This window comes from Fringilla coelebs (assembly GCF_963513975.1).
Source record: "Fringilla coelebs genome assembly, chromosome: 6".
Classification (NCBI taxonomy): domain Eukaryota; kingdom Metazoa; phylum Chordata; class Aves; order Passeriformes; family Fringillidae; genus Fringilla; species Fringilla coelebs.
The window spans coordinates 23,576,692-23,861,998 of record NC_140034.1 but is presented as its reverse complement, the minus strand read 5'-3'; the positions used below and the strand labels follow the sequence as shown (position 1 = coordinate 23,861,998).

General features: G+C 43.0%; 11 protein-coding genes across 29 annotated transcripts; 6 read left to right on the top strand and 5 right to left on the bottom strand.

Moving 5' to 3' along the window:
* Positions 1-4,178: 4,178 nt before the first annotated feature.
* On the top strand, positions 4,179-40,558 carry MIA2 (MIA SH3 domain ER export factor 2; the record flags this gene model as incomplete). Its single annotated transcript, XM_084207922.1, has 29 exons — positions 4,179-4,293; positions 5,809-5,942; positions 7,218-7,304; positions 7,623-8,757; positions 11,871-12,071; positions 12,219-12,319; positions 15,265-15,396; positions 17,843-17,864; positions 17,982-18,070; positions 18,457-18,528; positions 19,209-19,319; positions 19,653-19,724; positions 20,143-20,247; positions 23,769-23,891; positions 24,451-24,574; positions 25,370-25,419; positions 25,603-25,693; positions 26,911-27,049; positions 28,641-28,742; positions 30,055-30,115; positions 30,444-30,479; positions 31,406-31,473; positions 32,163-32,245; positions 32,603-32,734; positions 34,263-34,415; positions 35,740-35,871; positions 38,458-38,534; positions 38,933-39,167; positions 39,978-40,558. The coding sequence occupies 29 exons, from the start codon at positions 4,179-4,181 to the stop codon at positions 40,127-40,129; spliced, it is 4,134 nt and encodes a 1,377-aa protein (XP_084064048.1). The 3' UTR covers positions 40,130-40,558.
* Positions 40,559-43,570: 3,012 nt separating this feature from the next.
* Positions 43,571-63,271, bottom strand: FBXO33 (F-box protein 33). Its single transcript, XM_084207486.1, has 4 exons — positions 62,716-63,271; positions 56,242-56,352; positions 50,018-50,703; positions 43,571-46,074 (listed from the first exon to the last, which is right to left on the bottom strand). The coding sequence occupies exons 1-4, from the start codon at positions 63,222-63,224 to the stop codon at positions 45,803-45,805; spliced, it is 1,578 nt and encodes a 525-aa protein (XP_084063612.1). The 5' UTR covers positions 63,225-63,271; the 3' UTR covers positions 43,571-45,802.
* Positions 63,272-67,055: 3,784 nt separating this feature from the next.
* Positions 67,056-84,948, top strand: ZNF410 (zinc finger protein 410). 3 transcript variants are annotated; one of them, XM_084207697.1, is made up of 10 exons: positions 67,056-67,084; positions 68,262-68,487; positions 77,119-77,254; positions 77,563-77,796; positions 78,086-78,277; positions 79,144-79,303; positions 79,622-79,803; positions 82,477-82,566; positions 83,655-83,780; positions 84,332-84,948. In XM_084207697.1, exons 2-10 carry the CDS (start codon positions 68,455-68,457, stop codon positions 84,514-84,516), a joined length of 1,338 nt encoding a protein of 445 aa, XP_084063823.1. In that variant the 5' UTR covers positions 67,056-67,084; positions 68,262-68,454; the 3' UTR covers positions 84,517-84,948. The 3 variants fall into 3 exon arrangements, with proteins under 3 accessions (XP_084063823.1, XP_084063825.1, XP_084063824.1); XM_084207699.1 differs by lacking the exon at positions 83,655-83,780; XM_084207698.1 differs by lacking the exon at positions 68,262-68,487 and having other exon boundaries at positions 67,061-67,084.
* FAM161B (FAM161 centrosomal protein B) lies at positions 77,601-94,651 on the bottom strand. Of its 2 annotated transcripts, XR_014616232.1 has the most exons (9): positions 94,334-94,651; positions 92,608-93,170; positions 90,572-90,909; positions 90,052-90,179; positions 89,594-89,761; positions 89,252-89,351; positions 87,692-87,822; positions 82,464-82,599; positions 77,601-77,658 (listed from the first exon to the last, which is right to left on the bottom strand). XR_014616232.1 is itself a non-coding variant. In XM_084207696.1 (8 exons), the coding sequence occupies exons 1-8, from the start codon at positions 94,480-94,482 to the stop codon at positions 87,378-87,380; spliced, it is 1,668 nt and encodes a 555-aa protein (XP_084063822.1). In that variant the 5' UTR covers positions 94,483-94,651; the 3' UTR covers positions 86,404-87,377. The 2 variants fall into 2 exon arrangements, 1 of the variants encoding a protein (XP_084063822.1); XM_084207696.1 differs by lacking the exons at positions 77,601-77,658; positions 82,464-82,599 and adding an exon at positions 86,404-87,468.
* A 187-nt stretch (positions 94,652-94,838) lies between these two features.
* Positions 94,839-103,486, top strand: COQ6 (coenzyme Q6, monooxygenase; the record flags this gene model as incomplete). 2 transcript variants are annotated; one of them, XM_084208425.1, is made up of 12 exons in its annotated part: positions 94,839-94,998; positions 96,098-96,232; positions 96,920-96,978; positions 98,074-98,197; positions 98,626-98,756; positions 99,132-99,239; positions 99,329-99,391; positions 99,702-99,809; positions 100,207-100,409; positions 101,559-101,674; positions 102,042-102,208; positions 103,330-103,484. In XM_084208425.1, the coding sequence occupies 12 exons, from the start codon at positions 94,839-94,841 to the stop codon at positions 103,357-103,359; spliced, it is 1,404 nt and encodes a 467-aa protein (XP_084064551.1). In that variant the 3' UTR covers positions 103,360-103,484. The 2 variants fall into 2 exon arrangements, with proteins under 2 accessions (XP_084064551.1, XP_084064552.1); XM_084208426.1 differs by having other exon boundaries at positions 94,840-94,998; positions 100,207-100,379; positions 103,330-103,486.
* Positions 103,487-106,844: 3,358 nt separating this feature from the next.
* ENTPD5 (ectonucleoside triphosphate diphosphohydrolase 5 (inactive)) lies at positions 106,845-126,807 on the bottom strand. 3 transcript variants are annotated; one of them, XM_084208428.1, is made up of 14 exons: positions 126,741-126,807; positions 121,181-121,458; positions 119,904-119,983; positions 118,496-118,639; positions 118,078-118,153; positions 116,455-116,490; positions 115,531-115,619; positions 112,898-112,977; positions 111,622-111,683; positions 110,115-110,216; positions 109,137-109,277; positions 108,742-108,798; positions 107,149-107,264; positions 106,845-106,983 (listed from the first exon to the last, which is right to left on the bottom strand). In XM_084208428.1, exons 2-14 carry the CDS (start codon positions 121,395-121,397, stop codon positions 106,897-106,899), a joined length of 1,287 nt encoding a protein of 428 aa, XP_084064554.1. In that variant the 5' UTR covers positions 121,398-121,458; positions 126,741-126,807; the 3' UTR covers positions 106,845-106,896. The 3 variants fall into 3 exon arrangements, with proteins under 3 accessions (XP_084064554.1, XP_084064553.1, XP_084064555.1); XM_084208427.1 differs by lacking the exon at positions 126,741-126,807 and adding an exon at positions 126,396-126,644; XM_084208429.1 differs by lacking the exon at positions 126,741-126,807 and adding an exon at positions 126,260-126,382.
* A 2,427-nt stretch (positions 126,808-129,234) lies between these two features.
* On the bottom strand, positions 129,235-142,800 carry ALDH6A1 (aldehyde dehydrogenase 6 family member A1). Its single transcript, XM_084208405.1, has 12 exons — positions 142,684-142,800; positions 142,439-142,501; positions 140,299-140,373; positions 138,826-138,987; positions 138,172-138,250; positions 137,341-137,643; positions 136,466-136,587; positions 136,030-136,219; positions 135,162-135,343; positions 134,568-134,747; positions 134,283-134,381; positions 129,235-133,819 (listed from the first exon to the last, which is right to left on the bottom strand). The coding sequence occupies exons 1-12, from the start codon at positions 142,741-142,743 to the stop codon at positions 133,715-133,717; spliced, it is 1,620 nt and encodes a 539-aa protein (XP_084064531.1). The 5' UTR covers positions 142,744-142,800; the 3' UTR covers positions 129,235-133,714.
* Positions 142,801-142,984: 184 nt separating this feature from the next.
* On the top strand, positions 142,985-182,911 carry LIN52 (lin-52 DREAM MuvB core complex component). Of its 7 annotated transcripts, none has more exons than XR_014616259.1 (7): positions 142,985-143,080; positions 143,176-143,250; positions 143,421-143,458; positions 143,926-143,992; positions 145,057-145,140; positions 177,696-177,848; positions 180,005-182,911. XR_014616259.1 is itself a non-coding variant. In XM_084208414.1 (7 exons), exons 1-6 carry the CDS (start codon positions 143,062-143,064, stop codon positions 153,047-153,049), a joined length of 351 nt encoding a protein of 116 aa, XP_084064540.1. In that variant the 5' UTR covers positions 142,985-143,061; the 3' UTR covers positions 153,050-153,074; positions 180,005-182,911. The 7 variants fall into 7 exon arrangements, 3 of the variants coding, with proteins under 3 accessions (XP_084064540.1, XP_084064541.1, XP_084064539.1); XR_014616260.1 differs by having other exon boundaries at positions 177,696-177,852; XR_014616261.1 differs by lacking the exon at positions 177,696-177,848 and adding an exon at positions 163,569-163,670.
* Positions 182,912-227,448: 44,537 nt separating this feature from the next.
* On the top strand, positions 227,449-248,778 carry VSX2 (visual system homeobox 2; the record flags this gene model as incomplete). Its single annotated transcript, XM_084208407.1, has 5 exons — positions 227,449-227,887; positions 229,067-229,151; positions 232,067-232,190; positions 247,316-247,496; positions 248,447-248,778. 5 exons carry the CDS (start codon positions 227,449-227,451, stop codon positions 248,776-248,778), a joined length of 1,161 nt encoding a protein of 386 aa, XP_084064533.1.
* Positions 248,779-253,749: 4,971 nt separating this feature from the next.
* Positions 253,750-264,526, top strand: LOC311155332 (acetyl-coenzyme A synthetase 2-like, mitochondrial; the record flags this gene model as incomplete). The annotated part of the gene is made up of 14 exons (XM_084208406.1): positions 253,750-254,342; positions 255,710-255,806; positions 256,968-257,167; positions 257,640-257,815; positions 258,434-258,586; positions 260,631-260,778; positions 261,197-261,334; positions 261,483-261,575; positions 261,966-262,078; positions 262,575-262,701; positions 263,359-263,486; positions 263,721-263,784; positions 264,141-264,265; positions 264,350-264,526. The coding sequence occupies exons 1-14, from the start codon at positions 254,033-254,035 to the stop codon at positions 264,524-264,526; spliced, it is 2,049 nt and encodes a 682-aa protein (XP_084064532.1). The 5' UTR covers positions 253,750-254,032.
* Positions 264,527-264,993: 467 nt separating this feature from the next.
* Positions 264,994-280,273, bottom strand: ABCD4 (ATP binding cassette subfamily D member 4). Of its 7 annotated transcripts, none has more exons than XM_084208401.1 (19): positions 280,214-280,273; positions 279,878-280,002; positions 279,634-279,761; positions 279,299-279,438; positions 276,086-276,202; positions 275,671-275,796; positions 274,935-274,985; positions 272,285-272,379; positions 271,259-271,380; positions 270,339-270,430; positions 270,067-270,156; positions 269,592-269,800; positions 269,206-269,297; positions 268,993-269,029; positions 267,858-267,907; positions 267,530-267,582; positions 267,101-267,177; positions 265,832-265,947; positions 264,994-265,677 (listed from the first exon to the last, which is right to left on the bottom strand). In XM_084208401.1, the coding sequence occupies exons 1-19, from the start codon at positions 280,228-280,230 to the stop codon at positions 265,582-265,584; spliced, it is 1,833 nt and encodes a 610-aa protein (XP_084064527.1). In that variant the 5' UTR covers positions 280,231-280,273; the 3' UTR covers positions 264,994-265,581. The 7 variants fall into 7 exon arrangements, 6 of the variants coding, with proteins under 6 accessions (XP_084064527.1, XP_084064528.1, XP_084064525.1 ...); XM_084208402.1 differs by lacking the exon at positions 280,214-280,273 and adding an exon at positions 280,156-280,179; XM_084208399.1 differs by lacking the exon at positions 280,214-280,273 and adding an exon at positions 280,094-280,172.
* Positions 280,274-285,307: the final 5,034 nt, after the last annotated feature.

The following is a 285,307-nucleotide window of genomic DNA, read 5'->3' as shown; positions in this document are numbered from 1 at the left end:
TGAAATAGATATTAGGATAACTTCTACCAACTTCTGATATGCTTTGATCTTTATTATCAATGCAGATACTGAATAGTCTAGGAAATGTAACATCTTCACTTCTACAAAGCCATGTCTTAAAAGAGCCATCCAGTGTGCCATACTACTCAGATTATTTCAATTACTCCATTAATTCTGATCCTTCTTTGAATTCTAGTACACTTTAAGAGATGTCTGCCTTTTTACTTCAGTAGTTAGTTACTAAGGTGTCATTGCAAATGAAAATGGTTCCATTCTAATGAAAGGTGTTGGAAATAGATCTTTTTCATTATTTTTGTTTGTCTTTGCATGTGCAATAGTACTCACATTCATTGCTTCAGTTCTCTAAAACAGGAATTAACTGAAGTCTCACTCAATCTGCTATAAAGCTTTCAGCTTTGTCCTTTGGAATCTAGCTATAATAAACGCCATGAATCTTTGACTTTAGTTCAAAGGTGATTAGAAGTCATGCTTGATAGCCTATGCTATGTATAGGATTTGCACCCAAAGGATATACTAGTGAAGTTACTAGAGGAACAAATAACATAAAACAGAGATCAGGGCAGTGTTTGTTAGCACTTAAGCCTTGAAGAATGCTTCTGGAGACTAAGCAACACAATGAGCAGTGTCCAGAATAACTTGAAAATTTCAAAGGCAGTTTTAACTGAATAGCTGAGATTTTTACCTCCATGTAAACATTTGCACTAAGTTTGGCATCTATATGAAAGTGAAGTCAGTGCCATTTTCAGAGGTATTTTCACAAGTACAGTAATATTGTACAGACCTCAAGGTGTGGGTCTGATTTTTCTCGCCCACTAACCTACTGAAGTACATAAATTTAGATGTCAGAATACCTCACTTTTCCATTTTTAGGTGAATGGACTCCATGTAGCCAGGCTCAAAAAGGGACTGTTAACTTTGCTAGGCCCATTGTTGGGTTTTGTCCCATGCTCCATGGTTGGTGTGCAACACTATGAAAAACTTCTGACCAGTTTGATAAAAATGTCCTTTTTCTCCTTTTTTTCTCCTTTTTTTCTCCTTTTTTTCTCCTTTTTTTCTCCTTTTTTTCTCCTTTTTTTCTCCTTTTTTCCTCCTCTTTTTCCTCCTCTTTTTCCTCCTCTTTTTCCTCCTCTTTTTCCTCCTCTTTTTCCTCCTTTTTTTCCTCCTTTTTTTTCTCCTTTTTTTCTCCTTTTTTTCTCCTTTTTTTCTCCTTTTTTTCTCCTTTTTTTCTCCTTTTTTTCTCCTTTTTTTCTCCTTTTTTTCTCCTTTTTTTCATTAGTACAACATAAGCACATATGTTCCAGTATAAATTACTTGTATATTCTTTCTCACCAATCTGTTTTGTAGGGACTTGGGAATGAAAAAAAAAGGGGAGCATTAAGGTTAGTCAGGAGTGACCAGGGTGCTGATCTGCCGTGTACTCCTTGGTGCTCTGTGGTGGATTACCTAACAGCAGAGACAGCTGGTGTGACAGGTCATAGGATAGGCTGCCTGACTATCAGCTCATGTGGCAAAGGAAGGGGCCAAAGTGTTAGATTGCAAGTGGGGGACATGTTGTTTCTGCAAAGATTCTGTTTGCAGGCCACTGCTGGTTAAGGTGACCCTGGGTCACTTTGTGCCCTTTTTTGCTGGCTCTGTAGATCATGCTAAGCACCAGTGTCTGGCAGTTTGAGTTGTGGAGCAGAAGGAAACTATGCTGCAAGTAGGATACAGCTTAGGTTTGTGGAAAGAGAATACAGTGGCCTCTGCATGAGTCATACTCAGGAGTGAAGGAGGGGCAGGTTTACTAGGAGCCATAATGACTGCAAAGATCAGGCTGGGAAGTAATGCAGATTCTTGGGGTGCCATCAAGAAGGCAGGGAGAAGAGGCTCCCTCATGCAGGAGTGGGAAAGGAAAAGTGAAGTTTTTTTATAGGTTATTAAGATATTGTGTTTAGGTCACCAAAGAAGTTTGGGACCATAATATGAAACCTTTGAAGCAAAGCCTGCTTCTGATGTAAACAAAGAAGGTGGAGACTTTTTTTTTACAAGTAGTCACATGTAAAAGATAATGAGTACAAAATTCAGGGGAGATTCTGATTAGACACAAGAGGAAAATATTTCACAGTGAGAGCAACTGGCCATGGGAACAATCTCCCCATAAAGTGGTGGATACTCAAATGTTTTGACACGTCTGAGATTCATGTAGATCATCTTGTTTGGACCATGCTTTTACCAAGAAAAGGTGGACCAGATAAAACTTAAGGCCCCCTTCCAACCTGGTATTCTGATTCTCTGCAGGTTTTCATTTATAGCAAAACTTCATGCCTGTATAACTATTGTACATCTCCCTGCATAACTACTAGTTTAAAGTATAACAAATTTGAGAAAAAAATTTATAACTACATATTGGATAATAGGTTGCTAAGAAACAGGGTATTCTTTAAAAAGCAGGGCTTGTCATTTGCTAGGCTTTGCTGTATTGCTCCGTGATATATGATGCAGAGATAGCATATGGATTTTCTACTTTTCTTACAAGTCTGAAAACTGCCAGACACCTTTAAGACTTTAGAGCCAAGTAAGCATTCCCCATGCTAAAGGATGGACTGTTCTTAGATATATTGCATGAGAAAGCTCCAAAAGAATATGTGGAAAACATTGCTGTTCCAAGTTCCCAATGACCAGCTATAAATTATCTAAAACAAATCAGTGAACAGAAAAAAAATAGTTTATTATAGAAACAAGCAAACAAACAAACAAACAAAAAGCTAGAAGACTGTTAGTAGCTAGGTTAGTATTAATGCAAATGAATATAAGCATAAAATTGATAGTTCATCTATCGTGTTAAGGATATAGAGACTGACAGAAAATCACAACCTCTGCATTCCAGCTGGACCTTAACAGAGGGTTTAAATGTGGCTGGCCTTGATTTATAATTATAATCAATTTGGCACTGTAGGTCTGGTTGTGTTCAATAAGAACTTTTACAAGCCCAGATTCACAAATAGGGCCATTTACCAATCCAAAACTACGCGTCAAGCTGTGCTCAGTAAGAGCCTTCACTGTCCCAGATTCACACATAGCACACAGAGTTTGGTTTACTGAAACAACAGAAACACAGGCTTGGAATTGCTGTTGATAAACAGCACTAGATGTGACAGAGCTCTAACAATAACAATAATATTGTCTTAGCCTGGGTAATAACAATAACTCTATGCAGAAGCTTGCCAAGCAGGCACCTTTGCTTGTAAAGAGAGTAACCTACCAAGATCTTACCAAGTTACCAAGAGTAACTGACTCCAAGATCTTTTTGGGTCTTTCACTTAGTACATGAAAATTCTATCCAGCTTACATACAGCCCCATCTTATTCTCCTCCTCCTTCTTTACAGGTAGCATAATGTAGGTGGAGGATTGAGTAGTATAGTCACTATGTAGTAGCATGTACTTCAATAATCTTATTAGCATACTCAGGGTGTGTGCTTTAATATTTAAATATTTAAACCCTTACTGAGGCAGAAGTTACTATTTTGACCACGGTTTCCTTCAAAGTTCCAGTCATAGGATTTTGTTCTTTTCTGTTCAGTTCTTCAGAGCCAAAACAGGACCATCCTATCTCCACAGGGCCTCCTCCAGCCCACTCATCCTTTCTTGACGTCAGCTATGCAGAAATCCATCTACAAAGATAAAGTAGAAATGTGGTGTAGGCTGTAGATAGTAGGCTGTCTTAGACCTTGCCAGGCTTCTTGGTCATCACACTACACCATCTTAAAATCACATGAAAGAGGTACATTAAAAATGCATTCATAATCCAGAAAGAATCCTAATACAACTGCTGTTGAATTTCCCCTGGCACAATCTTGTACAAACTCAGTACAGAAGAATCAATCTGATAGAGGCTAAATTTTTATTTGACCAGAACTACTTTCTTTGTATTCAAAACATCAGTCTAGCTATCAGAACATAGTTAATTATTAATGCATGTGTATAATCAGGACACCTGACTCTGCAGATTGTTAGTAGGTTAGCATAGTGTACTTCTTTTAAGCAGATCAGAGAAGGAAAACAGGATTGAAAGTTTACTTGCAATGTTTTGTTAGGCTAAGAAAAATGTAGAATATTCTTGCTAACTGCACATCAATGCAGTTTCCACAGTTTCAGTGCATTCTGGATTTAATCTAAAATGTCAAGGATCTTGGATCAGAGAATTCTGTTGTTAGTAATTTCATTTTCAGCAAGTGTGCAGAGTACAAAGGTACTTTCAAAATGGAAGAAGTGCGGTGATCCGGAATGTGAGAGTAAGTAAAATTTTGGTTTTTTCAAAGGGAGTCTGTGGTGTATATGCAGCTATTGGGAATCATAATGTCAAAATTAGCAATGAAACAGACTGAAAATGAATAGCCATAGCAAATGTTTGTGGTTAAGTTTAAGAGCAATAGGCTTAAAATTTTACAATAAAAAAGAGAAAAAAAGACTTGCTGGATTGTTGTGTAAGGTTATACAGATCAAAGTTCAGTAAAAATATTTTTGAATAGCTGGTTTTCCTCAAGTGTCCCCAAAATGGGCAGTATAAAACAGCTTTAAAGTATTTTTAACTCATTCTTTACAGGTACAAAATAAAATAAACAAAATATAAATAAAATTAAAATGGTAGGTTATAAACTGAGAAAAAAGACCCTTTATCATGTGTTTATAGTACATTCATAACTCATTCTGCAGAATGAGTTTTGGGGTTTTTCTACCAGCAAACTGGTTTGAGATTTCTTTTGTAATCCTTCTTACAAAACACTCTGTTAATATTTACTCCTTACTTATTTTTCTTCTTTAACTTGAAGTAAGTGCTGTAACTACTTACTGTGGTTCTCAAAGAGTAAATAACTCTGCAGGAGGCAGAGCCACTAAATCACAAGTGGACAAATAATGTCCTGTTTACTATCCACTGATTACCTTTGTGAAACTTGTCATAATCATTGTTGAAGCTGTTTCTAAGCTGTTTCCATTGGTCTGGCAGACTTAAGTGTTGTATTTTCAATATATTTTCAATCTTCCATTTCCCCTGAAGTGGGAGAGACCTTAGATTTCCTCTGATGATGGATTTCTATTATCTTGTGGAGCCATACCAACTTCAGTAGGTTTTGAATGTTCAGAGATGTCTATCTTTGTGGAACACCATGTGAAAGGGGCTCCAAACTGACCAGAGCACATCAGTAGTGGTTTCTGTGGGGAGACTGGGGTGGAGACAAAGAAAACTTAAAATATTTCACACTGAATTGGAAGCATCGATTTTAACAACATGTTTAAGATTTATATTCCTAAAATGTACGTATTTTCATCATAAGATAAATGTATTCAAAAAAGAGGAGAAAATCCCTGAAATAATTACTAGATCTAACTTAGAATTTCTAAAATATAAAATTATAAATATGCCTGGGAAATACTTTTTAGCTGTTTAGCCTAAATAAATGTTAATGTTCATTTAATTACTTTAGTAGTTGAATTTGCTAACCCTGCATACATCCTTTCTATTTAAGCATTGAAACCTTGGCTAAACAAAATGTCCATATAGGACAAGAGCTTTTCCTTTTCCCCTCTATGTCTGCAGTACATGGGAAAGAAAACAAGACAGAGCTGCTTTTTGCCTTAGTTGATTTCCAAGAGATGATATAAGTGGATTAGTATTGTAACAAAGCACATTCATCAAAATGTTTCCTACTGCAATTAACCAGTATTTGATATATATCAGATTTCTTCAGTAAAGTGACTTCACATAAAATGGATGCTGTATTTGTTTATTTCTTTCCATATTATTCCAGAGGCGATGAGCCGAGTTCAAGCCACTACCGACTACTCAGGGCCTGACTGCCGGTATCTTAACTTCCAAACAGGGGAGGAGATCATTGTATACTCCAAACTTTCAAGGGAAAATGAGAACTTGTGGACAGGAAGTGTAAGTATTTCAATCTGAAAGACTTTCCCCATAAATATTTTAAATATAGCAATAGCATAAAAACTGCAGTCCACTTGCTTCTAAGGATCTTCTATGTCTTTTGGAATATTAACCAGTCATGGATGAATACAGTATTTGGGAGATGGGTCATTGTTACCATCTTTATACAGAAAGAGAAAATCAAATCCTGTCAAAGATCACTCATAGAGAAGCAAAGTCAAGATCCAAATACAAGTTTTCTGTTTCCTTAATCTTATCATTTGGCTGTAATTATTTAATCTCGTTCCCTTGAAAACATTCAGATTTATCAGGTCAAGTTCCTACCTATGGGTCTGTGGTTAAGACATCCAGTATTGGGTAAAACATCCAGTATTGGGACCTGACTTCACAGTTCAGTGCTTAAGGAAAACTCCCAGAGAAGTTATCATGCATATTTAATGACTTGGAACAAGTGTCAATGAAATTAGAACAGTCATTTAAGAAGGAATGGAATTGATCCAAATCAAGTTTCACTGCTAGTAAAACTGTGTGCTTCAAAACTACAAGACACTAGTACATTTTTTGGGTAGGTTTTCTTTCTGTAAATAATCTGTCACATCTATTGTTTAACAGTGAAATTCTGTCTTCCTTTTTTTTTCATCCAAGAGTATCTTTGCAGGTACCTCACTATTCCTTGCTTTCCAAGATGTATCCCTCCATTAAAGGCTACATGTAATGGTTTGATATAAAGACAGCAGTGTTTTTTTGGCCAGAGGAACTTGATTCTTCTGGGCCCTATCATTAACTTATTTTCTGTAGTGTTGCCATTTTTGTATTTTTCTCTTGAGCTGCAGCTAGTCTCATATCTGAATTTCATATCCTACTTTTTTTGTAACTCAGTATGGGTCATTAGTTATTAAGGCATGACATTTTTCCCATTTGAGACAATGGGAAATTTGCAGCCAATTTTAGTAGGAGTTGGCTGTGACCATCAGTGCAGCTGAAGCTGAAGTAGCTTTAAGGCTACTGCTTTGGTACTGCATAAACACATGTTCATAAAAATAATACAGAATATAATAGCATGGAGTAATATCCTTCCCTTTGCTTTCTGAAATGGCAAGGGGAACACTTCCATGAAGGAAAAATAAACCAATTATTTGACAAAACAGAATTAAGGAGATAGGGGGCTGTTCTATAAACTTATTGTTCATCCATACTTTTCCAGCACATGTGCAAGTCCCTAACATATGTATCATTGAAGTTTAAATGCTCTTATAAGTTTTATATTTTTTACAGAAAGGAAAGGATTTTGGATATTTCCCAAGAGACGCTGTGAAGGTTGAAGAAGTTTTAATTGGAGAAGAAGTTGAAGTGCTCACTAAGGTAAATCAACATCACTAGATTTTCCAATGCAGTTTACAACAACTGAAAATCTAATATCCAGATAGAAATTCAACTGTTGATGGATATTTTATTTCAGCTTATTCAAAATGTGTTTTTATAACTGTTCCAGTTGCATGTTTATTGTTCTCTAAAATAATATCTATAGATATAGATATATCTATATCTAGATGCAGAACCTTTAGGAATAATATAATTAATTACAGTTCTTTGTGTAAAGTTATAACAGAAAGAACAAGGATATATTTTGCTGTAGAATTACACATTAGAACAATCTAAAAGTTAATATTATTCTTTTAGGAAACTGATTTCCTTTGTCTTCATGAAGATAAGTACAATTTTGAAAATGAAGATAACACATTACATGATCACAAAAAAGAAACTGAATATTCATTGTCTGATGCAGAATCAAAGCTGCATGAAAACAAACTCTTAAAATATACAAGAAACCCCATACAAAATGAAGAAAGAACTGAATTAGTTTCTGAAAATGACTCAGAGGAATCTCATATTCAGGAGTCTGTAAACAAAGAGTTGGTTAGAAAAGATGATACTGAAGAGCCAGAAATGCAAAACAGTCCCCCAGTAGAACCTGTTCAAACTGAGTCTAGTTGGATTTCAGGATGGTTCACCACAGAAAGGGAAAATGATGAAGAGCCCTTAAAAGTTGTTACTGAATCTTCAGAAGCAAATAATTATCAAGGCAGAAAAACAGACCTGGCAACTGAAAATTACAGCTTTACAGATTTACAGGAGTCAAATGATAAGGAGGAAGAAGAACCCTCCGCATCTGGTTGGTTTCAAGGTGGACTGACAAGCTTTCTGTATTTTGGTGAAAATAATGAAGATGTTGATTTGGTGTCAGAAAAAAATGATCCACAAAACCATGATGTCTCTGGTGTGCCTGAGCATTCTAGTACTGAACAGGAAACAGTCACCGAGGTATTGCCAGAAGAAGAAAAGAGTGGAAGCCAAGAATCCCAATCAAATTGGTTTAATTTGGGTTTAAGTGATGTTCTTAATTTTGGCCATGCTGAGGAAGCTACAATTGCTATAGAGGATCAGAGAAGCAGAGAAACAACAGATCAAGCAAATAAGAATGAGGAAGAGCAGACTTTAGACCAGAAAGAATTGGGCAAAGAATCAAAGGAAATAGTCAATGCAGTGACAGATGAAGAAGATGCACAAAAAATAAAAGATTCAAACAGTAACAGGCCAAATCCTGGGGATGTACCAGCATGTGCACATACTCCTAATGACACCAAAAACACCTCAAATAGCAGAGAATCATCTTTTGATATACTAACACGTGACAAAGAGAAGCCAACTGAACTTCACAGTTCAGAAGAAGACTTGGTATCAGAAAGCCAACTGCTGAGAAATGGTGAAGCTGAAAAGAAAAATCAGGAGTCAGAAAGCAGACGTGGCCAATCAGGTTGGTATACAAATATCGATAATAGTTTTATTAATTATAATATGGGCTAACATGATAATCAACAGGAACATTAATCAATTGCATCAAATGTGTTTTTCTCATGAGCTCCTCCAAATTGTGATCCCTCAGACATAAAAAATACAGGAGAAAAGCCTGAAATATCAGAAGAACAAAGCCATTGCTTCTCTTTTAGTCATTTTGAGGACATACTGGAGTTTCTAAGTTCAACAACCAAAGAAAGGAAAGTGCAGCATTATGGGGAACTACCAAGAGCTGCAAATAATCATCTGGGCATCAAGAAGATGTCATGTGACAGTGAACTGAGTCTCAGTCTGAAAACATCCAAGAAAAACAAACTAGTCAAAGGTTATGGTGCACAAAAAATTCAGTATCCAAAAGCCATTTCAAAATGGATACTACTGCTGAAAGATGAAATTCACAAATCAGAGAATAAAAGTGTCTCTGAGGGGTTTTATGAAAACAACATAAAATATTTCAGTCAGGACATTTTTAATGATGAACATCATCAGAAATCTGAGGAGTCCCAAGAACTGAGTCCAGACCACCCTTTCTCTCCTCACCTCTCATTGAATGGCCTTAGTTTAACAGGTACCAAAATTTCCAAATAAAATGGCCATTTGGAAAAATATGGAGTTTCAGAATGGATGGTAAAAACTGCTAGGTGAGAAGAACTAAGCTTCCATAATAAAGACAGACTTTGGTAAGCCTTGATAAAATACCACAGGGCAAAGAAACTGAAGGCGCTTCAAATCAGAAGGTTAAACATAGAGCATTGGGTAACAGTAACACAAATAACTCCACAGAGAATGATCTTTCCTCCTCAGCTGGCAGTGTGAAGTAACAAACAGGGCAGTGGAGAAAAACTTCAAAAAAATTTACCAAATGAGTAGAAGATTGGACAACTTTTGATGATCTTGCTAATAGCTTGTCAGAGAGAAGCAATAAACTGAACAAATTCCTATAAAAGTGCAACATCACCAAGAAGGTGGAGGAGAACTAAAATGGGAAGATTCATGTTCCCAGCATCAGCTTCTGGTACCAGAGAATGGACAGTCTTAATCTAGATCTCAGGAAGAAATATAAAAATCACCTGTGATATAGTAAAACAAAATATTAATCTATATCCTCAGATTTAGGCCAGTCAATTCAAATCACCGTGACAGTGCAAGATGCAAAAGCATAGAAAAATTCTGAGTTTTGAAAGGCATACTACTTCAAAAGACAAAGTAATACTAGTATTGAGTTGAATTCATGTCCAAAAAAACATTTCTAAAGAAAATTTATTGAGAATAGAAGCAACAGTCATGTGATAAAAGTCTGATCAACTGTAAACTTTGACCCTTGGAGCTCTCTAAAATAGAAGACATTTTTAAAGAAAAAAAATAGACAGCTAGTGTCTTCTAAAGCCAGTTAACTAGAAAGCCAGACTGCTCCAAAAAAAACTGGATTAATTAAATCCTGGCAACCTGGGATTGCTCGTAAACCTGGCTGATAGAGTAGATGTTGAAAAGAAGATGCTGTTGTAACTGAAAGCATGTGTAACAAAAAACTGCTGCTGCTAAAGCTAGTTAGGAGAAGAAAAAGAGAAAGATTCTGCAAATAAGGGTCAAAATCCAGAAATACAAATAATAGCAATTATATGCTAACAAAAAGGATTTCAGTAGTATTTTTACTAGACAATCAGGGTTGTTTGAAAATATATTTAGTAAAACTAACAATTAACCCTGTCAAAAAAAGTCTAAGCATTTATGTTTGGTCAAAAAACTCAAATGACAATAAAAGTGACATTAGGACTAGTATACTTGAATACTGCACAGAAGAATGAGAGGAAGTGGAAAGGAACCTGACCAATGTAAGATACTATTAAATATAGAGAAGGTGAAGAAAAATATTGTATGATAAACAGGTTTACCAAACCTATTAATTACATGTCAACAATTTTATTTAAATTAAAACAAGGTGTTAAGCAGTCCTTAGAGTATCACTGTGATGGAAACAAACTGCTGCAACAGCAGCAATTTGAAAAGATTCACAGTGAAATCACAGCTTACTCAACTAAAGATAATGGTATGTGGAGGGAACAGGTCATTGTGTCTGCACAAAAGGGGCACAATTTGGACACTGAGCAGGAAAAATATACAGAAAAAAAGGAATGTTCTTCTAGACCTGCCAGTGCTTTTGTCTGCTCTAACAATTAAGTGTGCTGCCCAAACTGCAGCTGAAGTTACTAGAGTAACTTTTCGCTAACAGTGATTTAGCAAGAACAAAATATCCTTTGTTGGCAAAAGTAAAACCACAACAGATGGAACACTGTCTCCTTCTGGAGATTTAAAATGAAGAGGTAGTGAGCCTAACTCATAACAGTTATGGACTGATTTATGATATTTTGAGGATCTGATAACACAAGTTGATTCCATATAATGGTAACAGTTTCAGAGCAAATTACTCTTCCTGAACTACTGGACTACTTCTGATGTGTATCTTTGGCCAGTACTGTCTTGAAGCATATGATTAAATTTAACAATCTGTAACTTTTTTTCTTTGTGGGTAAGCATGGTGTGGGGTTTTTTGCAAGCAGTATTTTATTGGCCTCAGGCATTTACTCCAAGTTACTAAAACTGAGGCAGCCAGGTGCCTTCAGTCATACTTCTACATGAACATGCCTGTGGTTTCTTGTATTTTGCAGGGAAGCTTGGTATCTTGGAATTTGTTAATCTTTAATCCTCCGTGGTATTTCCAACTATTCTCGCTCTAAAGCTTACCCCACTTGTACTTGGATATAAAAAAGAGACCAACTAATCCTGACCAGGGAATCTACAAACTATCAAAACCAAACATTTTTTTTTCCTGAACACTTATTTTTTAATTACTTTACTACAATATAAGTTTTGCTTAAAGCTCTATCATTCAAATTCTGAGATCATTATTTGTATAGTGTTTCTTAAGTCATACATCTGTAGCCCATTTAGTCTAGTGTTGGGCTTTAAGTTGAGGAAAATAAAAACAAAAAAATTAAAATCTCTGTAGAAGTTAATATCTTATAGTTGAATTCTCTAAAAGTAACCATGATTTCCCTTCACAATTATGTGCAGGAGTGGGCAGAAGAAAGCTACTAGAAGAAACACCAGAGAAGGAGTATGAAATGAATGTAGCTGAAGACAGTGAACATGACAATGACCAAGATTCAAAAGCGACAGCCATTGCTTCAGTAAATTCTGAAACAAAAATGGACAGTTCAGCACCTGACTCTGACACTTTCTCTGATGCCATCCAGAACTATGTTCCAAGTAATGGTAAGTGCTAAGTTTTGTAATTATAAGGAGAATAAATTTGCAATCTTAAAAAAAAGCAAAACAAAAAACAATTAATCCAGTTGGAATTATATGAAGTTGACAATAGTAATGTAAAACCTCTTGTTTTATTCCTTATGATCCACCCAGAAGGAGGCTGGATACATCAGATACTTGTGTGCTTGAATGCTCTTGAGTTCAGAGAAACAATAAAATCTGCATCATCAGCAGTGGTGATTATCATCAAAACGGTAAGAATTCTTTCTGGGATATAACATTGACATTAGTGCAAATTTAAGCCAGCTACAAGTTAAGTTCTGCAGTGAAACTCCTTAAAAAAAAGAAAGAAAAGAAAATCCTTTTAAATAAACCCTCTGCAGTTCCCTGCTTCCAGGGTTATCTTGAGAGAGAGCATAAGAAAATGTTAGGTCAGCTACTCATCCTCTGCCCCTTTGCAGTGCAGAATCTGATGAACTTAGGGTGTGAGGATTTGGGGGTTTATTTTGAGAGCTTTTTTTAACAGCCAGGAAACACCTGAGTGGTGTTTTTAATTTTTTGTTTGGTTTTGGTTTTTTTTCAACTAATAGCTCCCTCTAGTTCTCAGAACTGTACTCATTAAATTTGCTTGGACTTAAAAGACTTGGTTTATGATGAGTAAAACACCCAGACAAGTTCCCTTGCTTTTAAAGAGTATTTTCAAAGCCTTGATTCACAAATCCTCCCCTTGTTCGTGATTGCATTAAAGATACTTTTCTAGAGAATATATATATATAGATATATAAATAGGAAATGGGGTTATTATTGCTATGGGGGTGTCTTAAACATCAAATTGTAGTGCAGAGTGAAGTTGAACCTTAAGGGGCACAAGTGCACAAGAAACAACGCTGCCAGAGCACCGTGAGGACAAAGTAGCTGTTCCTGCACTGTCTGCTTTAAATAAAAGAGCGGTGGCTGGTGAAGTTTGGTAAACTTCTCTAAGGTGCTTTGGTCGAACTTTGTTTAGATAGGCTAATTGAAGTTTAAGAACCACATAAATTTATTTCTGATTTCCAGCGTACGTATATAGAATATGGTTAAATTGTAGTTTAGGATGAGGAAAACTGAGGGGCTTTGTCCCTTGTGTCTGACTGCGACGCACTGACAGTTCACTGCTACGGCCAAACTAGCTCTTGTACTGTTTGATACAGCTAAAAAAGCTAAAAAAGGCACTTCCACCTTCTACCCATCCTGGTCCCTTAGGTGCTTTGTGGTCCAGTCACTCGCCTTGTGTTGTAAAAGTCGCTAGCACAAGGGGAGTTTTTTGGGGCTGGTTTTTTTGTTGTTGTTGTTTTGGTTTTGGTTTTTTGTTTTTTGGGTTTTTGTGTGTGTGTGTGTGTTTGTTTGGTTTTTGTTTTGTTGTTGTTGTCTTGTTTTGGTTTTTTTATTTAAGTAGTTAAAAAACAAAACCCCAACCAAATCAAATTAGCGTTAATCCTAGTGACTGAGACGAAGCAGAATCCTTTGCTATGTGGCATTGCATCTCCCCTTACATCGGCTATCAGCAGCCCGGCAGGGTCATTTTTAGCACAGGCACTCGGCGGAGCTGGGCCCGCCCAGCCCTGCGCACCCGGGACCCACCTGCGGCCCGGCCCGGCCCTCCCCGCCCCGCCGGGCACCGCCGGCCCCGCCGCCCGGGCCGGGAGCCAGGCCTCGCCGGGGAGTTGTATTGCCGTGCCACGGCTGCCGCCCGTGCGGGCATGGAGGCGGCCGGCGCCGCCGGGGAGGTGAGTTTCTCTGAGCGTAACTTCAGGGAGGAACAGGAGCAGGTTCCGCGGGGCCACGTCCGTGCCGGAGGGCGGGGGCGGGACGGTGGGCGCTCGCCGAGGGCAGCTGCCGGTGCCTCCGGCCGGCGGTCCCGGTGCCCGGGGGAGGGTCTGCGGGCAGAGCTCGGGAGCCGCGCCGGGCCGGCGGGAAGAGCCGGGCCCCGGCGGCTGCCACCTGTGCCGCGCGCCCCCGTCACCCGCGGCAGCAGTGGTTCCTCCCCCGCCCCCCCGGCGGGCGGTGGTACGGGCCGGTTGTCAGGCGGCGGGCCGGAAGGGGCGCGCGCCGCCCGCGGGAAGATGGCGGCGGGCGGGCGCGGGGGGCCCGGGGCCGGCACCGGCACGGCCGGGCTGTGGCCGGGGCTGCGGGACAGCGCCCGCCGGTACTGCGGGCTGGCCGGGGAAGGGCTGCGCTGGGTGAGTGACGGAGCGACGCGGGGCTCGGCGCGGCCCCCGCGAGGGCCGGGGTCTTGCGCTGCGCTGCTGCCGAGGGGCTCGAGCGGGGGAGAAATGGAAATTAAGGCTTAGCTGCACGGTACCGTGTCCTTAGGTACGGGTCACGTGTAGCAAATTTGAGCCACATGGAGCACGCCGTATCTTTGAGCAAATAGATCGTTTACAAATGAAACGCGAATGTATCGAAGTGTTTAAAATGTGTTAAATCACCGGCGTGTTCAGTATGTTATTTTAGCGTGATGTTGGTTGAACAGGTTTTTCTACCAGACAGTTAAGAAGTACTTACTATTGTTGATTGTTCCAACAGTGAAATCTGTAAGGCAACTCAAAGGAGAATTTTCCATTGTAAATTCTCAGTACGTGAAGAGGGCAACGAAAAGGCTGCAGAGGCACTTTTTGCAAGGGCACGTAGTGATAGGATGAGGGGGCATGGCTTTAAACTGGAGAGGATGAGTTTAGGTTAGATAAGAGAAGGAAATTCTTTGCTGTGGGGGTGATGAGGCACTGTAGCAAGCTGTCCAGAGAAGCTGTGTGTGTCTCATCTCTTGAAGTGTTCAAGGGCTGCTGACTGGATGGGGCTTTGGGGAAGTAGGTCCAGTGGAAATTGTTCTTGCCACTGGCAGAGGAATGATCTTTTAGATCCCTTTCAACCGAAATCATTCTGTGATTCTGTGATAATTGATAGTCTCAGAAAGAAAAGGTTTCAGAGCTTTATTTATTGATTTTCATATCTCGTTGGAACTTCTTTCTTTTTTTCTTTCTTCACTTGGTAAATCTGTCATTTAAAAATCAAATGCTTCTGTTAACCATTTTCTCAGAGTTTTGGAAGATAAATAGATATACAAGCCCTGGAAGTAAACGATGTCAACATGTAATGTCTGTTTCTGTGGATAATATTAACCTCTCTTCCTTTTGCTGAAGCTTTTTACTTTACTTTTCAGGCTGTGGCTTCACTGCCTGAAGATATGAGACCTGGCCCTGATCTGTATGGTTTTCCATGGGAAATAGTGATTTGTGCTGGCATTGTTGGAGCCTTGACAATTCTGTTGTTCCTGTACAGAAGTTATCAATCAGTAAGTGTTGTGGTCTGACCCCAGACAGCAGCTAAGCACCACACAGCCACTCTCTCACTCCCTCTGTCACGATGGAATGAGGGAAAGAATCAGAGGACTAAAGGTAGAAAACTCGTAGGTTGAGATGAAGACAGTTTAATAGGAAAAGCAAAAGCAGTGCATGCAACAAAGCAAAACAGAATTGATTCCTTCTTCCCATGGGCAGGCAGGTGTTCAGCTGTCTCCAGGAAAGCAGGGCTCCATCACATGTAGCAGTTACTCTAGAAGACAAACTCCATCACTCCACACACCCCCCTTCCTCCTCCTTCCCCTCAGCTTTTTGTGCTGAGCATGATGTCAACATGGTGTGTGTTTTCCCTCTGGTCAGTCAAGGTCAGCTGCCCTGTGTCCCCTCCCAGCTTCTTGTGAACCTGCACCCTCCCTGTGGGAGAGGTGGGGTGAGAAGCAGAAGAGGGCCTGACTCTGCTCAGCAATATCTAAAACATCCATGTGTTTTTAGTGCTTTTCAGCACAAGTCCAAAATACAGTCCCAAGCCAGCTACTGTGAAGAAAATGAACTCTATTCCAAATAAAATCAGCACAGAAAGTGTACTTGCAGGTACATAGAGTGCATTAATAGCTTGCATTGAAATTGTTATCCTTCCTGTTCAAGATAGATAATGCGTCAGAGTTTTAAATCTATTGTGATTGAATTTAGAATCTCTTTAAAAGAGAAGTTGAAAAGTCTGTTTTGTCAAGAAAATGAGTGTTTGGATATGTAGTGAGTGACTGTTGTAAGAGGAAATGCAGTGCAACTCAGTGCAGTAAGGCTTCCTCTGTGCTTTTAATTTCTACGCCGGACTTTCAAAGTCAGCCCTTAAATTATTTTCACAGGATACAGATGAATTCCCTAGAGTGTATGTATTGCTGTGTATTGATATCTCTGTGACTAACCTGGCCATAGCAGGCATTTTAAAACTCTTTGGACAGTGATGCCTGGATTCTGTTTATTGCAACACTGGAACACTGAACCAATTTAACTGCCTGCTCTTTGTGAGACCAATTTAACTGCATGCTCTAATCTGATGACTTTGAGAATTGCAGTATTGAAACCTTTCAATGCACAGATCAGATTATATTTTTGAGGTAATGCCTATCTTCTCTTGAGAGTAAGTAAAGATCTGAGTAATAAAAGTTTCCTGCCATACTTTCCCTGCTACGGAAATGGGGTCAGTATCTATAATTCAATATTCTAAATTTCTTCCCATTTTTCACATACTCTCATACAGTCATTGTGATTTGGGTAGTAGGTGTAATGATACTCATCTTTTAAGGCTGGTTCCATAGCTGTTTAGTTTTTCAGATGTGAGCAACTGCATTTTTAGGGTTTTAACATGAACTCACCTTCTCTGTAAGGGGATTGGTTTTTGTGTAAGTTAATGTAACTATAATTTGGTCACACCTTTTGTTCTCTAGAGGCATCCCTCTGGGTGATACAAAAGGCATTTGAGCTGAAATCATGCAAGCAGCTGACCTGGTATTGTTTTCCTCTGAAATCATGCAAGCAGCTAACCTGGTATTGTTTTCTTCCTGCACGTGCCACTTAAGGCAGGAGATATTACAGAAGTTATTGATAGGTTTTTCAGTCATCCATACTTAGAACTGCACTGGCTGCTCCTTGAAGAATTGATGGTTACTGAAAAGTAATGGAGTAACTAACCATCCATTGGGGATGATAGGATAAAAGTATGCTTACAACTTTCTTATCCTTTTTTTGTTATTTGGACTCCTTGGCTTTACGTTAGAAGGAAACAGGGAAGATCTCAGGGCCCCATTGTTACATGAGGCACATGACCCAGGCCCAGCTGTGAGAGAAATGCTGTGTTGTAACAGTTCTGTGGGTTCAGCCAAGTTCTGCATCTCTTGTGCAGGCCATTTGTGACAGATTTTGCCCTGTAGTTTGTTAGATTTTGATTCTGGGGCACTAGATCCCACGTGGCAGCTGCTCACTTGGCACTTGAAGGATGTCCATCAGGTTGTACCTTACTGCAGCTTTAGCTGTTGTGTGTTGTAATGTGTGGGAGATCTTTCTCAATAGGAAATCTGAGCTCACGTGTGGAGCTTCCCCCTCCCTTCCCTTCCCTACTCTTCTGACTGTGTGTCAGTCAGGCAGTCGTGCTTATGCAGTGAATATACAGAGGGGTGTTATTAAAGTGAGCCAGGTGAGAACTAATCTCCTTTCCCCTCTTCTGTCTGATAAGAGTGGGAGAAGGACAGGGCAAACACACAGATATGGAGGGGGTGAGAGCAGAGGATATGATTGCCTCTTTTTAATAGCCATATTTACATTCCTTTTTGGTGTTCCCTGGTTAAACTTGGCATGGAATCACAGCTTAAAAGATTAGTTTTCAGATACTATGTGAGAGTAATTGATCAGACATTTTCAATATTTATTCTCTTTTTCCAGGTTAGAAGTCGACTTTATGTAGGTAAGCTTATTTTTGATACTTCATTTTTCATATTTCTCTGCAATATGACTTTATTATTTCTTTTTTCACCTTTAATTATTTGGATGATGCAACATTTGCTTTTCTTTCATGTTTTAGGAAGGGAGAAACAGCTTGCTAATAAAATTGCTGAACTAGTTGAAGAAAAAAGCAAAATTCTTGAAAAACTCAGCCTCTGCAAAAAAGAGGTATTTATCATTTATTGCTTTCAGATGTGTCGTAGAAATGGATTCTATCAAGTAGAGTATTAACTTTTCTAGAAGTAAGATGTTTTAAAGCTTTTAAAGGGATTCTTCAATGCTTTTTTCTGTCAGTGTCTTTAAGAGCAATTACAGTGTTAGCAAGTTCTGACTTCAAATTCTCAATATATTTCACTGGAAGCAACTTCAAAATGTCTTTTATTTGTTTATATCACTGGGATAGTGTAGTAGGGTTAAGGCTTTCCTGATTTCCAGCAAGGTGCATTTGTGAATATTTAGATGATATCTGTGTTTCAGACTAGAGCATCACAAGTTAATGCTAGTACTTAGTCAATTATTTATCTATAGTCTGACATAAAGTAATTCCTTTTCAGTTTGAAGATTTACAGTTGTCTCTGAAGGATGGTAACGCTACGAAAGAATCAACAGACGCATCTTTTTTTGAGGTAAAAAGATTAAGGGAAATTTTTACTTCTACAATACAAGGCAGTATTTTAGGAAAAATGTGGCCTGTATTAAAAAACCACCCAAACAAACAAAGTAAAAGCAGTAGCAAAAAAAGTCAGACAAATCCAAAAACTCCAACGTAATAGTTTTAATTGAGTTACAGAAAATTACTTAAAATCAAAACATTTAAGAGAAGCCTTTTTTTAACAATTGCATTTAGGATGAATAATACTAGAACAAATGGCATATTGAACAATATTTAAGAAGTAAATTGTTCCCATTTCTAGGAGACAGAGTAGTGCATGAATGAATTTTTTTTTCCCTCACATTTTATCTAATTCAAATAGTTTCCACAGTCTACAGGGGCACAGTTTTAAAGAAAAATTCCCACTACATTGTTTGTATCTCCCAAACTGAGAATATATTTGTAAAAGAGTTCTGGATAAGTGAATCAAATAGCTAATAGGCTCTATAAAAGTCAAGTTAAAAAAAACAAGTAGGTTTATTTCATTTTGCACCTCAGATTCTGCAGAGCTAATTCTTACAGCTTTTCTTCATGCAGGAATCTCTAGAGTATTTGAGTGAAACATACTTTGCTGTCATATTTAAAATATACTTGTTGTCTTCATATGTAATTAGTAGCAAATGTTTTATTAACTCACAAACCAACTTGATATAGGAAATGCACGAAAAGCTGAACGAGTCAAACTTGAAACTCAATGAAGAAATAGAGACTCTAGAAAAAGAACTGGAAGAAGAAAAATCTAAGCAGTCGGAAAATGATACCTTGGTAAGAATAAATAGAATCTTGGCTTTGTTTCTATTCATTTAGAAAAAATTTTCACAGGAAAAAATGTTGCAGATAAGAAAAACTATTTTATTTGTGTGTTCTGAAATAAAAACTACATTTTCCATTTTGTTTTCCCTGTAACATTAGAAAAATGATAAAGGAAAATACTCAAAAGAAGAAAAGCTGGTTTTGTTGCAACATGTTTTTACACACATTTTTACTGACTCAGCAGTAGAACTTTCTCAGTTTAAAAATAAAAATAATTTTATCAATTGCTTAGACATTGTCAGTCAAATATGTGAAAGAAGCTGTATGACAACTAATGATTTTCAGGTGGCTGAAATTCAGGAGAAAGTGGAGTCTTTAGAGAAGGAAGAAAAATCTATCCAGTCACAAGTTGATGAGGTATGTCTAACCTTTATAGTTTCTGTTTTCAAATTTTTGCAATTTCTATATTCCCCATGTAGTTACTGCTTTAATTTTTTTTTCTGTTATGCAGAGATCATATGCTGTGTAAACCAAAAGAGTTTGTAAAGCTTAGTACTTTGGTGTGGCTTGATTGAGTAACTTTTAATTTCATATAGTGATTGGCATTTATTGAGAAGTAGTTACCTTGTCTTTTCTTCGCTTTCTTACTCCTCAGTGATACATAGTATTGCAAAACTACAGTCAGCAAAAACTGTTGAAATTGTAGAGAAAATGTGAGAATATATATATATATAGCACAGCCAGAAAACCTAAGACAAATCTGGTAATACCATCATGATCCCACCTATATCTTCACCAATACTGTTTAAACAACACACTTTTTTATTTCACTTAGGCCAAATCCACTCTAAAAGTGTATCAGATTAATACTGAGAGACTCAAGACATCTGTTCAAGATGCAGTAGATGAAAACAGCCATCTCCAGGAAAGTGAGAAACAGGTAGGTTCTTCCTAGTCATCCTTAGAAATACTGTGTTTTCCTTTGATACTAATAAATATGATTTCTCCAAAGACCTCATCCTCAACATAATAACCTCCTGTGTGTTTTAGTAAATGGAATGAGGAAGAAGACATGTTTTTTAAAACAAGTTTATGTTTGTCTAAAATAATTCTGTTTTAAAAGAAATGCAGTAGTTACAGTTTGTGGGGAATCATGCATGGAGCTCAGTGGAAGGAGAGCACTTGGCAGTGTAAGTCTAATAAGAACTTTGCTGAGACCTGTTGGAAAGCAGAAATACCTGAACAAGTCCACTGCTAGGATCATCTACAGGGGCAGAGAGAAAATTCTTTTACTTGATCTAGAAAACCAAAGACATTGAGGAATTGCAGAGTATTCAGAAGGCAGGGGGAAATGTACTGTAGTAGCACTGTAGATCTGTTAGTTGAAAGTTAGGTATGTAACAGAGAGGAATAGAAAAGGTTGTTACTTCCCAAATTGTAATTGTCTGTTTTCCTCAGTGCTGTAGCCAGATCACAAGGAACACTGAATATTTTAAAATACTTAGTATATGCAATAGTTGTCTTGTGCAATAGGTTGCTTTACAGTGAAACTATTTATTTTTTTCTAACAAACAGATATTTTCTATGAACATTTAATGTTCTGTGTAATGTTGGTTTGAGGTGGTTTGTTATGGTTTTAAAAGATATGTGCTTATTTTCCAGACTGATTGATGATCTGAGGAATATTATCACCCTGTTGTCTGAGGAGTAACCTGATAGATATTTGCATGGGGGAAGGAGTAGTGGTGGAAGTACAGGCCTGTTGCTTTTTAGCAGTCTTATAAAAAACTGGGGAGTGCTTTAGTTCTCTCTGTCAAAACATGGTGTATGTCAGACTTAGTAGTTCAGTAAAAAAGAAAGCGATACTGAAAATAATTTTTATTTTTTGCAGGAGGAATATTTCAGTTCTGTGCAACTCTGTTAGTAAAACTTGATCTTTTTTCCTGATTCTAAAAGGAGTCCATATTTGTGATTAACAAAAAAAGGAAGGCAGTTTTATTAAGAGCTGTGGGTGGGGAAGAAGTGGATTTGATTGTTATAATTGTGAGATTAAGTTACTTGAGAATTATATTCCTTCAAGAGTTTTTTTCTGATCTCTACATCCTCTTTGTGTTTGTGAGGAGGAAGGGTCTGGTGTCAGTGCTTTGTTTCAAATACAACAGTATTCTTATGTAATAAATTTTGAGAAGCAGTACATAATTTTTTAATAGAGAGAAATTTTCTTTTTTTTCCCCCCTGTGGTCATTTCTTGGGTTCATATAGAAATAATCCAATTATTTGTGTGTGTGAGAAAAATCTTCACTTTCCTTCCTTTCTAATGAAGTAAAAAAATAGTACTTAAAGAAAGATAATGTTTAGTGCTGGCAATTGCTTATATTTCTTAGGCAATAATTTTATATCAAGGAAAACCAGGGGAAAAAAAAATCAGTAAAAACAATTTTCAGTGTTTAATTGTCACATTCCTAGATGAAAAAAAAAGTTCTTTAGCATTTCTTCCAGATATGCTGGGTATAAGTATTTCCTTAACCACAATTTTTAGGATTAATTGCTACACTTTGTTGTTAACTGAGGTTTGTTGCAGTTTTTAGTAGTTTGAGAACATCTGTGCGTATTGTAGTTTGCTGTGCTTTTTAGTAGATAAATAACCTAATGTTATTGGTTGCTGGAACCTGATAAGTAAAAAAAAGAAAGTGTCTGCTTTATTTATTTGTGTTCTCATTTGGAGGTGCTCTCTAATTGTGAGAGTTAGTTAGTTTACTATATCAGAACATCCATATCCTACTTTGTTTTTCTTTCTTACTTTTTTTTTTGAAGATGGAATTTCATATATGCTCAAAAGGTAACAAAGGTGTTATTTGTTCACAGGAACTAGAGTCTTTTCTTCCTCTGTTCATTTGCATAAATGGGTAATAATCTTCTGGCACATCATAGCTTAAACTTTATAAGAGATGTGCTGTTTCAGGTTTGTGATGTGTCAGAAAGAGGATTAGGCCTTTTAGTTTGAACAAGGGAACTGTTAATGAACTGTGCTTTACTGGTTTTTTGGTTTGTTTTTTCCTTCTTCAGGACCATTGGAAATACATATTGCTTTATCTCATTACAAATCCTTGCTGTTTCTCTTTGTAATTCTTACAGGCGTATAAAATCATGTAAATTTATTTTCTCTTTGGCTTCATGAAGAACAAATCTCTTAAAATTCATCTTTTGATGATGAAAATGATAAAAATAGTTGTCTGTGTATGTCTTCTAATCCCTACTATGTCATTTGGATGATACTGCAAGTTCATGCATGGCTTTTGTGGCTTGGAGAGTGCAGTGTGCCAAGGGGCAATGTGTGTTAATTCAATTCTAGTCACATACCTTTTGTTCTGTGCTGTCTAGTTTATCTTTGATAAGTAGTGTTCAGGCTTCCTTGTCTATTTGCATGGCAGTTTCCCTGTTTAATTACCATTTTATGGTTCTATTTTTAGTATAACTGCCTTTTATGGTCTTATTGCTCAACTTAGTTATTCTTTTCTGTACATTTACTGCTCTTAATTTGATTGCCTGTTGTACAGCTTCAAGCAGTGTTTTTTGACAGACTCATAAGATGGTTTGGTTGGACTTCACCCCATATTGTTGTAGCACATGTTTTGTCTTAACAGAAATTTGCATCTGTTCAATTTTGTTCTTACAATGTCATTAGTTAATATGTTGCAGTGGTTATTTTTAATAGCTGGTGATGAGGTGTTCTAATCCCTTTACTCTAAAATATTTTTGTGAAATGAGATTTTACTAGTGAATATCTGTAAAATGTAACCTTGGAACCTACCTATCATTTTAGTTAAACCCAGTCAGTTGCAGAGATACATATTAGTAGGTGTTGATTACACACAGCTGTGACTTTCATTAATGGGGAAGCTTTTATAAAATAAAATTTTAAAACTACTTCAAGAGGTATGGAGGAAGAGAAATAGTACAGTTTTGCAAGTCACATTAATATAAATAACTGCCTAAAAGCTTCCTGTTTTCCTTTAATTCTTCGACCACTTCTAAGTTGAAAAGACACAGGCACCATTTCAGAAGTGTGTATTCCTACTGGGGTGTGTTTTCCATCCATTCTCCAGTGTATGTCATTGTTAAATAAATTATCACTATTTTATATTCATCGCTATTGTCACATCAAGGTTTTTAAACTTCAGTGGAATAAGCTGAACACTTCCTACAAATGCTTAAAATTCTCCTAACAACTAATTACAATGGACAGCTATAGCAGCTAAAGCAACGAACTAAACATAGAAGTCTTAATTTTCAACTCTTTGGCAAAATTTCTTGTAGTCTTATCTCTATTAATTCTTACTGGTGGGTGAGAGGTTTAAATCCCACAAATGTATAGGCCATACCCGTAACAGGCTCAGTACTATTCATCCTCGATTCTCGGTTTTGTAGACAATCACACTAATCTGGTGTTTCCCTTTTTAGCTTTTACAAGAAGCTGAAGGATGGGGTGAACGACTTAGTGAACTAAATGAACAAACAAAGATGTTTGAGTCTTCTAAAACAGATGTAGAAGAAGTTTTGAAAAATAAAGAGAGCCAAATCAAGGTAAATTATGACATTTAGGATTGACTCAAATTATTCAGACTGATGCTAATCACAGAGTTCCAAGAAAGCCTGACAACCTCTCCTTGTTGCCTTATGCTGTTGTGGGCTTTTGTTTGCTGTCTCTATTCTCTAATGTAATGTTTCTGGCTAAGCAAAACAAAAGGTTGCTTAGCAGCACAATGGAGCGGTCTGATAAAGACGACTATGGAAAAGCTCTTTTAGTTCTGATAGAGTGTTGGCTTTCCCCCCTGTCCCCAGTTTGGAGTGTGGAACTTGGGTGTATATTCTTACAGTTGTGTACCTTACGTACACAAGCCACATTGAAATCATGCATGCTTAGAGCTGTCTGAAAATTCTTCACAAGGATGTGCCTGTTGACCTGCAGATACGTGCTTTGATAGGAAAAGTATTATCAGACATCTAGAATCTTATATGTGGGGCTGACTTAATCTACTAAGGGAACTAAATAAAGGACAGAAATCTTAGAAAGTAATTGTAATGATAGCTACATTTTCATTGCTGGTATTTGTTTGTGAGGTTTTTGTGTGCTTTTTCTTAGTCACTGACACAATATATACTGAACATGAAAGACTGGAGTTCAGCAATACCAGAAGATGGTGACACTGAAGACAACCACTGGGACACAGATATAAAGGGGGAGACAGAGAATGGAGAGCCCTTAGGTATGGTTTCCCTATTTAAATATTTCACAGGTGTTTTAGAAATTCAGAATTTACTAACTGCCAGGAAACTTACAAGATTAGCTTTATAGAAGTCAGATTTTTAAATCTCACCCAATGTTATTCCTGTTGGACAGTTGACTGATGCTTGGACATCTCTGGAATAGCAACCTATCCTCCTGTGTGTCATACAGACTGTCACAGTGCAATGTAAAGACTCAGTGGTCAATCTCTTGCAGAATTCTGCAGGATGGGTCTGGATATTAAGCAGTGATTTTGTGGCATTTCTTGATGGAAATCTTACTTCTATTTCTTCTTCAAGTTCCTCCCAGCAGTAGTACTGAGGGTCCTTAGAGCCTAATTTTTACTTCCTTATCCTTACAGAGGTGTTACTTGTTGCAGGCAGTGTGGTAGCAGTGTCATCTGAGGGTGTAGATGTGAGTCCCATTAAACAGCAACACAGAAAAGCCCTTCTTCCTCCTCTTTCTTGCTGCAGCTTCTTTTTGTGCTGGTGCTTCTGGTACCACAGGGCACAAGCCCATCCATCTTACAGCTTGTATTCAGCATCTCACTGTTACATGACCAGTCTGAGTCGTGATTGACTGGCAAACAAAGCACTACAATGGCGTATCTTCTACTCACACCCCTGCTTTTTTTTTGCTCCTTTTTCCTCCAAGTATGCTGTGCCTATTGTGGTATGTTGGCATTGCTCTTGTATAAGAAACCAAATAATAGCAGTAAACTCTGTCACAAACATTTTCATGCTTTTTAAGTGATTTATTGTTCTATTCCTTCAAGCAGATGATGAGCAAAAACGAACTGTAAAGAAATTGATCTATGCTGCAAAGGTACGTGATTTCAAGAAACTTGTGGGTAGAAGAGGGGAAACCAACTAATATGTAGTTATTCTGGTAATACCAGTATCAGAGTTCAGCATATTTTAATGTTTAATTAGATATTTTTGCATGCAAGCACTTTCTTAATCTTGTAATCTTATAATGTTCTCCTTTTTTCTTCAATTTTGGTTGTAGTTAAATGCTTGTTTAAAGACCATGGAAGCAGAAAGAGACCAAATGTATTCAAAACTGTCTGATGAAAATAAAGCTAAAGAAGAACTTATGGGTAATTCAATTCTGTTTTGCCTTTAAGATGCTGCTTTGGTAAAATGGTGTTACAGGCTGCAAGTATTAATTCCAGTAAAAACTGAATTAAGTTTGCAGTAATAACTACTTGATTTTTAAAATTAATTTTTAAGTTGCTTAGCTATTTTGAATACATTATTTTAGATGTGGAGCAATCGAAGTTGTAATTTGGTTGTACTCTGTTGGAATATTCTGTAACTATAAAGTTAGTTATAGAATCTTAAAATACAAGAGCAAAGTAATGTTAATAAATGCATAATACCTCCTTTACATAATTTCTGGACATGTAACAGTGAAGTTTTAATCTAAATTTTAAAACCATCTATTAAAAGGGTAGCTTAATTATAGTTTGTAATTGGCGCAAGCTCAATCCTAAAAATATAAAGTACTGCATTTAGAGAATTGAACTTAAAAACATCTTGCTCTGTCTCTTTTCTTCTGTTGTGTAGGACATACTGAATTAAACCTTATGAAATGAAAACAACTCAAGTTCAAATTGAAACCTTTAATTAGCTATTGCTTTCATAATCATAGCTGGCAGAGTAGCCAGCACTTGTGAATGTATGGCTTTGTTATTTGGGTGGTGAAATGCTCTCTCAGACTGTATTTTTCAGTTTCTTAACAGTCCTTTAAACATACTCATAGTGCTAGTGAGTTCTCCAAATTGACTGTAGCTCTGTCCCATGAAGATGTTCAAACTTACTTGAAACAACCTTGCTGTATTTCTTGAAAAGAGGCACAGGTATAGTAAACAGGAAAAGAGGCATGACTTTGAATTAGATTTGGAAAGATGAAGGTAGTTTGACAAATCTGAGTTACCCATTCAGGCTGTTGAGGAGGACCTTGTATAGGTAAATCTGCAAGAGCATATGGTGGTGCTAGTTGCACTCCTTTAGTCAAATAATTACAAATAGTAAGAGACCTAAATAAAAATTTAGGTTCTGAATTACAAAATTGAGTTGTTTTCAAAGAAGTTACGTGGTTTGGAGCAAAGGCCTGGTACATGCACAGCGCTGCACTTCGTGACAGGCAGAGAGTATTGTTGCTGGTTTCTCATTTTGTGTCATGTATTGAAATATGTTAACTTTGTGTCTTATGTTACAAAATCAACAGAGGATCAAAGGTTTTTACAGACTTTTTGTATACTGAAATATTGCCAATGTGTTATCCCAATCTAATTATCTCTAATTTTGACAGAACGCATAGAAGCCCTTCAAAGCCAGCAGGCTTCCTTGAAGTCTGAAAATGAACGTTTTGAAAGCGAAGTTCAAAAGCTTCAGCAGAAACTTAAAGTAATGACTGAGCTTTATCAAGAAAATGAAATGAAACTGCACAGGTGCTGGTTCCTTTTCTTATCTTCAATGCTTGCTGTTTGATTTGAATGTAACTGATTTTGAAATATTGAATACTGCTTTCCAGAATTTTCTGAATTGTGAAGAGAATTTATTACACTTTCACGTACATTTGTGTTTACAGTAGTTTATAGACACTGTTTGCATAAAACAATTCATTTTAGGACTTTACCACAAGCAAGTACAGAAACAAAGAAGTAACAGATTTTTAATCTATGAAATAAGGCAATTAAAGTAGGACAGCTTGATTATTTTTTCTTTAATGGTATTATTTTATGATGTAATGCATGTGTCAAAGTTGCTGAAAGAAAATCAGTAGGTGCTTTAACTGTGGGATATATTTTATATAATAAAGAGAGCAAAGAATGTCAGAGGAATGACAAGATATATATAAAACTAAACTTAAAACATAGGCAAGCTCTTGTTGGTAAGCAACATAGAGCCCTTATGAATCAGGCTTTCCTCACCAAGCAAACCAGAATATGAAGGCTGTACTATCTGCCTCACAGTCAGAATGTTAGTAGGGATTGTGACCTAGAGATCGAAATCAGAAATATGTTTAGGACTAGAAATTAAAGTTGATTGGTCCAGAGCACGTAGTAACCGTCAGGAGTGTGTGTGTGGGGCAGCAGTGCGCATCTCTTTGTGGCATGGTGTAAAATTACAGTTTTACTAATCAGAAATTATTTCTTCAAAGGGTGGGCATAATCTTGAAGGCAGCAAGAGAATCAGCACAAGACTAGATCCTGTACTGAGCAGTGTGCAGGACCTTTTTGAAGTTTTACTTTCAGTAATCTGCTCTGTAGCCTGTATATTTGTGTAGATGTTTAGGATTCTTGTAGATGGAATAAATCCTAGAAATCACTGCATTAGCATTGTGATTTTTAAAAAAAGAGCAGGGAGGGAGTGGGAAGGAACCTGTTAAAAAAAACTATACAATAAGCAGGCAGAAAGCAGGCTGTGTGGATGATATTTAAAAATAACCTCACTAAAATTCAGCAAATGTACACTGGTTATCAAAGAATTTTAGAAAAGCCAAAAAGGAGTGGGGAGAAGCAGGTGGAGTGATGTAGCAGCACAAAAAACCTTAGCATTTATTAAGGCAACTTTTAAAAACTGAGTCTGTTCAAACAGGGAAAATGAAAAAGTAGGAAATGAAGGTTGGGTAGAAAAGAAATTTAAATCCTGTTCACAAGATCCACGATTTAGACAGCTTGATTGCTAAGAGCTGCTGTTCACTGGAAAATGCTTGTTTGACCAGTTTATCCATTCAGGGCTGTACTCAGCAGTGGTATCTATGTGTGTTCTGCAGAACTACCTTATGCATGAGTTTTTTCTTCTGTAATGCCCAATAAGGCATAAGGATAAAAAAGGAGCACCTGGAAAGACTTTTTTTTTTTTTTTAATAGCTAGTAATGATCTTTTTTTCCCTCTAGAAAATTATTTTTAGAAAATACCAGAACAAATCACTGACCATTAGTGTAGTTTGGGTTTTAGTTTTGATATGATTTGTGGCTGCTTTCAAAATTGTTGACTTGAAACAAAATTACCATAGGTTTTGACTTTTGTTTAAAGGAAGTTGACAGTAGAAGAGAGGGAACGTCTGCAGAAGGAAGAAAAGCTTTCTAAAGTGGATGAAAAAATTAGTCATGCTGCTGAAGAACTTAACAGCTACAGGTAATTGCAGATTTTAGTTGCTGTAACCACTTGCTCCAAAGTGAAGAAAGTGCAATAGAGAATTTAAAAAAACACAGCATAAGCAAATGTATTTTCTTCCACAGTTTCGTTGTGGTGTATGTGTGTTAGACACTAGTTTGTGTGTAAAAATACAGACTAAGGGTGGTTTTACTTTTAAAAAAAGTTAAAATGTTAAAACAATTGGGTGTTGAAGATTATGGCACCTGGTCTTCCATTAAAATCCTAATTGTACTGATACATTAGCTGTAATGGTGTGGTAGAAGTGGGTCTCTAATCCAGTTCCCATTACTGAACAAAGCTAAAAATAAAAAGTTTAGGGAATGTTGTAAAATAAATGGAATGTTCAGTTTTCCTACAGAGCTAACATTTATGGTGTGTAGTTATAGTATTCTATTTCTGTTTCTCAAAGCTTTTCAGACAGTCCTGTTACTTAGAAATTATTTACTAAAATATTGTCATGGTGACTATTTGCTGTAGCTGTTTCTTAACTGCTTTGCTCTGTTTTTTGCTACATCAGGTGGGTACCTCTGGGTTTTTTCTGCATTTCCTCTAACTGTGACATAAGTTTTCAATATGTAATGTATATTTGCCATTTTACTTCATTGTTTATGGGGGTATTAGGCCTAACTGAACAGTAGTGACCAATACTTCTTTGTGGACATTCTTCAGTATTCATACAGGAAGATAGAATTCACTCTTCCTGATTTATCCAGAACGTGGATTTTGTAGGCATCCTAATTTTAAAGATAATATTAATATTGCAAGTTGAGTATAACCAAGCAATGTCTGTGTCTTTGGCCCACCTGCTGAGAAAGTGTAGAACCTAGAGAGGCTGTGCACAGGGCAGCTGGCATCATGCATGAGATCTTGAAGTAACCTCAGTGCAGGTGCCTGTCCCTCAGGACTGACTGGTAGCCTGTGACAGTGTGGTGCTCCAGCCACATCAGTTCCTGTGCTGAGCTGGGTGAGGCTGGCTGCTAGGGCATGTGAGGAAGGACAGCCTTTAAGCCTTTATGCTGGAAACATCACAAACCACTGATAAGCTGGGGGTGTGTTGGGGTTTGGGTTCTGTTCTCTCGTTTGCATCCCTGTTTGCCTAGAATGTAAGGCCTAGAATTTCCACTGTTAGTGTAATTTTTTTTGTATCCTGTGAGCCTAAATGACAATACTGTCTTTTGGATTTAAAAAAAAAATTATCTTAATTACACCATGTGGCTATTGTTTAGTTTATTGTATTCAAAACTTTCCTGCATGCTTTATTACAATATCATAAGTTCTCATTTTGTTACAGAGAGCGAGCAAAGGACCTGGAGGAAGAGCTGGAGAGAACCATTCGTTCTTATGAGAATCAGGTATTTTGTGCTTTGTGACAACATCTGTGCCAGTAGGAGGGATTTACTGCAACTGGAATACCACTTGCTGTTAGCTTGTGAACTGTATTGGGCTTGGCTTTGTTGGGTGTCTAATTTTGCCTCCCCCTCCCTCTTCTTAATGTCATCTGGTTTTGACTGACACGATTTCATAGCAGAGATCACCAGATAAGTTTATTGAAAAGTTGAATTTCCAGTTTAGGCACCTCATTATAAATTACCTACACACATTAAATTTATAAGAAAGAGCAATCATAAGTACAATCATAAGTTTTGGGATTTAGATGAATAATGAATCTCTCTTTCACAGATTACTTCACATGAGAAAAAAGCTCATGATAATTGGGTAAGTTCCAAATACTGAATTTTCTGTGTTTTCTGCATCTTCATTTTTCATTATTTGAAAAGTTTGCTTTACCACCTTTTGGTTCATACTAAAAACAGATCATTAAAATTCTCAAACCTTTCACTTTTAAACATATTTCTTGCAGAAATACACAAAAGCATGTTAAAAACACTTCTATTGTATAAAATAGTTGGAAAAATTAAACTGGATACTTATGAACACAGTATAATGATAATCTTGTATAATTTGTTATAGCAATAAATCTGCTGGAAAAACATGACACCATATAACAAATGTGTGACATTTTGCTAATAATGTAAGCTTTTGGCCTTGTTTCAATGCCATTTTGATATTTTCTTTGGGTGTACTTCACTTCTTTTATCTACAAGTAGAAGACATTGTGTCCTGTGAGAACAGTATGTTCCATTGACAGCTTCCTAAGAATGTTTCTACAAAATCCATTTTTGCCTTTTTTTTCCAAACAGGAAAATTAAAAATATCTCCTGACTAATACATTCTTCACTTTCACAGAATGTCTGAGATAAAATCCTGCTAAAAGCTATGGTGCTTTGTGGTCATAATTCCAGAGATTTTACCTATCTGATTTTAAAATATAACATTCTTACATAGAATTTGAGACTTCATATCTTCGGTAGGTGCTTCAAAGCAGGTATAACCAAAGAATTTGATTTCTGAAGTTTAAAGAACCTGCAGGAAAGCCTTATCATTTCTCCAAAATTTAGGTTTTAGAGCTGCTAATATCATTTGCTGACATGTGTGAGGCTCCATACATGAGTCATATCTTGTGAAAATGCAATTTCTACACTTTACATAGAGTGTCTTGGACCTAGGAATTGTCATATTTATGAAGCATTTAATCAAAAAATAATAATATCTAAGCGTCTGGTTTTTGTCCTTTCCCAAAGCTGACAGCCCGAGCAGCTGAAAGACACCTCAATGATATAAAAAAAGAAAATGCACATAACAGACAAAAGTAAGTGCAGTTCTTCTTATCTACTCCCAAACAAATGTAGCTTGGCATGTGTTGGATTTAGGCAGATTGATGTTTTCTGTTAATGTATTGTGGCCCAAACACAGCAGAGAGATCAGTGTTGGAGTTCTGAAAGAAGGAGAGTCACTTGAGCTTTCCTGTAATTATGACATGCCAGAAAGTAAGAACTGAGGAACTATGTGGAGTATTGAAAGGAAAGCAGCAGAATTTAGTACTAGAGCACAAATGTTGGGGGGAAGGGGAGGTATTGTTTGTTTGTTTGTTTGTTTTAAGTAAGTATGTATCAAGCAGATGTCGTGGTTACCTTACGATTTCACAGCTTATCTCAGAAGTTAATGCTGAACTAAGAGTTGGTGGTAATTGAGAGGGACTTTCAGGTGTGAGGTTAACTAATACTTGGAGGGCAATTAGAGTGATGTCATACTAGGAATGTGGCATCTAAAATGCAACCACAGCTTCTGAATTACAGTTTAAACACAGCAGCATACAGAAATACTGTCAGGCATTTTTAAGTTCAGAGTGCTGTGACATCCTTTGTCACATTTATTTAGGAAATAAAATACCTTGCTTCATTATCCAGTTAGGTAGAAAACCTGGCAGTAAACAGTGTAGTCTGGTAAAGCTTTTGCATTTATTGGTCACTTACTACTTAATTTGTTGTCTCTTTGCAGATTAACTGAAGCAGAATTTAAACTTGAACTTTTAGAAAAAGACCCTTATGCTCTTGATATTCCAATGAGACCATTTGGCAGAGGTACAGTATTGAATTGTAAAATGGAGCCTAATTCTTTTGGTTTATGGTTTTGTTTCCAAAGACCACACATATTTAATTGTTTGAAAACTATCTTGGCCATGTGTATGTACAAATACCAGTCATTTTAAAAAAATAATTGGGTCATAAGTGACTCTAGGTCACGTTGAATATTTTGTTGAAACTAAGAGCATTTGTAGTATTGATGAGAGTAGACTGGGAATATGTTACACATGGTAATGAGAGCGCAGTTTTCATTTTAGTTACACAGTTTGGTTTTTAACTTCACATGAGAAGTTATTTATACAGTTTGTTAAACTAAGTATTGTGAACTTGAGTATTTTGTTTTAACTGTTCCAGAGCATTCCCCATATGGACCCTCATCAATGGGCCGGCCTTCATCTGAAACAAGAGCTTTTCTTTCCCCTCCAACTTTATTGGAGGGTCCTTTAAGGCTTTCACCTATGCTTCCAGGTGGAGGAGGAGGAAGAGGTACAATTCTTAAACTTGAAAATGTATCTATTCTGGATTTCTCTCTCCTCTCCTATAAACCTGTCACACCTTTTCCTCTTGTTCGTGACAAAAAGCATTAAAACAACCAACTCAACATCAACAGTTAATTGGACAAACTCTTCCTGTTTTACAGCTTGCTTCTAAGTTTTTTAATGTGTAACAATGCAATTGGAAATCTAGTTTTTATTTGTAGGTTGGTCAATGGATTCATTTTAGAAGCATAAATTAAGAAAAGTAGAAAGCCAGACTTACCCGTTGTCTTTTCTTTCTTGGACAGATGGGATTCTGCTGAAATAAATATGATTTTAAAGTAAAAGGGAGTCAGTTATTTTTCTGAAGAAAAAGTACTGCCCCTTCCATCTCATTGGTCTACAGTCCGTGAGAGAATGTTGTCAAAACATGAGGCAGTGTTATTGGAGGTTGTGGTATTAGAAAGTTACTGGTTCAGTAAACTGTTTCCCTTCCCTTTGTTCTAAATTTGAAGCAGCCGTCATACATGGAGAGTGTTTCTTCCCTACTGATAGAAAGGACCAGGAAGTTTGTGTGTAAGGAGTACAGTTCAGAGATTCCAGAGTAGGTGAAAGTAAGCTGGGGTGTTATGGGTTGTAAGGGAAGAAAAATACCCTCCATTCATATTTCTTTTGCTGATGGAAGCAGTGTAGGTAAATGCTAGAGTGAAGTTCAGCATCTGTTACAGGTAATAAAGAAGCTACTGTTTAATTTATTTTTACCATTGCACCCATTGAAGCCTCTACTTAATTAGTGGGAAATATGCCCAATTTCTATTCTATAAGGATTTCAGTAAGTGAAATTATAGTACTTACCTCAGAGTGCACAAGACACACAATGGTTTCAAGTTTTAGGTTGAATTACAGCATAGAGAGCTAGAGAATGATAGCAGAATTCTGTATTTCTGTAATTTTTCAGACTCAGTCTGTTTTAGAGGAAGCTTTCCATCTAAAATCACTCATTTTTACAGTTCTTATTGCACTTGACTATGTGTTGACCTGGCCTTAGAGGTGGGGGGTTTTTTTGTTTGTTTGATTTGGATTTTTTGGTTTGTTTTTTTCCTTCTTCTTGAATAAAGAATTAGAACCAGAAGAGTGTTGAATGCAGATGGGTGTTTTATGACTCCAGTATTAACTCTCATCGTGCTAATTGTTAGTTTGATTAGCAGCAGGTTTTTATCACTGAGAAGATTATTTATCATCAGGGTGCTGGTGTCTGGTTCAAATTAACTGAAACTTGTAAAATGATTAGTTTTTTAAAAACATTGCAGGTCCTCTGTGCTGTGCTGTTACTGAGCTAAGACTTTCCACTGCACACCTTTGAACCCTTCTCGTAGTTGGTAGCAAACAGCCGGAGAGCCCCGTAGAGCCAGCACCTCCTGTGTCCTGGCAGTGCTGGCATCCCATGATCTGTTCCACTGTCTCCAGACTGGATGAGGAAAGCCAGAGCAGAGGATTTAAAACACAAGGGTGAATAACTACTTGATTTCTTCAATTAGGATCCAGAGGACCAACTGCCATGTATGAAGCTGGAAGTGAAAGAGGAGAGCTGAATTCTGAAAGATTAGCTGATCCCCACAGACCACCGTCAGATACTGGATCCCTGTCTCCTCCTTGGGAACGAGATCGAAGGATAATTCTTCCTCCACCAGGTAAAAACTCTGCTTAGCTACTGTATCCTTGGAAAAGAGGAGTTACTGACTTAGAGTCTATATATTTAACTATTTGGGGTTTAAAAATATTAAATGTTTTCTTGGACTTGCGCATGCAACTGAACTGGTATTTTTTAGTAGTAGTTTTTTCCTCTTCTTGAATAGTGTGGTTCACTTGCACTTCTCTGCTATCTTCTAAGTACGTATTGGTATTATCAAAGGACAATCAACTGTTTGGTTCCATCATTTTACTGGGAGTTTGTTTAGTGCATTAAAAGACCTGTCTGGGCTGGATAGTTAATAAGAGATTTAAGAAGTAAAAAGTTCTAATTTATTTAAATAAAAAACAGGTAATATTGAAAAATGTTATTTAAAAAAAAACACCATTTATATTAATAGAACAGGAGTACCATGGTACATTCATCTTCTCTGGCACATGTTTCCCTGTTGATACTGTATCTTCAGTGATTAACAGCAGTAAAATCAGTCTTCACTCTCACTTCTTCAGCTAAATGTCTGTGTTGCACTTACCACTCAGGGAAGGTAGAGATGAGTTAAAGAGGATTCTGCTGATATTTCTTAAATAAAAACTTGGGGGTATGGACAAACTTCCTGGATACCTGTAATAAAGAAGGAAAAACATTACAAGTTTAGGGAAAAAAAAAAAAGTAGGTAACCTCAGTTATTACTCAGCAAGCCATACACATCTGTGTGAAAGCCTGGTAGTGGAACTCGGGGTCCTCTCAGGATGCAGTTTCTCATCTGGCAGGTGTGGCCTGTTGACAGCATACTGCAGAGAGGTAGTTTGGTTTCCTGGGCCTTTCCTCCTTGTTCTTAGCCCACCTTTGCCCTTGGATCTCACTGATACAGTTTGTCTTGTAGCTGAATGACAGATTGCTGGATCTGATGCCAGCAAGCTGGTGGAAGCATATTACAGCACTATGAAACATAATGGAAAACAGTATTCTTACCTAAGAATGGCTTAAAACATACAGTTACTTATTTTGTCTTCTTTGCTACGCTGAACCTTTGTTTCAGGGCCCCACTGTTTATAACTTAGGCAATCATAACTTTCAAAATTCTGCTGTATGTTAAACCAAAAATCAATGAACTTTCTTTTGCATCTCTTTGGAAACATAAGCAATTGGATATACTTGGTGGGATTCCTCTGGGTTATTTAAGATTTGTTTGCTCACTCTGATTAATAGAAACTTTGTGTATTTACAAGAGCTTAAGATATCCAGAGAACCTTTCTGGTCTAAAATTGTGTGGAATTGAAGGATTAAATCTTCACAGAGCCTTTTTGTGATTTCTTCAATGTTAGGTGATCCTTATGCAGATCCAGCTCTTCCTGCTCGAAGACAAGAAAGATTTTTCCCTAATCCTCCAAATACTGGAAGACTTTCTGGGCCAGCAGAACTACGAACTTACAGTGTTCAGTCTTTTGATAAAACAGGTGGGAGTTGCTTCCATGATACTCTAGAATGGAAAATGCCAGTGTAAGCTGACTGTGCATGGGAAGCTGTGGCAAGAGGACAGGTTTTTAGCTACCACAGACCTGAAGTTCCATTGTGTGAGAAACATTGGAACACCTGCTGGCCTTGATGCAGCCATTCCCCATTGGAGCAATAGCCCTTCCTGCTGTCAGGTGGGCGGGATTCCATGAATGGCAGTCATCAGGTGTTTTTGTGGTCTGCCCTCACTGCTCTGTGTGATAACCACTCATAATTGGTTGAGAGTCTGTTTTGGTCCCTCCCATGAGGCTCATCACATCATTGAAACATCACAAACCCATACTTTCTGTTCCACATTTGGTAAATTAGAAAGACTTAGACTAAAAAAGAGTGAAACAGAAACAGCCAAATGTTCAGGTGTTCACTGGCTTGGTGCACAGAGGCAAGAGGTCTGAGGCCTCTTCCTTCAAACTGTTGACCATAGTGGCAGCTTTTTGTAGTTCACAGTGAATTGTCCCAGTTTAATCACACCTTTCACTGACCCACTAGTTCTGAGTTGGCTGATTATGTACATTTTAGTTTGTGACACTTGGCAACTGCCAGAAGCTCATAGGCAAAGGTTTGGTCACAGACACCTTATCACTGACAGCTTAAGAGCTTAATACTTACGAAGCATTTTTCATCTTTATGTAATGCCCTGGTAGGTCACATGTGTCTGATTCATCAGCAAAGTGAAGCCATTAAATTCCCAGCAGAAACTTCACCACCCAGAACTCAGTTCCTGACAGGATTAGTAGGAAGTTACCATCTCCCTTGCGGAGAGGAGAGAGAACCTTTGTCCTCAGTGTCACAGTGTGTGAGAACTGGGAATGCTGAATTTAGTTTCAAGTTGAAGGTTCAGGTTTTAGAGTGAATTGTTCTTTACTGGAAGACAGTTCTGTTCCTGTGCAGCTACTGACCTTCCTCATCCCAAGCCTTCTGTCAGTCTCACTTCTGCTTTCTCACTTCTGCCTTCTAATACTTCATGTTCCACTGAGGTCTTTCTTCTAGCACCTGGTTGCTGACTGAAGGACAGGAGAGGTACTCTGTCTTTGCACTTATTAATGCATCCTTTTTTACCCCTTTCTTCAGTCACTGCTGAGCTGCAATTAATTATTTTTTTTAAATGTTGTAGTCAGTTCCTGGGCAATTCAGAGCTTGAATGGCAACAGGGTTTTGGATAACTTTGTTGCAAGAATTTAACAGTTCATTACGACTGTGTGAATGTTGCTTTTTAGAGACACATAATTTCACTAGAGTTGGCTGAGTATTTGTAAAAAAACCCAAAACCCCACAAAAAGCCCTTCAATTAAAAAACCAACCACCAAACACAGCCCATCCAGCACATCTGACTTCAGAACTGCAGTGTCTCACAGTACTGAAATCAAGGCTCCTACTCATTAGACTTTACAAGTTACATTTCTTAGGAAGATAATCAAAATGTTATTTAAAGTGAACAAAAGAATATGGATTTTCCTAAGGCAGTGTGGCAAACTGTGAAAACTTTTCACTTGAGGAGGTACCTGGAGCAGGAAACTTCTTGTCAGAAAGAAGAGTTAAAGGTTGACAGAGTTTGTGAGGAACTTCTAAGGACCTAAAATGCAAAGTGTTACTCAACATAAATATCAAGGCATGAGTATTTTCTATGTCTGTGTGACATAGGAGGTGAAATGTTTTGGATTAAGTAACAATATCATCAACAAGGCTGGGCCTGCTTGAAATGACAAGTAATTTAGAGTTTTTGAGAAAACCTGTCCGTTCATTGAGGAAAAAAAGCTTTGTTTGCTTTCGAGGAGGAGAAATACAACATGCACATAAAAATTCTGTCACTAGTTAGAAGTCTTGTTTTGGTTTGTTGTTTTTTAGTATAGTCATCTCTATTCAAGCTGAAGCATAAAAAAGCAACATTTTTCAAATCCCAGATTCGGAGGGTTGTTTGTTTGTTTGTTTAAAGAAAGTGTATTTACTGTATATATTTATATATTTATATCCAGTCAGATTCTACTCTCTGACAATTCTCTTTAATAGTTTTCTCTAGTTGTTACTGAAAATACTTGTTCCCAGCAAAGTTTAAAAGTAAAAAGACTGAAGTTTCTATTTATCTCTTTACTTATAAGATAAATAAGGCAAATGAGAGGAGGAGGAGGAGTAGGAGGAGGAGGATGATGATGATGATGAAGATGATGATTATTATTATTATTATTATCATTATCATTAGTATTAGTATTATTTCTCCTGACTACTCATCCAAAACTGATGTAGTTCTGGAAGTTTCCTTAATATTTGTCAGCCAAAGAGGGAATTGGTTTTTGTCATACTTGAATAGGATTGGTGAAGCTCTGTGCCAAAAGCATATCATAGCTCAGCCATTCCCAGCATGGGGCTTACCAGAGAAATAAACTATTAGAGGGAGGGAGGGAGGAAGAAAGAAAATGGAACTACTGCTTGCTGTTGGTTTTGTTGCCAATCTATCCTGATTTCAGAAAATACTGAAATCAGTGGAGAGAAAGAGATCAGCACTGAATAACTTTTTAAACTTTTGCATACAGATGGACAGATATCTTCAGAACATAATCCACGAACAGAACCAAGTGGAGATGGGATGAAGGATCATTCTAACCTTAGTGTAAGTAGCTAAAGGGAGGCTTGATTTAAAGAAGCTTTAATTTTCTGCAAAAAACATAGAAACATTTGTCTGTAGTCCATTGGTCACATTATATTGCACTCTTCAGTGCAAGTGATAAAATTTTATGTATGCTTTACCGTGACACTTATTGTCTTGTGAATTACTTGGATGTATTACTAATATAATCCCCGTTGAAAATTAATTATATCCCAAAAGACGAAACTGTGGTCAAGCAGATGGTCAGTACACGTAGACAGCCTTGCTCAGGATCATGCTGCAGCTAAGGCAGAGTTGGAACTAGCTCTTAGCTAGTGTCACACCTCCATGAAAATGGGCCTGATGGCACTGAAGGTGTTCCCTTTCCCTCCCCTAACTTCCCTGGTTTCCTTGTGTTGCAGAACTCGCTCCCTGATCAGTCGCTGGCACCTGAAAGTGAAGCTGTGGCTTCAGTGTTTGTACCCCCACCTTTCCCTCCAGTCAGACCTCTGCTGATGCCTGTGGATCCTAGAGCACCACCAGTACCTTTCATGAGACGAGGCCCTCCTTTTCCTCCCCCTCCTCCTGCTGGCATCTATGGGCCACGGGAATGCTTCCCAGCACGAGACTTCGGGCCTCCACGCCCTCCGCTGCCAAGTAGGTGGCTTTAGCCAGCCTTTGTTTCAAGCTGATGAACAGGAGTGCTTTGTGCAGGTAGTGAGTTACCACAGGGGGTAGATGAGTACATATTTACACAACTGCTTCTCAATTCAGCTAACAGGGAGCATATTTTCTGATTAAGGTTCATTGTGTTGTACACTTCCTTTTTCACAACAGCTCATCTTGATCTTTTTACAAATACTAGCTTTGGGTGGAAAATATGGAACATGTACTGTTCAGCACTTAAAGGGTTCTTTTTGAGGGGTAGGAAAGCAAGTAGGTAGGTTACCTTAATTCTTTTCTTCCTATGAAATTGCTTCTTCCATAAATTTTAAAAGTTTCAGCCTCTGGCTCTGAAGTGTGCTGATGCCCTGCAAAGGGACAGTCCCAAAACAACTCTTTTCCCTTGGAGTTTGCATGACTGGAGCAAGGTGTAAGTATCAGACTTCAGGACTTTTTTCTGACTCTTGCTGTTCTCTGAGTATGTGTGAAGAACTAAGCTATTTATCTGCCAAAATACCTGTAAGGTGTGGCACATAAGGTTGCTATGGCAAACTGAAGGGGCAGCAGAAGCCCAGGAGCTGGCAGGTTGGCTGCTGCTGCTTTGAGACTGTTGTGGGTAACTACTTAGAAAAGTGATGGTTTTGCCCTCCTCTTTCCTGGCATCTCTCTCTTTGGATCCTGACAACGTGACTTGTAGTTAGATAGGCCTAGCTGAGCAGTAGGCCAGCAAGAGGAGCAGGTGTGCATGTTTACTGTTGTGATTGATATTAACTTATTAACTGGATTACTCTGATTCTCTCACAGTAAGAAATCCATTTCCAATGAGACCTTATCCTCACTATCCACCTCAACGACCTGGATTTTTGCCTCCACCACCTCCTCCTGAAAATAGAGTTGAACCATCTCAGTCAAATCCATCAGCTGTAGAACCAGCAGAAGCACAGCAGGAGACTTGACAGTCATTTGGGGAATGTCCTGAACCAGTTTCGTGCTCTCCTACTGGTATTTTTCCTTATGTTAAGTAACCATTGTTACTTAGGTCTATACAAACTACTTTGCTCAAATTGAAGCTTAATGGGGAAAATTCTCAGGATAGTATTTTGTAAATAAAGAATTAAATACCTATGAATATTGTGAATAAGTGATTTCCACTGTACAATAGTCATTTTAAATTACGCATTTCTAACTTGAGTAGTATCTTCAGAGGTGTATAAAATTAAATCATGTGAACCTTATTGTAAAAGTCCAGCTTCTTTGTGCTGGTTGAGCTGCACAGGGAGTCTCTCTGCATGCCAAAAGTGATGCTTGCTGCTTTACTAATAGGATGTGAAAACAAATGGAAACAGTTAATAAAAATCTACAGAAAATGAAAGCAATGTCACTGGTAACATGCTATAATAGATAGGTAAAGATGAATAACCATGATTGTCCACTGGAGTCCCCTCTGTTAATGGCCTCACAGGTGATCTTTCAGCTCTCAAGCTCTACGCTGTGGCAGTTCTCCTGCCATGACACTGAGGAGGAAGAGGCAGCAGAAAAGCTGAGCAACTCTCCCATCGCTCTTGAAAAGCTGGAGTGGAGTAGTGTTTATTGAGGATGTGTACAGGGGGTTTTTATGACCTGGGAGGAAGGAGTCAGCGCTAGGATATGCTCCAGCACAGCCCAGCCCTTGCTTATGAAGACATATGTCTGCAGCAAACCAATAGGAGGGGTGTGTTTTTACTGTTTCAACATGGATTTGGTTTATTAGGCTTCAGATTTTAACCAGTATTAGGAAAATGCTGGGCAGGACAAAAGCAGAATTAAAAAGTGCAAGAAGGAAGTGGCAAACTGCAGCATTAATAAGCCTTTGTCTATAAAAGGAGTTAGTGTGGTACCTCGTTCACCTCTTCAGGTTTCTGTGTGGTGCTTCCCTGGCAGGAGTGGCTGTCCCAGCAGGCACAGTGCACCCACCTGCAGCCAGGGCAGGGCTGCCCCATGCCAGGCTGCATCTAGACAGAGCCAAGCCCTGCTTTCACTGGTGACTGTACAATCTAAAGACTTCTGCCAGGAGCTGGTGGCTGTTCTGACAGTTTGGCTTCAACTTGAAAACAATGTAAGGACTCACTTCAGTCATTTGGTAAGGGACCCTCTAAGATAAAGAAGCAAACTGGTTTTAGCAAGCCCCAACTCAGCAGCAGTTCAACCACCAGCCTCCATTCTCTGCATGCACGCACACATAACACACAGTTTCAGGCTTTAATGTAAATGCAGTCACCACACCCCACAATTAGAAGTTACCAAAAAAACCTCCAGCCCACTTTTTTTGTAATTGCAAGGGAGCATTTTCTCTTGTAGCTCAGTCTTCCTGCTCCTACCATTGTTTCCATGTTGTCTTGTTTCAGCTGTAGAACTCTTCCATGGCTCACTACAATTTCTTTATCCTTTCTGCTTCTAGTTTAGCCCTCAAAGCATTTAAGTTAAGCATTTGTACTGCAGTGATTCAGTGACAGATTCTGACAACAGACATTTTAAAGCATCATCCCTGTTAAATCAACCATGTAGTTTAATGTGGCTGTTGCATCAGCTTCAGCCAATTAGTTGATGGCTATGAGTTTGCCTGAGAGACTTCACAAGGATTCTCAAAGGAATTACTGGGTTTTACCCTTACCCTTGTCATCAGCCCTAGGAGCAACCAGAACTGCCAAATACAGCCTTGCCTCTGCACAGAGAACCAGGGTACAGCGCAGAAATCCTGGGCTGATAACACTGCCATAAACTTTGTATCTCTGTTTTCTGAGCAAACACAGTGTTTTCTCCATGTGGGTTAAATATTTGTTCTAAGTTAACTCTGAAAAATTCTTTGTCCACCAAAACAGTCTATGCCCACAATGGTACTGAAAGCTGCAGGCAAAAAATAGCTGGACTAAGACAATGCAGGAATAGCTCATCCTGCAGATAGAATGGCATCATTTAAGACATTTTTACCCTCCCCAGTAGCAGTCCAAAATTTTATTTGCAAATTTGGAAGCAAGCTCAGGTTTATGTAATAGGAAGCAGGTAGATGGTAACCTGTTAAATGTAGAAAGACCACACAAAAGTGTATGTGGGGAAGCCCCTGTTCTGCCCACCCCCAAAAGAATAAGCAAAAGAACTAAGTTTTGACAGATGAAGGCTCGTGTTCCAAGCTCCTGCAGTTGAACCTAGAATGCAAAAGACTAACTTGACATTGCCATCTCTTCAGGAAATACAAAGAAACAACAAAAGTAAAACTCCTTTTGGGATTATGCAAGTTCAAAGTGATTTTGCAAAAGTTTGTATGGTCCCACTCCAAATGAAAGAGAATATTAAGATTATCTTAATTTCCTAAGATCGCTTCAGATCACTTCAGCTTGAATCCCTTCATCCTGGTATCACTAATAGAGATTACTGCTGAAAATATAGGCAGACAACCAACCCCACTTCTATCTATTCCTAAGAGAGGAGAAAAATCAAGGGTGCATTTCCCCACCACTGCTCAAGGTATGGCTTTCACCACACACTACTGCTTTACTGGACTCCCTATAATAGATTCTAGCCATCTGTTTTAGGTACACTGACTTCTTCCCTGAACACAAGCCACACCCTGTGAGCAGACTCCAGGCTGTATGAAATAAATCAGACCCGGAGCATTCCAACAATGCACAGCCATTGCTAAGAGCCAGCTCTGGCTGCAACTGCAGCGAGTGGAAGGACTGCACACCTGACTATACCCTGCTGTAGCCAAGTGGGCTGCTTATCCTGATCCTCATCGTATCTTTCAAGATTAAGTTAATTAAAACAAAGCAGAAAATAGGTTAGACCAAACAGATTAAAAACATTTATACAACAGAAAGGCAAACAGGTTAATTCCCAACTCTGTTTAGTAAGGCAGTTATCCATAAAATGCAGTAGCTTGCAGAGATAAAATTACTATTCTGCTACTGTTTAAACCAGAGGACACAGAATTTGCTGTATTTGTTTCTGGCTTTTTCTGTGTGACTTCCTGAAATCTTGAACCCTTCACAACCAAACTTCAGCTTCAGATGCTGCTGAGCAATCACCATCAGATTTATCTCCTACATAAAACTCCCTTCTGAAGCCAAGGCATGAAAGGCACTGAAACAAGTCCCAATATTTCACTTTACTGGAACATGAAAAGCTGTAACTGTATTTACCTTATCTTAATCACCCACAGAGTCTCTTCAGTATGTTGGCAAATGATCTTGCTTACTAAATCTGGAAGATCTAGGAAACTGCTTGAACAAGCAGTGCAGTTTTCCCACTTGGCAGCAGTTTGGGCTGTCGTAACATGAAGTCAAGAAGCTCGAATAAAGTCTGTGCTTGGCACGCACACACTGACCAGCCACTCTGACAAGCCTCACAGCACAGTCAGCCACTGCAGGGCACAGCAGCTCTCCAACGGCTGAGCAGACATTTCAGCTTTCATTCAGAAGGCACAGCTGTGTACTCTGAGTACGGATAAAACGTCAAACTGAAGCGTTGCAGGTATTCATATTCTATTTAATAGTGGGACACCAAAGAAGTACTACACATTTTTCTTGAGCACATTAGATTTTGATTTAAGCAATTGCAATTGATGAAGTAATTTCTCAAAAATAGTCTTCTATATTCTACAATCCACAGTTTACTGTATCAGTCTAATAGGTCATATAATGATATACTGTTTGTGCTAACTGGTCTGATCTTTAGCAAAGCATTCTTCCCGTTCCTCCACCACCCCAAAAAATGTTGACAAAATTCAGCCAAATTTAAAAAAATTGTGTGACTTATTTTAGATTTTTCTGCTGACCTAAACACAATGGGAGCTACTAGTTATACACATCTTATGAACGATGTTGCATTTTAATTCTAAAAATCTTCATGCTGATAACAATAAAGTATTTTATACAGCGATCAATTTTTAATGCTTTATTCATTGATTAAAAGAATATAACATTTAACATAAACCATACAACATCAGTCATCAATTCAAACATTCAGCTGGTTTCCTTACATTTTCTGTCAGGAGTTTTTTTTTAATCTGATCACATTTATAAGATAAAATCTCACCACATCTGGCATATACACACACTGTGCCAGTGGATTCACTCTACTGATGTACATATAAAATCCGCATGGTATGTGCTCACTGGAGACAAAACAGCGCACACCTGTCAAAAGGTCATTTTAATATAAGATGGTAAAACCATTTGTAAAACACATATAAACTTTTTCCATAAATAGAATCATATCTGGACATCTGTTGCATAAATTGTGTTTTCCAAAGCTTACAATATAGCAGCCAGGTCTCAGCACTGCTGGGCACCCACGTTGGCCACTTACTTTATTATTGCAGACTGTCCTTTAAACATTAAATGCACAACATTCGTACCACTTAAAACTGGGGTCAGGTGGAAGTCTCACAGAGACCACGTCTGTACCGCGGTTGCCCTGAAACAGTTACATCGGCTTCTAAAGCCTCTCAGATATAACAAGATTTTAAAACATACTTCATGGAATGTTCTTCATGCATCATAGCAGCTCATACCTGTGATAGAACAAGCTTTGTATTTGTTTCCTTTCCTTCCTTTACATTCACTATTCACAGTGAAACAGGTGCATGTTTGTTAAGAGTTCTGAGGTTGCTGACTGAGCCACAGCACAGCTGTGTACCACAGGTCGAAATTCGACCTTATATATTACAATCTAGCAGTATCTGGCTGGCCAAAAGTTGGCCTGCCCCTGCCAGCATGTGGGCACTTCTTCGTTTTTAATCTATTCTTTGGCAGCTGACACAGGCGCTGACAGAGAAAATCCAGTGACTTGGTTGTTAGGGATTTCACGACTAATGTTTGTTTGCAGGTGTAGACCTTTGTATTGAAATCTTCACTGTTATGCGTTTACCTCACCGGAGCGCACATTTCTTGCTTTCTCCTTTTAAACTTTGGCCCAAAGCTAACTTTTAAGGAAGATGACAGAACATGAGAACAAACAAGGAGGAGTTTGCAAAGAATCCAAAAGACTACAGCTTTATGGAGTGGATCTGTAAGTGCAGGAACCTGAACCGCTAGTGTTTCACACCGCCGCTTAGCAGCTAAGGAAAGCCGAGAATGGAGTTAAGCCATGCTGCAGAATCCGCACATGAAATCAAGCAAGGTAAGAGTCTTACAGTGAACAGCCCTGGATAGACTTCTCGTCCCTTAAGCCTATTAAGTAGCATGCTACTGGATTAAGCACACAATGACAGCATAGAGATCCACTGGGCTATGGATATGGGTATTAAAAACAGTTGGCTCCCGAGCACAGGACTCCAATAGAATAGCAAAAGAATTCAAAATGCAGTTACTCAATTAAAGTAAAGTTAGCCGGCAACCTCAGACAGCCTTTGGCTGTATCTTTGCAAGGTTTGGTAGACAAGTCCATTAACCGTGAAAACCCTAAACACTGCCACTTTCAGCTTCTAAACCAATACCCGACTACGTTCTTTGATCAAGAAGTAGAATACACATATATAATTCTATATAGCTAATACTGATTAAACACAGCACAAAAGGGGTTAATTCACACTACCAAAAAAACATAATAGGACCCTACTTGCATATGTAACCACAGGAATTGTAAATAAGGAGCTAAATGCCTTCACTGAAGCTTTGCATCTCTCTGTAAAAGTGACGGGTTGGCTCAGTGAAGACACTGAGCAGCTCTATGTCCATGACGGCGTGCCAAGGGCGACCCAATCCGAGAGATACTTGCTCAATGAAATTGTGTACTGGATCCACATCCTGATCAGCCAGTTCTCCTTGGTCGAATTCAATGCTTTCTTCTGTGACTTCCAGTACTTTCAGGTCAGAGCCACGAAGACGAGCAATTGCTATAAGATTATGAGCCCAGACTGTGTAACCTACGGAGAAAGAAAAAGTTGTTCTGTCATTTCCCTAAGGTATTTTCTTATTCTAGAACTTAATACCAGACCATCCTAGTATCTCTCCCAACCTATTCCATCATGTTCCCTCTGGCAGAATTCCCCTAAGGCATGGTAGAGGCTTTCTGGTTTCAAGTGGTGAAGCTCCCATTTTACACTCTGTATAAGTATAAAAATATTTCAGATCGTTTCATTAAACTTTTTCTCCTACTTGCAGAGCAGTGGACTACTATAAGTTTATATATAAAACTTCAAACCTCCTGTGATCTATTGTGTAGTAAAATTAGAATTTTAAAAGTGAGTTATTAATTAACTGAATGCATAAAAGGAATGCTTTAAAACTCAGCTTATGCTAGAAAAAATATTTGCTTTCATTGCTTTAGAAAGTAGACAAAAACAACAACAACAAAAAAAACAAGCCACCACCAAAAAACCAGAAAGCATGCACACAAACTGAAAGCCTCTGCAGCCTCTTCATGCCACCCCAGTGTGTGTGTTTATGTACATATTTTATATACATATATATGTAAGATAAACTACATGTATCTTGTTATTCTGTCTGAGACAAAACATAATTACAAAGCTTCCCCCTCTTGACACTAAATATTAGCATTTCTCTTTAAAAACTCCTACTCCCCAGTCACCTGTAAGCTTTCTGTAGCCTGGCTAAGAGAAAGGCAAAGTTCCTCCCTATTCAGATGCAAACCACAGAAGGGAACTTCCCTTCTGGGGAGCTCTGCCAAATCAGCCCTTCCACTGCAAAAGACAAGGCTCATTTCTGCCATGATCATCATTCTTGCAGGTGCTAAGCTTCCTTGGTAAGATGCCCAAGTAGATTCCAAGTAAAGCTGCAGTCTGCACAATTTTGAACTGGGAAACCTGAAGTGCTGAGAAGTAAAAGCTAACTGTGGTTTGGTCCTCCAACAATGCAGTTAACATGCTCTACATCATCACATATCAAAACAGATTGTCAGAGAATGAAGAAAATATGTCAAAGTAATAAAGAAAAGAAATTTCTGTTCTGTTTTCTTTTACTTCTTTCTATTGTGTCTCTGGAAGTATGTTCATTGGGGTAGGTGTTCAACAAAGAAGCCTGCACATATCTATAAGGCTCATTTTTGGTATATTAGCCATTAGGAATGCATGAATTCCCAAATCTTCAGCTGCTGGATACTTCACCTCCAACACAACCATGCACAAAAGATGAAGCTGTCTTAATCCAGGCAGCTTAATTCAGTGTCCCTTCCTTAACAGGGACATTGAGTTCAATGGAAAATTCCTTCCTGTATGATGACACTCCAGTCAAGACATGGAGCTCACACCACCTTCCAGTTATCTTGACTGTAAAGGAACTTACCAAAGAAATCCTTGAAAGAAGTGCAAGAATAAAGGAGAAAAAAAAGTCCTGCACACAAAACCCCTTTACCATAATTTGGGTAGGTATATGGCTTTTGCTGTAACTTTTTATGAGGTCCTCTATGCACTAGAACAACCATTTAATTCCCAGCTTGGTCTAATTTTAAATGAACTCTCCTTTCAAAAGCTCTGCCTGAAATTTCTTTTGTGACCTCCCAGCTGCCAAAAAGTCTCTGTCCAGCTAAGTACTCGGAGGTAAGAGGAAATGATCACTTTGCTACTGGTATCACTGAACAACAAATTTACCATGAGCACACTGCAATTTATTCTTCCTTGCTAGTAACAATTTCAACTTTAGTTTTGCTCACGGACAGAATAAAACTTCACCACGATGTTTATAACACAAAGTCATAAAAATCCATGTGGAAGTATCCTTCCCTTAAGGAGGAAGAAAAAATAAAAAAGGCCTTTGTTCTCTCAGATGGACCATGCTTTTTATTCACAGTGCCAGAACATACCACTGTGGGTATCCTACTGTCTCCATCCCATCCAAATGGTCACAGACTTTTTACAACTCTTTCTTCGGTCTGCAAGAATGTATTTAATATCTGCCTTCCTCTGGCTCCTGGACATGGACATTTCCACCATTTCTTGGTGGCAAGATGATGACTTCCCACAAAAGACAATCTCGAGGCAGCCCATATTGTGTCCTTAGCATATGTTTTCCCCTTCCTCTTTCAGTCAATGACAAGTAGATGGAAAGAAAAGCTTTTTCAAAAGCAAACTAATACCAGAAGAGGAAACACACACACATAAAAGCCTGAGAAGCACTGGAAGCTGAAGAATAACCACTTTGGGAGACAGAAGAAGAAACCAAGCACTTAAAGCAAATTATGGCACCTGGAACAAAATCACCTTTTCCTGAAGGAAACTTCACAATATAATATGACAAGTGGAGCCAAAAAAACATTACATGGTAAACCTCAGGGAATCGAAGCATGAGGCTAAGATGGTGTCCTGGATATTTCTTCCTAATAGCGTTCCATCTACATTTACTAGTCTCCAAGAATGATGCTTGCAGTACAGTACTAGAAAAGTTATGTCCACAGCTTAGAAAAGATCAGGAGGCATTGATAAGCTTAGCTAGCTTCTGCTGCAAGGAGGGGGAAAAGAAGAGTAAAGAATGCAAATCCCAACGTAACAGCGAGGTGATGTTTGGCCATTTTCTCACACAGGCAGACACAGCATCTCTCCAAAGAAAGGTGATGTAGCAATTACCATTTGCTAGACAGAAGCATAAGGGATGTTTGCTTTCCCAATACTCTGCACAGACTAATAGTTTCTACTGAATAGACACATGCTGATATGAAATGATACTTACACTAGCTTATGTTCAGATGTTTCACTAGCTTTTAAAGTTAGATAATATATTAAAGAACTTCTCTGTAGCAGGAGGATAATTTAAGGTAACACAATTTTAATTTTTTTTAAAGGTCCTCAAACATGTATCCAAATTTTAGAAGAAACTGCTAAAAGCCACACCTAGACTGGTACAATCATGTACCAGCACCCAAAATCTGTCTCACCTGGAAACTATTAAGGAGAGACAGCTCAATTGATCATGCCTTCCCTGCCCCCAGCAATGATTTTTCAGTAAAAGACCACGGAAAAAAAAGAGCAAATACAGCAGGACCTTCTGCCTTCAACTGATGGAAATCTGAATGTCCACCTCCTGATGCTGAAAGTCTCCTGTTTGTACTGAAAAACTGGAGATTTACTCCCCAAGCAGTCTGATGAAACACATTTATTCTTAAGCAACACAACAGCCATTGCTTAACTCCTTCACGCATCAGCAAACTTGGTCTTGGTAAGCTGATTCCAGCACAAATTAAAAAAAACGTTATTCTGTATTATTTCAGTTTTGGGTGTCTTAAAATTTGCCAGACTGCTGTAACTTCTACCACCAAGTTCTCTATTGATGACAGAGCTGAATAAATTCTAAAAGTCATTTGCTACTATATGGCAAATAAATAAGTGGGATAAACCTAGCTCTGGTATTACTGGTGAAACCAACAGTGAGGCAATCCTCTCTACATATTTTTCAGCCTTCATCTGCTGGTAGTCTTACTGAATTGGTAACACATTTCTTCTTCTCAGCTTTGGGGCACTTAACCCATGTTATTTACAAAGAGGAAGCAAAATCATCCAATCTTGCCAGCACATGAGCTCACAGAAAAACAGCAAATGTTTTCAGTTCACATACACATAACTAGTCACTTAATGGAACTTGCACAGGGCAGACTGCTTGTAGATAAGCCTTCTGGAATGCTCACTTCTTAAGTTACCCTCATTTCTATGAGGAGTTAATAAAATCCTATGTGACTTCTCAACAGAGGTTAGTAAGACACAAGCAGGTTTAAAACTCATATACAATGAACACCTTCAACAAAAGCATGTATAGAACAGTGCAGCAGCCTTCTGTACAACAGGCCACTATGATTAGAAAGGCTGAAGGCTTGTAAGCATTTAAAAGTCACATACTATGCCCATGCAATGTGTTACCTACCATGAACAGCTAGGAGAGACAGTCTCGTGCACCTCCAGGCTAATAAGACAAGTGGATCTTCATTCCGGTTGTCACTGAGATCTGGGAAGGCAGACATATCTATCACATCATTCATTAGTATAAAATGAGTGAGGAACTTGTCATACTGCCTGGATATGAGATCAACAACAGCTCCTGAAACACAAGTGACATAGCTGTCAAAGTGAATCCTCTCTAGGGGGATACTGGGCTTAAGAATCCTTAACATATCATCACTCTTGACATCAAAAGCCATTATATAGACCCGAAGATTAGTGCTGTTGCGAGTCAGCGCCTGCCAATTCTCATCTTTTGGCATATTGTCCAATGACTTGTGCATTATGGAAACACTGTGGACCAGGAGAGACAGTCGATGCAAAGGCACATGGTTGCTGTCAGCCAGGACTCTTGCCATTTCAGCTGTAAAATCACAGAAATCCAAAGCGAGCGAACGCAGGTTCACAAAGCGCTCCAATTCAACCGCAGTGATAAGAGTGGTATTACCAGGGATGTGGTTGTCCAATAAGCTCAGATGTTCCATGGTGTTGGCTATGGGGTTTGATAAGGAGGACAATGATGTGGGAGTTACTATTTGCAGCATTAACCCACAAGACAGCCATTTCAATTGCCTGCTATTGCCTAATATCTCTTCAAACAGCTGTTGGATTCTGTAAGTAAACAAAACAGACAATGATCCTATTAAACATGGTTTAGTCTTACCAACTGCGTACCATTACATTTTTTTATTTAAGAATCACTCTTCCTTCATTTATAGCCTTATTCTGGAGGAAGATGCTATCATTACAGTTCTTATGAACTGCAACTAGACTGCAGACCTCCCAGAGCATTTTAACATCAACTGCACTTAAAAGGTTAAAATTGTAAACTAAAAGAAATAGGTACTTTGTCTTTCAAAAACGGTGACACGCTATGAACCTTCACTTCATGTATTTTCCAGAAAGTATTTCACACCCTCCCACATACATTTTAAGGTTATGCAAATAAAAAACCTGTAATGCTTTTCAAATGCAGCTCTTGTTTTTAAAACCACCTTTTTGTATTTCCTAACTTCTCCAGAACTGCAAATTTAGTAAGGAAAAAAAGTAATGAAATGAAAGGTGACAAACTTGATTTTGAGAGTAAGTTAGAATGATGTGAAATTACCTGCTTGCTTTGCTCATTAAAGGGTAAAGAACAAACATAAAAGAAGATTCTTTAAATAATTCCAAACATAGAACTAACTGGATTTCCAAGAGCCAACAAGTTCATGTTTTACCAAAACAACTTGGACCCAGTAACATTTCAATCTCAAATTATCAGTGCCAGATTATTATGAACTTATTCTGATGCTCTCACTTCTCTTACCCCTTTTTTTAAAGATAATAGATGTTCTTTACGTTAAGATATTTTGTTCAAGAATGCAACAGATTTTAATTTCTCAATATTAAATTCAAATAGTACAGTCACCCTCTAAAAACTTTCTCCATGTAAGTATTTTTCCAGTCTCCATTCCAAAACTGTAAAGGCCCAAAAGAGTCCTCCTGTCCAAATGGCAAGTGTTCTTTTAGCATATTAGACACATGTGTAGGTAAGTATTTGATCTCAAGCTCTGGTCAGCATTACAGAGAAGCAGTTGAGCCAGGCTACGACATCAAGAAATAAGATGCCATAAAACCATAAAATATCAAGCACTAAGATCCAGTATAAAAACAGCAGAAATTTTTGTTCCCCAAATCAGGTAATGGTTTTGCACAGAACACTTACTGCTATGAGGATCTGTATAGTTTATATATCTAAGAAAAAAAATTAAAAAATTTTATTCTCATCCACGTAACTTTAATAGAGATAATGTCCAGGCAAAATTAAAGGTTTAGGCCAGTATCCTGACTGACAGCACAGAAACACTAGCACCTTAAGGTGACAGAACAAGGAAAGCACATGGGGCAATTTATCAAATATCTCTCTAGTTTCCAAAACTTTTTAACTCAATTCTGAGCAGAGGTGGCTTTATGTATTTTGCAACTCTCAGAGACTTCAATTCCACAAATTCATCCAGGTTCTTCCCTTAGGGAAGAAAGGGTTTAGCAACCATAACACCCAATAATAAAGAACTTTGCAATGAGATTATCTCCTCTTCTTGCTTGCTCTGAACCTCTCACCTACTACCTTTGATGCCCCATAACCCTTCTGCTGTAATGAAGTTAAAAGATCAGTCCTCATTCGTCCTCTCTCTTGGCAAATCCTTATTCATCCCCTCCCTTGCCTACATGCACTTTCTTCCTTCTCCTGTGGAGGTGCTAGGAGCGAACTCAGCAAGGCCTGACTTGACCCAGATGGAAAAACTGGTGTGGTTACTGTATTTATTTTAAAACTCAGTTCCCAAGGTTTTACCTAGGACAGTCATCAGGTAAAAAGACTTCAATATTTCCAGATTTCTCCAAATATTTTATTTAAAATTGAGGACTCACAACTGTGACACAAATGAAACTGTTTTAAACAACAGGCAAGACCCAAAGAACAGTGTCGTTTTTCTATTTTATTCCTAGATTTATTTAGAGTTAAGAAGAACCTTATTTGATCCTGGCAATGTTTGTTTCATCATTATTCTTGCCAATGCTTAATTGAAGGCAGATTATCTCACAATCCCCCAAAGAAAAAAATTCTACCACAGCAATCCCAAATTTCTTCCAAAGACTCTTCCCTCTCCCTATACACATCTACAAAAGATGCTGTAATGGTTGCAGCAGTGGTAGGATTTATTTTGTAATAGTCCACATAATCAATCTTAATAGTGCTTTTAATATTTTACAGAACTGTTGAAGACAAATTAATTTTGAGGTCTTCAGTAGAATACTACCATCTATACACCTCACTGCACTAAAAATCTGCTTAAATTGGATTCTCATACACCTTAAACATCTGAGCTTAGAAAAATACTGTTTTAGTGCCTACAAAATTTAATAAAAAGAAATATGACCCAGAACTCTGCAGCTCTAGGGTAGCTTTTCTCTCCAGTGGGAACTGCAGTAAAAAACTTCTTAAAAGAGAGAGAATGATTTAATGCAATCAACTTTTTATTGCAAACATCAAAGTATTTACACAAGTATGCAGATTCGTGCTGCTACTCTAATGACCTGTAGGTCCTAAGAAAGCTTTCTACAGTTTTTAGCCAGTCAGAGATCAAACATGTCAAGAGGGAACATTTAACAGCAATAATTTCTGAATTGTTTTTAGTACCTGCTTTTTAAAAAGGGCAGACAGAAAGCACTATATAAGATAGAAGAAATTAATTTTAACATATTTCAAATAATTTTTTTAACAGCCTAGCAGGTTTGGTTTTTTCCTCCCCTGCAAATTCTTATGCACATTCTATTTTTCATAAACAGATTGCAACTAACTGGAGTGTGCAAAAATAGCCTGAACCGCATTCTAAAAAATAGACACGTGAATTCTTGGAAATTAACACCTACTTTATTACCATATTAATTTTACCTCAACCACCCAGCAGGTACTACAACATTTATGCTAACTTTACACAATCATTTCAAAGCTCACTTATAAAACTGAAATTTGAGCGTATAACAGAAAATACAAGCAGAACTCACTCAGCACATGCCAAAAAGCAGTGCAGCCTACTAATGTCTCAACGAGTGTCATCAGCCCACTTTGCTCCCTGCAGGCAGCAACTATGGGATGGTCACCTTTGACCTGTAACCTACACGTTATTATAGTGAAACAAACAACTTAAAAAATAAATTTTTTTTTAAATGTACTGTCACAATAAATGCCCCAAATGGTGTTTTCATCCAGAGGACAGACCAAAGCCTGACTAAACAGGCACAGTTAGTGTTTAAGCTCTCAAACCAGTCCTAACCAGAACTGAAGCACAACCTTGGCTCTGGACAGGAAGCAGACAGATTACTAAGATCCATATGGAGGCCATTTATTAAATTAAATACTATCAATCAAAATATTTTGTTTAATAACAGAGGCTAAACTGGTTCTTTTGGAAGCTAAGCTATCTGAACCACACGGATCAATCATGAGAAGCAGATTTCAGAAAGCCAGAATTTTAGACAACTACCCTTTATTCAACTCAAGACAAATGAACTGCTTACATTGAGCATCCCAACATCAAGAAGAGCTATAAAGAGAATTTTAGAAAGTAACCAGGGACACACATGCTGTACAGAAAAGGAATAAGCATCACAAACTCATGCAAACGTGTGTTTTTGAAAATATGCTCCAAAGCTCCTCTGCCTCAGGAAAACCCTTAGCCTTAAACCTGAGGAAGCATCCTAATGGCTCTGTAATAGCTGAGATTCCACCTACAGTCTGTTACATGCAGCTCAAAGTCAGATTTCAGGAATCATAACTTTTTTTTCCCTGACTGCTTTAATTACAGAAGTTTCTGAAACAGCTAGTAAGGTTCATCACCATGCAGGTTCCAAAAATCCTCAACTACAAGTAACACTGTCTCCAAAGGTTGCTTTACACCTTTCACTGTTAGTTATCAGCATTCACGTTTTGCAACTTACTGATGCAAACCCCAAGTGCAAAAAACAAGGCTAAGAAGCCATAAAGATTTGCTTTCTGAACTAAGTCTGCTTTTAGCTCTCAAACTTCAGTCAACTGAATAAAACAGTCAGCTTTCCTTTAACTTAGACAAGGACTAGCAGGTCCCAAATACACTGTTCTATTCTAGAAAAAAAACCAGCCTACCAACAATAACCACCCCCCCCAAAAAAGAAACAACAAAAGAAAACACCACCCTCCCAAAAAAATCCAAAAACCAATGAAAGAAAAAACTCACAACAAGAAACAAACAAACACAAAAACCCAACACCAAAATTAACTAAACTAAAAAGAAGTAGCATTTATTTGCTCACTCCAAAATGTGCAAATGATAATATTAATCTAAAAGATGAACAAGTTAGATAATCAGTTTTGAATGGTTTATGGCTCCAAAATGTGAATACTTGCTTGAAGAAACATTTGACCATGCACTCAGCTGAGTAAACACCTGCTTAGATGGCACCCTTCAAGTCCCTTTGCAAAGATTTGATTATATATTTATACTTTCACAAAGGGTATCAAATAAAGGAGCTTTTACCAAATAAGCCTTTTACCTGCACACAGCACAACAGTACATATGTTAGACAGAATCACAAATTGCTACAAGTTCTGCACTGGAAACATAACAGATGAAAAAGACACAGTATGTGACTCACAGCTCTATTTGCACTGGTTTGCAAATTTAGGTCAGGACCAAACATTCAGTTTGATGACTGCGTTCACATACATAATTAATCTGATAATATACCTATACTGGTTCTAAAAGTCACTCAAAACAAAAAATAGTAAAGACCTAGAGCGGCTGTATTTATTCTACTCCCAAGCTACTGGGTGAAAGATGTTTAAATTAACACAAATTAAAATTATGGTATTCAGGTTTTATTGTATCAGAAGTTTTAGCAGTACTGCTAAAATAGCTAAGTCAGCATCACTCCCTCTGTGGTAATTTATTCCAGAAGTCAATAGCTCTTTATAGTGTATTTAACCTTTTCCAAAGAAGAACAAGTAACTATTTGGATTATAAGCATTCAAGCACTGTCCTGTAATGTAATAACAGCAAGCTAAAATACACCTCTGAACTAAGCACACTGAGAGCTGTGATCTTTCAGGAATTCTGCAAATACAGAACCTAGTTTTCATATGCAACTTGAACTAAGTTGTAGCAGTTCCATGTTTCAACAGTTTCTCTGTTTCTCAAGTTTTGAGCAAACTTGAATGAAAACATAAACACAAATATGTTTACAACTCTTGGAAAATAAAACAGATTACTTCCTTTTCTAAATTTTTTCATGCACAGCAATAGTAAGAGGTGCTGGTAACAGCTCCTCACCCCTCCTCCCCTTTTGTGGCATTAACACAATATTGTTTCCAGAACACAATGAAAAGAGTAAAGAAAGGATTCTCACCCTACTGAGAATGGAGGGAAAAAAACCCAACAAAAATATAACAGCCACAAAACCAGACTACTTCATGTAAATAGCAGGAACAAGAATTTAGATTTTCAATCTGGTAAAAAACTGAAAGCTTCTCAGTCATATATTTCAGGAACTTCTGTATTCTGTCATCTATTTTTATTATTTTCATTATTATTATTATCATCCTGTATTTGATAATTTACAAATATAACTTACTGCTTAATCTTCTTGCCATCAGGGTCAACCTTTCCAAGGTAAGTGTTTGATATAGTTCCATGTTGCTGCAGAATGCTTATATCCCCAAAGAGACTTAACTTCTGGAGGTTCCTAGGAAACAACAAAATAAAAGGAATCTGTACACAAAACTAAAATGGTGTGGGAAATCATTCTGGATAAGACAAATGCAGTCAATAAACCCCACTATTACATGGAACACACAGCCTGTGTTGTGAAACTTACTGTCCTGGAATGCAGTCACAGAACTAGAACTAGAGCAGAACTAGAGCAAATGAGACTGAAGTATAAAGGGGAAGAGGACTACACAAACTGCTGAAACCAGCTGTAAGAGCAAATACTGCTTTTCAGTCAGCACTGGAGTATTTTCAGCAAGCCTGTAGTGCCACAAAGAAAGCTCAGGAGTGGTTTCATACAATTTTTAATTATTGGAAAAAGTGTGTTAAGTGTCACAATGAAAACATCAAATACTTATTCCTTTCAACATTTAACACTGCATTTAATGCCCAAATAGTACACAACCACAAACAACCCTGCCTCAGCCCTTACATCAGCTGGGTTACAAATGGGAGCCCAAACCTGCCTCAATCAAGGCATCACAAACCTCAGACAGGAAAAGCAAAAGCTCCCCACACCCAAATCAGTGTCTAATTCCTGTTATATCAAAGTAGGGGAAGCTTTTCTAATATTCCCCATCAGTAAGGGATAGTGGTCCATCACGACATATGATTTTAACTTTTAGAAGGGATACCTAAAAAGAAGTGAAAGAACCTCTGAATTCATGCTGAACATGACACAGTGCACTAGACAGTCACTTTTCCTTTCCCTAGTTCAGTTTTCTGACTTGCATCTTTTCTACTCCTAAAATAGATCAAGAAAGAGGTATTCAAATGACTGCAGTTTTAAAGTAGCTATGTAGCATTTATTATTATTATTTTTGTAGCTGACTAAGTTCTGGGTCAACATTTCTTTTATTTATATAGGCTATAAATTAGATTTACTTCTAACATGCAAGGACTAGTCCGCAATTGATAATTAACAAGGCAGAAACTCCAGTTTCACCACAAATGGACACATAAATTAATCCTAAACAGTAGATGCCAATTAACCTGTAGCTCACAATTACATGAGTTACCATAAATCCTTATTTCTTTTGGCTCACAAAGCATATACTAGTATTGCAAATCAGCCTTGAGGAAAATGCAATATGATTACCATGCTCAAAGCATAGGGAAGCTTTGGTACAGTTCACTACCTCCACAGTACAACCTGATATTCTACCAAGAGAAGACGTGGGCAAAAAAGGATTAAGTAGCCAAGTTTTACATTTTTTAGTAAGTATGAAATGCAGTCTATAATTGTTATTTACCATAAATCATAATTTACCTGTTTCGAAGTTCCTGTATTCAAAAACAGCACCCTGATTCCCTGAAATATACCCACTGCTACTTTTTGCACCTGCTACTTTTTTCTATAGGAGAACAACAACTTAACAGCAAGATCCACAAGCTTCATACAAAATCTTACAAATACTGGAGTCAAATACCTAGAATTTAAAACTGTGTCTGAAATTCCAAACATTTAATATTTCATATTTTAAATACAGGCCTAGTATACCGATGAGCCTTAAAATATGATCAATATTCTACAAATCTCACTAAGATATTTGGCCTGACAGAATAAGCCTGGCAGGAAAACTTAAAACACTGGCACACCCAACTTGAGAGTATTTTGGGCTCTTTTTTCCTCAAAAGCTGTAAGAGATTGGTATGACAGGGAAGTAGCAGAAACCTGCACCAGGTGTGAAAAGTAGTGTTCACAGGCATTGCTAAAAGTAACCTTCATCTTTTGATCTTGGTGACTTATTTATGAGGGTCAAGAGCCAAAATGCAGTCTCAAGAACAGCTCTGAATCACCTCCATATTCATATCAAACCCAGGTCTTGGCTTGTGCCACTCATACCGCCAGCCAATGCTACAGTAGGATGTAGGCAGGCATTAACAGGACCACCAAAGCACAGCACGCATGGAACACTAATTACTAGCACCCCATGCATTTTTACTTCATCTTTTTGACTGCCATTTCATGCAGTACAGAGACAAATGGAAAAGTCCTCTGCCTAAAAACGTAACCAATGACAATATCCAATTATTTTTCCATTCACAGTATAGTTATTACCATCAACAAATCTGATCACAGTTCAACACAATGTTAGATTTTTGCTACTATTTGCAGTTTTATACAACTCCATGACATTCACCTCACAGCTCATCTTCTTTTCAGAGAGTCTGTAAAGTGATTGCAATTTAAATAAAATTATTTTAAATTTACTTATCTTTTCTAAAAGTCATAATGGCATCTTAATCCTGTATAGTATCCATACATAACAGCAGGGGGAAAACTTGTGTTTTGGAAGGATTTCAAAAACATTTATTTTCCACTAGCTCAAATAGCACACTAGAAATAATAAGCTTCCTACTAGGCGCCATCTTCAATTTTGGTTGGTCTTTTTTAATACCCAATTTTTAAAAAGCACAAAATGTCCTTGCCTTACATTCAAGGCGAACAAAGTGGCAAGGCACATATTGTATTACTACACTAGTTTCTGCCAGTTTCAGCTGCCTGTTTAGACCAATAGAAAACAGTCATTAGAAAACATCAAAACCAGATGCAGTCTACTGCTTTGAGCGATTCACCAATTTTAAGTAACTCCAAGAGATACCATACTTCAGCAAGACACCACAGTTTTATAGTAATCTGCATTTTTGTTTCCATAGCAAAGATCAAACAAGTCAGACAATTTAACACGCTGCAGAGGAAAAGAGGGGTGTGTGTGTGTCACTACCTTCCTTTGTAAGCAAGAAAGAAGGAGTAGAGGAGATGATACTTTGGTATCTTAGAGTTACATAAAAGAACAGGATTTTCCTACTGAATGATCACAAGGTGCTTATTAGCTGTTGTATGCACATAAGTGCAAACAGAAAGTTTGTCACACTCCCACCCTGTCTTCTAGAACTCAGTTTTGAAAGATCAGGTCAAGAAAGTGCAGATCATGAGGATTTAAGAAACATCATCCCCACCCACACCCTTTCTAGTAAGTAGAACATCAGCTTTTAAACAGTTATAAGCTTTGTTATTTTCCTACATTTGCTATCATAATCATAAAAGCTTATGGAAAAGTTACAGATCACTATAAACGCTATTTTAGTACCTTTTCATTAAATAAATGATAGACTCTTAGAGCTCATCAAGGTCCCAGGCATATTACTTCATGTGCTGCCACCCACAAAACAACTTGAACTCTGCTTCAAATATGAGACAGACCTTGAACATACCTTTTTGGATGGTAACTGGCTGGCAGCAGGAATACTTGTCAAAAAAATTTCAGTTGTTTTTAAAACAAGTTGCAAAAAAGTTGTTATTTCCTTAATTCCATCAGAAACAGCAAAGGTCACTCCAAAATATTTTTCTAAAGACTTTAACACATAGATTTGCTTAGAAACTAGCAATTTTATGTTGTACAGAAAATGCTCTTAGTAGCAAAACCATACATCATTCTCCTCTAACCAAGAGAGCATTTAGAAATTTCATTACTTTTAGTAATTACTTTTCTTAGGTCCTGCAGTATTGTAAATCCTCAAGGAAATCTGTGGCCATTTAAAATACATTATTTTTCTTGCAAGAAGGAAGGTTGCTACTGCATTGCTTAATAATAAATTTAAAACCCCAAACCAACACTATTCAGTTAATAAACAGCATCACAAAGGCAGATTTCTTCCTTTTCAGTTCTGAAGTGTAAAATGGAACATTTTTTGAACTTATCTGCCAAAAAGTTATCATAAGGGCTGACAGGAGTTATGAAAGACTGCCCTGTTTTAAACTTAATTCCAAAAGGAATGCATTTACAGTGATTCAGCCACTGAAGAAGTTTAAAATTTCCATTTACATTATTTTGGAAATTACAATTGCTATCTTGTGTACCATGAAATACAGTGAAAACAAGAAGGAACTATTAATAGCCCTTGAGTTACAGATAAATAAAGAGCAGAGAAATTAATTACGGACTGCAGTCCCTCCTTAGATGAAACTAAGCATCAAGCAGGTGACAAGGTCTCTAGTTTAGACATTAGGTGGTCACAGTAAGAACTAAGTAACAATTTGGCATATGTTAATACTCCTCCTCACCTCTTTTCAATCTCAAAAATCTACTTAAAGAACTAAAACCCAGTGTTCTACCTGAGAACTAATAATTTATAGGTAGTTACTTTGCAAGGAAAAAAACCCTCAAGCATCAAAATAAACTAAAAACCTAGTCTGTTTCAGGGAAAAAAATGAGTCTATTCTGAAAGTAAAACTGAAAAAAGATCAAGCATTTAATGGAAATTATGCCACTCTTCCCCCAATTTTTTAAATGCTCATTTAAAAAAAACCTGCTGTAATAATCAGGTGCCCTGTGTTCCCCAGTCATGCATCATTCATTTCAAGCCAAAAGAGCAGCATATAAATGATTTAGAGACAGCAAGAGAATATGGCAATGCAAAATCCTATCAAAACTTTTCTTCCCTGTTTTACCACCAAAATTATACTAATCTACCAGAGAACAGATACTGGAGAAACAACTACTTCTGCACAGTGTTTTACTGCAGTCCTGAGTCCCACTGTGCATATAGAATCTGTAAAATGAAGTTCAGAAAGCAAGTATCCTTGTACAGATTTGAGATAAGGCCATGGAGAATTTTTCAAAAGAAAAAGTGTATCAAAAGCCTTCTAACATTGCAGTTAATTTTGACAGCCTCCAACTTCAGTGAGGAAAAAAAGAAACAATTTTGTTTTCTAACGACACCCCCGTGCAACAGCTCCTATAGATACTACTCTTAAAATTCCAAGCCCATGTCATGATATCTGTCTCAGATCAGACAATCACCACAATCACTTCAACATTTTTTCCTCTAATAATACTAGCTGGATTTCCCGCAGATTCAACAGTTAAGTGAAACCTCCTGAAATGCAAGAGAAGACCAATCAAGACAGACGATCACGATTCACACACCAAGGATTCATATGGCAAGGAATAAATTAAGACAAAGGTGAGCTGGACTAACGAGCTGTTTTCTGAAGTGAGATCTGTAACTTTCAGCCGCTGCAGCTGCACCACAGGAAGTACCTGCTGGGGGCAACAGAGCAGAGGAACTGAAAGCGAGACTTCACACACCACATTTGCATTCATCGCAAACCAACGAGGAACTGCATTTAAAGTTCTCTTGCTTCAATTCAAAATAAAGACACAAGGAAGGCCTCAAGCTACTCTCTCATACCTCTGGAATCAAAGGGGGCAGTAACAAGATCGTGACTCAGTTGCAGACAATTTTCTAAAGGCCATCCACAAGGTTTAATTCATCCTAAAGAAGCCCTGAAACACTTGCAGCTTTTTTTCTTCCCTTGATAGGCGAAGCTATATTCGCGCAGAGGGGAAATAATATTAACTATTTCCTATTCTAAAACCTACATGGCTTTCCAAAGTAATCATAACCTAACTGTAACATCCTTGCTTTCCTTACATGCTGACTAGAGGCCATATATTAGGATATCTGATTATCATCTTATTATCTCTATCACACCCCCACACAGGGAAGAGAACACAAGTATTCTTGTCTTAAAGACCTCAAAGCTGAGGAAATTATCTAACCTGCCAAAGTAAGTGTGTGAAAAACAAGTCTTAAATACAAACCACAGGAAAATATTTCTATCATTCAAATTCAATTGGGCCAAGAAAGTCCTACACGTGAACATCTTTTTCAATAAACAAAAGAACATAAAGCCTCCTCAAACCTCAGATAAGCAGTTAAAACGAGAGGTGGCATGAAAGCTCAGCTTTTCTACAGCGAAAGACCTCATAGCTGGAAAGGTGAAGGTATTTTACCCCGGCAGTAATTCAACTCGCCAGAGCTGTAATTTTAAGTCCCCCTTACTAGTTTCTCACTACATACTTTTTTGCAAAGCATACACATGATCTAAACTCTGTCCGTAGTAAGGCTTATTTTAAGTGAGAAAACTGACTTGTTATGCAGTAAATTCAGACTCCTGGCTCTCACTTGCTCCGCTCGAGCTGCATTCCCCGCTTCCATCCAAAAGATGAAGAACTTTTTATTACTGCAGCTGTATTTGTTTAGCGTACCGACCAGCCGCTCGCCAACTGCACGTCTGAGCGTCAAGCTACACTATATGATAAAAATTCGGTAGTTTGAAGCGGCGCGTCCCCGTTTCTGCCCAACTCACAGACTCTCTCTCTCACACACACAGAGCAGCTCCGAGCGCAGCCCCAGCACGAACCGGCCGGCGCCGGCTCGGGCGTTGTTTCCGCCCGCAGAAACCGGCGGGACGGCTGGACCGGGCCCCGCGCGGCTCGGGGGGCTCCGTCTGCCCCCACGCCCGGCACCGCCGCTCCCCCGGCGGTACCTGTTGTTGCGGACGCTGCTCAGGACGCACAGCACCAGCTCCAGGTAAGTCCTCAGCAGGTCGAGCCAGCGCGGGCTCAGCGGCGGCGGCGCCTCCCCGTCCCCCGCCACCGCGGCGCCCTCGCCCGCCGCCGCCCCGCCGCCGCCGGTGGGGTAGTTGTCGGCGGCGAACTGTACGCGGAGCTCACGGACGAACCAGCCGCACTTGCGCATGAGGAACTCGAGGCGCGGGCGCTCGGCGGGCGAGACGCGGAGGCTGAGGCGGAGACGCGGCCAGAGCGCCGGGTAGAAGAGGCACTCCCGCCAGTGCGAGCAGGCGGCCGAGGCCCGCAGCCGGTCGGGGGCCGCCAGGAAAGAGAAAATGTGGACCACCAGCTCGCTGGGCAGGGAGCCGGCGCCCACCGCCTCCCCGCACACCGACATCCCTGGCGCCGGCCCCAGCCCCGCGGCGGCGGCCCCGGGCGGCGGCCCCGGCCTGGCCTGCGGCTCCTGCGACACAAACAACAACATCAATGACACGGCGCGGGGGGGCGGGCGCCGGCTGGGACGCGCCTGCTGCCGGGACGCACCACCCGCGCCACCGCCGAGGGGGAGGTGAAGGGGCGGAGCGGCCGCTACCACTGCCCGGCACGGCGGGGAGAGGTGGGCCGGACCACCCAGCCCTGAGCGTAGCGTGCGAAGGAAGACGCCGCCGGCGGCGCGCTCTGTTTCTGCGGGGCGGCCAGAGCCGCCGCGGCGGAGGGAGGTGGGTTCACCCCGCGGGGAAAATGGAACGTGCCGGCGGTGGCCTGTGAGGCGGAGCCGGCGCGCCCGCCCCGCGGGGGACGTTGGCCGTTCCCCCACCCCCCCTCCCCCGTGCCGGCGGCGCGGCCCCCCCGCTCCCCGCCCCTCCGGCGGCTCCCAACGCAGTGCGGCGGAGGCTCCTGCCCGGGGCGCGGCCCAGGACCACTTTCCCTGCGGGATCCACTGTGGGAGCGGCGGCCGCTGCCGGGGGGCAGGCGCAGGACGGCCCCCGGCGGGCGCGCCTGCCCTGCGCGCCCGGTGTTTAGGAAAACTTGGAAAGGGTGTCTGGGATGTCTGGTGGCGGCGGCGCCGAGGCCCGTATGGGACGGCACGTACGCCTTTGAGCCAGCAAAATTACCTCAGCAGCATTCCTGCTGCTGCCGCGGGAAACGCGCTGACTACGCAGGAAAGGTGGAGCGCGGCAGAGTCCGACATGTGACAGAACCGGGTGCGAGCCTGGGGCGATACAGGAGAAAATGCTCCAAATCTTGGTACTCTCAGCTTCTTAAATCTCACGCGCTTTTATAGCACCCGTGCCAACATCCGCTGTAGGAGTGCAAGGGTGACTTCTGTGCATACAGAGTTTTGAGAGAATTTAAAAGTCTTACATGCTGATGCTGTAAAGGCTGAACAACAAAGTGCTGATAATTGCATGCATTTTTATAATTAAAAAACAACTTATAGAAATAAAATTGAGTATTGTCAGTATCTTGGAAAAATGGACACAGTTTCTATAACAAATTTATATTTGAGTGTTCAGAAATGTACACACAAAATAATAAAAGATGTGCTAATAGAAATGAAGTCTAGGCTCCTCTGTATATGGAGTAGGCACACATTATAACCTGATTCATTAGCAACCAAATCTAAACCAGCTCTCTCCCTTTACTCCATGACTACCCGTTTTTGCTGTCTCACAGCAGGGGTGAAAAAACAGCACCACTTATCTTTTCTTGAATCTGGTCCTGGGGGAAATGTGTCTTACATTTCCCCTTGATTGGAGACAAGGAGCCTGTAGAGGCAGATGTTACTATGAAAGTTAAACTATAGGAAATTCCCATCCAGTTCCCTCATCAGGGACCGGTGCTGCTTCACACACCTGCACAAGTGATTTGAACCAGCACAAACAACTCAGGTAAGTGCTGTGCTACTCCCGCTGTGGATTCCACCAAAATTCCCCAGGCAGTTAAGATGCAAGTTCTGCAGCAGCCAAACTCATCTGGCCTAGAAGGATGCAAATGAAAGGAACTTATGCGCCTACATGTCTCCATATTTTAATATCTACTCAACGACTCCCCATTGTTGAGCTGGTGATGAGTCAAAGGACTTCCAAGATTACTGAGTATCTTAATGTAAAACAGCATCAAGCTTTATGATTCAGTTCCTTTGGATTACCAAAGTGGCATCAAGAAAAATTGGTTTATGAAGTTAGTAGTTCTGCATTTATTGTTACCTTTGTTGGATTGTATTGGATCAGTAATAAAATGGCATACTGAGTTAAGGAAACTTTCCTGTCTGACCATCCAGGAACTAGTCTGGCAGTCACACTCTCACCCATCTAAGCTGAAATCCCTTCCCAGTGGGCAACCCCAGTGAGCCTGACTCGCCGCACACCCCCATACTCACACAGTCAGACAAGGTTTCCTTACCATCTCAATGCCAGGTTTCCCACAGCAGAGTCTCACTGCTCCCAATCCTTAAAATAAGGATTCAATCTTGATGAAATAACTAAACAGCTTGAGCTGGGATCCTGAACAAAGGAAACCCTGGGTTTTTATACCCTCACAATCTAAGCATGGGAACATTTGGGGGTCCTTGGCTCCTGCCATGTCTCTGAGTGTCTGGTCACCTGGCTGGGCCACAGGTCCCCGAGCTTGTCAAAGGGTTGGCAGTTCACAGCCTCTTGCCTCAGTCTTCAGCCATCCAGAGAGCTCAATCTGCAGCTTACACTGCAACTGCAAACCAAGCTACCTGCACTGAATATATTCCTCAATATATTTCCACAGTACAGTGAAATGGTCTTTTACTGCTGCATGGCCATTTAATGAGCTCCAGCTTTTTGGGACTGTGTTAAAATATTCAGTCTCAGAAGCTATTACTTTCAGTTTTGTAAGCTTAAATAAATTAATCTGCCCAAAGTTTCAGGCCACCTCAGCTGTGGCTGAGTGGTCCAATATGATAAATGCCAGACTTTACAGATTCCCTGATAGAATCCATCTGCAGGGCCAGTATGGCACTGAGGCAGCTCAATCTCCGGGGCTGTTGATTCTGGGTGTTGAATCATTTTTCCCTGCCTTGTACAACAGAAATGTGCTTCAGCTTGACTGAAAATTGATTTCACAGTGCAGGCTTTTGTTAGTATTAATGCAATGCCTGCAAGCTGGTGGGATAATTACCTCAGAAAAAGACATGCATCTAACTTGCTTGCAGATTTTATGGAGTTACCATGTGGCTCCAGCAAGTAGCTGGTCAATAGTCTTTTTGCTGAAGCACTAGGCTGTTAGTATGACTCCTCCATTAAGCCACTCACTGCACATTTAAAGCTGAGGGAGATAACTGTGAATCTTTATCCTGCAAATTAAATTTTCAAATGCTCCGAAAGGCAGTGAAGCCATATTGCACATGTTGGAGGGACTGGAATAAAGAAACCATTCCAAAGTAGTTAAAGACAAGGGATGACAGCCATTTACCAAGTGACCACAGTTTTTTTTCACAGTCCACCGTGGATCAGAAGAGGCGGTGCTCTGAGGGAGCCTCAGGAAACCTGATTTTGCTAGCCTTGACAGCTGCTGTTGGGTTACTTCCATAGCATGAGGGTGTTCACTGCCTATCAGCACCAGGATCAGGACTGTGCCACGGGCAGCTGTGCTGGCATGGGTGTCAGTAGTCACATATGGCTCCAAAGCTACAGGTTAGCCATAACCGAGTTAAAGTTCACAGGACCTGAAGGTCACTGATGCAGCTGCTAATGTCAAGACCAGAGGATGCCTACTTCTTCAGGTGCTCTGTCCTGGTCACGTACAGATAACAAGCTGAAACCAAAGTGCAAGTTTTTTAAATTATTTTTTAGGTACAATGCAAAGAGATGCACGTCTCTGGAATTACTAACTTGGCATATCTTTTTTGTGAGCTACAGTGAACTCCTGGAGTTTTCCATCACTAGCTGCAAGAAGAGACAGAACAGCAAGTCAGAGCAAAGCAGAAACAGAAACAAAGTATTAGTAGGAAACCGGTGTTTCCACGTGTGCTGTAACAAACTGGGATAATGTGTCTTCCGTGTTGATTTATGTGGAAAAAAGGAGCTCAGCAGTTGTACGTTTTCATGAGGTTCCGGCATAATCTTCACCTGTACAGTAACAATCCATATAAAAAAAGGTTTACTCGAAGAGGAATCAGGCTGCAGCTACAGACTGCAGTCCTGGTAACGATCCCAAGGGAAAAACCCAGTCACCGAGCTGTTCCTCTCTCTTTTCGGGGCGACGGCAGCAGACGGCGGCGGGCGGCAGCGTCGCCCCGCCCCGCGCTCGCCCCGAGCCCGCGCGGTGTTTCCGGCCGGGGCTCGTCACGTCCGGGCGGCGGAGATGCCGGTAAGCCGGGTGGTGGGGGTGGTCCGGCCGCTCCTCCGGGACTTGCCGACCCCTGTGGGGTGCGAGAGCCCAGCGAGCCGCGGAGCGCGGGGAGACGCCCCGGCCTTGCTGGCCTTCCTGTCCCCGCTACCGGGGCCGCCCCTCACGGCTGCGGCCGGACCCCCGCCCTGGGGCGGGTGGCACCTGCCCCGCCGGGCCTCGTCGCTCCGCCCTGCCCCCGTTCCTCCCCGGGCCTCCGCAGGGCTCCTCCCGGCCGGGGCGTGGGCAGCCGGGCCTGGCAGCGCTGGCTCTTGTCCCCGTGGGTCGCTCGGGGCCCGCCCTGCCGGGCACGGGCTGACAGGGGCAGCGGGTGGCCGCGGGAGTGTCGCCGGGCCCCGGCCCGCTGCGTGCGCAGGGCTGAGTTACTCTGCGCTCGCTCGCTGTGCTGGCGTCTTGCCCCTCCACGGCAAGTGAAGCTCCGTGCTGCAGTGCTGCTGTCAGGAGTGTGAGAGGAAGGCTTTTAGATTCTCTTTCTAGCTGATCCAGTATTCTCGTTACTTTTTAACATAGTCAATAGATTGGTAGTTGTGTTGGAAAGGGGAAAAAACTGTATGTAGTTCACATTTTTTTCCCATCAGCAGTGTCTGAGTGTTTTCTCGGCAGGCAAGAAAAGCTTGTTCTCGTTCCCCTTTTAGCACAAGCATCATATGGGTATTTGTGAAATAAGTTCTATTTATCTGGGCTCACCAAGAAATTAAATTTCTGATTCTGTGAAATATCTCGACTGACAGGAAGAACTGATGTTTCCTGCTGACAGGTTGTTTGTATATGCTCCCTTTTATCAATAATTTGGATAATTCCACTGTGTTGTGGGCTGGGAATTCAGCTTCCTCATATCTTGCATACTTTATGTGATTTGCAGTTGATCCCATAAGTTTCCAGAACAAACGAGGCAATTATCCGTTAAAAATTAGTGATTGCAAAAAAAATGTGGTAAATCATCTTAACACTGTGAAATTAATTTTTAAAGGCTATTTTCTTGATTCAGTGAAAATAGAAATCCAGGAACCTCAATTAATGAGTTTTACTGATACCTCAAAGTATATTTTACAGTCGCATCAACACATGTTCACTTCTTTTTGCTTTGCTCTTGTTTTTCAGTTCTTCTTTCTTTATGTTTCCTTTTTTGTTGTTTTAGGTTAAATTAATTATTTCCGCAGCAGAGCTTCTTGCAGAAGGACCACCACACTGGTTTGCACTTAGGAAAATATGAAAATAAGCAGGGAGTGTTGTTCTCTCTGAACTAAAAAAAAAAAAAAAAAAAAAAATTAAAAAAAAAAAAAAATCTGTGCCTTGCTGAGAACAGCTGCAGGAGTTGGACACTTGAATCAATGTTATCGGATGAGTTAGAATCCAAACCTGAGGTGAGCAATTATGAACTGAGTTTGGTTCCCAGGAACGTTTATGAGCAACACTTAAGAGTCAATGAGTTTACTCAGATTGCTGCTTACATACTAATTTTCCAAGTGTTTTCAGTGACATCTTCTAATGCTTCCATGCTTTGATTTGAATGGTAAAAAATTAGAAAATATTGCAAGTTTTTTTCACCTCCTTTCAAGTATCAGCCAATATTCTTGCCTGTTCTCAGGTTACATTTTTTCCACTTTTACAGCACTCTTTCGTTATGAGAATAAAATAAATTAACGGATTGACTATTTCTTTCCCTCAAACCAAATTGACTCTACTTGGTTTTGGACAATCTGAATTATTCTATCAGCATCAGCCAGTCCTGTTCTTCAGAGTACTCCTGTTTCCATGAAGCAGTTGGCAGAAATGGTAGGCAGAATGGTAGCAGCCCACAGGGGATCCCGGTTGCTCGGTGTAAGGCTGCTGGACTGTTCCAGATTCAGCTGGGCATAAATTGCAGGGACATTTGTGCATGCACAGCCAGCCACAAACACAGGTAAAGCATGAACATACACATTATCACATGCACAGGGAAAGTATGAACAGCCATGGTTTGCTAGTGGGCTATAGCTGTACCCTCATCACTCGATTCTCGTGCATACTCACATTCACATGTCTCTGCCAGGCCTACAGTCCTCCTGCCTAGAGCCAGGGCTTTTAAGCCAGTTTCTGGCTGGAATATTTTTTGGTTTTTTTCCAGACTGTGGTAGCCTCCTACTTGCATTGGTCAACTAGAAGCTCACTAGCAGTGGACTCACTTGTAGGTAGAATATTTAGCAATGTCTTTGCTAATTAGATAGGAGAGACTGCAGTGATCAGGCACAGCAGTGTACTAACTAGCAGCCTGCAAACATATGTTTGGAGTCTCTTCTCTTCCCCCCTACCCCTGGTTCTTCATTTATCCACCATGATTCCTCCTTTGATCCTCCCCCTAAACACAGCATAATAAGCTTAACACATCCTGCTGTCTTTGTTGTATTGGATAGTAAGTTTAGTCTGTCATATGAGACCCATTCTGATAAGCCACAATAGCTTTTTTTCTTACCAGTTAAAATTTCTGGTTGAACCTTTACAAGATGTCACTCCAGCAGTGGCTCGCTAATCAGGTACTGAGGAGTTCTGGGCTTTGTTACTCTTCCCTGTAATGTGCTAGATACAAGTGTTTGCAATTTGTTACATTCAACACCACCACCACCTCCTGGCTCTCCTATTCCTTGCCCTTTTTTTCAGGTTGAATGGACGTCAGCGAGCTCTCTGTACATTTCCCCACTTAAAGATGCGGGGTTGTATCACTTGGTATTCTTGCTTTTCCTGGTTCTCAGCTTTACCTCTGCAGATGGCTAAAGTTCTAGAGCAGAGGACATAGTACAGCTATGAAATACCTTTTGGGGAAGTTTGCAAGACTTAATTGAATGTTTTTTGTTGAGTCTTCTCAACAAAAGTCCTGAGTTTCTATCCCTATAAGCAACACAGCATGTATCTTAAACTGCTACTCTAAAAAGAATGATGATTACAGCTCATGTGATATGTTAAGGCATTTGTTTCTTAACAGAGCAGCCAAAGCCCTTCCAAGCTCACTGTTCAGGAAAAGTAGCTGCAAATTCGTAGCAGCACTGAGTAGTCTCAGCACGATCTGCAAAGAGTTCCTTTCTCTTGCCTTGTCACTGATATCTCATACATTCTATTGATTTTTTTCGGAGTTCTGAACTGTAAGGTGGGAGGACTTTGTTACTTTTGTCTGTGAATGGGTGGTTTCCCTTAGATTATTTCTGACAGCCAAGGACCAGGACAGTTGGAATGCTCATTCCTGAAATAGGAGCTATAACTGGGCCTTGTCTTTTCTCAGCTTGAGTAAGGTATTTGTTAATTAGGCTTATTTACATAATAGTCCTATTTCCTCATGGCAGAGTTGCATTTCCTTCCCAGCAAGCCCATAATAAGAGTTAACTGTTTATTCTCCAGAAGAAACAGGCCTGGTAAATAATAAAAGTTACAGTGGTTGTTGCAGAGGGCATTCTGTAGATGCTGTCTTCTAAACCATATTCCTCAATCTTGATTGAGGCTATTCTATACTAAAAACTTTGTTTTATTTCCATGTATACATGCCCTTTTTTTTTAGTCCTGATTATGAAACTTGGGTGTTAAGTTAGTGCTATTTTCTATTGCTTTGATGTGAAATTGGTAGATACCCTTTTTACACTTTTCCCAAATAGCAGTTCAGATGTCTCTGAAAGTAAATGATTTTATATCCTCTAGTGAGCCATGGCACCACAATTCTTATAGCCACAGGTGTTTTTTCATGTACCCTACCATCTGAGAAATAATATTAATTAAGAACTAGCTGTATTTCTGTGACATCTAGATGATAACAATCAAAGCACTATGTCTCTATTGGATAGCCTTCTTTGCTACTGGTTTTATCCCTAAAGAATCCACCAACATACCATTAAATATCTAATGCTTGAGTAGAGGTGAATTCTCCTTTCGTAGGAAGTTACAAAGTTGCTTGGAGACAATTGTATGAACAGATGGATCTGCTTTTTCTTCTGGACTCCCTGCCCCCATAGCTATGTAACTATCATTCCTCAGGGAACTGCTAAGATTTGCATTTTGCGTGCTTTAAGCCTTTGAGGTGATTTATTACACTTGCACGTATTTCCAGTCACGTCCACCATACTGGTCCAGTACAGGGTGCATTCTGCTCTTGGGGTAACTCCTAGCATAATGAAATAGATTACAACTCTGTTCTGTAAATTGAATTAGTTATTGAAAAGGGGGTGAAGAGAGGTATTTTAGCCTCTCCTTTCTCTCCTCCTCAGCACTGCATAAGGAGAGACACTTGTGATTTAATTAGTTCCCCAGAGGCTGTATGGGAGGAGGACATCCTGGTTTCTAGGTAACAAGCCTTCTGCCCTGCACACCCTTCAGCTTCAGCCCCTCCTTTCTCCTTCCCCTCTACTAAATTTTCTTTTGACCTCTTTATTTTGTTGTGGTTCACTGGTTAAATTTAGAGCAGGAATGGCTTTGATTAAAGACATGGTCCCTGCTGCTCTGGGAATCTACTCTAGCTCTCCAGCTGTCTAGTGGGAGGATAGATCTGAGGTTCTGGAGAACCTTGTTACCCTGTCCCTCCCAGCAATCCCTACTTCAGCCAAAGCAGCTGCCTGACACTTCTTGGCTTTTGAATCATCTATTATGGGACAAACTTAAGATGATCCATCCCAGGTGGCCATATCATCATTTGTTTCTGGTTTGGTTATTTTGTTGGGTTGGTTGGTTGTGGTTTGGGTTTGGTTTTATTTTTTGATTTTTTGTTTGTTTGTTTGTTTTTGGTGGTTTTGTTTGGTTTTTTGTTTTGTTTGGTTTTTTTGTTGATTTGGGTTTTTTTGGGTTTTGTTGGTGGGTTTTTTTTTTGTTGTTGTTGTTAAGGATTTCTAGTAGAGGTTCTCAATTCTTTAAACAGTTTTTTGGTTGTTGTTTGTTGTGGGTTTTTTTCCCTCTCAGGTCAGGGACATTACCAAGTCTCTTGGTAACACAAGCATTCTGCATTGCTTGCAGTGATAGACCCTGGCATAATCCTGTCCAACCATTTCTTGTTGACCAGCAGGGATAACAAGTATTTGCTTAGTGACAAGAACCAAGAAATATTTTGCATTTTTTAATACATCACTGGTCTGTATTATTTACAGAATTTTCAGTTATGTGGCATTTCAGCTGAAGTAGTTAGAGGAGGGTATATTCAAGAAGGTGATATGGCAGAGCAAAAATAAAATTCATTATATCAAGATGCAGCTGAATTATGCCCTCAAAGGATTATAGATTCTCTCTGTATGATTCATGTCTGTCCCATAAAGTTTCAATCTCTTAAGTCAAGGATGTCCTTTTGCAATATTAAAATTTATTTCAAATTCCAAGGGATGTCTTAGCTATAGAGTAAAGCCACCTCACACCTCTTATCGTTCCTTTGGTAATCTGTTTAATATTCTGTTCATTCAGTTTCCCTAACTATAACTATTCTGGTGTCCCAAGATGACCTATCTGCTTTGCTTACAAATTCTAGCACTTTGGTCATAGTGGATCAGTCTCCCCCCTATGCAGGGATTCTACAGTCACCATCTCAGGAATATTTACAGCCCATTTGGGGCCTGTTTGTGATGCCAGATGTCATTTGGTTATGGGATCTGTCAAACTGTATCATCTAGGAGGTTCCTGCCTTCCTGGTTCTTTCAGACATGAGACCACCAGACTGTTCCCTGGGCCTGAACTGCAAAAATATGCCTGTGCACACACAGACAGTATAGACATGATGGCTGTGTGGCAGGATAGGGCTTTTACCAGCACATGCAAACACAAATGGCATTCCCATGGAAAAAAAAGGCCACAAATGGCCTAATCCGGTCCCTACTTCTCAGGTAAAAAGGCTTGACACTTGCTAGCATATCACACGTGCCCTCCCTTAGCTGACATGCAGACTTGTGATCATGCATCTGTCCGCTCTTTGCCAAACCTTGAGTTCTTCCAGTATCCATCTCTGGGCCTTGGGCTTTTTAATTCAACCTCTGGCCAGAATCTTGAGTTTCCAGATGGTGTTTTTCTATGCCAAAGTGAATTTAATCAAATGAATGTACTCAGAAACCATTTAGGAGCAGAAAGCATTAGGGAGGTTGAGATAGACCCCAGTGGTGATGCAAAGCAGCAACCTGTAGCCTGCTAATGTGGTCAACCAGTATTATCCTCAGTCCCCTTTCCGTTAGCAATAGTTCTTTTTCTCCTATGATCATTCCATTTGCTTGCCTTTGGTCCTTCCCCTAAGCATCCATACGTTTTTCACAGTCCCACAGTCTCCACTCAAGATACCTTGGTGAGTTTTACCCAGTCCCAGAATTTCCCCCATATCCCATAGGAAGTTTGCTCTTGCAGATGAGATATAGGTTCTGGTAACCCAAGACAGCATTGTTCCTATTCCTTAGAAAGTTTCTGGTTGAATTTTTTTCAAGGTCACACTCAAGTTATTCCTGTATTGGCCCATCCATCAGTGTCCCAGGAGTTCTGGGTATTTTTACTCTCTCTTATCTGCAGTTTGCTAGAATTTGTTAGTGTTTGTGTATCTGTGCATTTAATTTATCACTGTTTGATATAATTTGTCCTGTTCCTAGATTTCTATGCTGAATAGCCAATTACCAGATACCCTTATAATTTCCTATTTACTTTCAGCTGCAAAACCATATTGCAAGAAGCTTAAGACAGCATGACACAATGTTTGTAATGAGTTCATTCCTGTATTCCAGTTGCTGTAGTTGTCCACAAAGGTATTCAATAATTTTGAACAGGAAGGTTTAGGAAAAATCTGTCAATATAAAACTCACATGAAAACCTTTTATTTTGTCTGAATTATTTGAGTTGATGATTGGTTTGCTTTAATTTATATGAAGGGTTGAAGTTTTTTTATTCCACATTTTAATAATGGGCATGATTCATGTCAGTTTGTTTCCTTCTGATTTTTTTGTCCTCTCGTAATTCTCTGTACTAGTTTGTCATTACTTTACAAAGCAAATTAAAAGGAATTTCTGTCTTCTGAGCATCTGTTTGTGGTTGCTGCATTTTGCTTTTCTCTAGTGGCTTAATATTGCTATGTTGAAGTGGAAGGTGTGAAGCAAAGCTTTCTTGTAGGAGGTAAGTTTCATTTAGGTCTTTTTGTATAAAAATAGGCAAGTCCATAAAACAGGTGTTTCATGGTGGAGTAAGAAGCAGTAGGGCTCATCAGCATAAAAGACAATCCAATAATTTAGATCTATCTTAGTGCTCACAGTTTTTCGTCTCTACTTCTTTTTTCTGGTTGCCTTGCACATTATTCCTAACTCTCTTTTTACTTCTCTTTCTCCTATTTTTTAATCCTAAATTTGAATGCATGGCCTGGGTGGGGGGAGACACTGTCTCTTATTGCCTATGTATTTTTTTGACAACATAAAAATAGATTCATCTTCTTGCTAGGTCCTCTGGATACTCTTATATCTAAGATGAAACAGTTCTAACCTTTCAAACTGCCATCTGGCTTGTGGCCTAGTTCAAATGGCACATTGCCATCTGAATGACTGCAGGACTTAATTTGTAGCTTCATAATTGTCAGTGATGACAGCCTGCTCCTAAGGGAGGGTGAGCAGGGAGTCAGGGGTGATCCCAGCCCAGGCAGTGCCCTCACAAACCAGGGCACAATACTGCAGCACTTGAGCATGGAAGGCAGAGACAGGTGCTGGAATCCTCAGCCCTAGATAAGGCAAAATGGTGAACCAGTCCAGGCTCTATCCAGAATCCAGGCAGGAGTAGCAGAAGATGGGGCTGGGGACACAGGTGCAGTAAAAATCTGAGGTTCATCCAGTAGACAGGGCTTGAGACAGGTAAACCTACAGCACAACTCATGAAGGGAATGACTAGCCCAGGCTGAACTTAAAGGAGCCCCTAGGGACACAGAGTGGGTGCGGGTCCCAGGGAGACCAATCAGGGCTGTTAAAGCTTCAGGGTTCCTACAGCAGCACCAGCAGCTCTTTGGGGTAAAAGTGTTTGAGAAAGCATTAGTATTTCAAGTGTTTTTGTGAGAGGAAATGAACATAGAGAAATCAGAGTTTTCTTTACAGTCACTTTGATTTAACAGACTTTCTCTTGATGTAAGAGAGACTCAAAAGGCTGCTGTCTGCCACAGGAATCATTTGGAATTAGATGCCAATAAATCTGAAAAGGAATTACTAAGACAATCACAACATACAAAATAAGAATCAAATTATCTGTGACTGTTGTGCTTTAATCACAAATGTACAATAGGAAAATCAGGATTTTTTAGTCTTTTTCTTTTGACACTGATGAACTATCTCACTGCACAGACAGCTCTATCTGGTCTCTCTGTGACTGCATGTTAAATGTGTCACAATGAGGGTAGTAGCTTTTGAATACCTATCTTGTACAATTTCCTTCTAAATGCCGAAGATAAAAGTTTGCTACACACAGTTGTTTGCTAGACAGCAGCAGAATCAGCAGATGCTAGAGATAAGGAACTTGAGGTTTAACTTTTTTGTGTATTGTTACTGTCCATATTTCTTCATTCAGTGTTTAAGAAAACCCCTGGGAATGTGAGTACACGAGTTAATTTGTTTGACAGAACTTAAAGGCAAACAAATATATCCTACATGTGGGGTTTGAGCAGTATTTTCTCTGAAATGTGGAGTATGTGTCTGGGTGTGTTACAACTGGCCCCCTTCTGTCCTTCCGAAGTGTAAATCCCTACAGGGGAGGGATTTGAGACAATGTTTAAAAAAGCTCATGCAGTTCACAGAATTTGTTCAGTCCATTGCAAAAGTTGGACTGTATTATCTCCCAACTCCCAGCAGCACTTCCTTTGTTAAATGAAAATGAACACAGGCTGATTGCTTGTAGCTTTATCCTCATAAACATGGGCAGCACAAAGTACCTGGTTCTGTGTTCAAGGGCTGCTGCCTAAGGAAAACCTTCATGGATTTCTTTGGGATTTATCCCCACACTTCTCATTTCGCTAGCTAACTAGGCTGGCTTGGGGTTCATTAGCATATGACACGCACTAGAAATTAGTGTGTGCCACTGGAGACCCACTGTAGAGAGCAGGACCACACAGGGTGCAGGTAAGAATGGAGCTTAGTAAGAAGACAGGATGGAGTGTAAGAGTTAGGCTGTGCCAGACAACTGAATTGACCAACTTCCTGCTTATGTGCAATGGGCCCCTTTTATCCTTCCCTCCCCATTTTCTTATGTTTGTTCTGCCCTGATCCATCTTGATCTTTTCCTTTTCCTGCCTTTGGCCTTTCCCTTAAACAATGCCTAATAAGTCCTGTACAAATCCCCCCAAATCTTTTGATCAGTCCCAAATTCCTCCCATCTGAGAATGCATCTCAGTTTAAGTCCTGTACCTCTTTATGCAATAGTCCCCCTTGTTTCGTGTAGTATTTTGGAGAGGTTTTCTTCTGTTAATCCCCTTAGTGGGTGGGTTGGTTGTCCATCTTTGTGGTTTTAGGAGTAGTTGATTTGGATGGGTAAGGCTGTCTGTGTTCTTCCCTTTGTCATTCCAACCATGTTTCTCTGATTATCTGCTTTTGAATAGCCATATGATAGACATCTTTGTAACTAGTCTTCTGATGGTTTTTGGTTTTTTTTTAATTTAGAAAAGGCCAGCTTTCAGTTAAGTATTTAAAAACAATGATTTTAAAAAATACCTGTACCAAAGGCTGAGTGTGGAAAACATTACCTTGAAATGTTAGACCATAATAAAGTGTCAAGTGGTAAAATGTTAATTAAAAAGAAATATAGCCTACCTAGACTTACTTTGCAATGATCCAGAGCTGTTTATTATAAGTTGAATGAGAAGTTTGTAGGTATTTCAGAGATGACAAACAATTCTTTCCTTTTATTAATGTAAATTGAAAAGTTTCTATTTATATCTGTGTGTATTCATGGTATTATATTCAATGACTCCTACAAGACAGTAGGGACTACTGGATTGACTGGATTTAGTACCTCTTAAAATGATTTGTGCTACTCTTGACCTAATCTTCAGTATGTTTTTTCAGCTGCTGGTTCAGTTTGTTCAAAATACTTCTATTCCACTGGGACAAGGACTGGTGGAATCAGAACCAAAAGACATCACCTGTCTCTCTCTGCTTCCTGTTACTGAGACCTCAGAATGCAACAGACTCATGTTGCCAGGTAAAATCTATGTGGCAGATCTTTGTGACCCTGCCCTTCATACAGCTGTCTTTACTTCACCACTCTGGCCCCACTGTCTCTTGCTGATAAGACATTCCAGGGATGGAGGAACAGGTTCAGCAGAGAGACTGAATTTTCTCATTTAATAGTGAAGTCTGACTAGAAACTTCCTCTTCTGACTAGAAACTTCCTCTTCCCTTCTCTCTCAAGTTCTGGTGGGTTTTTTTTTAGAAAAATAACTTCATAGGTGTCCTTTAGTCACAGTGTATTTATACTTTTATTTACTCTAGTTTCACTTTCCTCATTAGATGATGAAAGAGATCTCACTTCTCCAAGTCACACTAATTCTTCCAAAGATGTTTCTTCATCTGCTGTCTTGAGAAGTCTCCAGGTAAATGTCGGCCCTGATGGAGAGGAAACAAGGGCACAGAATGTACAGAAACCATCTGAACTTCTGTCAACTCCAGAAACTTCTAGTTTATTGCAAGACTTCCAGCCTAGCGACAGCACTTCATTCATTCTTCTCAACCTAACAAGAGCAGGTAATTGTCCTTCTGTTTATCATCTGGCTGGATATGTCTCAGCAGAATGCAGGAGATACAAGTACAACTCTGTCCCTGTTGCTTATGAAGAGGAAAGATCATGAAATTTGCTGGGCATTATTGGATATTTTAGGACCATTTAGTCATCAACCTCTTTCTACAATGTAGAGGTCAGTGGAGACTTTTTCAGGGCAGCTATTTCATCCATGCTATGAGCACTAATCTCTGAGAAACAAAAGAAATTTCCCTCTGTTACATTATTGTTTCACAAGTTTGTCTTCTTTTCTAGGGCTGGGGTCTCCCGCAGAGCACTTGGTGTTTGTTCAAGATGAAGCAGAAGATTCTGGCAATGACTTTCTCTCCCATGATAACACAGACAGCAGTACCCCATGGTTCCTACGAGTGCAAGAATTGGCCCATGACAGTTTAATTGCTGCCACTCGGGCACAGCTTGCAAAGAATGCCAAAGCAAGCAATAATGGTAGGAGATCCACAGATTGTGTCTCCAAAGTTGAATGTTCCATACAAGACCCCTAGTTTCACATTGTTTCTTCCTCTCTTTAATTCTCGCTTGCTTTGAATCACTTATGACATCTTTAAATCATCAGTGACAGAATTATACAGAACAATTATGCTTTTTTCTTAATTATAAATAGGCTTCTCATTTTTTCTTGGGGAGTGAACTCTAGTGGAACCATCTGTTCATTGTAGCCTACTAGTTCTTCAGTACATGTAAAGAATATCTTCTTTCTGACTGCAGCTGCTTTTTTTTTTCAACTTTCATTTTCACTTTTATGAGCCTATTTTTAAAACATACTGTGAATTATACTTTCTTTTTAGCTCCACTGAATTTGGAGATCAGTTTTCTGGAGAATTCATAATTGGATTTAGTCACATGCTTTTGGACTTAATTATTTTAATAAATAACTGCATGCAAATGCGGTATCTCTTATTTTAGCTGAGATGTTTTTAAAAGCAGCTTAGCTAATAGGTGAAAGTTGGCTGCTAGTTAAAATTGGTTGTTTGATATTGATATAGAGACCATTTTTACAATTTCTGGTGCATTGGCTTTCTATTCTTTTTGTGATAAGCCTTATCTGGTAGCAGCTGATCTGATCCAGATGGCTTGTTGGGAATAGTTTATGGACCTGGTAGGGTTTGCAAGTCTGTGTCTGATCTCTGGTATAGGCTAGGCAGCAGCATGTAGGACATCCTGAACAGTTAGTAGCCAGACACATACCTGATTTACAGTCCTGTATCATATATGGTGCTGTTTTTTCTATTAAATTTGACACATTATAGTAATCTGTATATTTTTTAGATTTTGGTGGGCTTTTTTTTTTCCAGGGGAAAGTGTTCATCATTGCACAGGAGATGGGCAGCCAAAAGATTCAAGCCCCATTCCTCATTTATCTCGTGTGGAAAGAAAGCTGAAGTGCACAGTTGAGGGCTGTGATCGGACATTTGTATGGCCAGCTCACTTCAAGTATCATCTGAAGACACACCGGTGAGCAGAATGAACCTATTTGTTGTTATGACCTTGAAAAAATGCACTCTGTATTTGAGATAATGTTAAGTTTTGACATTAACAAGCTGTGAAAGCCTCGCATTATTCATATAAATATTAGGTCTGTTGAGTGCTTTAAATCAATTATGCTGAAAAACTTGGATTAGATTTAGATAATTTTGCAGGTCTTTGTTATGTTTGGTTTAGAATTTTTGTATTTTAACAGGTACTCATATTTAATAAAAGAAAGAAGTCAAGTGTTCATGAAAAAATGCATTGCAGTAGCTGGTAATGAAACAGCTTTTTGTTGCTTTGCAGTAACGACCGCTCCTTCACCTGCCCAGCAGAAGGTTGTGGAAAAAGTTTCTACGTCTTGCAGAGGCTGAAGGTGCACATGAGAACTCACAATGGTGAAAAACCCTTTGTGTGCACAGAACTGGGCTGTGGTAAACAGTTCACAACAGCTGGAAATCTGAAGAACCACCTACGAATTCACACTGGTGTGTTTTAGACCTCACCTATTTGTGGTCTGCTGAGGTGGGGTCTTTCCTGAGAAATAAACCACTTCCTCCTCTGTCCTCAAACTATTGAAAGTATTATGTTGTTTACCTCTGCCCTCCATTAATGTCCCTTTTCTGTCAATTCGCCTTGATCTGTAGGTCAGATAAATCAAGTGCTAATCTCTTTTACTATCCTGTGTAGTTTCACACAGGCTTTACCTTTCAAATTGTGTGTGGTGATGCTCTATTCTGCTCAGACGCATACTCTGAAGATTCCCTTCCAGTAGTGTGGTGGAGGGAGGGGTGTGTGAAACTAGGCTGTTACCGAGGCAATAGTTAGTGAACAGGACTTAGATGAAATTGTGTTTTGTAAAGAGGTTATTTAAAATTCCTGAAAGGCTCAGTAGGTTAGATAGTAGGAGCTGTACTGACATCTGACTGACTAGCTTGTGTTACCTATGCTGCTTGTAGAATGACTACATTTGGGACATACAAGGAAATGAGGAATGCAGTGGAATGAGTAGAAAAATACAGTAGCAAAGAAAAGTAGAAAAAGGCATGAATTAGAAGGCAGCGTTATGGTGTGCGAACTGCTGTTTGCACCAACGCTAATTTGGGATGTTACTGTATGCTGGAGCCTGTATACTGTCAATTAATGCTCAGCTTTTTATAGTAAATAAAATAAGAACCTTTATTTCATAGTACTGTATTTTATAGATGTTTTGTTTATGATGGCTCCTCTGGAGAATGTGATCCTGCCTTGTCAGTATTTTTAGAAGTTGGTATAGCAGCCAAAGTACTTTAGGTGTTTTTGTACTAGAAAGTTGTTTGAGAGAGGCACAAAAGTTACTGTTGAAATGACCAGCAATATAATAACGACCAGCAATTTAATTAATGACCTGTAAAGTTCATAGTGAATAATCTGGTGATTTTGTTTGTTTAGTTTTTTAAGCCTCGGGGTTATCGCAACACTCAGACAAATGTCTCAGTTCAGGCTTCTTGGTATATTGTTAGACATTCCCTGATGGCCTCGCAAGCATTGTATTACAGTTGGTTAACATTTCAAAATAACCTTGACAAGTGTGAGAGAACAAGGCCTCCCTGGTAAAATGAAATTACAGATTATGTGGGTCGCCAGCAGCTGTTTGTGCCTTCTGCCTTCCTTAAACACGACCGTATGGTATGTGGTGTGTCTATGCACATGGGAAAAAGCTGCTATTTTAAAGTATGTGCAGTCTAGCTGGAACACATGGTTTGGGGGCAGATGTTGGGATGTAGTTAAAAATTGTGTATCCCAATAATAAAATTTTGAATGTGTAGTAACAGCAGCTATAATTTTTGCAGTTTTCTTTTGCACTTACAGCTCCCAGCCAAGGTGCAGATTAAGTTAATAGGCCCAGCTGATATATGCACAATCCTCCCTGATAAGAGAGCATTCTGCAACCAGCAGAGTAGTAGCTTGTGGAGGAGTAAATAGTAGCTTTCTAAACTGCAAATGGATAATGTGGAATTAAGAGTTTGATCAGACCAAAGGTGTTATCAAATTGCAGGTGTTAATAGCTCCAGGGTGTCTTATAGATGGAACCATGTGCTGTTATTTAGGTCAATGGTAGTTTTTCCAAACTTTTAAAGATTTATAGCAAGCCTGAAAGTACAATCAGTGTTTGAGACTCTGCTACATATTTCAGCTTTGTAACACCAATTGGAACACACTGTGTTGATCCTTTTCACTTACAGCTGTCAAATGCTATTGTAGACAAGAGGCTAATAAATGAGCTGTCGGGAGAAGAGTTCTAAAAGCAAAGTCACAGCAGAAATACCTTTAAAAACAAGTTTACTCTGAAAGAACTAGATATAAGTTGTACAATAAATTGTTAAAATATCTTGCTTAATCTCCTGTGGTCTTGCTATTACTCTTGTACAGGGGTCCAGTTAAAGACTTGAAATCATAGTGTTAAACATGGAATATTGAGTTCTTTAGTGGGATGTTGCAGGCAAAAGTTATGTCTAGCTTTATTAATATAGTGTTCAAAACAGATTAATTTTATTGCGCTGCATTAATGTAGTAACCTCCCAATTTATCATAATTTAAATAAATCAAAAATAGCTGGGATATAAACTTCAGCCCATGAGAACAATTTGTGCCTTGAATTACAGTTCCTCCACACATTGATATAAGTGACTGACACATCTCTCACAGGATTTTGGCAAGTTCAGCCTGATCTGAAATAAAGTATAGAATCTGATATGAAGGGAAATACAGTTAATGGGATTTTTGGCACTGAAAGGCAGAAAAGGAGCAGGACTCTGTGAGTATGGGGAACAGAGAGCTGGTTGTTGAGAACTGCAAATAGAAGATACATCATAGATCAAGTAGTTTTATATTACTCTATTATTATTTATATACTAGGAAGATTATCTAGAAACAGTGGTTCCTTACTTCAGTTTTGATCAATGATGGTCTAAGAATATTTTAAAATAATACCTCTGTTTCTTCTGGTGAAGAGAATGCTGTAAAAGCCTTAGGAAACTTAGGAAGGATGTGCAATTTCCATGATATCATAAATCTCCAAATGGGAGAATGGAATAGAGATGTCCAGGCTGTTCTCAGGGACGTGGGCCATCAGAATAAGTTGTGATCCCAAAATCTAAGAACTTACTTTTCCCTTGTAGGGGAAAAACCCTTTCTGTGTCAGGCACAGGGATGTGGTCGCTCCTTTGCTGAATACTCCAGTCTTCGGAAACATTTGGTTGTCCACTCAGGTAAGAGTCTTCATCTGACATTCTGTGATCTCTCTGAAAAAAGACCTTTATTGTAGGACTTTGATTTTATTTCCTTAAGAAAAATCCCGGTTTCTACAGAACTTCTGGTCATAGTGTTTTGACTTCCTTTTTGTGGTGCCTGTAGCCTGTACACTTTAATTTTTTATGTTGTGTCTATTTCTAAACTGAAATTACATTCTAAAAATTGTTTCTAAAATGTCATGAAGTTGAATATCTATTTCATAGCCACCATTTGGTTATTTAAAAGAGAGACTCTAGCATCTCTGTATATTAACCACAGCCATTTGAATCTGAAATCTCTTTCAAGTGGGTTTCTGCCATAGGTAGAGTTTTCCATTATTTTTTCCTACTACATACTTGTAATTGGACAAAGGTTTAGGTGGAAATATATTTCACAAGTGTTTCAAAGCTTCTGCCTTCTGTTTTGATTGATCTGTCTTATATATCATGAGCACACAATGAAAATGGTGTGTTTGGGGAATGGGAGATTTTATTGAGGTAATAGTATTTGGGATTGAGTTCTCCATGCTTTTTCTGTCCTGTCTCCTTGGCTCCCATGCCATTGAGCCAAGAAGTATGGACAGCATGCTTGTATTGTGAAAATTATGAACTGCTCTGTGAAATGAAAATCCTTTCACAGTGACAAGTCATCGTCAAGTCTCTGCTCAGTAAAGTAAAGCAGATGTTGCAATTTATTGTGTGATGGCAGGAGACAGCTTCCTTTTCTCTGGTCATTTTATTCTATATGTGGGACATCAAGTATTTCCATATCAATGAGTAAATGATTTCAAGTAACTTGTTTCCTCTCATCAATCTGACTTGAAGACTTTGTTACTCTTCAGACTTGAGTTATCCAACAATTGCCATTGCTGATATCTAAACCTCTTCTGATCTAGAAGCTTATGGCCCTCCAGGAGATGGGAATACATTTCATTTGGTTTATACTGATAAATTACCACCAGTGGTATTAACAGCCATTTTAAAACTGTTATTAGTTTCTTAGTTGATGAGGTCTCTTCTCCCAGTTTGGTAATTCTTGGGATATTTCTTCCCCCTTTGACTCCAAGGAGTGAAGCCCCATCAGTGCCAAATTTGTGGGAAGACATTTTCCCAGAGTGGTAGCAGAAATGTGCATATGAGGAAACACCACTCCCGAATTGGAACAGCTGGCAGCAGGGAGCGAGAACAGCCAGGTAAAGAAGGGAGCACACGCACTCTGGGGTAAAAGTGCAGGAAACAGAAATTAGTGGATGGTCGAAGAAAAGATGTTTGTCCTCATGATAGGAGACCACAAGCCAGTAAGAAACAAAGTCTATTCCTCTTGGAGATAAGGACTGTTTACCTTTCCCTTTTCTAGGACAGAAGACAAAGGTGTATTTTTGTATGGTTGTCAAGGGGCAAATATGTTAATTGTTTTCAAAATCAATGTGAATCTAGTTGGGGTTTTTTATGTGGATTTTTCCCTTGGTTATGTTTTCTTATTGCAAGCAGCCTGGGTTTTTACACAGTGTGAATTATTTAAAGAGAAAGCCAATCCTGCACAAGATCCCACCATAGTAAGGTTCAAAATAAACGTAGTATTTTCCATCCATTGGAGCACTGGCTACCCAAACAGTAGGAATGGATAAAGTAGTTGTCTAGGGAAGAATTCAGTACGACTTGAAGTGGGGCAGGGATTGTATCTTATATTGCAGTGTAATTGCATCACGGGAATTCTCTTTTACCCTTTTTTTTTTCACAATAGAGTCACTGATGGGCAGCAGTTTGCTGGAAGAATCAACAGTGCATAGTAAGAATCTCATCTCCATGAACTCTCAGCCCAGCCTTGGTGTTGAGTCTCTGCACCTGCCAGACACTGAGTCAATTATTGGAGTAGAAGAGGGTGAGACCAGCTGCTCTTTTTTCCGCCCTCTTATATGTGGTGACTGAGATGGGATCGATCATTCCTCCTTGAGGCTCACCATATTGCAGTGGGATGAATGAACATTGCTTTAACTGTGCACAGAGGGGTGGGTAGATAGTGGATGAATCCTAAAACTGGAGTTGGAGAAGATCTGCTGGACCAAGTTTCTCTCTTGCAGAGCTTGAAAGGTGAAGTCTGCTTAGGTGTCACTTAGCCCATGTTGTGGAACGCCATTTCAAAACTGCTTATGCAGTCCATCTCCTAAAGCCTAAAGTGTTTGTTTTGCGGGAGCACCTAGGAGCCCCAGCTAAGGACCAGGACCTCATTGTGCTAGGCACTGTTCAAATATTCAGTATCTTGAGCAACAGGCCTTCCTTCTACCCTTTACCTTCAGAGACTATATTCTAATACATCTCACTGTCAGAAGCTGACTTACTATATGAAATAAATGTACTACTTGATATCATTTGGTTACATTTGCTGTTTTCTGTTCCTGCTTTTCCCAGTCATTTTTCTCCAAAACGTTTTTGGTATATCAAGCTCTTTAAGTGAGTCTTCCACATGGTGTTCTGGAATATTTTGTTAACCTAAAGAGCCTTCACAACTGGTGTTACTGAGAATGCAGAGTTTTGCTAAGGTACTGTGTATCTGTAATAGCTTCTATGCAAAGGGAATACCTAGAGTTTATATTGCTCCCTAGCTGAATGGAAAGGTAGTGCTGCTGCTGGTACAGGTATTGTAACCTGGAGGTTCCTGCAGAAGCTCCACCAGCTACCTGGGAATCAAAGTGATGTTGTTTGGCTGCCATCTCAGCAATTGAAGGGAGATACTCCAGTGAGATGTCTTCTTTTCTACAGTATTGTTGTAGGTTAGCTGAACAGGCTGTAAATCTTGTAACTGAATATAACCAAATATTTTCATAAAGTGCAAAAATCCAGAACCATAGTTGAAACTCTTTATTTCCATACAATTTTCGAGACATATTAAGAGACTACAGCTCTCTTTTAGAATTACAGAAATGTAATCCTCCTTTCAGAACAAAATTTTGTTTAGCAAGAGAAATGTGAATTTCAGTTACTTAGTTTGATGCTTTTGCTTTTATCACATTTCTGCAATTTCAGTTTAAGGACCAATATGAAGGCTTTAATTTATTTGTTATTATATTCATGCATGTCACCTTACTATTTGTTAAAAGAATATGGCATAATAATTTAAACTTTTGTTCCTCCTTTCTTAGGGTTTCCCTTTTCACTTCACATACTTGGAAATTTCTTTTTTCAGCACCATTAACTATTATTATGGAAATCAGCAACCAATTTTAGTAAATACCCTTTAAAATGTATGTATTAAAATTTCAGTCCCACTGCTCCAAATATATCCATACAAAGAGGCTTTAAACCACAGAGTTAGAGCATGGAAGTAATCTTCTTTCCTTCCTCTTTCAATGAGGCAAGGCACGGTGACAATATGGTTACATCACTGCTCTTTTCCAGGGGATACCCAGAGAAAGAACAGCCTCTGGATGTCCTACACAATTAAACCTGTGTAGGAACTGGTACACTGGTAACAACCTTTCTGGAACCCTCCAAGGAGCTTAAGCCTGTTCTCAGTGTGGAGACTGAGTCACTAATGAGGATGTTGCAGTTTGGTGCATTCAGTCTGTAATGTAGCAGTGTGAAACCCCTGGGCCACAAATCCTTGGATTTAGTACTTTGTTATGATTTAAAATATCATTATTTCAGTTTTCTATCTTTGTCTCATGTGGTAGCTCTGACAGGTACTGTATTCTGACTTGATGATAAGGCTATGTTGTTATAGTGTAAGGAAAAAAGGACTGAGGTGACAAAAAGAGACACATCTTGCATTTAAGTAAGTGAGGTAAAGATGACTGATAAGGAAAATTGAGCAATACAGAAACATTCTATCTATTTGAAAATACTTTAATGTCAAAGTGCAAAATTCTCAGAAAACATTCCAGGTGGTAAGGATTTTTATTTTTGAAATGGTTATTAGTGTCAGGCAAAGGGAGATCACTAAAGTGTGAAGTACACTTTTCAAGGTGCACTAGGCATTTGAGTGCGACGTCCTGGCAGGCAACACCTAATCTTTTTTCCTCCAAAATCTATCTTTGATATCACACTAATCATACAATTAGGACAACAGTAATTCAAAGTGATGCATTCAAAGTGTTTAATTACAACCTTCTTCATAACTTTGGCTGTTTTTTGGGCCAAATTAATGACCTAAATTCATAAGATGTTGAAACACTTTCAAATCATGAAACATGGGAGATATTTTAATATAGGAAGAGTATTGGTTCTTACTAATGAGGGGAAGAAGCAGAGCTGGTAGTGGGTGAATGAAGAATTAACACCAGAGAAAGACTTCCATTTGAGTCTTCTCCCAGGGTGGGTCAAGTCCTGATATTTGTTTTTGTAGAAGTACCTTGTTTGAAAGCATTCTATCACATGTGTGTCTAAAAAAAGGTTTAGCACAGTAGAAGGCATTCTCCCTTTCCTGTGTGCTTCTGGGGCATACATGCAAGGAGCTGACAGTAGAGGATGCACCTCTTCAATCTTTCATATCTACTTTTATCCAAAGATAGTGCTTCAACTTCTCTAACTTCTTTTGTTGTCCCTTAAAGGGAAAGGGCTTACACAAGGGACACTTTTGAAGACTAAGGGAGGCTGCAGGGTTTGCTGGGCTGAACAAGACATGCTCTAAACAACAGTTGTTTCTTTTCCCTTTACTAAATTGCTAAATTCTCCCATCTCACCCTACAGCAATTCTTAGGTGTCAGCTTAAACTATTAAGTTCCTGAGGATTAACCTGGAGAATCTTGAACAAAAGAAGTCAAGAACTGATTGATGGATTCTTCTGCAAGCTTTTAGGTTGCCACTCCCTTTGCGCTCAGTTCCTCCTGAGGTACTCCTTCCTGGTTGGTACAGTCATCCTTTTCACCCTGAGGCTTGGGCAGCCTGCAGAAACAGTGATGGGCTAATACCAAAAATGGTTGGCCCCGTGGATATGAAATAGGGTGCAGTCATAGGAATTCAGAGAGAGACGCCACAATGCTTAATAAGAGCAGTGAAGTGAATTTAATTTTTCCTACACTGGATTATAGAAACTGGAATGCATTCATGAACAAGGAAAATATTTTTAGTCACAGACAAAACAGCTGTACTGCATTGTTTTTATTACCTGTGAACATCAGATTCTTCTTCCAGCAGGTCAGTGGCATCTTTCCCTTTTTTCCTTACAAATTCTTCGCTTAGGCCAACCTGCTGGAGGGTGCGTCTGTAGCGACGCTCTGCTCCTTGACGAGCATCATGCTGTGAAATCAAAACTCAAACAGTAAATGCAGTGAACTGGGGATTCCTCATAACAGTCAGCTGCTTTTGAAGTGTACATCTGATGCTCCTAATGGGGACAAGAGGACACCACAACTTCCTGTCCAAAATTTTTGTAATCCACACAGTACAGTGTCAAAACTGAACACTAGGACAATATCTTACATCTCCCAAAGCCAGAGCTCACATTTTCCTGCTGCAGTTCTTTTTTTTTCTTCCTTCCTCTGTTCTCTTCCTTCTACCACATTCCAGTCTTATCAGACTGGTATACTTGTGTCTGAATTGTAACTCTGACACTCAAATCAAAAACATGTGTAAAACCCAAGTTATGTGAAATCCTGTAAGCACATTTGCTTGTAAGTGGTAAGAACTAAGAGCAGTGAAGTTAATAAATGGAGAGTGCCTCTGAATTAGCTTCATATCAGCTCAACTGAAAAACAGCCATCTCCTATATCCTCACTGTTTCCAAATGAACCTTGCAAATCAATGTAGTCTGAGATTACAGTTTTTCAGAGGGACTGGCCAGTCCCTAAAGATTAAGATGTTCTATATGGAAGGATAGAAACCTAGTATGAACATGAGTGAACACTACTGATAACTATTGGTGAATACTATTGATAACACTATTGATTCACTATTGGTGAATTCTTACCAATCTGGTACACGGAAATATTACCACTATTTATCACACATGTGTGTTCTCTGCCTCCATTATCAGAACAGAAAGCCTGATCCAGGAGGGTACTTTCTGTTGAGAAATTTTAAATCAGCATATTGTCAATTTATTGTCACTGTTTCTAACCAGCTGCAGTTCCTGCAAGTGAAAGTGAAAGAGAAAACCCAGAGAAGAAGATACAGTAGAGATTGTATCTACACCTCAGATGCAAATAGAGATTTGTAGCTGGTACTGTGTGATGGTTGAGATGTGCTGAATGCAGCCCCAGACTGCAAAGCCTACAGATGATAAAAGCAACATAACCATAATCAATGTTCTTCTGTAGCAGTAGAGGTAGAAAGAAAAAGTGCTTAATTGGAGAGGGTTTTAAGAAAAAATGCTGCATCTCCAAAATGTAGTCTATGGTATTGAGGTGCAGAATAGGCATTTATTTAATTTCCGGGGTGATAAGGCCTTGATTTTGATCAGACCATACACTGTGATTGCAATATATACTAGGAACTGGCAAGCTCCTTGAAATAAGCCTGAATGGTTTTTTCAAGGAAAAAATAGGAAGGAATTTAAAGTATACTTTGGCTTTTCCATGTGTTATTTTGAGTGTAGCCCAGAGACTATGTGACTGTTTGTACCTTCTCATCCATGAATTAATTTGAGACTAGATTTCTTAATGCCTGTCTTAAATGAAAGACAATTTATCCTATTGCTCAGAAACACTCTGGGACTTTGACCACTTACCTTGGTGACCTGTTCAAAAAGGAATGGTCTGTTCTTGACTCGCAGCTTCATTTCTTCCAGCTCCTTTCTGTATTCTTTTGTTCTGTCTTGCATATTTTGCCTGAAATGGAAAAATTGCCTGTCTATTATAGGTTACCTCTGACTGTAGCTGATCAGGAAAAATGAATTCTCAGTGAGTGTTCCATTCTTTAAATCACTTTGGTAATTCTCTTGATTCTGAATGCTGGGAAAAAAAGTCCTATTGCTGACAAATTATGGACCTATTAGTGAAGCTCTTCTAGACTGCAAGCAAAAAACAGTGTTCACATTTTTAGTTATTTTTGTGCAGAGTAGGATACTGACCTATTCTGTTTTGACTTCTCCTTTTGTGTTTCCTCCAGACTTTTATGAGGATCCAGTGCTTTTGCTCGGCTGTTCACAGACTTTTGCATAGCTTGGCATTTCATTTTCTGTTTCTCCAGCCAATAAATTCCTTCTTTATCCCCTTCCTTTTTGTTATCTTGGGCATATCTATATGGAAAAAAAGTTACTGATGAGCCCATGTGGACTGCCAGACCCACATGCTAAGTGGAATTTCACTTTTGTAGTCCTCCAAGGAGAAAAAGCAAAATTTCAGCCGTACAAGTGTGCAGTTTCCAAAGCAACTGGGAGACAGAGCAGGACTTAACAAAGAAAGAAGACAGAGAAACATTTAGGAAATGTACTGTTGATGTAGTTGATGTGATGAGGGAAAACACCGGTGTTTTTTCCTCCATATTGGTCAGCAGTTGTACAGTCTCCTAGACAAACTTTCTACCTACCTAATAGCTGATTCCCTCTTTCTAGTTGCATCTGTAATATGCACAGGAAGGGTGTTGGAAGAGAGAGAGGAAAGTCCAGGCAGAGAGTGACTTTTTTGCACTGAAACCTTGGAAAGCTTCTGAGAATCCTGAAAGAAATGAAACTTCATTCAGTGTATTTGTTCACAGACAGTTGCTAGTACAGAATCTCCTCTGTTATTTGCCTACCAAAGAGAACAGCTGGGCTATGAGAATGCACTCACTCTTCTCTCTTCCATCAGCAGAGATTTACATGTGGATGGGCTGAGGGACAAGGTGAAGGAGACATGATTAGAGCTATGAAAGGGTGACTGAGCCTTAGCTGTCATAGCTCATTTTGTGTAGAATTTTGTTCTCTTGTTTGGCCTAGAATTCTGCAGTACTCTCAATACAAGGGCAGATGTCACAGGATGTTAACCATTAATATTTAAATGCTATAAACTTGAGAAGTTGGTATCTTGATAGGAGAAAGCAGTACCACAGAAATATCCAGCTATCTCACCTTTATCTTTTCGGTAGCCTGCCTCTGCCTGGCATGGAGATTGGAGGTTCTCAGCTTGAATGGCTTATTACGAGTTGGCTCTTTGATTTCTTGTCTCCTTACTGTTTTCCTCTGAAACGCCCAGTAAAGTTCTTCAAAATCTGGTATTGTTGGATTAATCCTTGGTTTGAAGCTGAAACTTTTGTCCTGTAAGAAGCCAAGCTTTTCCTGCTTAGTTCTGGTGGCAGTTCGGGACTGAGGCTCCCTCCGACAGTTGCTGGTATCTATAGGAGCTACAGAGCTGTCCAGCAAATCCTTTGCTCTCATTTGAATACGGATTTCCCTGTAGAGTTCAGCTTCTAAAGGATCAAAAGGAAAGCAATGAGAAGAATGTGAGTGACATAAAAGGCTGTGAAACTGCCACTGCCCAAGTCTAAACTTTCCATTATGATAACAACTACACATATAGAAGAGACCAAACATCCTGTGCTCTCCTTTCCCCCTTTTTCAGCCACTCTCTCCTTTGCCTCCCAGGGAAAGATAATTCAAAGATATCAGTAAAACTATGGTAGGGTCTCTTTCTTAGGCATTCATTTCTAGATATCTCTTACTTATTGGAGCAATCACTCAACAGGACATCTGCTATTCTTAAAGGTACCAGGTAACTTGTGTCCTTTGTCTCATTTGTCTTACAGAAGTGTTAATCTTCCATACTAGTCCCATACTTTTTATATGGGACCTACAGCCATGTTGACTGTGTGGTACAAATGAGTTGTAAAAGATGATGGCTCTTCTATGTAATCTCCAGCAGTAATTGCCTATAGTGGAAAAGCTTTTAAGTAAGGAACATTTGATGGATAGATTACGTTTTGTGACTTTTGTAACAAACTTTCTATAGAATATGTTTTAGAATATAGCATCGAGCTCAAGTCCTTTCCTGTGCAGCACTAAATATTTATGAAAATGCAGACAGTTGGCTGAGGGTTGGTTTTTTGCTTTTAGGGAAAAAAAATCAATACTGCTGTTTGCAAAATAAGATGGGTTTGAGTTAATTTATAGGTATTCATTGCCTGAAATATGAAATGTTCATTTCTGCTCCCTTCTCATATGCCAGATAGAAATAGAACAATGGTTTGTCCTTTGCTGCCTTTTACCTTTTAATCTATTTAGGTTAAAATAGAATTTTTGATGAAAACTGAACTGGTGTATCCTCAAGAAGAAATCACAGAAACAGTAAAAAAGGAGAAAAGAATGAGAAAAGCCATGAGAATTATTAAGGACTGGCTTAGTTCCCACATTCAAGCATGAAGTCTGAATTGCTTACTTCAAACTTTCAACTGCAGTGGCTTAAGCCATCTGAAAGCAGGCAAGCATCAGTAACATTTCCTTGGTTGCCCTGACTAGAATGGTCCTGGCACCTACTTTCCCTGTTTTAGCAACTGAGCCAGTGCAAGTGGGAAAGCCACTGGAAACATCAGAGAACGGCAGGAGAGACTGGACTACTACACTATCACTTAGAACCAAACTAATTGCCTGACTTGGGCTCAGGAAATATTTTTCTCCTCTCCTAGGGGTCCTGTGCAGAATGGATCACTTGAACAGGAGTAAAATTGTCAGATCTAAGATACTGCATGGACCTTGGAGACCTATGGCACTACATCTGTCTTCATGTTTGTGCCACAAATCACCTCAGTCCCTTTAGAGTAACCAAAGGTATGGAATCCAGTGCAGGGAAAGATTCCCAGACTGTCACAATCTGCAGCAAAATGGATATGGACATCTGTCTGTAGAGCTCAATGTGCCCATGTTTTCTGGGGAGTGGAACAGAACTGCTGTTGCTGACATTCACACAGGACTACTGAACTTAGGGCACTCTACTGCAAGGGTACCTAAACAAAATGTAATGACCAGTGACACACGGCAGACTCAACAACACCAGGGGACACTGGCCTTAGGTTCCAAGTGGTGCCCTACGAGCCACGATCTTACCTCCCAGCATGGAGACAGCAAGGGACAGGCAGGGAGGTGCTTTTACAGAAAGAGCCCTGGCATGTTACCTTTGAGTTTATCTCCAAGAAGTGAGTCATAAGTAGATTTGGGAACTTTTTTACTGGCTTGCTTCTGTTTGGAGCTCTCATTTGGGGTTGCTGCTGCCAGGAATTTTTGTCTGATAGCTTCTTTCTTTTTCTCTTCCTTCTCCAGAAAACTGAAGGGCCGCTGTGTTGAAAGTAGCAGCTCCTTTCTTTTCTGTGTTGCTGCTTGCCTGCGAATCTCATTCTGCTCCATTATTTCCTGATAAAGGGGCAGAAACACATGGGCAGGTACAGGCTGTGCCCGGAACTGTTTCTGACATTCAGCTTCATCCTGGCTTTGCCTTTTGTCTCTGTGTGTGTCTAGTTCAAGAAACATGTATGACTTCATCAACTCGGACTTTTTGCGAGCTTCCCGCAGGGTCATTTTGAAAGGCTGAGGGATGGTGATGGAAGGAATCCAGGGAGATGAAGCGCTTTTTGGCCTCAAGCGGGACTTAGGAAACAAGTGAGGCTTTTGCTGATCCCAGGTACTGTCTGAGGTGAGGTCGGTCAAAGAACTGGACTGCCTTATGTTACCAGATGTGTGACTAAGACAAACACATTATGAAGGGGAAATCAGAGACATTATTAAAAAACAGAGTTAAAAGAAGGGAGACACTACTGATTAAGAGAAAGACACCGCAGGCTGAGCTGGTTGTTAAAAGACAGGCCTAGGGTTTGTCATTCTCAGGCTCCATATTTTGCTTTGCTACCAAAGTTCGAGAGCAGACCTTTGCTTGTTTTGTTTTCCATGTATAAAATGGAAGTTAGGCCTACTTAACTGTGTCATGCAATTTCTTATGCTGAGAGCACTCTATTGCCAGAAAGGCCACAAGCAAACCATAAAGTTCCAGCTTTAGGGTTATCTTGCTAATAGCTACTCAACATAACAGACAAAAGCAGAGAGGCAATCAGGCACACAGATGCACAAATCCCAACAAACAGTACCAAACACTAGCATTCCCAGGATGCTGATGGGAATGTGATTACAAGAAACTGCTTTAGTGTGATGTTTGAGAGGTTTAGCTAGAAACTTTGTACCTGAGAAGATGACCATATTATTGATAATAAGAAAACCCACCTGAGACTATCCTGGGTCTCATTAAAATAGCAAACTTCTCAAAGGATGTCTGTGGGTGATTGTGAAAGTGAGGGAAACTTAGATTTTAGGGAAGGAATAAACGCAGACAAAAGGAAGGATCAAGGTGAATCAGAGTGGACCAAGAACAGCAAAGGGGAAAAAATGGGGGGAGACAGAAGGTGCAGATCATGTGTGAACAGACTCCTAGTCAATACACTTGCTGGTAATTGCTGCAGTCTCTCCCTCTTCATAAACTATTTCCTTTGAAAGAGTGCACATGTGACCTACTAGTGAATGCAAAGCTAGATTAACCACAAGGAAAGTCATCTGAGAGCTCGACCTTGGAAAGACCACAGCTCTGAAGACTGGATAGAAACGTGTGTCATCTGCTGGCACATTTCAAGCATGATTAGCTGATGAGCGAGGTGGGGATTTGTGCTGTTCGTGTTTTATGTGAAAGCTGCTTATGTGGGCACCTACTGACCCCATCCTCCCCGCTGTGACGACACTTGTGGCCAGTGTTGGCACTATACACGTGCATTTTGGGACATCATGCTCCGCCTCCTCCCTGGCCAGAAGGAGAAGGAATCCTGCACCCCATCCTGCCATCCTTACCAGGCATCGTCCTACCTGAGAGCCTCCCTCAGCTTCTCACGCAGAACTTCCGCCTCCCTCCTGAAACCCTCCAGCTCCTCATCTTCTTCGAACACCCCGAGGTCACCCCATAACTCTGCCTGGCACGGTACGCCCGGTTCTAACGGAGACCGCCGGCCCCCCATCCCGATAGGATGCTCCCAGCTCCTTGCCCGGCGGCGGGAAACGCAGGAGTCGGCGCGTTACAGCCTGAGGGGATGTCGCGTAACCTGGAAAAAACGAAATAAATCGGAAAGTGCGGGTTCTGAGGTTGCGACCCCGCCTCCCCGCCCGGGAGCGCCGCGCCCGGGCCCCCTCTCGTCCGCGGGCCACCGCCTCAGCCCGCCCCGCCCCGCCCCCGGCCTGCACCAATCAGCGCGGCCAGCGGCGCTCGGGCCCGCCCACTTGGCCTCACGCAGCCAATCAGACGCGAGGCCGGCGGCGCGCACAGCCGTTGTCATGGTTCCGCGGCCTCACTTCCGCCGCCGTCAGTTCCGCGGCGATGGCGGCGCTGCGCGGGCGGGCGCTGCTGGGCCCGCTCGGAGCGCGGCTGAGGGCCGGGCCCCGCGTCCCGCTCCGCTCCGCCGCCTCCGGCCCGCCGCTCTACGATGTGGTGGTGTCGGGCGGGGGCATGGTCGGGAGCGCCATGGCCGCCGTGCTGGGTAAGGCTGTGACCCACTCCCCCGCAGTGTGAGATAACCGTGTATAGGATCTCAGTGTCCAGGGTCTGCTGAGGGATCCTTGATCCCGTGTCCTCGCGTGACAGCGCTCTGAAGCTGACCTAAGGCTGTTTGGTGGGCTGGTCAGTGACGAGCCCAGCCGTATCCCTGTGTGTGCACAGCTGTTAATGGGGCCTTTATCTGGAGTTTTATAGATTGTAGTGTTTCTGTCAAACATGCTCATCCTTAAATAGCTGATGGGTAATGTCACCCTTAGCTAGAATGCTTTTCTGATTATAGAATCACAGAATGGGTTGGAAGGGACCTTAAATATCACCTAGTTCCACCCTCCTGCTGTGTGCAGGGACACCTTCCATAGACCAGGTTGCTCCGAGCCACATCCAGCCTGGCCTCAAACACCTCCAGGGTTGGGACATTTACAGTTTCTCTGAGCAACCTGTTCCAGTGTCTCACCATCCTCACAGCAAAGAACTCCCTCCTAATATCTAATCTAAGACTACTCTCTTTCACTTTGAATCCATTTCCTCTTGTCCTGTCACTTCATGGTCTTATAAAAAGTCCCTTCTTGTCTTCCTTGTGGGCTCCCTTCAGTTACTGTAAGGCCACAATTCAGTCACCCCTAAGCCATCTCTTTTCCAGGCTGAACAAACCCAATTCGCTCAGCCTTTCCTAGGAGAGGTGCTCCATCCATCTAATCATTATTATCTGATCTCAAGTTTCATTCTCTAACTTGGTATTTTAAACACTGGTATCCCAAGTTAAAATAGATTTCTGCTTGCTTTGTATCATTAGAGATCCTGAGAGTACTGGCTGCTCCTTTATTTGCAGCAAGGATTCAGAAGGGTGCAGTAGTGACAGAAACCTAAAAAAACTCTGCAGAAGAGTTGTCCATCTCAGTAACAGGGCTGTAGTCATAAAATTTTAACATATAAAAGTTTACCTGCCTGGTCAAAACCTGTGCTGTATGTGTATTTCTATATGAAGTGTTGCATCTACTCTGTCTTACTACAAAAACTTGGGTGGGTTTTTTTGAGATTTTTGGCAGGAGCATTATAACAAAGCATGTATTTGCTTATTTTAGGGCATGACATCCACTTCCATGATAAAAAGATTGCTTTGCTGGAGGCTGGTCCTAGGAAAGAATATGATCACATGCCAGACAGTTACAGCAACAGGGTCAGTTCCATCTCCCCAGGATCAGCAACCCTCCTAAGCAGTAAGTATGATTTTGTTTGCATTTTTAACGTTTATATTTAAACTGGTTTTGTTTGAACATAAACCGTTTTGACCATGTGTTGCCTTCACCCTAACATCAGTAGGATTATTTACCTTTGTCTCTACATGCTGAGTTGTGGTTATTAAATCCAAATTCTCTTGATAACAGGGATCTGTTTTGGTATCTTGGTCTGATTTGTTATTATATAAATTTTTGTGACTTTAGGCTAGTGAAAGGTTGTGAGGCTATCTCTACAGCACCTAGAAAAAAGAAGCCTAGTGCTTTGTAGGCTGGTAACTCAGTCCCCGATTAATGAAGATTAATTGTCATTTTAAAGAGATATTTGAGCCTTGATTCCTTTTGGAGAAAGAAATGTTCCCTACAATAATGGCTGTGCATTTCTATGTCTGTTTTATTACCCAGTGATGGAGTTGTCTGTTAGGTCAGAGGTTCATGGAGAGCTCTTGTTTCTTTCCTGCTGGCTTGTGTTAACAGTAAAACAATGTGATTCTGGAGCTGTGATAGCACTGAGGCAGACCTGGCACTGTCTAGGAAAGGGGCAAGCCAAGCCTGAGCATAGTCAGGGAAGGGTGGAGGAGAGTGTGGAGTGAGCTTTAGTTTAGTTTTGGTCTCAGTGTCCCATGTGAACCTGTATCTCTGTGTATTTCTGTCCTTTTTCTCTTTCAGGTTGTGGTGCCTGGGATCATGTCTGCAGCCTGAGACTCAAACCCTTCCGGCGAATGCAGGTGCCTTAGGGCTGCAGATACACCATGTGTCTGTCTACTCTGAATTCTCAAAAGTACTTGCATCAATGACACAAAGGTTTTTCTTTCTATGGTAAAGGGCAGGTCATACTTATGTTCATTTCTGTCCCTTTCTTGTGGGTGGCAGTCTGCTCAGAAATACCTGTCCTCAGGGTCTTGTTGCTACAGGCTGAAAGGTGGATTCCTAATAGCAGCTGTAGATATTGAGGCTTGGGTATTAGCCAGGAAATAAAGGTAAAGGGTGTATTGGTTTGGCTGGGATAGAGTTTCTTCTCTTCATGGTGGCTTGTATGGGACAGTGTTTCAGATTTGTGTTGAAAACTGTTGATAAGACAGGGGTGTTTTAGCTATTGCTGAGCAGCACTTAGACAATGCCAAGGCTTTCTCACACTGCCCTGCCAGTGAGCAGGCTGGGAGTGCACAAGAAGCTGGGAGGGTACACAGGCTGGGCAACAGACCCTGATTGATAATCCATACCATATGGTGTCATGCTCAGCAATAAAAGCTGAGGAAAAGAAAAAGGAAAGATGGGAAGTTTGGAGGGATGGTGTTGGTCTTCCCAAGTACCCATTATGCTTGATGGGACCCTGCTCTCCTGGAGATGGCTAAACACCTGCTTGCCCTTGGGAAGCAGTGAATAAATTCCTTGGTTTGCTTTGCTTGAACATGTGGCTTTTGCTTTTCCTGTTAAACTGCATTGGCCTCAAGCCATGAGTTTTGTACTTTCACCCTTCCAGTTTTCTTCCCCATCTCAGGGCAGGGGGAAAGGAAGCAGCTGCATGTGGCTGAGCTGCCTGCTGGGGTTAACCTACAGCAAGGTTGTTGTATAGCTTCCTATGTCAATTACATAACAGAAAAGTAGGGATGAAAAACTTGACTTGGAATTACTTTTTGAGCTTAAGGTAAATCATTTAATGAAATTAGTTATGTGGTGCACTTTAGAAGCTGGGAATGGACAGTAATCCAGGATGTTTCATCTAGTTCTGTATTTCTAGATTACTGTGTCTTTTTGCTGTTAAGTCCCTGAAATGGACTTCTTTATCACATAGCTTCATGTAATGTATTTTTTCTTTGTAGGTGTGGGATGCTTGTTCAGAAGCCATGATCGTTTTTGAGAAAGATGACTTAGATGACATGGGTTACATAGTGGAGAATGATGTCATTATGTCTGCTCTCACAAAGCAGTTAGATGCAGTAGCAGGTAGTAGACAACTTCAATGTTTTATTTCCTGCAGATAGCTTTCAGTTACTTGCCTTCTATTGTGTGCTAAGTCTTGAGAGGGAGAAATTTGTCTAACAAGTAACACTTGAGAAATGGGCACCTTCTGGAATTGGGAAGGAGGGAGAAATCTGACTTCCAAAGGCTACAGAGCAGGAAGGCACTTGCATATGTAGTTCTCCAGATACAGTCTCTTCAAAGTTGGACTTAATTAAAAAATCTGTACCTTCTTGTCCAGAGCAGGCCTTACAGTGACAAGGGGTTATCCAAATCTGTTTTTTTGGGGTGCCTTGAGAACTGTAGGGTGAGCTCCTAGGGTGCTGTTAAGACAGACATGGCCTTGGCTGTTGTAGCGATGTTTCCTTTTTCCCTGTCCGTGTCGTGACAGCGGTACTCTGTGTCCCCATCAGACCGGGTGGAGGTCTTCTACAGGAGCAAAGCAGCTGGGTACACCTGGCCCCTTCCTTCCCATGGCTGTGACACAAGCCCTTGGGTCCAAGTTGAGTTAGCTGATGGACGCAGACTTCAGACCAAGCTGCTGGTAACTAAGCTCTTTATTTCTGTTGAAAAGGCATCATCTCTAACCCAAGTCCTTTCCACTGGATTTTGTTCTGATTCTATGTGTGCCACTCCACCCACATGGAGTGCTAGAGTGAGGTGAGTGGCTAACCCTGTCAGTGAGGGTGTGGGACCCTCACTGACATGGCCTTCTTTCTGCCTGGTGCAAGGAGATGCTGCTGAATTTAAGAAGAGCAGAAGGGGCCACCTCTTCTGGTTTTGGGGGGGATTGTTGTTTTTTTTCCCCTGAATGAACAGACAATATAAGATGCAGTCTGAGGTTTTTAGAGACAAATACTAGCTTCTAATGTTTCTAGGAGCTGCTGAAGAAGTTGCTTTGCATCTCTTTGTTTTACAGATTGGTGCGGATGGTCATAACTCTATGGTCCGAAAGGAAGCTGAAATTAAGAACATTGAACATCAGTATGACCAGTCAGCTGTGGTGGCAACTCTCCATTTATCTGAGGTAAAATTCTGCTAAACCGACTCTTCCATAAGCAGTAGAACCTAAGAGGGTGATCTGGCTTGCTGTCCACTTGCTTCTTTCCACTTTAGGCCACAGACAACAATGTAGCATGGCAGCGGTTCCTTCCCACTGGGCCAATTGCGCTTCTTCCGGTAAGGTGTTTGTATTTTTTTAAATGTTTTTAAAAATGTTTGTAGTCTAGTGACTTTATTTCTGTCCATGCCTTTCTGTGTTGGTTCTGTATCTTAAGAATATGCACATCTGCCCTTCACTCTTCATTTATTGCATTTTCCCCTCCTGCCATCTCACTCTATCCTTGGCATTTCCCACAAGTTGGGCACAAACTGTAGTTTTCAGAGGGACTGACAGTGTGAGGCAGGGCAGTGGGGAAGTCTTTACACTGAATATTTATTTTTGTTTCTTTTTCTCTTGATATTTACCCTTGACATTCTCTTAAACTAGCTGTCTGACACTGCCAGCTCTCTGGTCTGGTCTACATCTCATGACCATGCATCGGAACTTCTTGCTATGGATGAGGAAAGCTTTGTGGATAGCATCAACTCTGCCTTTGTGAGTATCAGCCTCTCGGCAGGAAAGAGGCTTTAAGAAATAGAACGGAATTCTGTAGCTAAACAACAGTAATGGGAGAGGTGGATTCTGAAGTTCCTTCCTCTGGTGAGAATGATACTAAAGAGGCACTTAGCGAAGAAAAGATGACACCTTGGGACTGAATTAGGTTAGTTGTGAAAGTCACAGAAGTTAACCTAAATTTCCAAAAGGTAGGAAGAGTAGGCTCATCCTAGTTGGAAATTTGTATGTCCTAAAATGGTGAAGATAGTTTTTTCTACTGTATAGTTTTGTCCAAGTGGTTAAAATTCAGTATTTGGAACTCAGATTTGTTTTTCAGCTGAGTTCTTTTATGGGTCTAGTTTGGGTCAGCTTCCAAACATTTCTTTGTCTCTTTCAGTGGAGCAACATAAACCACTCTGACTTCATTGACACTGCTGGGGCCATGTTTCGTTCTGCCATTTCACTCCTGAAGCCCTCAGGGACTGCAGTCCGTCAGCTGCCCCCAAGTGTTGCTAAAGTGGATCCAGAGAGCCGAGCCATGTTCCCCCTTGGGCTGGGCCACGCCACAGAGTACGTGCAGCACCGCGTGGCTCTCATCGGGTAAGGTGCTCTGTGCCGCCCTTGGGTGGGCGGGCAGCAAGTGGTTGGAAATGACCCAAGGACAGCAACTCCCGGCCAACAAATTAGATGTTAGAAATGATACATTGTTGCAGTTTGACTTTACCCAGATCCAGTTTGTTCTGTGTAGCCCTCACGCTAGGTATGAGTAGCTTTCTGCCCATTATATGTGCTTTCTGTGTAAATTGAAAGGTAATTATTTCCCTTTCCTGGTTTGTATAGTCCAGTGAAACAATCTAGTATCTCATGCTGGATCTGTACTTCCCTTTACATTATACCAGCCATTCTGAGCACCACTTTGAGTTTTAAACTCACCTTTTCTAAACACAAATGACAAAAATTACTCCATGATTTTCCTGTTTGAATATGCCGCCATACAAAAGTCAGACACTTTTGTATGGTGGCATATTCAAACAGGAAAATCCCTAATTTCTTATATTCTAAGGTCGCATATACTTTCTTCTCTGCCCCAGCTGCAGTATGGTGGTAGCTTTTAGTAATATTTGGATGCTGTGCTACACTTTTGTGTGGTGCACTTTTCACCTTTCCAGCCTATGAACCACTCTGTGCTTGGGAGCACGCTGTGCTTTATAGCTTGGTAAAGCACATGATCTTGCATTTCATATCAACACTTCATTTGATTTCTCTAACTTTGTGACTCCCATGTCAGTGTTTGTCTTTAAGCTTTACAGATAAGTCTGTTCATAGAAGAACCTGATTTTGTTTCTATTCAATGATAATCCTACCTCCCTTTATACTCATGATGTCTGTCCACTTTGTGTTTGTGCAATGTGCCATTGACAGAGCTCCTCTTGTGCTGAGGTCGCTTACAAAAACATCAAGGCCTGTTCCACGCGTGATCTGAGAGGACTTTGGCTAGTCACCTCTTTATAATTTTTCCTTTCAGACCTGCTTTTTGTTACCTCCCCTATGTCTTGCTTCTTACAACTGGAGAGGCAGTCAGGTAGTTCAGCATAGCATGCCAGGAGGTACTGGATAAAGCACATATGCTGCTCTAAGGTGGTTCATTGCAAAGAGGTGAGGAGTGCTACACTGATCCCTTCTGGGGTTTGTCAGCCACTGTGGCTTTCTTCAAGAAGGGAAATAAATTTCTGTCTTCTCTTGCTCCAGGGATGCAGCACACAGAGTCCACCCCCTTGCAGGACAAGGAGTGAACCTGGGCTTTGGTGATATTGCATGTTTAGCTCATCACCTCAGCGCAGCAGCCTTCAACGGGAGCGATCTGGGTAAGGATCCAAGCCAACACTGGGGCAGTAAAGGATTAGTCTCCCAGGCCTTTGCTGCAGTACCTCTGGTTAAGCATGCTGCTGTCTTGTGTTTGAAAGCTTTGTTGAAGCGAAGCAGTTCATGATTCTTGGATGCAGTTTCCATCCCACGAATCTTAAAAGCCGCTTTAAAAAAAATAAAGCTCTGCAGGATGGCAGTTAAAGATGTGGTGAGATGAAGAGCACTAGCTGGTGGAAAGAGGTCTTTATTGAGATGGACCATTTCTCTGTTCCCTTTCAGTTCCCAAAGGAAACTGCTCTGTAGATAAGATGCACAATTGTTTGTGGCATATCAAGTGTAATAGAAACATTCAATTACCTCTTCCAGGCTCCTTAAAACACCTCCTCAAGTTTGAAACAGAACGTCAGAGGCATAATGTCTCCTTGATAGCTGCTACTGATTTGCTAAAAAGGCTGTACTCTACCACACTGGCTCCTCTGGTGTTGCTGAGGACATGGGGATTGCAAGCAACAAATGCCCTGCCTCCTGTCAAAGTAAGGATCTCACTTCAGTGAGGGCTGTAGGAATTGTCCATAACTATTCAGGAAATATGCACAAGATGTAAAAATCTTTCTTTGTTTTAAATGAAACATTTTTGGTTGGAAAATACTATTTTAAACTGTGGGGTTTGTGTCCTGAATGGGCCTCAGGCATTCTTAAATAACTGATGACTCAGTAGTGAGGAATTTTTTTTCCCCTGCAGCATAAGGGAATATAAACGATCTAAGTGTCTTATGTTCTGTATCAGTAATTAGGAGTTAGAGGTCATCAGAAGTCTTTGGCTTTATTTTGCTATGGAATTAAAATGTCAAACCTTGAATTGTATTCCAGCAGTGCACAAAGAAAACAGGCCTGTGAAGACCATCTTCACTAAGAGATTGGGTGACTTCCCAGATGCAATGTGCAGCCCACAGTTAACTGCTTCTGTGCTGTTTTGCCTTGCAAATTGTTCCCTCATGGCAGAAGTTCAAGTCTCTAAAATGGAAATTACCTGAGGAAGGCGGTGGAGAGGAATTTCTGTCTTAGACCCTCTGTTTGCAGCCTATCTGCCTGAACTTCTCACCCTCTTGACATAGTTACTGGATTTTTGTGAGGCTCCTTAAACCCTCTGCTCTCCAAGCTCCCAAGCACCAGCAAATTAGATTCTCGTCTTTGGATTTCAATTTTTACTTCATTTATTTGCCATTTTTATATTAAACACAGGTGCCCTGTTTCCCTTGTGTTATGGTCACAGTTGAGACACTTCCTTAACTGAAAATCAGTACATTCCTAAGGCAGAGCAGCCACTGGCACGGTGTCTTCATTAAGGAAGACTATGCTGCTGCTTCAGTGCTCACAAGTTTTTTTCCCTCTTTTTCCGTTTAAAAGAAAAAAAAAACAAATGAAAATGTCTTTTCTGAACACAGAACCCATTGGTAATACCAGTTTTGTACTACTTGGGAAGGACAGGAATGCTACAATTTTGTTAATTTTCTAGGACATAGGGCTAGGTTCTCTGCGTGTGGCTAGAAAGACTGGCCAAGAACTGTTATTCATTTATATAAAAGGGGATGTGCCTAAAGGTTCTTTCTAAAACACATGCTTATGAATTACTTCTCTTTTTCTTCTCTTTTAGGAGCAAATCATGGCTTTTGCCAGCAAATGAGCTGTTGTCAGTGTCCGTGTCAGCAGCTTGCCTATGAATGCATTGCCCATAAAAGGACTGTGACTGACTTGAATCTTTGAATTTTTCATTCACAATAAAACTGAGGGATTGAGCTATGTATTACACCATCCGCTGGTTTATGCAAAAGCTGTCACATTTGCCCTCCTCAAGAGGATTTAGGGTTTCTTTCCATAGTACCATGATGTCTTCAGCCACAGAACTAAGTGTAGTGTGTGCTTTTAATTTGGGCCTCCTGAATTGAAGATTGAGGTGCAAACAGCTGTCTCTTGGCAAACACAGTGCTGAATTTTGCTAACTGCTGGCTAATTTTTAACAGCTTTTGCTGCTTAATTACTTTCAGTTTTTTCTGATATGATTGCTAGAGCTGTAACATCACTCTTGGCTTCTTGGCACCTCAGCTCAGACAGAAGGGGTAGTTTGCAGCAGAGGGAAACAATGCATGGTGGCAGCTATATTTTAAAACTCTGTCATTCTTTCACCCTTTTCCCTGCCTTTCTCTTGGTGCTTTATTTAATAACGGTGTTTCTTGTGGAACCGGCTAGTCTTAAAGGCTCCATGGAAAAGATACAAGGCAACAATAATATCTAGGAAAGAAAACTATACCACAACACCTTGAATATTGTTAAAAATGCTTTAATTACTAAAATAGACAATTCAAGATATTGTGTCTTCGGTTCCAAACACCAGCCTCTTGCATTAGACATTTGCCACTCACAAAATTAAACAAAGCACTGCCCATGGGCAAGATAATCACATATGGGTGACCAGTATCAGAAATTAACATCAGAAAGAATGAAACCTAAGGAAAGAGAAGTTTTGAAGTGAAAGCTATTTACTTGTGCTTCTGCAGTCACTCATATTAGGCAGTTCTTGTTAGTGGCTGGCTCAAAAACATTACAAAGGAGGAGATAAAAATCAGGGCTGCAAGTAGAGCTCCTCTCATAAAAGGCTGCTTACTCTTTAGTTTAGGTAATAAATAATCTCATTGCACTAGGGTAAGTGTGAGGACTTGACCGGGTTGTCCAGATCCCCCCACCCACTTGGGTTCAGGTGTAAACAGCAGGGGCTCAATTCTGTTAAAAAGCTCTTTTAACAGAGCTTTTGTTTCTCCAATAACGGAAGGATCATGCCAGTAACAGAGAGCAGAAGTTCTGCTTCAGTTAATGAATTGTGCCACTGACAAATGAAGGCCCTGAGCATTCACATTAAATGCAACTTTGGTACTGGGAAGCAGATGCTACCCCCTAGCATTTGTAGTACCAGAGTCTAAGGAAAAGAATGCAGAAAAAACAACTTCCTCTGCATGGTACCCTTCTTCTAGCCCCTCCTTGCTTCAGACAAAACACAGCCCTCGAGCCCTCCTCAGGACTAGTGTGTTTGAAGGGGCAGATAACACTACTGCTTCTCCGTTAGGTAGAGCATCCCACCTTCAAAACACAGCCTCACTGCTGCCAGCTCTTTGCCCCAAGATCCAGTAAGAGCTTATCATAGCACTGGGCACCCTACTTTGTGTTTTCTGAGAATACAGAAATGTTCACTGAAGACAAAATGAATGCATTTGCAGTCACCTTGTTCTGCAGACCAGACCATATACCAAGTTTTGCCAACAGTAGGAAGAGGAATAAGAAATGTTTACGGTTGAGAAGAGGCCGCAATTACTTTCTTCATGAAACTTCCAGAGAGGAAGGAACAGAACTTTGGTGTGACACAGGAATTTCTCAGTGTGGATCTCAAACAGATTCTGGTAAGGAGTACACATGTAGGATGAGCATGTTCTGTTTCAAAAAAGCAGCCTAAATTTATGGCAAAGTGTCAGTGAGGAGATAAGTATGGATGGCTCCATCCGCAACCCTTGACTTGTTGCTGATTGAACTTGTTTAATCAAAAGCATGCCTTGCACCCTTGTGCTGTAAAACCTGAGATATGAGAAGTGGTAGCTTAATCAGCCACAGGCAAACTTGCACTGCTAACTAGAGGAAAAGGACTAATGTTCACAGTAAGGCAATTTTCTAAGTCCCCAAACCCTCTGGCAAGACCATTGAAGACATGAGTGCACAACTTCCTCCCCTTGCTGGGAATTACCAATGATTTTCAAATCCAGTTTGCAGAGAAGGCAGCCTGAGGGCAGTCTTTGGTTTGACAGAAAGGTGTTTTAGAGCAACTGCAACTGGGACAGTTGGGTAACTGCAACTGCCCAACAGGGAAATGTCCATCACAAGACATCAGTGGCTAGAAGTTTCCCTTAGTCACACGAGTAATACCTCTTTGTTGTGATGGGGTAAATTCACCTGTACCTTACACATTCCTTGAAGAGGTGAAGACAGTGGCAAGCTGCCAATTATTTAATGGAGTAGAAGAAGTCTCTACATCTGTTTTTACTTAGGGCAATGGATGGGTTTCAATAGGGAGACCACAACTTAGAGCTCACTCCAGCAAAAGGGACAGTGGTGCTCAGACATCTCGCTGGCCCAGCAGGTCTTGCCTGCTGTCCTTGGGAGAGCACCAGACTTGACTCTTGGATAAGCACCACCTCAGGTCAGGTGTCCTGAATCAGTTCATACAAGAACCTGAGGAGCACCAGCAGCAGAGGGAGGAAGGCTGTGGGTGTGCCTTGCTGAGAGCAGAGAAACAGAACTGGCTCTCACAGCAAAGTGAGCTGTCAGATCAGCAGTTTCATCTGACTGCAATCTCCTTGTGGGTGGAATGTGACAAGCTCTTCTTCTGGCAGTTGAGTTTCAATAGCTGGCACTGCTACCTCGTTGTGCCAGCACAACTATGTGTTATGACTACATGATAAATGAATAAATTTATCAAGTCTGATAGTCAGATGTATGGTGTAGCTGCACAGACTTGGAAAGGGCAGCAAAACTGAAACACAGGCACACATTCTACTTATGAAATGCCTACTGCCTAGAAAAAAATGCTTGGTAAATTACTATGTTTTAGCCAACACCTTTCCCAAAATCATGCCCCAAGTTACTTACAGCAGGCCCTTCTTGAAAGACTGGAATATTCTTGCCATGTATTTGCTAGGCTAGCAGCTGGATTTTTGGAACACTGAGGTTGGCAGCATCCAGAGTTGTTCACTTTTCTCTGCATCACTGTTGATGCTACTTCTCATTTCTGTATTTAACATCTCACAAGCAAATTTAAGTTTTCTATGTTTAAAATAGAAGGGGGTGGGGGAAATCATGTGTCTGTAGTCTGCCACCACATCCAGGAACTCTGTGTTTCTAACAAACTTGCTGGTGAAAGCTGGTTTTGAGCCCCTTGCTTATTCTCTGCTGGAGTTTAGACGTTTTGACTTTCTTAAGGCAGATTCTGGATCATTTATGGCAATCACAGTTATAAATCATACTCTCATTAGGCACAATGCCAATCCAGGGTAAGGAGCTGTCGTATATTTTTGGTCCATGTTCTGCTCTGTGACCAGTCCAGCTGAACACCATACCTGGAGATTGCTATTTACTTTCTCAGCATTTTCAGAAATGCTGAAGTCCACAGCAGTATCACAAGTCAGTAAGTCATCCCCAGAGACTGCAGCAGGTAAAAGGTAGCACCCAAAGTCCAGCTTGTCTCTATGTTGTTTACTTTCTTTGTCAACTATAAAGGAAGAAAAACAAGTTATTCCTCACAGTTCTCTAGATTCCTAAGTTGCACAAATGACAGCAACTACATGTTACAAATCTTGAAAGATTCAGTAGATAATTAGTCAGAAAAATGAACTAATGCATGTTAATCAATAGGGATTTAACTGGTTTTTCTCACCTTTAAGACTGTGTTGTCCCTAAATCCAAAACCTTCCTTTAATAAAGCAGTGATGTAAGTGAGATCCATGCAGAGGAAAGGACTGGCTGAGTTGTACCTCTCCATGTTATCACACACTAAAGAAGGAAAAAAGAAAAAAAAAATATCTCAGCAAAATAAGAACTTTTATCCACATTGTACATTTGAACTGAACTCAAGCCAAAGCTTACTAAAACAAGCCACTCTCTTCTATTAGTGGTTATGCATGACACATGGTACATGCTACAGAGCTATTCTACAATGCTGGAGAATAAACCATATAGTACATCCACTTTCTCTTAACTCCATCATAACTACATCTTTTATTACAGCAACATAATCCACACAGCTCTTTTGAAGAACCTCTGCTCCACTGATAACTAGCAGGGTGTTAGATGACTTATTTTCTCAAGAACACAGCATCACTTGTTTTCATCATCTCTCCTCCATGGATGGATCCAGTTATGGATTTCACCTTCTAGGATGGCAGTTTATTTTATGTTTTCCAACCACACTTGTCCAAGGAAATGGAAGAGGCTATTGCCCAACCAACCACTCCTTTGCTGCAGCTTAGTCAAGATTCTGTAGTCAGGGTGACAGTGACTGGGAAATGTATTTACACTAAGCATCATTTTCTAGATCTACTGTTGCTGCCCTGTTCTACCACCAGCAAGAGCAGAGTTCACTTCCTTCTAAGAAAAGATGAGCAGCATCCTTCTACTATTGAGATGAGATAGAGAAGAATTAGTTCAGGATCACAGAATTGATGATCTGATGGTCTACAGCTAAGTAAGTGGTTTGATAATGTTAGGTAAGATCTTAGCTACATCTTTGGAAATAAGCTCTCTCACTATCTAGGGAAAAAATAACAACCATCCCACACTCAAACTTTAGAGCCTAATCCTCCTATTCAAAATCATCCAAGTTTCCAGGGAGATTAAGTTTAACTGAAAAATAATTAAAATTTAGGCCTTATTTTAGGAAAAAAAGTCAGTCCTGAACTATGTAATTAAGCATCTTCTGCTGAAAAATATGGTCTTATTGTCTTGAGAATGATCACAGTACAGAGGTAACTTGCTTTTAGCCATCAGCAGCCAGGCAAGGTGGGAGCTCTTTATCCACTGGAGGTACAAAACTATAACAAGCATTCAGGAAAAAAGACAGGGGGAGGTAAAGGAATGTGGAAGAAGCTGTCAGACTTAAAAACCCTCTCCCTTCATTTTGTTAGATATTAAATAAGATTTAAGGTGACAGACTTACAGAATTCAGTGCTCTCAAACTCAGAGAGTTGCAGTTTGACAGATGCTCTTGATGCAGCAAATTCACTTTCTTTTGTGGTGACTATGAACTATCTCCTTCTGAACAGACCTGTAAAGCCACCAGCCCCTCCCTGCTCTATCAGTATTGTCTTCTGCATTAGTTAGAGTCTTTGACTAATAAAAGTAACATGACAGGTGTAAGTTAAATAAAGCTTAAATAAATTTGCTTTTCTTCCAAGTCACATTATGTACTGCCTACACATTCATATTTTTGTTATTTTTTGTCCAAACCAGTTTCCCAGCTCATGACAATTACCTTCTTTGGCTTTTCTTTCAAAATCTCTTACTTCCAAAACACCTCCATGTTCATAATCTGAAAAAGATGTGAGAAAACATCATCATAGACCTGACAGCATCTGAATTCTTTATCCAAGCTGACCCTAGAATGCAACTCGGGGATCCTGCACTAGAAATTAGACCTGCTTGGAACAGAACACAGAGCTGCAGGTGTACCTGGAGCCCTGAGCATATTTCATGTGCTGAACACCAAACTGCAGTGACAGATAAATGTCATTCCCTCGAGGCATTTTGTGTATTTCCTCTTTCTCAATAACATTCCCTTCCTCTGCTCCCCATGGCTCCAGCCACCAGGGTTCCTCTGGCTACCTTCTGGAAGACACGCTCACATGTAGTAGGTTATCCCAAATTTACCGATTAGGTTGGTGTCAGCTGCTCGATCATAGTAATAGGAGAAAGCATAGAAGGAACTTCCACGAATCTCCTCTGGTTGGTGAAGTTTCCCTTTGACAACCTTGAGTACTTCCAAGTAGCAAGGCTTGAATCCTGTTTCTCCTGTCAGGAAAAACAGACTGGGTGAGCCAAAGAGCATATGCAAGAGATGGAAGAAATAGTGGCAACAGGATGAAAAATTAAAGAAGCAGAGATTAAAGCATAAGAACAAGAGTTTAGCTATCCCTTCTGTAATCCAACATGGCATCTACACACAGGCAAGGACTCTAAAAGCCCCTCATCAAGTAGAACTGGTTTGAGCAGATCACTGCTGTGTCTGAAAGAAGGGCCACACAAACTACTTCCATGTCAGGCAAAACGCCCATTGATATGTTCTGTGGCCAGCAGAATCTTCTACATTTGCTGCCACTTGTTAGATAAAACCCTGCTTTCTCTCCCCAGCACATTGTAATTTTACCAACTGGCTCCACACACACCAAATCTGCAATTCAGCTCTCATGTCCCCAGTCTGTTCAAGTCCATGATGGCAGTAGACTCACCCTCTCTACGCAGCACTAGAGACTTATTATTATTAGAGACTTAAACAGTTCCACAAGTGAGATTAACAGGTAGGCCAAAATGCTTGTACCCTAGCACAAACAGAATTTTTGCACTTTGCTCAAAGCCTCAAAAATACCTCTCTTATTTGCACAGTTAATTCTAAACATCTCCTATAAAGGTATGATTTGTAATAAGGGATCACAGGCAGAGGACAGGGTACAGGTCAGCTACTCTTACAGCTTCAGATTTTAATCTGGATTTCTCAGAAGTCAACCTTTGGAACTGGACAGATATCCTTCATATACCAATCATCAGTTAACTGAGGAAATATTTGACAAGGAAAAACTCAGATTCTGGAGATAAGACTTATTGTAAAAAAACCAAGTCTCCTTAATTTACCTTCTTTGTTGCCGCCATACTGATACTTCACTCCCCCAAAGTGCCACTCTGCCTCCAACTGCTTTGGCAAACAAGAACTGCGGAACATTTGTCCATCCACAACTGGAAAGAGAGCAGAGAGGAGAGTTGGGAAGCACAGAATTTAACACAGGTATAAATCAATATGCAGAACCAGAAAAGGCAGAAAGATCTTCAATACAGTCTTTAAGTGAAGTACAAAAATCTGAATTGTGGATGTGGCACTAACTGATTACAAATTAAGGACCAGACTCAAGTCTGGAAAAGTTGTGTCTGTTTTGTCCTGCAAACAGCAGAGCAACCAGGCTTGTAATTTCTTAATGAGATAAATGGTACAAGGGTATCTGGATAGTGGCTATTCACCACCAAAGACAGGAAATGAGAGGTGATAAACACACAGATGCACAAACCCTAATGACAGCAGATAACCAACACAAAGCAACTGAGCAATGGAGACAAAACCTCCTAAGACAGAGATCAATGGCCACTGCAGGATCCACTGAATGTACCTTTGAGGGGTTCAACCAGAAATACTGTAACTGATAAGAAGAAAACATGATTATTGCTGCACACACAGGTCTCACAGAAAAAGCAAACTTCTAACAGTATGCTTGAGGCAGACTCTGGGACAGCAAAATTTGCTATGGGATGCTTCGGGAAAGGTTCAAAGGCTGGGAAAAGGGGGAATTAAGGGATCAGAGAAGTGCAAGTATGGCAAACCAGAGGGGACTATAAAACAAGACAGTCACAAGTAAGCAGGCAGCTGGTCCTTGTGCTTTTCTGTCTGAGCCTTGTGACCAATCATTGCAGTCTGTCCCAACTTCTTCTTAATCCCTACTCCCAAGTATTTTTGATTTGAGTACACTCCAGGAATTATCAAGTCCATCTAGCTGCCAAGTAAGAATCCAGAGGTGGAAAGATCCCAGGTCCTGGCCAGAGACTAGACAAAAGGCCCAAGGTCTGGGTGAGAGACTGGAAAGACTCAGGAATGTGAGTATGCACTCAGGTTACTGAGTGAGAGCACGTGATGTGCTCCGGGGCTTCCATCTAGACTAGGGCAGTGCATACAACAGGTCTGGGGAACAGCACAGGCCAGGCAGACACCAGAGGGGCCTAAAAAGTGGGTTTGGCATAAGCAGCAACCCTAAGGAAAAAGATGTGTTCATGCTGCTTATGCTTCTGTGGATGCTTGTAAAACATCCACAGATGTGTGTGTGGCTGGCCATGCTGTTTGTATGCTCCCACAGGTGCATTTCTGGAATTTGCACTTGAATGTCACTGCTGGCTGATCTCAAAAACAGGGAAAAGCAGCTGTCTCACAAGACAACCCCTTAACAAGTGGTAGCTGTTTTCAGACAAATAGATACCATCAGAAACATAGAAAAGCACAGGATACAGAAATGAGCACACATAGGAAGTGGGCTGCTGACACAAGGCTAAGTCTAAACATCTCTTAATAAATCTTAAATGTTTTAGTATATGAACATACCTTCCATGTTCAAAGCTCCAAGCGTTGCCAGTCTTGCAGCTTTTAGTCCAAACCCCAAATAGCTGTGAACAACAAAGGACAGACGTTATAGTCTTGATTCCTGCACATCTTTTATGCTTTACCCCTAGCCCTCTTCCTAAGTCCTGGAACACACAAACCAAATTTCCTTCCTCTGATTCCCAAAAGGCTTCCTCTCTAAAACACAGCTCCCTTTGCCAGAACAACCCCGAGGGCCAAACGAGTGACACAAGTGCAAGAAATACAAAGAGCTGTAAAATGGGTGAATCTAAAACTGCAGGAAGTGGTTAGAGATGATGTGGCATTTATACAAGATGATCATGAAAAGCAAAAAACCACCACCTTAAAAACGAGGGAGGAAGAAGGACATGTGCTGAGTGCATAGGAATAGGGCAGCCACTCTTATGTAGCACACACACAACTATGTGCTCTTAGGCAAGAGAGCAGAGCCTCCCACAAAATAGGAACTGTGGCTTTGTGTGAAATTCACCTGTTTTGACTCCACAGGTAACGGCTACATTCATTATAAGCTAGAATATGAACAATGCTTATGAGAATGTCATCACACATTGCAGCAACAAAGCTAGATTAAAATCCTGTTGACTCTTTCATTCCCATATCAAGTGCCCATTCCCATGGCCCCTTACCACTTTTGTCATGTCATTTTAAATGTTTCCAGGATATTCAGAGTTAAACTAACCTCCAGCTCTCTCTCAATTTTTAGGAGATGATTTTTGAATCCCAATTATTTTAGGTGATCTAATGGACTGTATCAATGACTACAGCAATTAGTTACATCAGCAAATGTACAGAGTAGGAGAGGATGACTATTAGACCAGCTCTGCTGTCAAGTAAGCAGATTCTCTAGCAGGCTGAGATGGTAATGTTCACTCCATTAAGTCTCAGGAAATCCTCTTTCCAAATGTCTGATTGTTTTTAGTTCTGACTACTGGCACAATATCTACCTTTCTGCTTGTTTCAGAATATTTGGCTTGAATCCAGTAATAAGAATTCTTTTCCTTAAATATGGGTTCACAATGCTGTCCCTTCCTTTGACAGACTGCCTAATATTCCCTTGCAGTGACATTGACCATGATCCTGGAATGTTTCCAGCCAGCTAATGTCATGTTCCACTTCTACTGTTCCATGCAGATAAGTAGTAAAAAAGTCATGGTCTCTGCTGCTGGAACCAGGATGATGTGGCTGTTAGCTCAGGGGCTGATTTCCCCAGTGAAAATAGCAGTCTTTTGCTCCTCACCTGTGGGTATAGAGCTTGTACGTGCTATTAAACATTTCAAATGAGGTAACAAAATCCTCGGGGGTTTCCTTCAGAGTTTCCTAGAAGTTAAGTAAAAGAAAAAAAATGTTTTTGCTTATATTATGCAATAAAGAATAACCAACTTTAATATAATATCATAGTAATATAATACCCATACAGTTTACTGCACACTCATCTGATCTGCTTTGAAAACAAAGTACAGCTTTCCAATGCTGCCACTGCTGTAATATCTGCAGCTTTTAACACTGATTTTATTTATATGCATCTTTGTGCTACTTCAAGGTATAACAGGGAAGCACAACAGATCAGAATGAAAGCACTTTCTAATTCAGGTAACCTGAATTTTTCCAGAGTACTTACATGTCACTCGACATGTAGAGAGTCTCCATCCCCATTACCAGAAATCAGCTGCACTACAAGTGCTATGAACTTTCTGAAGTCACACTAGGCACCTAAACTGAGGTACTCAGAAGAATGAAAAATACAAGGTATAGGCCCCATTTTCACTGTGTCAAATCTTGCTGGTGCTCAAGGAAACACTGACCACTCACTCCCAGTCTTAGGGCTGCTTCACCTAAAACAGCCTCTTGTCTCACCACCTCTACTTTTGTCCTCTCAGTTTGCTCTCTGTGCCCACCTCCATCCCACTGGTACCTGCCCTAGCTTCCTGACAGACTAACTCAGACTCTTCTGAGGCTGAACTGCTTCAGCAATCATTTACTGATTCTTTGTGTCCACTCCCTAAGCTCTCAGTCTGTTTCTGTCTCTCCTCTCCTCATGGCCTCATCCTCCCACTCCTTGGCTCTGTGCACTTTCATTCACTTTATCATCCACGGTTACTCTGGGCCAAGCAGCAAAATCTCTGAGAGAACTGAAGCTGCACAGTCCTGCAGTTACCATGCAAGCAAGGAGATCCAGATCTGGGATATTTTTTCCAGAGTCCTAGACAGAAGCCTGCTCAAAGCTGAAAGGAATTTGACAGTATTCAGCTTGAGCTTATCCTGAGCAAATACAAATCAAAATTTGTTGAGACTTGTCACTGTCACATCCTGGGCCTCATGCACACAGACTGCCATATTTTGAGTTCTGTTTCTAAACCTTACATCACAAAAGCTGTTTAAAGGAGAGATCCTCCAAAAAAAAAATAGTTTGGAGAAAACAATTGTCTTTTTTTATGCCCTACTTTCACAAAAATGAGGCAGACACCAGACAGACAATTTCATAATTACTATGATTGGTTTTTAGTTGCTTTTGGCTTTAGCAATAATGCCATGAAATTAAAATCAGCTCCCTGCAGTTGTCATTATATGTTCTCTATTTGCTTTTAATTCATATTTAGTTAATTAATCTCTTACAGTATTTTGTTCAAAACGAATACAGGAGCAAGTGTGTGACTGTCTCAGATTGCAGGAAGGAAAAATCTCCACTGCAAATCATAGGGAGGTATCCCCACTAATTCTGTCAGATGGGAAAAACTCCCAAAAACATACTGAACTTATTTATTTGAACTTGACAACACAGGTGAGAAGCAGACATAGTGTACAAGCGTGAACCTTGACTCCACACTGCCCTACAAATTCACACCATGAGTCCTAGCCAGCAGCAAACACTCCAGGCCTTTTCCTGCAAGGCTGGGAGGGGACATTTGAGTCCTGAGCTGCAGTTCAGCCTATTTCACGGTTCTATTTATTCTCCAAAACCCTGACATGCAACACCCTTTCCTGTTGGTCCAGTGCCCACTTTAGCAGGTGTTATCAACACAAAACAGAGGACAAGCCCACAGTAGACTTGAGGCTTTGCTGAACTGGATAAGGTTGCATGTCATGTTTCAACATAACACACATTTGCAGAATTAGAATATCCTGATGTGAAAGTGTTTTGTAGCCACCAAACATCCTTTGATAATCTCAAGTTCTATAAAAAAAAGTTAAAGAAATGACTCCTTCAGAAAGAGTGACATAAACACATCACAACATGAAGGTACAGAATAGGTAATTTTCTCATGCAAATTGCAGACTTGGGTCCCAGTTCAAACTGTTTCTAAACAGCTATAGAACTACTAAAAAATCCAGCAGAAGTGTCTGAAGGACAGAGAGCAGAATGCTCAAAAGGAATGAGAAGAAACTGATAAGAAAACAGAGAACTGACTGTGCTGCTATTAAAGAAATTTACCCTATACAACACTCCTCCCCTCCAAAACTTAGTGAAGCTCTGTTATCAGACTCAAATGGGAAAAAAAAAAAGATAGACCAGCCCTTACATTTCTTCTAATATTCAAGAATACTACCTAGAAATGTTCCACATTTGTTGAATATACAGCAATATCAACAATTATGAGGCTTTCCCAGCCTGAGTCTAGAAAACAAAAGCTGTTTCTTTTTGGTTTTACTCATTTGCTTTCTTTTTATTTCCTCATGATTCAGGCTCCTTTGTTTGCAAGTGCCTATCAGCCAGCTGCTGATCTCAAAGGGAACAGAAATACAGAAATTCTGCAAACCATGGATGTTCTGCTTGTGCCACTGCTGCCAAAGTGGTACCACAGAGTGCAGCAGTGCTCAGGTCTCTCCACCAGCCTTGCAGTCCCAACCCACGCACTTTTAACCACTCCTCACCTCAAACCGTGGCAGGAATGTGATTTGGGTTGAGGCTCCTCCCAAGTCCAGAATCCCAACAGTTTGCTGGTTCTGGCCAGACAGCTGCCCTGCAAACAACACCGTGCTCAGAACAGCCCCAAGTGCACAAATGCTCAAATGTAGACACTGTGTGGGTGTTCAGGCAGCCACCAGGTGATCACAGCAATACAAGGAGGGCTGAGCTGCCCTTCAAAGGAAAAACCTCAGAGACAACAGCAGGCAAACAGAAGGTATTATGGAATGAGACACAGACTTTCTTCCTTGGATTCCAATCTCTCCTCCAAAGAGACAAAAGCAGATAAATCTCCAGGTATCAAGCAAAAGCAGAAAGTAAGAGACAAAGTATCTCCAGCAGAAGACTGTCAGGGAGAGTACACAAATTTTGTAACCACCATATAGCTGCGCAAAAGCAGTAGGGGAAGGAAGGGCAGTAAGAGCTAAACCAGCTATTATAATTCTCTTCATCCAGAGCAGCTTTTTTTCTTGCTCATCTATCTACTAGAGTACTGATTTTCTTTTCACTAGATTGCACTCCCAGCAGCTCTTAGAGCCAGTAGTGCTAAAGCACCATGCCCTGCAACACCACTGCAGCTGCACAGCTCAGGCTGGGGTGAAGAACACTGCAAGGCTTTTTTCCCCCACATTAGCAGCACCCCTCCCCAAAGCATGCTAGGGAAACCAGCCTGCCAGTGCCTCCAAGATCTGAGTTAATTCTGGCACCTTCAGCATTAAGATGTCTCCTTCTTACTACTCTAGAACACAGTCTGCCCAAGGCATCCATTGCTTTGGCACCGGTGAGAGAGCAGGCAGGAAAAGCATGGTCAAGGCAGAGGAACTTAGGGTGATCACCTCCACAGAAGGTACTCAAGTTCAAGTTTAGAGTAGTTATACAGAATTTATTACCTGTCAAAAAGTTCACAGTGATCCAGGCTAAAATTCCTGCAATGAGTGAAAAAAAGAAAAAAACCAAAAACAGTCACCATTAAATACTCCCACAATCTCCTGCCCACTGTTACCAGCCCTCCACAGGTTATTTATTTACCTGGAAGTCATTACTAGCTTAACCCAACCACCCCAGACTTCAAAGATTAATTAAAACTCATAATTAAATTACATCATGCATTATTGATTCATACAAGTCTCATGAGCTGAAATAGGTAGGACTTTGTAACATCCATGCAACTGCAGCATACATAAATCATATCTACTATCCAAACAACACACAAAGAAGTAATGAGCTGACACAATGCACAAGTTCTCTTGGGCCTGTTTTTGCAGTCCAGCATTTCAATAATCTGAAAACTGCATTCACACCACTCTGTGTTTTAATCTTAAAGTTTCTATAATTACACTACAGACAGAGCAGCAACCAGTAAAACACAAACAGCTCCTTTGACTCCAGTGGCTTGCTTGACGCTTACATGATTCTCACCCAAACACAGGCAAACATGTGACAGTAGAAGAGGCAGGGATTTTAAATAAACTTGGCAGGCTACCCCATGTCTATTATGCCTCACTGGTCCTGCCCCCTGTCAATAAAACAGTTCTCCCTACTGTAGAATTCACCCATTAATCCATAGTGACAAACGATGCACTTCTCAAATACTTGAAGACTTTATGATACTTCCCCTTTTCTCTTGGCCCATGTGGAAAGATTTTGTTCTTTTATCTTCCTCCATTTATTAGTTGTTTAAGAACTGTGATAACTCTTGCTTTCCTTTAACACCTTCAAAGTGGCAATTTATCTGCCATAAGGAAGAGTTCTGAACTGAACATTACATGATAGAATGGCTCTTTTCATCAGGCACCCATACAGATGATTATTACTTGCCTGCTCTCCAAGGTAGTATGTCTGGATATGTAGTCAGAATGTTACACTGTTTTCTGCACTGCAAAATCATTGCTCACTCCAAACCTACAATATATTTCACCTTTTCTTGTATTTTACAGCACTTGCTTGCTACTTTACTAGCAGAATTTTTCCCAACAGAATATTTTTAACTTACTATTTTATTATTTAGTTATCTATTTTTAATACTTGCCAATTATCCTTCATTCTCCTCTAATATTCACAATCCTCCCAATTTTAGATTGCAAATTGATGAGCTGATCATAATAGGTTATTTTTAATGCTAATATTGCAGAATTTACAAGGCATTTTCCATAAACTTCCCAGCTTGCTATATATTGTCATGTAGCCTTTCAGAGGTGGACACCACCAGTTCCCTGGAGCAGGTTTCAGCTGGTCAGCCTGCATCAGGCAATGCTTATTGTTGAGACAAAGTTTTGATATGAAACCTGTGAAATCTCTCTGTGTATCTGCATTTTTAGCATTTGCAACAGGTGACCAAGTAATGAACGGCACCTCAAAAAGGCAGCATTGCATTGTTTCAAACAGGACCAGAAACCATTTATTTTTTTCTGTTTAGTTTAGGGACCATTTTTCTTTCCCTCTCATGTTCCTAAGATACCCCTCTTTTTCCCATATCTCTTTGCTTTTGCTTTTTACCCCTCCTAAAAACATACCTTCATGAGATCCATCCATGATGCCAACACTGTCCTCTGGAACCAGGAATGGTGATTCCTCAAAGACTTCTTTCACCTGAGGAAAGAAAGTGATTAGATTTCCTGGTCTTCAGAGACTTGTTCTGCTCTGAGGGTGACAAAGTTTTGATTTAGCAGGAGAAACTAAGAAAAGTGTGTGGAATAGGGGCTAAGGAAGAAAGAAAAGAACTATTGTAGGTCTCTCTCTGTGCCTTCCACCACAGCAAGACACAGGATTCCAGGACCAGACAAGACACTCTGTGAGTTTTACACTACCGTGGGATTAGTCTCTTTTCAGAGATGAAATTCTCTTATGCTAAATAGAACAGAGAACTGAATAAAAAAATGAAAAGATGAAACAGGGAGAACAATACCATGCATCCAAAAAACTTAGTGCTACCTCTGAAAGCAGAGCCTGAGCTTTCTCCTCTGACAGCAAGCGAAGTCCGGCCGTGGCTTTTAGCACTACTGGGGTCTTTTTCCAGAGATGGGGTGGCACAGCATCTACAGCCATGTCCAGCAATGTTTTGACAGTTGCAGCACCCTAAAAGGAAAAATATGCTTTTGATATGGTTTCCTCCTACAGGCCATCAGAGACTAGGCCTCTCAGTTTCCCTCAAAACTTGTGAGAACAGTATTCACTAGCAGAAGATACCCACACCTAAGATAAGCACAAAAACCATGCCAGACATCTCATTAGAACATTAAACAGAATGTCTGCACTGGAAGGAAAGGTGTATTCACAAATATATTTTAGGGAAGATTTATATAATTGTTTGTGGAAGGTATTTTTTTAAAAGGATGGAGGGAGGTGAGGGAATTGATTACCTGACAAACCTAAACATCTTGCAGTCTGATGAAACTAAATGGTGCAATTACTGACTGAGGCTACCAAAGCAAGGGGAAACATCTGTAGATTTCACTAAATGCAACATAAGAATTCCAAGTGTGTCCATAGCAAATATTGTAATTAAAATGCCAGCTGTGCAATGGTTACCACACAAGGTACAGACGTCACTGCTGGCTCTCAATTATTTCCACTGCTCTAACAATCACAGTTTGGCATTAGCAATAAACATTCTCCTGTGAAATGCCTAGAAATTTCTTTTGGGCTGAGTTCTCCTCTCCTATCTAACAAACAAGTTTTACTCAAATCATAGGTGATCTTATAAAAGTTTTTTAAAAATCCCAAATCCATGCACTCTTCCATAAAGCGTCACACTCAAATTCCTGTAGCATGGAATCCAACTGAGCAAAATGAGAAACCTGAAACTCCACAATGCTAGACCCCAACTCCAAGGCTGCTAAAGCACACAAAATAATGGATCTAATCTACCATTTCTCTGGCACCTCCTTTAGTTTATGAAAGAGCTTCCTGTCAGCACAGGGGGTCTGGAAAATGGCAGCTTACTTCAGAACTGAGAAAATTATTTCTAAATGAGACAGAGTATGCATTTACTCATATTTGGGGTAGCTGTAGAGAAAATAAACACTGAATATGGATGCTGCTAGAGACAAAAATCACTTTGCCTTTGAAATTCCCAAAGGCATATAGTCTAGTTATATAAACATTTAAGCAATTAATTAATCCACTGCTCCACTGATGAAATATGTAAAACACCAGGTCCTATTTCACCACGTTGAACTTAACTTACAAAAGTAGAGGAACGGGTTTAGAGAGACAGCAGCAGAGCTTTCACATTTCTTCTTGACTTTTTGCAATTGCAATCAGTAATACTTGAACTTGGTAGAATATAATGATATAACAGAAGCACGACCAACTCCCAGGGAATGAAGGCCAGTCCTACCTTTTCAGGCTGATCAGCATATGCAGACAGACCTGGCTTCACAGACTCAAAGATTTCCCCTTCCACCTCTGGAAGGTTTTCTGCACAAATAAAACATTACATGATACAGTCAACAACTCAAATCTTATTCTGTAATTTCCAAAAGGTTGCCCTCAACTCCTGTGAAGTGACTATCCTCGATTCTCCTTGCAAACAAGATTATTTCCCTCCTGAAAAAAGCCTTGTTCCTTTACTTCAGGAACATATTTAGAGAAACTTGCCCTTGTACCCTCCAAGTTCACAAACAATTTATTAATAACATGTTGTTATAATTAAAAGTATGTTCATTTAGCATTTGTGAACTACAGTAAGTTACAACAAGGCAGCACAACTGTCACCTATTCTTAATAAAATTTCTTTCCCTTTCTGTCCTTAAGTGAATTGTGAAATACTAGTGCATATTAAAACACACACCATCAATTCCCAATTATCCTTAGGTCATTCATCCAACTCAGACAGAACAGAGCTGACTGTGCTCAAGTACTTGGCTGAGAAGCCAAACAAGTTTGCCCACAGCTCCCAGAGCAGTCTGGGTGTAGACACTATCCCTGAGTATTGCACACTGCAATCCAGGCTGAGTCAAACACAACTGGACCTTGGACCAGTCCTTCCAAACCACGGATGAAGTCATGCACAGACACACAAGTACCATGTCCCAGCAACCAGCCCTCAACCTTTGCAGACCTGCTGGCTCACTGTACCCGAGCTACTTCATCCTCCTGAATCCTGTCACACGTGCAGCCAAAATCGGGCACCTCTGCACCATGTGAGCACCAGATACACTGGAGTGTGGTGCATCTCAGCACACTTCTCCTGGAAATGGCCCAGACCTTCAGTACTTAATAACTCTCTAATTTACTGACTTTATTTTGCTACAAAATGTGACATAAACGTATGCAGAATTCAAGTATCTCTTGACAAAATGTATGGTAACGTGCAACCTGACAAAACCAACATAAGTATCTTTTCATCTCAAAGAGATATTCCTTTTAAGCAGCTGCATAGATGAAAATGTTTGAAAATTTAGAATTCTCCAGTATACCCAGAATTGTATCTCTGAGACTCAAAAAGGTATTTACATGGCAAAACACCATGACAAATGGACAACAAACACCTGCAGGAGGAACATTTGAAGGACAAACTGTAGAAATCTTCAGCTGCTCCCAAATGCTGAGCTGGCAAAAAACAAAACTGTTTTGAGAAGTTGTAACCTAAGTCAGCATACATGGGGGTCTTACCTGGGCTCTTCTGCACAAAGGTGTAAATATGAATACGGGTTCCAGTGCTTCCTGCGTCAAACATGATGCCATAAAAAGTGTTTGCTTTGGCATTTATAGGGCACACATTAGGTGGAAAGAACTCCTGAAACCACATTTCCCTGTTTGAATGTGAAAGAACAAAGGGCAAAGAGGAAAATGCCAATGCTACAAGGATGGGAAGTCTGGAAGATGCCATCTTGCCAGGACCCCTTGAGGCTGTCAAGCACGTATCAGCAATCACAGGGCTGCAGAAGGTCCTGAAGAGTTAAAAAAAAAAAAAGAAAAAAAAAAAGAAAGAAGGAATGGAAATTACCAAGAGCTCTCTCCTTTAAAACTCTGTTAAAAAAGATAATAAATAAACCATTCTTGTACACGTACATTCTCCCTTTAGGTGCTTTCCAATACCTCATCCACAAAGAGTTTATTGCACTTAGTGCTACAATTACATCTAACTAATTTGCTCTTTCAGAGCAAAGGTCTCTCCATTTCCCAAGTGCAGAAGAGATGGAGTAGTTTGCTTTCCAGCATTTCTAGTTTTGACTTTTAGACAATTTCTTTCTCTTATTTGTCTTGCAGATTTTCAATATTCAGAGTATCCAGTACCTCCTCCCAAAAGCCCAAATATTATCTGAAAAGCAGCATTGCCAGAGGGGAACTCTGGGCAGAATCACTTTAACATTTACACACTTGAGATGCTGTGGCAGAACACAAGTATTATTCAGAGTCACAAACAAAGAGAATTTCATCTCAGGCTAAGAACAGCTGCTGGGAGAGATTAGCACACAGAGAGAATGAAGGCATATCCTTCCAGCAGTATCCCCATCTCTGAGAAAAGCCTGAGCTGCACCAGAGGGGCTGAACTGAAGTGCACCTGAGCTCTGCCTCTCTGTATTTTTTCATATTTTTCTTTTCTTTCCTTTTTGTTTGGTTTTTACTTTTAGAATTATAAACAGCAACAACAAAAATATCATAGCAAAACCCACACACTCTCACAAACCTAAAGCGGTTGCCCCAAACACTCAGGTTGCTTACAGAGCTTCTAACAACAGCGTCCCACACTGTTACACAGCATTGGATATCATGATACAACTACATCCTCCCTTAACACCTATCCCTTTGCACGTGTTTTTCCTGAGATGTGCTAATAAAAGACATGGGCACAGAAAACATGGGGTGCCCAGGTATAAAGGAGGACAATATCCAGGCATCTTTAAGAGCAGAAAAGAGCATGTGGCCAGATGTCCCACCATATGCAGTATCGCCTACACACAGAGCACTGTGCGTGCAGAAGGTGCAAACAGCTCCTTATCACTTCCCAGACATTGGGAACACAGGCATCCACCCACAGCACCGCAGAGCCTACTTCATATGGCTGTTCCTCAGCTGTGCCCAAGGCCCCTGCCCACTGCTTGCTCTTCCATTTGGCTGTCTTTTAGCAACCTGCTCAGCCCCACCATCTTCATTCTCTTGACATCTTCACTTGCTGTCTCTATCCTACATTTATTCATTCCTAAGCCCCCTCCCTTCCTTTCTCTGTATGTTTACTATAGCCTTTATTTCCTCACACCTTTCTCCCACACCCAAAAAGCTCACTTATACTCCACTACCTTTTATCCCAGATTCAGCCCTTGTAAGGCTTTTATTATTTCCATTCTTCACCTTTGTCCCCAGTTACAGCTAAGGGAGATTAACTTTTACCCATTCCCAGCAAAAAACCATCACATTCCTCAGGCATCTCTCTAACTCACTCCAGCATTCAGCTACGTCTAGAGTCACAAAGTGCACAGCCCACTGCAGATGGGTAACCCCACCTGTCTGCTGTGACCTTTATTTTTTTTCCTCTTGTTTCAAATAAATGCAGAAATGCAGGCAGAGACTCCTGATCCTCTCTGCCTTAGAAGCACATTCTGAAAAGAACTCAGCACAATTCCACTAGCAGACAACAGCCCTGGCCAGTGTCTGTGACAAATCAACTCCAACTGCAGTAATTTCTAAAGTATACAGATTTTATGTGGAAAGGAGTAAATAGGTAGTTCTGTAACAAAGTGCTCTCCTAGAGAGGCTTGATGAGAAGTGCCAAGCAGTTTGGCAGTTTTGCAGCTAAGGATTTGTACTAAGATGCAGCTGGCATTACCCAGGTTTGCTTCATCACAGCAAGGAGGGCCACTGAAAGTCCAAGCAGCTGTGCTGTTTTAAGAGAACATAAAGTGCCTTAGTAAGAGCCACCTTCCAGCAGGTTCAGAGGTGTTCTTGTTCTCATGCAATGTAAGGATTTTGTTTAATGAACTGTCACAAATGCAACCCAAGCACCTGTCTTAAGAACAAACTCCAGAGTCCTATTACAAACAGCACATGTGACAGTTATGTAAGCCTCAGAATCTCTGATGATCCGAAAATATCTGAGCAACTGCCATCATTAACTCATACTCTCCTTATCAGACCTATGAGAAACTCAGTCTCACATGAAATTCCCCCACAAAGCTTCTCTTCTCTATCTCTTCTCAGATATCCTGCACCACATCATACTTTCTGTTTTCTACATTTCCCCTGACTTTTCTTGTTTCTCTTATACTTCCAAGGACAAATAAAACCCCAACAAAGCAACAAACTTACAACCAATCACCATGACATTTTATTTTTCCTCTCCCTCATTAAGAATGAAAAACGCACACTGAGCCCCTTCAATGACTGGTGAAGTCCATTCAATCAAGAACACCAGCAAAACAATGTCCACAAGAATGACAACAGATGAGAGTAAGAAATCAGAGCAAGAGAGAGAAGTCAGCAGAGCATAACAGAAATGGAAAAAGAATGTGGAAAGACAGAATGGAAAGTGTGGAAGAAAAAAAACAGGGTAGAAATAGACAAGACTTAAGTTATTGAGAAGGAAAAATATTTTCAAAACAGTTCCTCTCAAACAACTTAGAAGTCCTAGCTGGTATCAGAACTCAAGAAGGTAGAGAAAATTAAGAATAAACAGAAAGGTGAAAACAGGGTAATTGCTATGTGAGCACAAGCTCATTAATGCAATCAAGCAGTTCAGCCAGGTAAAGCCTAGAGTTCCCCATCAACAGGCTCAGTTACTGTCCTTCAAAAGGAGCAGTAATAATCAGCATTGACCACGAGCACGTTTGGCACACACCTGAAGCAGGATGGAAGCAACAGCTGTTCCACTCCAGGGGCTCCTAACAAAAACCACCTTCAGAGCACCATGGCAAGAGACACTCTGCCTGCACTTCGCCACCTCTGCTGCCAGCTAACAGGAGTGCACTATGTATCAGGCAGATTAGAAGGTCATGAAGGCACATCAAATACCAATCGAGTTGTTTTATTCAAATTTGAGTTTATCATTACTCAATACAAGCAGTGAAACATGCTTATATAACTACACAGGATGAATTTCAAGAAGTTGAAAGTTAACTTGAGTTCAAGTTAGTAAAACATTTACACAAAAACTACAGTTGACCTCCACATCCCTGAGGCCTGAGCCAGCAAAACAGGACAAAACACTCATTTCCCAAAGCAGAGAAACACGTGTAAATGTCATCTGCACACAGCAGATTTTACGTGCTAAATGAAAAAACTGAAGTACTTCCAATATAAAAAATTTGGGAGCTATGCAAACTGTATGATCCAGAAATACTGGGATGTTCCAAGACTGAAAGCATGAACAAGAAGAAAAAAAAACCCAACCAAAGTCTCCTTAAACAACAGAAGTAAAAACTATACCATAATAATAACCAACCTTAAGACAGCAAAACATAACCTTACTTAGAGCTCACCATACACAGAAACACTGGTAATTTTCAAGACAAGAAATGTTCTATACTCGACTACTTCTGACAAAATAACACACAAAACACAAACCCCACAACAGAAGCATCTCCCTGTAAAAATGAATGTGATCTGAGGGGAGGGAGAAGCAGCGTACCAGAGATACACAACAATTTCACTTCTGTTTCCTAACATAATATTGGGAAATATTTGGAGGCACACAAAAAAAAAAAAATTATAAATATTAATTATATAAATACAGGCAAATATTTTACAAAAATAACTATTTTAGGAAACAAAATTACAGAATTCAATTAATATTCTTCCAGGCTGAAGCACACCAGAAATCATTCAGAATGAAAACTCTTCTGTGCTAAAACAGTAACAAAATCTGTTTTCCAGATGAGCAGCTCTTAGGGTCACAAAATCTATTTCCCAGATGAGAGCTTTAACACTTAACACTCATGACGAAATAAATACTTTTTAACCTTTTTCTCCCCAGGAAAAAAAAAAAAAGTAACTACATTTCTTTCTGGAGTTACTTTTATCTATTGAAAGAAAAATAGCTTTCTTGGATTGTTTTGACAAAAACTTAAGCTTCTTAAAGTACACTGTTTAGAAGACCCAACAGAAGGAATAACTGAATTCAAAGGCAGAATTTCCCAGTACTTCCATAAAAATAATGGCACATATACACATAAATTTTCGGTAAAATTCTGGCTCTAGAGCTTTAAACTCCAGGGAGAAAAAGTAGAACCAACTCACAAACATGCGTAATCGGAAGTTTTAATCTTTCTTCCCCCGTACTGAGGCTCCAAACACACATTATTTATTTATTCACATTTCTGGCCAAGTGGGTTTTCAATTTTCCTCTTTAATTAGTCCAAGGCAGCTTTTCCAGGAATCCGCTACCCCGCGCTGCGGGCAGCCCTCCCGCGCGGCGAACGCGCACCTGCGGGGCTCTAACGGCACTTTTCCTTTTCCTGGCACAGCCGCTATTCCTGGAAAACAGACCTTGGCTGCCGGCAGCCTCGGGGCGCTCCGGGCTCTGCCCGCACGCCAGGCTGGGAGCGCCCCGGCGCTGGCTCCCGCAGCCGCTCCCCGGGACTGCCCGGGACACGGCGCCCCAGGGCCCCGCTCGCCGCCGCCGCCCCGGGGCTGTTGGCTCCGTCCCTGCCGCGCATCCCGGCGCCAGCGCGTCCTGCCTCGCTCCGTTTCCCACAGCTGCGCCCTACACCCTGGCCGTGAGCACGCCCGGAAACCTTCCCTACCTGCCTTCCCTACCTGCCTCCCCTCTCCCCGGGCAAAAGCCCCCGCGGACCCCCCTGTGGAGCGCGGCCCGGGACCCGCAGCTCTTCCCGGAGCCGGCGGCGGTGGCGCTCGGCAGGAGCGCCCGCAGGAACGCCCGTCCCCTCCTCACCGGCCGGCCGGCGCTATCACTCGACCGGGACGGGGCGTCCTCCCGCCCGCCCCTGGGGATAACGGGGACGCCGGCGCGGCTTGAGCGCGTCTCCCGCTGCTGCCTGCCCGGCCTCGCACCCAGCGGAGCGCCCTCCCGGGACGCCGGGACCGAGCGCGGCTCGGGGGCGTTCACCCAGCCCAGGAGCAGCGGGACGGCGGCCGCCCCGCGCGCGCTCCCGATCCCGGCGCCGTTGGCACGGGGGGGATGGGGGGGAGGGGGGAGACGGCGGGCGCGCGGTGTCCATGGCAGCGCGCGGACGCTGCCGCGCCCCTCCCCCCGCCCCCGCCGGCTGCGCGCGCTCACCGGCCGCTCGCGGCGCCGCATCCCGCCGGCTCCGCGCGCCGCGTCACCGCTCGCCCACGTGACGCGCCGCCCGTCGCGGGAGTTGCGCGTGGCGGGCGCGCGCCGCCCGGCCTCCGCGGGAACGGGCCTCCCTCCCGCCGGGCCCCGCACGCCGCTCCCGGCGCGCAGCCACCGCGGCGCAGCTCCCGACGGCCGGGCCTCCGCCGCCGCCGCCGCCGCCGCCGGGCGCGGGCGGGACGGCGCGAGCTCCCCGCAGGCAGCGCCCGTCCCGCCGGGGCCGTGGTGCGGGGCGGTAGCGCCCCCCGCGGGCGGGCAGGCGCCAGGCGGGTCGGGCCGCCGCCCGCCGCCCGCTCCCTCCCGCCGGAGTCCGGCGGCCGGGGCTCCCGCCCCGCTCCTTCGCGAGGGACCGCTGAACACCGGAGCGAGCCCGGCGGAGCGGCGCGGCCGTGGTCGGGGCCTTCAGCCCGCCATGGCCAAGGAGACGCTGAAGCGCTTGTTCAGCTGGAAAAAGGAGAAAGCTGGGAGGGAATGTGCTGGATTTGCTCCTTGGAGGAGGCTTTAGAGAAAACAGAGCCAAACTCTACTCAGAACACAATGAAAAAGAAGCCCTATGTTGTGGCTCCCATTTGCTCTATCACAGATTCTTTCACTTTACCTTTATTCCTACTTCTCTAAATCCAAGTACCAAGCAAACGCCTTTTACATATAGAAAATAAACTCAAAATGGAAACGAAAATTCAATTATTTTAACATCCTATTTATTGAACAAGAAGATACAAAGCTGATCCCCAGACATTGATGAGGTCCGTTGGTAGGAGACAATTTTCTTGTTCATGTGCCCGTGCTTGCATTCAGCCTATCTAGTATAAAGGATCTTACTTGGACCTTTTTCCAGAGGGACAATTTTCTTTCTGTATCTGTCATTTTTTCTCCTTTTCTAAGCTTCCTCAGCATCTGTAGCACAGACCAGACAGCTGCAGTATAAAGTAGAATCACTGGAAATGGCCTTACAGCACATGACCAGAAAATCTGTGAGAGAGACTGAGAAAACTCAGCACCCACCAAGTATGGTGGGGATCAAAAAACTGCAACAACTACTAGAAATGAAGGTTGAGAGATGGACTGAGTGAAAAACATAGCCCAGAATATTTTAAATGAGGGTACTGAGGTGTAAAGATTCTATATAGATGCTCTGTGATGTGAATCAGATCACATCCAGTAGAAAGCATTAAAAGAAAAAGGCCCAAACTGCCTATAACAAAAAAAAAAGACGGAGGAATGTGCAGCAAAGAAGCAATTTCCCCAAATCTAAATGTTCAAAAGCAATAGAAGTAGCACAAAAAATGTGCACAGAGTCCTAGAGGAAGCACATAAATGCTGCTGGTATGGAAATGTTGAAAACTAGTGTCCATCTTCCTAGATAGATGGCTAAAAAGTCCTTTGCATGATAATATTTTTTGGATTTGGAATTTCTGTAGTGAGAATAACTGTATGAGTTTCAGTATCCTATAAATTAGCAATGACTTTGTGGGAACCTACTTTCAACTAGGTTATCACTTTTTGGTCCTTATTTCTATGGATTGAACTAAAGGTAAACTCAAAAGAGTTATTTGCATATTCTGCCATGTCATGTGGAGTTTGATAGAGAACTTCCAGTACAGATGTGCTTCTGTAGTTTCATCTTAATAATTATCATTGCTTCTTTTTTGTTTTATGGGCATTGCTTTTTCTGGCATTGCTCTTTTGCTTTTTACTTACTCCAGTGAGCTAACAGTGAAGCCTAAAAAAATTAGAAATAAGGTGCTAATAACTCTTTACTGTATTGCTGATCATTTTAACAGAAACATACAGTAGATGGCAAATCCGGTCTGTTTTCCACTGGTTTTCCATATCTTAGAAGCCTCTGCTTTGCACTGTGCTTTTCAAGGCTGTTTTCCTCAAGCTTTCTAGTAATCTAAAAATTAAGTAATTACATGAAACAGACACTGACATATTGAAAACAGGATCATATGCAGTGCAGTACTGATTGACAGGATTACATTTTATAGTGAATAAAACAGAATCTCAGATTTACAAGTGTATCTCGGAATTTCTGTTAGGATGCAGTTTAAAATAGAGCTACACGTGCTGCAGTAGGCAGAATTGCAGGTCTCCAGCCTCATGCTAGACATCTGTACCTACCAACTGCAGCAGTGTCTGAGCACTTGGATTTTAAGCCATAGAGTTAAGGTCCCCCACAGCTGAAGCTTTCGTACATCCTTGGTGAGAGATTAACGTGATCCTAAACTTCAGAAAAGTGTTTGTTTAGGATGGATTGGCTACTCAATAACTTGGTGACACAGTCAGTTGGAATGCTTTGTTCAGGTTATCTCAAAGATGATGCAGGAGAAACACTCCCTGAAAAACCAGGGGTGAAATCTGTAATTGAGGTCCAAGGAATCTTCTGCCCTGGAGAAGAATGGAGAGACTGGAACTGAGGGAGAAAATTGTTTATTGAGCCTTCTATGTATGAAGAGGAGAGATAAGAAAAGGACAATGTATTTGAAACTAGTTAATGTTCGTACAAGGCCTCCCCCTCCCACTATTTGTAACCACTAACAGAACAGAAGTCTGGGTTTGTTCTATTTACTTTAGAGAGCCATAGATTTAGAAGTTGAAAACACAACACTGTGCTAACATTTATTTTTGAAATTTATGTGCTATGAAAAGCTGAATAAGAGCAATGCAGAGCTAGAATTTTAAACCTGCTTTATACACACACAGAACCCATGAATGAAATGCCTTTGAAATTTTCTTCTAATATATTGATCTTTTCCATGTTTTTCAGGGGGAAAAAATGTTTGAAAAACTGGATATCAGTAAGTTGACATGAGAAAAAACCCATGTTTTGTGATTGCTTTTTGTCCAAATGAATGGGACAAATTCATGATATTCTTTTGTTTCTTCAGTAGGTGGATACTAAACTGGGCTGATCACTCCAGGTCACAGGATTCCAGTAAATCCTGAATCTAACATAAGAATCTAGCTGTGTTAACTTTTTCAAAAAGTTGGTACACTATATACTGATTTTGTACATGCACTAGACTATACCATTAGATCTTTGTGTATTGTATCAAAAGAAGAAAAAGTGGAAATAAATTTTGATACTGCTAAGGTCAAGAATAGAAGTCAGGAGAATTAACTTCACTCAGTGCAGTGGGATTTATTTTGTTCAGTCATTAATGGATCCCTATCCATCTTTACCAAACAAGTAAATAATGTTTATTGTGACAGTAGCACTCCCCAGGTATATTTCCTTATAAGAGTATTGTAAAGCAAAGTTCTCAGTATTAAAAAGTACAAATATCCGCAGCCAGATTATGAAAAGTTTACTTACCCTAGGGTTCGTTGCTATCTGCATAAATGTGGGAGCAGGACTTTAGGGATACACTGGAAATTCAAAGTCCAAACAGCATTAAGTATATTATAAGCTGTGAATTGGGACATAAGATTATAGTGAGGTATCTATATGCACATGAACGTTTGTGTGACAAAAGAGGAATTTTTTTAATTTTAAGGTTTGTTTTTGTGTTGATCTTTCAGGAGCACGCATTTAGACACAGTTCTAAAGCCCTCTCTTGTTGAAAAGCAGGTTTATGTTTCCTGGAGGATGCTCTTGTGAAAGTCCATGATCAGACAAGCAGATGCATTTTCAGCTAGCAGCGGTGTTTTGATTAAAAAGGCAAAATGTATGCAGCTGATGTTGCCTTCAGTATGGGACCATGGAGGGTGGACCATGATGAAGACTCACGTCCCTGATTTTCAGATACCAACTCAGATACAACTTTATTGCTAATTATAACACTCCAAGGCAAGCAGTGTCAGCTTACCCTGGAGGAATAGGTAGGGCGGGGTTCTGGCATGGACAGCTTGTCAGATGTGAGGCAGTCAAGCACACGAGCCAAAATGTAATACTCAGACATCAAATTACCAGATAAAGTTCATGAGCAGGAGCCCTGGAAGCATTTATACATAAAGATATAGAAAGATGTGAGACACTTAGGAAAGGCAGGCTGCCACCACCCAAAATGGACATGGAAGTGGATTGGAGCCTTTTTCTTGACACAGATAGGAGAAAACCCTCAGAGTGGAGGTTACAGGGCCCAATTCTCAGAGGTGGTTAAGCCATTTTAAAACAAATTTTGGACTTTTAAAACAATTTTTGGACTGGAGCGTATTAAATAGCTTTCAGAATCTAGATTTCAGTGCTTTCTGAGCAAGAAACTGTTTTCAATAGTCTTCAAAGTGTTGACTATGAAATTGTATTTTAACAGTCTAAAGAAATTTGTTATGAGATACTTTATACTTTTGTATAACATAGATACATTCTTTAGCTTATTTTTATGTGAAATATTAAATAAAAAGGAGAATAAACAGATGAGTGGAAATCAGGAACAGCAGTGAGATGAGGCAGGTAAATTACAATCAAATAGCATCTGCAGCTTGATCTAAAAAAGGCAGTTCATTATTAGAAAAGGAACACACAAGATTTGTATTTCTAGTTCAATTATTTAAAACTAGCTGCGTAAAAATGCTGTTGAAAATGGGGATAATTAGAAAAGATGCTTGCACACAAATGAAAAGATCATGCAGGTGTGTAGAAGTTATTGGAGAAAGTGCAGGAATAGTCCTGCAATACCTCAGGGAGCAGGTAACCTTGATAATAGATTGCTTTTGTTACAGGAGAAGATGGAGTTTAGAATTTCTAAAAGAAGGATACAATGGTTTTTAATAGGACAACAGCAAAGTCAGAATAGCAATGCTGATTAGGGAGAAGATGAAGGCATTTTCAAAGTAAATGACTGTAGACAGTATTAGAGGCTGTTAATTAGTATTTCTTTCTTAGGTACTTGAGTGAATGCCAATGTCTTAATAGTGACTTACCTAGAATATTTTACCTTTGCAACACAGAAAATACTCCCAACCTAATATATATTACACAGCAGGCCACATTATCAGATTCATCCTCTTCTGCAGCGATCCTTCCACATGTTCAGATGTTAACAGCATAGACCAAGTAAGGCAGCTATATACTTTCCATGAACAGCAGCCAGCAATTAGCAACTCATCTGCACTTTTCATTTTGAAAGTTGGCTTCTGAGCAAAAGGCTGTGAATTCTAGATCCCCTGTCTGCTGCACTGCTTCTTTGACTCTGTGTTTGAAATCCATCTGAAATATACTTATTTTGCTCCTTCTTAAAGACCTCATTTTTTCCCAAGCCAGGAGCTTGCCAGACCCTGTACAAAGCACTACCCTTTGGACTAGTGGTTAGAACCCTGTGTATAAAGTGTTGGTATAACTTGGTGAAGATGTCTGTGATCAAATTACGTGTACATGGAAACAGAAACAAGGCATTCCTTGAAATGCTGTGCAAGGAAACTGGTACAGAGGTCCCCAAAATACTGTAAAAGAAAAATGTATACATGGGTTACAGGAGTTGCAGACCATCTCCTGTGAAGAGGGGAATAAAATCAACATCACACCTACGTAAGGTCTTACCAAGGAACAGTCATGGTTTGCAGAAATATATTAGCATGTTTTTAATTTGTAATCAAATTGCAAGGTGAGAATTTCCCTCTCGTGTATAGCAGAGGGAAAAAACGAGATACAAACATTAGTGAATGCACAGCAATTGCACTAATATAGAGCTGTCAGTTACAAGGCATCTTTACCAGAAGGCAGGATACAAAGTGTTCCCATTCAGATTGTTTCATTAGAACACTTAATAGTTACAATCATTAGAAGAATATTATTTTCCATGGATGTTTGAGTGAGTTCCCTGCAGATCCTTCATGGCTGCATCATTTTTCAGGAACCAGAAATAAAAATACAGGTTCTCCAGCTCCAAATGCACAGATTCTTAAAACCACATTGTATATACCAAGCCTTACTCCTCTCTAGCAATAGGAATTTGCAGTCCCAAGAATACATGACTGTTTGAGCAAATGTGACAAGGAGCCAATCAACCAACACAAGAAATACAGCTACAATCAGGACAGGAAAACCAACAGATAAAGCCTAGCTGCTTTGTGATTAAAAAATGTGTTATTTCTTCCTACTGACCTGTCTACTTAGGCTCCATTTTATTCAGATGCACATGATGCTGTGACACAAAGATACACATACATGGTTATGTTTCTGCTTCCACAGTTTCACTATGCTACAGGATGTGTAGGCTTGTATCCCTTTAGCACAGGGAAAAGGCACCAAACAACTTTCAGCTATAATGGAATTGCTGGCAAGCTTGAGCATACAAGCCCCAGACAGAACAGGAACAGAAGTTTACAAGCTGTCAAAGGTACAGTGAAGGTCACTGTACCATACAGAAATTTCTTTCATCCTCAGACAAGCAAACAAATATGCTTTCCTGAAAAATCCATACAAAGCTATTTCCCAGTGTTTTGGAAACTGCTCGACAGGTGAAAGACTGACAACTTGCTGTTTTCATCGTATGTAAAGTTACTTCTGTGAGACACCCAAGATGTCCCAGTTTTGTCACTCAAAATGAGTACTCATCTTTGAGTAAGGTGAACTCAGAATCTTAATATGGAAGATAAAGAGGTAAATAAACCTGCTACAAGATGTAGTCAGGAGTGAGTCACTAAGGCTAAAGATACTGAAATGAAAACCAGAGTTATGTTCAAGTTCATGGGGTCTGGAAAGAAACACAAACTAAGACCAATCTCAGTGGCCATTTCAGTTAGATAAGGTTATTTAGTCTTTGATAGGTTGTATGGAAAAAATTAGTTCAGTAACCAAAAAAAACACTGACAGCAACAGAAAATCCAGACCATGAGTCACATGAGCCCGCACAGTAACAGATCCTTGAGACAAAGGAGCTTTCTATTCATTCCCAAGTAAAGGGTGATAGTCAGGACAAAGCTGGAAATTGCAGCATAGAAGGGCACCAGGAACAGCACCTGCAAAGGCTGGTTTACTTTCCCATAGTTGGCATAACCACAGCAGGCTTGGCAATGGTGGCATCTTCCTCTTTCCATTGAGAAATGATAGTTTTCAGCTGTGTATAGAACTGCACGCCCTGGAGGAGAGAGCCACATATCAGGTATTTGGCCTTATGAATTCCTCAGGTCTACACTAGTGGTGTATCAAACAGTTTTTGCTTTATCTAAACAGAATTGTGTTTTCTTCTTTGGAAACAATTCCTGTCAGCCTGTTCTTTTTACCAGTTTCACAAAGATTCTGATTCTGTGAGAAAGCTAGCTAGTTTTTGCTCCCTTCTCAAATATCCTAAAAAGACTTGCATTTTTTTACTTAAGGGAAAAATAAAGAGGAATGGGCTATATATGATTGTGACATGCATTATGGTGCTGTGATCATCGGCTGGTTTTCAGTTTCCTGGTTGAAATACCTGCAAAGTCTTCTCACTAATGAGGTCTGATGACCATCTGCCCATTGCCATTTGTAACATTTATATCAATGATTATCACAATTCAGATTTATCACAACTCAACCCAACAGAGTACTCTGAATCAGAAAGTTACCTGTTTGCCATAGAAATTGGTGTCCCCTCTGAAAGAAGCACGAGAGCCAGTGAAAGAGAACATAGGCAGAGGTACTGGGATTGGAACGTTGACACCCACCTACACCAAAGGAAAGCTGCCATATTAGTCACAAGAAGTAACAGATTGCAGAGCACTCTCCAAATGCATTTTGTTTTCTTATGTCTGAGGCTGGGTACTGCTGGCTGAGAGGGCAGTGATTACAGCTGAATGGTTACTCACTGTAAATGGTGAGGGCTAAAAGCAACAATCCTAGCTGGAACATACCTGCCCCACATCTACCAAGTGAGAATACTTCCGAGCTGTGGCTCCATTGGTGGTGAAGATTGCAGTTCCATTCCCATAGGGGTTATTGTTCACCATCTCAATGGCATCATCCAAAGTGTCTGCTTCCAGCACCACTAGGACTGGCCCAAAGATTTCCTCCTTATAGCAAGTCATGTTTGGCTGCCAATACAAACAGCAGAAAAAGCATCTTGTATAAAGGATATAATGAAAATATCATAATAAAAAGGATGTAAGAAACACATATGCTGTTGGTACTCATGATATTCCTATGATATTACTAATCATACTGCATTGCCATAGGCCATTCTTCAGTCCTCCTTGCCTCTTCACCATTTCCCATGCCCTGTCCTCTATCTAGTACACTAAAGAAGGCACCACTTTTTATCTCCAGAGTGCTTTCTGCTTTTACTGCCTGCATTACCTTGGAGTACTTCATTGACACTGTGCAAGGGAAGGCTGAGCCATTTATGGCCTTTCTACCTGGTGATCATTGATTACTGACTGATTTGGCTAACCCATTTTTCAGCTGACCTTGCAATACACACTTGCAAGCACAGGTTTTGGTCATCTTACCTTGACTTTGGCAAGGATCGTTGGTCCAACAAAATTGCCATTTTCATAACCCTTCACTTTGACATTGCGTCCATCCAGGAGAAGGCTGGCACCTTCTTTTACTCCTTTCTCAATCAGACCGCAAACTCGTTCCTTAGCCTGGGGACTGATTAGAGGCCCAAGATCTGCTCCAGGCTGGTCTCCTGTGAAGAGGCAGAGACACCAAGTTTTTAACTCTGACAACTTCCTTTTCATAGGCATGTGGGAGATAACTACACTAGTAGGAAAAATCTGAAAATCCTGATGTTTCTGAGACACAGAACACAGATTTGAGACGTTGATGAACAGGCACAATAGCCTGCAGCTCTCATAATCAACATGGAATCACCAGAAAGCAAAAATTCAACAACAGATTCTTCTCAGGAAGGAAACTTCCCCTTTGCTGCACTTTATTGAATATAAACAAAATATAATTCCCCTAGAATTAAAAACAGTCTAACTTTTTCAAAATACTTGTTTCCATGTTTCTTTTTTTATTGTATGCTTACTACAAATTGGAAGAATTTTAAAATGAGGTTGCTATATAAAAGGCAGATATGAGGTAAACATAGGATTTAACCTCAAATCTCCAGTTAAAACAAGACTGATCCTGTAAACATTGCATCAGTCCCACCAGTTCCCGGCAGCTGAAAACATATTCCTACTTCCAAGTCTAGGGCTGGGTTTCCTAATCCAGACAATCTGCTAGGTCCTACCCCTACACATCAAACCGGTGCTGCCAATAGCTCCAAGGGTCACAACACGGTATGGCAGATAAGCTGACCTAAAAAGCTATGGTTGTACAGAAGTGGATAAATGGATACCTTGTAAAAATTATTTCAGTCTGTACCTGCATTTACTCGTAAATTTTTGGCTCTGTCCACAAGCTCTGGCAGCCATGTCTGAGCTTCTCCTACTAGAATTGCTGTAGACAGGGCCATGCAGCGTTGGCCAGCTGCTCCAAAAGCAGCTCCAACCAGCTGGTTCAAGGTGTTCTCTTTATTGGCATCAGGCATCACCACACCATGATTCTTGGCTCCCTGAAAAACAACACACACAGTCTCCCATTATTAACCACCCCAGACTGCTTCTTCTCTAGCTCTCTGGCAATGATTTCTTATAGTGGCTATGATTCTGCTACCAACAGGCTGGCAAGAGAGCAGCCTTATCACTTAGCTATCAGCAGCAAAGTCAGCTTCTGCTGCTGAGTGGTGTGGTCTCTCTTAACATTCACAGGTGACAGAAGTAGTCTGTGTGCTCAAGTGTGCTCTGTTCAAGGACATTACCATGTTGGCCTGGACTCTCTTGCCATTTCGAGATCCTCTCTCATAGATGTACTCGCCAGCCTGATTAGATCCCACAAAGCTGATTGCTCTGATATCCGGATGGTCACAAATGAAATTCACAGCTTCAAATAGGAAATAATACATTGTAACTGTGGTGTACAAATGCTTCCCTCCGTTCCCATCCCCACAGCACTAAATCTGTGTATCTTTCTTCTCATTGAAATTATTGAAATTAAATCTGTGCATCTTTCTTCTCATTATCTTTCTTCTCATTGAAACTCTGTGTTTCCTACATCTGAGTTCCCTGAAAGTCTGTCTGTGTAACTTTTCACTCACTTAGGACACATCCTCCTGCCCTGTCATCATTTTCCTGGCTCTCTTACATCTCTCTTCATGCTTTGGGCACCTCCCAGGGTCCCTGAGCAATGTCAAAGTGAAGTTACTGTTCTCTATTTGGATCATCATGTCCTGAAGCTACTTGTGTGCTGCAAAAAATAGCATGTTAGGAGCCAGCATACTGGCATCCACTGTATAGTCAGTGAGGCATTTAATTCTTGTTTAGGCTTCCTTGCGAAACCAAGACGATTTATCTACTTATTTTAGTTTCAGTTTAGGTTGCTAAATAGAATTTGAGCACTTACATGCCTTGGGAACTCTGACCCCAATCCCCAAAATTTTGTCCACTGTATCTCCAGAAAGATCTGGCGCAAGGTGACAGAGAATCTCCTGCTCACCTTTCAGCTCTTTCAATAGAGCTGAAGCACCTGTCCAAACCTATCTAACAGCAGCAGTCTCAGACTCTCCAGCTGGTACCTCCCACTGAGCACCCACCACAACACATACATTTGTCCTCTCCCAGGAAGGGAAATTATTACCTTCATGTTGTCCATGGATAATATTCAGGGTCCCATCAGGGGCACCAGCATCCTGAAACAGCTTGGCAAGGAACATTAGTGCTCCTGGTACACGCTCAGATGGTTTCATCAAGAAGGTGTTTCCACAAACCATAGCCATGGGGAACATCCAAAGAGGAATCATGGCTGGGAAGTTGAATGGTGCAATGCCAGCACACACGCCCAGAGGCAGGCGGTAGGTGTAAGTGTCCATGTCTTTAGTGATGGAGGGCATGGTCTCCCCAAGGATGAGGGATGTCACACTGCAAGCATGTTCAACCACCTCTGCAGCAGAAAGGGCAATATGCTGCTGGATGATCTGTTAACAATTAGTCCCCAAACTCCCTTTTCACTACTGCCTTGACCCACCTCTTTCTTCCAGCCTCTTCTCCTACAACTTAAAACTCCCTCTGCCAAGCATTGTGAATAAATTATGAATGGTTTCTCTCTTGACCACACCACACATCATTGTGATAGGAGCACGGACACAACAGCCCCACTACAAAATGCACAGGTATAGCACTATTGTACCATCTGGGACTCAACCCTAGATATCTGAAAAGAGGTAAAAAGTTCTTATCCCTTTTTAGCAATTTGCAGTCACTCCTAAAAAAAGTTCGAATGACTTGGAAGTGATTTAAAGATACTCTATCTAAGAAAACTCTTCAGCTTAGTGCTACAATTGACACTTTTCTTTGACTATGGGGCTATAAAGGGATCAATATATATAGAGCAATCAGTTGCTCAGGAGACCTCATCCTTTCCTGTGTGTTCTCAAACCCCCTTTTTCAACAGGAGGAGCCAGCAGCTTACGGAGGCCTCGGAAAACATCTCCCTCAGCATCAGCCAGGGTCTTCCCTTGCTCAAAGGTGATGATTTTGGCAATTTCTTTCTGAAAATGGAAAACACAATATTTATGAATGTTAGCAAAGTGCCCACCCATGAAATAGATTGCAAGGATAAGACAGAATTAACACAGAGTTGAACATCACAATGAATAGACTGAACAGAATCCAGAAAAACCTATGCTGACTGATTTACTCCTTATAAACAAGAAGCCAATAACCCACATAGGTGACATTTTAGCAAAAATCATCCTAGGGTGGCTTGTATTCTAATGCTTTCAGGTATGACACCACATACACACCAAAAAATCCATCAGGGAAACCCAAAATCGTAGTAACATACTTGTCTTCATCAACTGACACATGTTCCATCAAGGCTCAAAGTCCCTTCCTTCTTGGTAAAGGGATAAATTCAGAATAATATTCCCTAAGAAGCACAGCCATTGTTACCATTGGATGGGAAGTGTTTTTTCCTGTACCTCTCGATAGTGTTTCAGTTGGTTCCTCGATCATGGCAACACCTCATCAAGAACTCTGTAAACCCTGAGTCTCTCAATTTAGTTCCTAAAATCAGCTGCAATGCATTCAGCCATAGCCATCACACACAGCCATGGTGTCTCACCAGATTGTCTTTGATGAGTTGTTGGTAGCGCAGAAAGATTTGCTGGCGACTCAAAACGGATGTTTCTGACCAGTTCCAAAAAGCCTTTTTGCAAGAAGCCACAGCTGCCTCCATCTCACTGGCTGTGGCTTTTGGTACACGACCAACCACCTCATTTGTGGCCTGAAACAGAAAACAAATTGCATCAAAACTCAGCTTTTCCCATCTTTTCCCACAAACAGCACACACCTGCTGGAGTTGTACTTCGGAGGGCAGAGCACAAAAGAAATGCCTTCCTTGACTGCACACAAAAGACCTGGGCTACAACTGGAGTAGTTCTGAAAACCTGCACTCCAAATATATCAAGTTAGACACTCAGAAAACTACAAATGCAGTGCTGATTTCCAAGCTGAAGTGACTTGTCTGTCTTGAAACTTCTAGAGAGTATAAGGCAAAAGTTTCTATGCACTTTGGTCTTTTCCCTCTCCATTGTCTTGATTCATCTGGCTGTCCCTCTTGCACATTAAATGAGGCAAAATTCCTTTGAGAAACGCAGTACATGACTGTGCAATTGCCATTGATGTTAGCTTACCCATACCCCTAGGCTGAAGTACTATATTTACATACAACATTAATTCTACAGTATTTTAACTTTGAGTTTGTTGCCAGTTTAACCTCCTTCAAATGTTCTCTTAAAAATTAAATCTTCTTTGACATGACAAAAATTTCAGATATATCACTAAGAGAGAAACTACTCAAAACAAGAGGAAGAAAATTAAACAAAAACACTGCTTGCTACATCGAGACCAAATGAGCTTCATGAACATGACTTGCTGCTCTGATCATTTCCACAAAGCAAATGAAAATAGAGCTTTACAGAGAAGATTTAGAAACTGCTGTTTAAATGCTTACTAGGGAGGTCAGGAGGATCAGAATTCTGAGTGCAACCTCATTTCCATTTGTCTTTGGTGGAGTACATAGACAACACAAGTGCTACTTATTTATTTTGCACTGCATAGCATCCAGCTCTGTGATTATTGTGGGTCACAGACAGAAGCTCTCTGAAAGGAGAGGAACTTCAGCTGTCAGGATTTTTCACCTTTTTACTCTGACTAATATCAGCCTCTATGAGGACTTCACATTCAGCTGGCATCAAATCACCAGTTGATTTCATATACAGGGTGAAAGACACCCTTCAGAAATTTGACATACTCATCACAGAGCCTTTCTATGAAAAAAAAAAAAAAAGTAAAATTTAAGCTTCCTTTCTGCAGATCAGGGGCTTACTATGTGAGAGAGGTAAAGGTGATAGTAACTTATTCTGAGACTGACATTTTATGTGAAAAGGAAACTGAGAAGCTGTAGTCTGCCTTAAGCTCCATGTCTATACCTTTCCCAAGAAATATGTGTGTTTTTCTTCTGCCACATCCCCTGAAGAGAGGCACAGACCTTTGCTTCACAGAGATCACTATTTACATGAGACCATTCACTTACCGGGTTGTGGATATCAATCCATTCAGTAGTTTTGGACTCAATAAACTTCCCATCAATGAAGAGTTTGGTTGTTGGCTGTAGAGGGCAAAACATTGGACAGTGAGTTATTTTTGTCTCAACGTGCCTAAATACCAGTGTGCCATATTACATGCAAGCCTTCATCATTTACTGCTATGTGAACCACTGGAGTCTGGATTGAGTCTTCACAGCAGGACCCAACTAACTGCTCTCTGCCCCATTTTGCTCTCACTTTACACCAAAATGGCTAAAATTCTTTCTAAAAGCAGTTATAGATAAAAATACATTGCTCTGCTTATGTTCAGAATTGTTTCAATCTATTTAATCAAAACCTGAAAAACTGCAACTCATAAGTGTTCAGAAGAAACAGTTAATAATTCACTTCATGGGAATTCCATGAACCCAGGGCAGACTGTACCACCGTCCCATGTGCCTCCTTCCCATCAAGCCACTAAGCAGGTTCATCTTTCCAGTTTATAGCTTCAAGCAGAAAATTGGACTTTCCTCACCCCCTGCTTGGTCTTGCAACTAAGAGCAAGAAACCTGTGTCTGTGGACTGTCCTGGCTGGCAGCACAGAAAACAGAACCTTCCCTCTCAGACGAAGAGGAGGGACAAGGAAAGTTTGGAATAAGAAGATAAGGCAAACATTGAACAGAACAGAAAGCAGAGTTAAAAGCTGTAATTAGTATTAGACAGGCAACAAAACTGTGTTATGCAGGAAAACAAATTGTGACTGTATAAATTAAGAAACTAGAAAAGATGAGTTGACATTGATAGGTAAGGAGAGAACTAGGAGAAGGCAAGAACCAGTTATTCATGACACAAATCCATGACTTGGGGAGAAGAGGTAAGAGAAAGGGGAAATGGATCTTCTGTATGAATAACAGAAATGGGACAGGTCAACAAAACTGGGATATAAACCCAAATATATCAGAAAATTGAAGAAATTATGATGTGGAATTTTGAAAGGGAGATGAGGACTTGGATGCTGTCCAAAGTGTAATGAAGAGAAAGAGATCAGAGGAAGAACCAGGAACATAAATGTATTGGGTGGACAAGTAATGACAGTGAAAAGTGGAAGAAAATGAAAAAAATTAAGCAGCAATGTTAGTTGGAACAAATTGAGAAAGCTTTGAGATGAGAAAGCTGGGATCAGAAGTATAAAATAAGTCTCTTAATGGACAAGCAAAACCTAATGATCTGGAAAGCAACACTAGAAGAGAATTAAAATTAAAAAGTTGCAGATGATTATGTAGCTGGAATCACATTTGGAGAAGAGAGGCAGAAAGCTGTGCCTATGAAAACACAATCTCCTCTAGAACCTGGAAGGAAGCACAGGAAATCTGAGTCCATTGATTGAGTTTCCTGACTGTCAGAAAAGCTGCTGGTCTAGTGCTAAAGAATGACAAACTCCTATGGCTGTCAATCACTCCATTAGCCTCAGTGCCACTTGGGCTAATGCAATGGAGCTGCAAACGCCAGGGCTTTATGAGCCACACAGACTTCAGTGCAATGGAGTTAATGTTTTTTTCAAATCGCTTAAAAAGGGTATCTCAAACATTGCACACGCAACAAAAAATACTTTAAGCAAGCCAGGAAATGGTGAATTAAAATTAATTGCACTTTTTCCATAATATCGCCACACTTTTTTATGTAGAGAATGCACCTGCTGGGGAAATCTGAACGGTAGTAAAGCAGACTACTTGTGGAATCCTGGTTTGGAGTTCGGAGAGAGTGCAGCCATGGACAGCGGAGGAAAAAAGGCAGTACAACAGCTAAAGCTGGGTGATACTGTCCGAAGGAAACCAGATCCTCTCTCTGTCGCAAACAGATGCATGAGGCCAGTCCGGAGCCACCAGGAGAACGCGAGGTGACGGGCGGCCACCGCCCAGCTCCGAACTCTGACAAATCGGACATGGAACTTTTTTCCATCCCTCCCGTCGAGCACGGGGGCAGTGCCGATGTTTGTTCCACCGGACCCACCGGGGTTCCAGCCGAGCCGGAGGGAACGGCCTTAGCGGAGCGGACCTGAGGGCAGCGGCCGGCGGGCGGCGGCGCCCGGGGCTCTCCCGCGCCTCCCTCCCCGGCCCACCGGCTCCGCTCCGCGGGACGGGCACTCACCACCGAGGAAGAGAAGGACGCGGCGACAGGGGTGATCCAGGGAACACCGGCTCTCCGCGGCAGCTGGACGGGGGGAAGCACAGGCCACCTCAGGGCGGGTCAGGCAGCACCTCCCCCCGACCCCCCTCAGGCAGCTCCCCGCCCGAGACCGACCCCACCGCGGGGTCCCAGGGCCAAATGAGCCACGACCCCCCTGCGCCCCTCGAGCCGCGGGAGCCGCCGCGGGCCGGGGCCGGCCGCCTCACCCTGAGCGCCACGCGGCGCCGCCCGCCCCACACTCCGCGCGCCGCCGCCGCCGCCGCCATCCCGGCCGAGGGTCCCCGCTCCGAGGCCCCCGGCGGCGCCCCCCGCCCCGCCCCGCCTCGGGCCCCGCCCCCGCGCGGCCGTCGACCAATCGCCGCCAGCAGTCGCTCCGGCCACGCCTACCTCGGCCCCCGCCCCCCGTGCCGGGCCGCCGATTGGCGGAGGAGGCCGAGCCGCCCTCCGAGCTTCGCGGCCCGGCCCCGCCCGGCCCAGCGCCGCCCCGCGGCGGCCGCGAGAGCGGCACGTGGGGCTCGGGGCGGGGTTTGTTTTCCGCTCCCGCTCGGCTGCGGCCGCGAGGGCGGTCATGTGAGGCGCGCGCCATGGCGGCTCCGGCGGACGGTGAGGCGGGAGGGCCGGGCGGCACCGCCGCTGCCCCGCGGCGCTCCCCGCCCGGCCTCCACTCACCCCCTCCCCTCACCCCCTCTCTGTTGCAGGCGCCGACCTGGAGGCCTCGCTGCTCAGCTTCGAGAAGCTGGACCGCGCCTCCCCGGACCTGTGGCCCGAGCAGCGTAAGTCCGGCGGGCCCGCGGCCCCGAGTCTGACAGCTCGGGGTGGGGTGGGGAGAGCCCGAGCGGGGCCGGGCCGCCTTGGGGCAGCTGCACGGCCCGGGCCGGGCCGGGGTGGCGGTGCTGCCCGCAGAGGCGCTCGGCCCCCGCCAACCTCCGCTTTCTCTCCCCAGTGCCCGGGGTTGCCGAGTTCGCCGCCTCCTTCAAAAGCGTGAGTGAGCGCTGCTTTGCCTTTCGCGTTCCTTCCTTCCGTGTAATGGTAGATCTGTAGGTTCTCTGGCGGGCTTTACATCTTCTATGAACCGTATCTCAGTAATAAGTCCAGTATATGCTACAATATACATTTTTGTTTGAATGTATCTTTTATATATATGTGTTTCTTTTTTATACTTTATGCAGTTCACTGTGTATGAGAATTATACTTTGGAAGCAATAAAGGGTTTTAAACTTCAGAGAATCCTATTTTTCGTGATGATTTTTGGCTTGTGGATGGTGGTATGCCATTTTTAATTCTTTAGTGTCCTGGAAAAAAACAAGATTAAATATTAAAGTATTTCTATGGAGCACACTCCCATATTTTTGCTGTCGCTGTAACTAGTTTTCAATACAGATCGTACTTCATTGTATAATTCTAAAAATGGACTTTTCTGAATATGAGTTTCTATTTTTTCAAAACAGCCCATTACAAGTTCTCCTCCCAAGTGGATGGCTGAATTAGAAAATGATGATATTGATATGCTGAAGGGTGAGTATGAATATTGTAGACAGGAATTGAGGTTGCCAAAGCTGATGGGAATTCAGTACTTGCTTAAGAGGCTTAAAGCACTTGTGTTTTAAATGTTCTGGTGGTGGCCCTATTGCCTGAGATCTCTAGCCATCATATTTGCAGAATCTCCAGCACAGAAGTCTCTTCATCTTGTCAATGATGGACATTTTCATTAAACCAGTTATTTCCAAGAGCCTGTCCAGATGTCAGTGGCAGGCTGATTTTTCAAAACAAACATTGTGCATATTTGAGTCACCTCCCTTAGCCTTTTTTTATCACTGTATAAGTATAATGAGCATCTCCTGCATTTTGAGAAGTAGCATGAATTTTTTGGAGGGGCTCAGCTGATCAGTTGGTGAGTAGCTTAGACTTGTTGATTGACTTGTTCAGAGATGCTCTACGTTTGTGTGTGTGTGTGTGTGTTTCCTCACAGATCCAGGAGCTGCAATGCAATGGTGAGGCTGTGCAGGCAAGTTACAGCAGGATTAGCTAGCGTGTACACTTGCTGCATGTTGCAGCTGTTAGTTTGCAGTAAACATCCTTCACTGTGCTCTGCCTGTCATGAATTCTGGATGTGTGATCGTGTCACAGTGACGTGTCACGGCTGCAGACTGAAAGTGAGGTGATTTAACTCTGACTTGCTCCAAGAAATGTGCTTGAACTCATGTTATTAATGCAAAATAAGTCCATTCCCTTGCATACTTTTGTATACCTTATTCATGTTGCAATGTGAACTTACAGGAACTTCCAAAGTATGGGTCAAATTACTTTTAATTACAATTTTAATTTTTTAAATTACTTTAATTACAATTACTATTTTTGCAATGGTGCCAGATTAAAGCATGAACTAGAGTCATGGCTGTCCTTCTCCTTATGTTTAAATTAGGGGTGGAGTCAGCTTGAATTTTGAACATAAAACTGTTCACTGAAACAGATCCTGACAGAAGTATGGCTTGAAAGTGCTCTGTGAAGTACTAAACAGGTGAACTGCTACTGGAGGACTATTGACAGTGTTAAAATTCACCTTTTTCTCTCTTCTTAAGAGTTGGGGAGCCTTACTACAGCTAATTTGATGGAAAAAGTTCGTGGCCTGCAGAACCTGGCTTATCAATTGGGACTGGATGAATGTAAGTGCTGTACACAGATATTACTGGCTGCATTCCAAATCTTTCTACTAAAGCATGTGCTTGTACATTGGTAGCTGGAAAAGTGTGTTGGCAGATTTGGCAAGTGTTTGGCAGTAACCTTCTGCAACAGGATGCTAGAATGAGCTTATATCTCCAACTTACAGCCTGCCTGCATGGGGGAAAACATGGATGTCAGTCTGGTGTTAGCCAGTGGCACAGAGAATTCTGTTTCTGAGTTAACATTGTCTTACATAAATCAGGTCACTTTGCTTAATTTCCCACTCAGATACTAAAGGTATTTCTCAGAATACTTGTGGCAACACTTCTCTCAAATTCCATGCACCGCCTCCACAGGGAAGCTTGCACTTGTGTATTGGATTCTCCTATACTTTGCTGTTCATATTGTTTTCTGCTTCTGTAGCTGTTACTTTTTTCAATACTCAGTTGTGGCGGGCAGTGACTTCATTGAGGAATAAAGATGACTTTCATCCCAATTGCAAACAGCCAACTCTTACTGTGGTTTTTTGAAGAAAAAGCTCCTTCATTGACTTGTTTAGAACTCTCGTTAACAGGTTGATCCAGCTTTGAGCTGTTTTTAATGCTACCCATACATACTGCCACACATATTTTTTTTTTCTCTTTCGTTATGCTCTAACATAGACCCTGGTTGTAATTACTCTTAACACAACTTAGCAATAAACCTTTAGAGTCTTTCTGACTGCAAACATAGAATAGCTTAATGCATTCTTAATAACAAATCATTAAACTTGTTTTAACATACTTTAAGTTCATTTTACTTTCAGTGCTAATATCAGTTAAGACTGTGTGAAGCATTTAGTGGAGTAGAAGTTAAAGTATAACAGTGTAGAACTGAGTCGAATTCAAAGGTTGGCTGATGGTTGGCTTTCTCAGTTAAGTTGCAGGCTCTGATATCAGACAGTGTTGTTCTGCTACATGGACTTTAGCAGAGCCTGAGTTGCAGTAAAACTAGGGAGGTGTTTGTTTCCTTACTGCATGTGCAATATTTGTTGCATGTTATTCCATTTATTTTTACTGAAAACAAGTTCATGGGTAAAGAAGACAAAGTGGGTCAAAACTGAAATATGAGGCTCAACAGTTATAACTTAAGTCTTGAATTTTCAACCTTTGTGAAAGGTTTCCATGCTTGTAACTTCTTGTCACTGAAGGCAGTTTTCCTTTATTGTAATCCATTGAATACTTTGTGTGTTTTAATATACATTTATCTTTGGAAAATGTTGTAATATACATTTATCTTTGGAAAATTGTTACCAGAAATTAGTTGTGGAATTTGAACAGAAGTTGCTTAGGACTGTTTTTTCCTAATACTGTCTTTAGGTTATTTTCTCTTACGAACTTAGATAAGTGATAGAATAAGAAACAAAAAATCCAGAAGATCTGTTCATTAAAGTTAAGGGACTTGTGGTTTGGTCTTGGACGTATATGATTTGGTTCTATCTCTGTACTGAAATTTATTAGTCCCCTCTTGACTTGGCTGGTTCATTGAAACTGGCTGTCAAAAGCAGGACAAAACCCGCTGCTGACCAGTCTCCCCTAGATGGCAGCATGAGGCCTCCCGCAGAAGTTTTGCTTCTTTTTATAAAAACGCTGACATTTCAGTTATGGTTTAAAGCTGTTCTTCCCAAGATTATTTTTTGTGACATACTTTCTTTTCAGAATGTGCACTGTCTTTTTTAATGGTATTTTCAAGTGTTTCATCAGCAGTGAGGTTGAGAGACAATTCTGCTTCATTGTATTAGCAACTTACTTTTCCTTCCAATTCTTCTCTTCTAGATCCCACCTCAAATCCTTCATATTTTCAGAGTTATATTTTCATCCAAGTTATTAATTATGTACTGTGAAGGACCAGGGTAATTTCTGCAGCACTCCATGAAAAATGCATCAATTGAGTGATATTGCAGTCATGTTGTGAGATTTGTTATTGTCATACCCAGTTCACAACATACTTAACATCAATTTTGCATTAGAATTCATTAGGCAAAGTGCTCTGGGACAGGGTACCTTTTGAAAAGTTTATTTATTGAGGTACTATTGCAACATTAACATTGAAATGTGAATAATTGATTTGTCATGATGTAGTTTGATAAATTACTAATTACCGAGTTACATGTCTTGTTTCTTGAATTCATGTGAACTCTCTTACTATTTTGTCTTTAAAAATGGACTTTCTTGACAAGTTTGGAACAGTTGTATTGAATATTTTGTCCATCTTGATGAGACATCTGGATGGCTTTCATCTAGGAACAGTTGAATACTGTTATCTGCTGAATCTCACATTTTTGTTATCTACAATCCCAGCTGTCCCAACTTTTTGTCCATGGATTTCTCAATTCCTCTTTTGGTTCTGTGTGTTTCACAGAGTTCCTTTCTCCACAACTTCCTCCCCTCTTTTTCCCATAGGGGATTACCTTTACTTTCTGTAACCCTGTCTAGTTTGTTGACTGTCCCATGGCTTCTGTGAATCAATTTAATTTATCAACATATAATTTGACTTTTCTTTCCAGCTTGTTCTATCACTTTCTTCCTGGCATGCTAGTCGGTCAATCCTTGCAGAATATCCTTCCCTTCCTTAGCACAGGATTCACGTCAAAGTATAGCTTTCCTTGAACGAAGCAGGATTTTTGTAGCATGAATGATTTAAGAATAAATTTTTATTTTCCTTTTTAAGGACAGGCTGCAGTCTTTTGTGTATTTATTCTTTGTTAAAAGGTGATTCTGGAGTTCTCTGGAAGCTTCCAGGCTCAGGTCCTTGTATCAAGAAAGTCTTTTAAAAATAAATTATTTTTCAGCACTTCTTCTGAGGTTTCAGCTTGTGTTTCCTTGTCTGCTTTTTAAGCTCTGTAAAATTCTATCTCATCATTTTGCTTATAGCTGCTTTTCTCTTTTTGCTTTGCTTCTCAGAATCGCAGAAACATTTAGGCTGAAAAGACCTCCAAGATTATGAAGTCCAACCTTCTCACATTAGAGCTTCTACTTCCCTTTCATTAGTCAATTATTTTATTGGTTAGAATAATCAAAACCATTTTTAGTATTTCAAGTCCTGCTTTGTGTCAATTTTACTGTTCCCGTTAATGTGGGTATTTTAAGGGAGAAGGAATTGGGCTCAATGACTGCACTGTCTTCTATTTGTTCATACAGTTAGGGTGACTTTGGGAGGCATAGTAGCTCTTCTGATTGTGGGCTGCAGCCACTCAGTGAGTTTCATTTTGGAGTTTGGGGAAGAAAAAAAGATATGAAAGTCTTGTTATGAACTTTTTTCCTCCCCTCTGTGTCCCTTAATTTTTCCACTTGCATGCTTTTCTTGGAGTGGAGTAGTGAGCACTGCAGAATGAGCAGACCCCCAGGTAATGTGGCAAGCAAGAGGGAAATAGCTCTTTTATGGGAACCCAGTCACAGACCTTGACTCAATGTTTGTGGCCCACAAAGCAGCAAGTTTCAAAACACTTAATGTAAATAACTACAAATTTAGGTTGGAAGCTCTGTTTTTCCACTGTTACCCACTGCACCTTTTTTAAAAAAACCTTTAAGTTTAAGTTTGTTTTTTTTCTAAACTTCAGAAAAAAACGTACGTATAAAAGATATGTAGGACGGGAGAATGGGAAAGGCACTCTGTCATTGAAGGAATGTGGTTGTCCAGGGACTTTCTGAAAGCCCTGCTATTGTTTCCCTGTGAATCTCTGGTATTTTTCAGATAACACCTGCTATACTGGTTCAGAAGTCCTGAAATGTAAATATAGATAGCTGGTATCACAGCCATGTTTATAAAATCTCGCTGCTGCCGGAATGGTTATTTAGCGACTGTGGTATCACAGTACAGCTCCACAGTGCAAGACTTCTGCGAAGCCTGTTCTTCTTAAGCCCCAGTATCTTTGTGAAGATCATGGTGCCTTGCTGCTGTGTGTGCCTTAAATATTAGAAAATGTGGGATAACTGACCAAACAGATATGAATATCATTTATAATTTCCTTGTCAGTGAATTTTGCTAGTCTAATCTCTTAGGTTGAATTTTTATTTGGAGTTGAAGGTAGTTTGTGATTTTCTTGCTGCAAAATTAGGAATGACTGTATTATCCAATGTCAAATCCTCATACTCTTTCAAGAGGAATGAGACAGTTCCCAAACATGCTCAAGCAAGTCTCTCCATTTATAGTTTCCCATGGTTTTGTGCACCCTGGCTTTCACTAGGTTCTAGCAACTTCGCTTCTATTTTCCTTGTAACGCTTATTTATTTTCCATATATGTTCAAGCAAATTAAAAAAAAAGGGTGCAGTTGAAGAGCTGTTTAATCAAGGGTCCGCAGATTAGACCTGGATGACCTGGGAGATGGTAGGTGAACAGCAAAAGGTTGGTCATCTTGTAGCACCAGACTGATAGAGAAAAAGCCAGTCCAGCTTAGTCAGTCAGTGATCATTTTCTTTAATATGAAGAATAAGTAAATGGCTAGGTTTTTTTGGCCTGGAGAGAAACAGCTGATGTAGTATGTGAAAAAGGTCTGTAAAACATTAATGTAGAGAAAGTGTGAATAGGGAATGACTTCTCACAGTTTCTCTTAGTATGGGAGACAGAGAGAGTAAAAGAGTGTGTGGAGACAGACATGAGGAGATCCTTGTGTTGTGCATTGAAGTCAGAACACATCACCACTGGAGCTTGTGGTCATGGAGTTTCTCACTCAGTAATGAGAAAAATGATTGGAAGATAAATCCTTCCAGGGTGTCTGACTGCTGAGGAGTCCCCAGTGCCTTGGACATCTTGGAGATGCGGAAAGCAGAGAGAGATTACTAGGCAGGTACAGCTGGGTGCCTCCCTTCACTTACGCTCTTCTCTAGATGCTTGCCATTGGCATGTCAGTCAGGGTGGAGGGTTGGAAGGACCTTTTGTTTGATGATGGATATTTTTATTTATTTATTTCAGTAATAGGCTAAACTGCCTAGTAGTTAAGCCACCACTACCAGAAATCTCTGAGGGTTCCCTGTAATGGAGGGACTCTTCCAGAGACAGCAAGAGATGGATGGGCACATGAATGAGGAGCAACTACCTTGCTCTCAAGTTAAGCTGTCGTTGGGTTTGAATTGTAGTCTTCTGCAACCTCAGCAGCCTCTGAAATTTCTGGAATATCATAAAGGAGTCCTGAATTCCAAGCTATGTACAGATCACCACTTTTCCTTAGATTGGTAGTCTTCGGTTTTTCATTTTTTATTTCAGATAAATGCTGTGTGTTGTAATCTCTTGCCTGCAAGTTCAGCTTTTTTGTAGGTTTGGAGGGGCAGAGCAGGTAATCAGGATTTAACTGTAGCATTTTTTGAGCAGACACCCTTAGTTCTGTCAGTGATCCTTGCAGGCTACTGCCATTGAGTTTTGGATGATGTTTAATTTTTTTACTTCTTTTTGATGCTAATCATAGGTAGGATATGGTTAAATTGGGCTCCATCCTTGGTGGACTGAATTTACCAAACTAGGAGACAGGGCATGACAGTTGCTACAATTAAATTTGTATATACAAAGTTGCTGTTAAAATCAAAATAAGGGAATTAGGGAAGAGAATGTATCCTTTTACTGAAATACCTTTTTCCTTTTGTGTAATGGATTGACTTGCCTAGGAGTGTCTCCATGTAGCATGAACGTGCAGCCTTTTTAGGCTCCATGCAAAACACCTGGCCTTTGTACCCAAACAGGCTTCTATCAATGATGTAATTGATCAGATAAAAATATTTTCTGATCATAACCACTTTTTCTTTAGTTCTGGCAACACAGAGGCTTTTTCAACTCAGAAGTCTTACTTTACATGGTGAACATGGCCTTACTTCTGCATTACAGTTGCCTGGGGCTCTTTCTGGTGTGTATGTAAAGTTTTTTGCGACAAAATGTTTCAATCGTTCTTACATTTGTAGGAAACCAACATACAAACAGATGTGTAAGTAAAGGGTGCTTTAAAATGCCTTATGGCATCTTCTGAAATCTCTTGTTGGTCCATTTTAGTAAAAGCTGTATGTCCACTCTGTAATCTGGAGAGTTGCGTGGAGAAGTGAATTGGACTCTTGTGATTTCTTACTAGTGAAAATGAGGTTTTCAAACTGTGTAGAAGAGCTGACTCCTTCTCTAACATGAACTCTGCCTATTTCCTTGGGGAAATAAGACCCCAAGGAAATAGGGAAAGATTCCCTATTTCAAGATCCCAAATATTAAGGCATAAAGTGTCGTGGTGGAGCTGGAGAAGGGAACTCCTTTTGGAGAGGCAAGAAGGAAAGAAAGAGAGGAAAGAAGGTGAAAGAGTAGCATGTGATTTGGATCTACATCCCACAGCAGTCTTGGTGCCAGTTATTATGAAGATATAGCAGTGTTATTACCACCTTGACTGCTGACAAAAGAGTGAGGAAGATGCTCACTTTATCTTCGTTAAATCTGGCATCTCCAGAGGTACTGTGCTTCTAGCACTTGTGTGCTTGTATTAATCTGAAACATCATAGAAGAAAATATGTTTTGGATTGCCTACATTGTTCTAAATATGTTGGGCTTGGAAGAGAACGATGTCTGCCAAGTCTAGTGCTTGTTATGTTCTTAAACAAAATTTTTTTTACATGCAAGGTAAACTGTCCTGCCTAAAAAGAAGCAGTTTGAGGTCTGTGTGCTTCAGTTATTTCTGCTCTGCTTAGAATTTCTCTTGCAGCAACTGTTTTTTTTCTTGGTTAGTTTTCTGCATTCCCTGCCTTGCTGAGTGAATGTTCATCATGTTTCAGTTTTGCTTGAAAGCATATTTCTCACTTATTTTGTTATTTAGTACTGTGTTTGGCAAGGACTTTATGTGAAATAGTATACTTCATGTGCTTCAAAGCTCAAAGGCAGAGTTTTACATCTGCACAACAAAATTATGCTCTTTGGACACAGGATTTCTGTAATACACAGTTAGCTTGAGATGTTACTTAGAGTTAGTAGACTTCTCCCATAGAATGGGTCGCATTTTGAGTGGTTCATTTTTGGCTTAGGAGATTATCACAGAGAACTTCAGGAGCTCCCAATCAGCTGAAATGGTTGCTTTAGTTTTTCACAGTAGGAAAAATATAGAGGCTGTTTTCAGTTTACATTCATAGTAATTCTTGGGCCTTATTTGATTGTTTCTGAGAGGTGAAAAGAACACCTAAATTGTCTGTTAAGATGTTTATATGGCTTGTCACTGCAATATCCAAGGTGCTATGATTTCCATGTGAAACCTTGGCCTTTCTCCTGATTCTTTTTACACTCTCCTCCCACACTGTAGATCTACTGCTTCATTTTAATGCACATCTCTGTGGTAAGAGGTACTCTGCATCTGCAGAGGGACAAGGAAATCACCTTTCCTTATACTGTTTGCTGGGTGGCTTATTTACAGGCAGGATTTTTCGGGGGCACCTCCTGTTGGAAGAGCGAGACATCAGAATGCCAGCTTGAAAATGCAATTCATACATGATCGGTGAATTGGCTAATTCTGACATGTAGGTAGTTAAGAAATTATTACAGTCAGAGGAGTCATGACCTCAACTTTTCATCATCTCCATTGGCTTGTGCCCCAGTTTGGAAGTGAAGGAGGCATAGGAAGTTTTAATTGTACCTGTGTGATTTATCCTCAGTCAGCTCTTTAATTTCTTCTGGCTGTCTGAGGTTTCCGACACGCTGTAAATTTCTCCAACTTTTTCATTATCTGCAATTTCTTTATGACTCATGAATCGGAGTGGAGAGAGAGTGTGGATTTACAGCAGAGATAAACATGTCCATAAAGTCTGTATCTGTGTCAGTAATTGTACTGCTGTCAGTGACTGTCCTGTTTTACAGGTCTCTCTTGGGAGAGGAACACGCTTTGCTACCAGTGTCAGAGAAGTGTTCACTTTGATTTGCATTAACGTGCCAGGAGATTAGGTTGCAATGGTGAGGATGGAAATTGAGTTTGGACCATGGCTGCTATTGTTTGTTTGTATTTTTTAATAAGTGGGTGTGTATTTGAGTTGCCCTCTGTGTGGAAAAAAAAAAAAAAGGCAGATTCAGGTTATTCTTAAATATAAAATCAGGAAGAGACAGTATACTGATGATATCAGATGTGATTCTACCCATATGCATAGATAGTGCATTCTTACCATAAAACAAATGCTGTGTCTAGGTAACTGTCATCTATGGAAAGAAATACTGCATGGATCCTTAGTGTGTTCTCTGTTTGCTGGTAAAGTACAATGAATATTTCTGTAAGTTTCAAGAAATTTCTGCACCTTTGCCTTCTTGCCTTTTCCTTACTCTTAGGGAAAGATGCTGTGGTGGACATTGATGGTGAGTACTGAGGTATCATCATAGTCTCCAGGCATTGATGATTCTGATTGCTGCAGAAGGAGGTGTATACTTGTGAAGTTTGAGAAAAGGAAAAAAATCTATCAAACTCTCCTGTATGTGTTAGAAGTTCAAACTTCTAAAGTTTCTCTGTGCTTGTATTTTCTGTTTGATGCCTGTTGTAGATAATTGTCTATGTGGAATCTTCTTTGTTAAATTCTACAGTTTGGGTTGGATTTTTTTGTCTATGACTTAGTAATTTTTTTTTTCATAATAAGGTAATTATTTTACCACAGAATTATTTTAAAATATCCAAAGTGACTGTAAAACTCCAAATTTCCATTTTGTCAGGTATTCATTGAGACTGCTAAATGCAGCTGATTGCATTTTTCTAATTCTGATAGACACTTCTTACCAAAGGGAGAATGTCGTAAACTCTGTGATTACGTACATAGCTTTAAAATGTGATTAGGTGTAGAAGTGTTAGAAATGCTAAAATGCCACCTGCCATTGCATGGTTGATTCTGGAACCTGAAGTTGGGAGTACAGTGGGGAGTTTTTCCAGTAATAGACAGAGTCCCATCTCTGATAACTGAGTTTCCAAAGCTATATATATAAGGATCACATGCTGAGGGACCCAAAACTGCTGTTGAAGTGAGTGATGCTCAGTGCAACAGCTAAGTTCTAAATAAAAGCTGCGTTGATGAGATACTTTTTACCTGATCTTTTTTGAAATGTGTTTTTTCTCCTTTTCTCTTCTCCTCCTCCTCCTCACCATTTCTACGTGCCCATACCTAGTTTGTGAATCTGATTTTGTTAAAACAAAGGCTACCTCTGAAAGGTACTTCAGCCAGAATGTATTACTTGCTTTATTAAAACAAGACAAAAACAACACCTTTGCCTCCACCAAAAAGAAACCCAGGACAACAAATACCAACAAACAACAAAAAAATAAAACCACCAAACCAATAAGAAACCCCCCCAAAACATTTCTTATACCCTGGTATTCATGTCTAAGAATGTCCCTTCTGAACATCCCCTTTGTCTCCTGTAGTTTGTTCAATAGTAGGAGGAAATTCTGCAATGGTTTGATCCTTTCTGGAAAAGACTTTCTGAGTTTATGTTGGTAGAGTGAAGGTTGATCTAGATACTTCCTGTGGTTAAGAAAAGGGAAGTGTTAGTGGGGAAGAAGAGAAAGTTTTCAGTTTAATCAGATTTCTAACTGACCAAACTGTCCTGAAGACTGTGAAATCAGTCATCTGATTCATCACTATTAACTTCTGCAGGATTTCTGGTATGCTACTCAGAGCACCAATTTGTGCTTTGCAAAGACATCTGGAATATTAGCACTGGTCAGTCAAGTAGTGGAACACATGGTGCAGTCACCAGTTCTGCATTCTCTGTTCTTGGAGGTTTTCCAGACCTGACTCAAAGCTTTAAGCAGCATGATCTGTCCTCATAATCGACCCCACTTTGACCAGGAGACCTCCTGAGCCCTTGTAAGCCTGATCGTGCAGTGGCTCCATGGTTCTCTGATCTAAGTTCTCCTTCTAGAACTAGAAGTGCATTTGAAGCCTGCATTCCCCACAGCACCGAACGGTTCAGCTATTGAGCTTTAGGCAGGTGCAACTCTACGATCTGCTTCTATGAGAGCAGCTGATTAAGAACAGGAAACCTAAGAATTCCTGTGTCACAGTGATGGTTTTTAGGCTTTGGGGGGATGGTGAGTGGACTTTCAAATACTTCTATCAACAGAGCTGTGCAGTGTGGGCTGCATAGCTTGTATTTGTGCACAGGGAGGTACAGTCCATTCAGTACAATTCTTTAAGCGTAGTAGGAGAATGGTCCTCAGCATACACAGAGGTTCTTGTGTGTCTTGGCTGAAATGAACAGCGAAACCACCCTCATCTGTCTAGACAAGTAGAGGGTCAATGGGGCTTGACTGAAGAGCTTTTAGCCACAAAAGTAAAGGAATGGGCTGTCACATTAAAGCATTTCTACCTGCCACATGCTTGGCACAGAAAGAAACATGACTACAAACAAAATGTTCTTACATTATACTGTCAGAAGCCTATTTTTTGCTACTCTCATTCTGACAGGATAACTTGTAGACTACTGTCAGTGGAGGAATTGAGGATGGGGAAAAGTTTGATTAAGCATAAGGTTATGTGCATTTTTCTATTATCATTTAAAATCACAAAAATGCGTAACAAATCTCAGGAGTCGTTCTAGCAGGAATTCTTGAATCTTTTCAACTGGTCTGTATTTATTATTTAAACATCTTCTGCTTTGTCTATGCCTTTATTCAATTAAAACTTTCCGCTTCTGTGTTACTAGAACATTTACTCTGTATTTACATATATTGGAAAGATTATCTTTGTGTGCCATCTCTGTCCGAAATGGTTTCCTGTAAATTTTGGCTTCTGGCAGGAGTGAAGAGAGAATTTTCTTCCACAGTATGGGTTGCTGGACCTATTTGCAGAGCAGCAGCTGATCCTAGTGAAAAATCTCACTAGAGTGTGTCTTTGGAGACTTGGCTCAGTTTCTGGCACTACCCCTCTTCTACTTGGTTCATTTATTTGCCTTCTTATGTGCCTCTTCCTGTATCCCCAGCCGTAAGGTGGAGTTCATCTTAACTTGGTTTTGCAAGGCATTGAAAAAATAATGAATTTTTTAAAATAGCATATAAAGCATTTATAGTTAAGTATCCATAAGCATTTATTGTTAAGTATCCTATTGCTGTTTGCTGCTCTTTGTTGTTTCCCCCTGCTTGCTGCTATTATATGCAACAGGAAGGTATCACTAGAATATTGTGTCAGTCATCAGTAGTAAAATGAGAATATGATAATAAAACAGATCCCAATATCAAGTGCTCTTCAGCCTGGGACCCAAGCAGGGTAGCTAAAAAAAGCAAGGCTATTCTCAGCCATTTGCAGACGTTTTATATATAAAAGGATTTCTATTTGCAAGCAGTATAAAGGTTAGAAATTATTAGTCTGTATCCATTCTAATGCCAGAGATTATTTACCTGTTTGGTTTGCTATATTCCTCTTCAGTTTCCTCCATTTTGGATCCAGTGATAATGCATACAGAGCTATGTGAAAATTTGCCAAGCATTTTGTCACTTTATTGAGTGGTTTCAGTCGTTGGAAGCATAAAGTCTTCTGTGAGATCAATAGTGAACTTGCCACCTTACCTCTTGCATCTGCAGTAAATGCGGCTTTGAGCATCCTGTCTGTACAATGTTGCTGGACCAAGTCTGATAGTATCTGTCTCTTATTGCCTCATTAACTTGTGAGCATTAGAACAAGATAAAAATGCCCTAAAGCCTCTTATCTGATGATTGTTGTAACCTGCTGAGTGCCATTAGTTTAAGTTTGCAATCAAATGCTTCCCCTGAGTATAAGGAGCACTGATTAAACCTGAAGTGTCCCCAGAGGCTTTTACAGCTGTCATGGGGGCGGTGGCTGCTCCTGTCCAAAAGGAAAGGGGGGCTGGAGGTCCCAGTGGGAGGGCCACTCTGCAGACATCCACGTGGCTGCCCCAGCTGTTCTGCTTTGCCTAATGAATTGTTTTACAAGGAGAGGCTGGATATTGTCATCACAAGCTGCCTTCCCCAGGGACTGAAGCCAGCCTGATAATGACTAATGTTAGTGATAGTAATTGAAGTGTGATGGCTCTCCAGGGACTTGCACACACTCAGAGCTGTCAGGCACTTGTGGCTGGTACAGTCCCATGAATACCTCAGAAATGCTTTTTAATTGCTTGACTTTCATAACTAGTTTCCCATACATATCCTGCAGAAGTACACATTTTAAGGCAATAAGGAAAAGGAGCTGAGGACTCTGCTGTGACCCTTGGTGTAAACATGTAGTTACTGTCCTGATGTGTTTCAGTGGTGTTCTTACTCCTATTAGTCTTGGTGTGGACCTGCTTGGTGTCTGCACAGGCATGTACAACAGATTACACCTGAATGTACCTTTTCTTTTGTGTCTAAGCCTTGTCTTCTTGATGCACAAAGATTGTACCTGAGTCTTAAAGAAGACGACAACTTTATTTAAGAATATCAAAGGATTGCTGCTGTTTATAGCATGGAAGCAATGACAGCTATTTGAATTTTCTTAGGCATTGAAAACTGAATGTAAGCTAGACTATAAGTCTTGCAAAAACATAGCATATCCATGTGTTCCAATATGGCTGGAATTTATGGCCATGAGATTTTGGGAGTCTAGGCCAGAGGAGTAACCAATTTATGTAAGATAGAGTGATTTTTGTTCTGAAAATGTTCTTATTTAGAAGTGCATTGTTGAATATAGCAGTGGGTCTGAGATAAAAATATCCCCAATGGGGTACTGTACTCCAGACTTCCAGGATCCTAACATGAACTTGTCAGGGTGCTGAGATATTTTGAATTGCCTCTGTCTCTACAGGAAGGTTTTACTGTGGCTTTTTGAGCTGTAGCTGAAGATCAAAAAAGGAAGCTTGATGCTGTTGCCAGCAGAGTAGACATACTACCTCTTCTCATCATATTCATTGCAAGTTTGTTCTTCACCTCCCCCCTCCAGTGAAGTGTTGGCTCTTAGAAATTTATTTTGGTAATAAAACATTACTTTATACTTGCCCATGAAAGCATGTTTGAAGGCTGTTTGTGGATTCTTTAAAGTGTCCAAGAGATTGTTGTTCCCTTAGCACACTGCAAACTTGTATCGTAATTAAGTCTGATGAATTAACGTGCAGAAAGTTAAGCTCATAACTTTAAGTGGTTAACTTAGGCTCTTAAAATGTGAACCCAAATCTATGGTGTGCTGCAATTCGGTTGTCAGTCCCAAAATTGTATGCTTCAATGGGTTTTGGTTCCGAGAAAATGGGTGAATTTATTCTTGCTATTTTTGGTCACAATGAGGAGATAATAAAGTTGTGCTTACTGCTTTTCACAGTTGTAAGTCTTGACAGTAAAGCCAAAGGATATAGTTTAGTTATTTTCTTGCAATTTATCTTACAACTTCTACTGTAATTGAGGAGGTGGGAATAGGAAATTCCATGCTGTGTAAGAAAAGATTTTCGGTTTGTAATTTATTTGTACTGATTGGTTGCTACAGCACAAGCACAAGAGTGGAGATAATTGAAAGGCGTCTAATAACTGATTAAGTGGATTTCATTTATGTACTGTTTTGAGCACTGTTTTAGTGAAGGCTTATAAGCTTTATTATAATATGTTCAGCAGAATATATTTCCTGTGTGGAAGTTATTTTACACTGACAGGGCACTTTCATATGGAGAGCTTTTTGTGTTATGAGGAATATATCCACATATTGTTTAACTTCACAAAGTGACAATTATTTTGGTATCACTATGCACGGTCATGTAAAATTTTACTTTTCAGGTATTTGGTGATTTTTTTACAAACATATGTACTATAAATAAGTATCTCTAAGTCCTTGCATGACTTCCCCCAAAACTATTATTACATTTTAAAGCTTTCCAAATTTACTGGCAATACAATAAATATTAGCTCCCATATCCATCAAATTAAAATGTGACTTCTGTTTTCTCACTTTGGAGTTTGATATGTGTTCTACTAAGCCAGGTAAAGTCGGGTTTGGTCAGTAGCTGGAGGGGATTCCATAAAGAGCCCAGGTGTTGCATTAAGCAGCATTGGTGCCCTTCTCCTGGAGGGTTGCTGAACTGTTATCCCATGGTAGCTCTAGAGGGCTCTCTGCTGTTGGAAATGTCACATTTCTAATGACTAATATGACAAAGGTCTTAATAACCTGTTGGTCGTTAAGGAACCCATAACACTTTTTTTGCAAATGCTACCTTCATTGTCATCAGCAAAATATAGCATATGCAATTAGAATCTAATTTTCTCCAGTGTCAATTAAAGGGTCTCATTTTTATTCTGAACTGTGTTGTACTCTGCCTGTAAATGTCTGTCACTTAAGTTACAGCATTTAAGTAGTGTAGGAAGTAATTTTTGTGTGTGCAGTTTGTGACGTTCCTTGTTAAGTCAGTAAGAGTGTGATGTTGGTGGCACTGACTGTGCAAGAAACAGAGAAAATAATCATCCCAGGCTTTATTGTAATCGTGCAGTTTGTTACTTAGTAGTAGCCTTAAAGGGATACAGGTATTGTTTCAGGAGATTTTGAAAGAAATGTATAAGATGGAGGATGAAAGTACACAGAGTAATTTTCAGCAGAGTAATAGGTGCTTGTCCTCAAGTTCTATGAAGGCATTAGAAAGGAAGGACTACCTTCTGGTGATACTTCTGCTTTTATTTGGATAACCTTTGGCTATTATACTGGGGCATGAATTCCAGTTCTGCTTGGTGGATGCTGGGTGGCATGCTGGGTTGGACTGGGTATCTATATCAGACTCGGTTGCATTAAAATGGATTTCAAACTGGTTAGTTTGAAAATCAGTCAAGCAGTTAAAGATTGTAATATTGTGTTCTCTGTTGTAATAGTAAATTTTATTTTCTTACAGTTTTGTAGGGTTTTTTCTGTATATGTGCCAGTGCTACGTTGCTTTCACTCAGTTGTGTTTTGAAAGCAGTGAAAACCCAGAATAAGTAGGAGTAACATCTGTGAAAACTACAAGACTAGAAATAACGTCTGTCTGCACTAGAAATAACTGCAACATGATTGCAGCTTATGTTTTGCAGCACCTTTGGGCATCATGGGTTGGATGTCTGTTATGGACAGTGCTGCAGTGTGCTGCATGATAAGGAGCTTACATATTGAGGGAGTGAAAATAACATGGAGTTTGATGCTCTGTGAGCTTCCCAGTTGAAACCATGCACGAGTGTCCTATTTTTACTCACTGGTGAGTTCTGTCTTGGGTATTCTGCAAACCTCTTGTTTGAAATCACCCTTGTGAATTTACTGCTGAAGGGGGAAAAGGTGAAGTATGGGTAGACTCAGAAAAGGAAGAGGTTGTTTTATTTTCACTGTTAGCATTTGCAGTTCCCCAAGCAATGAGGGCTGCAGAAATTGGCTTTTGAGAGCCACAACTTGATTAGATGTTTGGGTCTGTTGTAAAATCCTGTGGTGTCTTCCTCTTGTGCCAGGTGAAAATCCTCCTTATACAGGAAGGGTGTTGAGAAATCTTTCCTGTAAATATTGTGTCTTTTTCCTTCTTCTAGGAACTACATTACATAGTAGGAAAAATACACTGAATCACTCTTATTTGAGGAAAACACAAACTAATAACAATTAAGCTATTGATTACTTTTTCAGGCAGTAAAAAGATGCTTCTTCCAGGATTCATTTCCCCATGCCATTCTTGACTTCAAACACGTGCAACTTACAAGTTCTGGTTTTAGATGAATTCAAATGCTCAGTCCTCCTAGCATTTTGGATTTATTTATTGCATGTACTACATCTTTTCATGTCTAACCACTGTAATTTGAGAAGAAATAATATATTTTTTATTTAAGGTTATGGGTTGTACTAGTTCAGTGGAAGTGGGGATTTTATATATTTTAATGCGCTACTGCAATTTTTGTGTAATGGAATCTTATATTAAAACCTTTTATGTCACTATTGAGATTTTGCTTGTAAACTCAGAGGATATAGGTGTAGCCAGTTTTAAACTACATAAGATTTTGCAATGCTTTTTGAAATATATTTTCAAGTAATTGTGATTGAACTGAAATATTTTCTGTGAGATATGGTATTGTGGAGTGGCATGTGCATCCTCTTTATGCTTTGACTTGTTAGTTTTGAATACTTTTGTAGTCAGTTAACAGTGTGATCAGAATACTGGATTGCTAAACAAAATGTCTCATGACAGTGTCTCAGAATTAGTGTTAACAGAAATGCCCTCAATATGTTTAAACACGCCTTCATCTATATTTCGTGTAACACTGTATATTGTTAAATCCTGTCAGTTTTGAGATCAAAATATTTTAGGAAAGACTAAGTCAAAAATACCCTTTTGGCTACTGCATCTGTGTGAGGGACATCCACCTGGTTTGGAGCATTTGAAAATAGAATCCCTATATTTACTGTGCTTACCTATGTTTACTTCCCTGTAGAGCTATTCAGGAAAGTGACCAAAGGCAGAGGGGGACACATTGAAAGTTACTTAGTACAAATTTGTATTGAGAAGGAAAAGGAAATAAACATTTTCTATAGTCTTCCATTCCTAGTTGTTTTCTGATTAAGTAGCTATGGTGGGTAAAATTCAGGTGCACATGAGTTTTGGAATTTCACTACACAGCTGACAGGGATAAAAACGTTTTTCACCAGTGGTAGGCTTTAACCTTCAGAGGCCTGTGTACATAAGCTTTATGTTATATGAAGCTGTATTCTAACTGCCTTAAGGTGTATCCAGTGCATGTACAAGTCTTTTCACTTCAAGGTCTGCTTTTTACTGATTACTCCATGTATCTTTTTTAAAAAAATAGAGAAATTATTTGTTAAATTGTTTTTAGCCATTTTCACTTTTTAGTAATCAGCAGCATCACTAACTTTTTGTGTCTGAGTTTGAATGTACAGTAGTGGCGTTCCATTATAAAAACTGTTTAGTTGAAATTATTATAGCAGAAATAATGTAAAGGTTGTAACAGCCTGCAGTTTTCAAAAAGCTGAACTTTCTGTGTAAATGCATATATTAATGTTACCTGGCAGTTGTTTTCAGCTCTGGTCTGAATGTTTTATTCAAACTTTTGAAAATGCATCTTTTTTCCTTTATTATTTTGCCCTAGTTTTGTTGCCCTGATGGCTCTGTTTAGTGAACTTTCTCCAGCTATTCCACACACTGGGCCATCAGTGGATAGTAATTCCCTAGCTGCAATGGGTGGCAGTACCTACTCTCTGAAGAGCTGGCTTGTGAATCCTTGTCTGAGGTTCTGGTCTAAATCTTTTGGCCATGCCAGGGTCACCACAGTGCATTTACCAGGCTGAAGTTGCAAAATCCTCAGTTGCCCAGGTTGCCTGGTGTTTCCCTGTTAGAATTCAGTGTGCCAGACCCACGGCACCCCTGTCTTTCATGAATGGAATTCAAAAAGACACTTATATTTCCATAAATAAATTAGGAATTCAGTGGCTTCTTCCGGCTAATCAGGGCAGGCTGATAAACCTTGCTAGCTGTTTAATAAATGAATTGTGACTGATTACCTATTAATATGGACGCCTCAGGAATTCACCCTGGGGGAAGCAGAGCAGTGAAATAGAGAGGGGCATGGCCCCCTGGGAAATCAGGGCTTCATGTTTGCAGCTTAAATATCTCTGTGAAGTATCAATAAGGAGGTAATTGAATTTTGAACACAAACATGAGCGCCGGATGGATGAAGGAGAGGGGGGCCCTGATCATCTCTTCATGCCCCTTCATACTCCACTCCCCTTCCCCTTAGAGACCACTCTAGTGAAGATAGATGCTAAATCCATTAAATAAAGATTAGACTGTGTCGTGGTAGAAAATGGCAGCTTAGCTAGATCCTGGGCAAATTGGGACCTTTAAGCAATACAGAAAATTAAAATATACATTTTTAACAAGTGTGCTGTCGACACAGTAATAATGACTCTATGGCTTGTGGGGTTTGCTCACCTTTCAGATCTGCTTTTGTTTGGTTATATCACTTGCTCTTGTTTTGAAACCAGCCTGCTTGGTCTCTCTGAAGCAGAGAAGACTTAGGGGAAGGAAGGTTATTTTCCCACCTTGCTTTCTTTGGCACTTTTTATTGGCTCTTATGCTTATAATAGTATAGAAGATCAGTACTCTTTTATTTGAATATGAAAATAATTAACTTTGGCTCCGACACACTCAGTTGCATGTTCTGAAAAGTAGTTGGAAATAGTCTAGAGGAAGCATGGAGATGTAAATGTGATCAAACTTTTTAAAAATAGTTTTTATTTTCTAAGCACATGGTTTTGTTTTTTATTATTCCAGATCAATTTTTTTGAATTCTACTCTTATGGGAAAGATTAGTATAGGGGTGTGCATTGTGAAAGGTCAATATTCTTTTTTTGTCACACAATGAGTTGTAGAAAGACAACTGAAGTGGTGTTCAAAGGGTGACAGTGTTTCTTTATAATACTGTGTTAGACATAGAACACAGCTAGGCCTTCTTCACAATCTCACATGCCCTATTGTCTGTTGCAGAAAGTCAACAGATCTTCTTGGGTTTTGCAGGCAGAACCTCATCTGCCTGTACAAGTAGAGGACCAATTGCTATACTGAAGAGACTACTCCTACTTTTTCCAAGTAAGATCATCATTCTACAGAACAAAATCCAAAATTGTTTCTGTTTAATTATTTGGAACAAAAAATGAGCCTAAACTAATGCTTCCCTGGAGATAACTGCTGTTCCTTCCATCTAGAATTTTTTTTTCTTTAGTCTAGATACTTTTGAAAATGGAAAGGGAAGAAAAAGCTTTTGTGCTTTGCTGGATGTCTCAGTTTAAGACAAATTAGGAGTCAAACCACTGAATTACGGTGAACTGAGCCAATAGTAACATAGGGACTTCTATCTGTTCTTGCACAACATCTCCCTGATAACACCACTTCCCTGTTTTCAGATTTCCCTCAAATATTAGCAGTTGTGCCCAGAAAATCCTTGATGCTGCATCTTCAGCTTTAACTACTAAGAAGTGATCTCAGCATGTTCATTTTTTGTTTAAAAAGAACAGTAGATATTATTAAGTATAAAAAAATATTAACACACATGTGCCATTCTACAGACAGTAGTGAGCATATTGGGAATGCTTTGTCTTCCATTAACTTAGAGCTGCATTTGACATGGTTTTCGATTTGTTTTCCAGACTATCATCTGCTTCCACATCCTAGCAGTTTCTTCACTTGTCTTTTGTGACAGGTGTTTTGCATTGGGAATGTCTGCATTCTTTCATCCAGCCATGCTTCTAGGAACAAAAAAAACTTTGTAAGCTGGCTTAGCCTCAAAAATTCTCTTTCATGATGTTGACACCAAATTGAAAATGAACAGGTACCACCCCTTAGCTAAATTGCAGTAATTGATTGTGTGTGTGCTGGAGCCTGTCTCAATTGAAGAAGCCAGATCTCAGGCCTCCCTTGGTAAGGGCAGATTACACCACTGGGTTTACTTTGGTCAAGCATGTCAATCATGGGCTTCTTCTTTTTTGGGACTTTCTGGCCTTTGTTCTCCTTGCAGGGGGACACTTCCTTTCCTGAACCCCACCCCTCTCTCTCCAGTTCTCACTCTGCTATTTATAACACATCTAGTTTCCTTTAACCTTAGCTGGCCCCTTTCAAAGAAGTCACCTGTACCTTGACAGCCTATGTCCTTTTTTTTTTCTTATGCTACAGCCATTCCTTAGCCTTGTTGTATCACCTATGCCTCTGCCTGTTTTGGAAATTTTTCTGCCCTCTTCTTCCTGCTTGTATACTTAGACTAATTTTCTAGCTCAGGAGTCTTCCTTCCTTTGCATATCCCAAATCTAAAAGGAGTCTCTCGCTAATTTGTTCTGTAGCTTCTTCTGAAGGCAGGCATGTGCCAGGAACCTCACAAGCTTATGGCTTTCCATATTAAGGCACTTAGTGATGCAACATTTTAATTAAATTAACCAGAATTCGTAAATTGTAGATAGACAGATTTTCCAGATCATCTCAATATGAGCTTTTAGAGTGATCAACACTCTGCTGGTGTTTAATCCATCAGACTGCCATATGGAGTGTTGAAGAGTAGAATATCTGTTTATTAACAATTGTTGTTTTTTCACGTCAGCAAGTACGATTTCTGTATTTGAGGACCTAGGAGTGCAATCTGTTCCCACATCTCTTACATGAGTTATATCAACCTCATGCCAGACCTCATTTCATGCCAGCCCCTCTTTTTTTTACTCAATTTAGGTGATCCAATAGGCTGCCTAAATGGCATAATAGAACAAGAGAGTCATTCTGCCAGAGTCTTCAGAAGTCCTTTGGTTACACTATCACAAGGGCAGTGTGTTCAGATGTCCTTTATGAGAAATTGCAGATATCCATATTGTCTGTGATTTCTGTGAACATTTGAGACACGTTTAGTGAAGCTTTGCAATTTGATTGACCATAATATGTTATAATTCACAAAAGTCAGAAAATGGTTCAAGATCAAGCCAATATTTTATTCACTCTGAATTAATAAATACTTATTCCCAAATCCTAGGATATCTGGTGTTGGACTACTCTAGGAATAGAATTTACCTGTCTCTTTAGTGCAGTTGGCTGTTCCATTTTATTGTGAAATACAAGTCTGTTTCTACTCATTTTGCTGAATGAATGCTTTCCATTGTTGGTCTTTCCAATGGGAAAAATATTCTTCAGGCAAGAGGAAAAAAATCTTTTTGTGTTGTGATGTTTTCATTGCTCTTCTCAGAAAGAGGTATTAGCCGTACTAGAGTGGGAGAAAAGTGCAGTAAGTCCAAGCACCCAAGCCATAATCTAAATCCCATTTTTTGATATAACACTTATGGAATGAAACCTATATATCCACACAGTGCTTATCCAAGTTTTTATAATATTATACCTTTCTTAGAGTCTTTCACTCTGATCTTATCAAATCTTATTCCACTCACAAAGATGAGCTCCATATTTTGATTGTGATCAAAACCTCCATACATTACTTCACTGTTGTATCAGACCATTTCTCTTTCTCATCTTGTTTTTTTCTTTGTTGTTCTGATGTTCTGTATGTTGTGGGCTTTTATATGACTTTTGTGTTTCTGTCTGAAAAAATTGCTCTTTGGCGGAATTGTCTTGACAAATCTGTCTGCACTTGCTTAAGAATTTACTCAATTACTTTGAGTAATTGAGTTTGGCTTTGTGCACAGTTGATGAATGTGGCAGGATTTAAATCATGTTTTGCATGTGCCCCTTAAAACTCCTGAGCTCCTGGGATCATCCAAAACAGCCAGGTCCCCAGCATGGTGAAGCTGAGCAAGTTGTTCTTCTTCTGTATGCCTTCAGGCTTGAGTGAATCTCCAAGTCACACCAAATTATTATGCTATCTCCCACCTCTTCTGTTTGAATTTAATAAGTGTTTACACTTTTCCCCCTATATTTCTGCATAAGGTCTAATAATCCTTTCCCAGGAAGGAAATAAGTCTCATTCTCTATTTTGTAACTTTGGATACTCTGTCACTTCAGGCAGTATTTTGGTAGGAATAATTTGAGATAGTGTGGTATACACTATTCACTTCTGGAGAGCTGCTTATAAATCAAATGTTTTCTTCATGAGAATGTTGGAGGGGGGGGAAGAGGATTTCTTTGATTTCTTTGATTTTGAAAGGTAGTGCAGTTGTTATTTTACATCTCTGCAATTGAGAAGATAAATCGAAAATTCCTATTGACTCCCAACCCTGGAAAGAACGAGAGGGGAGAAAATCAGAAAACAAGTAATGGAAGCTAGTCAGATTAAAATTAGCAAAAATAAATGCTTTTTATGTAATGAATTATTTGATGTGGGACTTTCTGTCACACTGGGATTTTTATTTTATTTTTTTTACCAAATACTTAGCAGCAATTGAAAAGGAATCAGGCAATTAAATGGACAATGAGAACATTTTTAGAGCAGAAAAAAATCTAAAATTAAGTAGGAAATATCAGCTGTTTCAGGATATAAAACAAGCACTTAAGAAGAGGAGGAATCTTTCAGTAATAATTATTCCATATGTCTTCATGATGTGGCTCCCTAATTTATCTTTTCCTCTGATGTGTCTGATCTTGGCTGCGGTCAGACAGGATATCTGACTAGGTAGATTAAGGATCTGCCTTGCTCTATCAGTTCCTGTGCTCATTTACAGTTTTTATGACTCCAGAGCATACATTTCCTATTAAACAAGAATCCTATAGCAACTAGTCATAGATCCTATTTATATGTAGGATTTTGTATACAAGATTTTAGTCAGTGGTATAGAAGCAAATTCTGAGCATGATCTGAGTTACATCTCTAGAGAGAACATCATTATCAAACCTTTTTGAAGGTTTTGTCCCTAGTGGCAGCTCCATAGAGCAGGTGGCCTGCATGGCACAAGCACACAGAGTCAGAAGCCTGTGTCTTACCAGACCATATAATCTAAAAATCGCTCAGCCTGTTTTGGTCTCTTAGGGAGATGATGACGATGTCACAGGACTCTTATGCTAAAACCTAATTGTGAACCTGCAGAGGACGTCATTCAACACAAATCCCAGCAGAAAAGGGCTGGGTGATGGATGTTTCTGAGTAGTAGGCCAAGCTATCATTTGGTTTTCAACAGATAGTTCTCTGGGTTGTCCTAAGATTTTCATGTCTAGTACCTGGCTTATTTGAAAATAAAGAGCACATAAATTAAAAAAAACCCAAAACACAGCTTACAATTTTTGTTTATTAATGTATGCATATAAAACTGAAAGGAGCAAACAGTTCCTTCCCTGTCTCAGGGCATAAAATGCCCTCACTCTTACCTGTGGTACTTGAGTTTCCTGGAACATTAAGCAAAGCAGTGGGTGGATAGAAGGTTAAAGGCAAGGAAACAGTGTTGAAAAGGAGTACAGCAAGTAAGTAGTATATGGGAAAGGAATGTGGGATTGTATATACATCTGTTGATTGAAACATGGCCAGAAGATCTAGGGCAGTGATGCATCTGCAATGCCACATCCAGTGATGTCCTCCGTGCCTGAGCATGAGGAAGGCATTGGTAGACTGGTGTGAGTTCAGTGGAGGGCCACCAGGATGATCAGGGGCTGGAGCACTTGCCCTGTGAGCAGAGGCCAAGGGAATGGGGTTCATTCAGCATGGAGGTGATCTCACAGGGACCTGATAGCTGCCTGCTAGAGCATGCAGAAAGGTTATTTGAGAAGATGGAGCCAGGCTGTGGGAGGACAAGAGACAATAATTGTAAATTGATGCAAGAATGTTTCTGACTGGAATCAAGAGAAAGCTTTTCCAGCATGGAACAGTCAAGTATTGGAAGGATTGTCAAGAGAGGTTGTGCAGTCTCCATCTGTGGATATTTTTATGGCTCGACTGGATAAAGCCTTGAGCAGTCTGTCTGTTCTGGACAGAACATTAACTGGAGACCTGCCAAGGTTCTATCAAATCTGATCTGTACAATCTTCCTCATATGATATTGTACTGTATACCTTGTTTGATATGTTCTCTTCTGGTAGATTAAATTTTCATCACTAAGCACTTTTGCTTTGTATCCTCATTTTATTATAGCTCTTCTACTCTGCTGTACCTTCCTGACTCTAAATACATCTGATAATTCCATTGTCACTGGATCATGGAGGCTTCAAAGTTTCTCCTGACTTCCAAAGTTTCTTCAGTACCCCTCAACCCTCAGAGCAGTGCTTCCAGTCACCAAATCTGTGGAGACTCTTCATGGACATCTTCATGGCAAAGCAGAGGCACTGCCTTCTGCTTTCCTTTCTGAGCTGTCCTGTTGAAGGTTTGCTGTCTGCTTTGCTGCAGTGCCTCTGTTCTTTCTTCTGGTAGTGGATGAAAACCAATCCTGTTCATTAAAAGATAGCAGTGTTGCTGCATTCAGCTTTCGTAAGAGAAGTACCTAATGGTAGACATGGCCCCTGACCAGTGGCATGCATGGACTGTAAATAAACATGAAGGGATTTTTGGTAGCAGATGCATACCAAAGCTTACTGGGCTACTCTCAGTAGACCTTCTAGAGCAAAAAATAATGATTTTTTGTTTTGTAATGATATTTTGTTTGGCTTTATTTCTGGCTTCTGGCATCTACTTTCAGGAGATATCTTCAGACTCCAATACCCTCTGTATTTGTTGGATTCTTAATATTTTCTTCAAAACTCACCAATACTAAAAGCATGAGGATGTTTATGAAAAATGTTCTCACATTTCCTTTTGGATCTGGGAGGGTATTTTTGGGTATTTTTAGCTCGTTAGCAGCTAAATTGTAATAATTGTAGCAGAACCTGCATTGTTTAGATTTTAATACCCATTCCAAATAGCCTTGAGTGTATTACAGTTTTGTTATCAAGTACATCATATTAACACTAGTCATAGATTCTCTGAAAAATAACTCAGTTATGAGTTAAAACTCAGTTATAACTAGGAATGAATAGTTTTCCACTATTCATTCAAACTTGACTCTCCTAGCATTTGGATGCTGTAAAATCTGTAACATTTCTAAATCAGTGCATTTCCTCAGGTGTCTTGTGACCAGCTTGGCGTTGGTAAAGATGGTTTTGAATTTCCTGAATCCTCTTTTGGTCTCTCAGATACTCCTCAGCTCAGGGTATTGCTGCCAGAAGAGAATTGTAGTGGGCAGAACACATGAAACTTATCAAGTTGAAATTACTTAAATTATACAACTATACCTTAAAATGCCGGAATAAAGCAGTCAATGAATATAGTGGGAAGGATGAGGATAGGGATAAGGGTAATAGTTACATGAAGTACCTTTGATTCACACAAAGGAAAGAATAAAATGATGGAGGCAGTTGTGAAGGTTTTGTTCGGCAGCCCACAAACTGCATATTGTTGGTCTTCCATAATTCTGTCTTTACAAAGCCTGAGAGTTTGACCTTGGAACACTGAGATTTCAGTAATTTGCATATATTTAGCTATACAGACTTTTTTCTTGGATTTTTGGAAAGTTTGGAAGTCTTCTATGTAATGTTATGTGTTGTGTTGTACTCATTGCAAAAGGAATCTTGGTTTACTTAATGTGCAAATCAAATAGTATTTTTCAGTCAAAACCCATAAATCTTTTCATAGAGACCTTCAATACTGATAACGCATTGTTCTGTCAAGGGCTGCAGTCATCTAAACAGAAAAATGTTTCAATAAGGAATCTTGGGATTATAAAACATTTTAAAGATTTAGTCTGCTCTTTAGAGAAAAGACATACTTCTGGACAAATAAATACAGACTACCATATTATGAGCTCCTTTGATCTAGATATCTCTTTCCATTAAGTTTTTTGGCGGTAGTTAAATTTTAAAATTCAGTTCTTCTTCACAGTTCAGACCATTGGCTAACCTATTGACAAGGGCTAGTTTCTACCTTTTGGAGGTCAAGGAAGCCGTACCGTTCTTGATCCAGTGCTGCAAGCCTCCCTGTAAACAAGCCTTGATGTCTTCTGATTGGATTTGTGTGCCCTGGCTTGCATAACCATACAGCTTGTATCCCAGTGTTATTAGCCAAAAGGAATATAGGGACTTACATAATCATTACACGATTATTTTTCAGTAACTGTACTGTAAATATGTAATTCTCTCTGCTCCTAATAACTCTTAATCCCTTTGTTTCTATTGGCTCCTGGGCTCAGATTTGGCCGTGGCCTCCATGCCCTGGCCACTGATAAAACTTGAAAAAATTGTTACTCTGAGGGTTCACCTGCTTTGCTCCCAGCAGCAAATACATGTTCCCCAGTGCAGGCAGGGGCACTGTGCTGTGGGAGCATGTGCAGCACTTCTGCCTCCCTTCCTTCTGAGAAGGGCCCATTCACCTCCAGAAACCTTTCATACCTGGTGTGTGTGTAGGTTCAGCACAGACCTCTTTGCTGAGCTTGTGTGTTTTATGCCTGTTCTAGTGCAAACAGTTTTGATCTCATTTCTGCATGTTGTTTGAGAAAGAAGATTCTTCCTTGAGATCCTGTGGTGAGAAAATCTAAATTATCAAGAACTCTTGATCCACTGCAGGTGTTGGAAGCCAGGAAGAGGTTATTTTCCTTTTGGTGCAAGCAAATAGAAAAAGGCCCTTTAGAGTCTTTCTTGTAAAAGCATGGCCCTATTCTGCTGTTTAGTTGTGATATCTGTGGGATTTGGTGGTCAGAGCTCTCCCAAGTTGTAGATCTTCCAATGATAACTTGTGCTAGTAAAGTACCTTTCAGGTATATTTGAAAATATCCTCAACTTTGATGCAAAATTGCTTTTCTTACAGTTTTTAATATTAGAAGTGTAACTCGGGGAGTTTTTTATTTCAGACTTACAAAATAGTTGAAAATAATTTTTCTGTGTTTAATTAGCTTCATGAGTCAGTGCCTGGTCTTAGGTCTTGACATTTTTGGCATACAAAATTTTCTTGTGTATTTGACCTTGGCTTTATTCCAGAATAAATATTTTAAGCTGCTAGTTGTGTGTAGTTTTTTTTTTTTTTCATCTTTGGTGTGAGTCGAGGGGGCAGACATAAGGAGCACTGAGGGAAGTGAAGTGTATAAACCACAATTAGAATTGCAGTGCACAGGTGTCTGTAGATCTTACACAATTGCCAAGCTATTTGTTTCTCAAATGATAGGGGCTTTGGGAGTGTATTTTGGAGAATAAAGGGAGCAGAAGGCCTTCAATTTGCATGTTAGGGTTGTGGGTTTGGTTGTTTGGGGTTTTTTTGTTTGTTTTTTTTTTTTTCAAATCCTGCTTTAAATTCTTCCAGACTTGATACATTTGATATCTTTACAGAACCAGCATATTGTATGGTTGAAAGTGATCTACTGTGGCTGGGGATGCAGTTTATAACTGCCTTCAGAGAGAAATCAGCATTGAAGAATAAAAATTTCTTGCATAATAGCTTTTCTTTGAGCATCAGATTAGGTCTTGTGGTTTAAAAATCTGAATGCCAGCATTGAAAATAAGATGACTTGTAATAATATTAAAAAAGAATGACTTTTGCATCAAGGTTATGGGTGAGTTCTGCTGCAGGCCCTTGAGGATCTTTTTGGGAAGAGAGGCATCTTAAATCTCTATGCTAGTCATACACAAAATATTATTGCAATGAAAAAATGGTGAAGTGAATAAACAGCAGCTCACAGTACAGGATGCATGATGTATCAGGAGTCCTAGTGTTCACTGTATTTTGCAGTTTAATGCACAATAATTTTTTAGTTCTGTATTTGTGTATGCTCCACTCACTGTGTTGGATCTGTATTCTTAGGATGTGAGGTTCCATTAAAAAATAAATAATAATGGCAGCCCCCGCTCCCCCCACGTGCACTCATTTTCTGTAATATGGTAATGATATCACCGTAGCAGTAATTACGGGTCATCTTCATTTCTTTCATCTCTGCTGCTTCTGATGGCTTCATTCCTTTGACGGAGAAGATTTGGCTCTGGGTGCTGTGATTATTTTGTTAAGCATTATTCGAATAGACAGGAGTGAGAGAAATTAATCAATCCAAATGCAATTAGCATCATGTTTAACCCAGTGATGGACGTCTCAAGGTGAAACAGCCAGGGGAGTTTCAGACATTATTATTCAATCCAGTGGCTCTTATCTAAATTATAATCAAGAGGTTTTTATTGGCTTTGCAGAGAGAAGATGTAACTCTTTCCCTGCTTTGGGGTCAAAGGGATCAGATCTTTGGCCCTACAAGATATTGGCTGCAGGCAGCTCCTAGAATTGGGAGGTACTGTAAGAGTTTACTGTAATATCAGGGTCACTCAGGACAAAATACCTGCACATCCTAGTATCTGTGGCCTGGAACATAAGTTTAGTAGCTCCCTGGTCATTGGCAGGGTTGTCTTTGCCCCTTGCATTTCATTGACTGACTTTGCCTATCTGTATGTGCATGAATATTGTTTGTAGTTTCAGCCTTCAAAGCTCTGTGAACAGCACAGTTTGCAGCTGAATGCAAACAGAATGGTAACCTCCTTGCAAGGAGGGAAATCTGGTTAGGAGAACAAGGTAAATTATTCTGCAGGGAAAGAATCTAATTTTTCTTATAGAAGATATAATGTTAGTATGTATTGATAGCAACAATAACATTTTTGAGGATTTCCTAATCTGCAGCAGGTCTGGTGTCACTGGATAATCCTGAATGATCTCTGAGATCTCTTATCAGGTATAAGATAGAACATGAGTACTATATGTGGAGAAAAACAAGGTGGAAAGAGGTCACGTGAGGATTTCACAATTCAGGAAGGCATTAGGTATTTGATTACAATTCTTAAGGCTCTAGCTAACACTCATGAAACTGTTTCAGTGGTTTAAAACTTTATCAGTCTCAGCTATTTACCACTTCTCTGTCAGAGAGGACTGTTCTCATAGCATAGTGAGAGGAGCAGTCTGTGTGCTCACCTGCTCCGATTCACAGCCTGGTTTGTGCGAGCTTTCACCTTCTTTGGCATTTCAAAACAAGCCATGCCAGACTGTGAAGTACAGCTGACGTAAGAGCACATTCTGCTGTCTCATTCACCAAGGGAAGGACACTGATGTTTTGTACCAAGGGGGTGTTATTATTTAAAAATGCTGCAGCAAGACTTGACAGCTCATCTTTCAGAGCCTGAATTCTAGCACAGTTGCTGAATCCTTTTGCATACATCTTGTGCTGGTTTTGGCTGGGGTAGAGTTAATTTTCTCCACAGTGGCTGGTATGGGCCTGTGTTCTGGATTTGTGCTGAACACAGGTTGATAATAGAGAAGTGGTTTTGGTATTGGTGAGCAGAGCCTTTCTGCTTCCTGTACTGCCACGCTGGCAAAGAGACTCGAGGTACATGGAAGGTTGGGAGGAGACAGAGCTGGAATGGGTGATCCAAACTGACCAAAGGGATATTCTAGACCACATGACATTGTGATCAGTGGATAAAGTGGGAGAAAAAAAGGAGGAGGGGAGGGATGTTCAGAGTGGTGATGTTTGTCTTCCCAATTCACCATTATGTGTGATGGGGCCATGCTGTCCTGGAAATGCTGAACACCTGCCTGCCATGGGAAGCAGTGAATCAATTCCTTGTTTTGCTTTGCTTTCTCTGTTAAACTGTCTTAATCCTGACCCACAAATTTCCCAGCTTTTACCCTTCTGAACCTCTCCCTGATTCTGGTGAGGAGTGAGCAAATGGCTGAATAGGGCTTGGTTGCTGGCTGAGGTGAAAGCACAACAATCTGTACTGAGGCTGTGATCCCATCTGTAAGGTGGGAGTTAAATTGCATTCAAGAATATTGTAAGGCTTGATAAACTTTGCAAGTGCTTTGATACTGATTACTGAGAGATGCCATGGTAATGCAAGCTTATTCCACCTGGAGGTTTACGCTGACTGTGTTGTCTTACCTGAGAAATGTATTTCAGGAATGTTAGGTGATTGCAGTGATCTTCAGTGTCAGTGTAGCGGTTCCTGAAGCACAGCTTGGAGTGTCTGCATGTGCCAGTTGTGCCTCCAGTGAAGGTGACTGACCTTGTTTTCACTAGCCACTGCTCTCCTGAGATGGCAGTTCAATGCTCTCTGAAATTGGGCTTGGGGTAGCATTCACTGGTAAGTATTTGTCAAAGGCCAACAGTCTTCAACTAGCAGTTCATTTGACACTTATATTAGGAAGTAGACAGCAAATAGCACAGTAATTGAAGCTTTTTCCACAAAGAAAGTGGTGTGAGCTGGTGCCAGGTGGTGATAGGATTTTGGGGGTCTGGTTTGGGATAGATCTTCAGGGACCAGCTTCTATCTCTCTGACAGAAGTTCAGATTATGTTGTCAGGGTAAAAATATTCTCTTGGTCTTTTCTGTCATATGCCTCTTTTTTCTTTGAGGGCTGTTCAATAATAATGTCAATCTTAAATATTTTTGCTGATTTTAAGTTACCTTTTTGCCTTCAACTCTCATCCCCGACTTATTTTTTTATTTTCCTTTCACATGCAATATTAGTTGAGCCCAAATGAAAGGTGTGACTTTGCAGTTGGCTTTCACAAGTTCAGTCAAGCAAAACTCTCACAGTCATTCACATTCCTCTAGGCCTTTTTTATGTCCTGCCAACTAAGAAAAAGAATCAGTGTCTTCTTATCCCAACATTGTATCTCAGCACATAAGAAATCATTTCTGATGCAACAGATTCTTGTGATGGAAGGTTAAAAACCAGAGAACTGTTCTGCTGTCTTTCTGCAATTCATATTCTTTGCCATAAAATGGTAATTTGCATTGACAGTGCTTCAGAAATAAACCTTTCTAGTTTTGTTTTCTATGTAGTCCAAGGACACAGCAGTATTTTGAGAGTGCATGATTAGTAGTTTAAAGGAATCCTTCCATGCTGAAAAACAAGTTCTTTAGCTACCATAAGTACAACTGCATGAGAGGAATAACTGATAAGCTAACAAAATATAACAGTGCCTAAAATAGCCTTTTTGTAGGCAAGAATGTAGCATTCAAAATGTGACACTGCAAGTAATTTCGGTGCTAAAAACATTAATTGTATTTCTGGGTTTTACTAGTAGCAAGACCTTTAGATTTCAGCAAAGCTACATTTTCAGGTCAGAGAAGGGATTCACAGCCAAATTTGTCCCATAAGTCGTACATCTGGGAGAGAAGGTAAGAAGTGCTTCTTTAGCAAGTGACTTCATATTAAAATATCTGTAATTTGAAGATACTCGCAGGCATTGTTTTGAGATTTTTAGGTAAGCCCAGAAGTGGTAAGCAGTGAAGGTATAATGTTCATGATGAATGTGTGATAAATACAGTTTGTCACGTATATCTTTTACACAGACTTTATCCCTGAGTGTGTTGTGGATATATTTAAGTGTATATTATGTTTAAGAAGTGTGCAAGTATGTGTGGTACTTAGGAGTCTCCTGGATGAAAGTTGCTTATGTAAGTCACTGTTTTCCTTGATGATTTTAAAGCAGTAAATCCTTCCATTATTTCCTGGCTATCTGGACCTTATGACACAGTATGTCCTGTGCTGTTGTATGTGTGAGAAGGCTTTTTATGGGGAGCAATCAGGCTGGACCCCAATCTCCAGTGCAGTGGTTTTTTTCTAATTAAATTGTCAGTGGAAGGAATATCCGGAACAGCAGTTTTCATTTTCAGTCGAGGAAAAAACATTATGAGTCTTTGTCATTTGATTAAAAGTTACTTAACCTTTAAATTGCTACAGATGTAAAGATAGCTCTGAGTTTCCACTGTAATCGCCTCCAAGTTAAAATCAGGAAAATCTTTGTGTAATGAAACCCATATGTCATAGTGAAAGGATGCAAAGCACTGGCAGAGTGGGCTGCTCTAGCAGGAGATTCTGTACCCAATCTTGTTAACCAGGACTGCTTTTGGTAATCCCTCATCTCCTCACTTGTAGGAAATCAATCTGTACCACTGAATCTTTTCAACCAGCAACTATAAAATTTACTGCAGAGAGGCAGCTTGGGGACAATTGTAGTAAAAACGGAGCCTGAGGCAACAAGGCTAAATGTGGGATTGAGGGATTGAAGTTCTAAAGAGGAGATTATATTAAACCTTATTCTGCTCCCCTATCAAGTAGAATTGTCTCTTCCTCCTTTCAGCCCTAGCCTTTCCTATCCAGTACCTGTTGTTGAGATCTGCTTGGCAGATCTATGCCAGGCAGCAAACTTAATTCCTACAGTACAGCATTCTCTATTAATTATAATGGCCTGATACCATTTTTCAGTGCATTTATCTGATGGAGTTCGTTCAAGCACTATTTCCAGAGCAACCAGTGCTGTTATCAACCTAAGCTGTTTTTTTTCTGCGGAGTTCAATGTCTTCCTTCTCCCTAGTAGGTGGGGTTAATTTGTATCCAAGTTATTGCAATGGTATCCATTGTTGATTTTTTCTATTGTAGTAGATGCACAGCATAGGCTAGGTTGTAAATCGTGACTCGTCATGCAGATTCATGTTTCTGTTTTGTGCTGCGCAGCCTCTGTAGTGTGTGTCTGCTGGTACAGTGAAACCTGTGCTCAAACCCTCTCTTCCCTTGAAGTCCATGGTTTAAACTACCATTGTAAAGAAAAAATCTCTGAGGTTTTCACTATAGTTTTGTTCAACCTTTTAATTAAAAAATCCACCTCTGTCTATTATTCAAATGGCTTCTGCTGGTCCCTTGGGTAGTTGCTTAAAGCTGGTTTTACCATCTCTCTTAGCCTGCAATCGTATTTGGAATGTGGGTGATGGTTTCTTCATTCACAAGCTCTTCCCTCACTCCAGCAAGCTCCCTAAGACCCCAATGGAAATTATATTCCTGTTATTATTAAGAATTCATTTCTCAGAAGCAATACTGAGCAGAGAAGTCAGTTTAATATTAGAGCCTTTTACTGTGCAAAATCTATCAAATCATATTCCAGCGCAGATTAAAAAGAAACAAAGGTGAAGGAATAGCCAAGATGTTTGAAGGCAGTACCATGTAGTAAAAATTTGGCCTGTGTTTACCAGAATACATTGAGCTGTGGTTCTTGGGCAAATGAGAGAAGCAGCTGAAGCAGAGAAGACAAGATTGTTAATGCTTGTGGAAACTTGCCCTTAGTTTGGCTGTGGTTTTTCTGTCAAATGAGGATGTTACTTCCTGGCGATTTTCATACATATACAAAGATAAAAGGTCCTTTTTCTTTTTCAGTTTGGCATCATATCTTTAAAAATAAAGCCCTGCTGCAAGCCTGAGTCTGTGAGGAGACGAGGAATACAGAATAGCAGAAGGCTGTCTCCTGCTCCTAATGGGATTTTGTAGCAGCATGTGCGAGTTTGTTTCAGAAGTCAGAAATGAACAGATGTTGGTATAAATTACCTCTGTGTCTGATGTCTTGCAAATTAAAAGCGCGGTTGGCATCACTAAACAATTTCACCAGGTTGGGGGGAGAAGCGGGTGGTGATTATTGTAGCAGGTCGGTAAGAATCTTTAAGCTGCAGCAGAACAGGATAGCAAGGATAAAGGAATGAAGAATAAAATGAGAGGTCTGTGAATTAATCAGAAATGTTAACATCTCCGATGACAAGTGAACAGGCAGGCACGTGCTCTGGAGCAACCTCCAACCCACAGTAATTTCACTCAGCACACAGAAGGAGTCTATGCTCTCTGCCTGATTTATAGGGTGCAGCCCTCTTTGGGGGAGCAGAATTGTCATGCATTTATATATCTCCTGTATGGGACTTGCACTGTGGAAAACTTTCCACTTTATCAACTGCAGTTCAGCTTATTTGCTTTTCTTGTTAAGAGTTTTAAAACCATGCACTATTGTTGGAGCAAGGCAGGAAGGTGTCAAAGAACTAAAAATCTATCCCAAACTGAAATTTAAAAAATATTTCTGTTTTATTTAATCATGTTCTTTGGGCATAACAACTTAGTTCCTGACAAAATACCAATCCTCTCCATTCTTCTGCAGCACCTTCTACCCCTGTGTCACTTCAGCAGCACTTAAAACATACAGGTTATCTTGGGGTTAGAGAGGTAGAGGTACAAATGAGTTCTTTTGTGGTAGCTCATGCTGTGCATCAGAAGCAGGATCCCAGGTGATATAACTCACAGCTGGAGGCATGAGGCAAGAAAACAGTGCAGTGATCTGCTTGAACCTACAGCCAGTCTGAAGCATTTTCCACTGAGGACTGTGGACTTTGCAGCCTACAAGTATCAGTATGTAACAGACAGGTTATATTCTCTTAAATACAATTAATTGTTTTACAGAGATTTTGCTGATGACAGTACCTCGGGATAAAATTTTGTGTAAACAAATTGGAATGTAGTAATTTAAAGAAGAGGCTTTAAGACACAAATTCTAACTTTTATGTAAACAATAACAAAATGTCTTTACCTGAGTGCACACCGAGTATTGTAAGCTGAACATTTTTATTACATTTTAGTTCTGTTCTGACAGATAATCAATAATGGCAAAAGAAAACCCAACATCAACAAATGCACCTCCAGTTTTTATGCTAATCTTAATTTCTGATGTTTGTCTCAGTAGAGAAGTCAGGAGTTGAATGGATAAAACAGAAAATGAATTCCTTTCTCCTTCTAGACTGTCTTTGAGACTAGGTTGGGAAACATGCATGCTTCAGCATTCCTGTGAATAAAACCCTCCATGTTTTGTTAATGGTCTTTGATACATTGCATTGTTATTGCAAGACAAGAACGGTATGAGGGCTGCTCTGCCAGCTTGTGAACTTGTGGGTTCTCGAGTCAGAAATGTCTCATGCAGAAAAGTGGCTGTGTAAACCCTGCTGTAATACAGCTACCAGAGATTGATGGTACTGAGAGTGAAAGAGAGACATACAAGCCTTGCCTTGCTGTATTATACATGGAAGGACTGACAACACAGAGAGAAAGAGAAGACCAAAGCTCTATAAACTTTATTACCCTATCCATAGATGAACTACATTGAAGGAATATAAACCTCATTATATTACAGCATCCAGGGACTGACACTGCTGAGACAGAAAATGCTGCCTAATTTCGGTTGAAGATCACATCATCCAGGGACCAATAATCCTGAAACAGAGAAAGAGGGAGTTCCATAATCTCTGACAGATTATAACATACAGGAACAATTGTGCTGAGATAGAGTGATGGAGATTTGGATTTCACCATTCAGAGATGGATGGTACAGGGAAAAGGAGGTGCTGCAAGAGCATAATGCAGTAGGAATAGAAAGCATAGATTGTATGTAATGAGACAGCCTGTGGGAATTATTGCTGAGTTTAGAAGATTCTAGACCCTGCCTGCATTTGTAGCATGTCAGGAATTCAAGCTGAAATGCAGTTTTATTTATTTTCCACCTTAATAGATAAATAAAATAATTATTAGTTTGGGTACAAGCACAAATCTAAATGAATGGTTAGAATATGTTATACAATTATACAGATTATACAATTGTTTGAGTTTCTTGGCTTTTTAAAAAATACTGATTCCTTTTTCCTCCCTTGTGATTTCAGCCAGAGAAATGACTCGAGGGAAATTCCTGAACATCCTAGAGAAACCCAAAAAGTAGCTGCATCTAACATTTGGACGAAAATACCCCAACTAAGTCATTTAATGTACTGCAGATCCAGATGAAGCCCAGAAAGTCTAAGAAGAACAAAGCTCTTGCTCTAGACCTGCAGAAGCAAGCATCTCTTTTTGCTTCCACAGCTCATCTCTTTATGGGGGAAATGTACAATAAGCACAGGTCACAGGGACTGCAGCTGGTTGCATTGGAATGCGGACTTCATCTGACCATAGGATGTCCGGCAGGAGGACTTGGCCCTGACGTGCTGTGACACAGTTACCTGTTTCAATCAGCAGTTCAAAGTGAACAGCCAGTGTCCTTATTCAGCTGCTCCCAGGGGCAGCCTGTTTGAGGTGCACAGCAGATCTGACACTGACCACTGTCCATCATGAGGCCTGGACCCTTTGGTGCATCTTTTGTCTTAGATGCATTGATTGATTTCCTGTGTGCGAAGCCTGTGCTGAAGGATTTGAGCGTAGTTTGGGGTGTGGATTGACCAGGAGCACTGCTCAGCAGGAGCACATACTTTTAGTGTAGGAGCCAAGTGCAGTCTCTGCATTAGATTCCAATTGCCCACTGCCTTCAGAGAAGCACATCTGGTATCCTAAGGAAGAGCTCCAGACCTTCAATGTGCCAGGAGCTTCATCTCACCTCTGAGTGGTTCTCTAAGTGAAATTGAAACTAACAGACCACAGGGAGTAAGAAGTGTTACTGTGTCTCCAGGAAGATATCCTCACTGAAGCTTTGGCCAGTACACAAAAACAGCTTTGTCAGTCCTCTGAAATTCTTTGCTTCTTGCAGGGCTAGAAACTGGCAAGAGTTCTAAAGTTGAAAGATGGTAATGTTCTAAGTTATCACTCCAAGAAGTGGCATCAGGACTGTCAGCCACATTCTGAAGATGGTCTGCCTATACAGGATCTCAATGTTTCTGAAAATAATGTTTTGTGGTATTTTTGATTGCTTAAAAACCAGCACCTCAAAATTTTCTTCTCCTACAAACCCAGAATTTTAAAGATAGAAACTTCTTTGAGCTGTTCCCTTTCAGAATACTGTGATTACAGTTTAATGCCTTTTTCTTCTGCGCTTCTATTCACCCCTTGTAAGAGGTATAGAGCATATTCAGACTTTTTGTTTTATTTAAGAGATTTTTTTTTTCATTCCATCCCCTTTCCTTTTCCTAAAAAAAACCATTTTAAGCATTAGTAAATATGTTCTTTTTTAGGATACAACATAATATTGAAACATAACATAACATAATGTTTTTTTTACCATGCAGGCTTTTCAAAACCTGTCATTTCTCAGGCTGTAGTCACATATGAGAGGAGAAATTATTTGGAAATAGTTCATGTAACAGGCTCTTCTTACAGTACGGCATTTTTCTGGCTTTGCAGAGAGAGGAGACTCTGAGTGTGTGTGCAATAAAGATGGGGAGATTTTTTTTTATAAAATAGACTTCTGAGTTTTACTGAATTGCTGGTGACCCTTTGGTTTGCAGTCTGTGGTTTTTGGTTATTGCCAGTCAGAACTAGGCTTGTTTTGAACAGCTCTGGTTAACTAGGTTTAAGTAGTTAAATCCTACATCCTGGAAAGACCCTGGACAAATTTAGAAATATCAGGAGCCTGATTTAAGACTTAACAGAGTTATTTCTGTCCTTCACACTTTGTGCAGGGCTGAGCTTAACAGGAACTCCATCCCTTGAGAACATGAGAATTAAGACAGATGAATGAGAAGACAAAAGTGGTAGTTCAGGAATAGAACTAAACCCCATGGTGCAAACTGATGTTGATGTAGCTTTAAGCATTGAATTAGAGATTTGGTAAGTTTGTATACTATGTATGTAATATATGTACACATATATGACACAATAGGGTACTTCATCTGTATCACCAGTATTTTTCAGAGGTTTCTTGGTCCAACACATTAAGGAATTGAGATCTGAAAGGAGGATAAAGGAAAATATATGAAAGCCTGTCCTGGAAGTATATGTGTATTTTCTGATATGTGTAGTAAGAAATTTCAAACTCTAGGTGGTTTTTAGTAACATATGTATGTTAAAAAAAAAAAAAAGAGAAAAATCTCCTATTGTTATACACAGTAGTTATCTACTATAGGGCAGCCATTAACATATGCTTTAGAATTGTGATATTTTTTGATTTTGTACTTATCATCTGTAGAGATGAGTCGATGATGTTATTTTTTATTGACAATATTTATATGCATTTTTGTGTGTTAGCCAGAGAAGTTTTTTTCTGTCTGTTATTGCTTTTTGGTTTAATAATATGCAAATGCAAACCTCAGAGGTTTGTCTGGGTTTCCAAAATAGCCCTCTGAGATGCAAAAGCTTTTACTTGGCCACTTAGGCAATACTCTGTTTCTCAGGCTCTTCTTCACTTATCTGCATGACATCACCTCAGGGTTTGGCCTGTGGATGTTCCATTCCCATCAGTAAATAAATATTTGTCAATGTACAAATGCTACTAAGGGGTTTTGTATCCTTTTGAACTCAATCTTTTCCTTCAGTCCTATCCCTCCTGACATCCATGCAGTTATCTATCTGTACAAGAAAATCTGAGTGAATTTTTGTTACTGATGGGAATGAAGAGTGTAAGAAAATCAAGATTTGGTAATATTAATCAAGCTGATGCATTGTTTTATAAAGTGTTTTCATGTATTCGTATAACAAATGTTACTGTGAGTTTTTGGAAGTAAACTCAATATTTATTTGGTTCCTTTTAAATGCCAGTGTTACACACATTCAGTTATAAAGGCTATCAAATGCTTTGCTATCTAATCCAGCTGAGAAGAAATTCTTGTTTGTTATGTTAATCATTATAAAAATAAAAATCTGTGTGCACTGGCAGTTGAATAATGTGATATTCTATTTAACTCAGTGTTTTGCCATTACAAAATCAACAATTTTGTAACAGTCCTGTAACTCACAGTTCTCAACTGTGATTAATATTTCCCTCAAAAAGATATCTAGGAATGACAGATTAGTGAAAATTGACTAATCCATCTTGGAGGTAACATTTGAACCTTATTCTGGTTTTACTGATTCTTATGTTATGTAAAAATGCAAGGTGCTATTACAAGTCAAATCACAAGCCAGTCTTATCTGTAATCTTCTCTTTGCTTATAAACAGTTGTAGAAGGATAGGGAAGGATATAAACAAAAGGCTTACACAGTGATTTTGCATTAGGGTAACTTACACAGCATCCAGCAATCTGTTTTAGTTGAATCTGGTCCACAGTAGACCCTGCCCTTCATAAATTTGTCTTAGTCCTAATTTTTCTGTACTTCTGACCTGAAAACTGCCCCAGGATAGTGAGTTCCATTATTCAGTTATACAAACAAACAAAAAAAAGGGCGGGGGGGGGGGGGGGCGCAGGAAAGTTGTTTTAAATCTGCTTACCTGATAATTCCATTTTGAAACTTTCATTTATTCTATTGTAGGAACAGTTGTTTGGATTTTTTCTTCCTTGCTGTCTGTGCACTACTCATGATTTTTCAGGTTCTACTATGGTTTTTGTTCTGTGGTTATGTTCACCTTCCTTGTGTTCACAATGTTCAATGGTTTGCCTTCTACCACAGCCTGAGCTGGCATAATCAAAATTGCAGAGTAGTTGTAGTGCAAGCATATTGTGAAGTGTGTGCGTCCTAATTGCAGCTGATACTTTGTTACTCTGCTGGTTTTTTTCACAGCGTCTGGGCCTAAATCTTGTTTTGAGTTTCTCTAAGAACAGGATCATCAGCCACATTTGCAGCTGATCTCATCCATGTCACCTGCAGTAACTCGTGCTGGGCAAACAATGATTTTTCCAAATCAGAATGACAGGGATGCCAACCATTCCATGCTGATGAATTGACACCTGGCAATTCCATCATCAGCCTATGCAGTATGTGAAAAAGGTAAATTTCATCCTTGTCACATGGTCTGAAATCCCGCCCTTCCAAAAGTTCAGTCATTTCTCATAAACATTTCTGTAGTACTTCTAAACTAATATAAAGTTTTAGATATCTACAATCAAAAGAAAAAGACTTGCAAATTACTGTTGCAGGAAGTCCACAGCGATGCATGTGCTCCCCTAGAGCCAGCAGTCATTCAAAAACACCAGAGATACAATCTCTGGTGTAACACTTCAAGCATCCTCACATTTGAGATTCTCCTAAGAACCTCAGGCAACAAGGGTACTTGTAGTTGGAAAATGTATCGTATCTTTGAGTGAGCTATCTGAACATGGCATACAAACTTCACAGAGCATGAAAATAATCCTCACTTTTTAATGTTGTACCCCCATCTTAATATACCAGTCTGTACTGTCACTTTTGAAGAAGTCATTAAATAATCTTTAGTAGAAGGTGATAATTCATTGAAAGGCAATTTTCTAGCAGGTTGTCTCTGTATCTTCAGCCCAGGAAAATTATAGTTGGACAGAATCTTCTCATGGAGCAACAACCCTGAGCTGGATAAAAATGATTTGAAGAACAAATGCAAGTGTTATAAACACATTTCTGTTATAGCAAAACCTTCCCACCACAGAAATACCGAAACCCACACCCACTCCTACGTGCACATCCCAGCACATACATCAGCCAGGGCCCCAGATACATCCAAAAGGTATTGCATGTGTGATGCCAAATATACATTGCCCTGATAAGAGGTGCACCTTGGAATTTTCAGAAGGCAAGAAAAGAGAAAAAAAAAAAGTCTAAAAAGAGAGACGTAGAAAATCAAGGATAAGGAAAGGAAAAAGACTGGATCCTTTTGGTTTTACATAATGCTGTGCTTCTTGGAATCAAACCTGTTCTAGAAACATGTTATTTCTGCAAGCCAATCTTTACACCAGTGCTTTGAGTTTCTTTCAGGAGGATGTGAAATGCAATATTCTGAACTCATATCATTATGGCCAATCATAAAGTCCACAAAAAATAGTTAAAAGGTTTAGCAGCCAGAGATCTAGACTGATCCAGTTGTTGGAGAATGTAATCCACATTCTGCATAGAATATGTGCAACAATGCAAGTTTTATTTAGATTTTGCTAGATTTTCAGTATGGCAGGATCCCTTTGCATCTTGACTTCATCATCCACTGAAAGTGCTGGTTTTTAGACTTGACCTTTTCCAATGTGTCTCTTTGAGGAGGATGACTGACTCCAGGCAGCTGATGAGTGTACAGAGTAGGCGTTTTCTTGTTGGGTTTGTGTGGTTGACCTCTGCCCTGCCTGCTGATTCCTATAATACAGATCAGTGACCAGTGAAGCCAGAATGCTCCCTGCCTGTCTCTGTTATAGACACCTCAGTAAGGAACAGAAAAGAGGATGAGGGCTGAGCTTGAAAGCCATTACTTAATTGCTAGTAGAAAAAAATGGATAATAAGAATGACCTTGCACCTTATTTATTGACCAGATCTCTGTGAGGACAAAGTACTTGACTTGGTTCTGTATCACTTGAAAGGCTGGCTCTGTGGCCCATTGCTGATGAGTAGGCATAATAATATAGGGTAATTAAATTTTACACTTGCAGACACTTACATATGAGGGAGGATTTCCCTCACAAAAATAGCAGGCTCTATTTTCTTCATAATCACAGAATTTTAAGCTAAATTTGAAGCAGCAGAAATTTGCCATTTGCCATCTTCCACTTACTATGATAGCCCAAAAATGCAGGAGGATTTGTGTGAAAAGGCAGGAAGAGAGCTCACCAGCTACATGAGAATGAGGGATAGACCAGCAGAGTAACCCAAATGGGCACAGGTGCTCAGGCTGACTGGTTTTGTGGCCTTCAGTTTGTTTTCCTCTCTCTGTAGTACAGTAACTTTTTAGTTGTAGTCAATTTTAATTTATTTATATATATATGTATATTGATTATCCCAAATTGCCCTTCAGAGAAAGTAAGAAAGCAATGGCACCTGTCTTTCTCTTGTACTCTGCATGGATCAGCTTGTCACCCTGTCTTAGGTTTTCCCCCTGGTTAGCACACTGAAGCCAAATAGCACATGTGAAAACGGGACAAATTGCTTCTGTTGAGGCCCACTGTGGGAGGAATCAGGGTGAGCCCTGATTTGCAGAAGGGATCAGCTTGTAATCAGCTGCACAAGAAGCAAATGGGTCTGCAGGCTGTGAGTATCCTTACAGGATCAGCTGTGATATTTTACTCAATATGATAATTTTTTATTTTTGTAATCAAAAATTAGGGAAATTGTTTTGCTGAAAAATGTTTGGTTGATTACGGTTTCTGAAGAAAGTGTCAGGTTGAAAATTAGAGGGACTATGTGTCTTTCTTTACCTTGTTTTAATAAGAGAGCTTGAGCTGGGATCTCCTACCCACCTCACAACTCATGTTTTTAATAATTTTGTGACACTTTTTAGAAACCTGTCCTGTGAAACCCAGCACATGTTCCTTTACATGAGAACTGACAGGATCTTGTTTACTCACATGCTCCTTCCCAGCCTGAACTCTGGGGCAGACCCATGGCAAGGCCTCACTGGAGAAGAGCCCATGCCAGGCGCAGCATTTCTCTAAGGGCAGCTCGCAGCAAGCCTCAGTGGAGCCTCGAGGCAAATCTTTGCAGCCAGATGTTTGATGGTGCATTTCTGCATGGAAGCGCAAGTACCCGTGTACCGCTGGAGATGACAGAGGGTAAGACAGTCTAGAGAGTTGAATTCGGGTTTCCACCATGCGGGTGGACGGTGGAGATAGAGAAAGCATGGAGAAGGCCCGTGTCCCCAGCACCGTGGCCGATGCCCAGCTACTGGCCCCGTGCCATGTAGCTGGGCCCCAGCGCCTGGATTGCTTTTCTGGCTGTTGCTCGCCGTCCCCCTTCTCCTGCCGGTGCCCGAGAGGCGGCTCCCTGTCCGTCTGCGGCGCAGGGAGTGCTGGCTGCCGCTCGTTAGAAGAATTCCCCCAAGTCAGACCTATGGTACGAGCCGTGTGAAGCGGAAGACAATTAGGGGCTTATTAGTGTCCTGGGGAGACGTGTAACTTGTGTTGCTGGGACTTACCAAAACAGCGAGAGTCTTACCGGCAAGCTCCAGCCGAGAAAAGACTGAGGGATTGTCTCACCTAATTACGGGGAATGGGCCTCTTTGTGTTTGTGATTCGGTACGGTTGTCCGATCGCTTTTCTCTGGCTGCTGGCTCAGGCCGAGCTGGAAGTGTGCTAATTAGAAGAGAAATGGACGTAGTGATCCTGTCAGCTCTCGTTACCGGCGTGCACAAAGCCGAATATTATTCTGAGGCAGTGTTTTGTGAGTGTCCCTCTTCCAGCTCTCATTAAGGGCAAGGTTGGTGGACGGAGAGGGGACTTGACCACATGGGTTGGCTAATGGAGCACAGTTACCGTTACTGTGCTAATTAACGGGCTCAGGAGGCAAATGTTTCTCCGACCAGCAGTCCCAGCACCTGCACCTGGTGCTTCCAAAACCCAACCATCTCGCTGGGCAAGCCAGGCAAACACTGTGTGGAAGTGGAAAGGGGCTTAGGTATGATGCATCCATCAGCCATCCAAAAGTGCAGAACCAGTAAGATGGTTATCAGAGAGATGGAAAGGACATAATGCTGCAGTAGCAGCAGGTCAAGCTCCAGCAGTCCCCTCTCCCCAGTTACCCTTCACACAGAGCACAACGTGTCAGCTTCTGCCCCTGGAAAGTGGACAGCAAGGAGAGAGCTGAGGAATTGCCAGGACCTCCAGGTGCCATCAAAGAAAGAAATCTCCTGATGGCCAGGAAGGTGAAAGCCAGAAAGATGAGAGGTGACACGGAGTTGAATCAGACTATCCCTCTCTGTGTTGAAGATGGGGTGCTTATGGTCTGAGGTGAAAAGCAAGATGTACATACATATCAGGATGATTGTTCTGCTCCAAAAGCCATTTAGGCAACATTGAAATGATGCACAGAAGTTAATGTAGGTGAAGATGATGACCAAAGGAGCCATAGAAAATGCTAAAACCAAAATGTGTGCTTTTGTGTCATTAGCCTGAAACTAATACAGTGAGAGTAAAGAGAGTGACAGCAGATAGTGACTTAATACAGAGGGAGTAGAGGAAGACAGAGGACAAAGCAGGAGCCAGAGTGTGTGCTGAGGAGGCGCAACAGAAGTAAGTAGTTTTATTAACTCATCACACAGACTTTCATTTTAATACATAGGTGTTCTGTAAACAGAGTAACTTGCACAAGTTAATTGCTGGTTGATGTTTCCAAAGTTATGGGCACCTATCAGTGATTAAGTCTGATTTGGATGTTATGATCATTCTAAAGGTCCTTTGTATCTTTGGGCTAAATGTAGTAAACATACAACCATGTCTAAAACCTTTTTATTTGCTTTCTCTCTATTAACAATGTATTCATTGCACGCACTCAGGCACGCTTGGGTACTGTTTTCAGATATCCTTTGTCAAGGGTTAAAGTTGCAAGAGGTTCCCTCTTTAGTTTCGTAGTTTGTTTTTCCCTGGTGGTGAAGCTGTTCCAGCAGGAGGGTGTATGTCCTTCCAAGTCTCCGGCAACAGTCTCCTGTCATCTTGGATGGAGCTTGAACTCTGCCTTGTGCTTGTGCCTCCTTATTTTTTCTGTCTCAAATAGCTGTGAACCAAAGAAAAGGATCCTTTTGCCATAGCAGCATGTTCCCTATGTCCAAGCCCTGTAGTCCTGCAGAGCTGTAAAAGCCTTTCCCTTTTATCTGGGGTTCATTTCCTACTGGCTGCTGTGATGGCTTGAATCTTAGGAGTCTTGATCTTAGAAGCCTGATCTCCAAAGAGGGCTTGAAAAGTATCTTCTCTGCAAAGAGGTTTATTGTAGAAGGAGGAGATGTATAATCCTCTTACTAAAACACAGAGAGGAAAGGAGAAAGCATTATTGCTCCTGCCTTACCCCAGTGAGCTGGCAGCTTTTATGCTGCCTCATGAATAGAAAGAAGCAAAGGTCTGAACACAAGCACTCTACCTGAGCTGAGGCACGCTCCTGGATGCTCAGTAAAACTCACGTCTGCACTGCTTTTCAGTGTCACAGCAGAACAGTTTCTGAAAAGGAACAATTGCCTGTTACACCATGTGGCCACTTCAGTCTTGGTCTAAGGAGGAGTCACTGGCAGAAAACTAAAGACCATCATACCCATCTCCATTTTTGTGCCTTGGAAGTTCAGGAGTTGAGTGGCCTCCTTGTGTAAAGGTTGTGACATTTCCCATGTCAACCCTTCCTCAAGAGATTGGGCTTTACTGACAGACGCCTGGAGAAAAGACACACTGCTGGTTTTGCCAATTTATCTCTGTTTCTTTGCCCAAGGAAGTTTGTATCCCTGCTTGTAACATCTCTATCTGACTGGACTGCCATCTTGCTGTATGGATAATATCATGTCAAATTTCTGACTTCCAAATGCAAATAAGGATCCACTGACCATTAAAAAATTTTTGGTTTTACATCCTTGTGAGGATGGCATTCTGATAAAGAACATTCATCATACAGATTGGCAGTACTCAAGAACATTGTGAAGAGAGGTGAAAATATGCAGATGGAGGGAAAGGGTGCAATGGCTTCTTGTGGCCTTCACCAAGACCTCCTGGCCTTCATGTAATACTCACTGATTGTATGGTACCTGGCTGGAGTGGTGCTTGGAGGACGTCTTCAGCAGTTTGAGTTCTCAAATACACAACCAAAGTCCTTCAATTCACGGTGACCTAAGCAAGTATCAAAACTATTGTGCTGTGCATCACGGAAACACATAATTAGGTGAATGTTTCAGTCCTCAAGAGGTTATAAGAAGATGAAACAGTAAAAGGATGAGAGAAGAAAAGGAGACGTCAGGATGTGAAGAGTTATGTTAGAGGTTATCCAGGACAGTTCAAACCCTGTAACTTCTCAGCCACAGTTGAGTGGCCCTTCCACTGCTTTGCATCTACTTTGTTGTTTCATTAAATAGATGTGGGTTTTAAAGTAAATAAATGAATAAAAAGGCAAATGCCTAAGCAACCAACAGGTGTAAGACATTTAAATAACAATAAATTATGGTGCAATACCAGACATTTTAATCTTTTTTTTTCAAGACCCGTAAGAACTGTTCTATGAATTTAATTTTGAGTGACCTTATGCAGTGTTAAAGATTCGAGAATTTAAAAATAGAACTCTAGAAATGAAGGTTTCTCACAGCCACAGTGTGCATGGTGTACACATATATTTAGGAGAAAGCTATGAGCATTATAGAGACCCTACAAATAATCATAACATCTTCACTGATGTAGAACACTTACTCTGACTTTGCTGAGCCTTTTACACTCAGGCACAGAGGGTGTAAGTGCTACTTTGCAGATTTCATGTAATTCCACACTTGCTCAGTCCAAATGTTTGCTGACAAACCAAGGCAGGAAAAATGGAATTTTCCTAATTTTCCATGTTGAAAATCTTGCTATTGCTCTGATGATCTGTGGATCTGATCCTGCCTTCACACAGAACATTATTAAAATGATCACAGCAGCTCTCTAGGGAGCATAAAACTATTTTCTCTAACAAAAGAGAGATAATTTTTCTCATTCACTTCAATAATTTGGAGAGGGAGGAATTTGCTACAATAGATATTAGTGTACCCCATTTGTGTATGCATCTGGGTAAGGCTTACAGGAATTTTACTAGCAAGTATCAAAATATTTATTAGCAAGTTTTTTTGGTGGGAGAGAACTGTGGAAGTAAAGTGATATGGACGACTGAAAGAAAAATACAGGCAAGTGAGAAGAATTAGGGACTTAGAAAGAGGAATTTAGAGGACAGGAGACCAAGACAGGTAAAAAAGTACATTTTGAAAGACAGCAAGGCATGGGCAAGAGATTGGAGCAAATGCAAAGGAATGAAGGAGGCAGACTGTTATAAATGCTGTATACAAAGAAGAATAGTGAAAAAATCAAAACACAAGGGACGAAAAAAGGAAGAGGTGGTGGTTTTCAGCAAGAAGGAGGTTAGAGAAAAGCAGAAGTTTCATGAGCAGTGGCACCAGCCAAGGAAGTGTGGTTTTCCTTGTGGATGTGTCTCTCAAGACTGCATCATGTGTGGATTCTCTGGTGCCTTACAGGAGGTATGCTCACACTTCAGCAAGGGCAGTCATTGGATTTCTTTTTTAGCCAATTAATGTAATAAAATGTACAGAAATGTACAGAAGTGCATTTTCTACTGGGAAAGTTGTCTGAAATTAGCCAAAGGTTCAAAAGTCATTGGGACACCCGTGTACACCTGTGTGTGGATGCTAAGATTAGATGATTAATAGCTGAAATTGCAAATGGACAGAGTGAGTGATAGAAAATGGGAAAACATTAGGAAAATGGGGATTTGTGTCTGCTGTTAATGCATTTAATTTGCTTTACTGCCATTTCCTTTCCTGGTTTTACAATTTCTAAAAAATGAACAAGGATCTGTTTAAAGCCCTCCTCCCACATCAGGCTGACTTCACTGTATCCACACTGGTTGTTTCTGGGGAGAAAAATCTCTTACAGCAGGTTTGTGCCCAGCATCAGACAAAAGGTTCTAGGAGCTGCCCTACCAGCTACACCACCAAAACCTGCCTGGGACCTCACTGAAAGCATATGTGGGACAAAGATACTGCAAAAGCCTTCTGGTCTTTCCATACTGGGGTGAATTGCAGCTCTACTACTCAAACACTTCAGCTGTTTTTCTGCTGTGCTACAGAGCTAATTCCCATCTCATTGGTTCCTCCTGCAGTTATTCTCATCTGGTGTTTTCTAGGGACCTCTTCATGACTGTATACTGTGGTTTGGATAATACTTGTATTCTTACTGGTATGCCATTTTATTTTCAGCTGCTCTATCCGTCTTGTCCTTTCAGTCTCTTAACAAAATTTCCTTATTTTCAGGCAGAAGGTGTCATGTCAAAAGGTGTTAAATAGGACAGAGCTGACTGCTGATCTCTGGGAGGGAGATCTCTCCCTCTAGCACAATACCTTTTAATGCATCATTATCCTTTATTTGTGGGTCTCCAGCCAATTTTTCATTCCATCTAGTGGTGTAGCCAAACCCATTTGCATTAATTTTGAGTAGGATTTATGTATCAAATCTTTACTAAAATCTAAATGTATCAAATCCATTGTGTTCCCATCATCCACTAATTTTGTAATTCTATTTTAAAAAGCAATCACGTTTCTCCAGCACAGTTTATTCTTTAGAAATCCCTAGTATAAATGCTTGTTTTCTTATCTCTGGGTGGCTAGCAATTTTTTCACTATTTTTAAAAATTCTGTTATTTTATATAGATATTCCTAGGAACTCCAAATTTACTTTTTTTTTTTTGTTTGTTTGCTTGTTTAATGATCAATAGCACAATTCCTTTTCCCTAGGCAGTTTCCTAGTTTTTGTAAGTTAACAAAACTATTGTCCATGACAAAAAGTAACATTTGTCATTTTCCTTGCAGCAAGTGGATAGATGTCTCTTTTGTCCTGAACACTTGAGTGTACAGTCAGGGTGTTATATAGCTGATGAGCCAAATGTGCTGTCAGTGAAACAAATGTGTGCAAATCATTGACGTCTTAAGTGAATCCAGTCAGGCTTTTTGCCTAGTAATATCCATTCTGGTCAATTGTTATTGCCTGCTGAAGAAGTATCAGGAGGGCATTTGTACATGATTTTATTATAATGGTCGTAAAAGTCTTAAACTAAGATGAAATAAAAATAGCATCCAAATAAGCTACATCCATATTTGTATATGTACATAAGCTATAGGTATCATTGAGGGAAGCTAACAAAAAGAATACCATATTATCAGAACAGTAAATTAATTTTGTCTCAGCACCAGATTGAAGACTGGTCATCAAAATAATGCCTAAATAGTCAGCCCCTATCAATTCTGAGAAGCTGTCCTACCACACTGGTCATAAATCCCAGCTTGGAGCTATACCAAGTAAACAGTCTGTACTTTCAAAGGCTGAGTATCTGATGTCTTTTCATGTCTAGCACTTACACAACTTCAAAATACCTTTATTTGGGAGAAGGTATGGATAGATGCTCAGAACCAGCTGTCCCTGTACTCTTTCCTCAGAGTCACTTCTCCAGATCTGCAGGAGGTATTGTCAGTGCCTTAGTCAGAAGCAAATCTTTTGGTGCTTGTGCCTGACTTGTGCTGTTGGAGGGCAGTTCATCCAATACCCCCATGCCAGTCCCAGGTTTGTCAAAGTGCCCACTTCACTCTGGACTTTTGGTCCTTACCTGTAGGTACAGAGAGATGGATTCTAGAAAGGAGGAACTCACTTGGTCTCTTAACTCTTTTCAAGATGACCAACAGCTCTGGGGCACTCCGTGAGACTAATACTTCTGGAGACTTGCTGATCTAAAAAGAGAAAGGTTTCCTTCTCTTTCATCCTTGTGGTTCACACTGCCTTGCAGCTTCTTCAAAAAAATTAGATATAAGATCTCCCTTGTGACTCTTCAGTTTAATTCAAACAAGCTGGCAACAGATCAGCACTGCTATGCATGAACATAGTGTCGTGTAAGCTAAATGTTCAAAAATATACTTTATTTTCTACAGCATGGAAATTGATGGCTTTTGGTTCTCTCACCTCAAAATGTTAAAATGCAGGCCATGTAAGGTGGTTTGTTTTTATTTGGGTCGATCAAATGTCTTCAAAAATTCCAACATATAATGGAAAATTTAATATAAAATTCTTACAGAAATAATGGGAACAATATTAGCACAAAGGTCAGGCATTCAACATTTATTCATCAGCGAAATAAAAATACATTTGGGCTAGTGATAAATTTCACAATTTCTATTCCTTCTGCTAACCTAAAATGAAATAAGTGTTCTTATTTTTCTTGCAAACAAGATCATTACAGCAACCCTCTTACTCCTGAGCAAGGCAGTTGATCAGACATCTTCTTGTCTGAAACCTAGATACTGATAGAGAATAGTTACTTAGCTCTTTAAGGTAAAAGATGTTTGAAATTATATAAAAAGTCTGTGCACCTGTGTACACTCTTCTGCTAACTGGCTTCTCAGGCACATGAAGTTAAGTATGTGGATCAGAAATTTGTGCATCGTGTACTGCAGGATGTAGAACGGTAGAACTTTGATCCTGAGGTCTCATTTAAGCATAAAATACAAGCTGGTTTTCTGGTGATTGAGAGCTATGTCACTTACATAGGCAGCACCAGAAAAATGACTTCCTTTGAACTTCAGAACTTCAGAACTGGAGGTAGGCCTGCTTGGTGCAAACATGGGCTATGGATATTTCTTCATTTCTGAAGCTGTTTAGTAAGATCTTGACTTAAAATTCAGCCTTCTAATTGGTTTGGGAGAGTTGTCATCCACCCTTGCAGAGTAGGTGCCAATATACAGATGTACAAACATGGGCATATACAGAGTAGTTATGACATAGATTTTAAAGGAACATTTCATCAAGCTTCTGTTGTTGGCATCATAATTTTGAGCTACTTCACACAGGCTCTGTGTATGTGAAAAAAAAACCTGTTTCTGGAGCCAGACTCAATAGAAAGAGCTTATTTTTGGTGGCCACTCCTTCCATATGTTACAGAAGAAATTCTTAGGTATGAAAAAAGCTGGAAATATTTCAGAAAAATCAGGGCTAAGAAGGTCTCCCTCCAGCCATTCCTACTAGTTAGGTTCAGAGCAGCCCTCTCAGCCTGTTGTATTATCTCATGCTGCAGAGGTACCCAAATTAAATGGAGACACTGGAGAATCAGCAGGTCACTCTTTTAGAAGTACTGATTACAGATGGTGGTGGGGACAGGTTCAGACACAGCTTCAGCTGCAAATGCAGTTATGAAATAGGCCTTTGTGGCTGCACATGTGGTACAGAGATGTTAGTGCTGGAAAATGCTTTTATCTGCCAGATCTGAGAAGAACAGATGTAGTCAAGAAAATCTTAGTGTTTTACATCTAATGCTCTTCCTCACTGAAATGGCCTGAGCCATGTCCAAAGAGGAAAGCAACAGAAAGGCTATCACAGAAGGAACAAGCTGTGTTGCCATCTGAGCACAGTTCTCATCCAGTGACACAAATGACTGCTTCAGCATCTTGTGCTGGCCCAGGTGTCAGCAATGGCATCCTTGCTACCGCTCAGGTAATCCTCTTCTAAAAGACTCCAACCTGCTGAAAGTCCAGATTGCTTTCCAATATGGTAGCCTTGCCTCCCTCAGACAAACAATTTGCTGAGACTTCCTCCTCTTTTTTTTTTTTTTTTGGATTCCCAAGAACAAGACAGTTCCAAAGTCAAAACTTCTGAGATTAAAAGTAAATTCAATTCAAACGGGTTACCCTGTCATTGATCACAGCAGTAGTTTCCATTCTGCTAACTTACTTAGCTAGTTTGCGTAGGGATTACTTGCACTTTTACTGCTGTAAAACAAACTACTGGTATTACACACTTTGCCAATTTTTCTTTTTCCCTCCAGCATCCCCAGACTTAGTACAGAAAGGAGTTTGCCTAAATTTAATTGAATTCTGGATGTCCAAATGACCTGTATTAAAATACCAACAGCTTCTTATGACCAGTCTCCCTGGCTGAAATTACATCAGCCTAAGTCACAGCATACTGTTATAGGATGGATTTCTCTGAGGAAACACCTCTCAAATAAATGATCCTATGCTATATTGATTCTTACATCAGTATGACCATCCTAGCGAGGCTACTTACCACTCCCTCAAAGATCATCTGTTGCTGCTTACCTAGAGCTTTAGAGCTGTGTAAAATTTCCTGCTAGTAGAACTAACCCCCTAAGACTGGACTCAGCAATTTCTGTACAGACAGAAGGAGCTCCTGACTCAGTTACCACAGAATCATGAAAGTTGGAAAAGACCTCTAGGATTGAATCCAACCATAAAGGTAACTCTGACAAGTCTACCACCATATCCCTAAGCACCAGATCCACATGCTTTTGGAACACTTCCAGGGATGGTGAGTGTGACTTGTGGCTTCCAGATACTTCTTGGCAATTCAGGCAAACATTCAAATATCAAAAATGAAGTTTTCTTAAAGCTTAGACCTTGGAAGAGTCATGGACCCTGTGAAACATTCCTCCTTCTGGAAGGAACTCAGCATGACAGTGTGGCATTTGGTGGGTGAGGCTTTCTACAGCAAGAGAGAGCTCTAAAGGTTCAGTGAGTTATAACATGCAGAATGCACTTTTCCTATCTGGATCTACCTCAGACATCCTGTTAAATGGGGGCAACCACTTCATCTATCGCTGTCCTAGCACTCCATCTGTAAGCTGATAACATTACACAAGCTCACAGAAAACGTATATGGTTAAATGTATCCTTGCTTATGAGATTCTTTCATCACTGTTGATGAATCTGTGTCAACACAGAAAAGAGGAAGAAATTCATGAGGAGGTGACCCAGTGCTATGCGTAATGCTTAATATTATTGCACCAATGTACAGTCTTTGTATTTACACTACAAGGCAACAGCCTTGTAATAGTCAAGATGAGAAATGGTCAAGGTTTAGCCAATTTCAACAATGGATTTAGAGAGAAAAAGAGGAAACTACCTGTCTGGGCTCCTCCAAATAACTCCTCTCCCAGGTTCTAAATGATAAATGCCACTATAAAAGTTGTTGGGGTGATCTCCTCTCAAATGCAACTTAAATTATGGATACCTTCTCCTGAAAGAGACAGGCACAGGAAAGGTTCTAAGCAAGTGAGCAAAATTTATTTGTCACATGGGCCCATTTGGCCTCTGTACCATGAATCATCACTCAGTCTGGGTGTGTTTAGGGTAGAAAGAAGGAACAACAAATAGGAGAAGGGTATTAAATAATAATTGCCACAGAGACCAGTCAGCTTTACCCAACTCCATTAAATTTAAACAAGAGAGCTTGAAAATGAAACATCAGTGCATTTCAAAGGGATAAAGGGCAGTGTACAAGTTAGCTGCGGAACGCAACAACAGAATATCAAAGCAAGTTGTTTAGTCAGGTTTCTAAAAGCCACTGTCAGCAATATGCAAATGAGACACCTATATTTTTCATCCTCTCTGATGACACCAAGAATTTGAAGATGGCATAGCACGTTAAGAGGAGCCAGAAGCAGAAATAAAGCTAAAATAAGGCAGAGGAATGATGCCGATGTGTGAAGGGAAGTATCTGAGAAGGCTTCAGTTGCAATGCAGTTTCCTCTGGCTGAAGAGCCCCAGTGGTCAGGTCAAACTGTGATTTATGATGATTTTTTAGATTTTTCACCAGACTTCCATATGCTCACAAAAGAGTTGCCTGCAATTTTGCCAGGAGATCCATTCCTTTGATTTCTGTTATCCAAGCCTTCATTGCCCATAGCAATGCAAAATACCTTGGTATGAATGAAGCCTGTGTCTGCCTGGACTGTCCCACTGTTACTGTGCCCTGTAGTCATTCTGCTCACCAGCATGGCATACTTCTCATTCCTCCTCTCAGCCTCTTTCTCTGTATTGACTTACCACTGAATCCTGATCCAAGCCTACTAACTAGGCATTACATCCATCATGTCTGGGGAAAGACTTCCTGAAGATGAGATGGAGTGGAGTCTAAGGGTGGTGAGCCTTCCCACAGCAACAAGAAGCCATCACAAACCTTTGTGCCTTTCAAGCGCATTTCTCCAGCCACATCTTCTCTGACAGAATTAGACAGTAGCCTTTTAAAAAAGGCATCCTCTGCCCCTCTCCTCAGCATTGCCAGGAGCATCCCAGATCTGTGAGCTGCCAGTCCCCCAGGAGAGGAGTAGCTGTAAGGCCAGACCTCTGGCAGTCATCTTCACGTAACCAGCCTTGCGCTTGTCGCAAATGGTGAAGATGGTTTTATGATCAAGGCCCAAGATATAGGGCTCGAAAAGCTGGATCCATCTCAGATTTTCAAAGTAACCTTGTGTCATTTTAGCCTCTCTCTTTGCAGGAATTCCGCCAGTTCTAGAAAGGTGGATAAGGATACATTTGTAAATCCAGAATGCCTGAATTCTCCACTGGGGGAGATCAATAGGCTGTTAGGTAAATAGCTCTCTTGCTGTCCTGTGATTTGCATGAAGAGCAACTGAGAAAAGTTGTACTAAAAAAAGATACTCTTTTTTCAATCAGTAGTTGGATGATGTAAACATGAAATAACTAATAATGTCTTGCAGTACAGCAGGCACGAGTGCTTTCAGCCTGCAAGCAGCTGCTGTGGACTCCTGTTGGAGTGATGGACCTGTGGCATCCCTCCATCATCCCGGACACCCTGCTGGGGCCGTGGGCATGGTGCGGGACTGCTGGCCCAGCCTACAGGCAGCCTTGGGAGCCTTCATTCCATGCACATCTCTCTCCCCTTCTGCCTGCACGCTTGGCTTCTCATCCTCGAGCCCCCAGGCATCACAAACCTCCAAACTCCTCTCCTCCTGCTTTATCACCACAGGGAGCCCTCCTGCCCTGCAGCATCCCTCCTGCTGCGTCCTCTCTGGGGGTGTTTGTGCTCCCGGCGCTCTGTGGCGGTGGACCCCAGCATCCCACCTCCCACAGGGCAGCCTCGCCGTCCCCACCCTGGGCCGCCCAGGTGAGTGGGCAGCAAGCGGGCACCAGAGGGGGGCTGCACATCACCTGACCCCCTCCAGCTGATTCCCTCAGACAGGACGTCAAGTTAATGAGCCTTCAGGCCTGTAATTAGCTGTCAATTACCTCAAATTAATCAACTCCTCGCCTAATTAAGCATAATCGGCAGGTGGGCAGAAAACGGGCCATTGTGCGGGAGCCATGAGAAAAGCATGGCTGGCAAACTTGTTTAGGATCAGCGGCGCATTCCCGGACGCCGCGCCACCGACACCCGGGCGCCCGCCCCGCTCGCGGGCGCCCCGGCCCCCGGGAACCCCGGCCCCCGGGACCCCGGCCTGCCGTGATGGGGCAGCGCGGACGGGGCCCCGCCGGGCCGAGGGGCAGCGGCGCTCCCGCCCTGCCGGCGTGGGGCGGCCCCGGTGCTGCCTGGGGGCCCGGGCCTGCAAAGAGCCGTGGCCCGGGCTTAGTGGGGAGGGGGGGGCGGTTCGTTTCTTCTTGCGAAATATCCGCACCACCAAGCCCCAATGCACCACCTCGCCCTCCGCATTTTCTCTCCCCGGCTTGCCGTGCTTTCTGCGCTCGTACCCTGCTCGTGTCTCTCTGAGAAAGCGACTGAAACTCACGCCCCGTTCCCTGACCCGGGCCCCGCTCAGTTCTGAGCGCACCAACTTAACGGCGTGGAGATACATCGGGGTGGAAAACGAGGTTTCAACAGGTACTAATTGCTACCTATAAAAATGAGTCATACTGAATTACTTTTTGTGTGGAATTAACACAATCCAAGAAAGCCCCCATCCATCCTCCAGAGCTCTGTTTGGCGACGGGGAGACGTTCTCCGCCGAAGCCAGAGAAGGAGCAGGGCTCCTGCCAACTTTTGGAAGTCACTGGAGCGCAGGACGCAAACCGTTCTCCACCGTGCCGGGGCCGGATCCTGCACCCTTGCCCACTAAATCCCAGTGAGCACCCTCTTTAAATGGAGGCAAACAGAGCATGATATCCTTCTGAGCTGCAGAGAAGAGATGGGGAAAATACAATTTCATCGTAAAAGTATTGTGCTCAATATTAAAGTGAAAGGTTTTGATTTGCCTAGAAAGGGGGTTTTTTTGTTTGTTTTGTTTTGTTGGGGGTTTTTTATTTATTGTTTGTGTGTTGGAGGTTTTTTTTTCTTTTTTATGTAGCCAGATTATCACCCAGCGTGCTGGATTTACACTGCATTAGCGATTGTCAAGATTAGAGCAGAATCCCCAGATAACAAACAGGAACACAAGACGTCAATTTATGACATAATAGCAATAGCAATGCAACAATAATCATAGTTGAAAGAAGGATGCAGTGGAGGGCAAGTTGAATATCTTGCCTCTGAAGGGAGAAACTCCCTGCACGGGAGTGACTTTGATTGAAAATCCCCATAATGTCCACAAGTATAATCTTATACTTCTTTTTCCTGAGAGAGAGGAAAAACAAAGCCTAGCAAAGGTTGGGCAAAGTTGGTGCATGAAACCACCAGCAATTATAGGGACAAGTTAGGCAATGCAACCTTCCCCCAGGACCCTGCTAGGTGTCTATGCAGGTCACAGAAGCTTCCTGGACCTCCCACAAGAAGGTGTACATAAAACTTGGCATTCCTGGGCCTGCAGCTATTTGGAACACAAGCTCCAAGAGGAGAGGCTGCAGGCAGCCCCTGCCCTGCAAAGGGTGTCATCAGCTGGTGTGAGAGAGGCTGCAGAGTTGCTGTGCTGGGGAACGAGTGGGATCCTGGCAGCTGGCCTGACCCCAAGGGATTGGAGACTCCCCACCTTCCCAGCTCACACGGTGGCACACACTGCAGCTGGGCCCAAGGAGCCCCCCTTTTTTTTTTCCTGCCTGCCCTGTTCTTAGTCAAGCAGTTATTACTGCAGCAGGAGGCTTGGGCAGGCACCCCTCTGCACACATAATGCAAGAGCCATAAGATCCTGGGGGACTCAGTGTCCCCTCTGTCCTCTTGTCAAAGCCACTGTTTTCCAGAGCTTCTCCTGCACCTGCCATCTCAGGGTGATCACTAGATCCTTCTGGGGGAAAACCTCTTTTATTTGGGAGCCAGGAACTCCAATATCCTCACTTCCCTCATTTATGAGCATTGTTTTTCCAGACCCCTTTCTCCATCATGTGTCTTCCTTTGGCTGAAGCCCTGATTCCCCTCTTGGGGTCCATCAGCACATTCACAAGGAGCAGGCTGGAAGGGATGCACTGCAGGATGGTGTCAGGGATAGTGACATGAGCTGCAGGCAAACAGCACTCTCCAGCAGTTCCCTGCTTATGTGCCAGTATGCTGCACACTGGTTTCACCGGCTCATTCCCATTTAGAGCTGGAGCACTCAAATTTCTTACATCAAGGCTGACTATTAGCAGCCTTCTTAAGCACTCATAACTCTTTTGATTGGGGAGTGTGAAGTTCTTCAGATCTGATCTCTATCCAAGGAAGCAGTGGTTGCTTTGACTGTGCTGTGTTTGAGCAAAAATGGCCCAGGGATTTATGACTTTAAGTGCCCAAGCCACAGAATCCTTATTCCATTATAAACCAAAACTCTATCTTCTTGGAAATTAAAGAAAAAAAAGCCAAAACAACAGAGAAACAGGCAGTAGAATTCTGTTAGGACTAAAATGATGAAGCAACTTTCAATGATCCATTGAAAATCCATTGCAACAAGGACTGAGCTGTTACAGGTAAAGCAATGCTGCTGAGAGAGCCAGTGTTACTGCTGCTGGGGTGCTGCTGCTGCTGCCTGGAAACCTCCTTGCCGAAGGGACTGCATGGTGAGTGAGTGTGCAAGGCACTGTACAGTTGAATGCTGCCCCACGGGGAAGCCAGGGGCTTGACTGGGACTGCACATGGCCACCTCATACAGGAGCACACCTGGCTGGCTGCAGAGCTACCTCTTGGAGAGGAAGAGGAGGGGTACAGGGGCAGGGTCACAGCTGATCAGAGGAGTCCAGCAGCTGTTGAAGTTCAAGCTGGAAAAGGTATCTATTCCTATCTCTGACACTGTTTGAACTTGACTGCCCACTCAGCTGTATCAGACTATGCTGTCCTGCAGGTAGTGCCCCAGCTGAGAAAATGCTCTCTTCTCTTCTCTTCTCTTTTCTCTTCTCTTCTCTTCTCTTCTCTTCTCTTCTCTTCTCTTCTCTTCTCTTCTCTTCTCTTCTCTTCTCTTCTCTTCTCTTCTCTTCTCTTCTCTTCTCTTCTCTTCTCTTCTCTTCTCTCTCTCTTCTCTTCTCTTCTCTTCTCTTCTCTTCTCTTCTCTTCTCTTCTCTTCTCTTCTCTTCTCTTCTCTTCCTTGGCACAGTCATAACAAACACCAAAAAAAGCTGGGTAAGCAGTGAAGCTGTGCCATTCTCTGAGTTTGAAAAAGCAAAGCTATAACTATTTCATTAATTATTTTGGCCAATGAGTTGGAAACAACAGCAGGGAATTCACAATCACTCTCCTGTCATTCTGTCTGTACACAATACTGTTTGCAAGGATCATGGTCACCATCTCATTTACTTTGTGCAATGCCGTAACATTGAGGCTGCCCATGCTTTGGTTTGGTCGTTCCTTATTGCACTGCCTTGGCAAGCAGCAGGAGTAGTTTGAGGGGAAGGCACTGCAGCTCTAAACGGCCGTTCCTACAAAAGCCATGAGCTTCTCTGGACTTAACAGCTAAGTGGAGCAAGATGGAGAGTGAGATGTTCCCGACCAATCCCTCTGTGCAGCTCTACTCCATGATTATAAAAATAAAGGACTCAGGTTAGAAAGTACTTACAGCATGCATAAGTGTTTTAAACACCGTGATTCTCCTACATGTGTTCATTACAACACAATCTGCAGTCACAGATGTGTAGTGTTGCAGTCTCTTCCTGGCCATGCATGAAACCAACTTCAGTAACTGCTGGGTAACCCCTGAAAACAGCAGCCATTCCCCAAGGCCAAGGGTTTTGGGCTGCCTTTCCTCAGCTCCTGCTTGCCCTGGGCCTCTTGGAAAGGTACACAGCAGCCTGTCAACATCAGGATTTAAGAAAAGCATGAAGGAAGTCAGAAATTTCAGAACTGTTCAGTGTCATACCTGGTGAACAGCCTCATCCTGGCACTGAGGTATGTGCACACAAACAACTGCAAATCTGCTTAACAAGGTGCAAGCGTGCTTTGTACCTGGGCAGGAATCCCAGGGTCTAGGAGCAGCTGTGCCCAAGCCAGGAGCCTCGAGGGTGACCAAGACAAGAGGCTGGGTGTGGAGATGCTCTGGCACAGCTCCATGCTGCCAGGCAAGAGTCAGCTACCAAGCAGAGCAAGCCACATCTGTCCCTGCTTGTCTGTGTAGACACACATTGAATAACTGTGGCTGCTTCCCAGAGCGAGTCTCTAGGCTTCATTATATTTTTTCTTGTCTTGCAAGGGACAGAGCAGGCGCTCTGATAAATGAAGAGAAAGGGCTGCTTGCTTTGCAGGAGATTTATGTGACAGTCTCTCTCTCTCTCAGAGCCCAAGAAATCCTGTGGTCTGTTCCTCACAGTTGTCATCCCTAGACAGCCATAGCCAGGGTGCACTGCATTTGGGGAGCCAGCAGATGAGCGTGCTGTCACTGCCCCGCGCTCCAGCCAGCAGCATTCACCAGCTGGGTCTGGGTGCTACTGAAAGACACACTGTGCTGGTTTGTTCCCAGTGTTGCTCCAGTGACCTGAGCTAGCCTTCACAACCCAGGTGGCTTCAGGAGACCCTTGTATGTGTTCAGGAGACCCTTTGCATCACTGCCAATGCCTGTGAGCATGGCTGTCACACAATCCCTGTGTGTGTCAGTCCCTCACCCACTGTGGATGCTGTGGATGCTGAAAAGTGTTGGTAGGTTCGTGATGCCAGATGGGGACACCGCTGCTAAGGGGGCAGAGGGCACAGATGGCCCCAGGCCAGGGGCTGTGCACATGAAGGCAGCAGTGGGTCCAGGACGTGTTGCCCAGCGTGCAAAGGCTGTGGTGGGCAGGAAGCAGGGATCATATGGAAGGTACTGCCAAACAAGGCCGTTGGAGCAAAGGCTGCAAATGAGTTCAGCAGACAGACATTTTGAGGAGGGGGAGGCAGAGGGAGTGGAGGAGAGCAGGAGAAAGGGAGAGCTCAACACCACAGCCAAGAGGGGCCTGCCAGGGCCACACAGGCCTGGTAGACAGTGCTCCATTTTCCCTCGCTGCACACCTTTTCCCAGTGCCTTAACTTTTAAGATCCCTCAAAGGAAAGAGGGGACCAAGGTGTTGTGGCCCCTTCTTTGTTTTTAATTACTTCCCATTTTAATCTTGATTTGCATGTCGATCTCTCAGAACTGGGCCAGGGACTCTACAAAGCCCTCGTCAGCAACTCCCCCAATAATAAACAGGAAAAGGCTTAAGGGGCAAATCACTTGCATGTTAATGAGACTGTTTGCTGGAGTCAAGAGAGAAAACAGCAAACAAACAAATGGACTGAATTCCAGCGGCAGCTGTTTGCTCCTTAATCTCGGCTTGTCAGAGCTGCCCTTTGATGGGACACAATCTACACAAACGATTGTGCTAAATCTTCTAATCTACGTCCTCATTATTACATCCCTTCTTACGCATGTAAATCAGGGACAAACTCATTTTAATATTTAGATAGATTATGGAAGGGAAGGGGAGGGGACTGGAGGGGAAGGGAGCTGCTGGTGGTGTCTGCTCCTGCCGGTTAGGAGGGGTGTTAATAAGGAGCACAGGGAGGGGAACTGTCTGCATAGAGCCCAGGGCAGCAGCAGGAGGAGGAGCGCCTGTTGTCAAGGCAAAATGAGGAGCGTGAAGGGGCAAGGACACTGACACTGGGATTCTGCAGAAGGCATGGGCATGGGGCAGCATTGGCCAGGTGATGTGACAGGGCAATAAGGAGGACCCCACCCTGGCATTGCCCAAGCTCTCTACCCATGCACTCAGCCCCTGGTGGGATGAGTGCACTCATCCCCGAGGTGGGATGCTGGAGGAAGGTTTGGTGTTGCACATGGGGGCTTAGTGGTGGCACAGGGAGAGGTGACAGGGCCCCAGTGTGGGGGCACACCAGGGCTGTGGCATTATCCCTGGGTACCTTGCAGTGCAGGGCCCCCTTGCAGCACAGCACTGTTGTCTCCCACCCCTCCTCAACCTGCCTTCACTGTTAGTGAGCTGAGGATCAGATCAACCACTAGGCTGGAGAAGCAGGCTAACACCTCACTGCAGAATTCAAGGATGCAGCCTCTCTGCCTCAACATAAATGTCATTAGAGCTGTGGTTATGATATTTAATAATGCTCAAAATAATTGCTGTTACCACAAGTATAGCCGTGGGGAAAAGAGCTCTCCTGCATTTCCCTGTCTCTGGCATCTCCTAATCCAATTGTCAACCTACAACCTGCCCCTTAACCTTCTTCTTCAACTGCAGCAAACTCATGATACACCAGCCTTAGTTCTTTGAGCCCCTCATCCTCCTCTGTTTCAGGAGGGGCTGTCATATCATAAAATAGGAAAAAAAATTAAAACAACCTGGTTAGTTCACAAATTTACCACTGACCTCACACCTGTGAAGGAAGGGTGCAGAAGATAAGCAATAGCTTGGTGTACAAAAGGTGAGTACAGAAGAACAGCAGAGGCAAGCTGGAATATAATCAAGAAGGCCAAGCATAAAATAAGTTTGTAAGTAGCAGGATAATCAAAGGGAACAAGAAATCATTCTGTAAATTCATTAGTAGCAAGAGGAAGACTAAGCAAAATATTGGATCTCTGCTCAACAGGGAGTGAAAATTATTGACAGAGGATAATATTAGAGAAATTAATAACAGTGATAAAGAAGTAAAATCTTGGCATAGAATAAGAAAAGTGTATGGGAGAGGTAATGTTATTGAGTTAGGTGCATTCAGATTTATTTGGCTTAACGAGCTTCATTGAAGGTGCTTAGAAATTTGACTACAGCAGTCTCAGAGTCAGTATTGGCTGTCTTCTGGAACCTGCTGAGATGTAGTGGAGTACATCTCAGGAAAATCACAGGCATTGCTCTTACAGAAGTGAAGGAAAGGGTGATGGGTAATTATAGACCAATCATCTTAATTCCCTTTCCCATTAAAATTCTGGAATAAATTACCTACTTTTCTCTAAATACCAAAGGCTAAAATGAGACAATTGTTTTCAGTGTGAATTTGTCAAGGATCAATCCCTTTCAGGCAATCTAATTCCTTGCTGTAGCAAGGCAACAGGTCTTGTAGATAAAGAAGGAACAGAAGAGGTTGAGTACCTTTACTTCCATTAGCTGTTTAGGCTCCATTTCAAAAGCTATCCTTGGGAGTAAACTAGGGAAATATAAATTAGCAGAAACTAATGTTAGATAGATGAAAAATTAGTTGAAAAACTGTGCTCAGCGAATAGTCCTCATTGTTTACTATCAAAATAAAGGATGTATGGAGCATAGCTTCATGAAGATCTGTTCTGAGTCTGGTTCTGCTTACTGGATGAATTAACAACATGGATGACAAAAGGAGTGGGCACATCAGGAAGACACAGACCTGGAAGGCACTTTAAGTACATTGAAGGACAGACTTAGCATTCAAATTCATACTGGCAATTTCAGAAAGCAGTTGAAAAACGGAGATACAAATCAGTAAGAAACCATGCAAAGAATCTCAGTGATGCAGAAAGAATGAAATGCATAAACAGGGGTTGGAAAGCGACTTGTTATACAGCAATTCTTCCAAAAAAGCAGTAGGGGTTAGAAGGGATTACAAGCACTGTCAAAAATACTATGGTGTGGCAAATATATCAGACCTCCTGCTGCAAAGAATGGATAAGACTGCAACTGTCAAGACCTCTGGAAATTACCTTTCCTTGTATTCAGCATTGGTGAGACCTTAGTTGGCGTATTGAGCCCAGTTTTGGAATTGCCTTTCTAAGTAGACTCATTGGAGAGTGCCTAATGGAGGGCAATAAGAATGATCACAGGTCTGACATGCTTCCTGCAAAGAAGAACCTGAAAGAAGTGGTGCTGTGTAACTTGAAGAGGGAAGACAGAGAGAGGATAAGAGAAAATTCCCGGGCATGAAAGCTGTGTAGGAAGAAGGAAAAAAGCTGTTCTCTGTGCCTGTGGCACAGGAAATTGTAGCAGGAAAGGTCTGCGTTAGACACTAGGAGCAAAATTAAGAAAAATGAACAGGGGGAGCGAAACAGACTGCAAGGGAGACACTAGAAGAGATTACTTAGATGCTTGTCCCTCTGTCAGGAATGAGATGGGTATAACTGGTCATGGCACAGGGCAGAAGGGACAAAGAGACAGCTTCTCTGGGTTCCCACTACTCCTAGTTTTCTAGCAATCCATCTCCTGATGCGACATCCACCATCTAACCTTCAGCAGTGTTTGAGATGCAAGTACACAGAGAGTGATGAGGAGTAAGGAAGTGACAGCGGTTCACTGAACACATCTCTGCTCTCCTTACCCACGCCCCACTGTATTCTTATTAACCAGGAACGACGACAGGATGGAGACCCGAAAAATGATGGAAACCCAAGAGCTGGCTGAACCCTGGAGATGGACAAAGTACTGGCCCTTACCATCTTCTGGGGTGTGGCTGAAGGGAAAGGGCAGGGCTGTGCCCCCCAGATCACTGCCGTGTGAGCCCATGACTGATTGAGCATTGCTGGGAGAGTTAAAAAGTGGTGTGAGCATCTGCCTCCCTGTCACCCCAAGATAACCAACGTGACTCCTGGTCCCGCTCCTCCCTGCTAGGAAAACTAAATCAAGTGATACCTTGAAGACTTAAAATAAACTGTCTATATACCTTAATAGAAATATCTATTTCTGCAGCATTTCCTTTGGGAAATCTAGTGAGGTTGTAAATGTATGAGGTTGGCATGAGTATCCACCACAAGTAATGGAATTTCAAGTAAAGGTTGGAAAATCTTCCTTTACTCTTTCTCTCTATTCCCAGCTATTTTCAGTCTGTATGACCGTCATTCATCACCTTTCCTTGGACCCATGGATTCTTAATAATAGCATAGAAATAAAAGACCACTTAGGTTGGAAAAGACCTTTAATATCATTGAGTCCAACCATTTACCCAGCACTGAATCAAGCCCCTAAAACCCACATCTACGTGTCTTGTAAATACTTCCAGGGCTATACTCAACCACGTCCCTGGGCAGCCTGTTCCAGTGCTTGGCAACCCTTTCTATGAAGAAATTTTTTCTAATATTCAATCTAAACCTCCTCTGGCAATAAATTGGGACCGTTTTCCCTTGTCCTATTCCTTGTTACTTGGTAGAAGAGGCTGAACATCTGGCTACAACATCCTTCCAGGTAGTTATAGAGAAATAAGTTCCCTCCGGAGCCCCTTTTGCCCCAGGATAAAAAAACCCCAGTTCCCTCAGGTGCTCCTCACAGGATTTGTGCGCCAGACCCCTCACCAGCTCTGTTGCCCTTCTCTGGACACACTCCAGCCCCTCCATGTCCTTCTTGTAGTGAGGAGCCCAGAACTGAATACAAGATCCAAGGTGTGGCCTCGCCAGTGCCAAGAACAGGGGACAGTCACTGCCCTGGTCCTGCTGGACACGCTGTTTCTGACACAAGCCAGGATGCTCGTGTCACACATACACTTGTATCACACTTGATGCTCCTCACACCCTTGTCTGTCTGAGGAGCACAAACCTTTTCATTTGAGATGAGGGACAGACCATGAGAGGATAATGGTCCCTTGGCCAGATGGGCCTTGGACTTATATCCACTATATCTGGGATTAAAGGTGGACACATTCTCAGGATCCATCTTTGAGTCAATATGAGCAGCTCACTGTTGTGTTCTAGACATCACGCTGATTCTCAGGTTGCATTGTCTGCCAAGCCAGGATATTAGCTCTGGTCTTCAAAGCTCTCTCTGAGTCAGTTATGTCTGAGTCTGCATTTTCATCACAGCCCACCTGCTCATTGGGGAAAACGCAGGGGCCTAAGTCCATGATGAAGCGAGGGAAACTGGAGATTAAATGGAGATAAATGTCAATGAGGTTTGGCTACTGAATAAGTTTGCAAAGGAAATACACTACCCCAGACTGGGTATGTTTAGGATATACAGCAGTGTTCTCTTTCTTATGAAGCTTTTTCACCATAACAGAAAAGAGGGGTTAATATTATAAAATATTATTCAAACAAACAAGGAAATGCAATAGTCCCATCTTAACTGACTATATAACCAATTACCAAACTAGTTTAATACTCATAAGGAAAACTGGTTTGAAACCCAAAGACATGTAGCAGCCTCCAGTATGCTTAAGGGAAGGTAGCATCAGAAAAGACACAGAGCATGCAGAAGGTAGCAGGAAAACACGTCAAAGAGGTTGGGATGGGACACGGTACGTTATGTAGGAGTTTCCTGCCTTCACTGGGATTTATATGAGCCAAGCAGGCAGGATGTGAGGAGTCAGCAGCATTGCACAGCTCCTGTGTCTTGCAGTGGTGGCTACTACCAGTAAGAGGGCAAATGTGTGAGAGTGAAAACGTCTAATCTATGAAATGTTCCCGGTGACAGGGCTCCCATGGTCCTACCAGTTACTCTGGGGAAATGGCTACAGTTTAACATCATCCGTGCCCCCTCAATGCTCACCTTTATCCTGTGCATAGGTGACCTGTGATCTGCCTTTCACTTAGAGACTAGTACTCCCCTCCCTGGTGCTAGCCCAAATCTTAGTCTTTCTCATCAGATTCTGCACCTTTCTGGTAGCTGAGGGATTCCTATTCCTCTCTCTTCAGTTATCACTTGAGTCAGACACATCTCTGCATGGCTCACAGACCAAGACCACAAGTTCCCAGGCATTTTCTTTCCTCTTTTCTACACTTTGTTCCATTTATCAGTATTTTCTTACAAAACAAAATTGCAAAACTGCATAGAAAATTTGAGTTTTAACATTGGAGAAATACAACATAAATAGGCTGCTCCACAATGTCATGTTTCTGAATGTGGAGTTGTTTCAATCCTTTTTAGAGCTTTGTTATATTGCAAAAGTACATTGCAATCATACCAAACTATTATGCCCAGCTGTTCTCACTGTCCTACTGTCTGTCTCTTAGGCACATTTTTTGGCACTGGGATTTTTCTCTTTAAACAACTCCCACCTATGTTTTCCATGCTGCAGCACTCTGGTTTTCTTCTCCTCGTGGGCATAAATTCTCCCAACTCAATATCCTGCAAATGGCATTAATACACACCTCGGTCACCTTTCTTTGTTGGTTATGAAGACTTGAAGAAGGGCTGATTCAAACCCTCCTTGCTGAGAACTTCTGTTCCAGCCTTATGGTTGCAGTCAGTTATATGGCTACATTCTCATTATCACTGATAACTCCTATCTGAAAAAATCACAATAATTCTTCGAGTGGCAATTTCACATTTTGCTAATTAGAGCCTCAAGAATTGACCTGAAAAGGGATTTTTTTAATCAACAACAACAACAACAAAAAAAAAAAATCCAAAAAACAAAACAAAACAAAAAAACCACCAAAAAACCCTGCAGAGCTGAACAAAGCCCAGTGCATTTCTGACACTGGGTAAGAAGGTCCCTTGAACCACTTTAATTTCATTTGCATTGTATTCTTAGCAATTTGACCTGAATTTATTTTGACATACAAATCTCATGAGTAGTCTTCCCACACACTGAATCCATCTTTGGTGTTCCCTTCCTCCAACAGTTCCATAACACTAAGACAATTCAGTATGCACAGCAAAATTCCTCTGGTTGTGATAAAGCGATGGAAACTAGATTTTTGCTGCAGCAATTGAGTTTAGCACTCTTTCCCCCTTTGGAAGAGAAATTTATCTGTCATGCTTCTTTCTTCAGCACCTAGGTCTGTGGCATCCAAATGTTGTAGAAAAGTAATATAACTACAGCCCAGAACAAGAACTTAATTTTGATCTTCCCTTGCTGAGGCAGAGGAATATGCAGTTGTGCTGTTCCACTACTGCAAAAGCAGAGTAATACCTCCTCACTTATAGTGGGATCCATCTTGCTTAACTTTAGACAGCCACACCTGAGCTAGTCCTGGGCCACTTCTCTAGTCTGTATCTATCTCATCAATAAAGTCAATGGAGATGCAATTCCCCTAATCCAGTTTATTTTACCTGTATCAAGGTAAGATAAACCATATCCTAGGTTCTACTGAGTCTAATGATCAGAGTCCTCTGGCTACAATGGGAGTATGCCCAAAGTAGACTCCCTACCCTGCAGGGATTCCTGCTGGATCTGATGTATCCCACTGTCACATTGTGCTCTCTCTCTGGACAGTATTTGACTCCATTTCTGCATTTGCTCATTCTGACAGTGCCCATATAGATGACAATAAGCCAGAATCTTGGGGCTGTTCTTTCCCATTGCTGCTACCACAATGGGTTTTAGTCCAGTTCCTCTGGTTAATGCCTTTGATTGTGGAACCTCTCTTTGAATGGTCTACCTACAAAAGTTTTTCCTGATTCCAAAATTCAGAGTTTGGGACAAGCAATGAAAGATTAGACCATGCCTATCAAAGAGCAGGGAGGCATTTTTGAGTAAGGAATAGGCTCCAGGGTTCCAGTCAGGCCTGCACAAGGTGCTAGGCTTGGCAGCTAGCTGGTGTTAGGAGCTGGAGTAGCTCCTTCGATGCTGCCTCCACCCTATGGTCAGGTCAGTGCAGCTCTGGGGTATCACACAGTAAATCATTGAGAGACCTGTGTTAGAAACAACCTCTCCCTGGGAGGCAAAGGGCACCTTCAGAGGCTGATTTGGCCACTGTTTTCAGCCTTTGGAGAAATGATATTCAATACAGGTTGGTCCCTCAGGTGAAGTGAGACAGGTCAGGCTTGATGGCCTCTTGTATGTGTGTTAATATCGAACACACAATACCCAAATATTCCTAGCGTCCCCCCTCACACCTGGGTCCTCCCAGGGAGCAAGGGCAGCTTTTGGAGAGTCCTCATTAGGTCACCAGCCTTGGGAGCTGAAATCTTCCCTCCCCCCCCTTGGTACACAACTGTTCCTCATTTACATAAATTATCTCTATTCAATTATCTGTCCAGATGTCCGAATTGTGCCACCAATGATCTGTGAATGAATTAAAAATGGAATATAATTTAATAATAACTGATTAGAAGGAGATTAGTTGTTATATAAAAAGCAAAAACCAAGAGATAGCTAGTTGCCCTTAATCCGAGCCAATCCACTGTAATTATAGAAATACAGTCTCGCTTGCTCTCCTTCCCATTTCTCTTCTTCTCCCCCCACATTTTCTCTCTTTCTCCTTTTCCCTTTTCCCTCTGTCCTTTTTTTCCTCTCTCTCTCCCCCCTCTTTCTTTTTTGTTTCTTGGTCTCCATCCCTCCTGTGCCTTCTCTCCACTTTCTCCTCCTGATTATAACTACCTACGTCAACAGAGTCAAAGCCCCTCCGGCTGCTGAAACACCCGTGTAGCTGGGGATGTCCTGGCAGATCCAACCAGCAATAGCTTTCAGCTGCATTAACATCCTGTCTTTCAAGCCATGTTAATGATGGTGTCTTTATACTCTCACTTTTCAGTTGAACATTTCTGGAATCACTGCTTTTTCCCTAGGTTCATAAAGCAGGCTCTTTAAAGGTTTCCCTCTTCTCGTCTTTTGGAGTCATGCAGAGCAATTTCTACACTGTCCTAGGTGTTTTAAAATCATAAGCAGTACAGAGGCTCTGCTCCTTCTCTTGCACCAGGAAGAACCAGCAGCAAGTCCCTGAGCCCCTCTGGTGTCTCTTCTGAAAAAAAAAAGCACACAGACTTTTGCAGGAAACTTGCCATAGTTTTTTTTTTCAGTGATATTTTATCCTCTCCCAATCATACAGCCAGAGCCAGGCTGAGATAGTGCTTAGTAATGGAGGTAGAAAAAAAACTGGAAAGAAAAATGCAGCACCTTGTTACCTGAATGCTCCATGGGGATCCCCCACTCTGTTTAACAGAGCTCCCTCCCTCCCTCCCTCCCTCCTAGCTGCCACCCACCCATGTCAGCTGGGACTTCTGGTGCAAACCTCCCCTACTCACTGTGATTTGCAATGGCATGAAGCTGAATAACTAAAGAGTATTGTTTCTTTCTTTTTATTCCTCTTGTAAATTAGAACAAGAAAAAAATAATTTGCTGATGTTAGTGGACAATTTATTTCAGGTAATTTCATAACATGATTTGGAAACTATCAGCCAGTAACAGCCTAAATCAAATTTCCCCACTAGTTCAGCATGGGGCTTGTCAGACATGGACAGTGATGATTAGGGATATTGCTTACAGACACACTCTTACAAGAAAAATGAAGCTGAAAACAGAAATACTCACTGTCAAAGACCCACCTCCCTGTACTAAGATACCAGATCTTTAAAATCTCCAATGTCTTGGCTTGCTATGTGAATGCAGTCTTTCTGAATTAAAAGCTCTGCTCTCCCTTCATACATCACCCTTAAGAGCAGGGCTCACAGCAGCACTTTTTGCCTCTTCTAAGCACTAAGCTATCTGCAGCTGGTTGGCTCTACCAAGGTGGAGCAGAAATCAGAGAGACTGAAGGTCTAAGGCCCAGAGAGCAAACCTACATGATGTAATACTACACAGATAATTTTGATGATCTTACTAATGACACTGTGATGGTAGTTGGTAGTTATTTTACCCTTTAATGCACCTTCTATTTCTTTAAAAGAGAAGGAAATTTGTAGAAATAAAGGATGTAGTTAAAGCTTCACCTAGAAGCAGCAAACGTTTCCCAAAACAAATTTTGAGAATGTTAGCATCAAAAAACTCCAACCATTTCAAAAGCAGTACAAATTAATTACCACAAAATGTGTAAAGTTTTGCATACCCAGTTATTCAACCCCTTTCATTAGCACAAATGAAAATGTGAAGATTTACTTTGTCATTCCATTAATATGCAGTTTGGGTAAATCGTCTTGTTTATTCAAGAAACACCACCCTGACCTTCAAAAATATTTATGAAGGTTTATTCTGGTAAGCTAGTTTGTGTAAGTGCTTTTTTCCCTGTTTAGTTGGTAACTCCAGAATGGATCTCCAGTTCCAAAGGAAGATGATTAAGGTAACGTCTTATTTACAGGTCACTGCAACTAAAATTCTTCATTAAATGTAATTTCTGTTACAATGCTGCCTTACATATCACTATATTTGGGCTTTTCATTAAGACCTCTAAGAATTAAGAGAGTACAAGAAAATTTCAACTTTTATTAGAAAGGACTGCTGGTGCAAAAGGTTTGACAACACTAACTGGAGCCATTTTACTGCAGAAAAAAACTAAAAGAAGTTTAACACATCATTTAAAGCCTTCTACAATTTTGAACCTAATATATTTATTTTTTATGGACTTAATTCAAAAACTCTGGACTCTTGGGCTTTTGCAGTGAGCATTTTTGTATTTTGATAATTAAAATGTTATCCCTCTGTGGCTAGAAGATGTGTTCAGCAGACTTGGAAGGATATTATTTACATATGATTTGGCTTTGATAGCCTTATTTTTTTGAGTAACATTTTACTCACAAGTAGTTCAATTGGCTTCTGTGAGTATTATTCAATATGATAATGTGAGGAGAGGTAGAAAATCTGTCTCCTAGGTTAATGCAAGACAAGCCACAGTTACTGAAAGTAGATTAATGATTTCCAGTTAGAAAAATGTGGTTTTTGTTCTGTTTTATACACCCATCACTAAAGCCCACATGAAAACATTTTGCATTTTGGTATTTCTCTTGCAGAGATTCAAAGTTAAAGGGATTACTGAAATGTTTCTTTACTGTTAATTTTCCCAGGTTTAGATTTATATTAGAGGATGTGTCAACTGTAATCACGATCAAATCCTTAACACACGATACCTTTTTATTCTCCCTCTTTTTGCATTGTTTCTATCAGGGTTTTGGCATTGGTTTTCTAGTGTTCATAATTTCTATGAACACTAGAACACACCAGAATTGGTTTTCTAGTGTTCTAGAGCAACCTTAGTTTGAAGTTGTTTTTCTTGATGATTGTTATGGGGATCTTCAGGAAAAGGATGTGCATTTACAACGAATCTAAGAACAAATTGCAATATTTTGTCTCATTTTGTAGTCCAGGTTTTGTTAGAAGTCTGAAAATAATGGCAGTGCCATGACATGAGCAGAGGGACCAGGAGCACTGCAGTCCAGTCCTCCCATAACTTCACCAGATGACAGTGGGTTTTAGCACATCAAAGCCAAGTGATTTCTGCAGACCACCCCATGTGCAGGACCTTCTCCAGGTGATGCTCCTGCATCCCCATGAGGGGCAGTGGCAGCACCCTGTGCCATTGGCTTTGCCCAGCCTCGTGCCTGGGCAGCAAGCACTGCTTTCTTTCCAAGGCCTGTAAACACCTTAGTTCAGTTCTGAGTGCTTCCTTATCTCTTTAACCTCTTTCCCATCTAACAAACACGCATGGCTCATCTCCCTGGGCTCCACCCCTGCCACGCAAACCAAACCAAACCCCTGGCAGCTGGCCAAGAGCCAGCTTTGCCCATGCTGTGCCACAAAAAAGCAGCAGCAATGACAGAGGCTTCTCTCATCCCAGACTGCCAAAATGCTCTATAAAGTCACCTAAGTTCAGCTGTAAAGTGTCTGTGGAGTGAGACTGTGGCATTTTCAGGAATCCATGCTGATTTGAAGGTCGGCTGCTCAGCTCCACACAAGGATGAAGGCAGAGATGTGTTGCTAAGCAGAGGCTATTTTGCAGCAGAACAGGCCAAGTCTTCCAACGAAAAGGGATGCATATTGGAAGGTATGCAAGGATGCACAATTAGAAAGAGGCCCAGGAGTGTTCATAAACAATGGACCGATCCCGAGCAACCTGAAGTTGGGATACACATGAGATATCCCAGCTGCTAATACAGTCTCCAAGGAAACAAAGGGCACCCTGGGCTCATTTTGCCTCCTCTGTCCTTTGGCTCACCAAGGGGGAAGCAAAGGGACAGTGGGACTCCAGTGGCTGAGATCAGAGCGGGGTAAGTGACACCTGCTGGCAGACGCCTGGGCAGCCCGAGCACAGCAGAGGTGGCACGGGCTCCCCGGGGTCACACTGAGCCTCCACACAGCCCCAGCTCCATCGAGACATAGAACACCCTGAGCTGGAAGAGACCCACAAGGATCACCACAGTCCAGCTCCTGGCTTGGGAATGTCCCCTGCTCAGATCCAACCAGGCTTGCCCAGATAGGGGAACCCTTTGACTCCATCCCTTCACCCTGATTCCCCATTACTGCATTCAGTGGCGACTCCATGGATTTGTTTTAGGTGTTGCATGGCTCTAAGTGCCCTGCAGGATATTACTTCATTAGGGCACACTGGGGGGCACTAAAACCACTTGTTGCTGAAGACTTGGCACCTCCACTGTAGACATTTGGGGCGATTTGTTTGGTTTAGCTCTTCTCTGGAGCAAGGATCCATTAGCAGCTGGAAGGTGTTGGAAGTGGGGGCTCGAACCACATCATCTTCCAATCCTCTTTCCTCTGCAAGGACACCAGGCTGAGCCTCCTGCCACCCCTGTGCAACACAGAGCAGCTGTGGCAACTGGGACCTTTGCATCCAGAGAGCAATCTGGATCCAAAACCCACCCTGAATGGGGACAGACTCATTAGTCACCAAGTCTGACCTGAGCCAAGACTGCAAGGTTTGTCTGTGCTGGAGCATGTGTTTTAGAAGGTCTAAGTGGGAAAGACCATTCCTCAGGTAAACAGTTTTAATGCTGGAATATTAGACATGGCTATAAATCAGGTTCTCTCATACTGTGGGAAATTCTAGCATTTTAAGGTATTTCTCTCCATGGAGAATTAATGTAATTTAAAAATGCTGGTTTTGCAACTGCTTCTTTTTTTAACTAGTCTTACAGGTCATCAGGAACAGCTGACAGCAAACAATATCTACTGCAGTATACAGACACTGTGATTGACAATGGAGATAGTGATTCCTAGTTTATATTTTAAAATCATTAAGGTCATCTGAAATTTCATGGCACATGAAATATTTCACACTTTTAGCAGCATGAAGATTCTCTGCTGTGTTATAACAAAAGGATTTTCCATTAATTTAGCATTTACTCAGTACTATGTAGCTAATGTACTTAACAGTTTGAAAATTAAAATGAAAATAGATTTAAACGATTTTTCATGCTATAATGTGATAGCAGTGGAATAATATAAAATGAAAATGCATAAATTAACATCAGAAAATACATTTCAGAACAATTTTGTAAAACAAACTGTTTCAAAATATATTGCTCTAGGGATTTCTGTAAGCAACTAGATATTTTTCTGTCAAAAGCCCAAACACTTCCATCCAAAGAAGTTTTTTTTCAACAAGAAGCTGTTTTAAAAATGTCTTGTCTGCTCTACTAATTATCCTCACTGTGAAAAATTCAGGCCTTATATTAATACTTTTATTTAATTAAATTAATTATGAATTAGTTAGCTTGACCTTCTAGTGCTAAATCCTGTTATGCCTTTGTTAATAAATTAAAGAACCTTCCATCCTTTGAAAGTGTCTCTCCTAACTCATAGGTTGCTTATGAAGTTCTTATCTGAATAATTTCCAGTTCTTTGGTGTTTTTTATTGAAAATGTAGACACCAGAAGTGGACACAGTACAAATCAGTTATGGTCTTGAGATGCCAAGACCACCCTCATTCTGCTAGGTAGCATTTTCTTGCCAATAGATCCCAAAATGGCATAGCTCTGATAGAGCAGATTACAGCAAAAATCCATGCTTAGTTTTTGTTATCTGTCACATCTCCTCCATCCTTCTCAGAGCCACTGCTTCCCATGACAGCAGCCTGTGACCTTCATTTTCTGTTCTGAGATATATAGTCTTGCATTTGGCTATATTAAAATCACATATTGTTCAAATGAGCAGAGCCTGCCAAGCGATCCAGATTGCTCAGTATAACTGACCTGCTCCCATCATTATTTATCACTCCACCAATTTTTATGTCAAGTTGAAATCATTACCTGCATTGATTTTGTATTTTCTTCTGAGTCACCACAAAGATATTGCATGGTATGGACCAAGAACTGATCTCTAGACAACACATCTTCGAAATTTCTCCGGCAGCGGATGATTCCCCAGTGAATATGTCAGAACCACTAATTAGTCAGCTTTTAATTCATTTAACACGTGTAATTCCGATTCCACCTCAAGCTAATTTTTTACCAAGAAAGTGACGGGGTGCCAAGTGGAGCGCTGGCCCGGGCCCCGAACGCACTGTGACAGCGGCTGCCCCCACTCCGCTCCGGTTCTCCCCCGCGAACCAAGCCACTCTCCAAATGCCTTCCCCACTGAGCACGCATCCTCCGCGATTACTGGGGTGGTGGGTTTGTGCACTCCGTGCCGAGCGGCCCCGGAGCTGGCGCTGCCGCGGCGGGCTGCCCGGGGCTGCCCCGGGGAGAGGCGGTCGCCCGGAGCGGCGGAGCCCGGCCGCGCGGGCGGCCCCGGGGAACCGGGGGTCCCCGGGCCCGGGAGCCTCCGCGGCCGGCGGCGGAGCTGCCGCCGGTAATTAGCGGCATTAGCGGAAGGAAAGTTGCCTGCTCTGATCTCCCGTCCCGAGGCCACAAGGTCCCCGGGCGTCTCCATCCCTCCCCAGCCCTTCCCTTTCCTTTCCTCACTGCTCTATTGCAGGCCAGGGCGGCCACCCCCTTCTCCCCTTCCCTCCCCGCCAGCCGGGGGAGGCTCCCGCTTGTATTTACCAGCAAATGATTAATTGTGGCTCGGCGCTGGCTGCTAATGCTGCTAATCCGGGCGGCTGCGTGTTCGGCCGCTCGCCCGGTGCCAGGCCCCGCGGGCGGAGGGGCGCAGCGCCGCGGCGGGCGGGGGCCGGGCTGCGCCCCCGCCTGTAATTACTCCCCAGACAAATCTCTGCAAACGGAGGAGCGGGGAAATCTCTGCCCATATTGCAAGGGGCTCCGGCCCCCACCCGCGGAATAATTTTGAGACTCAAATCCCAGCAAAGACCTGCTACAAATTGCTGCAAATTAAGCTGATTTTGCCCCGAATGAGGGATTTTCTGCTGCAGATCAGCCCTTCCCGGAGCTGATGAGGTGGGGATTAGAGAAGGGACTGAAATCAAAGGGACAGGATGGTGCGGGAGGGGGGAGCCCGAGAGGGGAGCCCAGCAGTGAAAGTCCTGGAGCATTAACACTTATTGATTTCTACTTTGCTGACATTTTATTCTATTACCAAGTTTACGATTAGCCTAAACTAGGATCCGTGACAGCCAGGGCAGGGTGCGGAGCCCCGAGGGGTGAGGGGCGCTCACTTCTTGGGTTTGCACCCCACCAGCCCCGCAAGCATCTGCTCTGAGCAAATGCCACCTCCCGGGGGCTGCCTGGCTCCTGGCACGGGAAGGGTTGTGATGTGAACTGAGTTTGCGACCCTGGGCAGGCTGCACCCTCTTTTTGCTCACCAAGAGGATGCTGCTGATTTTGAGGAGAGGGAGCTTTCTCCAAATTCTATACCTTTATCAAGCCCCAAATCTTTCCTATTATGTGTGATGGGAATAGTCAGCTCACCCCCTTTTCAACATCCGTCTGTCCATCTATCCATCCCTTCTTCTCTCCCTCTCCCTTCCCTCTGGATCCTCATTTCCATCTGTTTAAACAGCAACAGCAATGTCTGTTGCAGGTATTTCAAATTGCACCATTAAAGATTTTATGTTGTGGATGTTAAAATTAAAAAGATATATGTGCAAATAGTCACTATGAATTTAATCAACTTGATTTAATACTAATAGGAAACAGCAAATGGAATTTATGACTCAAAAAGAAGTGAATTTTTAAAATAAATACAAGTACTTTGTGCAAAACAGAAAAAAAATCCCAATCTGAAGAGTTTATTAGAGTCTAATCCCCCAACAACAACTGAAACCGGGGCTGCCCACCCAATAATCCTGGCTGCCATTAAAATATTAAAGATAAATCTAATCGTCTCTTTATCCAAAATAAGCGACTTTTATGTGGAGAGAAAATGTCTAACCCTTTGGGAAGAGAATTACTCCTAATGCATCAAATGGAATTCAGTCAGGATGGCAAAACTAGGTTTAAAAGCAAATGAGATGGTAATAGAGATAAAGGCCAGTATAACAAATTAAAAATACTCATTTACACGAATTAAAATCACTCCTGAAAGGGTTCTGAGTAAGGAGGCCACTGGATGGTCTTGGCCCTTCTTGGTATGCATGGGTTTATGCAGCCTCTCAGGACACGGGGGAAGGCAGGATGTGGTGCTGAGTATCTGTGGGGAAGAAGTTCTGTTCCTGACCCCATCTCTCTGAGGCAGCTTTTACCCATACCCTACAGTGGCCCCAAACCCATGCATAGCAGAAGTTCTCTGTCTGTAGGAACACTGTTGAGGATGAGAGTCCCCAGGAAGCTCACCCAGCTGGGGCAAAATCACCTCTGGAAAATGAGCTTGCTACATGCCAGGAGGAGCTGCACCTGAGTGGGGTTTGAGCACAGAACCCCGTGGAGAGGTCTGGGAGCTGTGAGCTTCCTCTCCTTTCCTGCTACCTGAGAAGCTTAAAAGGAGTGGGGCAAGGCAGAGAAGAAACCTGTGGGCACTGCTGCCTTCCCATGCCCTGTGCCTGGACAGAGCCAGCATCCCAGCCACAGTGTCCCTTCCCTTCCCTTCCCTTCCCTTCCCTTCCCTTCCCTTCCCTTCCCTTCCCTTCCCTTCCCTTCCCTTCCCTTCCCTTCCCTTCCCTTCCCTTCCCTTCCCTTCCCTTCCCTTCCCTTCCCTTCCCTTCCCTTCCCTTCCCTTCCCTTCCCTTCCCTTCCCTTCCCTTCCCTTCCCTTCCCTTCCCTTCCCTTCCCTTCCCTTCCCTTCCCTTCCCACCCTGCACATGGGAAGCAGCTTCCAGGCACAACCTGCCTGTTCTGGACCTGCAGGAGGCTCAGAGCCCCCTGGCAAGGGCATGGATGTGGGCAAGGGCAGCACCACAGCTGCTGATGGGTGCTGGGGTGGGGGCTGCTGCAGCATCCTGCCTCCACACACATCCCCACGGGCACTGATGCAGTGAAGAACGTTGTGGCTGGTTCCACTACCTTGTTAAATCACTTGGAGGTTGTCCATGTGCCCCACTTTTGGAAACCCAAACCAATGTGTGGGTGGAGGAAAAGTCCCACTGGAATGCTCCTTCAGAACACAGCTCCTTCCAAAACCTTGCTCACAGGCAAGGTGCTGTTTGCATTGTAACCTATTGGGTTGCAGACAAGCATGTTTGCCAAAACTGGGAAGACACCAACTTCCCTCACAGCAACTTCATGAAAGACATCTGGTAAGTTGATAGGACACACCTTCACCTGCTCAGACTTCTCCTTCCATGCATGAAATGCTAACATGGTGCCAAAGAGAGAAAGTAAAACAAATGGAAATGTCCTCACTAGCCTTATGTGGCATGAGTAAGAGCAGTTCTTTAGAGCATCACAGCTTCAGGCTGCTTAGATTCCCTAGCACCATTTTAGGTTCACTTTGCAGTTTTAAGATTAGTGATGCAATTTTATAGGCAAAATAATTTTTTCTTTAGTTAATGATTAGGATCTGGAAAACAAGATTGCTTCCTTTAGGGAAAAAGCCACTTGTCTTCCAAAATACACAAACCAATCATGTGAGACGTGTGTAACCTGTCCTTAAACCTACCCTGTGAAGTTTTCCCAAGATAGGCATCCTATCCTAATGCCTGCCCTAAAGAGGATCAGCATCCTGTCCTGACACTTTCCTGACTGTCAAGGCGTTTCTCCTACTGCCTTGCCACAGACAAAGCCATCTGCCCCAGTGCTTCCAGTCTATTGCTATGCTCCCTAGATACAGTAGACGATTTTGGAAGACCACCACTGCTACATTTTAAAAAATGTGCTTGAAGACTCGGCATCTCACTTCAGTCATCTTCTCTGTAGACCAAAGAAATGTATGCTTTCTAGATACCTCATTGTTTTTCTGCTGTCCCTCGCCAATCAGCCCAGATCCACCCTGAAGCTCAGGATGCACTACAGGCAGAGCAGAGTGCAACCCAGGCCATGGACTGGTTAGAAAGCTGCTTTAGATACTTTATGTTGTGTGTTGTCCCCAGGACAGGTATTCACCCATGGACAAGCTGAATCTAGTAACATTTTCCTATGTATTTATTTTCCTTAAAGACTCCATACCTTGTAATAAAACTAGATCTCCCTGGGATTTCCCCCCAACACAAACCCATAATTTTCTTTAAACAAGGCAGAAGAGTTTTTTATCTGATGATGGAAAGGACATCAAATTGTTCCTCAAATTTCCTCTTTCTCACGAACTAAGAAAAGGGAACATCTAATATAGTTAAAAGAAAATGCATCAGACACACCCCTTTGATAAAATGTATAATTTATCTGAAGTACTCATGTGCCAAAGCATTATTTAGAAGTGAGAGGGATATCCTCAGCCAAAAACTATATTATAATTAATTATTATAATTAAATGGTAATGAGGTGGCCAACATTCATGGTGAACCAAGCAAATCTTTATATACATTTATGGCAGCTTCATGTACGATGTCCAGGTCAAACATCATTACTTTCCTACACCACAATTTAGCTGACTTTAAAATGATGTGTGCTGAACAGACTTTAGTCCACATGGTAAAGCCCATGTCTTCCTGCTCTGTTACTTTCTAATAAATCAGCAGTGGAACTCTTGAAACTGGTTGAACAAAAATGAGTTAAGTTGCTCCAGGAGGATTAAAAGCATGTCTACATATGGGTCTAGCTTGCTAAAAAGTAATTTATAGTACACTTCTTTCAAAAGGAGAACTAAACATTTATCCATTGAATAATATTCTCTTCTGTTTCAGGAGTTGGAAAAGAGTGGCAATAAACCTCTGGAGTTGCCCCATGCAGCACTGCCCAGACAGAAGAAGTGAACCAGATGTGATGGGACTCTGACATGCAGCACCCACTCCAGACTGGACCAAAGGGTTACATTTTTCTCCTCTGATTTCCAGGCAACTGGAAGTTACTGATATATTCAGCTAACAGAAAGCTTTGCTATCCAGCCCTTACCTGCTGAGCAGCCCATGCAGAAAAGGTTTTGTTTAACCCCTTGTCATGAGCAGAGCAGAGCACCCAACACCTCAAGCTGTGCCAGAGGAGAGGTATCCTGAGTGACTCTGACCTTGCCACAGGAAACTGCAGGACAGAGGAAGTGCCTGTGGTGCAGCATGGTTGAGTCCTAGCAGCTGGGGGTTCCAGGTGGGAGGAATGGAGGTGCTCAGCCAGAGAGAAAATACGAGAAATATGGATGTGCCTGTGTCAGGAGAGAAAGAGAGGTATAATGGAAAAAGAAAATGTCAGAAGTGCTAAGCAAAGTGAAATCCTAGCTCTGCTAAATGCCGGTGACCAAGGTCCTGCTGTCTTCAGTAGGATGAAGATTTTACCCGGGGGTTAGGAGGTGCAGCTCAAAACTACCAGGATGATTCAGAGCAGGCGGAAAGAGAGAGGTCTGCTCAGGGCTGCAGTAACTCAGCCAGCAGCTGCCAGCTGGGAGCATTTGGCCATGGGCATGACAGGTGCCATAATCTCCTGTCATCATGTACTTTGTATCTTTGATTATTTAGACATCGATAGACTGACATGTAAAGAAAAATGTATGTTCAATAGGACACTTGACATCAGAAGCTTCTTATATGGGAAGGCTTTTATATAGAGAGAACATCCCTATCAGACACTATGAGCTCCCTGAAATTCAAGATTTTAAGGCTGCAGGGAACATTACAACCTTCTAGCCTGAACTTTGAGATAAAATAAGCTACAAAACCAAATAATTTCTGCATCAGGCCAATATCTTCTAGATGAGTTATAGATCATCTCCTGCAAACTTCCAGCCTTGGTTTGAAGACTTTATATGATAGACAGAATTGAAAACATCTGTAGGCAGATAGCTCTGGTCAGTCTTTGTGTCTCAGCAGTTTTGATTAATACAGCAAGTTTCTCTTCTTGTAATATTAGCATTATCATGCCTTATATCCATCTACAGTGCAACATATGGTGGAAGGATAATGTAAAAATGTCCAGTGACTGTGACTTCAGTGGATCACCAGTGGTCCCCAAAGTTTAAGAACATAGCTAAAATAAAAACATACTAAGAGAGACTTTTATTCAAAATATTTTTACATATGTAAGTTTTGAAAGGAGACAGGCAGGAGCTGCATGCACCTGCACTGCAGAGGAGACCAAGATAACTGATGCAGTGCTGGAAGAACCCAAAAGCCATTGTAGAGGAGATGGAAGAGCCCAGGGAGATCTGTTCTGACCTGTTTGAATCACCAGAGAATCACAGAATGTTTTGGGCCAAAAAGGACTTTAAGGATCATGTAGTTGTAACCCCCCTGCCATAAGCAGGGATGTCACCCACTAGATCAGGTTGCTTTAAGCCCCATCCTGCCTGGCCTTGGACTCTTCCAAGGACAGGGCATCCACAACTTGTCTGAGCAACCTGTTCAGTGCCTCACTACTCCCTGAGTAAAGAATTTCTTCCTAACATCTAATCTAACTGTTTCCTCATTCCATTTAAAACCGTCCCCACCTTGTCCTCTCCCTGTCTACCCATGTAAAACGTTGCCCTCAATCATTTTTAAGGCACTTTTATCCACTGAGGTTTGTCTAGACAAGGACAGCTTTGAACCAGTGCTGACAGAGAGAGCAAAGAGTATGCTTCTGTTATGGAAATGAAGTAGCAGTTCTTTAGAGACTAAGGGGTTAACAACAAACAGTGCTTCTACCGAGATTCAAGTTTTCCAGGACACAGGAGAAGGCTGAAGTAAAGCTAAGACTGAAGAAAGAACCAAGTCAGCCCAACACATGTGCCTGGATGAAGGATAGATTTGCAAACAAATGGGAGAAGTGGAAAAGTTCAGCCCCAAGGATAAGACAGATGAACTATGGAAAAGGAAAAAGGATGAGCTGGATCAGAAAAATGTGAGAGAATTCAAGGTTTCTAATGTTTCTCTCCCCAGGAAATCATCTGAGTCATGGTAGCTGAGGAAAGCTTTCATAAAGCCAGAATTTTTTCTGGTGAAGACAGGGTAAAAATATTGTCAGAAATTGGTTATAGTAAGAAATACATATATAGAGGTACAGAATATAGGTGAAAATATAGTCAGAAATTAGAGAGGTATTGAGTAATACAAGTACTGATATATGAGAAACTTCAGTATATATCAGCAAGGCCCCTATATCTATACCTTTATATCCTGACAATGGTCAGAGCATCAACTTTGTATGAACTGTTTCTAATCACCTGTCAAGGAGGCTAAAAATAATAAAGGTGACACATGCTGTAGAGTGGACCTCAGGCTGATAAACTCTGATGGGCTTGTCAAATTGGCCTCTGTGTCTAGCTTGAGCTAGAACACCCAAATAACCCACACCCCTCTGCCTGTCCTGGGGCAGGGATGCAGAGCTGGGTCTGAAGGAAAAGGAGAAATTGTGGGGCTCAAAGAGCTGTCAGAACACGGGCTCAAGGTGAGAAGCAGCCCCTGTGCATATCCACACCCTCTGTGAGCTCTGGGCAGTTCTTTAGGTATAACAACAGTGTGCACCTCCTCACACTGATGCTGGTACCCCACAGAGGTAGTTACAACATTTCAGAGGGCTTTAGACCTGGTGGGTTTAGTTCTACAGCAGACTGCAGCTTGGGACCACATAACCCACACAATGTCATTCTCCCTCAGAGATGTTTGAGGAGGAACTGTTTCTGGAGAAATTTGGATCAGTTTACAGAGAACTTGAGAATTAGAGAAATCATAATAAAGTTCTGAATAATTTATTGGCAAGATGATAGCTTGAATTTTTACCCTAACAGACCCAGTCATGCTAAGGCACAGCTTGTGTAACTCCAGGTTGAAGGAAATTGCTGGGGAAGGAAATTGCATACCATACCTGGGGAGCCCCAGTGGGGTGGGACAGAGGTCAAACCAAGAATTAGCTAATTAGCAGACAAGACACAACCCAAGTGTGAGGTGGTAGGATTGTCTGATATGTCCCTGACAAGGTGTACATTGCTACCTCCCCACCCTCCAGGAGTGAAGCTGGCTGCACAAGGTCAGCTCACTGATACAGGCAGCTGCCAGGAAAGCCCTGGAGGGACCCTCAGCAGGAGCTCCTCCCTCCTCTGCTTGGCAGCTGCTTTTAAACTGAGGGGCTCATTCCTGGCTCCTGCCTGAGCTACGTGCCTGGACCAGGCCATGTACCTACTGATCTGGACCCCCCATTCAGGGACTTGACTTCATGGCCAGAGCTTGGAGCTGCCTCATCCCCATCAACTTGTCTGGTGATCTGGACTGAAGGCTGAGTCTGGCTACAGCCCACAACTGCTCTGCTTGCCTTGCTCAGGTACAGTGAGATGGGGCCGGGGCTGGGGGAAACCTGCTCCTATGACTCTTAACACATTTGGCTCCCAGCTTCCTGTCCTTTAGAAAGCAGCTGGCTGCCCCAGTGCTCTGGCAGTCTTCATTCACTTCTGAACCATTTCCATCTTTGTGGAGATATGAGTTTCTTTAAAATAATGGCTGGGAATATTACTACCTTGTTGCTCTAACATGAGACAGTCTCATCAATTCTGCCATCACAGTGGAGTTGCCCTTGGTTTGCTCAGTGAAGGCATGATTTTCAGCATCTGCAGCAGCCTCAATTCTTTGGCTGACCAAGACTCTAAGCCAGGATTTCCAAAGTATACAGGACATGGCCTTTGGGCAGTCCAAAACCTTTGTGACCATCCTGGACAGATACCACAAATTTCAGAGAGAGTCCCTGCTCTTGTTTCACAGCCTTCTCCAGAGACCAGGAGGACAGGTTTCCCCTGGGGACAGGTTCCCCTTCATGTGAAGGCTGGAGCCATTTGTCCTGATGAACCGCCCCAGAGGCCTGCAAAAAGGAGAAGAGGAGCAATAGGGAGCTGCTTCTCCTCGAAGCTGAGGCAGAAGATGGATTTTTCACGCTGATCTGGAGCTACAGTCCCAGCCCCAGTTTGGTATCCCCTAATTACCTGGCCCCATGAGCAGGCTGCAGGAGCCCTGCGGGCGCTGACCGCTATCGCAGGGCATGCGCTGGGGGAGCTCTTGCCTCGGGTTGAGCAGAACAGGGCAGGTCTTATGGTTTCACTTAATTTAGTGCCTTTGGTTGGGGTCATGCTGGCAGGGATGAGGTGTGTGGTGTCTTGCCCACAGACGATAAAAGGCAAGTTAACAAGAAACTGTGTGGTTCAGAAACCCTGCTCATGGGCATGGGTGTCTAGAGAGCGCAAGCAACTGTTTCACTTCCTCTGATGGCATGAAGCCGAACGCTTCTCCAACGTGCAAAGCTTCCAGCTCGGTATTTTTAAGGAACATTGCTCAGTTTTAATTCTTAGCTTACCTGCGTGGGCCCTAATTTCTCTTCTGACCTCTTATTTATCTCAGAATACGGGATGAGCAGGGAAGCCAGAGAGCCCGTGGTTTCCCTACACGTAAGCCTTGCGCATCTCTCCTCCAGGGCCGGTGCCCCACGCCGTGCGCTTTTATGAAAGCAGGGATGCCTCCATCCCTCCCTCCCTCCCTCTCTAACCCCACCTCCCCAGCACGGCTGGAGGCGAAGCGGGGCCGGGGCCTACGGGGCCGGGCCGGCCCTTCTTTGCGCAGGGGCGGGCGGTAGCCCCAGTCCGCTGCCGGGCACCGGCCCCAGCCCGCCGAGTAGCGGCCCCGCCGCCGCCGGTGCCGGCTTTTTGGCATCCCTAATCGCGGCTGGCCCCTGTGATTGGCTGCGCGGCTCTGACCCCGCTCGGGCTCCCGGCTGGGCGGATAAAAGGGGCCTGAGCCGGGGGCTCCCAGGCATTCCCGGAGCGGGCACCAGGGACCGCTGGCCGCAGCATGACGGGCAAAGCGGGCGCGGCGCTGGCCCCCAGCCTGCCCGGCAAGCCCAAGCCCGACGGCGCGGCCGCCGCCCCCGCCGCCCCGCCACTGCCTCCGCCGCCCCCCGCGGCTGGGGTCAAGTCCAACTCTGGGCCCACCCCTCCCCGCTGCACCGGTTTCGGCATCCAGGAGATCCTGGGCTTGAACAAGGAGCCGCCGTCGCACCCTCGGGCCGCCCTGGACTCTCTGCCCGCCGGGCACCTGCTGGCGGCCCGCTCCGTACTCAGTCCCGCCGGAGTGGGCGGCGTGAGCATGGGGCTGCTGGGGGCCAGCGGCATCCCCGGCTTTTACACCCAGCCCACCTTCCTAGAGGTGCTTTCCGACCCCCAGAGCGTCCACCTGCAGCCCCTGGCCCGGGCCCCCGGGCAGCTGGACAGCAGCCAGACGGCCAGCTCAGGTAGGCACCGTCTCCGGCCCCCGGGGACCCGCTGCGCCCCACCAGCACCGCCGTCCGCACCCAGCCGCCGCCCGCACCCCGTGTCCCGGCGGGAGGCCACTTGCTCGGCGGTGGAAGGGAGATTTCGTTTCGACCCCGAGAATGAGGAGAAGGGCAGGCGGGACCATATTTTCCCCCGTCCGGGGCTGCGGACGCGGTCTGATGGCGCGGCCCCGGTCGCCCGGCCTAGGGATGCGCAGAGCCCCGTCGGAGCGGCCCCCGCGACCCTGTGGTGCCGGAAAATTAGGGGTCTTTCGGTATCCTTTTCCTAGACGGCAGCAGCCTCCCACAACTCTGCCTGCAGGCCCCGTTCCGCGGCCGCTTCGGGTCCCCCCAGAGCGGCAGGCAGCAGCGCCGGACCCTGGCTCCGCGGGCAATTCCCGGCCTCTCTCCGGCAGCAGCGCCCGTCCCGGGCCGTGCCCGCCGCCCCCGCCCGCAGCACGGCCCGCCGAGCAGCACGGGGCCGGGCCCGGGCAGGTGGCGCGGCGCCGCGGGAAGGAGTGGGACCGGAGCGCGCATCGAAATACGGGTCCCCGATCCGTCCCGCGGTTGCTCCTTTGGGGCAAAGGCGGCGGCGTCCTGCCCTCAACACCCCCGGGCCGTGGCATCCCTGGGGAACCGGGGGCGGTGGATAGGCAGCAGCTCCTCCCGAGGCTTGTTTTTGCTGGTAGCTCCATAAACCTCAGTTTCTCCCGCCCCGCTCCGGTGTTTCTGGGGCGCGGTCCGGGATCCCCGGGTTAGGGCGGGCGGTCGCGGTTGCCCGGCCGCGGAGCTGGGGCTGCAGCTTCCCCGTTTTCCTACGGTTTGGTTGAGCTCGCCGGGCTCTGCGTGTTAGCAGCGAGGCAACAGCAGCCTCAGCAAACGACTCTGGTGGAGAGAGGCGAGAGCTAGAGCCCTGGTCCCGGCCCGGAGCCTTCCCTGGCTGGGGCGTATCGCCCCGAGCTGCCCGCACCGGATCGGGAGCGGCGCCGGTGCCGCGCTGGAGGGAGCAGCCGGCGTCGGGCCCCGTCCGCGGCGCGACCGCAACGAAATCTTCGGCCAGAGCGGGCGGAGGGAGCGGAGCGGCGGGCCTGGCCCTGCCCGGGAGGACTCTGGCGGGGAGCGAACCCCAGCCCACAGCCGCTGCCTGTCTTTCCGCAGATTCCGAGGATGTCTCCTCCAGCGACCGAAAAATGTCCAAATCCTCCCTAAATCAGAGCAAGAAACGAAAGAAGAGGCGGCACAGGTAAGACAGCGGCGGCCACCCCTCCCGCTCCCGTCGCCTCAGTCCCCAGGGAACCGGCCACCGGCGAGCCCCGCCGCCCCGGCGGGGACGGCCCGCTCCGGCCTGGAGCAAAATATTCTTCCCGGCACCGGCCGCCGGAGCGCCCCGGCACTCCTGCGGCTTCTCGAGTGGGTCCTTCCCTTTATTCTTTCTCCCCGTCCAAAATAAATCGGATATGGGGACGTGCCTATAGGGACAGGGGGATTCGACCACAGTTGTCATTTTATTTAATTTTTTCTGGCTGCGGATCCAGATATCCCGGGTTGCAATCTTGTGCAGCCCATGAGCTGCGGTGGAATGCGGATCATCAGTGTTTGGAAGGGAAAATCATCAACCTGTCAGAAATAATAAAAGCCGTTTTCAGCTTCACATACAGCAATCTTAATACTGGCTGTCAGCAAGACACAATTCCTATCAATAATTTAAATATTTTATTACATAAAAATAAATATTTTGCCAATAGATTAAAGATTAAATAGTTGGGAATCAGACAGCCTGCAAAGAAGCTGAAGAAGACTGGGAAACTGTTTAAGGAAACGGAGATCCACTTTGGGATTTGGTTTCCTATAAGCGCGGTCAGGGTAATAGACTTTGCCTGAGTTCTCCCACAGTTAAAATGGAGTTGGTTTGTTTGCGCTTAATAAACAGAAACGAAAAATCCCGTGCTGGGTTCTGGCATTGCTGTGGCCAGAGCTCCGGGACAAAGGAAGGCCAAACACCATCCACTGAGGGTGATTTAGGAATAATTAAATCAATCCTGCCACGATGCAGGAAAGGTGGATTAAAAGACGCTCCAGTGAAAGCTTAGCAGGATGCGGGGTGGAAGGAGACCGACTATCCCCGGAGATATCCTGCTATGTGTGCAACAGGAGGCTCGGTCTGGAGGGCTGCTTTCCAAAGCCGGACCCCTCCCCAGGCAAATGTTCCCAGTTTGGGTGCTCTGGAGTAAGTACGAGTTCATTTTCTTTGCACCCCAGACGGGGCTGGGCGATAACACAGCTGGGACTGGTATACAAGTACCGATCTGGATGAGAGATAGAAAACGAAATTCAGATTTGTTTTGTTCTCAGTTCTAGACAGAAACAGACCTGCAACATTTGTCTCTAGTTGAATATTCCGTTGTAAACAGTTAAGACCTCTAATTGTACCGAGGAAGGGCTGGAAGATAACTGGCCAATAGCCTGCAAATAGCTGCAGGATAGAAACACCAAAAGGGACAGTGGGCTGCGAATTGCAAAAGGGACGGGGACTACCCGGGCATGAGCTAAAAAGGGAAAACTTCAGCCGAATGTCAGCAAAACCCTCCCGCCGGTGGGGCTGGACAGGCTTCCGCGCTCTTGTGGGAGGAAGATGGAGGGGAATGCTTGAAATCTAAACTGGATCAAAATTGGAATAATTTTTCTGTGGTCCTAGAGAGAGAAAATACATGATTCAGTGTGCCTCTGCTGTCCCTAGAGTGCACAGATTTGTCAGAGTTGAAGAAAAACTGTTTGCAAAGAGAATGGATTTAAAAGTGAATTTAAAGAAGGGTCTGATTGCAGGCAGGTCCCTTGCATTTGCATCCTGCTTTTGTTAGTGTTATTATCGATCTGGTGGAATCCTTTTCATTCTGTATAGCGGAGGATATTTCTGATATTTTCTGTTTATGCTCTCTGGAACTGAAAGGCTTTTCTGAAATTTGGATGTATTTTAGAAAAAGACTATTTCCTCTTTCCTTCTGGGAGATGCAGGTTTTTTAGATTGATGGTAAATTTACACATTTACTTTACACAAGGGCTGCAATTCGTTGTTGGGTTTAGGATTGTTTCATTTTGATTTGGTTTTTTTTTTGGTTGAGGTTTTTTGTTTGATTTGGCTTTTTGGTTGAGTTTTTTTGTTTGATTTGGCTTTTTGGTTGAGGTTTTTTGTTTGATTTGGTTTTTGGTTGAGTTTTTTTTTGTTTGTTTTTGTTTTGTTTTTTGGTTGGTTGGAGTTTTTTGTTTGTTTGTTGTTTTGTTGTTTGGGGTGTTTTTTTTGCCATTGTAGTATTTTTAGCTTTTTTCTAAAATTGTGCTTTCTCTACTGGAGGAGTTGAAAGGTGGGAGTTTTAACCCTCAGGGAGTGCAAGTGGTCCGAGACTTCTCATCCATCTGCTAGGGAAAGGCTTTCATCTGTCTCGGCTTTCCAGCTGCTGATTTTTCAATTTGGTTGTCCCAAACTGAGAACTGGCTGCATGGAGGCAGGTTGGGCTGCTGCCTGCCCAGGGCAGTCCAGGAGGATTTCTGAAGGATAATGGGGTAATGCAAACTGGCAGGGAGCAGCGAAGGAGATATTGGAGTGGAAGCAGCCGGGGGAAAGGCAGAGGAAGGGAGCTGGTCCTGGTTCTCATGGGGAAGAACTGGTGAGAAGTGGTGGGTTGGGGTGGAGGAAACATTTGGAGAATTCGTCCAAAGACTGAGACTCGAGGTGAAGGATTATTTGCTCTTGGAGATTGAAGGGGCTAAGGACCAGCAGCTGGGAAAGGGCTCAGCACCTCTCCAGATGAGGTGCTGAGGAGATGCTGCTCCATCTCAGTGTGATGATCCTCCCAGGAGGCGGCAGAGTCTACGATCTGCTGCCATCGCTGCGGGTGCTTGCTGCTGGGGAGACACTGTCTCCAGAGGCAAGTCCCTGAAAGGGAAGGTGATTTGTAACTGCTAAAAATGCTGTCTTCTGGCATTTTCTGGTTCTCCTTTCACCCTGGCACCTGACCTTTTGTGCACAGGAACACAGGAGGTGGGGAAAAGCTATGTATTAGCTGGTCACCCAGGTTTCACTGTTTTCAGTGTCCATTTCTCTGACTCTTCATCATCTTTGCTGCTTCTTGTGTTTTGATCAAAGAGTTTTACTCCCCTCAGGACAATCTTCACATCCTATCAACTGGAGGAGCTGGAAAAGGCCTTCAATGAGGCCCACTATCCTGACGTATATGCTAGAGAGATGTTGGCCATGAAAACAGAGTTGCCAGAAGACAGGATACAGGTAATCATATCTCTTGGACCCCCTTACTGTGCTGCTCTCAGCCATGTTCATCCCTCCATGAAGAAAAGGCAGCGGCATGGGCAGGCTGACATTTTTCTGAATAAACTTCCCCAGGCTGTCCACTCCCCTGCTTTTGGTGGCTAGGCAGGCAGATCAGATATTCTTGGCAGATTTGTATTTGGTGTTTGTATGTGACATGTGCTGTGCCTGGTGTGTGGTACCAGCCATTTGGGGGATGCAACAGAGGGGATCTTAAATCAGAGAAGGACAACAGGCATGCAAAAAAAGATGACAGCATTTCAAGGTCTTGGTAAAAGCAAGGAGAGAGCCTCCCAGAGACCATGCCTTGGTAGGCATTGCTGAGGGGAAAGAGCTCATCTCTGCTCCTTTGGCCACAGAAGGATGCACAGGGATGGTGTGGGCAGCTAGTACAGCTGTGGGTAGGATTCAGTGTGGGAATGATGGGTGAGTCCCAGCGAGATGTTTGCACCACGTCTGCACTTTGACTGGATTTGCCTCCTCAAGTGACGTTTCCCTGAAAGTTTCTGGGGACAATTTTTTGGGCTTTTTTTGTTAATTTGTTAAATTCTTTAAGTTAACAGCTTTTAACATTAAGGTTGTAGCTGCATGTCAGTCCTGTCGTGCTACTGTGAGGAGGTGGAACAAGGGGGTGTGAAATATAACTGCTGTGTGGAGAATCCTCCAGCAGCAAGGAGCAGCCTGAGCTGCAGGGCTGGGCCAGGACCAGCCTTTGGCATGCATTACAGCCAGAAAGCTGGGGAAGACTTAACAGCTGCTTTTTCCAGTGGGGGAGGCACACTGGGCAGAGTTAACAGATGCTCACAAGGGTGCACTCCAGCAGCTTCTTTTGCCTCGCTGTACCCCATGGCTTGCTCCCATCAGGTTTCTACACAAGGCACAGGATTGTAATGGCCAAGCCTTGAGCAGGTGGAGTTCTGGTCTGGCTGGAAGTTAACCTGCCCTGGTTCTCCACACAGTGGCAGTGGCTGGCCTCTGTGACTGGTGCACAGTAGCTCCTACAAGAGACGTTGCCCCATGTGCCATATGGTGTTGGTCCAGGTTTCCCTGGTTCCTCCTTCTGTTCATCACTCATGCATGCCCAGCACCCATCAAACTGTGTCTGAGCTGCTGCTCTTTCTTTGCTGAAGAGACAGCCCAGGAGGCTGCTCCCTTGTGGGTTTGGGATGTAGCTCAGAGGGCACGCAGCAGGATGGCACTGATGCTGGAAGCCGCTGAGATATGACCCCGTACAGGGACAGGAAGATCCTCCAAAACCAAAGTGTAGCCTTTTTCCCCCCTGTTCTGAGCCCCCCTCACCACCCTTATTCTTGTGCTCAATCAAATATGACATTTTTATAAGAGCAGCTCATGCTTCTTATCCCATTGACCTGGCAGGACTCCTGCTGCTCTAAGAGCTTGTAGATAACCTGTGTGCTAACAGGATTTCCACTAGTCTTCAGAAATAATTGCCCACCATCTCAAATCCTAGCTGATGCATTAGGAGTTTGCTCTGAGAAGCAAGCCCTGATGCTTTGCCTTTAGAAGGAATGAAGTGGATGGATGGTCACTTCTCCACTTGTGATCCTGTAGGACATCAGGTCAAGGAGAGGAGAGACTCTTGGGAATTTATTGTTGCCCACAGCCCCAATTTGGTGCTGGGCTGGAAAGAAGATCTTTTGATTTCCCATGAAAGACCTTTTCAAGGAAGAGGTTCATCTAGTGGCACAGTGTATGTTAAATCCTATTTCTCTGGTCAGAGCTGAGAGCATTCATTCTATGTGAGGGGGAGTGAAATGTTGTGGCAGACAGTGTAGAGCTGACACAGCTTGTACAGCTTCAGCCCCTGGAACACCCTGAGTATTTTAACTGACTTGGAAATTAAGTAGCAGGGAAAGTATCTGAGCTGTCACTGACTGGTCTGCCCTGTCATTCTGCAGCCGGCTAATGAGCAACTGCTTACTCTTCCTGTATTGCAGCTTTTAAACCTAGGAGGGCTCCTTACTGTGACCCCTCTGCTCTTGAGATCAGGTTAGACTTGGGCAGCAGAAGCACCCCAATGTATGACTGTTTTGAACATCAGGTGTAACTAATGGCATGTGTATTACAGAAAAAAGTGATTGTGAATAACAGTTTTGCTGATCATGAAAGAGGAAACATTGAGAAACAACAGAATTTCTGTAACATCTGTTGAGCATGTTGCCAGGGTGAGCATCAGGCTCACATAGGAGTCCTGAGCACCACTGTTCTTTCCAATAAGTCAGCAATCCCTTGTCCCTTACCACAATTCTATGAAATCTCCTTGTCCATATTTTTTGTGAGTGACAAGCCATGGCGAGGTGATTCCCAGCTTTGATCATACTTCTTGATATTTTACCTCATATTTCTTTTCAGCTTTGGGCCTTTTTGTTACAAGCCTAATTATTTCCCCTTGGTTATAAAGTTCATGCTCTTTAAATAAATGTAAGATATTTCTTCTCCTGGCCACTTTTGGTTTTCATAATTTCTTAAGTAAGTTGCAAAGATCTTTCCTTAAATCACCCTTTTTAAATCACATGCTCCTCTCTTAATCATGTGGTTGTTCTTACATGAAGCCCACGCTGTCTGTCAGCCTTCCTGGAGATAAGGGACCCCGTGCCTACAGCTGCATGCTGGGTGTGTTCACACCAGTTCAGCTGGGCTTGTGGTCCTTTGCACAAATAGTATTGGATTAGCACTGATCTGCTTGCTTCCTTATTTATTTCTATTTATCTAATTCAGTTGCTTCAAACTTCTTTTAGACAGATTTTATTTTATGCTCAGGATATTTCCTTCAGTGTTCTGGGTTTCATATGGAATTTTGTTAACTTTGGCTGAACAAGCATAAAAACAGCCCTACCAGCAGAGACAGTGGCAAGAGGTGGATGCTACATAGGGCAGCTGTCTGGTGATACTGAGCACTTTGTCAGTCTCCTGGGATTTTGAATGCATGTAAATATCTTAATATCCCATGGCAAGAAGTTCTGCAGCAGAACTGCCTGAGTGCAGTCGATCTTGCTTTGAATCTCTTAGCATCATTTAGTGCTCCTTGGAAGAGACAGCTTACAATGAATCTTTACTCCCATCTTCATAATATTTATAATTTCACATCATCACATTTTTTTCCTTGCATGAGTTTCCAGTTGCCTGAGGGAGCTCTATTTGCATTTTCATTGTTGCTTGTGGTTCCTCTCCTCTTTAAGCAATGCTGTCTCCCTCCTGTAGGTCATTAATGAAAGTGTTTTCTAATATTGTTGTGAGCATCATATGTTGTGGACCTCTACAGCATTTCATGTGGTTTCCCACTGGATCCTCACCTAAGACTGATATCTACCCCTTATTTTCATTCATGGAATTATTTCTCAGGAGGTATTAGTCAAAGAGAAAGTAAATCACCTATGAAATTTGATGTGAAAGTGAAATTCAAGGAGGGCAATTGAAAGAATGATATATAGGAATGTTTGCAGATAAAGCCTTCAGCAGAACACTACAAATAGCCATCAGAGGCCAAGAAAGTTACTGGTTTAAGAGAACATTGAATACAGGAAAAAATATTCAAGCCCTCCATTTAAAGAGGATATGAGAGTGTATTTTTTTCCAAGGCAGACACACACTGTGTGTGTCTTACTCCCACACTGAGCTGGCTGCTCCTGGAAGGAAAATGAGCATCCTCCCATTGGGCAGCATGGGAAAATAATTTTTTATAATAGTGAGGTACTATGCACAAGTCACATCAGATGTCACTGTGGCCATTTTGCAAGATACTTGAAAAAGACCACATTAATCAATGTATTTGAAAGAATATTCATAGGAGTTGAAGTGCCAGTATTGCAATAAACCCATGTTCTGTAAAATACAAGAGAGGTAAGTAGATTCCTGTGGGAAAGTATATCCTTAATAAACACTATGAAGTATTAAAAATGTCCTGAGGCTGACAAACACTGTGACATCTGACTTAAATTGCTGTTTCTCATTACAAATCTCTTAAGTGTAACTGGTAGATTTTAGATAAATTATCCCCATTGAATTTATTAATACATAACAGTTCCAAACTTTAAACTGAGTAGTTACAATATGAAAGTTCAGTAACAGTTTGATTTGGGGATTATTGAAATGATTGTGTATGTTTGTCCTTATAGTATGTTTCCTACTGATCAAACAAATTGATTAATCAGTATTTCAAAAAAATAGATCCTGACTGCTATTGTAGGGACATCAGAGTCACCTTTTAAGGGAAGTAATCAACTAAAAAAGGTAATAAAACTGCTAAAAATTGTCAGTTCTTGTTGTTAAAAGGTGCATGGTAATTATTGGATGACAATTTTTGGGACAAATAAAATTGCTCACATAAGCAAAAGGAATCCCAAGAAGAGGCTGTTGCTGTGTGAGGAGGGGGGGATTGTCTGTGCATCCAGCAAGCTTTGTCAGGCAGCTTAGAGGCCAATTTTGGCTAAAAACTAAACAAGGTCAATTAAATCTCTAATTGAAAAAGTATTGGTTTAGCTATCAGATTAACACATTTCAGTAGCACTGTGGAGCCCTTTAGGAGTTGAACAGGGATGGAGGAATCAGGAGGAGGAATCATTTAGAGGGAAGCAAGTAGCAAGAGTATTTTGCAATGACAGAGGCTTACCTTCCTTCAGAAAGGTTCTCTGTTTAGAGAGGAAGATAATTTGACAAGACCTGAGGAGCCCGCCCTGCACTGAGTGTGAGCTCAGGAGTGAACCCACGGAGCCCCCTCAAGAAACATGATAGAAAGCGTGAAGGAAAAATTAGTTTTATTCAGCTTCAGCAGCCCTGGCTTCTCCCTCTGCTGCCAGATTCCTGCTTGTTGCAGACTGCTGAGGTGTAGTCTGAGTCCCAGTGTGAGTATGGAATGCTGTGATTGCTCCATGCAGTTGGTGACCTTTCCTGAATGTGTGCCTGGAATGGCTGCCAAAGCATTGCTTAGTGCTGCAGAAGGTGGTGAGTGTGGGTTTTCCAAGCTTATCACTCTTACTCTAAGAAGTGAGGACCTGTCTGCTTGTGTTAAAATTTTGGGTGACTCTCACACACGGAACAGAGCAGGGCCAGATGAGGCACACTGCCAGTGGGTTCCACCTGGTACCTCTGTACAGCACATTCATGGGGACCACGCAGCTGGAAGGAAATTGCCACAGTGGGTAGGGTTGTTGGAGGTAGATTACCAAGGTGAAGGACAAGCCAAAATGTTGCTGTTGTGTATATTTCAAAATATATACATTTTAAGAGCCTGCAAGCAGTTAATCATGAAATAGAGTTGAGCAGCTAGTGCTGGCTACCTTTGCCAATAATTTGTGAGCACTGGGGCAAGCCATGGCTCTGTGATACCAGATAAGTGTCATAAACTTCCCCTATGCTTCTAGAAATGTAGGAAGTATACAAGTGAGAGTAATAAAACTAATCAAACTTAGTGGCTTACTGAGAATATTATTATGAGTTTTTCTCATGGCATATGGTGCATCTCTGCCTCCATATCTTTAATTGGTAAGTTAGGAGTTCATCCACTTTTCTGCCTCTTCAATAACATGCTTGTTTAGTTGATCTAAATTCATATTCATTTCCATTTTTCAATTAAGAGTTGTTTAATTTGGCCCTTTCTCTAATGGATTGTTTTCATTACCCTTTATCTATGGCCTGTTTTCAGCCCATGTGCTAGAACTTCGTTTACAAGTTAATTACCAGAGCTGCAAACAGAGGGGCTGGGTGATGGGCAAGAGCAGGGGCCCAGGCAAGCTTTTCCAAAGGGATTCTTGTCTGAAAAGTCTTACACCACATGCTTTTGGACAGAGAAAGAAAATGTGGCAGGAGAAAAGAAGGAAAATGGAGGGCTGGGAATGACACTTCGGCTTAATGAAGTGGGGGCTCTCCTGCTTGTTGCTAGACCATGCAGATTGCCTGCTTATCTTGTGGGATTTTACCCTGCTACATCTGGGGCTGTTAGGTGCAGCATTAAAAGGTCTTTTTGGTGGAGAGATAAAGGTATGGAGTTATGAATATTTTCTTTACCCAGGGCCTGCTTTATCCCTCTATGTTCAGTCCCTGGGTTGCTTTAGCCACTGATCAATTTTCTAAGTGAAACAAAAACCAAATAAAACCAAACTTGCTTCTTCTTGCCTTCTGCTCTGTTCTTGCAAGATGTTTATGGCTGTCCCAGGATAAGGGACTAGGAATTTGATGTGCTTTTGCACAGAACTGGGAGGAAAACAGGGCTCTTTACAGTGACTCTGCTTGTTCTCTCCACGGTTTGGAGACACTATCAGCAAGGATCTGACACCTTCAAGCATTGGGTCACACGAGTTCCCTGTGAGAGGAAAGGCAGGTGGGCAACAAAACATCCTGAAGCCCATTTCTCTGGAGGGCCTTGCTAAAGGCTTTCCCCATCATGTCCAAGAGAATCAGGAATGGCTCTGCAGGCATGATGCAAGGCTGGGACAACTCTTCCCTGCATTCACCCCCCCCATTTTCTTAACAACAGTAGTTTAAGGCTAACACTTCTCTGAGTCACCTTAGGCTTGCTGTTCCTCAATCACTTCAGCTCTTCTGGAAATACCATCCCAAATCCCTGTGCTGGGAACACTTGTATTCACTTCTTCACTTAATTATGAACTTTGTTCTCTCTCTTCTGATACCACTGCAGTTTTTCACATCTGTTTTTAAAAAATAATTAGTCATCCCAGCAATTTTAGTAGTTAATTCCTCTCCAGCCTTATGACACCTGGCAGAGGGAACAGCTGATGGTTGTGTTCATGTTTTCATTTAATGACCCTTTATTACAAAGTTTTCCTCCTTTCCTGGCTTTGAATAGAGATTTTTCTAACAGTTCAATAACACAAGCACTTTAGACACTCAGTTAATTTACTCTCCCCTTTATTTCTTAATGGATCTATTTCTCTCTGTAGTGTTTTTCTTTTACCCTGATAGATCTCAACAAGTTCTTCTGATTCTTCTCTGGAAGCACAAACCTGCTCTCCTTCTCATTGCCCTTCTCTGTGGGTGATCTGTGAGCCAGGTTTTGCCCAGGCACTGTAGAGCAGTCCAGTCCAAGCAGACATACCAAGAACCTCAATCTCCACGTGCATGAGGCTGGCAGGTCCTTCTGTGGAGCAGAAAAGAGGAACTGAGCTCTGAAACAAACTGTTTCTACAGTATCTTATAGCAAAGATGCCTTCCAGAGGGCGCTTTATCAGAGGCTGTGAAAAAGCATTAGGTGCTCTTCTGTCTACCCTGAGCATTACTGTCCTGGGAGCAGCAGTGAGAAGTGTTCAGTTTAGGACTTGCCCAGTGTAAGAATCACATTTGCTCCCTACTTTCTCTCTCAGCAGGTATCTGGTAGGCTCCCAAATGTCTGAGCAAAGGCAGAGCTGAAACTATGGCTGCCACACAGTTATTAGAGCTTTCAGCTGCAGCTTTCTTTTCAAAATTGTAGCAGGGGAATGCAAGCCAAGCATTGCCTGTAGCTGGTTGCCTTTCTGTGAGTTATATAAATGCTCATGCCATGCATGTTGCACTCATAAACATAGGGGTTATGATCCTTCCCTGGTCCAGCAGTAACCTGGTGACTGCCTCGTGCCTGGATGTTGTAGCTGACCTGCCACAATGTGCATAAGCAGCAGCACCTTTCCAGGCCAGGTTAGCTCATACCTGTGCTGCTCAGGCAGGCTGCCCACCCATGCCTCTGGTTCACCTGCAGCTTTGGGATCCACATGGCAAAATACTTTCTCACTGTGCTGCCCTTTCCTTTCTAAAGACACTGCTTGGCTCATCCAGAGGGAGGGCTGAACTGTGAGAGTTGTTGAGAAAAAGTTCTTGGAAGGATCTAGGCATCCCACCCATGTGAACATGCATGATGAATACCTGTGCCAGACACTGCTCACAGCCAGATGTGCCAGTGATGCCCATTCCAAGACAACTTGCCTTATGTCCATCACATCTTTCTGATATCTCTGGGTCCCTTCACTCTCAGCCTTCCACCTCAGAGTGCCCCATCACTGTCACTATAACAACTGCCATTTGTTGTTTCACTGGATCAACTTCTTCAGCTTATATGATGGCCATGACTGAGATCAAGGCTCAGTGTCTAAGTGACAGCTAAGGGAGATACCTGGGACTGTGCTGGCGAGCTCAGATGTGCTGTCCTGGTGCGGGCAGCGTTTCCAGCCAGCCTGCGTGTCACCAGCTCTGCAGGTCACACCATCAGCTCTGTGCCCAAGCTGGTGGTGTTGGCTGCAGGTGTGAGTGGCAGTGCCTGGAGAATCAGTTTTCTGCAGCTGGAAGATGTCATGTGAAAAGCCCTGGAGTAGTGAATTACCCAAGCAAGGTTAAGGGTATACAGAGCTGAGGAACAAGTAGAGCCAGGAGCAGACACAGGAGTAGAGTGCTGAAGGCCCACCCAAGCAGGTGCATGGAAACTGATTACATCTTACAGCATTTTATAAAATTTCATGTTCATATAGATATCTTCCAGCAAATGTTCAATGCTTCAAGGGTGCAGTGCATTGGTAAGCATGTGCTGTACCCCTTGGGGACTTTGCAGGCTGTCCCCATGCATGTAAGGCTTGAGCCTTATCTCAGGGAGCAGTGGGCACCAGCAGTACTGCAGACACCACCTCTTGTGGTGCACAGCCTCTGGTGCCTATGTGTTTTTCTGGAGAAGGTCAGAGAGCACCTTTGCCCTTTGCTCAGTGTCTACAGAAGAAGGGCAGGGCACCAGGGAGCTGATGCTGGCATGCAGGGGGCAGTCCCAGAGCACAGGCAGTGCTCCACAGCCTCAGGGGAACGCTGGCATCCCATGGTCTGATTTCAGGGCTCATTGAAAGGCATTGTGAAGGGGATGTGACATTTCTCCTCTGACTGTCCTGACTCACCTTCCCTAGCATGAAGGTGATAATGTGGTGCGTCCCTGCACGATTACAGAGTGCATTACTTACGGATGTTTATGAAGATCTATGCTAAGGTTTCCTCTGTGCTAGAGGACCTGCAGAGGAAAAGAAGGCAAAATGAAATAATTCAGGCAGGATAGCAGCTTGGTTAATGGAGTCAGGTACTGTGATCACCTCAAGGATGGACGTGCGCTATCACTGTTTGTGACAAGGACAGATGTCTCCCTGGGTTTCTGTGGATTAGGATGATGACTGCACTCTTGTCAGCTTTCTTGTGACTATCATGCTTCTATGACCCTGTTTTTTTTCTTGTTTTTCACTCAGCATGTTAGGAAAAGAGGAATTTGGGTGCTGATCTGCCAGGTCCCAGCATATAGGGGCCTATTCTGTAGTGCCAGCTAAGCTACAGCTCAGTTGGAATCACAGTGTGGCCGTAATGAAGTCAGTGTCTCAGAGATTCATTTGCTGTGCAGATGTGATGCACACACAGACTGAGCGTGTGCTGATCTCACTGTACTCACCCTGCACATCGTGTGCACACTTGTTTTTCTTTGGGGAAGATGGGATCCCTGCAGCAAATGAAGCTCTTTGCTTTTGAAAGGTTACAGGAAGTGAAAAAATGTTGCCCATGAGGCCAGGTGAAAACCTTAGATTAAGACATGTTTCCTGGTGAAGAGGGATTTTATAGCTTTGGTTGCATAAGTCAGATAAATTGCAACAAACAGTTATTCTTGGCCCACGTAGTGCTTTTAAGAGCAGGATTCAGACAGGACTAGCCCGCAGGGCTGGTGCCATGGTAACACCATGTACATTTTTGCTGGGTGTCCATTAAGCCCGTGTTCAATGAGTGCCCTGTTACTCTTTCAGTTTAGAGGAGACCCAAGCTTGGGTACACCATCATGTCTTCACTCAAGAGGGATGAGCACTGTCTCACAGCTCATCTTGTATCTCTGGTTGGACCTGTTAGCCAAGTGGGCCAGACACAACTCCAGCTTTTATCAGAAGGGCTTTTGCTATGTTGTGTACAGGAATAGCCCTTTCTAAAGGGAGTTCAGCAAGCTCTTTCCCAGTGTTAGCAAGAAGAGGGATGATGAGTCCTTTGATCAGCCATGCAGCCCATGTGCAACCTTTACTGCTCTCATTTAACTTCATAACCACTTTACGCCTGCCATAGAAAGTGATGTCACCATAAACAGCACCAATAACTTTGACATTACATTTGAAAAGACAGCAGTAAACTGTTTCCAGGCTTACACAGGTGGTGCAGTCTCCACCAGCAGTCAGGAAGCTTTTCTGTAGTGATTGCTAAAATGGAGGGATTTGAGGAAGCCCCAGGGCACAGTCAGACCTCATGCTATCATGGCAGTCGATTATACAGCCCCAGTACTCGTGGGGATGGGTGGGGACATGCTCCAAGCAAGATATGGGGCCATTCTTTGCAGTGTTCACATCTTCAGATTGAACCCAGCCAGAGCTACAGGTCCTGTCTGACATGAGGATGAGGACATCACTGTTTTATCAGAGGAGGTTTTAATTTGGAGCACTATCATTGTTAAGTCTTGGGTTGGAGAGGGAGGAGGTAGAACGGGAGAGGTGTATATGTCAGGAGAAACTGGGTACTGAGAGAGCAACGGGGCCCCGCCCGGGGAGGGCAGCTGGAGGTGTTGGCTGACCCCTCCAGAGTCCTTCAAGCGGGGAAGTGACAGACAAAGAGCGCACAGCTGCCTGTCCGTGTGCTGGGGAGCCGGTCTCGGCGTCACCCCGGGGCTCCTGGGGTTCTGCCCCTTGCTTTAGGGGCTGTTTTGCCAACAGCCGTGCGCAGCTGCTGCCTGCGGCCCGGCAGACGCACGCGCTGCGGTGTCTGTGTGTCCGTGTCGGTGTGTCCGCAGGGGCGGACGGACATCTGCCTGTGGCCATCTAGCGGACACTCAGCTCGTGCTGCTCCGGGCCGGCTCCGGCTTGTGCTCCACAAACCTCTCTCCTTGAAATGTCCCTGTTGGAATGTTCCATCGAAGGCAGGACGAGAGACCGGTTGATGCAAAATTTCGCAATTATCGAGCCTGGGATTTTCGTTTAATAGATGAGGAATGCTTGGGCAGGAAAAATATATATTTTTTAATATTAATAAGAAAAAAAAAATCCAAAATTCTCCTGTCTTTTTACCCTAGCTTGGAAAGTAGCTGCCAAGAAAATGAGTGTTACCAGTGGAAAGTTTTTGGTTGAAAAAAATAGAAACAATACACAGGAACACCACAGATATTTTAAAATATCCCTTCACTAATTCAGGTTTCTGAATTATGGCTAACCTCAGGGAGATTTCTCTCTTCAGCAGACAATGTTTCAGGCACTGATTTGGTAAACAAACTAATATGATGAATGTGGATAACAAGGATGTGTCAAGTCTTATGTCCCCTTGCAAAATGAGAGATTTCTCCTCCTACAATTTGCTCTTCTGCATCATCAATAATCTGAAGAAGTATCAGTTGTCATTTGTGTTTCAGAGGAGAAAATTGTTGAGATTATCCTTGCCAGTCTTGACTCCAAAATTCCCACTCCAAAACCCTTGCGACCCTATAGTCAAGTACAGAGTGCCTGAACTTTTATTGGTTTGGGCAGTGGGCACTGGAGGTGAGTGTTAGGTGATGATTAAAGTTAGAAACAGTCACAGTTTTTTGCAATACTGCAAGATAAACCTGTCCACTTTTCTCTGTTGTAAGCTGCTCCAGGCTTCCTGGAGCAGCTTACGAGATTTCACTAAGGGTGTTCGTGTGAAAATAGAGGTGTGAAACTTTTTGGGTGTAACACATTGGTCCAAAAGACACCTCTGCGCACAACATTGTGACAGCTTTGCACAAATATGTGACATACTTCAGTCTAAAATTAATCAGAAGGTTTCACCACTGCCCATGAGATGTGGAAGCAGAAACACAGTCTTTTCACCATACCCTGGGCTGTGCAACAGAAACCCAGATGAAAACAAGAGAGAAGGAAGGTGCAGGATACAGAGCAATGTCAGTAAAGCATTTCACAAAGCTGAGCCAATCCACAGGGTGGGAAGGAGCAAGAGGAAATGTGGACAAACCTAGACATTGTTTGAAGCAGACAAAATCTTACAGAGTCAGAGGAAGCTGTAGAGTAGATGTCTCCAAGCAAGGACAATAAGCAGCCAAAGAATACCAAAACCACAAGAGATGTATAAGGTGAGTGAAGTGTAAGGGGGAAACCCTCTCCTGGAAAAGTGAGGTGCCAATACTAAATAACTGCATATTTGGATGTTGTGACTGATGAACCAACAGAGCTGAAAATAGCTCTGAGTTACTAAAATCACTGTGTAATTCAGCTCAGAATCAAGGCATGTGGAAATTTTCATAACATGTTGATACATTTGAAGAAATCCCTGAGAGCTTCTCATTAATGAAAGCCCCACTGATGGAGCCATCTGAATGAGGACAAAATCATGAAACAGGACACAGGGGACAATCCTGCTGATTTGAAATGGCATGAGGGCTGCCAGTGCCCTGCTGGAGCTCGTCACTCAATGTTCCTCAGAATGAGCTTGTGACAGAGATGCTTGACTGGGATCTGATCCCAGCAATACACAGTATTGAGTACCATTGGTTTCGCTTCATTTCATGCTTCAGATGAAGATATGGTTCCTAGTTAAAAAAGCAAGATGGTCAGTCTTCCTGATTTCTGTTCTGGGATTTCAAACTTTCATTTTTCCTAATCAAAACCAAGAGGAAATTCCCATCAAATGACAAAATTTGTTTTGGAAATCTCAGAATGATCTTACTGAGATGTTGATGCAATTTTGATTTTCTCATTTGGCTTTAAAGCATAGATTTTGCATGTCTTAGGCAGCTGAGATTAAAATACGGCATTCAGAAGAAAGCTATAGATAATTTTGATTACACTTCCACTGGCTGGACACAGTTTTTCCTGAGTGATTGAATCAGCATTTTTTGATTGAAGATTTTCTACCAGCTCTAGTCAAAATTGGGCTGCCAGCTGGCAAAGCTTCTGCTGCCTCCAGTGTTTGTGTAACACCACCATGGAAAAGGGGATGCTCCAGGGTAGCAGGTTTTGTGGCAGTGGGCAGTGCTGGGGCAGGCTGAGAACCAGCCAAGGAAAAGGAAGAGGAGCATGAGGCAGGAATATGATAGGGGCATCAGGGTGGGAGGGAAGAGAAAGGGCAAGAGGAAAAGCATCAGTAAAGAGGCACCTGCAGCTCTGCACCTGTGCTCTGGGAATGGGAGGATTGCATGACCTGGAGTGAGACCCTCTGCCAGCATCCTTCTGACTGCACAGCCAAGCAAACACATGTTTCACACAGGCATGGAGGAGAGGGAGAAGAGAGGAAGCTTTGCATTCCTGAGGGTCTTTGCTTAGACCCTGGAGGATTTGCAACCCTCCCCAGTCCAGGGGTTACAGACTGGCAGTATGAAAGTGTAAATCACACCATTTATCATGCAGAGGAGTGACATGTGGTGAAGCAGCCTCCTTCCTTTGCCTGGTAAAATCCTCTCTGACATGCACAGAGTGTCTTCTGCTGGGAGAAGCTGGGATCACAGCCAGTGGGACCACCCCCCACCCATTCCACAGAGCTGTGTGGGGGAGCAGGCTGGCTGGGCTCCTGGGAATGGCCAGCAGTGGCTGTCATCAGTGCTAGCAAGTCACCCATCTGCCTGCCCTGCAGCTCTGTCCCGACCATAAGGTTTCAGTGCTGGGCAGTTCTCCTCTGCACAGGTAGAAGAGATGATACTGCCTTGCCACCTGACATCAGGACATCACTCAGTGGCATCAGTCTTATGGTCCCCATGGCAGAGCTGGGGGACTGGCACAGACCCCCCAGTGCTCCCACTGCAGCTTGAGCTCCCCCACAGCTACGAGTAGTGGGACAAGAGAGGGTTAAGCTGTCAGCTCTGTAATGTTAAACAGGTGTCAAAGGCACCTCCATATATCTGCAGATTGAAATCAAATTCTTTGCAGTATAAAAAGATAAATTACCCAGGCGATTCCCGCCTCATCCCACTCATCAGGCCAGCGCCAGACGGCAAGCAATTTTTTTTTTTAATGTGCTAACGACCTAATCAAGCAATCAAGTCGGAGAAGATTGCGGAGTGACCCCGAGCATCCATCTGCCAGCGAGACCCCGACATTCATTTCCATTCTGCCGTGTACTTTCCGGGAAAGGGAGGGAAAAAAATAGAGAAGAAAAAAAAATCCTAAACAAATTAACACCCAATTTTCTGTGAGTCTAATTAGTTAAATGAGGAGGTGTTTGGGGTGTCCACGGGGAGGGAGGGACTGCCTCTCGGAGAGGGGCCTGGTAACTCCACGGCATTAATTAGCGCAGGTCAATGGCGTGGTTCCCTGGGGACCAGCTGCTTTAATTTCCCGTGATATTTCAGTGCCTGAGGCCCATCGATTCAAACTGAAATTAACTTATTTTTCAATCAGGCCTGGGCTGCCCCTGGGGCTGACTCTTCCTTTGCCTCCTTCTGAATAGACCTCAAGCAATTTTTCATCTAAAGCTGATGCCTCTGCTCGGGGGGAGAAGGGAGGGGAGCCGGGGAGGGAGGAGGGTGAGGGAGACAAGAGGAATGGAAATCGGAGAGAGAGCACTAATAGATTTCTGCGAGTATCACCCCCTCCCTGCCATCGCTGCCTGCCTCTCTGCTCACTGCCCCCCAGGTCACAGCTCAGAGATTATTCTGCCAATTTTCTGAGAAGATGAGGGGTTTTTCAAACTGGGAATTCAGGGCAAAGCGCACAGAGCAGCTTCCCCCTTCTTTCGAGCATCCGCCCCCATCCCAGCCCTCCCTGCAGGCACCGCTGCCTGCAGCCCTGCACTGCTGCTCAGACACACAGCAAATAATAAAAGAAAATCCCAGGCACGAGAGCCAAAAGCCACTAGAAAAAAGACGTTGCAGTGGCAAATTAATTACATCCTGTAGAGAGGGATGGGACCTGCTTTCACACTTGGCCCTCTCCGGTCCTTCAAGGGAGGGAGGGAGAGATACCCAATGTCTGTCGCATGGGGGAAGAGGTTGTATTGCCTTTGGGATAAGCATCCACCCATCTGCTTTCATCGTGCTGCGGAAGTACATGCATGTTCCCACGTGGGAAGGGGCCTGGCATGCCTTCTCCATGCACAAAAACCGTGTCCCTCCTTGTTGCTCGCTCCAGGTTTGGTTCCAGAACCGCCGGGCCAAATGGCGGAAGAGGGAGAAGTGCTGGGGCCGGAGCAGTGTGATGGCTGAGTACGGGCTCTACGGTGCCATGGTGCGTCACTCCATCCCGCTGCCCGAGTCCATCCTCAAGTCTGCCAAGGATGGCATCATGGAGTCCTGTGCCCCTTGGCTCCTGGGTAAGAGAGCAGCCAACTTCATGGGGGGTGGCAAATGGGTAGAGACAGGGGGATGCAGGGAAGAAATCGGGGTCATGTTGAAAATAGGTGAGGGGCGCAGGGAAAGGTCCCCCCATCCTGCCACCCTCAATGCCTCCGTCTGCCAACGACCTTTGTCAATAGGGTTCCACCAAATTCTGCTGGACCTTGGATCATGACCTGCTGAATCTGGCTGGGACACAAATTTGCCCACATGCTCAGGCTAGTACTAACCTTCCCTTCCCATGGCTCAAGCATGTTTCATGCCCAGCTCTGGAGCAGGGGCTGTAATCCTTGCCCAAGGCAAGAGGTCATCCCAGTCTCACTCCTCCAGCCCTGTGATGCTGGATGGGATGCTAGGACTCCCAAAAGCTCTGTCTTTGCCCAAGTTTCAGTTGGTTTTCTGTGCAGACATGGAGGTAGCAGCTACCCTGTCACACTCCTGCTCTTTGCTTCCCTCTCTCTGACCTTCCAGGCTGGTTCTGCCCCAAAACTATCTGGCATCTTAACAATGGACTGTCCTGTCCTGTCTGTGTGAAACAGAGAGAGGCAGAAGGGTGTTTGTGGTTTGATACAGAAATAAAATGATCCCTCTTAATGAGGGATCTCTCTCCCCAGCCTCCGTGAAGCTCAGGCAACTATGCTGCTGTCTGAGACCCTCATCTCCATGCAGGAACAAGTTAGCTTCAGGTTCACAGAGAGAAATGAAGGGGAGAGTAATTATAGACCTTTGGGACCAGCCACAGTCCACAGATGCTGGGCTGCCCTTGTGCGGGGGCCGGAGCCAGTGGCTCGCCATGACTGCTGTGTGAAGCAAGGGTTTCTGCTTTTCCTTAATTCTGGCCTCTCTTTATCTTTGCTGTTTTCAGTTCAAGATGGCTTTCCCATGCCCAGGCGCTTTTCTAAACCCGAATACCAACAATTCTTTTTAGGGATGCACAAAAAGTCTCTGGAGGCAGCGGCTGAGGCGGGGAGGAAGACAGAGGTGGAGCGCCAGGCCCTGCCCAAGCTTGACAAAGGTGACAAGGAAGAAAGGGGTCCTGATCCCAAAACCACCATTTCCCAGGAGGAACTGAGAGAAAACAGCATTGCTGCCCTCAGGGCCAAAGCTCAGGAGCACAGCACCAAAGTCCTGGGGACCATTGCCGGGGACACCCCAGCCCCAGGCAGGAAGCCGGAGACAGGGGAGGAGGCCGCAGCAGCGGAGGATGAGAGACAGACGGAGAAGCTGAACTCATCGCAGAAGGAGGAGAAGTTGATCTAGGGGGAACAGAGGTGGCAGAAGCCAGCCCCGACAGACACTGTGTCCTCTGGGGGCCATGTTCCCCCTTGGACTGCCAGCTGTCCCTGGCCACCCCTGCCAGGGAGAGGGGCCCTGGTCTCTGTGTTTGGGGCTGCCTGGCAGGGGTGCCCACTGCCTGCTCCCCTTGAGCATACCCCTGCCCCTCGCTCCTCCACCCCACTAGGCCTTCCTCACCCCCCACCCCTTCCTTTTGGGGAACCAGGAAGTGTCACATCATCGCTGCCACCCATGACACTAAGGCTCTGCTCCTTTCAGCCGCATGACTGGCTCTGGGGCTTTCTCCTTCTGCTGCAGCCCCAAACCCCATTTGCCGTCCTGAAGCAAGCCTATTCCTGGCTGCCATGCCTCTCCTTGGTGCACATCTCTGCCCAGTGCTGCCCAGGCCCCTTCTCCTTGTGCCCTGTCCCACTGTGCCCCAGGCAGACACGCCACCTTCTGCTGGCCATCACCTCTGCCTGTGGCCCAGGCTGCAGCAGGACAAGCCCATGGCAGTGCTTGCAGGAAACGATGACCATCCATCTAGGGCGGTTTGCATCTTCCTCCCATCCCTCCCTGCTCAGCACTAAGGTCTGCGGGGAGGGGACTGCAGCTTAAGGGCAGTTATGTTTTGCCTCTCTTTGGCAGGGAGTGGCAGGTTTAGCCCACAGGCACGACACCCTGGTCCCACCGGGCACCCTGAGCTGACCCCAGCCCATTTCACTGGCTCCTGCAGGGCTGGGTCTGACTCTGCCCTAAACACCAAAACCCTACACCCCTGCAGAGGGGATGAATGGTGAATTTATTTATTGAATACATTATTCCAGGTGAGACAACAACATCCACCTAATGTATTTATTGAATTAAATTTGTCCAGCGCACCCTCTGAGTGTTAAAGGGAATGACAGCCATGCACATCCACCCTGATACACCCTGTAACGTGTACATACATCCCATAGGAGCACATGCAGACCCATACAGCCAAACTCACTCCATGGTACCATCACCTTCCCATCCCAGCAAAGCACTATTCCCCCTCCGAAAACTGTAGGACAGTGACTTCCAGGTGACCCTTTCTGTCCTGCTTCCAGCTGTGAGCACCCTTTCCCCAGAGCTACTGTTTTTTCTTCCATCAAAGGTTAAGCCAAGTCATCCAACCTGTTTGTCTTTGTCCCCCGATCGTTTGACGTGTTAGATGATAGCCCATGGAGTGTAAATAATGTATATACAGTGAGAAAATAATTCAGTATTGAGGTGTTTGAGATATGGAGCTGTAACAACTTCTAGTCATCCAGCATCTGTGATTTATGTGCCATTTTCTGTAAAGATATGAAGAAGAATAAAACGAAACAGGAATACTGTGTATGAGTCCAGTCACCAATGTTCAAGGAGGGCGAGTTCAGCCAAAGCTGAGAGGGAGTTGGATGTCATGCTGTAGCCAGAGACGGGCAAGAGATCCAAAGCAGCCCAGAGGTCTGCACTTTCCTCCTCACTGAGGCATGGAAGAGAAGGGGCTTGGGTCTCTCTCTGCAGTGAAATATGAAACTGAAAGGGGTGTGCTTGTAGTTGGAGCAGAAGTCACAGCATACAACTGGTAAAAGAACAAGTCACTTCAGCGTCCAGAGCAGCCCAGGTGCTTTGGGTCATCCCATATCACATGTGCCCTGGTGTTATGAGGGTCAGACAGACCTCCAGGCAGGCTCAGCCTCTGCCAGGAACAGGCTGCAGGGCCCTGCTGGCCTGAGGCAGCAGCCAGACACTACAAGTACAGGGGAACTGGTTGAGAAGGAAGGGCATCCACGGGATTTCCACCTAGGTGAGCTCGAATTTGAGAGCAATGGAAGCCTATTCTGGGTTACCAGGAGTAGTGGTTTAGTGCTGGCCAAACACCAACGCATCCACTAGAATTATTTACTCATTTCCTGCCATGAGATGGATTAGGAGGAGGGCAAAACAGGCTCAAAACTTTAAAGGGTATAAAGAAAACTTTATTAACAAAATTAAAAGAAAAATATAAAAAGAAAATCAGAATGAACCTTCAGAACACTTCTCCTCCCCCCACACCCTCTTTTCTTTCCCACTGAAAACGTAAAGAGACAAAACCTGGGACTTTCAGTCAGTTTGTCACCTCTAAAACAGTCTTTCTTCAGTTCTCTTCGGGAGAGGAGTCTGTCTTGCCATGCCATGGAGACTTCTCCACAAGAAACAGTTCTCTGGTGGTTTTTAATTTCCACCTATAGCAGCCATCTGGAAAAGTCCCTCCCATCTCTTACAGCCTTCCCGCAGCTGTGTTCATGGCCCATGTCAACTTATAGGTTACTATTTTAAGGATGAGCTGTTCTAGTATAAAACCAAAAGTTCTTTTCATCCATCTCTGGGAATGGAAGTTTTCATCTTTCTGTTCCTGCACAAGGTTTCTACTCTCTCTCATCTCTCTCTGTTCAAGCTTCTCATTGGATCACAGCAGCTGCAACATCTGCTTACTTCAACACGGATGCTTCTGCTCATGGCTGTGGTTAGATGGCTACTTTCCCCCCGATGCATTCCACAACTTACAGGGAAAAAACAAAGTCTGATATATCAAATAGATCTTCACCAGAGCCTTACAAAAGAATTTCAGCCCAAAACTAAGGCGTCTCCTCAATCCCCTCACATCTAGAATTTGACTCCTTGTTCACTGACCTCAGTGTCCCACGTTGTTTTCTCTACGTGTCTTCACCCTTTCCTTTTCCTGATTCGGGAGAGAACTGGTATTTGTAGGCTTGTTTGTTCTCAAGCTTAATCAATTGAAACAGTTTTTATAGAGCTCTGCAGTGCTAAAAAGTTGATCTTATCCAGGCTCTGCATCAGTGTGACCACTCACCATGCAAGCCGTGCTGGCCACTGGCTCTACTCAGTGCTTTTCTTCTCGTGGAGCACCAAAAATTGGAAAAGCTGCTGCTGCTGCCATTTTTGTCCTTCTATTCACAGCACGGCTGGCTAAAAGCAGCTAAACAAACAAAGCTCATTATGGGCCATGCTGAGGAGCCACAGCCATGCACTGCTGTCCCGGCCGTGCCGATTTTGGCTGCGCAATCCCGGCCATGCGGCCGCTCCGGGCCCTGGCTGCTCCTGGCCTTGGGGCTGCACCCAGTGTCGACTCTGGGCCCACTCCCAGCGCTGGCGCCGGTCTCATGCTTTCACCCAGCGTTGGGAGGGCCCCCGGCGGCATGGCCTGGCGAAGGCGCTGGCAAAAAAGGACCAGCAGGCTCTGCTGGGAAGGGGCCTCACTGCCACAGGGCCCGGCATGCTTCCCAGGAAGGGGCCAGCGCCACAGCAGAGCCCGGCGCGGCGCGGCCCAGCCCAGCCAGTCACCGGCTCAAGGGCGGAAAGCCAAGAGAACTTCTCCCGGCCTGGTCCGTTGGTTTTTAAACCTGCTTTGCCACAGAGGCGTGTGCGACTCTTCTTGAGTGGTTTAACCGGCTGTCAATCTTCACAACTAGTCAGCTGATTGGCTCTTCAAACCAGGCAGCCAGCTGATTGGCTGTGCCAGGCCCCCAGGGAGCCGCCCCTGCGGCCGGTGGGCTCCTCCCCAACGGAAGCGCAGACTTTGTTAGGGCAGGACGCCAGGTAAGGAGCCGCCTGCCCTGCTGGGAGAGTCTGGGAATGGTCTGGTGCAAACACCTGATGTCCTCCAGGGACAGGAAGAATGCTGAGGTGCATAGGAAATAAGAGACTTGTGGAGCAATGAGGCTGCTTGGCCTGACTTTGTGGAGAGGCTGTAGGCCCAAAGGTCTGTGTTTCCCATGGGGACAGGGCCCTCGTGGGTTCCCACCAAGCGAGGGGTGGCTTTGACACAAAACAGGTGTGTGGCCTGGGATGAGTGCACCTGATGGAAATAGTGCCTGTCTCCCACACTGGTGTCCAGCCTGTCCACCAAACATACCAGCTCCATAGATTTTGAGTGGTGTTGCACTTTTAAGAGCAAAGAGGAGATCTACTAACCCTGTCATCTCTGCTGTTGATTCCTTAGGTGTGCATGGCTGAGAACAACCCTACTTGCAGGGAGAGCCTTTCTCTTCTCTTCTCTTCTCTTCTCTTCTCTTCTCTTCTCTTCTCTTCTCTTCTCTTCTCTTCTCTTCTCTTCTCTTCTCTTCTCTTCTCTTCTCTTCTCTTCTCTTCTCTTCTCTTCTCTTCTCTTCTCTTCTCTTCTCTTCTCTGGAAGAGAAGGGAATTTAGTCAATGACATTAAGGAATCCTGTAAATTCTACCTTTACAAAACTACCTATATAGGGCCTGAAGGAAAGGAAGGTAGAAAAGAACCCCTGTTTGGAGCTGAGCTGAGCTCTGCTACGGTGGGTGGTGGGAGGTCTCAGCGTGAGGAGATGGGCTGCAATGCTTCATGCCAAACCACCCCCAGCTACTCCACCATGGCCTCATTGAATGCTCCCAGCCCAGCTGGTGGGTGGTACAGCCATTCTGTACAGCCTTGGGAGGAGGCAGAGACCCCAGCCCAACCTGCCAGAGGGACAGCTCTGACAGCCACCCTGCAAGGGGGGTGGGATGGGATGCAATATTCCCCTCCTGTAGCTGACAGCTACGTGAGAAAAACCTTCCCTGGCCCACCACAGTCTAGTGTTCTGCCAGAAATGGGCATTAATTCTGGCCATCACTCATTACTAGCATGGGGGTGGCCCTAAGATTTACAGGGACCTGCCCCAAGGTGCCTTTGTGGCCAGCAGAGGATGGGGAGGATGCAGCGGCAAGGGAGGGGATGGCAATGAATAGATGGAGGTGTGAGGGAGGCGAGTGGGGATGAAACAGATGGCTCTGGGGATGCAGTGCAGCCCTAGAAGAAAAGGACCAGGCTCTTGGAGCCTAGCCCAGGCACCTTGGCCCCTGAGGAGAGCCCAGGCACACGTTTAACCTGGCTCCTGTTCAAGACCTGCTGTCAGGACTCAGATTAGCGTGAAGGTTATTTTCAGTCAAAGATTTCTACAGTCCACCCCTTTCCCCTCCCTTACAGTGATTGAATTTCTTTTTTCCCATAGTGGTCTGGAAGAGAGGAGGAGAGGGACAAGGCAGGGCAAAAGGGGTGCCTGGTCTCTCTGTGTGAGAGAGCTGCTTTGTATCCAATCAGCCCAGGACCACATAGCCCCACGCTCCACAGAGGCCTGAGTCTTGCCTGGGCCAGGTGTCCCAAGCAGCTGTGAGGGCTGCAGGTTTCCATCTCCTCAGTGAGAGGCAGATACCTGCAGTGATGGCCAGGCTGCTGGCCAGGACCTGCTGCTTCAGAGCTCTTTCTCAGGCTCCCAGATGCCCTGGGCTGGTGGCTGCCAGATCCCGTAGCCATGGGCCTCTCACTGCCTACATGCCTGAAGCTGTCGCCTTCCCCGGACCCAAGGACCACCAAGATTTGTACAAGGTGTCAGTGGAGCAGAGTAACATGTTCTGGGGAGCACTAGGAAGGAGCCGGCTCACCTGGATCACCCCCTTCCACTCCGTCCAGGACTGCGACTTGAGCCAGGGCAGAGTCTCCTGGTTCCTGGGGGGGCAGCTGAATGTGACAGGTAAGGAAGGAGATGGACATCGGATCATAGCAAGTGCTTGCAGATGCTTCTATGTGTGTGACTTCGGCCCTGGGAAGGTATCAGAAGAGCACAGAGTTAAAGGTCTGGAGAGAGGGGGATCCCCAAAAGATCCAGTTGGTCTTGCAGTGGCTGTAGTGTAAGGTTGTGGCTGACCCTAAGGAAGCAGCTGGGTTTCATTGGAGAGGTTGCAGCTGGCTTGGTGTGTGCTGGGTGCTGCGTTGCTCTCCCTCAGCTGCTGTGGATCCCACTGCAGTGCAGTAGCTCTTTCCTGCAGGACCACAGGTACTAACACTGAAACCCTGTGCATTCAGCAGGCAGGGTTGCTCTAGGTCATTCCTGCTCAGAGGAGGCAAGATGTATCTGTAGAAAGTAAAATACAGGAGAAATGAGCCATACTGTCACCACTGTAGTGGGAGGCTCTTCTGTGAACTGGAGCTATTGGTTTAGGGGGGCTATCAAGGGATAGCCACAGGGTGGTGACGCTGTGTCCTGCTCACAGTGCTGTTGGTCCCTGTGTTCAAAATAAAAGACACACCTCTAAGAAAATCAGATCTTATGTAATCTATTTGGGAAAAAGAGCAGGAGTAATTTGCCTTTGGGATTTCACATCTTACTTTTTCTCCTTTTATATGCATTTCTTTCTCTCCTGGAAAACTGAAGTGGTCAGGAGAAAAAAATTGGTACGCAAACTGCGGCTGCTGCATCACCCCACAAGTTTAGCAGGTTTAAGGAAAACAGAGAGAGGAACAAGGCTTCTGAGGAAACTGCAGCTGCCAGCAATGTGGGAAACTACATGGAAGAACTGCAGCCAAAGCCTCAACTTACAATGTGCCTGGAAAGCCAGGAGCTGTGCACTCTGTATTTACCCTGGCTCTTTTCCATCTTGGATGAATGCGCTCTGCAGCCTTCCAGTGCAGAGCTTCCCTTTGTCCTACATTTAGGAGCACTACCACTAAAAACTGCCCTGGTTCACCCCAGAGGCAGCTGCAAGGCAGTGCTGGGTGGAGTGACGGCTTAGTTAATGTTTGTCAGCACTCTGAGGGCACTGGGGATGTGACCTCCAAAGGGACTTCAGGCGTTTTCTGCTCTGGACTGCATGAGCTCACAGTTAAGGAGGAAGCTGATAGTGGGGATTGGCAGGTATTGGACTGGTGAGGACCATGACAGGCGTGGGATGGTGCTTGTGATCTCCTGGCTGCTATCCACAAAGGTTGCCCAAGGCTAATGCTGAGAAGACACACACAGCCCCGACTTTGACCTGAAAATAGGACAGGTAGTGTTGGCTTTATGAGAGGTAAGAGGTACTGAGGGTTGCTCTGTCAATTATACTGGGTTTTCCTTTGCAGTGAACTGTCTGGACCGTCATGTCCATGTAGCCCCAGACAAAGTGGCCTTAATCTGGGAGAAGGATGAGCCCGGAGAGGAGGAACGGGTGACATACAGGTCAGTAATTACCTCTCAACATATGAGAGGCATATTGTAGCATGCATGAACACTGCAAAGGGCTGATCTGCTGACATCTGTCATGCGAGGGAATGCAGCATCCCTTCACAGAGATCCAGAGTATGGTAGCTGTTGGCTTGCTTTTGCTGATCTGAAACTTCAGCCTACCCCCTGATTAAATCTCCTGGGCACTGAGGAGTCCCTGCCCAGCTGGGGAGGTGGATATAAGCTGCTTGGGGCAGCCCTGCACTGCTTGTAGGTAAGACACACAGGAAAGTCACACGTGTGCCTTCCCACCCAGGTTCCTGTTATCTAAACGTCTGGGTAAGTGATCTGCAAGGAAAGCAAATTCACAGCTGCAAATGCATTGAGAAATCCCACACTCGTCCTCATGTCAGCAGTGCTGCTGGATTTGGCTCTCTGGGCTGGCTGCCTGTCCAGCCCTGCTAGGTTGGTCTGGGGCCTCCCACCTTCCATCTTAAATTGCCTGTTCTCTGAGTCACTGCCACAGAATTCACTTAAATCCCTCTGCACACCAAACAAGTCCCTCTATCCTCTCTGACTTCAGACCTCACACAACAAATATGACCAGCTACTCCTGCCAATTCCCATGCATGGAGAGCCCTTCCATAAAATGACTCACTGACAGCCAAGCTGTGGTTTGTGGGAGGGACGCTTCTTGGGAGAGGTATCTTTCTGCTCACTGCTTTCCTACAGCTGTTGTTCGTGCTTGACCTCAGCTTTAGTTAAGCACGGGACCCTTTTTTGGGGAAAAATTTCTGACTTTTCACTGGTAATCTCCAGATGTGCAGGGTAGTGTGTCACACTGGCTGTACAGGTTGGTAAGAAATGTTGAGGCTGTCATTGAGAAAGCCAGCTGAGGTGTTGTGGGTTTGCTGAGCCAGAGGAATTGCCAGTAGCTGTTGTACAGAAATCATTCTAATTTTCCATGTCTTTTCCATAAACAGCGGTCTATGTTAGAGACTCTCTTCTTTCCTTGCCACTGATTTTTACAGCTCTCCCTTGGTCTTCCAGACTGAGGAGAGTTAGGGTACATAGGGATATAAACTGTGTCCTTGTGACTCTGAGGCCCCCCATCTTTATGCATGCAGGTAAGATCTGCAAGAAAGCCTCTAACTGTGTCATTGCTTCTTTGGGCAGGGAACTGCTGGAGCTGACATGCCGCCTGGGAAATACCTTGAAACGGCAAGGGGTGAAGCAGGGTGACAGGGTGACAATCTACATGCCCCCGTGCCCACTGGCAGTGGCTAGCATGCTGGCTTGTGCCCGCATCGGGGCCGTGCACGCTGTGGTGTTTGCTGGCTTCAGTGCAGAGTCTCTCGCCGAGAGGATCCGGGATGGTAAGAGGCAGTGGGTAACAGTGACATATTTCCCTTGGGACACAGTGCTGAGCTTGTTGGTTCAGCTGCTCAGGGGGGCTCAGGGTTGTGGAGATGGCAAAGGTTTTCTGAGTGAGATTCCCTGGGCTCTCTGAGAGTATCCTGACATAATATACAGTCATGGAGCAGGTACTAGCAACCCAATAAATGGCATGAGCTCACTAAATACATTCTAGCCCATGGGATGAACAAGTTTTCTCTTTCATCCATGGGACTGAAGGACTGGGATACAATGTCTCCTGTAAGGGGATGCAACACAGGCAGAAATTAATGGAAAACCAAGATGCAAAGCTGCTGTATTTGTTAAGTGAAGGACATGCGTACTAAGGGCTGGGAGACAGAGAGAGAGGTGAAAGGTCATGGTAGAGCCAAAATGCTCTGTGACTGGTAGAGAGTGGCAGAGTTGCTTATGTGGCTCTTCTGTCTTATGCAGCCCAGTCAGAGACAGTGATTACAGTGAACCAGGGACTAAGAGGTGGCAAGATTATTGAGCTAAAGAAGACAGTGGACCAGGCTGTGGAGCAGTGCCCTGGAGTGAAAAGGGTTCTGGTTTCCATGAGGACCACCAGCAAGGTTCCCATGACAGCTCTAGATGTGCCCCTGGAGGAGGTGAGAGGCTGCCCAGAAGTTTTGCCACTTTTCCTGGGCAAAGTGCTTGCTCTGGGTGCAGGGACACTGGGTGGAGAGGATCTCACCTGGCCATGGCAGTTTTGCTGGCATTGACAGAATTTGGGGACATTGTCCCATAGCAGCAATGGCAGTCAGAGCTGCACACAAGTTCAGGACAGTTCCAGTAGCTATCAGAATGGGCCACTGGTGTGTCTTCCCACACTACCAGCCCTGTACTGTCGGGGCAGGCAGTGCAAGCCAGAGCACATAGCAGGGTGGGCAGGGGCCTAGAAAAACGAGACATGTGCTGCTACTTCGTGAATCCAGCCTTGGACTGCTGCTACACTGTCACACAAGGGTCTGCTGCAGACCTGGCATGTGCCAATTATCCGTAGCACACAGGGTGGCTAGGCTGCCAGCACAGAGCACAGCTTCTGAACAGGTGAGCCCCTGCCATGCATTTCTTCTGAAAGATGCTTGTAGGAAGCAGGGTGCTCCCTACAAGTGCTCAGAAGAGAGAGGAGAGGGAGACTTGGGAGAGAGGTGCACAAGCAGGTGTGGGGATGACACAAGGGAGGCTGTGAGACCCTGAGAGACCTGCTGTGCTCTTTCCTGCAGGAGATGATGAAGGAGGATGCATACTGTGAGCCTGCTGTCATGAACAGTGAAGACATGTTGTTTCTTCTCTACACATCAGGCAGCACTGGGAAACCCAAGGGCTTGGTTCATTCCCAAGCTGGTTACTTGCTCTTTGCTGCTCTCACACACAAGGTAATGGATCCCAGCCGCAAAATGCTCAAGAGCCAGCAGTTCATAGGCAGTGCAGGGAAGACACATGCTCCTTGTTGCATTACAAGCTCAACTTTATCCAGTGCAAAGTCTCTGGAAAGCTCTCCAAGCCCCAGCACACCACATCTGGCTACAGGTAGTGCTCCATAGCAGGGTCTCCCAAATACATACTGCTCTGAGCTACCTTCTTGGCTTTGTTCTTTCATTGTCCTACAGTAAACAGAACCATTGGATAGGATGCTCAGCCTTGCAAGAGTAATTTTCCTAACTGGGTTAGGAGGAAAAAGCCAATTGGTTTCTAGAAACTGGCTTTTCCTAAGTGTAACTACCCAGCTCAGGTAGAAGATCAAAGGCAGTGCTTCTGGGAGGAGCACATGTGCAATACCTATAAAAGCCGGTGAGTGCCCTTCAGGTATAGATCCCAGTGGGTCTATATCTGAAGAGTGTGGGTCATCTTTGGGAAGAGGGAAACCTTTAAACAACACACACCCAAAACAAACTTAGAACTGGATAAAAGGGCGCTGAGCCCAGCACAGATCTGCCTTTGGCTGTAGGAATGGTTGGGAGGAGCATTCCTGTGACATAATATGAGGTTCCATGTAAGAGGGAGTCCTTACCTAACAGTCCCTTACCTTTGGATCTGGCTCTTCCTGAGTGTGACTGCAATTCCAGTAGCACCTCAGACCACACACCCTGTGACAAAGCAAGCTCAGGGCTGGCTGGTCTTCTCTGTTAGCTGTGAGTGCTGAAGGCCATACCTCCTGGGGGTCCTGGGGCTTTGCCAGAGGTGTGGGAGTCCTTGGCTTTCCTGTGTCCAGTGTGATGGGTGACCCTCTCAAGACCATCAGAGGTTTGCAAGAGCCCAGCTGTCATTCCAGAATGGCAGTGCAGGGGTGAGCAGCATGTGCCCATGTTAGCTCCCAGGAGCACTGAAAACCTGGACACAGGGCTGACACACTCAGATCCCTTAGTTGGATGGGGCAGACTGCTGCTTTTATAATGCACTGCTCCACTAAAAAGAGACAGAAGAACTAAAATAAGCTTCCGTGATGGCACCTCTGAACACTTGAGGCCCTGGAGTCCCCAGATGAAAGTCAGCAGGGAGCTGCAGGAAGAAATGAGTAGGGTCTGAAACCACAGAAATCAGAGGAGACAGCAGGAAGTGATAGAATAGTGGAAGAGTGGCCCCTAGGAAGCTTTCCAGGCACTGAGTAAATGAAATGAAGAGTGCTTTAGGAAGCTGGTTGTGTTGCTGCCAATATGACAGCACTCAGCTCTGCCCTGCACAAGGTAGTCCTTCATGTTCCAGCCTTGCAGCCAAGGGTCTCACAATGAATAAATGGGGCAATGGGAAGAAGAGCTTGTTTTGCTTTCTGCCTTCAGGCACAGCACTGCACTCATCCAGCTGAGATGGAGAAATTCCAACTCTCGTGGGCAGGCTGAGGTTGCTCTGGGCCAAGGCATCACATGGTCCCTCTGCTTGCTGCCTCACTGCTCCTGTGCTGGGCTCCTTGCTGAGCTCAGGGGTTTTGAGTGTTTACTGTCCATCTGGAGTCCAGCAGCGCCTACAGGTGGCTCATGGAGTCCTCTACCACTTTGCCCTTAACTACAACTCCTCTTCTTCCACATGGTCACATAAGTACAGAAGCACCTTTCTTACCCAGAAGGTTCTGGGTATTACAGGACACTTGGATCAGCCTTGTCTAGATAATAGCAAAAGGAAAGAAAAGCTGTATCTCTTACCATTGGAAAAGAGCAAATTTGTGTGGGTTTTTTTTAAAGTGTTTGTCTCCTGCATCTTCACAGTTTTGGTTTTTATTTAATTTCAATTTTATTTAACTAATTTTATTTTTTTCTGACTTTTAAAAAACTCTTTGCAGGAAGAAGGTATCCGTGCAGGGGTGGTAGGAAGACAGAAGAACACAGTAATGTTAGGGCTGACAGAGAGTACATTGCTCCCTATTGTGACCCTTGCAGGAATGCAGGCCTAGGTGAAACCCCTCACTGCCTCTCTTTTCTTGTTCAGTATGTGTTCGACTACCAGGACAGGGACATCTTTGGCTGTGTGGCAGACATCGGCTGGATTACGGGACACACCTACGTGGTCTACGGCCCCCTCTGCAATGGTGGTACTACTGTCCTTTTTGAGAGCACTCCTGTCTATCCTAACCCTGGTAAGTGAAGTGACTCGGGGGAGCTGGGACATACCACAGCACCCTGAGATCCACAGCAGGCAGGGAGCTGGCAGCTTGATGCCAGGACATGAGCAGCAAAGGCTCTGTTGCCTCAGCAGCAGCCCGTGGGCTGCAAGGAGAAGTCTTTTCCTCTCCTTAGGAAGCCACTGCTGCTTCTCCAGGGGTGGAGCTGTTAATCCCTCTCCCTCTCTGCAGAAGGAACGGTAGCAGAGCTAGGTGATGTGAAGAAAATGGGGCTGCTGCTCCTGAACTGTTTCCATCCTTCCCACCATACAATCAACTTGGCTGAGGGTCATGGCACTGCTGGAGAGCCTTTGCTCTCACCTCTTCTTTCTCTGCCTTGGTGTTGGGCTGGGAGGACCTGTGTGGATGCTTACTGGCCCTGTTTCCATTTCAGGCCGCTACTGGGAAACAGTAGAGAGGTTAAGAATTAACCAGTTCTACGGGGCGCCCACCGCCATCCGCCTGCTCCTGAGATATGGCGATGAATGGGTGAAGAAGTATGACCGCTCTTCTCTCAAAATGCTTGGCTCAGGTAAGTGCAGTAAAATGGGCTGAGGCAGCAAATCCCTGGACATCACATTGTGCCTCTTCACACAAATGCCAAGAGTAGCAGCACATGAGACCCCAGAGTCAGGATACTGCACTATTTCTGCTCTGCCCCATTGTTTTTCCCTTTGCAGTGGGGGAACCCATCAACAGGGAGGCGTGGGAATGGTACTTCCGTGTGGTCGGCGAGAAACGATGCCCAGTAGTGGACACTTGGTGGCAAACTGGTGAGATGTATATGATTACTTGTTCCAGCTTCTGCTCTTCTGGCTTTAGGAGTGACCTTTTCTGGCCAAGTGACAGTGGTTGTTGCTGACAGTCTTATATGAGCAAGGTTGTAAGGGCCCTTGAGCACCCAAACATACAAGAGAAAAATTGTCTTTAAAGCTAACCTAGATAAACATGGGGATTCAAGGACACATCTCAACAGATCCATGCTGAACTAAATGAGCATAACCATCTTTCTGCAAAGTTCCTTCCCCAGCTATCTGGCAAAGCCAGCCCCAGCCCGTGCAGTGTGTAGCAGGGGACAGGGCAAAGGCTGTTGGCCAGGCAGTGCTACTTAGCATTCTTCTTGTCCCTGACTTAGATTAGCCTTACAGTTTCTTTTCCTTCAGAAACAGGAGGCATCTGTATCTCACCCCGTCCTTCTAATCCTGGAGCTAAAATCCTTCCAGGCATGGCTATGAGACCCTTTTTTGGCATCAGCCCCTCCCTCGTGGATGACAAGGTATGTTTATAACCTGCAGTCCAGGCGCAGGCTCAGCTCCCTTTCCCCCAGGTGCTTGCTGTGGGTACTTGCTGATGGGAGTGGAAATCTGTAAGCATATCTTTCCTGCTCATCTCTGCTAGACAGAAGCCTTCCTTACTGGAAAGGGACAAACAGGGAAGCTGTTCTTCCAGGTAGTGCAGATGTTGAGTTGTTGTCCAGCTTGCACTGTCCTGACAAGAGAGGCTGTGTTTGGGCTCCCTGGCACATCTTTCCAGGAAAGATAGGGCTGGGCAGGGACAGCCAGTCTCCCTGGAGAGGCCTTGCATCCCACCACGGGAGGCATGTTGTTGAAGGCATATGCTGGGAGAGACTAAGCCTGTCCTGTTGAAGTGAGGCACACAGGACCCTCCTCACTGCCCTCCCTGACTTTTCCATCACAGTGTTGTTAAACAGGCGGTACCTAAACATCCCAAGTATCGTCAGCCATGGTTACTAAAAGGTAACTATTTCACAGGGAAATGTCATTCTGGGAAATGATGTCTCAGGAGCTCTTTGCATCTCACAAGCCTGGCCCGGTATGGCACGAACCATTTACAATGACCACAAGAGATTTCTGAAAACTTACCTGACTTCTTATCCAGGTAAGGAAAACATGTGGCAAGACACTTGCAAATGTTTGGTTGGGTATGGTTGGGTCCACTTGCTGGCTTTCTGTATGAGGCAGGATTCAGGAGAGCTGGTATTGCTCCTTTGTTATTCCTGAGACCCTCCACAGTCCTGAAGCCTTTCATCTCCCCAGGTCTGATATCACAGGACTGCCCTTCACCAACCTTCCCAACTGGATCACACATTGTTTTAAGGCAGTGGATTTCTGCCCGCAGTCCCCTTGAGCATAGACCTCTTGCTGCATCTCTTGCAAACCGTGTAAGCCTCTGTGACTCACCCAGAGCACTGAGCAAGCCCAGGAGTGTGTGTCTGTCTTGATGTAATGCAAAGAGAAGCAGCAAGACCACAAGCACCTGCACAAAGTGCTCCCAGCACACGGTGATGAGACAGCTACAGCATTAGCCAGTACACTGCAGAATGAGGGCCGGAGCCTGATAATAGAGCAGGTACCAACAGAGGCAGAAGACTAACAAGGAAGGTAGGCACATTTACCCTGAGCAATTGAGGAAGAAGCAGAGTACATGGGCCCTGAAGCCAACAGAGAGGAGGAAGGGAAATGTGAGAGTATGGCTGCTGAGCAGCTCACATGCTGCCTTCAACAAGTGACTATGGCATGGTTCTGCCTACTGCAGGATTTTTCTTCACTGGGGATGGTGTGTATCGTACCAGTGAGGGCTACTACCAGCTAACAGGACGGCTGGATGACATCATTAGCATCAGTGGACACCGGCTGGGCACTGCAGAGGTGGAGAATGTTGTGGTAAGAGATGTGGGTGGGAGGTAAAACCATCCAAACTAAGGCAGTCAGGGGCAGGAGGAAAAGACCAGTGCTTGCAGACCTACTGAGGCAGGAAGGAAAAAGGGCCATCTGAGGTCCTTACCTATCTCCCTGCATTATTGTGGGCTGCAGCAGCCACATCAGGTCAGGGCAGGTCCAGAGGGCAGCCAGCCTGCCAAAAGCACTGAGTCAAACCCCTGCCCTGTTCTCTTCCAGAATCACCATGTGGCAGTGGCAGAGTCTGCTGTCATTGGCTACCCACATGAGATCAAGGGAGAAGGTAAGATACTTTCTTTCCTGCCCCGAAACATCTCCCAGGGCTATGGCACTGCAGGGCTAGGGGAAGTGGGACTGGTAGCAGTGCTGTGTCAACACCATACAGCATGTTAGTGGGGATCTCAGCACATCCATTCACAACCTGCACCTGCCCACCAACGAGCTAGGCTTTGCCTAAGGTGGCAGCAGCATAGGGTAGCAGCAGCAGCAGTGCTTCTGTGTGACCAAAAGCACACAGTTTTGGCTACAGAGCATCCCCTGAGGTGACCAGCAGAAAGGGGCTCTCCTGGCACAAGGTCCAGGCAGGTCTCAGGGGCATGGTATGCACCGTGCTCAGTAACCTGGTGGTCCTTCTGCCAGGAGCCTATGTGTTTGTTGTGCTGAAGAAGAAGGACAGTGACTACACACAGGAGAATCTTGCTGCTGAGCTGCAGGAGCTCATCACAAAGAGGATTGCTAAATATGCAGCTCCAGATTATGTTCAGGTAACACAAGCAAACTGGTCCAACACCCACACTGGCAGATTGGCCGAGCCCTTTCAGCCTTAACTCTGCTCCTCCCCATCACAGGTCACAAACCGGCTGCCCAAGACACGCTCGGGTAAGATTATGCGTCGGGTGCTACGGAAAATTGTGGAGGACAAGGCCAGTGAGCTAGGGGACCTAACCACCCTGGACGACCATGAGGCTGTGCAGCAGATCATAGCGGGACACAAGCACCTCGTGTACCAGCAGAAGGGCCACTAGCTTGGCTCTGCCAGCACTACCTCCTCCTCCTTCACTGCAAAACCAGGGAAACATCCAGAAAAGCACTAAGCAAGTGGTGGCCAGTAAGTTCTCAGATCACACCTCCACTGCAGTCTTGAAGTGACCTCTCCACAACACAAGAGACCCTCAAAAGATGTCTCCATACACCCATGTAGACAGAGGAGAGAATATGACTCATCATAGGCAAAAGAGTAAGGGGAGATAAGCTGTTTCATTCCATGAAAGCAGAGGACAGAAAGCCCTCCTTGAGGTTCCTTGTACCTTGCAGTAGCTGCAGAGGTAGCAGCAGGCAGGATGTCCAGCCCTGGATAGGGATACTACTCCTACTTCTGCTTTGCTCTTTTGCAATAGTCTTGTCCAGGACCATTGCCAATATATAAGCATCTCCTCCACAGCAAACCCCAGAAAGAAAACACGCAACAGTCCAGTTAACAAATATTGACTCTTCTCCATAAGAACAGTTTGAAAACAAGCCCCAGACTTTAATACAAAAATGTTCCTTTCACCTGTAGCCATATGTTATAAAGAGAGCAGAGACATGCCCTGTGCTAGCATTCTCCTCCCCTTGTCTCCCACTGGCAAACACAATTCTTGACAGAGCCACAAGGTACAAAAATCTGTTCTGCAGAGCTGTGTTTCAAAGACAGAGCCTCACAAGGCATAGAGGGCAGAAAAGGAGGTTGCGTCCTAACCTCACACCAGTGTATTCCAGACAAAGTGGAGGTTTCTCTGGCTGTTGTTTCTACAAGACCCATGAAGCAGCATTGTCTCTCAGGGCGGCCTAGGAGGTCAGCTCCTTTCTCTTGTGAGAGCCAGGGAGGCAGAAGGAGGCTGGGAGAAGGGTGGCAGTGTTGTGCCTGCTCTTGGCAGAACTCCACACCATGAGCTCGGACATACTCTGTGTCCATCAGCAAAATCCAGAACTGATCTTGCACTGTTTGACACAGCTGCTGGCTTGGCAGCTCCATATCTGCTATTGAGAGCTCTTCCACACATGTGCAGGTTCTGTGGCTGGCCAGACAAGGGCAAGTTCTTCAGTATCCTTCCTCAGAGGGGAGCCGCTTCATCTTCTCACATCGAGTGAGCTCCCATCTTCCCTCCCCATGAAGTTTCAAAATCCAGCTGTGGAACTGCAATTCAATAGCACATTGAGAGATGTCTCTGCAAGGGCACAGCCCACCCACAGTGAGGTCCTCCATCCTTAGTCACTCCCCACTGCTTGGCAGAGACCCTCTCTACCTCACCACTGCAAGGGAGGCATGGAGCGCTGCCTCCCTGTCTCACCTTTTCCAGGCTGGCTCTGTGTCCCACACTGATCAGTGTCATGCCCAGCTGAAGGCACATACGGTACAGTTCATGCTCCACCTCTTCTGTCAAGGCGCTGGTAGCTTCATCTAACACTGAAAGAAAAGCCATAAGCCCCACAAATCCTCTCCCAACCAGACATTTCCTGTAGGCAAGAACAGCAACTGCCAAGAACATTTCACATATTAATTGAAGCTCACCAAGAGCATCTGCAGAAGGCAAGTGAGGAGAAACCTAAGGACTCTGGTATTCCTCTGACACAGCTGGTGTCAGGCAACTAGGAAAGCTGTCTTTCTCCTCAAGTACTTGAATCCATCCAAACCATGCTGTTCATCTCATTCCTCTCCCTCAACAGCTGCCCACCACTGCCTCATCCCCATCATGGCAAAAGCCAAAAAATGACCTTCTCCAGGCAGACCACGTGCCAGAATGCCAGGCTGAACAGCAGTCAGTGTACTCTTCCAACACAGATGCTACATGGAGCATGTAGGATGGCCTGTGGCACCTTCCTGACTATTAAGGGTAAACACTACAGACCTGGAGCAAATAATTTCAAATCACCTCTACGGCTTTTAGTTTGTAATCCACAGATTCCTTCTGCCCAGACATCAGTTAGCTCTGCCACGGGCTTCAGGGGAAAGAGAGGTACTTACATGTAACTACCTGCTACTGAAACTGGCTCTGTTCAGCCACATCCAACCTGGCTATCATGGCAAGTCCTCTAAGCTCAAGCCCCAGCAGAGCCTAAGGAATTGGCCCCATTAGCTAATTGCAGGTGCTTCTGTGGTCTCTCAGGACTGTTTGTTCCACTGCTCCTGGTCTTTTTTTGCCACATCAGGGCTAAATCTTCCATATTGCCCCACAACCATACAGATGCTCAAGAGCTTCAGATATGACAGCTGCTGCCACATTCCCTAACACATGCACTTTGCATAGCAACTGGTGAGCAGGCTGACAGAGTTCTTCTTCTGGTGCCATTGGACATGAACCATGAACATTAATCACCAGTTCCCCAAGAAAAAAAATGTCTTATGTACAGCCTCTTGATTTACCACCGTCTGCACAAATAATGAAATGTTTTCACATTTCACAAATGAATTCTGCGTGTGCTATGCTGCTAAAATAATGGCCAAGACAAAGCATGTTCCTAGTACAAAAGGGATTTCATGAGCTGTCTCTGCACCAGCTTCTCTATACACCAAAGGCCCTTGTGTTTTTTTCTTCCCTCTTTTGTAGTCAGTTGCTCACCTGCATATTTTGGCTGGAGGTAGAAAAGCCGTGCAAATGAGAGCCTCTGCATCTCCCCTGGGGACAGGATGTCATACCTGCAGCAGGGTCGAGATTCAACACCTTCCTCAAGAAACAGCTCATTTGCTGAAAATCTTACAGCTTCTGATATTGGAAGACCAGCAAACAACTGTCCCTGTGTGTCCCTTGTGCCCCCCTCCATACTGGGACTGGCTCTGCACCTCTGTACACAGTTAGCTGCCTGCAGAACACCACAGCTGGTGATTGTTGGCATAGATGCTTGGGCCATGAAGTCTTTGCTCCTGTATAGTGTCCACATCTCACAGAACACAGATGGACACAGATAAATCCAGCAACAATGTGCATCTGCTTAGAAGTGTTCCCCACTCAGAAATCACCCAAATATACACAGACAGTGGGCTCCCTTACCAGTTCCAGTCCACCTGTTCATCCAGTCCTCCAGCCCTTGCCAGCAAATCAGTCTACAGAGAGCACAGCAGACTTGTGAACACAGTCCCCAACCTTGTCAGCCTACGGCCCTGAGCATAACCACCCAATTTTTGCCAGTCTCCCTTTCCCCACTTGAGCTGAAGTTGTAATATATTTCTCTTCCTCTTTCTGCCCCATAGACAGTTGTGTCCCAGGCACAGACAACGTCCCCACTTAAGTTCAGCACACAATCATGCTGTGCTGCCACAAAAAATCATCCCTTCTTCCCTGACTAGCAGCACCAGGAAAGAAGGCAGCAGTGACTCACCAGCCCAGTCAGCTCCAGGAATCGCACAATCCTCTCATCATCTGCAGACCCTAGGGAGAAAGCCATACAGCATAAGGAGAGACAGTGTGTGCTGAGGCCACTGCTGAATAAAGGAGTTGGTGAGGCAGGAGGGAAGAACTGGAGTATCTCCTGAGGCTCAATGTAGTTGACCTGACCACGTAGTTATACCAGATCCTGAGCTTTGGCAGAGATAGCCTCAAAGACTGACCTTCCTTGAAAGCATTAACCATGCCTATAAGCAGCATAGCAGGAGGTAGCTGGGCTCCACAGATACACCTGAGATTTGCCTCAGTTCATGGCTGCAGCCAGAACACAAGGATCCAGGCTTCAACTGGCAAGGCCCTGCCCAGTTGCTCTCTTAAAGCTGAGACTGCACACTACCAGTAGTGGAGTCATGGGAACGGGGCTCAGGTAAGAGCCAGCAAAAGGACCCTACGTGGAAGAGAAATACCTCAGGGGAGTCAGCTGTGGAGCAGAACATACACTTGAGGTGGTACAGTTAGCATCTATGGAAGTTGAGAGAAAGGGCTGTGCATCTGCCATGGACCTCTCGGAAGCTGCTGGAGAGCCACAACAGTAGCTGATGGCTGTAGTTACTCTCAGCAAGATTGTGACTCCCAAGCTACAGCACACCACATGTGGTCTGGTTTTGGAAGAGGGTAGGGGAGAGAAAAGATCCATATATTCTGACCACAACAGTGTGTAAAGCCCTGGGACATCATTTTGAAAAAGTAGAAAAGTAAAAGATGGACGTGGATGGAAAATAAGATTAAGGCAAACAAGGCTTGCTGAAAGTCAGACTGTACGAAACAAATCAGATGTATCCTGACAGCAACATGTATCATGACCAGCACAGCAGGAAGAGCATGGCCAGTTTGTCCTCATTATACTAAGAGAGCAAGTTCTTATCAAGTGAGTATGCTCCCTCACAGAAGGAAGGGGACACAGAATTGACCTCAATGCACACACTAATCTTCTAGGGAACACCAGAGAAACAAAAGCAAAATGGATGAGTATTCCTGATAGGTTACAGCAGGGAAGAAGCTGCACTGGGTACAGGACAGTGAGGCACTCCCACAGCACTGGTTAATTGCTCTAATGGATTTTCACAAACCTGAAAGTGGATAGATCTCCTTCAGGGGATAGATCACCTGTTTAACAGAGCAAAAGAAACCATGTCAGAGGGAACTGGACACTGCATCAGAGATGCAATAACATGAATTCAGGCACAAGGCAAGGTGCACCCACAGGTATCCTCCCTCTTGCAGGGATTGCAGGGCATGACCACAGCTGGGAGGCCAGAGCAAAGACAAGACCCTGGGCTCACCTGCTCACGCAGGCTTCCGTCAGTGAAGAAGGGCCTCTGCGGTAGGAACACCACTCCTCGGGGGCCAAAGCAGGTCAGCATCCTGATGCTCCCTGCACAGAGACACTCATCATATTTGCAGTATCAGGCAGGAACTTCCCACTGCCCCTTGTAGTCCTGTCCCATGAAGTAGCCAACAAGTCCCCACAAAAGTGTGTTTGCAACACAGAGCAAAGCAATGAGAGCCAAAGACTGTGACAAGAGATGGGTGGCTCAAATCAGTGTATCAGTGACACATTCACCATCACATGGTGGCACTGGCCTCACAAACTGCCACACTGCCACCCTGCAAACTCAGGGTAGCCTTGGTTGAGAAGAAGAAGGCTGAGGCAAGTAGCAGTCCTCACCCCGTGTGCTCTCCCAGAGTCCTCCGAGGACCCGCAGGAGAGATGTCTTCCCTGTACCAGTGTTTCCCACAATCATCACACTGTTTCCTTGTGAGATCCTGAGACTCAAGTCCTTGATGAGCAGCTTGCCAGAGGATGGAACTGAGAGTGTCACTCGCTCCAGAAGGAAAGCTGTGTCCCTTGGCACTGCGTCCTCCCCAGAATGGCTGCTGGGCCACCACCAAGACAAAGAACGAGAGATCTGGGGGTAAGTGACCATGCTGAGATTGGCAAAAGTCAGGCATCTTAGACCTCCTGTACCTCTGTGACAGTAGCCCTGCCCCCCACACCCTGGGAATGACAACTGACAGTAAGCACTACCCGCTCCAACCAAATGCATGCAACAGACTGACACCAAGGGCCACCTCCCTCCCATGACAACCCCACAATCTGACATGTAAGCTGCAAGCCAGCCAGTTGCTGAGAGGCGACTCACCTGTCCAAATCCCAGCTGGTTTTGGCTTCTGAGTAGTTACCATTTTCTTTTTTGCCAAGGCTCAGCAAGGTCTCCTGCAGTTCACCAATCCTAGACATACAAGAGGTTGCATGAAAGCCAGGGACAACTCCAGCAGCCTCCTCACAATATCCAAACTTGTCCATGCTTGCACATGAACAACAGGTTTTTTGTGGTTTTTTTAGCACAGACTTGGGCAGAGTCTTGTTCTACACTGCCCTTTCCTCCAGAGATGTGCCCACAGATAAGCTCACCTGTGTGTGTAGCCAGCTACATCAGTAACAGTGCTGGAGAGATCTATGAGCTGGCTGAAGCAGCCAATGAGGTAGATGGAAACAAAGGCATTCTGGAGAGAAATCACATGGCAGAGTAAAGGTCAGTGCTGAGCTGGGGCTCTGACCCTTATCCATGACTGCAAGGAGGCAGCCAAGGAGTCCACACATTTGGCCACATCAGCTGTCTCAGCAAAATGAATGAGGAGTGGTGAAGCCACCCAGGATGGTGTGAGTGAAGATGACCACATTTGAAAGAAGCAGGGCTTCCCTGCTCAGTGCAGCAGTTCTTGCCAGGTAGTCCTGTCACCCATGGATGGTGTTTGCAGAGTGCCTGATGGCCTGCCTAGGGCCCAGCATGCTTGCCCAAGTCACACAGATCCATACCACCACCCCCGCGTCAGCACCGTTCATGGGTCAGAGCAGGGTGTCCCAGCCTGCAGTGCCCACTTAGCTATTTTTAGCTCTGCATTCTCTAGCACAAGCCAGTTCTGAGTATCTGTAAAGAGTCAGGTCAGGAACTCAGCCTCACTGCTGGCAAGGCTCACCACAGGCAGTAGCCCAAGGCATAACCCAGACCCAAAGCACTGCACGAGCCCCATCTCCACCTGCACAGCTGAAAACCAGAGGTTTTCTGACCTCCTGGGTTTTTTTAGACACAGAGGTCTGAGCCAGGAAACACTTATGTAAATGTGTCCTTGACAGTTCTCACGCCCAAGTTAATCACGTACCAGCTGGCTACAAGCTCCCATTTCCATAACACTGTGAGCTGGGACAGTCTAACCCGAAGATCAAATGCTGCAGGTTATCTAGTCCCAGGGCCACCAGCAGCACATGAAACCTCCATCCTCAGTGCCTGCTCACCCTCCACAATGGGGTCACAGAGATTACCCTTAGCTCACCTTGCTGACAAGGGCACTGAGCTCTGTTGGACTCAGGTCGCCGTAGACACCAGAAAAGATGGGAATGGCAATGACCACGTAGCTCAGGATGCTGCCCAGATAATCAAAGGTGTTGATCCCAACTAGGCACAAGCACATTGAAAGAAGACAGTGAGTTAAAGTAGAAACCTCTGTCCCAGCCACGCCCAAGTGGGCTGACCCTGAGCCCAGTCGGAGGAAGAGCTGTGTTCTTGCCTCAGCCCTTTATGATGAACCAGAGCAGAAAAACCCATTTTGCAGGACAGCACAAGCACCAGCGTGAAATGCATTTGCCAAGCAAAGAGCACTTTGGGGCAGACCCTTGAGCAGAGAATCATCATCCAGACACACAGCTCAGTGTGTGGGGCAAAAGCAGGCAACTTTGCCTGCTTGTTGCTATGCTTCAGGGGCCTGACTGAGTCTCAGTAAACAGCAGGGAAGGGCAAAAAAGGAAGCTCTGCCATGAAGTGTGTCTTGGGAGCACACAGACAGAAAGACTTAAGATTCCAAATTCCCACAGACACTTCTGTTCAGGGTTCTCCCTCCATTGCACTGTGCTGCTAAGATCAGGAAGACCTGTCTTTACAGGAGTCATTTAAAGAAAAAACCTCAGTAAAAAAGGGAGAAGGAATATTTTCAAGGGACAGCTACACTTAAGGGACAGGCTCTATAACAAAGACGTTTTCACAGCTCCCAGCAACATATAGAGTCCCCAAAGCTCAAGCCTTTCCCCCTTTTCTTGGCGTGTGAACATCTGTACCACAAAAAGCCAGATTCCGGGTCCTCCACAACTTTGCCTCTTTATGAGGCATTTACACAACAGGATTCCTATTTAGCACTGCAGGAGGCACCCTCTGTTCACCCTTAGGGCTTTCACAGATCAGCAAGAGGCAGAAGAAGAAAGCACAGCACCCACCCAACTGCTCTACCAGTAGAGTTTCCCAGCGTGTGGGCCACCAGAATGGAGTTAGCACACATCCCACTTCACCCCCCAGCCTGCCCACTCACTGTATAGCCACAGCTCCTTGCCTATCAGCTCCCTCTGGGTCTTCAGCAGGCTCTGCAGCCTCCGGTTTGTGCGCGTGTGCTCCACTCGCCCAGCCCTGTAAAAGTAACATTGCAACATGCCACAGACATCCTAGGACCATGGGCTTTAAAACTGAAGCTTTGAACAGGCCTGGCACCTTTGCCTCTGACTAACAAGCTCTTTATTGACTACAAACTAAACAGCCAGGACTGCCTTCCTGAAGGGTATCATCAAGGAACTCTGGCTGAAGCAAGCAGTCCTACAAATCTCTCCCAGAGCCCATGGCTGCTGCTGTTGCAGCAGGAGCAGGTAAAGCCAGGCCAGACACTGTCAGCGAGGCTCCAGCCTGAAGCAGTGTACACCCAGGGTCAAACACAGTTCCCAAATACAGCCTGGCTGGAAAAGAGGGATGGCACTGCTACACAGCTGGATCCAGAAAGGAGAGGGCAGAGGAGAGTTCAGGGGGTTATAATCAGCCCACATGGCCTGCATGGCCAGCAGCCTTAGCCCACATCTTCCCATTTCCCACTCCGCAGGAATGGGACGATGGCAAGTCTTGAGAAGTGCAACGCCCAGTATGGGTACCCCAGCTCCACAACTTCCCCCTTCCCAGGGCTATCTCCACCAGGTCACCCACCTCACAAGTTAGTGGTGATGCTCCAGTGGCCAGGCTGAGCCAGGAGCAAGGAGACATCTCCTAAACCACCACCTTCAAGCGAGTGTGTCAGCTCCTTCTGCTGCTCTGCAAGGCCTGGGCTGCCCTCAGGTGGCAAAATGCAGAGAGCACTCCACGTCTCATTTCAGTCTCCCACCTGCCATAGCACCTACTGCCCCTGACATCCAGCAGAGGCTTGTGCCCACTGCACACGATCTATGCCACAGTGGAGTCGCTAGGGCCCAAGAAGATAAGGCCAGAAGCAGCACAAAAACATCCAAAATAAGATTTTTGAGGTCTCATTCTAAAGATTCTCAGTTCATAGAAAAATACATTTTCTGTCTCAAAAATGCATCTGGTTAGAATTCAGTTTTGCTTTACTGCCTTATTACAAATCTCAGGTAACTACTGAGCTGCAGTCTTTGCTTTCCATGTATTAGAAAAGAAGAAAGGCTTGGACACAAGTAATTAAAGGTGAGAAAGAAACCAGGGACCTTTGTTCTAGAGCTATTATTCTGTGGCAGATGAGGAGAGATTGCTGTACTGGTTTTCTCTTTTCTTCCCATTCACTTCACTTTTAAAGCAAGTTTGCCAAGGCCTTAGTAACAAAAAAAGTAAAAAGGTGGCAGTGCTCTGCTTTTGTTTCTTCCTTTACCAAAGCAACGTTTAGGCAGTCTTAAGAGGACAAGATCACAAGGTAGAGAAGTTGAGCAATCAAAACCAGCCACTCACTACATGCTCCTCCTCTTGCAGGATTCTAGGAATGCAACCTTTTAAAAAATGCCTTTATTTTTAATTATGATGCATACAATGAAAATGCCTGGTTGTGTGCAACATCAGCTAAGTTATAGTTTCACACAAAATGAAGCTTTTCTAAAAAACATTGTACTGAACCAAAACATTCTGTTTTCTGGTATAATAATCCACTTTCCATTTTCTACTTAGTAACAGAATTTAAATAATCAAAATTGTGAGGGAAAGTACTGCATCTTAAATAGGGGCATGTAATTACAGTATCTTTTCCATTACAAAAAATTATCATCAACCAGTAAGAATCAAAGCACAAAGAAGTAACTCAGACTTGTCAGTACAAACCAAGACTGATTTTGGTTATTTAAATGAGTTTCATGCCTGTCAATACAAGTTGTTATGAAATCAGTGATTTTGAATCAAACCACTGTGAGGACAGCATCACAACACTCAAAATGCTCACTCAACATAGCATGAAAGAGCCAAATACAGACCGTGGGCAGGGAAGACTGGAGAGAGGATGTGCTACAATTCCTGGAAGAAGTGCAATTCCGCAACATATAGGGCAAAGGCAGACTCATGACAAGAGAGAAGCAACAACCTCCTGCCACCCCAACACAAGCTACACCAAATTCATGCCTCTTTTCCTGGTGAACCAAGCAGCAGATCAACAGGCTTCAGGGCATCACTAAATGATTGTGTGCTCAGCTCTGCGGTGAATGGCACTGAGCAAATTCAGAGCACCAGTACAGCATATGGAGGGTCAGGGCACAGACTGAGCAAGAGGAGCAAAGCAGAGGTAAGGTGGCCAAGTAGCAGCTAGCACACCCACAGAAGACATGCAGGCAAGCAGCAGCAGGATGGGGCCGGAAGCAACATGCAACAAGTCCTCAGCAGAACCAGATGCAATAAGACTTTGAGCAATCTTCCAGGTAAGGACCTAGCAAAACATCAGTAACGATCTCTAAGTCAGCACCAAATCTGTATCTGCCTCTGAGGATGTTAGAAGGGAGGCAAAGGAAAGATAGTTGTCTCCAGTTCCTGTGGATTATTTCTGCAGATGATGCACAGAATGCAAAGAACCAAGTGTCAGGGCTGTATGATGCTGTAGTGGAAGGGATAGAAAGCTGCAGCAACAGAACTTGGGCTCCTTTGGGATATGTGAACAAGGATGCTCTGAACTGGGGCAATCCTTTTGAGGATACAAAGAAATTAACACTACTAACCTGTAGAAAGCAGCTGGTTCTGCATTGACACGAATCTGCATGTGCTTGAACCTGTACAACCAAAAAAACATAATTGTGCACAAATGCTCAGTAAACTATGTAGCCAAAACCATTCCTAGAGGAAACTTATCTTGCATGTTAGGGCAGTGATATGAGGCATCTCTTAACAGAAATATTCAACAGGCTCAGAAAGGCACCGGAGACCAAGGCTTAACCTGAGGTGCCATCATTCAGGGCCAGCTCAGTGGTACATTTGTTTGATATCCTGCTCTCTGTGCACTTCTTAGCCCTTGGGCTTACTCTCTGCTGCTAGTCCAGACCTCCACCATACAAAATCATCACAGCCAACTGCCCTGGGCTGGGTTCCCTGCGCCACAACAGCTTATGCTGCTGGCCCTGGATGCCTTGAACCCCAAGGAAAACTACAAAGCCCCTGTTACACACACAGCCAACCCTGCAAGGAAGGGCAAGGAGATGAGTTGCAGAGCATATGGTAAAACTGGGCTGTGAGACTGAACCAAGGGCATTGCCTGCGGTGACACAAGGGGCTGTGAATGGTTGGCAGGGGCTCAGTACACTGACTCTGAGGCTCCATTGCACAGGTAGCCTTCTCTGAGTGTGGGGAAAGTCACAGACAAGAGAACTGGCTACATACACAGCCCTAAATGGGTACAAAAAAGCAGCTTTAACAGGAGCTGCCAAGGGCCAGTGAAAACACAGCTCTGCTGGGACTCACCTGAAATCTCCCTCCAGTTTTTCCTGCTGCACAAGTTTAGACACAATTGGGCTCATCAACACTTTGTTAATCATCGTCCCAATGACGAAATACCCAAAGATGCTCACCGGGCCCAGCCAGCCTGTGCTACAGAGGAGAAAGAGAAGTCAGCCAATAATCCAAGCAAAAGGACACTCCTGCACCATTAAGCTCAATCAATCAGAGCCCTCAGCTGTCACCTCTCTTGGCTTTCATTGAAGTCTGGGGGCCAGCATTGCACATCCCAGCATCCCCAAGGCAGAGTTCTCCTTGGACTATAGAGACCACTCACCCATGTGTACAAATATCCATCCTGAGAGTTGTAATTGTGGGTGGCAGGTTCCAAAAAAAGAACACAGAAAAGAGGTGTGCAAGCAGGGCCAGGATACGTCCTTACCTGTGAAAGCACTGGTATGTGTAGTAGGCCAGTGTGAAGGGTGAGATGACGAGCTTGCTGGCCATGGAGCTGAGCTGCCTGCAGAACCTCTCCACATCCTGGCTGATGCGCTGGTCCCTGCTCAACACAAAGAGCCATTGACACCATTACAGACCAGAAGCAAGAGCCAATCCCTAACAGGGCACAAACCAGGCTGTTTCAGTGCATGAACACAGGACAGGCAGCAGGTGAACAACCTTACCTGGGAAGGATCTGCAGATTCCCCACAGAACACCATTTTCACGGCCCAGGAGTACCCACCCAAGGGCCTTCATGGCACCCAGGAAGAACAACTCTTGCCATTGCTTTCAACCTGTTCCTTGTATTTATCCCTTGCTTCACTTTCAACATTGTTCAACACTTGTGCTGAAGGTCTGCAACACTGTCCTTTATTCCACTCCTGGAACAACCCCCATACTATGAAAAACTACTGACCCTCCCCCTAACCTTCAGTACTGGACTGAGATGCCATCAGACCCACCAGGCCTTCACCAGCTATTGGATATTTGCAAAGCTACCCTTTCACAAGATCCAATCCCTTGGCTCTGCATGGAGTGCCTCTGGTTCCTTTCCTTCCTTCCTTGCAAAGAAGGAAGTGCTTCCACCCACCCCAGCCCACAAGAGCAGGAAGCAGCACACCAAGTCTCACCTCACTAGCAGCAGGCACATAGGTGACAAACCCTAAAGTCCCATCTATCCCACTACTGAGCAGGAGTTGCACTTGGGATAACTAGGAAGAATTTCAGTACATTTACTCCTCAGCACCTCATCTGTCCTGAGCACATGGATGAAGGCTTCAGCCTACTGTGCTAAGCTCCAGTGAAAAGGCCATAATTTAATGCTGGAGTTCAGAATGAAGAGCAAGGATCAACTCCTGGATAGTCTCAGTGCAGATACTACCACAAAGGCACCCATCTTTTAACATTTTTGCAGTTCTAGAACAGCAAGGGATTTAATTCTGGAGCAGCTCATCCTGACTGACCTCGCAGTCATCATTTTTCCTTCTCAGACTGTAATATTCCCACAAAATTGTAACTTAAATTGTGCTATAGTCTCATAGGAGGATATTGCTTTTTACAAGCTATTAAGTAACATGTAATGAAAATAAATGAAACACATGAAAGCATCAACTCAAATGCCCTACTAGGTGCTGCAAGTGCTTGTATGCCACTCAGAACCCACTCTTCATTCCTTCGAAGTGGATGACTCCATGCCTTTAACACTCAGTTTGGTTTGCACTGCATAATGGGAGGTCTCTCTTGCTCTAGTTTGTTCTCTAAGTACCTGGTGCAGGGAAAAAGCTCTCATCAAGGAATTGCAAGATGAAGAGAATTTTTGCAGTGGCACCAAAACCACACTAAACAGTAAGACTGAAAGTTGGAGCAGAAGCAAGGTGTAATGGGACATACTCCACAGTAATCCCACACATTTGGTCTGCAAAGGCCATGAGAGCTGTTTCTGGCTGCAGGGCAGACTGACCCAGTTGTCTCCTACATTTCACTGCACAATGTGAACATGTTCCCTAGTTAAAAATAAACCTGAGCAGAATAATCATGTGGTGAGGGGCCTCTGTCCTCCCTTTCTCCTCGTGTCCCCAAAGAAAAAGACAGGCATGCAAGAGCTTCAATGTGCTGCACTGCCTGGGAAGTGCTGCATGCCCTGGTGACAAACATGGTTTTTTAACCTCTCTTCCCAACTCCATGCCACTGAAAACACTATCAGAAATGAACATTTAATGATATTGGGAGTAAACACAACAGCAACCTGGAAGTGTATCAGCTTGATAATGACCTACTGCCCAACATGTGGAGCTGTCTGACCCAAGCTGAGACCTCTCTCCTTGCTTGCTGCTCCCCCTTAGATACCCAGCATGTTTTCTTGCAGCAGCCACACAAACCACCCTGCGCTGCAATGAAGGAGCAAGAACAAGCAGCCAGTAGCAGAAGCTGCTTCAGTTTCTTGAAGTTTCCACTATTAGCAAGAGTTAGGAGTCCCTGCAAGACAGCAATTTTTTCCCACGACCCTGGTCTCCTCTTGCCATCAACATGGGAAATGGCACCAATGACAGTGACTAGATCAGAAGTGCCCACTCCAGCAGAGGAGAGCTTGGAGTCTCAAAACAATGGTATAACAACACAGTATTTGGAAAACATTCCCCTTTGATTTCTATTTTCAAGTAGTATTTAATAATAACAAGTTTAAATTCTGGAGGGGGAAGAATTAGGGAGATTCTACACTGAGATTAGCTCAGTTGGTTAAAGCATGGTGCTGATAATGCCACAGGTTCAATCCCTGTGTGGGCTATTCACTTAAAGAGCTGGACTCAACGATCTATGTGGGTCCACTCCAACTAAGAGTGTTTTGTGATTCTGTGACCTCTCACATGATGTCTAACACAGGAGTTTTAGCTTTTCACAGTGTGCAACTATGACAGCAGTGCCCCGTGTGTGAGGACAGACGGAAGGCCAAGGTCCACACACAGCTGTGAGGAAGGGCATTCAACCTTTGCCACGCAGCCCAGGCAGATCAACAGCTCTGCAGTAAGCAGGACAGTGCACAAAGTAAACTGGAGAGGGACCTCTTGGGGGTGGGTCTGGGATCCACAAGGAGAGACTGAACGCTCCTCCTCTTATATTTCAAGTCACCACTGACGCTTCCTTCCTAGGAACAGGAAAGGGAAATGCAGCCCTCATACAGTGCAAAACAAAGTCCTTCCTGGATTTGGCTCCCATGGGTTATCAAACCACTAAAATACAACTGAACTGTGCTCAGCTGCAGATCCTGGTGTTTGAAGCTCAAACAGAACAGGGACTGTCCTAATGCACCAGTGGTGTGAAGGAAAGGAGAGGCACTGCTGATTCCAGCCAGGCCCTTTGCAACATCACACAGTATCAAGGGTTGAGTTTGCAGACAGCATGTTTTATAGCAGCGCTAGATCCCTGTTCCACCCACTTTCCTTACAGCTGAAACATCCTGCCCCTAAAACCATCACAACCGGCAGTCACAGGAGTTTCCAGCAATAGGTATCACCTCCCACCAGGGTAGAAGAGGGTGCCTAGATGGTAAAAGCTTCTAGGGCTCAAGCCCCTACCCAGAGACAAAGAGAAGTCAGGAAAAGGTGTGCAGCAGCCTAGAAGCCAAGCAAGATACTGAAAGAAGCTGCCAGCAGCCTACGGGTTATCGATGTCCTCACGCAGCACGAGCAGGTTGTAGTAGACCTGGCCTTGGAAGTAGCAGCTGTGGAGGTATTCAGTGAGGGATTTCCTCCAGTTCACATACATCATGTTGCAGATAAACTGGTCGAAACTTTTTAGCTGGAACAAGGGCAAAGAGATGGATAGGGAGAGATAAGTGAGAACAAACATTTTTTCAAAACGAAATAAAAACTAGCAGTTTGTACTAGCGATCCAGGGCATGGGCAGACTTGAATCCTTTGTGACCAGGATCATGCCAGGAGCCATGGGCAGCTTTCTCTTCCTCTCCCAAGAAATGTGAGCCTCTGGTCTTACCGTGGAGTTCACAATGATCAGAGTCACAGCAACGGCAGTCAGTGTTTTGAATCCGGAGAAGTCCTTGTTCCCTAGGACTTCATAGTACTGGCTGGGGATGACACCGACCTGGTAAATAACCAGCTGCTCTGGAGAGAAAGGCAAGTAGGGGAAGGAATTGATGGACTGCGATGACAAGGCAAAGTGGGGGACCACAGGGAGCAGACGTGGGGCGCAGCCCCCCATCCCCACCACCCGGGCTCACCCAGCAAGGCGACACCGAGCAGGGTCAGGAACATGAGGGCGCTCGGGGAGGGCCACCCAGGAAAGAGCACGGCCAGGAGCCGCAGGAACCGCCGCAGGAACAGCCCGTCCAGCCGGGAACCAGCCCTGCAACGGAGGGAGACGCGGAGGGTGGCAGTGAGCTCGGTGTCCCACCCCACCTCCCCTCCGCCACGCTCCGGCCCAGCCCGGTCCTCACCGCCCGCCGACCCCGGAGCCCCCCGCGCTGCGGCTGCCCCCCGCCATCGGCGCCCTCCGGACCTGACCGGCCCGGCAGGCCAGGCCCGCCCCCGCGGGCGCTTATATGAATATTCATCACCTCTCCTCGCCCTGCATCCGCCCCGCCCGGGGGCGACCGCCGCTGCCGCCGCTTCCGCGTGCGGCGTCACCACCGAGCTCCCGCCCAGCGCCGCCTCTCCCGCGCGGCACGGCGGGCACAGCGCCCCCTGGCGGCGCCGGGCTCCACACAGCGCAGCCGGGGGGGCGATCCCGGCGGGCCATCCCGGCGGGCGATCCCGGCGGGCGATCCCGGCGCGGTGGGTGTGCTCGCGTCCCTCATTTCCTCCCCCACGCCTGCTCACAGAGACGGACCGTGGTGCCGGGCAGGGTCCAGGGCCGAGCCACAGCCGCAGGGCCAGAGAACCGGGCACTAACGCCTCTCTTGAGGAAAGAGGTGGAGAGGCACGAACTGATCCCTCCGGAGATCCCAGAGGCTGAGGGACAGTCGTCGTGGGCAGCAGGTATTGCCCGCCTGTTGCAGGGGAGACAAGAAAGAAGTACCAGAACTAATTCTGCACATTCGTCTTATTTTGGGGCGGGCAGTGAAGTTTCAGGTTGCTTCCAAAGGACTCACAACTCGCAGTGGCCACTGCAGAGGATGTCTGAAGCCGGGACATTGGGATTAGGCAGTGATCCCCAGCGCGATGGTGAATGGCAGTACGTGCTCCCCATCCTGCTGCAGGAACGCGAACGAAGCAATGCGAAACCCCTGTCAGAGGGAGGGACTTCAAGAAAGCAGCAATGAGCTGTCAGTGAATGGACCCTCTCTGGCTTCTCAGTGACCCCAGTTTTAATACAGAAACCAACTAATTATTTTATTTTCAGGTTTGGGTTGGAATCTGGTTTCATAACCTAAAAAGTTATGAAATATTTCAGAACAAGGAAATGTCTGGACAAACCTGGTGATTAGAGATGAGAGATTCTATGAACTGCCGTGCCTTCCTTACTCGTGTGTCTCTCACCTACCATCCAGCTGATACCATTTCTTCTGCAGAGCCTTTGGGCTTTTGCATGTACCCTGTGGGTCCCTCATCCCATATGCCTAGTAGCTTTGTTCTTCTGCCATTTCCCTGCCTCCTAGCCCTCCTCTTCCTTCATCCTCATCTCCTTCATCTTTGCTCTGCTGCTACCTGCTCAGTGGTCCAGATAATTCATACTTCACACTTCACAAAATCAGTGTGTATGCTCTCAGGGATGAAAGAAGACACATCAGTGTGTTTCCTCAGCAAATGGCCTTGTCTCTAAGCAGTGCCCCTTTCTCCTTGCCCTCATCTCCCTTCTCTCATCTCTTTTGGAATTCACAATGCTATCAGTCATACCTAAAGGTTAAGCTCCAGAGGGCAGAGATCAGCCCTGTGAAAACCTGACCTCAGTGATGACTAACTTTTATGTTAAAAGAATGATGGGGGCTTTTTTCTCAGCTGTTGCATCAGACCTGGGTGACGTTTGCTCCTAGGCAGTCACATCCTCTCATGGGGCAGTACTGCAGCTGTGGCAATCGTGTGGGTCACTTTGTCAGTGGTTACCAGGATTGAACTGACTCCTTTGCTCTGTTGTCCACTTTATGATGAGGGGGTATTCCTTCCCTTCCCTCCTCGACTGATGAAATGGCTTTCCAGCACCAGGGGAGTCAGAGGATCTAACACAGAGATGAGATGGCCACAACTGTCTGTCCCAAGCCCGCCCTCCTACTTCTTCCTTCTCCCTGCCCTTTGTTCTGTCACTGGCACCCCACGACCTCCACCTGATAAAGCACACACTGTGAGCTCCCTTTGGCGTATCAGCTTCACGATTTTTCCTGGGAACCCTCCTCAGGCAGCCAAGATCAAGAACAAAAGAGAAGTACTTTCTCAGTGCCTCTCCATCCCCCCTCCGAGGCTGTGCCCTAGACACTCAGCTGCTGTCAGCACAGAAACATTTACATCTTTTACAGCACTCCAGCTCTACTTCTCACATTTCTCTCCCAGCAAACACCATGGCCATTTCAGTGTGTGCCTGGGGGCAGGGCTTGGGAAAGGACTGGGGAATCACAACTTGAGCAGAGTTTTATGGGTCTGTTTGCACTGAAGGGCCATATCTCAGCTCCCTGACTAGCTACAGACCCAAGAGAAACCCCCTCTGCATTGCTAACCTGTCACCGAAGTGTATGCCATGAATCCAGGGAAGGGAGAGCTGGGCCTGGCTTGAGGCAGTGCAAGTTAATTCCTTGTGGTGTTTAACCGCAGCCCCATCTGCTCCTGCTTGCTAGGTGTGAAACATCCCATCCCCCATCCTCCCCTGCCTGCTCCATGCATTTTTGCCCTGCCCTGGACCAGTGAAGGAAGCCAGATCCTCCTGCATCCCTAGCCTCCCAGCCTCTGGCTCGCATCGTTCCCCACTGTCCCTCTATGTTTCCATTTCCATGTGGTCCCTCTCTGCCTGCTGGCCTGAAGCAGGGATGCAGGGAGAAGCCTGACAAACCCATCTTCTGCTGCCTTTGTGTGGTAAGTGGTCCTGGGTGTTCTCTGAAGCAAGCAGCAGCTTCTGTAATCACAGAAAGAAACACAAAACTGCAGCCTTGAATCTGTAGTTTGCTTTCCCTCTTTCCCAGGTCTTCCTTAATGCTGCTGACTTTGTGATGTTGCGCAATGAAGCACTGCCAGAAGATTATCCCCTTCCTGGGCTTTCCAAAACTGAATCCACCATTTCCTGCCCATGTTTCCAATTTCGAGTCTCCTCATAAGTACCTGTCCTCACTGGAGCTTGCAGCTTCTTCTTGGGATCACCTACAAGCTTTAGCCCTCTGTCAGATCATTAGTAAGGAAGGGGTAATGAAAACTCCCATCCTGAGTTTCAGCTCTGTCTGTATTAGGGTGTGAACTAAACCAGCTAATTTTCATCTGGATCAGCAAGCTGAACTGACTGACAGAGTCCCTCACACTCCTGTGCCACCCCAAAGCAGAGGGTGGGAATGGGAAACCAAGGGGGAGCAAACAGCATAGGCCAGGCTCAGCATGGCTTAAACCTCCATGGAGCCGCACCACGGGCTCCTGCTGTGATATCTTAATGATTCTGCCTTTTCCTTCTCCACACTCTCTGTCTTAATTAGCCTTTCCCCCTCCTGTGGGCCAAACTGCTCTGCTTTCTTTTCAATCCTCCTTCCTTGTGCTTTGCCTCTAACAGTGTCTTTCTACTGTACACTTCAAAGGCTTTGCTTGCTGCATCTCCCCCATGCTGGCATTGGCTGGTAACACCCCCAAAGCAGGCCAGGTCTGCCATGAACTCTTAGTCGTTGAAACGGCTTTGGGCCCTTTGGATCTGGGTAAGAAGCAGGCATGGGGGAGGAGAGGTCAAGGATTTTCAACATTTCACCTATAAGAAGAATTATTAGTAACACAGGAATAAAAAAGGGGGAAAGGGACCCCTCCTCCACCCACCCTCCCCAGAGGAGAGCCCGCTGAGGGCACAGTGCTTTTATGTGCAAGTGGGAGGGAAGGAGAGTGTTAGGGCTTCAGAGGGAAATGCTTTGATCTTGACTTTGAATCTCCTTCAGTTCCCAGCTCTCCCCCACTCTCCCACCTATGGCCAGGACCACAGGATATGGCCAGGACTCCTAGTCCTTACTCAGTGCTGTGGTACTTCACTTGCTGTTTCACATTTAATTTCCTCCTGTGTACCTGGGAGCTTCACAGAGGCCTCATGGAGCAAGAGCACAGTGCCAACACCAAGTTCAAACTTTCCCCCCATCTCACAGAATGGGAAGAGAAAGAGAGCCCAGTTGGACAGAAGCCAGAAGGGAAAAGACCCCTGAGATGAGCAGAGGTGAATTAGAGGTGGGACCTCTCTCAAGGCTCTGGTACCCCAGGGCGGGGGGCAGGCAGACCTCTCCCCTGCGTCCTGGTGCATTAGACTGCTCAGTGCTGAACATGACCCAGAAGATGAACTAGGAAGCAGTAACCGTTCGGAGAGGGACAGGGAGTGGCTCTCAGAAGACAGCACTTATGTCCCCATGTCCCACAAAGAGTTATTTTAAGTTGGAGAGAGGAGAAGAGCAACGAGAGCCCTTGGTGTTTTCTGCAGGATGGAAGGAGGTGGCACTGATGACTGCTGGATGATGGGGAATGACCCTGAGTTCTGATTCACTTCAGAGGACTATAGGGTGTGAGAGAGACTTAGGGGTCTCCAGTCTCTTGTTCAAGGTGGGATCTAATGTGTAGGCAAGTTCCCCACTTCCCTTGGGAGATGAAACTCCTGACTAGGCCTTGCCCTTAAGCTGTCTTCAAGTTCAGGCCAAATACTTCTGTGTCTGTGTTGCTCTTTTATTTCTCAGCTGAAGTCACTCCTGTTAATTGCTGTCCCTTGCTGAGGTTGATGCACTTGAATATCGCTGCCTGCCAGTTCTCACTTCAGCACCACTAAATAGATTTTTTCCTCACATCATCTCCTATTTATAATTTAATCACTCCAGCTCTGCTACTGCTGGCTGAAAACTTCCTATAGTTTGTTACTTTCCCTTTCAGTATGATTTAAGCAGACCTGTCTGCCAGTGTCCAGCACTGTCCCAGGCATGCACAGACCAGAGGGTGCCTCACAGGACTTCTCTGCAGAACCCAGCCATTACTCTCTCTGAGCATCACTTTAAGGGCTTCAGCACAGACATGAGGCAGTGTGTTCAAAGGTGGTTTCAGTCCTGGGAATGAGAAGACAATGTCATTCACAGGAAACAAGTTACTACAAAAATTGTGGTGGACTTCATGTTTTCCAGGTCCCTCTTGGGCAATATTGCACCAGAACCACTTGAACTTCCTTCTCCCTAAGACTGGTGGGCATATTGCCGCTGCAGCAACCCCATTTCTCTTGCCAGTTCAGGCTGCAAGCTCTGCTTGTTGCTCTTTCCTTGTGGAGCAATGCCAGGCACAGGAGAGAAAGCAGCCAAGACAGTAGACACTTAGGACCCTCCTAGGAGCTCCCATGCTCTCATTTCCATCAGCCCCTCTACAGTCTCATCTCCCCTGACTTCCTGAAGAGATTCAAATTCTGCAGTGGTCTGGAGCAAGAAAGGTGGGAAAAACAGAAGCCAGGGTACCAGCAATGACTTTAAGAGGATGGATGTGTCAATTTAGCCCATGTATAGAATATAAATGGGTCATAAAGT

Bases quoted from the DNA above. Each gene is read 5' to 3' on its own strand.
- FBXO33 (XM_084207486.1), bottom strand. From the start codon at position 63,224: ATGTTGTTGTTTGTGTCGCAGGAGCCGCAGGCCAGGCCGGGGCCGCCG. The intron at 56,353-62,715 runs GTACCGCCGGGG...GTTGTTTCCTAG, and splicing joins AGCAGCGTCCGCAACAACAG to GAACCTCCAGAAGTTAAGTC. The intron at 46,075-50,017 runs GTAGGTAACACA...CTTTCTCCGTAG, and splicing joins GTCTCTCCTAGCTGTTCATG to GTTACACAGTCTGGGCTCAT.
- ZNF410 (XM_084207697.1), top strand. From the start codon at position 68,455: ATGTTATCGGATGAGTTAGAATCCAAACCTGAG. The intron at 78,278-79,143 runs GTAGGAGATCCA...TTTTTTTTCCAG, and splicing joins TGCCAAAGCAAGCAATAATG to GGGAAAGTGTTCATCATTGC. The intron at 82,567-83,654 runs GTAAGAGTCTTC...TTTGACTCCAAG, and splicing joins ACATTTGGTTGTCCACTCAG to GAGTGAAGCCCCATCAGTGC.
- FAM161B (XM_084207696.1), bottom strand. From the start codon at position 94,482: ATGGGGGGCCGGCGGTCTCCGTTAGAACCGGGCGTACCGTGCCAGGCA. The intron at 93,171-94,333 runs GTAGGACGATGC...TGTTTGTCTTAG, and splicing joins AAGCTGAGGGAGGCTCTCAG to TCACACATCTGGTAACATAA. The intron at 89,762-90,051 runs GTAGGTAGAAAG...TTTTCCATATAG, and splicing joins AAGAGGGAATCAGCTATTAG to ATATGCCCAAGATAACAAAA.
- ENTPD5 (XM_084208428.1), bottom strand. From the start codon at position 121,397: ATGGCATCTTCCAGACTTCCCATCCTTGTAGCATTGGCATTTTCCTCT. The intron at 118,640-119,903 runs GTAGGACTGGCC...TTTTCCTTTTAG, and splicing joins ATGCTGATCAGCCTGAAAAG to GGTGCTGCAACTGTCAAAAC. The intron at 115,620-116,454 runs GTAATAAATTCT...TGTTGTTTGCAG, and splicing joins CACTGTGAACTTTTTGACAG to GGCAGCTGTCTGGCCAGAAC.
- ALDH6A1 (XM_084208405.1), bottom strand. From the start codon at position 142,743: ATGGCGGCGGCGGCGGCGGCGCGCGGAGTGTGGGGCGGGCGGCGCCGC. The intron at 136,220-136,465 runs GTAATGTCCTTG...GTTGTTTTTCAG, and splicing joins AGAGAGTCCAGGCCAACATG to GGAGCCAAGAATCATGGTGT. The intron at 134,748-135,161 runs GTAAGATGACCA...TTGTATTGGCAG, and splicing joins CGATCCTTGCCAAAGTCAAG to CCAAACATGACTTGCTATAA.
- LIN52 (XM_084208413.1), top strand. The intron at 143,251-143,420 runs GTAAGTCCGGCG...TTCTCTCCCCAG, and splicing joins GGACCTGTGGCCCGAGCAGC to TGCCCGGGGTTGCCGAGTTC. The intron at 145,141-168,621 runs GTAAGTGCTGTA...ATTTTATTATAG, and splicing joins TCAATTGGGACTGGATGAAT to CTCTTCTACTCTGCTGTACC.
- ABCD4 (XM_084208399.1), bottom strand. From the start codon at position 280,140: ATGGCGGGGGGCAGCCGCAGCGCGGGGGGCTCCGGGGTCGGCGGGCG. The intron at 274,986-275,670 runs GTGAGTCCCAGC...TTGGTTGTACAG, and splicing joins AAACTGGAGGGAGATTTCAG to GTTCAAGCACATGCAGATTC. The intron at 267,178-267,529 runs GTAAGGGAGCCC...ACCCTGCTGCAG, and splicing joins GAACAGGTGGACTGGAACTG to GTATGACATCCTGTCCCCAG.